General features: G+C 44.0%; 3 protein-coding genes and 1 non-coding gene across 5 annotated transcripts; 2 read left to right on the top strand and 2 right to left on the bottom strand.

The window, feature by feature from the left end:
* The first annotated feature begins 15,093 nt into the window (after positions 1 to 15,093).
* On the top strand, positions 15,094 to 45,232 carry C9orf72 (C9orf72-SMCR8 complex subunit). Its single transcript, XM_028878495.1, has 11 exons — positions 15,094 to 15,181; positions 22,753 to 23,238; positions 24,428 to 24,487; positions 28,363 to 28,458; positions 29,567 to 29,631; positions 31,254 to 31,326; positions 33,352 to 33,468; positions 38,906 to 39,141; positions 41,669 to 41,726; positions 43,197 to 43,306; positions 43,436 to 45,232. The coding sequence occupies exons 2-11, from the start codon at positions 22,795 to 22,797 to the stop codon at positions 43,620 to 43,622; spliced, it is 1,446 nt and encodes a 481-aa protein (XP_028734328.1). The 5' UTR covers positions 15,094 to 15,181; positions 22,753 to 22,794; the 3' UTR covers positions 43,623 to 45,232.
* A 27,829-nt stretch (positions 45,233 to 73,061) lies between these two features.
* Positions 73,062 to 257,764, top strand: Mob3b (MOB kinase activator 3B). Of its 2 annotated transcripts, none has more exons than XM_028878497.2 (4): positions 73,062 to 73,299; positions 147,480 to 148,094; positions 230,018 to 230,220; positions 256,598 to 257,764. In XM_028878497.2, the coding sequence occupies exons 2-4, from the start codon at positions 147,677 to 147,679 to the stop codon at positions 256,625 to 256,627; spliced, it is 651 nt and encodes a 216-aa protein (XP_028734330.1). In that variant the 5' UTR covers positions 73,062 to 73,299; positions 147,480 to 147,676; the 3' UTR covers positions 256,628 to 257,764. The 2 variants fall into 2 exon arrangements, with proteins under 2 accessions (XP_028734330.1, XP_037058389.1); XM_037202494.1 differs by lacking the exon at positions 73,062 to 73,299 and adding an exon at positions 124,935 to 125,135.
* On the bottom strand, positions 76,852 to 79,127 carry Ifnk (interferon kappa). Its single transcript, XM_037202495.1, has 2 exons — positions 78,285 to 79,127; positions 76,852 to 77,133 (listed from the first exon to the last, which is right to left on the bottom strand). Exons 1-2 carry the CDS (start codon positions 78,865 to 78,867, stop codon positions 77,102 to 77,104), a joined length of 615 nt encoding a protein of 204 aa, XP_037058390.1. The 5' UTR covers positions 78,868 to 79,127; the 3' UTR covers positions 76,852 to 77,101.
* On the bottom strand, positions 227,838 to 227,944 carry LOC114699424. Its single transcript, XR_003735527.1, has one exon. It is a non-coding gene; the product is annotated as a U6 spliceosomal RNA (small nuclear RNA).
* Positions 257,765 to 288,358: the final 30,594 nt, after the last annotated feature.

Raw genomic sequence — 288,358 nt, 5'->3', positions numbered from 1 at the left:
GACACTTTAAAGACTTACTTATTTCACTTTTATTTTTTATTTATGGGAAGTAATACTAGTTTCGTACTATGGACATGATCTAAAAATCTTCCTCTAAGATAAATAGTGCATAAAAACTGAGATTGAATTAAAGAAAGTAATAGCTTAGATATGGACAAACTATGGCAAATGAGCTTGCATTGAATACACCCTCTTATTGGTGCGCCAAAGGGAAACAATTTCAAGTAAGTGGTGTTTACTGCCCTCCTTGAAGCTCATGCTAAAGAGGTAGTGGCCAAACTCAGACACACTGGTATAGAGAAAGCTCTGACGGCCTGTGGGCTTCGGCTGCCACACTCTTGGGAACACCTCTCTGTGTTGATCAAGTACTCTCAGGCTTTAACGGGATTTTTCTGTTCTCAGTAAACTGAGATCACAGTTGGCAATTAACAAGTATCTGTCCTACACTTCATTCCCTCCAGGTCAGGATCTGTGCTTTTAACAGCGACAATTAACTAACATACACAATTAAGTTGTGCAAAAGAACTGAGAGAAAGCTAAGGAGAAACCAAGGAGCCAGCTTCCTTTCCCAAACACCCTAAGATGGTAGAAAGAAAGGGTGGATGGGCCTTGGAGCAAACACTGAACATCATGCAGAGTTTTCCCACAACTCTTGTAAATAACTTGATAGATAGACGTCTTCATTTCCTGGGAAGGTAACTTATTCTTACACCCAGTGACAGCTGGTGGGCATCACCCAACTCCCAGAATGAGTCTGTTAAAATACCAATGTCAGAGTACCCTTCTAAAGATACTTCTTGTTGTTTTGTGTGTTTGCTTGTTTGTGGTTTTTAGAGGAATTCTACCAACATCATCAAGCCATGTTTGGCCATTATCATCTGCTGCTATTATCAGCAAATGGCACCTCCTGAGTTCTAACACATACTCCCCCAATAAATACACACACACACACACACACACACACACACACACACACACACACGTCAGTGTTTTTGAAATTAGATTACTCCTTACACCACCATTCAATGTGCTCTTTCATTTTCTTTCCTCATTGCACCTCATTCCTGATTTCCCCCTTTGAAGTCAAGTGAATTACAGGAACTGGCATCTGTCATAAATTTAGAAATACATAATCAGCCAGGGGTGGTATTGCATGCATTTAATCTTAGTACTGGCAAGGCAGAGGCAGGCAGATCTCTGAGTTGGAGGTCAGTCTGATCTACATAAACTAGCCAGGGCTACGTGGTGAAACCTGTCTTGAAAGAAAGAAAGAGAAGGGTGGGGAGAAGGAAGGAAGGAAAGCATAATCAAATATGAGGCTTTTTACATATTATGAGCTTTCAAGTCCTTTCCCCACGAACCTCTGCATCCCATCTGTGCTGGATAGTTTTATGTCAACTTGACAAAAGCTAGAGTTATCTGAAAGGAGGCAACTTCAATTGAGAAAATGCCTCCATAAGATCCAGCTGTAGGGCATTTTCTAGGCAATTAGTGATTGATGTGGGAGGGCCCAGCCCATTGTGGGTGGTGCCATCCCTGGGCTGGTGGACCTGGGATCTATAAGAAAGCAGGCTGAGCAAGCCATGAGTGGGAAGGCAGTGAGTAGCACCCCTCCACAGCCTCTGTATCAGCTCCTGCCTTAAGGTTCCTGCCCTGTTTGAGTTTCTGGTGTCCTTCAATGAAGGGCTTCAATGAAGTACCAAATAAACCCTTTCCTGCCCAAGTTGCATTTGGTCATAGTGTTTCATGGCACCAATAGAAACCATAACTATCTTCTGGATAGAGCCCAGGGATCCATGGGTGTGTGAAAAACACTCAACAACTGAGCTATAGCTCAAGCACTCAGAATCATTTATTTTTAAACTATTAAATACTCACATATTTTGTCAAGAAAAACACATTCCAATAAGAGACCAAGCAAGTAGAAAGAAAAATATTTCAATGATCAAACAACTTATTACTGTGTTCCAGACGTTAAAGTCATACTATTAAGAAAGAATAGAGCATGGAGAACCAGAGGCTCACAAATTGACATATTCAATGCCCATTTGTCTTTAATCTTAGTAATCCCATTTTTTAGTGTGTTAAATCACAAGGTCATAATGTTCCTCTTGATGCTGACTTCTCATGTAAATTATAAATAAGGTTCTATGGTAATGATTTGTAGGGTAAGCCATTCACCTACATGACAGAGTTACCTACAAAGAAACAATTACTCTCTCTACCTCTGAGCTGGGATGTCACAGAAGGAAGGGTTTCTAGAAGCTCTGATTAAAACGGCTTAAATTCTATGCAGTACAAAATTCCAAAGCAGACAAAGCTCATCTTGTTAGTTTGCCAAGACGGTGGCTGTTTAATGAGAAGGGTCAGGAGAGTGTTGGAGAGAAGAGCTTGTGTGTCTTCCTGAAGCAGATAAGGCATTTAAATTTTTTTTTACCTTTATTTGTTTTGGGTGGGTGAGAAGTGGGTGGATGCACACATCACTGTGCACAAGTCAAGGTCAGAGGACTAGCTGTAGGAATAAATTCTGTCTTTCTACCACGTGGGTCCTGGGAATCGAACTCAGGCTGGGCAGCAAGGGGAACCTTTCCCCACTGAGGCACCCCAGCCGTGTTATTTTTCCTGCCCACGTGTACTGACAATGTCACATCCATGAGCTGTGCACCTACAAATTGTGCACTTTCTTTTGGGTGTGCTGCATTCTCCAACTTAAAAGAGGTGTAGGGGTTGGGGAGATGGCTTAGAGGTTAAAGGGAGATACTGCTCTTCCGGAAGACATGAAGTTCAGTTCCCAGAATCCACACTGGGCAGTTCACAACCACCTGTAACTGTAGTTCTAGGAAAGCCTACTTCCTCAGCCAGCCTCTGTGATCTCCTGCACTCGGGTGCACATGCCGATATGCAGACACAATGCACACACATAATTAAAAGTAAAGTAAAGCCTAAACATAGATTTCAGAAATAAAGGCAACAGTCAATGACTTCCTATGATATTATTTGCTGACTAAATTTGCTGAGCTTTACATAAACTCTGCTAGTGACTTTGATATTATATTGACTAGGAGTGAATGTCGGTCTTAGAAGCATTAATCTTGATATTCTCCAAAGTCATTATCTATTCTCTAACATTATCAAAATAGAACACATCTCTACATAAATGACAGTTTTTGGTCATTATCAAAGAATAGCCGTAAGCACAAACATAAGGAATATTGATTTTGTGTTGTAATGATGTTTCTATTGATGTGAGATGGTTTCTGTGAGGTTAGCTGCTGCCTAACATACATAATTGGCCCTAAAATTGAGCTCTTTGGAAGACATGTTAGCTTTCCTTTACTGTAATAAAATGCCTGATATGATTAATTTATTAAGAGAAGAGGTTTATTTGGGTTTAGTTTCTTTCTTTTTTTTTCTTTCTTTCTTTTTTTTTTTTTTTTTTTTTTTTTTTTTTTTTTTTTTTTTTTTTTTTTTTTTTTTTTTTTTTTGGTTTTTCAAGACAGGGTTTCTCTGTGTAGGTTTGCGCCTTTCCTGGAACTAACTCTATAGCCCAGGCTGGCCTCGAACTCTCAGAGATCCTCCTGCCTCTGCCTCCTGAGTGCTGGGATTAGAGGTGTGTGCACTACCGCCCGGCGGGTTTAGTTTTCAAAGTACTGGTCCATGATCAGATGCTAGCTGCCTGATGGCTTTGGGCTTCTAGCAAGACAGCACATCTAGAAATACATTGCAAGCAAAACCAGCCATGACCTAAAATCCTCTCCTGAGGTCCTACCTCTCAAAAGTTATACCATCTTCCAATAATGGTTCCACTTGTTTCTAAAACTTGAAAGGTACACACCGACCGAATAATGATGTTCCAGTGGTGAAGCAGAAGAGGCCTGTGCCTGAACTAGTCCAGAAAGGGTTCAGAGGAAGCTAAACTCCAAACCTACCCTGGATGTTGAGTAAATGAAACCTTTTTCCCAAAAAGCTTTGCTGCAAAGAGCATTTTCTGATTGTGCTGATTTCTCCAGCAGCACAAGGTTCTGAGAGTGGTCTCTAGGCCACGTGCTAGGGTTGCCACTCAATTACCAAAATGAAGAATTTTGCAAAATTAGGCTCCCCAACAGACTTCTCTCTTCCTTAAAAGCAGTTTTACCAAAGCAAGAGTCAGATTGAAATCTACATTTTAAGAACAATCTTGATTTCTTTTATTCCTTTCCAGTTTCGGATCTATCACTTTCAGAAGTCTCTCCTTTTGACAGCTGTCAGGACATTTTCTCAGCATGGAATTGGGACATCAGAAGGGAACCTCCTGTTTCTGTTCCTGTCTTGGACCTCTAAAGAGTTCCGCTTTGTAAGTGCCCTTTGGCCCACAGGAACCGAGTAGTGAGGAAAAGAGGAAATATGACACTTAAAGAAGCCATTACGTGTCCACTCTTGGCACAGGAACATGAAATGCCTGTGTGGCCTCTTCAGCACAGCTAGCCCACCCTTGAGCAACCCCTGACAGAATTTATCACCACAGCTGTCTTGATGCAGTTCAGACTGCCAGCAGTCCTCATGTCGACACGGGAAATCTCTTATCTTTGACACACACCGTACAGTAACCTAGGAGACATGAGGAAAAACACTGTACCACAAAGTCAAACCTGTCACTGAGAAGAATGGCCCTGAAGTACAGTTCTCATATCAGGTTATGGGGATCCAAGAGAGGGGGACATTTCCCCCCATTGTTTTGTTTTGAACTTGTATCAATTTTGTATTTAGAATTATTAACTAGGTAACAATGTTTGGTATCCAAAAAGGGGTATGACAGTGTTTTATATTTAATACACTAGTTAAAACAGGAGCAATAATAACTCAGTTGACAAAGTGCCTTAGTTTGATTACCCCAAACCCATGTTAAAGAAAATCTAGGCTTAATGTTGGGCTCCTGAAATCCCAGTGCTGTGGACCAGAGAAAAGTATACCTTGGGGGCTCACTTTTCACTCAGACTGTGTGGCAAGTTCCAGACCAGAGAGACCCTGTCTCAAAATAAAAGTGGTTCGACCACCTATGGAATACCACCTAAAGTTGTCCTCTGATATCCATGTGCCCATGTATACACATGTGCCCACACTCACACAAGAACATACACATATGTGCATACATAGAAAATAACCATCTTACTGACCAAATATACTAAGAAAATGAATGTTTTCAGAAGCATATCTAGGCATACACAGTGGTCGACATGGTAATATTTGCCTTCAAAGTCCACACTCCCAAGTATTTCAGGAGTATAGGACCACATTACTCAAAGAGACAAAAATTTAATAGTGATAAATAATTTTTAAAAATTAAACAAGGTGTCTGAGTGCTGGTGGTGGAGACTGAGAATCATTCTGGACAAAGTGCTGTCGCTTATGTTAGTAACACCCTAAGCAAGTTGCATGGCTCTGGAAGGAAAGAATTAGCCTCCTCATTTGGGAATTTAGTGGTGTTTGGAATGCAGGAAGTGACAATGTAGCTGAAAATGGATTGGCTTTGGAGCTTGTTCTGCTTTATAAATAATAATGAACCTTTTCCAACATGAAGTAATGTGATGTGAAAAAAAAATCTATCCCTGAAGTACAAAATTACCTCAGAACCCAATTTGCATTTTTCCACTCCAAGCATATTTCCTGGGAGTTGGGCATAGGGAGGAAAGCTGCTGCATGATAATTAATTTTAACAAGCTCTCAGAACCCTGAACTGGACAGTGCTCAGCAGCCTTCTACCAACTATGAATTCAAGCTACACCTTTTTTATGGGTTTGTTGTTGTTGTTAAATAAAAATCACTATTTAGTTGTTTTAAATTATCTGTCCTGCAATTTTTTTTGCATTTTTTTGTTTCTTCTTTATTTATCCTTTACCAAGAAAAAAAAAAAAGAAAAAAAGGCGTGTGTGTGGTGTGCATGCCCATGGAAAAGGACTGCTCTATCGATCTTTACCTTTCTCCCTTGAAACAGAATCTGTCCCTGAGTGAGGCTGGCAGCCAGCAAGACCCAGTGATCCTCCTTTTTCCTACCAACAGTGCTGGTGTCAGAGGCACTCACATGGTCATGCAGGCCTTCTGTGTTTATGCTGGGATCTGAACTCAGGTCCTCGTGCTTTGCGAGTACCCTTACCTCCCTAGCCAAGATCCTTTTTTTCTTTTTCTTATAATTACATGAGAGTACAAGGGCAGATTGTAAAACTGGAGATGTGGAAGAGCCATGTGTGGTGGCACAAACCTGTAATTCCAACAGGGTAGGCCAGCCTGGGCTACATAGCAAAAGAACTTCCCCCAAGGAAGGGCAGAAAGGGAATGGAAGAATGCTGCACATACGACTTCCATCGGGGCTTTAGCTGGGTGGTAAAGGGCTTTGCCTAGTAAGCACAAGGCTCTGGGTTCAAGGTAGGGTATGAGGATACAAAAGTGCATATGTTTCATCAAATGGACCACTTGTTTTTCTCTTTTCTGGTCCATAGAACAAGTAAGCATCTACTGAGTCAGAATGTACAGTTAATTAGCAGGAAACATGTCTTCAAGTCAGATTCTTATGGAACTCTCTGTAGTGTCTTCTTTTCTTAGAGATCTACTTGGTAAAGGCAACTGAGAATCCTGAGACATGACCAGCAGTGTGCAAACACGGGTTCTCTTCATATTCCAGAACGTGGGATACAAGCGTGCAGACAATGGATCAATTACGAGTAGGAAAATAAATGTTGATGAAATACTATGATTTGAAGTAATCACAGGCCTCCCATCTACCTTCCTAGTATGCAGTTTATTCTAGATTGTGACGTCCCTATGACTATAATTCACATGAAATTTCAGTCTTAAATTTGCCCAAGTAGATATTCTATAATTTTCTAGGTAAGCTATTTAATATGACTGTCTCCCCACACATTTTGAAAGACAATAGCACCACAACCCACCCTTATGTTATTGAAATAGACTTTTCTGCCTGCAGCTCAGCCCTCTACTCTTACAAAGAAAACCACCCTTGTGTGATAACAACTTATCAAATTTCCTTCCATCTATGAAAATAACACTAATTACAGTTTATATACAAATCTCAAACTGATGACAAATGCTTTAGCTGTATGTACAGGCCAAACCCATGTGTCAGGGTATCTTAGGTGGGGTTCCTATTGCTGTGAAGAGACACCATGACCATGGCAACTCTTATAAGGAAAACATTTAATTGGGGTGGCTTACAGTGCAGAGGTTTAGTCCATAAACACTTCCTCCAACAAGGCCACACCTTCTCCAACAAGGCCACACCTTCTCCAACAAGGCCACACCTCATAGTAGTTCCACTCCCTATGAACCTTCTTATTCATTTTGCTTGGCAGTGTGTGAGATATCTATCTAGAAACCTCGATTATGGAGTGGACTGTTGTTTTGTCACCTAAAAAAGGTAATAATGTTCGAACTAGGATTTTCTGTATTGTCACATGAGCATGTGTCATTTTTGGAGCTTAGTAACATTTTGCAAAGTGAGACAGGCCTATACACTAATTAAAGATATCTTTATTAATTTCTTGTTTCTAATGGAAATTGCTGGATTTTATTGTATCACACATTGGGAACCTAGCATAGATAATCACTATGCTGAAATGCAGAGAGAAATAAAAGTGACTCAAACAAGACCCTGCTTTTTAAGGAAGCTTTTCACTCTAATGAGGACAGAGATGTGTGTGTGTGTGTGTGTGTGTGTGTGTGTGTGTGTGTGTGTGTGTGTGTGTGTTGATAATGGACCCTGATTTGGTTGCTGGCATATAAAAATATTACAGATCTGACAAACGTCAGATAAGATAAGTTAAGCAAGAACCCCTCCTTATTGTGGTTTTCTCTCTCCCTCTCATCTCTTCTCTCTCTCTCTCTCTCTCTTTCTTTCTTTCTCTCTCTCTCTCCCCACTTCTCCTTCCCTCTCAGTGTCTTCATCATGAAACTAGAGTCTCAACGGATTTGCTCACCAATCACCAACTGTGTATCTAGCATGTGTCATGTGTTAATAGTGGCTCACTTACCATGGGGAAGGCATCAGGCTAAACACTTTTCATGGATTATTTCATTTAGTCTTCAAAGAAAGGTTATCTTCTAAAGGAAGAATGTGAGGCTAAAAAGTAATTAGTGACTCAACCAATGTATAAAATGTTTGAGTCAAGTTTGTCTCAGTTGGCATGACTGCAGAGCCCATGACTTTACATTCTATATCAGTCCCAACATTTTCTAATAGTTCCTATTATATCTGTCAATATCAGACAATTACCATTTACCCTAAAAATGTCAAGTGTAAAGACAGGGTTTGGCTTGTGTATTACTAGTGGAGGTTAAGTATACACAATGGAATGAGTCATCCATTACATCTGGAAAAATATAGGAAGGCTTTATGGAAGAGACAGCCTATGACAAGAGCTAAGATTTACCTACACAAGCCAGGCATGGTGGTGAATGCCTTTAATCCCAGCACCCCAGAGGAAGAGGCAGGTTGGTCTCTGCACATTTGAGGCCAGCCTGGCCTACAAAGCAAGTTGCAGAACAGTCAGAGCTGTTACACAGAAAAACCCTGTCTCAAAAAAAAAAAAAAAAAAAAATTTACCTACACAAAACTGAGAGGTAAGGCTATTCCAAGCTGAGTATGTGGCCCACAGAGCAGTCAGCACATGGATCAGCAAGAGCAAAAAGGAAGGCAGTTAAGAATGAACCCTTGAAAGCTGACTAGTACCAGATGGTGAGGCTGTGAAGACTTAAGAAGGACCCTAGACTCAAGAAAATGGGAAACAACTAAAGCCTGGAGGACACAAAAGTGAAAGGACTATTAGTTTTGGTTTGAGGCATATGTATTTCGTTTGATTCTTATGTTTTTCTAAAAACATATAACCAGAAAGGATATTCAGCTAGATTGCCAAATGCAAAATGAACATATGAAATTAGTATTGCTAGATATCCAAAAAAATAGAAAATGTTAATTTTAGAAAGATGATTTCATAACACATTAAAATATGATGGGAAAATCTCACAGAAAGTGTGAAATAATTTCTCACATAAAATGATGTTAAAAGCGGTGTGGATTGCTCTGCCACGCTCCTGCACAGGTGATCTACAAAATCAGTTCGGGTCCAGTAAGAACTTCACACAGGTATCTCTGAAAAGTTAAAGTTGGCCTAGGCCCTATATCCTTGTAGAAGAGAAAGGACCAAATTGTCCAAATAACTTTCACAAAAACAAAAGGCAAACGTAAGGACACACTCTATTTTCTTAACTGAACAGCCTTAAATTGGCCCTGAGATATTAGCTGTGCTTTTCTGTTTCTCTGCTGAGTTAAAGAACTAGTGAGAAGGGCGATAAGGAAGACGCTCAGCTGGTGGAAAGAAAGACATAAGGTCCCCAGGGCTTCTCATGTGGTTTAAACCAATGTCACTCTGACTCTTAAATGAAACTATTTTCAAAACAAACAACAGAGTTCGGGGCAGGAAGATTGCTCCAAGCCCAGGCCATTTTGTGCAGACAAATTTCTAAACAGTCTTATTAAATAAGAAACACAGAGGTGCAAGCCGTAGAGATCAGAGCAATCGCTGCCAACTAACCTTAGCTTACCACCTTGCTGTAGCTTCTCAAGAGAACCTCTTCCTGTCTAACCTGTGCCTCTATTGCCTTGCTGTTCTGCCTTCTCATTGGCTCTTAGCCCAGCCACCTCACTTCCTTGTCACTGCCTGTCTATACAGACCTCCAGGTCTCTATGGCTGGTACTGGGATTAAAGGTGTGTGTCACCATGCTTGGCCATGTCCTTGAACACACAGTGACTCTGCCTGCCATGTGATTGGATTAAGGGCATGTACTACCACCGCCTGATTTCTGTTTATGGCTATGACCTCTGATCTCCAGGCAAACTTTATTTATTAACATACAAATAAAATATCACATTTCAGCACAAATAAAACATCACCACAATATTAGGCTATAGAGTGATATCCTTTTGGGTGTAGGAGAAAAGGAAGAAGAGGAAGAAACTGTCTCAAGGATAACACTTTTCAGTAGTTGGAATGGTTTCAATTAGACACCTGACATTTTCTAATCACAATTTGCTAAAAAGCAAATGAATCCACAGGTAAAACTGTAGACATAGGGTCTTGGGTTTTGAATAGCATTCGACAACACTGACAATCAGTTTTTCATACTGCTACTAAACACTGAAAATCCTGCTTACCAAGACCCATTAAATTCAATAAAATGTAAACATAACTGCAAAATGGCTAATGGTTCCAAGTAGATGGCGACACTTGACGGAGGTGCTCAGGAAAACATTGAGCTAGCCTGGGAAGCGTGTGGTTGGAAAGGGTGCATTATGGCTGTGACTCCTCTGCATAGGTACCAACACCATCAACATTCACTCTTGGCTGCATCTGTAATCTATCAAATTATCAGACATGCACAACCACAAATTCTCTCTTCCTCTAGAAAAAAAAAACAGAATTTCATATTCTCTTTGTGGCTGTACATTAACGTTTAAGATTTAACAGGATGTTTTGCTTTCTTGTGTTTTATGGGGTGTGATGAGCTAGGAAATCCCTCCCCCGGGACTACTTTTGGGCTTCCATCCATGGAAACAGTTGTATATAAGGTGTACAGTATCCTTAACAACATCTGGTTAAGAATGACATTCCTCTCACTGAGGATGTTGATAAAATCCTGAGTCCTGGGGAGAGCTGAAGTGTTTATTGTGTCCTAATGGCATTTTCTTGCAGTGCTACAGCTACATTGTGTGTTGTTGGAACTATAAAGTGTTGGCTCCAGCCAGGAACTCCCTAGGATTTTCTAAACCATTACATCATACTGACTCAACAAACTACGGCTCTAACTGGATGTATCTTATTTGGGTGTTGTTCCATTCATATTTCAACAATCGTCAATGTATCATAAAGTGCATATTTATTAAGTCTTCAATGATTAAGGAAGGCAACCACACAACATTATATTACCTAAGAGAAATTAAATGGACCGTGTGGTTTATATGGCAATATTCTTCATCCGTGTCTGTCATGAAATTGTTCACTTGCCAGTCTTGGTCACATCTGATTTTCTGTAATCTCAATAAAGGCTAATCAGCAAGCCCTTGGTTCCAGCTCAGAAGCAATACATATCACACTTCTGCAACACATTAGCAGAGAAGATGGAGAAAAGGCTTCCTGACAATTGGCATTTGTAATGCAGCAAGAAGGTTTTTTGCATTCTGACATATTTATTGGAACTGTAAGTATGTGCACGGCATAAGAGAATTATAAGTCACTTATTGTTACATCTATTATCTCTGAGTAGTAGTTAGTAAAGCCATCACTTCTAGAACACACTGGTCTAAATTTGTAGCTTGCTTGATTACACACAAACCTAACAACAACCAGGCAGGAGATTACTGGGCATGCTATTGAGTGACTGTTTCCTGCTAAAAGACTACACTTACAAGCTTCCTTTGTAGCTAGGCAAGACAGCTCTGGAAGGAAGGGACTATGGAAACAATGTAATATACCTGTGGTGGTCATTTCCCTCCTTATTAAGAGGGCCACAGTCATTTTTTTTCCTGTAGGCATTTTGCCATCCGCACACATGGGTAATAAAATGCTCCCTTGCCATGAATAAAAAGTCTTGCCTAAATGTCAGACTGGCCTCTCTTTCTGCCTTTCATTCCCTCCTTTAAGTCACCCGAAGTAACTTAACACTGAAGAAACTGAGGCACCAATAAGTGAAGAACTGTCCAACATTTAATGGTTAATCTAAACCAGAGACAATACTTAATATCTGTTGTGACTGCAGAGCCAAAACTCTTATTCTGCTTTAATGTTCCCCTTGTTGGAGAGCCTTTGCATGACTGAATGTTAATTAAACATGGATAGTTCAAATTTTTCTATATAGGGTCTTTAAGGGTGTTGTTCTAGTTGGAAATGGGGGATACAGCTCCTGGTATTGTTTGAAGCGATACTCCTTTCTTTTTATTAGGTGGAATCTCATATGTAGACCCCAACAGCCATCAACCTGCTGTGTAGCCTAGAATGACCTTGAACCTCTAATCCTCCTGGCTTAGATTATAGGTGTTTGCCATCTTGCCAGGTTTGGTGTTGGGGAGCGAACCAGTGCATGCTGGGCAAGCCCTTTATCAAACACACTACATTTTCAGCCCTGAAAATACAGTTCTATAGCAAAATGCATTTTCACTTAGAGCCTAGAGTTACTTGAGATAGTTTATTTTGAAAGTTTGAGGGAATAAAGCTTAAAAATCTCCGACACCAATATCAGGATCAAATTCCTACACATTTAGCATCATTTTCTCTTTGTTTCACTGGAGTAAAGATGTGAAGACATGTGCTAGACTACGTTACACCTTCAGGCAACAAAAAAATTATGGGCCAGCATACATACTTATTATTTTCTTCCTAATTATTAAAGTTTTGCTGCAATCAAATTAAAGATATATAAGCTACTATACCACTGTACCAGTGACTAAGTAATTGTTCCATCAGATGTGAAGAAGGCTTCCATTCATTGGTCACAAAATACAGTACAAAAATGTAAGTTTTGCCGGGCGTTGGTGGCGCACGCCTTTAATCCCAGCACTCGGGAGGCAGAGCCAGGCGGATCTCTGTGAGTTCGAGGCCAGCCTGGGCTACCAAGTGAGCTCCAGGAAAGGCTCAAAGCTACACAGAGAAACCCTGTCTCGAAAAACCAAAAAAAAAAAAAAAAAAAATGTAAGTTTTATCATTGTAGGTGGATTTTTCTTCAGGACCATCAGCTCCCCAATAATGACATGGAGACTTGTTACTAATTATAAAAAGCTAGGCCTATAGCTTAGATTTGTCCTATTAGCTCTTATAACTTAATCAATTTCTATTCATCTACGTGTTACCACATGGCTTGTGGCTTTTACCTCTTCTCCTGCATGTCAGTTCTCTCTGTGTCCACTGGTGTGGTGACTCTGCCTTTCTTCTTCCCAGAGCTCTCTCTGTCCAGAGGTTTTGCCTATACTTCCTGCCTAGCTATTGACTGTTTAGCTTTTTATTAAACCAATCACAGTGACACATCTTCACACAGTATAAAGGAATATTCCACTATATATCATGATTTATTTCATTTCTTGTGGTCATACAGATTTTTTTTTTTTTTTTTTTTTTTTTTTTTTTGGCTTTTCAAAACAGTTTTTCTGTGTAGCCCTGGCTGTACTGGAATTCGCTTGGTACACCAGGCTGGCCTCTAACTCACATAGATCTGCCTTCCTCTACCTCTCAAGTGCTGGCATTAAAATCATGTGCCATCACCACCCTGCTGGTCATATGGAATTTTAGGTCTTGGTATTTCATTACTTTACAGTGGAGAGAGAGACAGAGACAGAGAGAGGGGGGAGGGAGGGAGGGAGAGAGAGAGGGGGGAAGAGAGAAAGAGAGAGAGAGAGAGAGAGAGAGAGAGAGAGAGAGAGAGAGAGAGAGAGAGAGAGATTGACCTAGAGAGCCATACATGCTAGGCAAGCCCTATGCCCACTGAGCTACATCCCTAGTCCTTTCTTGGTTTGTTATTTTTTATAAAACATACTTGTTCTAGGACTGATGTGGCACAAAATCAGATTTCTGGTAGACACTGTTTATTTTTGTCTCTAGGCAAAATTTTGAAGTAGGAAAAACTGGGAAGGTATATTCTTTCTCCAGGCCCTTAATCCAAGTCCTAGTCTTACTCTGAAGTACAGAGTTAGTTTTAATCACCACAGACAGGTTTTAAAAGAGAAGAGCTTATTTCAACAGACACCAAACAAATGTCCTCTGCATCTAGTGGGAATCACAAAAAACTGATCCGATGAATTACTTTGACAGCTTTGGGTTACTACAGACAAACGAATGAACAATGTGTGTGTGTTGTGTGTGTGTGTGTTGTGTGTTGTGTGTCTGCGTGTGATAGTCCCAGAAACCTACTTAGTGAATTTTCAGTGTAGGATACAGTATAAACATATCCCTCATCTTGTACTTTAGGTGGCTGGCCTCACTTGTCGGACACACCTGCAAATTTACCCACTTTGACCTAAGCACCTCACTCTTGACCTCACCTTCCAAACATGGTTCCATTTTGGTTCTGTGTATTTGGATGCATGTTTAACTCCACACATAAATGAAGTATAATTCTTTGTGTAGACTGAAGAGCATAATACAAAACAGTGTGAGAACTTGATCGATGGCTATTGATGGTTGTTGTTGTTTTTAAGAGCGTGCAATACAGGAGGAGAGGTCTATTTTTACCGATTGTGTCGACTTTAGAGGTATTTTGTTATTAATCCCTGTCTTTTTCTGTAAATGACAACCTACTGAAAAATATTAAATGCTACTCATCTGTACTGAAAAATCGTAATACATTTACAAACCAAAAAGATTAAACACATCAAAAGTAATGGTGCGTTTTCCCAAACGTTGAAAAAAAAAAAAAGGCACTGTGTAGTTTAGCAAAAATGACGTTTAGAAGAAAAAGCGGTGACTACGCACAGAGGGGGAGGAATTACAAATTGTGCTTGCTGTGGTGTGAGCATATGGTAGTTAACTATGTCCTATGGCCAAAAAGAAATCCACTCATTCATCAAGTATCTGTTGAGCACCCACTGCCTGCCGACCAATCCAAAAACTACTTACAACCACTCTGGGACCCAGGAGGTTTCCCTAAGGCAGATGGCACTATCTACCCTGACCAGGGTTCGGAAGAACAGATACAAAGCGCAAGTCAGCCTCCGCCCAGCCTGTCACCGGCGTCTCGAGGCAGCCGCAGAGCACACTGAAAGCTGGAAGCCGGAACTTACGGCGTCCCACTAGGAAACAGACGCGCGTCAGGCAGAGACCAGTTCCGCCCACGTGAAAGATGGCGTTTGTAGTGTCAGCCTTCCCCCATTGCCCTTTCCTTCCCGGGGGGGAGTGGTGGGCTAGGAAGGTGCGCATTGGTTGCCTCAGCTCAGTGCTTGACTCCACAAGGGTGACCAAAGACAAAAGAAGGGACCGAGATCGCCCAGACCCGCAGGGAGACCCCTGCGGAATCGGGGTCGCCGGTGGGCTGGGGGCGGGGCCACGGAGGGGCGTGGCCGTGGCGGGGCTGGCGGCCCGGGGCGGGGCCCGGAGCGGGCTGCGGTTGTGGTCCCTGCGCCGGCGGTGGAGGCGCAGCAGCGGCGAGTGGGTGAGTGAGACGCGCGGGCGGGCGGAGCGGAGCGGGGCTGCTGCTTCGGTCGCCTTGCCGGCCGGCGCCGGGGACCAGCGGGATCCTTTTCGGGCTGAATTCCTCCCTGTCCCCTGAGCGAAAGCTCCTTCGGCTTTGCAGCGCAGCGACCCGTGGAGTTGCGGGGGTCCGCGGCGGCGCGGAGGGGATGGGGATGGGCCTCATCTCCTCTGTCCACCCGCGTTCCCCGACCCCGAGCTTCTCCCCGGCCCTTGCGGGCACCCGCTGGGAATACCGCGGGCGCGGCCTCCACCGCCAGAAGCCTGGGCCCCAGGGGCCTGGCCCTGCGACAGCCAGAACGCTGGCGGTCCTGGGACCCATTCGGGTCCACCTAGGGTCTCCGCCCGGGAGGAGAAAGCGCGGGTGGGATGAAGGAGGGACCGGCAGCACGCTTGGCAGAATTTCACAGAAGTTTGCAAGGAGTGCTGATGCTCAGTAACGTGGGCTGCGGCTCTAGACAGGGTGTTCCCCATTTCTGTGGGACGTGACCTGGTTGCTTCACAGTTCCGCGGTTACACAGACTTATTAAAGGAAGTGACCATTGTGACTTGGGCATCACTTGACTGATGGTAATCAGTTTCAGAGAGAAGGGCACTGATTATAAGTCTGTCCACGCAGGTTCTGTCTGGCCAGGAGGGAAAGCGGGGAAGTGGAAGGAAATCGTGCAATTTACCCAGGAGGGATTGCTTTCTGGTGTGGGGATTATTAGGTTCCGGTAGAGTTTTGTCCAGGCAGGTGGATAAATCCCTAGCCACACTGTTCCTGTCCATCACCAGTAGTGTAAAACGGATACACAGTCTGCCTCAACAGTACTTTTACTTTGTACAAAGGGCCCTCAAAAAGACTGGAAAATACTTTGTGATAGGATCATTAGTCAGCTCGGAAAACTTATAATATAGAAACAGCACAGAAAATAAAAGACCATAATACATGGATGTTAATAATAATATGGAGTAAAAATATTTGAAATATTGTGATTGTCCCCTGTGTTTAAGAGGACATGCCAGAATGCCCCCAGTGAAAAGAAGCACCTGTATATACTATTGTGTGAGTGAAGGTGTTTTTCCCTCTTTATCATACACATACATATCATACACATGATAAAGTTTAGAAACTAGGCACAATAAGAGATTAAAATAACTAATAATAAAGTAGAACTATTGCACCTATGCTGTAATAGAAGTTCTGTGAATGTAATCTCTCCAAGTAGCTTACTGTACTTTAAACCCTGCTAAGTAAGACAAGACTCGCCTGAATGCAGGCACCCCAGCTCTTGGACACCTAATCTGATAACCAAGAGGACAGAGAAGTAACTAGTGGCAGACAGCGTGGATAGTAGTAATATGCTGGACAAAGGTGAATCTCAGCCTTGGAGCAGACAGCACACAATTTCATCACACTGCACAGCATGATGTGCCATTTAAAACCTACAAGCTATGTTCTTCTGGGAATTTTCATTCACCGTTTTTGGTCTAAAGTTTACTACAGGTACTGAAACTTCAGAAAATAGTCTGTGCATCAGGAAGAACTAGTTTTGTCTGTGTGAGGCACTACCAACTAGCTCTTCACTGACCGTTGGCACTGTGGGAAAACTCTGAATCCGTTGGGAAGTACCTCAAGGTGGCCGTGTTCTTATTTCATCCCAGACTGCACTGCAGGCTGTACGATAAGCAAGCATTTCAGGTTCCGGGAGAGGAATGTCAATATAACTAAGAAGTTGGTAAAATAGTCTGCTTGGCTATGTTGGCCGTCCAATATTTGCTTTTAGAGAACGATTAAATGAATAGGATTTTATCTTTCGAGCCTGCCCTAGAGCCCCAAGTGAACTGAATAGTTCCAAAGTGTTAGGTTAGTCTGCCTGAGAAACTGTGAGAGATGATGGATGGTGCGTTGTGTCAGGAATGTGTGAGTCTTGACTGAAATTGAAAATTTGTAAATGACAAAAGCTGTCTTCCCAAGTAGTCCCCTGTGGTGGTATTGTTTTCCCCAAAATATTGTGTACTCTAATTTATCTAGTCAGAAACAGACAGCACTAGAAAATGGTGGCACTCAACTTTAATCCTAGCATTCCAGAATAGAAATCTCTGGATCTCTGTGAGTCAAGGCCATTGGACAGCAGCATGGTGACTCACGCTTTAATCAGAAGCAAGCTTATCCTAGCATGATGCTAGCATATATAAGCGTGAGGACCAGAAACTAAAGCATTGCTGGTTGAACATTTGGATGTTAAGGTGGTTAAGCATCAGCTTTTGAGCAGCAGTTCAGGTGAGAGCATTGGATGAATCAGAGGCTTCCAGTCTGAGGAAACAGGACCAGCTGAGGATCCGGTGAGTGAGATAGCTGTGGCTTGTTCTGTCTCTCTGATCTACCAGCATGGACCCAATAACTCGCTCGGGTTTATTTTATTAATAAGAACTTTTAAGATCCTGCTACAGTCTGCTTCACAGAGGCTTGGTTAGCTCCTGTTTGGCTAGTAAGGCTGGTTTATGGCCCTGCTTCTCTTTACTGGGAGAAATAAAGCATTGTTACAAGAAGTGAGAGCCTTATGGTGGTATAATTCTGCCTCACAGTAGCATGGCTATCTAAAGAAAAAAAAAAAAAAAAAAAAAGGCTCAAATGTGCCTGTCTGCTAACAGTGTTAACATGCTTATTAACATAAATATAAGGTTATTACTCTTAGAAGTATTGGTTAGCCCTTGTGAACCCTGAGTTTTGTTTATAAAGTGGCAAACCACCACCTCACTCGGTTTGAATCCTGGCTTCCCTCAAAAGACTCTGTGGACTTTAAATTTTTTTTTAAATTTAAACTGAAAATTGTTGCCTTATATGCACATGGATTTTCATCAAAGCTAACTTCAAGTGTTAGTAAAATCATACCTACAGCTTCCCTAATTATACTTCTCCATAATACTTCATATTTTAGGTTATAGTAATTTCCCCTTTTTATGATTTCATTTACATTCCACTACAGTCCAAAAATAATTATATTCTTGAAAGAAACAGTTTCTGAGTTTTATTGCAGTACGCTGTTTTGAACGGCCTGATGATATCTTGCGCCTCTGCTCTGTCCTGCCCAGGACATGGTTGACCTCTTTGTTCGTATGTCTGTGTCTATTGTATCCACACTGGACATACCACCTGCTTCCTAGTCACTCAGTAGACAGTTCAGTTATAAGGTCACTTGTACTTAACCCTTACTTTACTTAATAATAGCCTCATAGCACAGGGGATGATGATACTGGTGATTTGGATTTGCCTAAGAGAAGCCATGAAGTACCTCTTTTAAGGTGAAAGTTCTCACCATAAATGGGGGAGGGAGCTATGCTAATATTACTGAAAACCATGGTAAGACTACATCTTCTGTGAAATTATGAAGAAGGGATAAAAGTTCTGCTGGTCTTGCTGTTGAATTCATTTTACAAAATGATAACCACAATGCATGATAAATATTTAATATCTTTTAAAAATTTGCATTTGTGGGTGGAAGACATAATCAGGAAACCATGTTCTGATCAGTTGTTGAGAGCATGTTGTTCCTAAAGCATTAGTCTTATTCAAAGATTTCAGCCAAAGTTCTGAAGGAGCTGGAGAGATGGCTCAGTGGTTAAGACCACTTACTCTTGCACAGGACCCAGGTACCTCCACAGGCACCAGGCAAGCACATGCAGGCAAAACAAAGTTAAAATCAATATACATAATATTTAATAGTAATAATAAATGTGTAAATATGAATAGATATGCATCACAAGTAAATAAACACGAATAAAATAAATAAGTTGTAAAGTTCTCTGGAAGTGAGGGACACTAAGCCCCTCACAAGGCGGCTGCATGGATGCAAGGATGTGCATGAATAGAGAACCAAGTTAACAGAGAAGCTGCAAGTCGAGTTGCTGAAGGCTTTGCATGCATGTTTGATGTGTAGAAATGCTGAAGGCTACTGGGAAGTTTTCACAAATGAGGAATTAGAAGAACGTGTTTACTAATCTACAGAAAAAGGGGAAGAAGAAACTGAAACAGCCTGCGATGTAGACATAGAACTATGATGAGGATGATGTGTATACAATTGTGAAGGTCTTAAAAGACAGCCATGGAATACAGACCTCGGGTGGAGCTCAGCATAAAGTCATCCAAAGGATTATAAAACTGCTGCAGCAACAAATGGATGAGTTAAAAGAGACACCAACTTCTGAATACGATGTTTTTCCAAGAGAACTGGGCAGAAGACCTTTTCAGCTGTGGAAGCCTCTGAACCATTTCCTCCTCCTGACATCTAACTGCCAGGGTTGTCATAGTGATCCAGGACCACCATCTCCTGACACACCAGAAGGTCAGCAGTAACCTAAAGGCCTGTGCCATTCATCTCTCTTCACTGCAGCACATCTCAGCATCTCATCATGTAGTGTGTACCGTCGCCTGTTATCGTCGGGAGAAGAGGGAGCCGAATAACATTTCAGAAAGAGACCACATTCATATGGTTCATTACTATTCTTGTGCATTATTAATAGTTACATTCTGTTATTAATAATCTCTTTGTGTCTAATTTGTAAATTACACCTTACAAGAAATGAAATGTAAAGAAAAAGACAGCACATACATATATACTCTACAATTTAGATATTCAGTGGAGTGGCTTACACTTCTTCCCCTGAGGGTGAGAGGCAAGTACTATTTTGTGGCAGGCTGCACTTGAAGCTAAACAACCCAACATGGTCCTTAGTCCTTTCTTTTCTTTATAATTAGACCAGGGATAAGGCTAAATAAAATTAATGGCTCATAATAGTTTAATTTTCACAATCAGGTTAAAAGTTTTCCCATAATTCTTTAGGATTATGCTCTGGGGCTCAATACTGCTTTAAGAAGTGCTTTTCTTTCCAGTATAATGAAGGGATGTTTGGATTGTGCTGTTATATTTAGAATTATTCACTTTTTTTTATTTTTTGAATTATTCACCTTTTTAAAGAAGATAGATTTAATTAGCATATAAATATTGAGAGTGGGCAGGAGATGGAGACAGTTTTTAGGGCAAAGGTTTATGACCCAGTATCAGATAGTGCTTGGTTCACAAGAGGGTCCTTTAGAGCAGTGGTTCTCAACCATCCTAGTGCTGCGACCCTTTAACACAGTTCCTCATGTTGTGGGGACCCCCAACCATAAAATTATTTTCATTGCTACTTAATAGCTGTAAGTTTGCTACTGTTATGGATCGTAATGTAAATGTCTAATATGCTGGATGTGCGACCCCCAAGGGGTTGCAGCCCACAGGCTGAAAACTGCTTCTTTATATAGATGAAAGTATTTCTGGACTAATGAAAAGTATAATGAAGGTCTTTAAAATTTTTAAAGCCTCATCTCTGAAAATTTCAGTGCTAGTAATGCTACAGAAGTTCTACTCATTCTGCTATAGTATATAGATTTTGCATGTTCTATGGGACATACTTAAGCATGAAACGTTTTCTTCCTTTGGTGCTGGGGCTGGGGTCCAGGGGCTTGCACATGCTAAGTGAGGGCTCTACCACTGAGATGTGTGCCCAACTCTGAAACATACTTTTACAAGGTCATATTTCAGTGTCAGTGAGGAAAGAAATGCCTTTGGATAGAGGCAATGCCCCATGGAATGTCGTCTTCTGAATATATACTGGTAGTCATATTTTCAAGGAAATTTTTTTCTATGCACATTATTCTCATTTGGACTTACCCTAGAATTATTCACCTTTTAAAACAAACAAAAAGAAAGAATAGAAATGTTTGCAATATAATTTTATGGTTGTGTGTTCAGCTAATTTGTCATGTTGGCCTCCAATTTGCTACTGTTCATGAGGACAGTAGCACCATTACAGTTTCAATTCAGATTACATTTTCTGTTCCCTCACTGAAAACTGACTGTTCCAATTGTATCCAAAATATTCAATATTTTAAACAAGCTGTACATATGTTGTCTCTTCAGACTATCAAATTGACATTAAAAAGTAAATCATATCTAAGTGAATTTCTGAAATTAAAAATGCACATGTAAAATTTCTGAGTAAACTAGTCCTTAGAATTAAGTGTCTTGCCAAGTTCTGCATGCCTAATCATAATATGATAAAAAAAAACTCACTCAGCATTCTAAATATAGACGGTACGCCTTTGCATGAGACTCTACACTCTCTTGACAAGATGCAGATAAGAGAGAGAGGAAGAGAGGAGAGGATTAGCCATGTCCTTCACCATACGGATCTTAGGGACTGAATACAGGTCATTCATTGAGCATGGTGGCAGGAGCCTTGACTTTTGAACGGTCTTGCCAGCCCAGTAGATAAACATTTTTAAATAAAATTACTTACATGGACATCAGTCTGTTACAGATCAAATGTTCATTCCCAAAGTAATCATACAGTCAAAGAAATAGGTTTATCAGAGTTCACCCGTTCGCTTCCTCCAGTACCGCTACCTTGTATAGATCCTACCATTTTGTTATGTGTTTTTTCTACTTTAAATATTTGATTACATGTCTTCCTTTAATTAGAGTATGTGTAAGAATGATTGATTTTTCTACAGGTAGTATGTAGAGTTTCTTCTTCCAGAGCAGTGTGTTTGAATGAATGAAGATCTGTATGTGGAACCCTGGCTCCTGCTTGGCTGTGAGCTTGTTGGCTCTTGTGTTTTCTGTGTTCTGAGTAACTGAAACTCTTCGTTTTAGCGACTTAGTATAAGCCCTTCATGTTGCTCTACTGCCTTCTGAACCAGCATCTTTGTTTAGCTTGTCTCCCTGTTTCAATGTCGTTTTTAAACAGCAGTATTGGGCTGTATACCTTAGCAGCCAGAGTTCACTGTGACAGACCTGTTTGCTGTGGTTTTGATCTTATATCTTTTTAGCTGTTGTATGGTATTTCTGCTATCAGGCTTTTTAACTACTTTTCTAAGAACAGTATAATGAAAACACAAACTAGGAGACCTAAAACAGCGGCAGTTTGTTCTCTCACAGTTCTGTGAACTCTAAGCTCAATGCCAATGTCAAGTGATTGTCAGGAACATGGTCCTCTGAAGGCTCCAGGGAAACCTCCACTTTGTCTCTCCCACATCTGGTGGTGACCAGTAATTCATGGTACTCTTGCCTTCCAGGTTCAGCATTCCAGTTCCTGGCTCTTTGTCTTCTTGCAGCTGGCTTGCTTTGCTTTCGTGGGTCCCCCTCCCTCTCCTTCTCCACTCCTGCTCCGGCTCTCCCTCTCCTTCCCCCTCTCCTCTTAGGCACAGCAGTCATCAGATTAGAACCCATTCTGCTCTAGTATGGACCACCTTGGTCTAACAGTACCTATTTGCAAGTAAGGTTCCATTCACTTATACAGAGTTCTCCCCTGGCTCTTTTGTTCTTTAGTGAAATGGTTTAGGGACCAGGTATCCAGTCATTGTATGCAGGCTTTGTATCTGGAGATAATGAAGGCTTATTCTTTGTTCATATTAGTATGTAACGTTTTTCTAAGTCAGTTGGGGTTTGGATGGATGGGGGTTGGATTGGCTAAACCTAATCACTGTTTTTGTATGTCCCTGTTTAGCTTTTGCGAGCATTTGGATGATGTGAGAGTTGGGATGCAGGGATGTCGACTATCTGCCCACCGCCATCTCCTGCTGTAGCCAAGACAGAGATTGCTTTAAGTGGTGAATCACCGTTGTTGGCAGCTACCTTTGCTTACTGGGATAATATTCTCGGTCCTAGAGTAAGGCACATTTGGGCTCCAAAGACAGAACAGGTACTTCTCAGTGATGGAGAAATAACTTTTCTTGCCAACCACACTCTAAATGGAGAAATTCTTCGAAATGCAGAGAGTGGGGCTATAGATGTAAAGTTCTTTGTCTTGTCTGAAAAAGGAGTAATTATCGTTTCATTGATCTTCGACGGAAACTGGAATGGAGATCGGAGCACTTACGGACTATCAATTATACTTCCGCAGACAGAACTTGGTTTCTACCTCCCACTTCATAGGGTGTGTGTTGACAGATTAACACACATCATTCGCAAAGGAAGGATATGGATGCATAAGGTAAGGGCTTTCAGCATGCTCGTGGTACCCTGGTCATTGGAAGTTTTTTTCTGCTACGTTTACATTTAAGTTTGGGGGATTATACGCAGTTAGAACCAGACAGAAGATATTATTGTTGTGTCTCCTGGACACAGAGAGAGCTGGTCTCCTGACCGTGGTCTTCATGGTAATACTGGAAGGGGAGACAGTGGCTCTCCATTGCAAGTGAAAAGTTAAGGCTCAGAGGTATTCTCATTTCGTCTGAATTTGTTCGGGAAGCTTTGACTCTAAATCCCTTTTGTTTTCCTTTTCTTGTGGGACTTTGTCTTTTCCTTACAACTGTGGGAAAGTATAAAAATTCACAGATTTTTAGAAGCTGTCAACCACACAGCCCTTTGTGGCAAAGCTGCTTTTCTAAGTTTGCCAGATTTGTAAAATGGGCACATAGGCAAGATGGATTCTAGGGAATTATTTCTTTCAATTTGCAGATTTAGCTATAGGAAATTTTGTTTTCTCCTGATACTTACATTGCTGTGTATTTTTGGCATATCTAAAGAACAAACTCAATTCTCCGTCCTATTTTCTGGTTTAATACCATCCTGAAAGTTCATTAAAGCATGACTAGTCTTATTAAGGCGTCTAACCTATTATAAGGGGAAATAGCATTTTTCAAGACTAGTTTTCTCTGTTACACCTGTTGCAGACCCAAATCCTTATTTGTGGCAGACTTAATGAAAATGATTCAGATTAAAAAAGCGTAGCTGCAGGTAGTAGCACAGGCAAGTAATTACGGAGCTCAAGACTCAGGCAGGAGGACTTGAGTTTGGGGCCAGCCTGCTCTACCTAGTGAGTGAGATCCAGTCCCAGAAATAAGCAAAACTAAAACAACCGTTGCTCTGTTCCTCATTTGCGAGTCACTCTCGTTTGAGTTGAGTACGGTGTAATTATTTTCTTTTGAAGCTGCAGGTGTTACGTGGACTCTTTTCTGCCAAATTATCTCATCTCCTTACTGTAGAATAAAGGATGCTTTGATTATATTTTATTTTGTTTGTGAGAGCGTGAACTTGTTGGGATAGTTTCTTGTCTCCCTCCTTTTCCCCCACCTGCAATAGAAAGGATTTGCTTGTGAAATACACGTGACAACGTATCTACATTGAAAAATAAACAAGCATCAAAATGGATTTGTTAAAGCAAATTTTCTTTTTCTTAGGAAAGACAAGAAAGTGTCCAGAAAATTGTCCTGGAAGGCACAGAGAGAATGGAAGATCAGGTAGAGTGCACATCCCATGCTGCCTGATTTTCCCCATTGCCTGTGCCTGTACAAGCTGGTGCTACTTCTGTTAAGGGCTTGAAGATGTGTTAATTTGACAGAGGAGCCTGAAAATGAATAATTCTTGTGAAGCTGTATAGAATGAACTGAATAAAAAATTCTGCAGCCTAAATCTGAAGACTTGAGTAAAAAAAAAAAAAAAGATAATTACATCTACAAATTAATATTTGACCACCCTTTTTCAATCCCAGAATAAGTTTGGGATCATGTACTCAGAGTAAAAGTAAGAGATTACATGTGATTTATTTACTTATTGAAAATTTATTTTTATAATATATTCTGATTATGGTTTCCCCTCCCTCAGCTCCTTCCAGAACCTCCTCCACTTCCTGACCCACCCAAATCTATATCCATTCTTTCTCTCTCATTAGGATATAAACAGGCCTCTAATAATAATAATAATAATAATAATAATAATAATAATAATAATAAAGTACCATTAGATGAAAACAAACCAGAATAGGACAAGAGAAATAAACAGAAGAAAAAGGAACAAAAGAAAAAGCTCAAGAAACACATATAGACTCAGATACACACAGTTGCACACACAGAAATCCCATTAACAACACAAAACTGGAAGCCATAGCATGTACATAAGAGAAAAACACAAAGCCCGTCATAGCATTAGGAGTAAAGAACTTCCAGAAATGCCACTGATTTTGTTTTGGGTTGGCCGTCTAGTGCTGGGCGTGGGGCCTGGCTTTCAGAGCGGTTTGTATACCCAGGGAAACTTTTGAAGAAAATTAATTTTTCATTTGTGGGCAGTTACCAATTGGACGTAGTTTCTGGGTTAGGGATGTGGGTTTATTTACATCCACTTTCTCTCAGCACTGGGACCCCATCAGGTCCAGGCTATGCAAACCCTGTGCACATGCAAGTGGGTTCAGACCCAGCTGTAGACAGTTCTCTTTAAAGGTTTATGTTGTAGTTTTCAAACTCAGACTATTTATATGTATTCCATGGTAGAGTTACTTGTTTTATTGTTGAAATTTGCTGGAAATATCCTTTATCTTCCTACCATCCAGGCTTCTAGTAACACTGATTCTAGGGAATAGTGCTGTGTTTACCCTGTGGTTCTGACTGACCTTAGGGAATGACAGTGGAGTCTTAAAAACATGATTGTCATGAAATGGCTTCCACCTTATCAGTGTGGGGCAGACAAGTTCCTCTGAAGGGGCATCAGTGGAGGGGAGTCCCCATCGGGAAAGGGCTACCTCTCCCTATTCCTCTGGCATGCCACCCACTCTCGCTGTTTCTCCTTGTAAAACTCCCGTCTTTAAACATGGCTGTGTGGCCTTTTCTCTTATTTTCCTTAGCATGGCTGAAACAGAATGGTACTTGAACAAACTAATTGTTTTAAATATTTCTGAGGTTTGAGAGTATGGTGTAGAATATTTGCCTCTCCTCTGTGGCATGGACCTCAGTTTGATCCCTCGTGTCTTTGTTAGGATTTCTGTTGCTGTGAAAAGACACCATGACCATGGCAACTCTTATAAAGGAAAACATTTAATTGGGGCTGGCTTACAGTTCAGAAGTTTAGTCAATTATCACCTTGGGTGGCCTGCAGGCAAAGAGTTGTATATCTTTTTTGTTTGGTTGGTTGGTTGGTTTTGGTTTTGGTTTTTCCAGACAGGGTTTCTCTGTGTAGGTCTGGCTGTCCTGGAGCTCACTCTGTAGATCACCCTGGCCTCGAACTCAGAGATCCACCTGCCTCTGCCTTCTGAATGATGGAATTAAAGATGTGTGCCACTACCACTATTGGTGAAATTATTAAGGCCACTCCACGTAGTTAAAAGGGAGGTTTATTTTGTGGGGTAACTTACAAGTGAAGGGATAGGTTGCAGGGTCTGGGAAAGGTGTAGCGCAGTCCGGAAGTGTTCTCTGGAGAACTCTGCTTGGTCTACCTCCAGCATCCAGGGTCCAGGAACTAAGAGAGCCCGCGCATCTGGAACCTAGTATCCTCTCTCAGCCCCACCTTGTAGGCGTGTCCGTTACCAAAGCCTCAATGGGGGTTGGAGCTTCCAGGTCAAAGCTGGAATGGCTGCCCACTACAATGCACCTTGATCTGCAGGCAGTAGGATACTGTGTGCCACCCTGGGTGTGGCTTAAGCATATATGAGACCTCAAAGCCCACCTCCACAGTGACACACTTCCTCTAACAAGACCACACCTACTCCAACAAGGCCACACCTCCTATAGTGCCTCTCCCTATGGGCCAAGCATTCAAACATAATCTACTATGGGAGCCATTCCAATTCAAACCACCACACCTTGAAACACACACACACACATAAACACACAAATGACCTTTACAGAATTATGTGTTATACTGTTATGAATGGTAAATATCTTTTCAGGGGCCAGGTGGTGGTGACGCATGCCTTTAATCCCAGCACTTGGGAGACAGAGGCAAGTGGATCTCTTTGAGTTCCGGGCCAGCTTTTGGCTACCAAGTGAGTTCCAGGGCAGCCAGTTCTACACAGAGAAACCCTGTCACAAAAACAAAAAAAGAAAGAACTATTCTAAGAAAAGACATGACACTAAAAGATTAGAAATCTAGTCTTTATTGCTTGCTGATTAGTAAACAGGGTCTCCAAGAATAAAGTCACTTTCACTGACCTCTGAACTGTATTTCTGGAGTAATTAGGGAGAGTCATTTCAACATAAAGAAACTTAGAACCAAATAAAATTTTGTATTTTGTTTTTGAAAGCCAGAGTCCTGTACTTAGTAGGTTGAGTTTCTGCTGTTCTGGCTGTACTTAAAAATGTTATCCTCGCCTTCCTGTCAGGAGGAAAGTACATGGAGAATAAACTAAAGAGATTTGAAGTGGAAACATTGTCCGACAGAAGTTCAAGTTAGAGAAACACAGGGAGACAGTTTCTTCTGCAATTTTCCTGTAAGATTTTCTGCTGTGCTCCCGTGAGGCTGTTCATTCACTCATGGTGATGATAAACGCCGAGAGTCCACGGCTAAAGTGCCATGTATGCCTGAGCCCAAGGGGAGCTAAAACTCACCCTTTCTGCTTTATATTTGCATAGCTGACGTAATGTGCTTGCAACAGCTCTACTATGAGTCTCGCTACCGCTTCGGGGTGGCGCAGCACTCTGAAACAATTTCAGCCCTGGTTAGCTGGGGTTCATATCTCTATCATCTGACAAAATCACCAAACAAGGAAGGAAGTGTAACATGCATTGTTGAATACCATGTCTTAATTGTATTTGTAAACAGACACTTCAGCGATTACTCTAAAAAGCAGAAACAATGTATAGTTTATTCTGGAGATTACTGTAAGAGGAATTTTTTGAAATAATAAAACTTTCTATATCTGCATAGACATTTATAGATTAGGATAATTTTCCAAAGGAAATAAATACTTTCCATGATAAGGGGATTTGAAAATGGATTTTTGTTTGTTTGTATGCAAGGATTAGCCCTAGAGACTCATACATGCCAGGCAGCTGTTCTGCCACTAAGTGGTATATAATCCTCAGCCTTCTTATTTTTTTATTGTTTTTTTTTTTTCTTTAATTTTTTTTTTTTATAATTAGACCCTTATATACATTTGTGTTGTATGTGATATGTAATGATCAAACAATAAACCATACTTTCTGAAGGAAATTATTCATAAAAGAATGAAAATAAATTTAAAGAGCATGAAAATGCCTGACAGTTGTTTCTGGAGTGGTAGGCTTGTTTGGGAGTGTGTTGAGCAATTCTCTCTGTGGGTGTTTTACTCCCTGCATCCATTTGAAATGTTTTTACTACCCGGCTTACCCGCACTGTGATTCCCTTCACTTCATTATGTTTGATACAGGGTCAGAGTATCATTCCCATGCTTACTGGGGAAGTCATTCCTGTGATGGAGCTGCTTGCATCTATGAAGTCACACAGTGTCCCCGAAGAAATTGATGTAAGTGCCGTGGGGCACCTGTGCCCTGTCCAGATTCCCTTCACTGATTCATGGGGGGTTTTTGTTTTTTGTTTTGTTTTTTGGTTTTTTTTTTTTTTTTTTTTTTTTTGTTTTTCGAGACAGGGTTTCTCTGTGTAGCCTTGACTGTCCTAGATCTCGCTCTGTAGACCAGGCTGGCCTCGAACTCACAGAGATCCACCTGCCTCTGCCTCCCGAGTGCTGGGATTAAAGGCGTGCACCACCACCACCCAGCGTGTTCTTATTTTAATAGTGTAAATTGTGTTGTAATACTATCATATGAAGTATCAGCTTCAATCCAGTAAGCACACATAAAATGCTGAATTTTCTGACCAAACAGGTTTTTTTGATCAATCATGTTCTGATAAAATTAAACTTAGTTTGTTTCACTATCTCTCCACTTTTGTGTTTCCTAGAAGAGGGGGAAATTCCAGGCATTTATAGAAATAACTGGTATTAAATAACGTGCTTTTGAAAAGAGCAGTGTGCCAATTAAGCTGTGAGTGGGTGCCACATTCTCCCATTTCTTTTTTCATTTTTTATGTGTTTGGGTGTTTTTCGTACATGTGTGTCTGTGTGCCATTTGCATACAGTGCCCTGGAGGCCAGAAGAGGGTGTCAGATCCCCAGAAATTGGAGTTACAGCCAGTTGTGAGCTGCCATGTGTGTACTGGGAATTGAACTCAGGTCCCCTGGAAGAACAGCCAGTGCTCTTAAGCACTGAGCCCTCTCTCCTGTGCCTCATTCTTCACTGACTTTGATCATGTGTTGGTATTTCGATCACACATTTTCCATGTGTAGCTGCCTTTAGACACTGTTCCTAAGGCTGACTTGTCATTAAGCTTGGTTTCCTGATTCTGATAGCTTCGAGGTGGAAGTTGTAAAAATTGTTGTTTGACCTGCCTGGCCAACTTTCCCCTTTGTTCTTCTGAAGAGTGCGTGCACAGCACCATTTTATAGGTATTCTTGTGCTCGTAATGAGAGGGCTGTGTCTTATGGACTCTGGACGTCAGCATACTTACTACTAAGTGTTCTCTCAACCCGGTTGTAAACAGACTGATGTTGTGTGTGTGTGTGTGTGTGCCTTTTAGATAGCCGATACCGTGCTCAATGACGATGACATTGGGGACAGCTGTCACGAAGGCTTTCTTCTCAAGTAAGAATTTTACTTCTTTCTCTGAATGCCTAGTAAAGCAGATAAGAGTCTTAATGCTCACCCATGACAAGATTTCATGGGGAAAATTAATGGACTACCTACTTAGTCCAGTTATTTAGAGACAGCATTGCACGTGTGAGCTGTTGCTCACGTGTGTACTGCTTTCACTCATACTGTAGTGACATCTCTGATGTTAGCCCTTCCACAGTCTAAAAAAGCTGAGTTTCCATAGAACCCAGAGAAGTCTGCTCTTTAGTTTGGTTCTGGTTTCTACTTGTAATTCTCATGAAAAATAAACCTTAGAAACCTATCAAGTTGAGTTGCATTGTAAATTTTTGTGAATTCTGTAGGTCTAGAAATAGAAATCATTCATTTTTTGGACTGGTATTTTCCATCTAACTATGGAATTTAATACTTAAGAGCATGAGCTCTAAAACCAGACTGGTTACAACTGTCTGGGTTACAGCTGGGTCAGCTTGGTCAAGCTACCCCAAGCTGTACCTCCATTTTCTTATCTATAAAATGTGAACAGTGATAGCAGCTGCTTTATAGGGTCATTGTGGGCACTGAGTGAGATGAATCATATAAATCACTTAGGACAGTGCCAGGCACATCAGCTCCCTCAGTAGTCAATAGCTAATGTTTTCTAGTCATATTTCCTCTATGAGAGATGGTAAGTGGACTAGCCAGTACTTACTGAGCAGCTGTGTGTTCACCTGCAGTACTGAGTGTTCTGCGGGTGTACCCATCTCCTGTGGTGGTCTCCTTGTTGCACAAAGTGCAGACCGTCACCAGCTTTTGTTTTTTATTTTGTTTTATTTTACTTTTTTGGTTTTTCAAGACAGGGTTTCTCTGTGTAGCTTTGCGCCTTTCCTGGATCTCGCTCTGTAGACCAGGCTGGCCTCGAACTCACAGAGATCCGCCTGCCTCTGCCTCCCAAGTGCTGGGATTAAAGGCGTGCGCCACCACCGCCCGGCCCAGCTTTTGTTTTTAAAAATGAGAAGTGAATAAGTGTTTTTTAAAAAGTATTTCCCTCTATGTCTACATTCTCTTCCTTTAAGCCAGGTGTGAGTGTCCTCAACATAAAGGTCTGAACAGCTTGACTTGGAAGCACTTTAAAGTTTGCTAGTGTCAGCCATTCATATGTTGGTTTCAAATATGTCTTTAAAGAAATTACTATAACACAATGACATTTTATTAACTAACTGGGGTATCTTTTTCCTTAAAATGTATTTTAATTTTATGTGTGTGTGAATACCTGCATATATGTATGAGCACCACATGTGTCCCTGGGCCTGGTACCTGCGAAGGCCAGAAGAGGGCTTTGGATTTCTTGGAACTAGATGGTTGTGAGTCACCATTTGGGTGCTGGATCTTCTCTACAAGAGCAGCAAGTGCTCTTAGCCAGTGAGCCATCTCTCCAGCCCTGGGTTGTCTTAAGACTCAGATAGTCTGATGTCTGTGAAAGGCACCTGACAATGCAGTTTTACACAATAAACGATAACGTCGTACTGATAGCTTTGGTGTTTGTCCAGTAAAGCTATGCAGTGTTGTTTGAAGCTCATGTCGTTTTCTCTCGTTTGTGAAGTTGTAATCCTGCTAATGTTTTCATTAACCTGCAGCGCCATCAGCTCCCACCTGCAGACCTGTGGCTGTTCTGTCGTGGTGGGCAGCAGTGCAGAGAAAGTAAATAAGGTAATTCTCTTTATAGTTCAACTCAGATCTGACTTTCAGTACTACTGACGTGTCATGAATTATCATTTAAATATTAGGTTGCAATTGAAATAGCCTAATGGTATATAAGAAGGCAATGTAATTTTACCAAATTACTCTGATCCCTCTAGCAAAAATGACTAATAAAATATATGAGAATTCAATTACTACTTTAATTTTGATAATTCATCACTCTCAGTTGTATCATAACTTGTTTTGAGAAAAAAAATTGTTTTTTGTTTTTGCATTGTTGTTGTTGTTTGAGACAGGGTCTCACTGTATAGTCTGGGCTGGCCTGCAGCTCACTATGTAGACCAGGCTAGTCTCAAACTCCCCACAGTCCACTTGCCTCTTCTGCCCACGCACTGAGATTAAAAATGTGCACTACCTTACCTGACCTTTCAATGAAATCTTTTTCTATTTCCCAGTTGTTTTTTATTCCTGTATGACTTTACCTACTAAATAATTTGTTATTGAATATATGAGGTAATAGGAAACTATATTGGTGAATATAACATGAAGTACAGAGTGAATACATACAACTTTAGATTAAAACAAATAGTTGAGAGTAACAAAAAGTAGAGAGCAAGTTAAATAATTCACTTAGCTTCTGGAGGTGAGGTGCAAAATATGTGAGTTTATTACCATCTATATAATGGAGGAACACATAAACAATTAATGTTCTTATTGGAAGTTATAGAAGGATCAGCATTGAACTGAGAGATGTGAGCTTGAATGTAGGCATGTCTTACACTACAAAACTACCTTTTTAGGGTAATCTTACAGGGTAGCTACCTAAAAGAGATACATGTGGAGAGAAAACTCAGATAAGAGATCAAATATTTCTTCAAGGTTAATGCCAAAAATGTACAGCTATCTTTATAGTCACTCAAGAATCATAAATATATATTCATGTCATTTATAACAAACCTCATTTTTTTCAAATAGTTTACATGGAAATGTGTTAGGATGGTTGTTTGTTTTACAGAGTTATTCACCATTTTTTTGCAAGCCACCCTGTGTGCTTATATGAACTTTAATTTGCCAAATTTATATTTCTCATTTGGCCGTTTATGAGAGAGTAATAAACCACTCATTATATTTTAGCTAGGTATTTAGACTGTTATGTGTGGCCCCAGAAGTAGCTTTCCACTTGAGACACTGACGCCTTACATTCCATGGGGAGGCGGCTCGGTTGGCTTTATGGAGGGAGAAAGGCTCCATGGTTTGATCTTCATTGATTAATTTTTTTCATCTCTCATCTTCATTTAGGTTGAATAGCTTGTCTTTTATCTTTTCATTTGGAGAGACAAGTTGTCACTACTGTGGTTGAAAACCACTGTCTCGGAGCTGTCTCTGGATGTGGTCAGAGTTCCCCATAGTTGCACTACATGGCTGTTACTGTTCCCCAGTACGGCTCTCGGTCAGCTCTTCTTAGTGTCAGCCATTTCCAAACCCCACCGCATCCACTTGTTTGAAGGGAAATTTTGTAGTTTTTCCTGTGGAAGGTTTGGACAGTCCCTGTTGTTCATTGTAATGTGGTTTGTCTGTTTCTATCACACGGTGGTTCCCTTTAAACACATGGATTCTTCTCAGAGCTCTTTGCTTACTTGAAAAGCTGTTGTTGCTGGGTAGAAGTATGGTCAAGTATTGCATTAGGTTATTATTTCTCACTGAGATAAAAGCTCCATGGTCAAATAAACTTGATACAAGTAAATTTGGAAAAGAATGAATATTGCTCACTTAGAGAACAACAATATTTATTCAAATGTAGCAAGTTCTGACGTACCATGCAGTTGATTTTCCAACTGCTTCCTAAACTTAACTGGCCACAAAATCTGTTTGTAAGCAGTATGTATTCTGACCCATGGCCTGTTCAGGTAACCAGGGGAGACTCCTTACTTGGGGACTGTTTCCGTGATGGCAACAAAAATTTCTAAGTTTCTTTCATAAGCGAACAGCGGTCTTTCTATTTCACATTTCAATGCCAAATCTTTTCTTCTCTAGATAGTGAAAACGCTGTGCCTTTTTCTGACTCCAGCAGAGAGGAAATGCTCCAGGCTGTGTGAAGCAGAATCATCCTTTAAATATGAATCAGGACTCTTTGTACAAGGCCTGCTAAAGGTATACTTGCCGTTCAGTTTCATCTGTGAAGCCACAAGTAAAAATGAATTTTAAGAATAATTACTGAGACTCTTTGTAAAGTATATTGTTAGCATTTAATGTATCGTGTTTTAGTTGTCTGGGGACTGGTTTCTTTCAATAGTTCTGAGCATGGAGTGTATGTCTTATGGATTTATAGCTAGTATCCTCCATGAAGCACCATGGGATAGTATTTATATTTCACTTGGATTCCTCTAGCTGTGTGTCTAGCCTCAGTATTTTCTTTTTTAATACATGCGTGAATCAGACTGAACCTCTGAAATGGTAATAATGTTTCTTTTGCTTGCTGAGGAGATTTGGATATGTACCATACTTACTCATTTTTAAAAATTTAAAATATCTTCTGCTGGGCAGTGGTGGCACACGCCTTTAATCCCAGCACTTGGGAGGCAGAGGCAGGCGCATCTCTGTGAGTTCGAGGCCAGCCTGGGCTACCAAGTGAGTTCCAGGAAAGGCGCAAAGCTACATAGAGAAAAAACAAAAAAACAAAAAAACAAAAAAAAATTTAAAATATCTTTTAAAGCTTATGCAAAATGTCTGCTTCTAGTACTTACATTTTTAATTTTTTATATTAAATTTGGTTCATTTCCAAGAAGCAAAACAGATAAATATAAATTAGCAATTTTTTCAATAATTAAGTAGAAATAACTATTTTTCCAGCAAGCTCTGGGTTTGAGTGAAAGACCTTACCTCAAAAAAGAATAAGGTGGAAAAATAATCAAGGAAAATTCCAGACATCAACCTCAGTTTTCCACATGCATGCATACATACAAACATACATGTGCCCATATGGACACATGTACACTCAACACACGTGAACACTCATATACACATGCGTGCATACCATGCTTACATTCATGTAGCGTGCACGCGCACGCACACACACAAAACCATAAAGAAATAGCTTTTCATGATCACTGTGTGGTTCTTTCATAGTTATTCTTAAGGATGTAGGCATAACAAAATGAAGAAAAACAAAATGAATATTGTTGCAGGAACCCTAAGTAAACTTACATATTCAAGGAACATTCCTTACTTCTGTAAAGCAAAGGCTATATTCAACAGACCTACAAGCAACATTATTCCAAATAAGGAAAAGCTGAAATCCAAGATCAAGAACAAGATAGGGATGCCTACTTTCACTGCTTTTATTAGGCCGGTGTCGTAAGTCTTTGCCAAAGCAGAAAAATATAGATTCACAGCAGGGCAGTGGTGGCGCACGCCTTTAGTCCCAACACTTGGGAGGCAGAGGCGGGCGGATCTCTGTGAGTTTGAGGCCCATCTGGTCTACAGAGTTCCAGGAAATGCACAAAGCTACACCAAGAAACCTTGTCTTGAAAAACCAAAAAAAAAAAAAATCGTAAAGGGGATTTTGAATGTTCATAACAAAAGAAAATGGTAACTATCAGTGGTGATAGGTATGACACCATGAGTAAATCATACACTTTGTATGCATGAAATGTCTGTCACACTGCACCCTGCAAATACAGTTGCTCTGTGTTGATTGGATGGATGGATGGATGGATGGATGGATGGATGGATGGATGGATGGATAGATAGATATTAGGGATCTCTAGAGTAATAAAACTTATAGAATGAGTATATATATAAATAAAGGGTATTTATTAGAATGACTTAATGGGTGCAGTCCAGCTAATTCAACAATGGAGGGCTGTGAACAGAAAGTAAAAGAATCCAGAAGTTTCACAGTCTATGAGGCTGAATGTCTCAGCTGGTCTTCAGTAGAAGCTAGAATCCTGGGCTGGAGAGATGGCTCAGCGGTTAAGAGCACTGGCTGTTCTTCCAGAGGTTCTGAGTTCAATTCCCAGCAACCACATGGTGGCTCACAACCATCCGTAATGAGATCTTCTGGCCTGCAGGCATGCATGTAGGCAGAACACTGTAGACATAATAAATAAATAAATAAATAAATAAATAAATAAATAAATAAATAAATAAATAAATAAACCTTTAAAAAAGAAAAGAAGAAGAAGCTAGAATCCTGGAGAAGTTAAAGCCAGTGAAGGAATGGACTTGCTAGCAAGGCAGGGGTAAGCAGGCAAAGAGCAAGGCTTCCTTCTTCGCTGTCCTTATATGGGCTTCCAGCAGGAGGTGTGGCCCAGATTAGATCCAGATTAAAGATCTGGATTCAATTTATTTTTAAATTGCATTAATTTGGGAAAGGTTTTTTGTTTTTTGTTTTTTTTTTTTTTTTTTTTTTTTTTTTTTTTTTTTTTTTTATTAAGACAGAGTTTCTCTGTGTAGTTTTGGTGCCTGTCCTGGAATTTACTCTGTAGACCAGGCTGGCCTCAGACTCACAGAGATCCACCTGGCTCTGCCTCCCAAGTGCTGGGATTAAAGGAATGTGCCACCACCGACCGGCAGGATTAAAATTTTAAACGGCACTAAATGGCATGTCTTTTCCTAGCTCAAATGATCTGAATTAAAGGCATATCTTCCTACTTCAAAGATCTGGGTTAGAAGTGGATCTTCTTACTTAAATTTAAGCAAAAATACCCAACAGGTGTTCACACCATTTTTGGATTTTGGTCAAATGTAATCAAGTTAACAACCAAAAATAGCCATCACAAGTCCATCCCTTGTCAACTTGAGACACAATCATATTTCCTTGTCATGATTAAATTCCAAATGAGAACAATAACCAGGTCATAACAACACCTAAACATGCTATAACTATCCCACACACAATCAGACACACAGTATCTATTTGACCAGGTCATGATTGCACCTAACATCATGTAACTACCCCTTATACAACTGCATGAGGCGGCAATGTCCCTCAAGGAACATTCTTTTAGTATCTCCAACTTAAAAAGGATAACCATTGATATTCTCTTAGTTGATGTTATATCACATTATAAACAAATGAAGGAAAGAAAACATCCTGCCTGGATTAGGCTGTGGTAGTTTCCCATTGACTTCAGTCACAGGACATGGTAGCACCAAGAAACGCCCTAAAGGATCTCCTGTACTCCATACATAATCCTTCTTACCTCCATTATGGAGAAGCAACCCAGTTTCCCTATGATGATCTGGATCTACCACCCCTCCTAACGCTGATATTTCTTTCTTAGCCTGATGGCTTAAGGGCATTTGAAGTCCAAAGTGGCCGAGGAGAAGCTGGCTTCCAGTTCAATGGAATGTTTGTTGTGGCTCCTGGCAGCCTCTCAGTAACCCAAACTTCTAGGCCAGTAGAACTTAAGGTCACAGGAACTTGGGTCACTAGGTGTGATAATGAATAGAAATATTCTCTTTTCTATCCCTTGATTCCTGGGCCTGTGGATCCTCACTAATGGAAGAAACTATACTGTATATTGGATGCTGATTCAAACAACATACCACTGTCTGGGGAACGTTGCCCCAGCCATCCAGGCTGCTGTCACTTAATTGGTACTGCAACTGTGACATCCTGGTACCAACGTCTGCCCTCGTTAGGATGACTGCTGCTGTGAGGAAATACCATGACCAAAGCAACTTGGAGGAAAGGATTTATTCAGCTTATGCTTCTACATCACAGTTTACACCAAAGGAATCAGGACAGGAACTCAGGCAGGGCAGGAACCTGGAGGCAGCAGCTGATGCAGAGGCCATGGAGGAATGCTGCTTACTGGCTTGCTCCCCATGGCTTACTGAGCCTGTTTCTTTATAGAATTCAGGACTACTAGCCCAGGGGTGGCCCCATCCACAGTGGGCTGGGCCCTCCCTCAGAACTCTTTAAAAATGCCCAACAGGCTTGCCTACAGCCCAATATTATAGAGGCATTTTCTCTATTGAGTCAACCTCCTCTCTAATAACTCTAGTTTGTGTCAGGGTGACATAAATTAGACTGACCTTGAACTCACAGTAATCCACTTGCCTCAACTTTCTGAGTGCTAAGATGATATTTATTTTAAAATTAAATATAACATATAAAGAGTATGAGAAAGGACTGGATACATATAATAGACACAAGTTATGAAAGACAATATAAAGCTAATTGTTTTTCTAGTTTTAATTCTGTCATGGATCTTTTGTGTTAAGTGGTGGGTAAGTGCAGTAATGCATTTGATACTGAAAGGGTAAAAGTTAATGTGAAGCTCCACAGCTGTTCCAAATGCCTATTCTAACTATATGCTAAGTCATGATTTGTATAGACTTTGGGTCTGGTTAATTTTGGTATGTGATATTGCTGTGTACTTGCAAGACTTTTTATAATGAAGTTCCTTAAATTACAAAATATTTTTAAAAAATCGAATTCTTAAATAAAAATTTAGCTTTTGGAGATCTGAGATATAGTTCATTGATGTGGTTGGTTGTTTACTAGAGCAGTGGTTCTCAATCTTCCTAATGCTGTGACCCTTTAATACAGTTCCTCATGTTGTGATGACCCCCAACCATAAGATTATTTTGTTGCTACTTCATAACTGTAATTTTGCTACTGTTATGAATCATAATGTAAATATCTGATATGCAGGATGTCTGATATGAGACCCCAAAGGGCATGACCCCCAAAGGTTGAGAAATGCTGACTTAGAAAGTTGAAGGCCCTGAGTTCATTCTCCCGTTTCACCTTCAAAATGAAAATCAGCTTTGGGGTTTCATATCATGTACCTGCCATGAGCTCAGAATTAAAGAAAATACATTTCTAATTTTAACTTTACAAATCTTAATTTTACCAATTTTCTTTAAAGGCACAATGAAGTACATAGCTCTTCCTAGCACCCCCTTGTTGAGTTATGTACTGTGACTTCTAAAAGAGCCCCCGGCACACACAGGGGAAATGCAAAACTATGATTGAGTGGCACACTGAGAGTTCTCCAAGCAAAGCTAAGTTGTATAGCTTTCCAGAAACCCCCTTGTTATACAGTGATTATCCTAGGCATTTAAGAGTGAGAGAGTTAGGCAGCCTCTCTCTTCTGTTCTCTTCACACCACTTAGCACAATAACATATCAGGTCTTTGTTTCATGGTAGCTGGCCGCCCAACTAGAAAGAGGCAAATAGTTTACCTATTAATCTACATATTTGTTTAGCTATAGAAAGGATAAAACAATTGAGAAAGAAAGGCAATCATAATTTTAGAGACCAGCCATTAATGGTTGGGACAGGTCTTCGTAGTCTTTTTCTTCTGTGTGTATTTTCTACAGTGCCACACTCCACTGTTGGGTTATACGTGGCATGTTCTGACCCGTTTTTTAAATGGTAATACTGTATACTTCTTTCACTGTAAGCACAAACTGCAGTGGCTGGATTTTTATGTAGTTACCTCTTGAGTTATTTCTGAAAGAGCCTTATACCAGATGTACAGAGGTATGCATCTCTTATTATCCATATTACATTATTTTTAAAATGGCTTCTCATTTGGCATGTGGCCAGTAAGTTTTCTCTTCATTTTGACAGGATGCGACAGGAAGCTTCGTCCTACCCTTCCGGCAGGTTATGTATGCTCCATATCCAACCACGCACATTGATGTGGATGTCAATACTGTCAAGCAGATGCCACCATGTCATGAACATATTTATAATCAACGCAGATACATGAGATCAGAACTGACAGCCTTCTGGAGGGCAACTTCAGAAGAGGACATGGCTCAGGACACCATCATCTACACAGATGAAAGCTTCACTCCTGATTTGTATGTGACACTTGGCCTTAGATGTCCTTGCCAAACAGCATAAAACTTTTATCATTTATGAGTAAAAACAATGCTAGTTGTATTTAAAAGGAAAGAAATGTGACAAGCATAATGAGGCTTGAAGAAGCATTTAATCAGCCACTTTATTTTTTAAGTTTTAGAGTCTCAGTGGGCAGCCCTATATGGCCCAATGAGAACTCACTGGAACTGGCCTAAAACTTACTATATGGACCAGGCTAGCCCTAAATCCACAGATATGCACCTGCCTCTGCCTCCTAAGTGCTGGGATTAAAGGTGTGTGCCACCATACCTGGCTTAAATCTTCATTTCTTAAAATATTATTTCCTGTAAAATAGGTTAAGATTTCCTCTAAAAATACTTAGTAAATATATACTGAACTCCTAATTACTTAGTGAAGTGCCAGGGTTAGCAATTATCAGCCAGAAAATGCCAGCCCCTATTGCTAGTAATTTAGTGTTTAATGGTTATTGGACATTCTTGTACACTAAACTGCAGTAATTCTAAGCCTTGCTTCTTGGATATGAGTATAAAACAGAAAGAACAGTTGATATATAGAAAGAAGAGAACACTTTTCCTTTGCATTGTACATTTTCCTATTTATTTTTTACCAGAAAATGTGATCAGCAAAGTAAAAGGCAATAATTAAGTATTGATTGATTAGGAGAAAAATTGTGATCTAAAATTACAAAACTCCAAGAAAACATTTAAATGATGTTCTGAAGTCTGAAAAAGACTTGTGATATAGTATTACTGTCCTCTTGAATCAAGTTACGGACTTGAAATATAAGAGTCCTTAGAAATATACTCAAAATATGGTAACTGTGATTTTGTGGGTTGAAGGGCTGGCTTTAGGGAGCAGTAGATTTGGAGCAGATGGGTGTATCCTGTGTCTCTGAAGAAGAAAACAGAGCCAAAACAAGAGATACCAGCAGCCACAGTAAACTGCTGGCCAGAGCCACAAATAGGCATGATGCCTGGAGGTCCTAGCATGCGGAAGGACCCTTTTTGCGCAGCTCTCCTGTGCTCTTTTTATTGCTTAGAATGGTTAAGAGGAATTGCTTCAGAAAAGGAATTGGTCAAATTGAAATTTCATTTCACCAGTTCACATGCTGGCAATCTTGGAAAACATGTAGAAGGCTTCTCACTGAGTCTGCATGCCAGCATCATCCTCATAACTAATGCACTTGAAGTCCTGTTTAGAATCTCTCTCAGAATATGTAGGACTTGAATGGATTGCACCCTGTTAGCACTTTTGTTTTTGAATGCTTGCTCGGCTGATTGGACAGAAGCAGTTGGTCAGCTATTCTGGTGTGACAAAATAATGTCATGAATTTTAGAATTTTATTTCCAGTTTCAAGTAAATGTTTTGAATATAAAATTGTCAAAGGTATTTTCAACCAGAAAATTATATTTTCACTTTTATTATTGTGAACTCATGTTAGTATTAGCATGCCTTAAATAATAATGCTTTTAAGTCTGGGAAGTTTGGGGGTTCAAATTCAGGTGTTCGCACATGCTAGGCAATTGCTGTACCACTGAACCACATCCCCAATTAATTAATTTTAATTTTAACCTTTTTAAGATAAAAGTGGTCAAAATAGTGTTTTCTCTGGAGATAGTCTTTGCTTGTCCAGCTCTTTTGTGATCCAGATTTTTATTCAGTAAAATAGAAATTGGAAAATGGTGGACTTAAGTCCTAATCTGAGCACGAAGCCCAATGAGTGTGCTGTCAGTGCCCAGTGCTGTTGTGAAATGCTGGTATTCCTGCTTCTTGGTTTCTTTCTCTAGTTTGGTCCACTCTTCTCCTAAGACTAAGAAACCTGCAGTGAGTGCTTTCCATTTACTTCTGTGCATTCCCTCTTCCTCTGCTGCTCCTATCCAGGTGTATTGTGATCTACTGTCTCAGTCTGGCTTTTCATTTGTCTTACATAATAAATGTTATACCTTCCCTCTGACATGAATGCAATAGCCTCGGGAAACAGTGGAAGGGAATGGTGTCTGAGGAAAAGAAAAAAACAGTCTTGTCTGTTAGCTTCTGCTCTGACCTGTGCAGACACGGGTCACTTCAATTGGCCGTTTTGTCTGGACTTTACATGCCAGCCATTGCTGAGGTAGTAGTAACTTACTGGGTTGCTGGTTCATATTTACAGGTAGTGAGACTCTTGACATAAACCCATTTTGTAAGGTGTGGGTTCTAAAGCTCATTGACAGATAGGCGTATGCCCTCTTCCCCAGGTATACTCAGCTTATGCTGGCTAGAAAAAAACACCAGTAATGTACAAATGTTCCCTTGAGTTAAAATGGATCTGGGTGTGGGTGTGGGTGTTTATTTTGTGTGCACTAAATATTGAACCCAGGGCCTCATGCAAACTAAGTATGCATTCCAACCATTCACATCTGTATTCTTACATATCTCTTTATAAAATGTTAACTTTTTGACTGGAGTGAGAGGTTATGGAAACTGGCTCTGTAAAACCATTTAATATTTGGACTATTTTCTTCTTAGGAATATTTTCCAAGATGTCTTACACAGAGATACTCTAGTGAAAGCCTTCCTGGATCAGGTAAGCATGATGCCAGCCATGGCCAGAAAAAGTAACATTGCATGTTTTCTTTTAAAATATGTCCCTGCATATTTTAAAATATGCCTGCAGAATACATACAAAGAACCAGAGAATTAAAGTGCTTCCTTTCTGAAGTGTGTAAATGAATTTCCCTTTGAATTATTAATGGGAAATAGCCTGCATATTAACAGTTAAAAACAGCATCCCCATCCCAGTAGTTGTTTTAAGTAATACCCTATACTAATGTTATTAGTTGTTTTTTGTTTGTTTGTTTGGTTTGTTTGTTTTAAACTCTTTTGCCTCTTTTGCTCTTTGGGGTATCCACCACTCAGTTCCCAAATAAATCACATGGAGGCTTATTCTTACTTATAAATGCCTGGCCTTAGCTTGGCTTGTTTCTTGCCAGCTTGTTTCTTAACTTTAAATTGTCCCATTTACCTTTTGCCTCTGGGCTTTTTCCTTTTCTTACTTCTGTATATCTTACTTTCACTCTACTCCGTGGCTGGCTGTGTGGATGGGTGGCTGGCCTCCTACCATCCTCCTTTCCTTGTTCTTTTGCTCTTTCTTCTCTTCCTCCCAGATTTCTCCTATTTATTCTCTCTGCCTGCCAGCCCCACCTGTCCTTTCTCCTGCCTTGCTACTGACCATTCAGCTCTTTAATAGACCAGCAGGTTTTTAAACAGGCAAAGTATCACAGCTTCACAGAGTTAAACAAAAGCAACATATAACAATACAACACATCTTTGCATCATTAAACAAATGTTCCACAGCATAAACAGATGTAACACACCTTAAACTAATATTCTACAACACTTTAAGGACTTTTTCATTTAAGAAGGGTGTGCTTTTATTTGCCTTAATTGAATTGAAAATGTTCTTAAAACTTAGTATACTTGTATTTAAATTGTAGCATCTTTATTGTCTCAGTTTTAAAAATATCTGCTGAGTTACACATTTGGAAAAGGTGATGGATTGTGTGGGACTTGTTTCTAACTGTAACCAGAGCTTTGTCATAATACCATCCTGGGAATCAGGCCAAGACCCTGTGTCATAGACCTGGCTTTAGATAATGAGATCCTCGTGTTAACTAGGACATCTGGATCTGGGTCTGTGTGATAGTACAAAGTTAGAGGATAATCCTTAGTCATGTAATTCCATGTTTCTAAAGCTGAAATAAAGTTCCCCTCATCCTCTGCTCCACCCAACCTAAAACAATTCACATAATGATTTTTCATAATGAAATAAGGATATATTTTGGTGTAGAATGCAAAATCGCAGTGCATTTTTAACAGTAAAATAGGAAAATCTCAAAAACTGTCAGTGTTTCCAGACCATTGCCATTACCATGGTCCTGCCTTTGGGAATCGGGAGAAGTGGCTGTAATGGGTGATGTGTGTCAGATCTTGTCAACACTGTCACAGCAGCTGCGACATAAAAATACATGGACACCGTTGTCTCGTGTTCCTGCAGGTCTTCCATTTGAAACCTGGCCTGTCTCTCAGGAGCACTTTCCTTGCCCAGTTCCTACTGGTTCTTCACAGAAAAGCCTTGACACTAATCAAATACATAGAGGACGATACGTGAGTCCAGCTGCTCTATAGAAAAACCGTATGCCTTGTAAGTTTTGTTTTGTTCCCTTTGAGCAATGTCTGTATTATAATGTTTGGTTTTTTTTGTTTGTTTGTTTGTTTGTTTTGTTCTATTTATAGGCAGAAGGGGAAAAAGCCCTTTAAATCTCTTCGGAACCTGAAGATAGATCTTGATTTAACAGCAGAGGGCGATCTTAACATAATAATGGCTCTAGCTGAGAAAATTAAGCCAGGCCTACACTCTTTCATCTTTGGGAGACCTTTCTACACTAGTGTACAAGAACGTGATGTTCTAATGACTTTTTAAACATGTGGTTTGCTGTGTATATCTTATCACAGTCAGGCTTGCTGTTACAGTCGCTCAGTGGTGTGGACACACTGTTCCTCCAGGGCCCTGCTCTAGGAGTTAGTTACACTACACTTGTCGTAGAGGTCTGTCCAGGGATGTCAGGTGCATCGTTACAGTGAATGTCTCTTTTCCTAGAATAGATGTACTCTGTTAGGGACTTATGTTTACAGTTATCCTAAATACTATTGCTGTCTTTTTAAAGATATGAATGATAGAATATAAACTTGACGTAACTGCTGGGTTTTTTTTTTTTTAAACTTATGATTCATCGTTTACGTGTATCACAGTGAAACCCTACTTAGCTTTCGCAGATACAGTGCGAGTTGACTTTCTGTCCCTCAGTGTCCCGTGGTGTGTAGGATTACATACTTCTGCAACAACTGAAAATTAGAGCCTTTCAAGTTGCCAGTTCCACAGCAAGGAACTTAGCCTGACTGCAGATTAGCTTTTGGAAGAAGGCATTGATAAGCAGAGTTCTGGGTGAAATCAATTGTTAGCTCTTCCTTTATAGACTTAGTCCTCCAGATGTAGTCTGTATAGAAATGCCAAGCAGTCATGTGTGGTCACTGAATATCGTGAACCGTGGTATGCTTTTTGTTGGTTTATTGTAACTTTGTCAAAGAAAGTGGCATTTTGTTTTTGTAATTGTTGCCAACTTTTAAAATTAATTTTCATTATTTCTGAGCCAAATTAAAATGTGCACCTCCTGTGCCTTTCCCAGTCTTGGAAATGTAATTTCTTGGCGGAGGGTCAGATTCCACTGCTCAGTCGTCTCCATCTGACTTACCTCGTGCACAGTCTGCCGTGTGCCTGGCTTGGAACTCCTTGTAAAATCTGTCAGAGAATACATGAGCTGATAAGATCTTTTTTCTAGATCTGAAAAGTTTCTTGCCTCCTTCCTTACGTTTTTGCCTGGATTCTGTGGTGTTTTCCACGTTGCCCGCATCACGAGAACAGCAGGAGAACTCTGACCCCAGTACTCTTTTTCCAGGTGCTATTATGGCAAGCTCAGTGGTCTGTGTTTGGCACTGTAATGTTTGAGCATCTTGCTGGCTGTGAAATACTGATCAGTAGAGTTCTGTGCTAGAGCAGTGTTGACATGGGAGTATGCATAAACACAAGTAAGTATTTTATTTAAAACTGGACTTAACAGAAAAGGGAGAATATATTTATTTTTTACAAAAGGGAAAAATAGAGCCCTTTCCCCACCCACCAAATTTAGCAAGGAAAACAATGTTCTGTTCTGAAAGGCCACAGTGGCTGTGACATTACAAATCGGAAAAGTGTAGACATCTTGATTTTTAAACATACACTGACCAGGATGGCTTATGAACTCCAAGCCGCTCAGTTGTGGTGAAATGTGTAGCTCTCACCTCTCCATGTCCCACACTCGTTGCTTTACACGATAGAGTCTTATTTAAGTGCTAATTGTTTTCTTTCGCTGGTTTACTGTGTTGCTATAGAGAATGTAAGTTGTACAGTGAAATAAGTTATTGAAGCATGTGTAAACACTGTTATATATCCTTTCTCCTAGATGGGGAATTTTGAATAAACTACTTTTGAAATTCTGTCTGTTTTAGTTCTTCTTTCAGGAAAAATGCTGCTGTGAGAGGGGCATGATTAGCTTCCTGTTCTGCTGACAATCATGTTGAATCTAAACCATAGTTTTTAATCTTTTCTTTTCAAAGAAGATATTTAAGTTTATGAATGATGCTGGAGTCTCACATTAAAAAATAATAATAAGCCGGGCGGTGGTGGCACACGCCTTTAATCCCAGCACTTGGGAGGCAGAGCCAGGTGGATCTCTGTGAGTTCGAGGCCAGCCTGGGCTACCAAGTGAGCTCCAGGAAAGGTGCAAAGCTACGCAGAGAAACCCTGTCTCAAAAAACCAAAAAAAAAAAATAATAATAATAATAATAATAAAACTGCCAAATATGATAGTGCATGCTTGTAATTCCAGTACTTGGGAGGTAGGGGCAGGAGGATCAGAAGTTCAAGGCCATCCTCAAATACATAGTGAGTGCAAGACCAGCCTGAGCTGTATGGGGCTACATGACCCTGTCTAAAATACAAGCTTTCCTCTTAACTTCCAGTATTGAATCATGTTTTTTTTTTTTCCCATCATACATTAATATTTCACATACAAAATGATTCTTAAATTCTCCTTTGAAAATTTTCCTACTGAGGCTGGAGAGAGAGTTCAGTTGGTAAAGGTGCTTGTTACCAAATGGGACAACCTGAGTTCAATCACGGACCCACCTGTGAAAGGAAGAACCTCTACAGCTTGTCCCTGACCTGTACACATGCACATGGCATATGTGTACTCAAACATGTGCATACACACATTTTTAAAATTCCTATTACAGTGATATTAATATAATCTAAGCTGATTTATTCTTTCCAAGTCATTGGTACAGGTGTCCAACTCAAAATACAAAGGCCGAACAAAACACTTTGAGTTGCTTTTATATGGAAAGCAAGAAATGAGATTGACGTTTTCACTCCAAGAGAAAAATCCTATTCATAAGTAGAGCAGCTGAGAGATTTGCTGCAGCGTTTTAAGATTCTCGAAGAAGGGGACCGGAATGCAGTTCAGGGGTGGGGTGCTCACAACATGCCCTGGCCTTGACCCTAGCACCATGGGAAAGTGTAGGATCCTCAAGTCGGGAAGCAAAACCATATAAAAATACTGGGAGTTCAACAGAAAAATAGTGACTCTCACTCTCACGTTACACTAACCATTGGGGAATTGCACAAATTGATCTTTCTCCCAATCTGCTGAGTACGGCTTGAAGTACTGAGGAGTGTAACTGGCCTCAATTAACACCTCTTCCCCACAGGACAGTCTCAGTCTGCCATCACCATAACTGTCATTTTAGATGAGAGAAAGCTACAGCTTGATTCACACCCAATAATTGCTCACATTCGATTCTATCCCCAGCTGTTAAAGTCATTTCTAAGCACACAGCATCAAGCAAAGTTCCTCCCTGTAGTGAGTTCTCAGCATTGTTAAATTGAAGGGCATGGAAAAAAAATCAAGTCTATGTTCTTGAGCTTTTCTGAGGCTCTTTTCAAAATCGCTTTTTATTATTTAAAATGTAAGCTTTTAAATTGTTGTTAGCATGCAGTAATTTTGAGTACAAATTCACTAGTGTTTCTGTACATGCACAAAGCATGCTGTGGTCAAAACCAGCCTCCTTTTGTTCTTGCTTCCCACTCTTTCCAACTTGTGTTCATTCTGCCTTCAGTCTCGAGGTCCACATGTGAGAGGAAACTCTCGGCCCTTGTCTTCCTGTGATATTTCACTTCATGTGATATTTTCCAGTTCTGTCCATTTCACTACAAGTAACAGAATTTCATTCTGCATTATAACCAAGGAACACATTTGTCTGTGTATATCATATTTTCTTTATTCGTCTGTTGAATGGTGTGGTGATTTGAAAGAAAATGGCCCCCAAAGGAATCGGCACTATTGGGAGGTGTGGTCTTGCTGGAAGAAATGTATCACTGTGAAGGTGAGCTTGGAGGTCTTTTGCTTAAGCTTCACTCAGTGTCTCAGTCCACTTCCTGTTGCCTGCAAGATGTTAGACTCTCAGCTACTTCTTCAGCACCACATTTGCCTGCATACCTCCATGCTCCCCGACATGATGATAATGGACTGAACCTCTGAAACTGTAAGTGAGCCACCCCAATTAAATGTTTTCTTTATAAGAGTTGCCATGGCCATGATGTCTCTTCCCAACAATAGAAACCCTAACTAAGACAAATGACATCAAGACTGATATCTAGAGTAACGTCTATGCGGATTTCTTAGCCTCCAAGAATAGGGGCACAATAAATATGACAGGCAGTTATTTCTTTGGCACTATTTCACTTCCTTTGGTAATATCTCCAGAAATTGGATTGATGGATCATCTGGAAGATCCATTTTTAGGGGTGGGGGGTGTATGTGTACATGTGTGTGTGTTCTCACATGTATAAGTATAAATATACGAGTATGTGCATGCACAAATGGCACATTTGTGTGGAGGACAGGTTGACGCTGAATATCTTCCTCAGTGACTATCCACTTTATTTACTGACCCTGGGTCTTTTGCTGAACCTGGAGCTTGGAGATTCAGCTAGTCTAGGCCCTGGGATTATGGGGTGCCTGCCCAGCTTTTCTTATATGGGTGCTGAGGATCTGAGCTGCAGACCTTGCACATGCATAGCAGTCACTTTATCCAGATCCCTCTCCCCAGCCCCCATGTTTAGGGTTTTAAGGGACCTCCATACCAGCCATACTAATTTACATTCTGTTAGTCAGCATCCCAGCACTTTGACAGACGCCCTGAGAACAGTCGGCTTACAGAAGGAAATACATATCTCATCCATAGTCACTTGGCCTATTGTTTCTGTACCTGTGGTAAGACAGAGCATCATGCTTGGGAGTGTACACAGGAGCGAAACCCTTGATTGTGGGGATCCCTGCAAGCTCTCCTGCCGGCAGAGAAACTGACCACCTGAGACAAGAAGGAAGCTCCATTCAGCATGAGTCTGGCACCAAAACCAATTTATTTTAGACATATTTAAGTACAGTACAATTTTGGAAAAATGTTTCCTGGTAACAGTTATTCCAATCCCATGTGCACAATAAAGCTAAAGCCATGACTACATCAAACTTCTTTTGCAACATACATGTCTCCTCTACTATGAACATGGGTTCTATAGCTTAAGGGCCTAGAATCTGTTATAGTCTCTGATGCAGACAGTGGAAAAGTCAGCAGGCTATGAAGTACATGTGATGTCTCCTCTAAGGATGGGTTCTATTGACTGAGGAAGGAAGGTTCTATTGACTGAGGACTCTAGGGAGGAAGAGTCTGGGATAAACATTCTGGGGACTCGGGATGAGGCCTGACCCTGCAGACAGCAAAGGTCACCAGATGATTAACAATAGCCACCCCAGCCTTCTGGGTGGGAAACAGGTATACATTTCCTCCATGGAGGAAACAACCCTGTGTGGTTAACATTCCTGGTTTCTCCAGTGCTTATCTGTGGACCCTCTAAAGTATATCTCCTGGCAGCCAGGATGCAGAAAGAGAAGGGGCCAAGGACAAAATATACCTTCAACACCATGCTCTCCAGTGACCTGGTTCTTCCAGCTGGGTCCCTCTTCCTAACACTTCTACACCTTTCCTGTTTGGATTTTTGTCAACTTGATACAAGCTAGTTACCTGGGAAAGGGGGACCTCAACTGAGAAAATGCCTCCATCAGATGGCCTGTAGGCAAGCCTGTGGGTCATTTTCTTGATGTGTGAGGGCCCAGCCCTCCGTGGGTTGTACCACCTCTGGGCAGATGCTGCTGCACTGTATACGAAAGCATGCTGAGAAAGCCATGAGGATTAAGCCAATAAGCAGTTGGTCTTTGGTGGTTTCTGCCTCTTTTCCTGCCATGAGTTCCTGCCTTGGCTTCCTTCAAGGGACCATGACCCAGGATATAGAAACCAAATAAACCCTTTCCTCCCCACATGGCTTTTTCTTATAGTGTTTTATCATAGCAATGGAAACCTAAGACAAAAATTGGTACCAGATTCATGGGATGTGGCTGTGACAAACCTGACCATGGTGTTTGGGGAGGATGGTGGAGCTTTGGGCTGGAAAAGCCATTCATTGAGTGTTCAACTTAATGAGCTCTTGTGGGAACTTAGAAGATCACGCTGAGAGCAGTGCAGACGATGGAGGCCTGGCTTGTGAAGTTTCAGAGGGAAGCACAGACTCTGCATGGGCCGATCAAGTGATATTTTTGAATTAAAAAATCTGTGGTTCTGGTCAGCTGGGGTCTCAGCCTTGGTCGTGATGTTTTATCATAGCAATAGAAACATAATTAATACATATACCTACACACATATACATAATGTACCCAGGTAGACCATATGAAGTCTCCAAACATGTAAAAGGATTCAATCCATAGTAATTATGATATCTGACTACAGGGAAATTCGATTATAGACCAATGATAGATATTGGGGAAACCCCAAAGCCTGGAAATGAAATAGCACTTTTAGAAAGTAAGGTATGGGCTGCACAGATGCCTCAGAGTTAAGAGCTCTTGCTGCTTCTGCCAAGGACTGGAGTCTGGCTCTCAGCACCCACATAGAACAACTTACAACAGCCAGTGCCAGGGGATCTGGTGCCCTCTTCTGGCTTTTGTGGGCACCCATGTGCATGTACATTTTCTAAATTGCTTATGTATTGGAGTAAGGGGAAATGGATTGGAGAACAGAAAAGGAGACATCAGAACATTCTGGAATGATTTTTATGAAGCGTGGAACTCAGTCTACCTTTGATGTTTCCTTCTCCTCTAGCCCATTCTTGTTGATAATAGCACAGTCTTTCTAATATTGTCTGATTACCTGTTCTGCTTAATGGCTCTCAATCACTTACAGACTAAGTCCAAAAATCTTAGGAACACGGTCTGGGTTCATGCCCTCTAGCCTTGCTTCCCAGGTCCCTCGTACATATTCTTTTGTCACTTTATTACATGATTCCTTTATGTGTCCTTTTCCCCAGGCATGCTGGACAACAAGATCTATACTTTACAGTTTTGTAGTTTAGTGCCTTTGTGGGGCTAGGCACAGGGTCCTCTTCCAGTGAACATGAGTTGAGAGAATATAGTAATTGTAATCAGCATTTTTTTTTTCTTCTCCAAAAAGAAAACTCTCCTTCAAATTGAGGAAATTGCCTTCTTTGTGTAATCAGAGACTTTCCCCTTCCCAGAAAATCCTTCATTGAATTTGAGACTGTACAAAACCTACCTCTAAAATTTCAAAGATCATGGGCAATGATTTTAATCTTTTTGAAGTAGTAGTGCCCTATCATTTTCTAGTTTGCATTTGTACCTTACTATCTCATCTCTTGCCGAAATGTTCTTCTTAAATTAATTAATTAGTTGATAAATTGCTAAGCACATTTCATCAGGCCAATTAGAGACAATGGGAGTATTCATCTGTGGTGTATGGACTTTGAAGAAATCTGATCCAGTATTTAGAAAATTGTTCCTGAACTCAGAGTTGGCTCAAACTGGCAGCTTCTGGCATTTGCTTGTGGGTGGGGAATGTGGAATGCTTTGAAAGCTGAATGGGTTTGTCAAGTTTTAAAATTCCCTTATGGCTAAAAGAAAACATCAGTCATTGTTTAAAAACACCATTGTTTGTTTTTTCTCCCTTTTCTATTCTTTGGAGCCAGAATCTGCAAAAGCATAGCGTTTTACTTCTTGTGCCCCTCCTAAGACTTTTCTAGAGACTAAGTGGAGTAGAAACCTTTGTATTGTGCTTCTTCAGAATGCCAGAACAAATCGGAGAGAGTCATTGTTGATGTTCCTGCTGAGTTATATAAAGGGGTATATTTCTGTGTGTCATAATAAACAAATAGAATTGTTGAGTGTAGGGGTCCTTGAAATGAGACTTTCAAATTTCTGTATGTCCTCAGGGAGTGACCTTACCCAAGGTATTTAAACAATCTGTGCTATATCCTTTCTATCCTGTGCCAATAAGACTAGAGCCTAAGTCATAGGGTTGCTTGAAGAGTGAGTGCTCTAATGCATACAAAATGCCTGGAAGGCGACCACTATGGAACATCATTATCATCCCCATCATTTGCATCATGATCATCATCGAGCAACTTGATGTACAGTTCCTATGTCTGATAATTAAGTCCCCTTGATTCTAGGCAACACATACACTTCAGCAGCAAGATTATTTTTCGAGCCTGATCCCATCGCTGCCTCACCACACAGTACAGAGCATTTCCTTAGGCAAAAATCACTGGAAAAGTGAGTGAGTGTGTGTCAGGTATTATCCAGAGGCCTCCTATTTCTTAGATATGTCTACTGCCTTCCCTGTGGGGGTCTCTGCAAACACTAGGGCCAGCAGAGTAATGATCCATGTGAGGTGAGGAGGAAGTCCAGTCCAACACAACTCAGTTGCTAGTGTATGGTAATATTTTATTTGTGCTGAAATGTGATTTTATTTGTATGTTAATAAGTAAAGTTACCTGGGGGTCAGAGCTAATAGCAAGCCATAGCAGAAGTCTGGCAGTGGTAGCACATGCCCTTAATCCCGATCACATGACAGGCAGATCTCTGTGTGTTCAAGGATACCACCAGCATGGAGACACATGTCTTTAATCTCAATACCAACCATACAGACCTAGAGGTCTGTATAGACAGTCAGTGACCAGGAGGTCATGTGGTTGGGTTTATAACCAATGAGAAGGCAGAACAGAAAGTCAATAAAAAGACAGATACACAGGAAGTAGGTCTCTTTTCGAGGGGAAGGTGGGCAGCGGCAGCAAGGGGTAAGAAAGGTTTTTAGTCTCAGCTCTTAGCTATTGCTCTGACCTCTTGGGCTTTTAACTGCATTTGGTTCTGTGTTTCTTATTTAATAAGACCGTTACATCTACACTAGTGTTTATTTAAACTTCTAGAGTTTGACTTTGGGCTGTTTATTTTAGGCATATTTAAGTATGGTACAGTTTGGAAAAAAGTTTCCTGGTGACAGCTCAATCCCGTGTGCACAATAAAGCATGACTACATCCAAACTCTTCAAAATAATGTGAACTCTCCCTCCCATATAGATGGGCTCTATAGATTGATGACATGTGTTATTTTATGGGCCTAGGTAAGGATTTGGTGTGATCTTGGTCATACCGATAGCACAGAGGTCATCCAGGCTATCAACTACCTATGGTCCTGGTTGTGGATTGCCATGCAGAAAGCACAAAGGTGACCTACATTATTAAGTATTTCCGGTCCTGCTTGTGGGGGCCTGGGAGAGCCCCTGGCCATATCAGATAGCAGAAGGACCTCCTAGGCTAATAACCATCTCCATCCCAAGCCTCTGGGCGGAAACAGGGTCTTCCATTGAAGAGACAATTCTGCTTGTTTAACATTAATGAGTTTTCTAGTGCCAAGCTGTGAGTGCACAACTTTGGTTCTCGCAACACTCCGTCTCTCCTGCCAGTCATTCTGCATCACTTGGCCGTTTCTCTCCTTCTGGTCAACCTTAATTTCACCTACTACCCTCCCTGTCTCCCTTGTCCAATCCATAGCCCATTTATTTTTCCACAGAAGGCGGGTGACCTTTGTAATAGTCACTACCACTACTACTACTGCTGTACTTTGTGTGTGTGAGAGACAGAGGGAACCACTGATGCGTGTGTGCCACAGAGCACATGGGATCAGAGGACCACTTCTAGGACAGGAATCGTTGCTTGTTTCTGCCAGGCTGGGAGCTGCCTGCTCCAGGCTAGCTTGCTCAAGCTATTTTAGATAATAGACGCATCTCTGCCTTTTGTTCTGGGGTAGAAACTGTGACTACGAATGCAAACAATTCTATCTAGCTCCCCCCCCCATATGGGTTCTGGGGCTCAAACTCGGGTCATCAGTCTTGCAAAGCAAGCACTTTACCCACTGGGCCATCCCTCGGGCCTTAGGACACTGATCTCGGCCGGGTGGTGGCGGCGGTGCACGCCTGTAATCCCAGCACTCAGGAGGCAGAAGCAGGTGGATCTCTGTGAGTTCGAGGCCAGCCTGCTCTACAAAGTGAGTTCCAGGACAGGCTCCAAAAGCTACACAGAGAAACCCTCTCTCGAAAAACCAAACAAACAAACAAAAAAAAAAAAAACAAACAAAACAAACAAAAAGACACTGATCTCTTCACTCGCTTGTTGTGGTTTTTGTTTTTTGCCCTCAGTTACAACCTTTGACCCAGATAAAGCCCACACACAATCCATGAAGCATGAGCCTTTGGGCTCTAAGCCAGCACCCTCTCACTGTTCCTCATCACTGATTCACTTAACTATTTGTAGCTTTTCCCCCAACTCACCCTGAAGGGGACTTCCACACAGCGGGGCTCCCTCCTGGACCCGGGATTAGGCACAAACCACACCCAAACACTGTTTTCACAGAGAGATCCTTTATTAAGCAGGAAAGAAAAGTTAAAGTGACCGACTTCTGGCAGAAAACAGCAGCAAATGACCTTGCAGGTGTAATTCCTGAGAAGAGACAAAAGGGAGGTCTGAGTTAGACTGGGCCAAGATGCAGTAGTAAAGGGATGGGGTTGAGGAAGAAGGGGAAGGGGACAAGGGAAAGGAGTCAAGGATGTTTGCCTCTGGATAAGGAGAAGCAGCCATGGCACATAGAAAAATGGCTTTTTATAGAGGCAAGGAGGAAAACCCATGTTAGGATGAGGTGTTTAATTTTATTTTTAAAATTTTTCTCTTTATTAAGAAAATTTATTCATTTTACATACCAACCACAGATCCCCTCTCATCCCTCCTCCTGCTCCCCCTCAACATTCTCCCCCAACCCACTCCCCACCACCTCCTTGAGAGCAGGAGTCAGCAGAGCCTGGTACATTCAGTCAGAGGCAGGTGCAAGCCCCTCCCCCCTGCATCAAGGCTGAGCAAAGTGTCTCAGCCTAGGTTTAACTGTGTTAATTAGATGAGCCAGAGGGGGCTTTTGATTTGACTTTGGTAGTCAGTCTCAGGAAGAGGAAGAGGCCAAATTAGGAAACAGGCCTGGTGGCTGCTTTAGGAATGTAAGTTAGTGGTTTTTAGATCGCATAAAGGCACAGGGGATGGGGGAAGGGCACGGCCTGCCAGAGCCATGCTCCCCATGCTTGAGCCGCCCCGAGTCCCATCACACCCTGCTCTATCACTAACCTGTTCACATGTTGATGTTACTACCTAAAATACCACCCCCTTCACGTGCTACATGCATTTCTTGTGTCCATCAGGGTTGGAGCTTCCACAACATAGAACATTCTAGATTTTAAACTTCATGTGCTCTACTATGTAATTAGATTATGCAGTTACCCGTTGCATAATAATAACCTGATTAAATACTGAATAAATTAGCTGTCCTGCACGCAGGGCTCTTTTTCATTTCTGTGCTTGTAGTTACAGCGTAGCCCTTGACGCACTACAATGCACTGTTGCTCTGTGTTTGTCTCCCACCAGACTGTGAGCTGCACATGACTGAGCCCTTGTCTTACACATCCCTGAATCCCCAGAAAGTTCTGAACAAGTGAATGAGTACTGTGTATGTACCATGTATTAATCTAGGTCAAAATCTCCCCTAAATCCTCAGGTGAAGGGATTTATGGATCTCCCCAGCAGTTCCTGTATGTCATTATGGTGGTTTGAACAGGAATGGCCCCCATAGACTCATGTGGTTGAATGCTTGGCCCATAGGGAGGTGTGGCCTTGTTGGAGGAAGTGTGTCACTGTGGGAATGGGCTTTGAGGTCTTATATTCTTAAATTATGCCCAGTGTGGCACACAGTCTCCTGCTTAACTGCTGCTGCCTAATCAAGATGTAGAACTCTCAGCTCCTTCTCCAGCACCATGTCTGCTTGCATGCTCCGATGTTTCCTGCCCTGATGATAATGAACCAAACCTCTGGAACTGTAAGCCAGCCTCAATGAAATGTTTTCCTTTATAAGAGTTGCCACGTCATGGTGTCTCCTCACAGCAAGAGAAACCCAAACTAAGATAATCATCACAATGATATCACTAAATTTGTTAACAAAAATCTTACATTTATATGCATTTTTCCAGATAGTGGGTTTATCCATAACCATCAATTTCTTTTCTTTCTTCTTTTTTTTTTTCAAGACAGGGTCTCATTATGTAGTCCTAGCTGGTATAGAACCTGCTATGTTGACCAGACTGGCCTGGAACTCACAGAGATCTCTCTGTTTCTGCCTCTGTTTCTGTCTCCTGAGAATTAGAAGTAAGTATGTGGACTCCCATTCCTGACGACCATCAGGTTTTCACAGGAGTCTCTGACCATACAAAAGACACAACTCTATGCTCTACACATTATTATTTGGGCAGGGTATGTAATTTGGTGGATGTTTGCCTAGCATGCAAAGGCCCCAGATGGAATTCTCAACACAGGATAAACCAGACACAATGATACACATCTATGTCCTAGAACTGCAGAGGTGGAGGCAGGAGATCCAGAAGTTCTGGGTCATCCTCTGCTACTTCGTGATTTCAAGGCCAACCTGGAATACTTAACGATCCTGTCTCATAAAAAAGAATAAAAAACGGCGAGGGCATAAAGGTGGGAAGGAAATGTGTTGAGGGGTATAGGAAGGTGGGGTTGGGAGTAGATCAGTGTATATGTATGTGGAGGAGCCCCAGAACAGCTTGACTACACAGCAGCCATGACAGGCTTAGGGGCCTAGACACAGCTTCTGTGACAGGCTTACTGGCAGGCAACACCCAGATCCAGGAAAAGCCTTAAGCTGATACCACCCAGGGATCCACCCAGGGATGAGGAAGTACCTGACATCCCAAGCATTCCAACCATTAGATAAGATGGCCTGATGGCCCAGAGTCTAGCTCACACCTATTTCTGTTTTACAGATACCCCTAGACAAATGTCAGCCAATCAGGGTCCTGGACCCTGGAAATCCCCTCACCCCAACCTCTGCTATGATAAAAACTCTGCCCCACCTGAGCTCCAGGCTCTCTGCTCTCACCGCTGCGTCGTCGGACAGCCAAAGACCTTGAAGAGAATTAAGGCTCTTTGCTTTTACATGCAGGATTCGGTCTCCATGGTGGTCTTTTGTGGGTCCCTGCGATCTGGGCATAACATACGAAGCTGTCAAAGAGGTGGGGAGGAAGTTATTTTTCCCTCATATGGAACAAGCCACAGATCTGCAGGTCGTCCTTGTGCAAGGGTGGTGCTCATCTTGCAAAAGTGTAATTTGTGGGGCCAGCAAGACGGCCCAGCGAGAAAAGATGCTTGCCGCTAAGCCCGACAGCCTGAGTTACATGCCCAGACTCACAAAGTGGAAGGAGAGAACTGACACCATTGTGCGGTGTACCCACCCCCATCCCTAGACACAAATAAACATATCAAATATTTACATTATTAGGGCTCAATTAAGAATGTGTACAGCTCTTGCAGAGATCTGAAGTTCAGTTCTAGCACCCACGTCTGGGGCTCACATCTGCCCATAAGGACAGTTTAAAGTGGGTCTGATACTCTGCTTCCTCAGGCAGGGCACTCATGTGCAAACACACCACACCACACACACACACACACACACACACACACACACACACACACACACAAATTTTTAAAAATAATAAATTGTTGCAGTTTCTATGTGAAAATCAGTTGTTGAAGGTATTTATGCACAGTAGCTTGATGAGTCATTTCAAGCCTTTTGACCCCACATGGGATGCACAGTGTGTGTGCTGGCTTCCTGTGGTCTCCCAATGGTCTCCCTGCTGCTGACTGCAGCCTCGCGGTTGGTAGTCTTAGGTGTCCCTTCTGGATGAATATCCAGTTGAGCTTCCCCCCAAGCACATCTGTTGCAGCAGCTTGAGATGCATTTGCACACCTTTAGAAGCATCAGAATCAGGCCACTGTGATCAGTACCATGGAGTGTCTTCTCCCAGCATTCTGCACGCAAGTGTTTTTGTTCAATGCTAAGAACCTTTAATCCACTTCAGCAAGACTTTTTCTCTGACTTCCAAATAGACTCTGCCTTTTTTTCTTTCTTTCTTTCTTTCTTTCTTTCTTTCTTTCTTTCTTTCTTTCTTTCTTTCTTTCTTTCTTTCTTTCTTTCTTTCTTCCTTTCCTTCCTTCTTCCTTCCTTCCTTCCTTCCTTCCTTCCTTCCTTCCTTCCTTCCTTCCTTCCTCTCCCCCTCTCTCTCTCCCTCCCTCCCTCCCTCCCTCCCTTTCCTTCCTTCCTTCCTTTCTTCCTTCTTTCCTTTTTTTTTTTTTTACCTAGACACGCAAAGAGGACTCTAGCTCTTCTCTAGGGAGCTAAGAAAAAAAAAAATCTTAAAAATAACTTGACCAAATGAATTCGTCTGGCAAAAATAACCTCACTACATAAAATAAACTTTGGGGTTTTGCAATAGCAGTTCCTGAGAATGTAAACAACCCCGGGGCCTACATGAGCTGAATCACTTGCTGAACACAAAGAGTCCCTAGCCCAAATTCTGCAAAACTAATGAACACCTTCTGAAACTAGGGTCAGTGCCTGGGAACAAGGAGGGGACAGAGGCATGACAGCAGGACAGAGAATCTTAGGACTAGACACTGCACGTGCTGGCTTTGCCAACCTTGTGCAAGGGTGGCCAGGGGTGGAAGAGAGCATGAGAACCGCACATTCCCTAGGGAGAGCCAGAGTGTGGACACGCTCCTGAAGTCACAGGAAGCCCCTGCAGGTTTCACCGTGTGTTCTGTTAACAAGAGAATGGCTCCATTGAAACTGTAATAACATACTTGGCCGACAGAGCCCACACTATTATAATAAATGCATACGCAGTCCTAGTTTTTCAAGCATTATCATATTGTGTTCTTTCTAATGAAGCCCCACACTGTTCTAATGAACTTACACCGAGTTTAGGTACTAGAATAATACTTGCTATATATAAGAAGTACAATTATAATTTTTATTTGTAAAGCTCTCCTTCAAAGTATTTTCTCATTCTCCAGTGGTATTCAGCTCCCTTTTAGGTGGGAAGCACTTTGCCAATTTCATGTCTTAGGATGAACAAAACTTGGGAGAGATTTGGAGAAAAGGGACAGTTGTTTTTCTTAAAGGTAGGAGCCCTCTGAAGCATTTGCAATACCCCGTAAATGTTGGAAAGACAAATCTTTCAGGTATGAAAAAAAACTCATAGTCAAGTTAACAACATGTACATTATTCAGGTACTGAATAATGGCCAAGTGCCAAGTCCTTTATAGACAATTTTGCATTTAACTTTCATAGCAGCCTCCTTAAATGTATATACCCAGGGTACAGAACACCAGAGCATAGGTTAAATGGCTGTACAGACATGCTAGACACTTTCCACAAGCTAGACACTTGCCACAAGCACTCAGTATGATAGTTTGAATAAGAATGATCCCCATAGATTCATATATTTGAATGTTTAGTCATTAGGGAGTGGCACTACTTGAGAAAGTATGGCCTTGTTGGAGTCATTGTGGCCTTGTTGAAGGAAGTATGTCACTAGGGGGTGGGCTTTGAGGTTTCAAACGTCCAAGCCAGGCCCAGTGGCTCTCTTTCTTCCTGCTGCCTGTGGATCAGGATGTAGAACTCTCAGCTGCTTTTCCAGTACCGTGTCTACCTGTGTGCCTCACAATAATGGAATAAACCCCTGAAACTGTAAGCAAGCACCAATTAAATGCTTTCCTTCATAAGAGTTACTGTGGCCATGGTGTCTCTTCACAGCAATAGAACATTGACTATGACACTCATCTTTTCTCCTTTTCTCAACCTGGAAGTTGGATTGCACGTCCCCTTACAGTAGAACTCATCACGACATGACTCTTTGTGGCCAATGTAACATAAACAACAAATATCACTTTTTGTTGGGGGGTGAGGAGGCATCCAGAGCCAGCTGAGGAGTATGAGCACTGCCTCTTTCTTGCTCTTCCATGGTGACCATGACAGACTAAATCCTGCATAGGAGCTCCTGAGTGTCTCGGAGAGGAAAAGTAGTCACTAGTATTCCCATTCCCATCAAGATATTAAGATGTGCATGTCACATAGCTTGTACTTTTATGCCACTGAGTTGGGGAGTTCGGAGAGCTGTAGTCATGGCTCTACACAGAAGCAGAGCCAATAAGAGATAATATTTAGATACCTTTAAAGACAGATTTATTGTGGAAATCATGGAAACTGAGACACATGTTTCCAGGGGCTGAGTAATTCAGCCTGCCATTTTCAAGCTAAAGATGTAGGGAAGACCATGATGTATTTCAGCCTAATGGCTGCTGATGGTTGTATGTCTGACAGGGATGGAGATGCAGTCAGTATAAATCCTACAATCCATGTGCCTAGGAACCCAGTGCGCTGATGTACCAGGCTGGGGAAGTTGGGATATCCCTGCAGCAGAAGAGATAGCAAGTTTCTCTGTGGTCTCTTTTCATCTCTCCACTATGATGCCCTCACACATTGTTGAGGGGGAATTTGGATCAGAGACTGATTCAAGTGCTCATCGGTCCTGAAATATCCTCACAGACATATCCAGAGTTAGTGTTTAACCAGCTATCTGAGCAACCCTTAACTCGGTCAAGCTGATACATAAAATAAACCATCATAAGGGGTTGTTTGTTCCTATTACAAAAATTGACTAGCAAACCAAGTTACCTAGCTTATTAGAAAACATTCCTCCATTGTATTAGACTGGGTTCTCCAGAGGAACAGAATCGATAGAATATATATTACAAAAGGGGAGTTACTGAATTGGCTTACCTAATAAGGGTTGGGTAATCCAACAATTCCAAACAGCATGCTGGAGAACCACAGACTGCTGGACACTCCAACCATACAAGGCCAGTGCTGACAGCCTGGAAGCTCTCTGGAGAATTGCTGGTATTGGCCCATCACACTCCAAAGAAGCCTGAGTGTTACGGGGGCGATGACAACAGCCGGCATACGCACTGTGACTCAGAAAAGGACCACGCTTGCAATTCACCTGCAAGCCACCTTTCTCCAACTTTTTCCAGCCCCTTGGAAGGTGCCATCCACATGCACGCAGATCTTCCCTCTCTTCCCCCAAGTTATGTTCCTAAATATCACCCTCCCTAGAAATATCCCCACAGAGACACAGAGAAGCAGTTCACTGGTACCAGCCTCTTGAACAGCTGAGTTGACCTTCAAGACCAACCATCACAATTGCACTGGTTGTACTACAACCTAACATGCTATGCTTCCGTTCAGGTGGAGAACGATAACTAATCGGCTCCTAGCCAGCTTCAAGAGACTCACAGTCCTTATTCGCAGTGACAGGAACTGAGATTCCTTGAAGGGCTGGCCAAGACTGTTGGGTAGCATAAACAAGGAGGATCAGGGAGCTTCCATTGAAGATTCACTCAGAAGAGAAAAGCAGTCAACACTGTTCTGTTTCCTTCCAGGCATGTTGAGTATTTTCTCAAAGAAGTTCTGTGTAGGGAGTGTTTCTTAGAAGAGTCCCCAGCTTGCACTGGCCTCTGTCCCAGGCCTCTATTCTCCAGAGACTAGGCTTGTTTCTCAATAGTCCCCACAGCAGCAGACTAGTCAGAGCACAAGATACTGTTTATTTCCAGGAGTCCTAAGTCTGTTGATTTGGCTTTACCATCCAAGCAACCTGAACAATGATGACTAGAGTGCAGGTTACTTATCTGGAAAGCAACTCCAGGAATTGGGAGATCAGGCTGCCTGGAACGTAGAGGAAAATCCGAGGGTTTGAGCTGAATAAATTTGTCTCGAATGAATTTGGCAAGTGGCCACTTCATGCGAGTGGAGCTAATTTTCTTCGGTCTTTAGGGAACGGAAAGATGCCTTGTCCGCTTACTGACTCTGATTCCTTCTGGATTGTCCCTGGGGGCGGTAGCCTCCCTCACTGCAGCAGGCACTATGCTTGCTCCTGGGTTGAACAAGCTCCCGCAGCTGTGGAAACAGTCTTGCAACAGACAGTGAAATGATATGTGATGTGCACTCGAGATCTTGGGAGCCAGTCATTTCATAAATGCACTGGAATTAGAAATGTGTTGAGCACTGTGTACCGAGCACCAAAGATGTTTACTCCACCAAGCTCTACTCCTTGAATACTCATAACAGTCTTATAGGGCTGGTGAATGTAAGAAGACACAAAGTCATGAGCCTCAGCGCCAAAGAATTTCAGGGTAAACCTGGAGCAAATTTTCCAAACTCCAAAAGGTAGATAATAATACCTGCCATCCAAAGTCATTGGGAAGATTGGATTGTATGTGACAGTGCTCAGGACAAGCCCCGACACCTAGTAGATGCTCAATAAGCATTGGTTCTCTACCCTCTATCAACAAAGTCTTTAGAACTACAATAGATGCTGAGGCAGATGGACTTGAGGTTGGGGGTAGGGTCTCTCCAACTCTTTACTTAATGGTTCTTCTACAAGTATTTGAATTCTTTCCACAGCAAGTTATAGGCATCCTACTCAGAGTAACAAAACAAGGGGATATTTGACTTTCAGTTGTTTCCAGGTGCTACTGGATATAGAAGCTCCAACAATGTCATTGTCTTAGTTTTCTATTGCTGTGAAGAGACAACATGACCACGGAAACTTGCATAAAGAAGACATTCATTTGGGGTGGCTCGCTTATAGTTTCAGAGGTGCAGTCCATTATCATCATGACAGAGAGCATGGTGGAGTGCTGGCAGATGTGGTACTGGGAGCTGAGAGGGCTACATCTTGCAGACAACAGGAAGTTGACTGAAAGTCACACTGAGGGAAGCCTGAGCGAAAGAAACCTCAAAGCCCGCCCCCACAGTGACACACTTCCTCCAACAAGGCCACACCTCCTAATGGTGTCACTCCCTTTGGGGGCCATTCTCTTTCAAACCACCACAGTCATTAATGCTTTCTGTTTGTGTTTTCTTATTCTTTTCTTTTCCAATATTAGCGGTGGGTTTCCTATGTTTGAGAACGGTGAGAGAGTTATAGTGTGCACCATTCTTGGTTGGTGAACTCGATGGGTGATGTATTAATTCCTAGGAGGGAAGGCTCCTTCAGTTGGTCTCACCTGGATTATGACAGACATTATGCCTGAAAGTGGGGAAGGAGGTCTGAAGTCACTGCAGAGCATGGTCTGGGGCAGCGTGCTCCTGCCAGGGAGGTTATAGGGAAGGCTTACTGGCAAACACCAGTCACTAACACAAAGTAAGAGGCAGGCCTTGAGTGGGAAGAGAAGAGGGCTTGACAGGCCTCTGGTTAAGAAGAATGACACCTGTGCTGGCTAGTTTTATATCAACTTGATACAAACCAGAGTCATGTTGGAAGCAAGAACCTCAACTGATAAAATGCCCCTGCCAGATTGGCTTGTGGCCAAGCGTAGGGTACATTTTCTTGATTGATGATGTGGGCGGGCCCAGCTCACTATTGACAGTCTTACTGCTGGGCTGGTGGTTCTGGGTGCTATAGGAAAGCAGGCAAACCTGTAAGCAGCACTCCTCCATGGTTTCCACTTCAATTCCAGCCTGCGGGTTACTGCCCTGCATGCGTTCCTGCCTGACTTCCTTCAGTGATAGAAGGTTACCTGGAAGTGTAACCTAACTCTTGCTCCTCCAGGTTGCTTTTGGCCCTGGTGTTCTGTCAGAGCAACAGAAACCCTAGCTAAGACAGCCCCTACCCCTGTGGTCACACCAATGTGGGGAGGCAGGGGCTTATTTACAGGAGTTTCTGCAGTGCCAGCGGAATCACAGATTTCCACCCAGGCACTGAATGTAGCCTGCACTGAGCTTCAAAACAGAGCTCTTTTGGAACAATGGGAGTACTCAGCACATTCATCTGGTGTCAAACAAAGCCTGGTTGTGTGGCCCTCTTCCCATGTGCCTTCCTCAGAGAAGTAACCAGTGCTTTAGGAAAAGAAACAGGAAATAGCATATCAGGATAGCTCATAATAGGTGTCTTGGACCAAAAAGATTTCATATAAACTTTTTAAGTTAATTACTGTAAAAGTATAATTGAAAGCTTTCAAGATTTCTAATTGCATTTTTATGTATTTACTGTGTGTGCGTACACACACATACACACACACACAGAAGTGTGCATACACCCGTTTAGTGCTGTGGGACACATGTGGAGGTCAAAGGACAAGCTGCAGGAGTTGGTTCTCTCCTTTCATCATATGGGTTCCACATCATCAGGCCATCAGACTTGGTGGCAAGTACCATTACCTACTGAACCATCTCACTAACCCTAATTGAATAAAGAAAGACAAGAAAAAGATAAAATTACCTAAATTTCTATCACCCCCCCAAAAAAAACCTTTTTTATCAATATCATGTATGTACTTGTCCTTATCTATATACTAACAGTGTAGCATTTTTAAATAGCAAAACTAGAATCATACAATAGACGCTGCTTAGTAACATACTTTGTTGATGTATGATGTATACACAGGAAAATGCACAGAGCCTCAACCATTAGCTCACTAGATTTTTATTTTCATTTTTTTTGGGGGGGTTGAGTATTTTGTAGTTTTATTTTAAGATTTATTTGTGTGTGTGTGTGTGTGTGTGTGTGTGTGTGTGTGTGTAAATGATGTGTGTGTTGTTATGATCTGAACATGGGTCCTCTGGTAAAACAGCAAGAGCCATTTTTCCAGCCATTTGTGGTTTTGTTTGTTCATTTTTTAATTGATTGATTGATTGATTGATTGACTGATTAATTACTTTAATACAAGGTCTGTCTTTAGTAACTTTTGGTCACTATGAACAAAATACCTGGCATAGACAGCCTAAGTGAGGAGCAGCGTCTTTGGGCTGAGAAGGCACGGCACAGTGACTGTGGTGACAATAGAATGCTGGGAAAGCTCCCCAGAGCTCAGTGAACAGGAAGCAGAGGAAGGAGCCCAGAACCCAAAACAAGTACAACCTGGCCCTAGAGACCTATTTCTGCAAAGGAGGCCCCATGTCTTAAAAGTTCCACAGCCTCCGCCAAACAGCACCATTATCCGGACACTAAGGGTTCAAACATCTGAGCCCAAGAGGGACATGTAGATTCAAACCGTACCAGAGTCTCACTGTGCTGCATGGGCTGGCCTCAAATTCCTGTGTTCAAGTAATTCCTCTATCACAGGTGTGTATGCTCCACACATGGCTGTTCATATTTTTTAATGGCTGCTCAATGTTCCATTGTCAAACTATACTAGATATATTTAATCAAGCCTCTGCTGGTAGACATTAATTTATCTGCCAGTTAAATCTAGTCAGGCAGACATATATTGGGTGCTTCTTACGAACCAGGCATCAAACTGACAACAATATTTAGTAACTAAACCAGAGTCATAGTTTCACTAATAAACAAATAAATAAACTAATGCAACCACTTAGGTTTTATTGCTCAAGAGTCCTTGGGTCAGCTGAATAACTCTGTTGATAGGCCTCGACACAATTCAGCTGAACCACTTGTGATGTAAGATGGGGAAAGCAAAGGAAGTGAGCATCAGTGTGTTCTTTCAATAATACCCTAAGGAATGGGGAAATGGAAAGTAGGATGAAAGAGGGGTGCTTGGCAAACAAACCTCTCCAAGGAAGGAATTTTTAAAGGAAAATTACACCATACTCCTATGTCATTAACTAAGAGGACTGGATGAGCAGCAGCTCTGGTGGGGGGGGGGCACCGGAGTAGGAGTTGCGATAGTATGGGATATGCGGGATACTGCCTTGGTTATTGGCTAACAGTGACACAGAAATCTCACTCACTGACCAAGATTACCACAGGCATCTAGTGTCAGTGTTAAATGTTAACAATTGTGCTGGCAGAAAATACGCTTTAGGTAATATAAATCAATCCATTTAAGCCACTTCAAACCATGCACTAATCATGCGTTACCTCACATTTGCTTCGCCATTACTCCAGTGCTCAGGAGGAGCCATGCACACTTACTTCTGTGACCCAGAGTTCATTACCGTAAATTCTGTTCTCACAGATGCTCCCATAAAACAGGGATATTAATCTCTTGAGCCTTGTGCTTAGCCAAGGGTCCTGAAAACAGAGTGGAAGAAGATAAGGCATAAGTGTGGCCTTGCTGTTGGATACTTGCCAGGTGATGCCCCAGATTTGTGAACTCTCTCTGCTTGAGCTAAAAATTCCTGAGAAGGCTTGTTTGCTGTTTGTTATTAACTACCTGGAGCAATTACAATTAATGTCCACTGAACACAGCACCACTGGGTAATCAAATTCTAAGCAGACACGTATATGATAAAAACTGTTGTTCATGCAGTTTGACCATGGGTCCATTGCAGTCCGTGATGAAGCAAGCATGCTCTTTACCTTTCCTCTGCTGTCATCCGACTGTTAGGAGGTTGTCATGGTGATACTTTCCCAATACCTTTTGTTCTTTTGGGGGACTCGGAAAGGAAGTGGTTTGGTAACAGAATCTTTCTCAGATTTTCCTCAAACACCATTGAAGACCAATGTATAGGTCGGGAGCCGGGTCTCTCTTGTTCAAATCGAACCTTTATCAATTTTGATGGTACCCACAGCTTATCTTCTCCTGTAGAAACAAAAGCAAAACCTCGTCCCCAATGTAATACATACCTTAAAGTATATAGGCTGATTTAATTCTGTAGTTTTTTCTATTATCCAATGTCTCTCTGCAGCTGTTGTTCCTTTCTCATTGGCATTCAGAAAATTCAAAGTTAGAAGAGCATTATGCAGTCTATTTCTGGGGGTTTTTGTTAGCCATTTCTGTTTATTTAGCATATCCTTTAGAGTTCTGTTTGATCTTTCTATAACTGCTTGACCTGTAGGATTATGTGGTATGCCTGTAATATGCTTTATATTGTAATAAGCAAAAAAACTGTTTCATTTTAACAGAGACATATGATGGAGCATTGTCAGTTTTGATTTGTGCAGGTATACCCATGATGGCCATAACTTCTAGCAAATGAGTGATTACAGAATCAGCTTTTTCAGAACTCAAAGCAGTTGCCCATTGAAATCCTGAATAAGTATCGATAGTGTGGTGTACATATTTCAATTTTCCAAATTCTGCAAAGTGAAACACGTCCATCTGCCAGATCTCATTTCTCTGAGTACCCTTTGGGTTACATCCTGCTGGTAATGGCGTCTGATTGTAGAAGGAACAAGTAGGACATTTCTTTACTATTTCTTTGGCTTGTTGCCAGGTTATGGAAAAATCCTTTTTTTAAACCTTTACTATTGACGTGATGTTTTTTATGAAATTCTGAGGCTTCCAGCACATTTCCTATCAATAATTTATCAATCTCATTATTGCCTTGTGCTAGAGGGCCTGGCAGACCAGTATGGGATCGAATGTGAGTTATATATAAAGGATGATTCCTTTTCATGATTGTATCTTGTAATTGAATAAATAGTGAAGTTAATTCTGAAGCATCAGGGATAAATTCTGCAGTCTCAATATGTAACATCACTCTTTCAGCATACTGAGAGTCAGTTACTATGTTGAGAGGTTCTGAAAAATCCATTAATACCAACAGAATAGCATACAATTCTGATTTTTGAACTGAATTATACGGACTTTGAACCACTTTACTTAAATTTTCTGATTTGTAACCTGCCTTTCCTTCTTGTTGGCATCTGTATAAAATGTACAAACTCCAGATATGGTTTTTGCCGTACAATTCGAGGCAAGATCCATTCAGCTCTCTTTATAAGATCAATTCTATTGCTTTTGGGATATTTGCTGTTAATTTCTCCCAAAAAATTACTGCAAGCTCTTTGCCAAGGTTCACTTTCTGTCCATAATTTTTCAATGTCCTCCTTAGTTAATGGTACGACAATTTCTGCTGGGTCTATGCCTGCTAATTGACGAAGTCTCAATTTTCCTTTGTAAATCAAGTCAGAGATTTTTTCCACATAAGTTTTTAATTTTTTATTTGGTTTATTTGGTAAAAATATCCATTCCAATATAATATCTTCCCTCTGCATTAATATTCCAGTAGGAGAACGCCTAGAAGGTAAAATAACCAAAATGCAATCCAGCTTTGGATCAATACGATCCACGTGTCCTTCATGCACTTTCTTTTCTACCAAGGCAATTCTTTCTCAGCTTCAGGTGATAATTCTCTTGGACTATTTAAGTCCTTGTCACCTTCTAAGGTTTTGAACAAATTAGTCAGTTCATCATTTTTTACCCCAACAATAGTTCGTAGATGAGAAATATCTCCAAATAATCTTTGAAAGTCATTAAGAGTCTGTAGTCTATCTCTCCAAATTTGCACCTTTTGGGGTCTAATTTTTTGTAGCTCTATTTTATATCCTAAATAATTAATAGAATCTCCTCTTTGTATCTTTTCAGGAGCAATTTGTAATCCCCAGCAAGGCAAAATTTTCTTTACTTCTTCAAACATTATTTCTAAAGTATCTGCATTTGAGTCAGCTAGTAAAATATCGTCCATATAATGATAAATTATAGATTTAGGAAATTTTTTACGAATCACTTCCAATGGCTGTTGTACAAAATATTGGCACAGAGTTGGGCTATTCAACATTCCCTGTGGGAGGACCCTCCATTGAAATCTTTTAACCGGTTGAGAATTATTATAAGTAGGCACTGTAAAAGCAAATCTTTCTTTGTCTTTTTCTTGTAAGGGTATTGAAAAGAAACAGTCTTTTAAATCAATAACTATGAGAGGCCATCCTTTTGGTAACAGAGTAGGCAAAGGCATCCCAGATTGTAGAGAGCCCATTGGCTGAATTACTTTGTTAATTGCTCTAAGGTCTGTTACCATTCTCCATTTACCAGATTTCTTTTTAATAACAAATACAGGAGAATTCCAAAGGCTGGTTGATTCTTCAATATGCTGAGCATTTAACTGTTCTTCTACCAGCTTTTCTAAAGCCTGGAGTTTCTCTGTTGTTAAAGGCCATTGCTGGACCCATACAGGCTTGTCTGTTAACCATTTTAAAGGTAGAGCTGTTGGTGTCTTTGGAAGATCATCAGTTATTGTGCCCTGTTCTTGTATAATATGGATGGCTGGTGACCACTCATTAGAACAATATCTTCTAATATTTCTCTCAGTAACATGTGCTAGTTTATGATTTGTTTCTGAGATTGGAGGGATGTTAATCTGAGTATTCCATTGTTGCAACAAGTCTCGACCCCACAGGTTCATAGTTATGTTAGCCACATATGGTTTTAATTTTCCTCTCTGTCCTTCTGGACCTATACATTCAAGCCATCTTGCACTCTGTTTCACCTGAGATAATGTCCCAATTCCTAACAGTTGAACGTTTACCTCCTGAAGAGGCCAAGTTGGATGCCAAAATTCTGGTGCAATTATGGTAACGTCCGCACCTGTGTCTACCAGACCAGACAACAAAACACCATTTATTTTTATTGTTAATTTTGGTCTTTGTTCATTAATAGAAGTTTGCCAAAAATTTTCTTTATGTTTTCTCCTGAATTTTCTATTCTCTCTGTTTCATCATCCTGACCAGCATGATTTATTCCAATAGGCATTTGGTTATTTAATCGCTCTCCAGAGCAGGCATTTCCTCTATGGCTGCAGGAAAGGTTTGAACTGGATTTGCACTGGGGGCCTGCACGAGGCCCCTCTGGGAGTTTCCCGAAGACTGAGGCAAAGGATTACCCTGTCTGTCCTTTGTTGATCTACATTCATTGGTCCAGTGTTTTCCCTTACCACACCTTCTGCATACTCCAGAAGGAAGGGGCATTCTGTTGCCATTGTTCCTTGAAGAAACATTGTTTCTGGGAATGACCTGTCTACAGTCCCTTTTCAAATGTCCTTGCTTTCCACATCCAAAACATCTAACACTCCTCAAACCTTTTGAAATTACTTCTCCTACCCATGTATCATCATGATCATCAGCTTCAACATTAATTGTTTCTCTAATCCAATCTTCCATAGGTGCAGATCTTGCCCTTAATGGCCTGATTATTCTTTTGCATGCTGCATTCGAATTCTCAAAGGCCAAAGATTCAATTATTGCCTTACCAGCTTCTGAATCCGAGACCATTCTCTTTACTGCTGAAGCCAGTCTTTGTAAAAAATCTGTAAAAGACTCTTTTGGGCCTTGCTTCACCTTTGTAAATGACTCAGATTTTTTTCCTGGTTCCTCAACTTTGTCCCATGCATTCAAGGCTGCCGTTCGACATAAAATTAGGGTTTGGACATCATATAAACATTGTGTTTGTGCTGAAGCATATTGGCCTTCGCCCATAAGCTGATCCTGGCAAACTTGTATTCCTTTATCCCTCCATTGTTTTTCTATGTTTTTAGCCTCCTCCTTAAACCAAGTCAGAAATTGAAGTCTCTGGCTGGGTTCCAGAACACCTTGTGCAAGGTCCCGCCAGTCCTGTGGTACTATCCTATTATATGTTGACCAAGAGTTTAACATTTGCTTTACATATGGGGAATGCATGCCATAAGATACTATTGCCTCCTTAAACCTTTTTAAATCCAACATTTCAATTGGAGCCCAATTATTTTGTGTAGCCATTTGATCAGGCATCTGCTGTACGGTTACAGGATAAATTAAGGGTGACTGTGTGAAAACAGGCTTTCTTTCTGCAACCTTATGATCCCGACTTGAAACAACTTCACTGTTAATTTCTTCTGTCTGAATTTTTACAGGTTTAACAAGTTCTTCTAAAGCTGTTATCCTGGCACTTAAATTGACTATCTTTTTAAATATTAAAATGTGGATTATTATAGTGATAAGGTGCATAATTCCACCAATACTAATATTATATAGTTGTTCCATTGCCAGACTGCCTAAAATTTCGAACAAAAACCAATTTTCTTCCAATGTACACATAAAACCCATTTGTTTTTTAATGTGGAAAAATTTCTCTTTTAGATAGTTTCCTTTAAAATATCTGATATGTTATGACTTACCAAATCTGCGTAGAACAGTAGAAATCCTAGGGGATTTTCAAAGCAGCCACCTAGTGTCCCAGGTGTAAATCCAAAGAGAAAGAGAGAGAGAGAGAGAGAGAGAGAGAGAGAGAGAGAGAGAGCAAGAAAGCGTAGCTGGCTAAAGTTTAAATGCAGCCACGTGTTCCCTCTTGTGCCGAGTCAAGGCTTGGGTCTGGCTTCCTTAAGCTCCGACCACGTGCGTTGGCTTTACAGGCAGGGCCCTGTTCGGCAGGGCAGGTCTGAGTTGTTTGTAGCACCGGCTTTAAGCAAGCAGGATTTAAGCAAGCAGCTCACCGATAGTCCAGCCTGAGGTCAAGCAGAACTAGACCCAGGCTAAGAAGCCACTGCTCGGACTAAGAAGCCGATCGCCGCCGGCTGCCGCGTGCCGCCGCCGCTGCCGCCACCGGCCGCCTGCCGCCCTTACAGGAAAGCGGACCTGCCACCAAGCCAAGCAGTTTTTAATGGATTCTTGTCACATTGGCGCCAGATATTGATGTATCCAACCGTCTTATTAAATAAGAAACACAGAAACAATGTAAAAGAGAAAGCCGAGAGGTCAGAGCTCAGAGCTAAAATCTCACCCTTCCTCCTGCTGTCCCAGCTTCTCGAAAAAGAGACCTACTTCCTGTCGGTTCGTTTTTTTATAGTATGTTGTTCTGCCTTCTCATTGGTTGTAAACCCAAACACATGACTGCCTCGTCACTGTCTGAATGTACAGCCCCCTAGGTCTTAAAGGCATATGTCTCCAATGCTGACTATATCCCTGAACACACAGAGATCTTATGGGATTAAAGGCGTGTGCCACCACCGCCACACTCTTGCTATGGCTCTAATAGCTCTGACCCCCGGACAACTTTATTTATTAACATACAATCAAAATAATAATTCAGTACAATTAGATTACCACCACAGTAATGGGCTCCCAAAAAGCCAGTTCACACACCAGGGATAGGTCCTGATTACATGGTCGGGGCCCCTCAAACAGACCAAGCTACACAACTGTCTCCAGTATGCGGAGGGTCTAGTCAGTTCCCATGCAGGTCCCACAGCTGTCAGTCTAAAGTTCTTGAGTTCCTACAGTCTGTCTCTTTAGATTTTCCCATCATGACCCCCGCCCCCTGCTCATAGAATCCGTCTTCTGTCTCTTTGGGTGGACTCCTGGAACTCGGCCTGGTGCTTGGTTGTGGATCTCTGCATCTGCTTCCATCAGTTACTGGATGAAGGCTCTATGATGACAGTTAAGGTATTCACCAATCTGATTGCCAGGGTAGGCCAGTTCAGGCACCCTCACCACTATTGCTAGTAGTCTAATCTGGGGTCACCCTTGTGGATTCCTGGGAATTTCCCTAGCATCCCTTACCCCATAATGTCCCCCTCTATCAAGATATCTCTTTCATTGCTTTCCCCACTCTGTCCCTCCCGTAGCTGGGCCAATCCGTAACCTCATGTTCTCATCCCCCATCCCCTCCCCTCCATCCCTAGTTTACTCATGGAGATCTCCTCTGTTTCCCCTTCCCAAGGCAATCCATGCATCCCTCTTAGGGTCCTCCTTGTTACCTAGCAGCAAGTACTCTTAACTACTGAGCCATCTCTCCACCCCTGCTCATGTTGTTTTTAGCCTTGAAGTTTCCGACTTATTTTCTCCATAGAAAACTAATATGGAGTGAACAAAGTGCAGTGTTTAGTGTGTCTGACGGCAATTCACTGAATGGAGGAAAGTGCAGCAGGCCATGTGGGTAGAGGAAGGATACAGTTGGAAGGGAAGGCTTCTGAGCAAAGAGCTAGAGGGAAAAGGCACGCTCTCAGCTGTGATGTGACTGGGAAATCAGGGCAGAGGGCAGAGCAAGTACTAAGGCCTTGAGGTAGGAGCTTCCCAGACATTTCCGTGAGCCTAGAAAGGCATCACGCATAGAGAGACATTTGTGATGGAAAGGCTAGTAGCAATGAGGTATAGAACATATATATATGTATACATATATATATACACATATATACATGTATACATGTATATATGTACACACACCACACACACCTAATTTATCTCTATTTTTTCAAATGTGTAGTTGCAATTATGGAATGCAATACCGTACCCAATCAGTATGTATTAAGGTGTTCTATAAGAGAATAAAGGCATGTAGATAAATTCACTTTTTTCCCCAGAGAGTCAGCTCATGTTCAAAGACTCTTACCATGAACTAAGAATACTTCTTATAACTGGTTTACTCTTAACAACCACCCTGAGAGGTGGGTATGACTTTCAGTATTTTTTTTCAATGATTTAAAGCTACTTTCTATGGTGTGTCAGGCAGTCCAAGGCATTTTACAACAGTCAGAAAATTGTGAAGAAGGTTAAGTCCTTTGGCTCTTTCTGGGTGCCTTGGAAAAAAACTTTTGTGGACTTTAGTTAGGGTTTCTACTGCTGTAATAAAACAGCACGACCAAAAACAACTTGGGGAGGAAAGGTTTATGTGGCTTATGCATTCTGATCTTAGTACATCATAAAGGGAAGTCAGAACAGGAACTCAAGGCAGTTACCTGGAAACAGGAACTGAAGCAGAAGCCATGGAGGAACACTGCTCACTGGCTTGCTTCTCATGGCTTGCTCAACCTTCTCTCTTATACACCCTAGGACTACCTGCCCCAAATTGGCACCATCCACAGTGGGCTAGGCCCTCCTACGCCAATCATTAATCAAGAAAATGCCGGACAGACTTACCAATAGGCTATCTATGGAGGTCTTTCCTTAATTAAGATTCCCTCTTCCTAGATTTGTGTCAAGTTCACAAAGCTCAACAGGGACCGCAGTCTTTCTAGTCTGGCATTTTTCTAGCTACTCTGGCCAGCGGATCAAAGTAGAGAAACTTCTTAGACTGCACATTGTCTCAGGCCCTTGTGGAGATTAGAGGATCCTAAAGGCAACAAGACTCCTCTTGCCCCCAAGAAGCTGCCTTTCCAGAGGAGGCCGCCAGGGGACTCCGCTCTGAGCCGATGAATTGCAGTGGCGCCCGGGCGGGCTGCGCGGCGCGCTCGGTGCATGTGGGGGCCGCATCAGAGCCGCGGCGGCTGCGTCTGGAGTCGCGCGTGCTGGCCAGGAAGCCCCTCGCGTGGACCTGCCAAGCGTCGCTGCTCCGGCTGGAGGAGCTCACTCTTTTTCTACCGCGCCAGCCGCAGCTGCCCGCGCGGAGGACGACAGCAGGGCCCTAGGCTGAAGTTTAAAACCCCACGGTAAGTAACCCTTCCAAGAGCGGGGAGGAGGCGCAGTCCCGCAGCTTCCAGCTCCGGATTGTGCCCAGGAGGGCCGAGGTGCGGGGCACACCTGGAGCGGATCAACCGCGCCGACGCGGGTCCTCATCCCTCCTCCGCGAGCTTCCGGGGTTAGAGTCTGGTTTAGACCGGTGCGGGCTCCTTGGCTTCTCTATGCCTCCGGGTACGCACTTCCCGGGCTGGAACGTGAGTCCAGTTCCCACCCAGGGATCCTTGGCTTTGATTTGAAACACCCACCCCAGCCCCTTTCAGGGTGCAAATCTCGCCCCGAACCCTCTCTGAATCGCAGATGCGGGTAGGGTGCGCGTTGGCCTGAGGCGGCGGGAAGAGAAACTTTTACGAAAGTGCATCTGTGCAGGGGGACGCGCCCGGGCTCCTGGAACCCAGCGTGGGGGCTGCGTGGGGCTACAGCTCACCGTTCGGGTTGTCCCCAGGCTACTGATGCCTCATGAAGGGAGGGTCTTAAGAACAAATAAATCTTGCTCAACTTTTGGGCCAACAACTGTCAAACATCTGGAATCGCAGCCCCTCCCTTTCCTGCACCAGAGAAGGTGAAAACTAAAACTTTCCTCTGGTTTCTCCTCCCCGCCACTGGACCCCCAGGGTTGGGTGGTTGGTGGTAAAGAAGGGCTCCCGCCTCCTGGAGCGTGGCAGGGGCTCTAGACCACTCAGGATCCCTCCCAACCCCCTTTCAGACCCCTCTGTAAGTCTTCCCGGCGGAGACAGGGCGACCGAGCCATTCTCATCCACCCGGTGAATGGCCTTTTGTTTCTCTGCGGTTCTACTATTGTTACGCCTCTAACATCTGGTGGGGCTGCGGCGGGGAGGAAAGCCCCTCTCGCGGGCCTTCCACGCCGGCCTTGGCGCGAACTCGGGTCAGGGATCCCCGGCGGGGAAGGAGGGGGATCGGGACAGGGCTAGGCCGCCCCACCCGGGCTTTGCGGTTAGAGGGCGGAGGGAAAGTTGTTCCTAACCCCGCCTCCCAGGCTGCTTGTGGCCCAGGGCGCATTTCTTAGATCTTATCCCCAGCGAATCCGAGACGGGTGTCGGGTCGAGAAGAGTGGCAGCGAAGTTCTCGAAAGCCAGGGGATCCGCGAGAGGGTCCGAAGGACTTCCAGTGGCTAGCTAAGCGCGCGTGGATGGCCCACAACCCGGGCGACGGGCGCGGGCTGGCACCTCATCTGGACGGAAAGTCCAGGGGTGGCAGATTCTCAAGGGCTGAGGGGCAGGCCATTGACCAGGGATGAGTGGAGCCTGAGATAACCTGGGAAGGCTGAGGACTGCTTGGAAATAGTGGTGTCGTGACTAGCTGTGAAATGTTCGTGGACTTTTGACTTGATCTAAGGCTCCAAGTTTAAGTTCCAAATTTCTCCCAGCAATGTAGAAAAAGCAGGCCACAACTACACAGTACTGGTGGCAGATGCGGCCCGGAGCACTGAGAACAGGTGGTTTGGGGGTAGGCCCGGGTTCTCCAGAGGGGGGCGACTGTTAGACTATAGGAGGTCCGGTTTCCCCGGAATAAATTGGGCGCTTCCACGTAGTGCTGTTTGCGAGTGTGGATTAAGAAATCTTGAAGGGACGGGGAGATGAATGGGATCGAGATGCATGATGTGAAAGACACAAATAATAATTTAAAAAAAAAAAAGAAAGAAAGAGAAAAAGGAAAATCTTGGCAAGAGCAAAGTTAACTCCCAAACCGGCGGGAACCAGAATGGAACGGTTTCCGGAGGGTCAGCTAGAGCAGGTTTGATTGTGTGCACCTCTTGGGACCGGTGCCTCTGGCCAGCCTTGGTCGCCATTGCCAAATTTTCCTGTGGATTCCCTACTTTAGTCCTTCTTCTAGGAGATGTGATTTTCCGGCCCTCCCCCACTCCAACTCTGGGGAGGAGGAGGCTTCTATGGGGCCGCCTGTGACCTATGTACCTGCCCAACGCCCTTGCTCCGGATAGGGCCTCAGCACACTAAGCAAGTGCGCTGTTCTGAGCCACGTACACCCCGGCCCTCCTTCATGCCTTTTAAGTTCTGGGCTCTGCGCAAGTCTGGTTTGCCCTTTACTAACTTAAAAGTTCTCTGAGAGACTGTTAACTCAAGAGAAACAATATGGAGAACTTTTCCCGCGATTTCTAGATCTTACTGGTGGGTCCCTGAAAGGAAAAACAGAAATTTTTCTAAAGTGCTCAACACACTGTCCAAACGTTTTATAAAGGTAAGGGCCCACAAGATCAAATTTGGCAGCAGAGTAACGAACAGGACCAGCTGAAGACATGCTTAGGTTCTGTTTGCTCAGGCAGTACCAGAGGCATCATCAAAGTCAGGGCTTGGCCCAGCCTGCCAGGAGGGAAAACACAATCATTATAGAGGAAAATAAGTGTGTTCTGTTTCTTTAATTTTAGAACCAAAAGACTTCTCCAAAAACTTATCGTAGGAAAAATAGAAAATTCATAGGTGAAAAGTTAAAAACTCTATATGCCAAGCTCCAGTGAATTGCAATCTTATACAGTTATTTCCTTGGAATATGTTTCTGGAGACGTAGCAGGATTGATACACTTTTTAGGCTATTGAAGATTGCAATATTGCCCATAGTAAGCACTTGCCATTTTACTGTCTCCCCAGCAATATATAAGAGATCTACACTCTACCCACCCTCAGCATTATCACTGTTTTCCATTTCTGCTGTGTTAAAGGAGGGAAATGTGTTATTGCTGCCTCATTGAGCACTTTTTAAGCCACAGGTGAGGAAAAAACACTTTTTCTATTGTCCACTAACATTTCTTTATGTTGTTTGTGTCCTTACTTTTTGGTGGGGTTGGTCTCTTGATAACCTGTACTCCATAAAAAGAGTGTGGTTCTGACTTCAGTGTCCTCTCTGTCCAACAGTCTGTCCTGACTGGAAAGCGGTGCGTTTCTTTTCTTGAAGGGTGGGGCCTCACACAACTGTGCTTGTCCTCTACCACTGAACGCCATTCCCACCCACTTAGCCAGTTCTCTTCCCTGTCAGGCCGGGCCAGGGCAGGGCAGCAGCTCTAAGTCTCTGTAGAGCTGTCATAGAGGTCAGGCAAAGGCGTCAGAGAAAACACTGTGTCTGTTCCTGCTTGCATTGCATGTCCTGCCTCCCCGCCACACACACTGCCATGATCCCAATCTAAAACGACATTATTGATGAGCTGTTCTACCAAGTAGATTGTAACTCGGCTATTTACTATTTTTAGAGAAGAGACTTTTGGCTATATTAATAATCATCACAGCTCTCCACTGAGCCCTGCTTTCTGGAAAGAAAGAGAAAAAGCCTATGTGCAATGCAGGGTTTCTTAATATTTTTAAATATATTACTGGAAGGATTCATACTACCTCATTTAAAGAACAATTGGGAGATTATAAGCTGCTGGCAAGGTTTTGATCCCTGGCATGAGGCCCTTAAAGTAGTGGTTCTCAACCTGTGGGTCTTAACCCCTTTGATGTTGTATATTAGAGATTTACAGTAAGATTCATAACAGTAGCAAAATTAGAGTATTAACTAGTTTTATTATCTGGTTCTTTGACTGGTAACCTAAATGCCATAATCTACAACTTTTTTTGTTATTTTTAATTTAACATTTCTTCTAACTTTTCCACTGAAATTTGTCCTTCGTTTTGCCATAGGACTTTCTTTGAGTATACTGTCTTGACCCTTGCACTTGGAAAGTCTTGAGTCTGAAGAGTTTAGCCGCATGCTGGTGATAGCCGTAGCATAGAGGGTTCCTGAGTGTGTCTGAGCAGTCAGTTTCTATCTAAGTTCTTGCCTGAAGGTGGATGACTCTGAAATATGATGGGGGTGGGGAAGAGAAAATTCATTCAGTCAGATGGTGAGTAAAAAATAGGAGAGTTAAGTAAATAAGCTAGACAATCTTGATACAAAATAACTTAAAAAAGATAAAAGCCGTTAAAGTACCAGGTATTGTTAGAATGGCTAATTCACTGAACTGGCAGCAAGTAGCTTTCCAACTGGGAAAATTGAACATGAATGCAAAATTCTCCCATAATACGACCCTAGATGTTTGCTTTAGGGGCACACACAAAGAAAACCACCCACTATGGGAGGCTGTCACTACGTTCTCCAGCATTTTCTATGCCTTCCTCTAACCCCCCACTGCAGTTCTGAGGATTCGATCCAAGTGTCTTGTGCATGCTAGACAAGTGCGTCCTACCATTGAGTGACATCAGTTGCCTTTTCTATACTTTTGGTATAGAAACCAAACAATATTCTCTAGGCATGATACATGTGCTGCATTAGAATCACAGGCTCCCAAGCATTAAGGAGGAGCTTACAGATCAACTGTAGGATCACCCACATTTCACTATGGACCTTGACTTTTAAAGTAACAACTTAACATTCTTTAAACTGGATCATTTCAAAGAAACCAAGCTGATAAACAATCTCAACATTTTTTTTTCCTCTAGAAAAGAGGTGGTTAAAAAAAAAAAAAAAAGAAAGGTTTTGAGTCTATAGATTGGGTGTAGACAGTTAATGTGGTGAACTTTCATAGGAGAAACAACCTTGGCAGCCTGAGAGATGATTTGTTGAAATATTACCTTTTCAAACCTTCTCTGCTCCCTATCTGTTAACTACTGTCTTATAACTTTCTTAGATGTAGAGGAAAGCCAATAGAAAATGGTCAAAGGAAAGTGGAAGAGAGAGAAGATGGAAAGGAAACCTTACTCTTTTCAACCTGTCTTCAGTACTTTCTAAGAAAATTCCTGGCGTCACACAGGCGCTGATTAACATGGCTGGCATTGCCTCTTCTTAAAGAATTGGATGTGGCTAATGTGCCAAGGTCAAGCCCCAGAGACAGGAAACATTACACCGAGGACCAGTCTAACTGAGGACACAGCCACATCACACACACAGCACAGGCATGCTTAAGATGAAGGAGGAAACTATGGAGGGAAACGTAAATCTGCAAACATACCTGATTGTATTTTGAGTAGTCTTTTGAAGTTGTAAAATATCATGAAACATCTTCTCACTTCTGCTCCGACAATCTCCCAGGCACAGAAACTGTATTTCTTATCCCCCAGGAACTTGTTGATTTTGATGAAATACTTGCTCAATTCCAGGTAGACCCTCTGGGGGTACTTTGGTCGGGGTTGTTCCGTCTTATTATCCTCCTCCTTGTTCTTTTTCTCCTCATCCATAAAGCAGTCTAGCGCTTGCTGCACTTGCTCAAACAGTCCCATTCTGATGTGCTGTAGCCGCTCCCTTGTTGTAGGGGAGATGTAGCTATTCTGACTGAAAATATTTAGTGCCTGAATCGATATAAGATAGAAGGCCTCCTTCATGTCCCTTTCCACGTGCTGGATGTGTGGAAGAATTTCTTTAGGGAACTCAAAATCCTTGATTTCTTTTAGACATTTTAGGGGAGAGCGGATAATGCTGCCCAGAAGTTTCACACTTTCCAAGGTGGTGTTATCCAGATAAACACAGTTCAGAGACTGGATGGGCGTGACGAATAGAGCCACAAGGACCACCGGCCATAAATGCTCTGGAGCCATCCCAGCCTTGGTGCTCCGAATTTTTTCCAAAGTAAAACATCTATAGCACCCAGGATTGATAGTGTTGTCTTAGCTACTCTTTCATGGGGTTATATACCTGTTTATCTTCGGTAGGAGGAGTTTTCCCACTTAGATTCCCAAGTCCTTTGCCTCCAGGCCTTTTTTTTTTTTTTTTAAGTGAGCAAAGCATGACTTTAGGTTCCCAGCTGACCCATCCCAGCCCTGAATAAGACACATCCAAACAAAACTGACACACAGGGGTGGGGTGTAGCTTAGTAGTGGGACATTTGCTAGGCATTTGCAAGGCCCCAAGTTCAGTTCCCAACACTAGGGGAAAAAAAAACAACGTTTAACTCATCAAAGACATAATGATCCTTCTGAAAAATATATTTTTGTACCTGATCCTATAGACAAATCTCTATTTTAGTTGAATTAGTCATTAACCAAATGACTGTGATTACTAATGACTAGTTCACTAACAAGAACATAATTTAATTTTTCCCAGTCTTGACAAATTAAGCTTCTGTATTTAGATATTTCTTCTTCCTTCCTTCCTCTCTCTCTCTTTCTTTCTTTATTGTTCTCAGTGTCAAAAAGGATGACACAGTCGAGGCTGTCAACTTAGCATAGCTTTAGAAAATACAGGATGCAGGTGGCTTAGTTTTCTGTTGACTTTAGAAATTAATATTTTACAGCTACCCTTTCCCTTCATTATAGTCATCTCTGGGTTGCATTTCATATGCTCATGTCTTAGCAGTCTTCTGGTGGGTTGTATATTTGAGAATATTTTTTCTGCTTCATTTGTTTCTCTGGTGTAGTGTCATGCAATTTCTTTTTTATACAGTTTAGATACAGATTTAGATTAGATAGAGCATTTAAAAACTTTCACTTCATTCTCTTCCCTTCTTACTTGGTGGTTCTGGAATCTGTGAAGTATTTTGTTTGCTCTGCATGTTTTTCACCCATAAGGCATTTGGGTAGAAGGTCACCCACTTCAGCCAGCTAACTCATACCTAGGTTCCTATGACTACGCTATGATGGTCGTCTGCCATCAATGGTGCTTACCAAATAATCTTCTTTGGATTATGGTCTTCCTTTCTTTAAGAGGAAATGGATTCCCTTCTTTAAGAATGTAAAATACTATGACTTTAAAGGACCCTAGCTTATTTTCTTCTTTTTGTTTAAAAAAAAAAAAAAAAAGGAAACTAATGAATTTTCAGTAGTGTTCTATTGAAATGGAAAGCAGCTAGAGTTCTACAACGAGTAGACTGTGATTGAAATTCTGGCTTAAAATTTCTTCTTAATCATTTGGTTGCATCAAAGGCTAATTGTAGATGACTTTCTTAAACTGTTGGTTGTTATGGACCGGGTTCTTGGAAACAGGAAATATTACAGATATTCCTCGCTATACTTTATCTATATAAATTCTAATTTCACAGACTGTTTCTCTGCATGGCTGATTGTCAAAAACAAAATCAGGAAAGGGGGCTCTTTTATATGAGAATATACATTGATTTTAATCATTTGATTGTCATAGGGGACATAATGGTGACATTGCTCAAAATCTTTTACACTCTGCAATATCTTTGACTCAGTAATTCTTTCTCTTAGAGTTTCTCCATCCTCTTGCCCACGTGTAATGATATCATTAAAGATTTGGTTGTTAAACAAGGTAAGCAGCACTTGGTTAAGTAAAGCATCAGGAGAAAATTTCTGCACAAGTACTAAAAGTTATGTCGGAATATATTTGGTCACTTGGGTGACTTTATTTTGTTTCCTAAAAGAAACTTTCTTGGTCTGGCAGTGGTGATGCACGCCTTTAATCTTGGCACTCAGGAGGCTGAGGCAGGTGGGTCTCTGAGTCTGGTCAGCCTGGTCTGCAGAGCGAGTACCAGGACAGCTGGGTCTATACAGAGAAGCAAAACAACAACAAACCACAAACAAACAAACAAAAGCTTTCTTGGTAGGATGGATCTAGTTCCATTTTTGTTAAATGTGGATATTTGCAAACATGGACAGAAAAGAAGACCCTGGAGGCATATATCCTAAAATATTTGCGCCTTATTTCTGACTGGCAAATTTAGTGATTTTTTTATTCTTTTATTTTTATTCCCCTGTTTTGTTAAGTTGTCTGTGGTCAGCACCTGTTTTCTTATTTAAAAAGCAAACATCTTTAAGAGAAAGTGAAACAGAATCAATAAACTTCAACATTTCTACTTACAAAGGACATTTCCCTAAGTCTGTTGCTGTGGACAACAGAGAATTCTATGGGAGATCAACACACTGATCTTGTAGCTCTTTACACGGAAGCACGTTTGTGCGTATCTACAAACATCTGTCATCAAACGTGCACACAGTGTCAATAAAGTGCACAGCACCTCTGAGACCCCCCCCCACTTTCTTACAAAGCTTGTATCATTTCCACCGAAAACTTCTAGTTCAAGCAGTTCCAGGTAGAGCCACCTATCTGATGGGGCTTTTGCAAGGCCTTGCCTTCCTTAATTATACGTTTTTGAAGTAAATGATTGTGTACGTGCTGATCTCTAGTTTAAAACGCTCCTCCCCAGTCACTCCAGTTCACCGTGGTGCTCAGTGTTCTTTGCATTGTTTAGGACACTTCAGCCCTTGTGCTTGCTACAGTAAGGCATCATTTCTTCCCATAGATGAAGCAGATAGCGACAGATGCGGAAGTTCCCTGCTGTCCCCGGTCCCCTGCCCCCCTCCACTCCACGCGCCATGAGTGGCTTTGTTATTTTTAAGCTCTTTCCCCCCAAATCCCCTCCCATTCATCTTGTATCCTTATATATTCAAAACTTCATTTTAAGCGTTAGTCACGTGTGACTCATGACCCAGGTCCTATAGAAGGAGGAATACAGTGTACTACCTGATGTCAAAGAACTTACAATTACAGGCATGTCATTGTGGGTAGACCTCATTCTCCAGGTGCTTTAAATGTCAGTTGGTGCTAATCTTGATAGTGTTCATGACAAAGAAGAAAGGTGGTTGGCGTGCATGCCCTCCCTCTCTCTGGCCATTAGGATTGCCTAATTTAGCAAATAAACCTAAGGAATATTCCTGCAATATTTCTGACATACCTTCACTAAGAGAAAACCCTTTCTCCCATTAATCTAAGATCCAAATTGAATTTACTATTTTTATTTTATCTGGCAACCTTACTGACCCTGAGAGCTCCCATTGACCTCTGACAGAGCTCCCATTGACCTCTGACACTCCTCCTTCAGGAACACTTTACTCTGCCTTCTCTCCATCTCCCTAGAGCTGCTTTTAGCGTCATTTCTCAATGCTGGCATCACTTATGGACAGATGCAAACAACAGTGCACATTCCAAAGAGGACACATGTACACACATTGTATACACTCACATGTAATTGCTAATTGCCCCAATAAGAAACATTTTTGGATCATCAGTCACTTGTTCAGGCCATCTGAATGTACCTCAGAATCATTGAAAAGGCTCTTGAGGAACCATTTTTTCCCCTATACATGTCTGTCACAGCTGTCCACCCTTTCATTAGCAGGATGTACATTGACATGCTAACTCTGTGCCCATGAAACCTGTCTTTATTTCCCAGCATGCTCTGAAGTAGTTTTTATGTGTAGTGCTGTTTTCATCAAAGGGAACACAATTAACAGTGTCTACCTTGTTACCAGTTGAACTGTGTGAAGTCCCTTCGGATTATAAGGCTGACACTAATGAACAAGATGGAATGTGTCAGACAAAATGGAGAAATGAGGCATTTCAGGGGAGACAAGCTAGTTTGGGTTTACCTCAGGAGCACATGGGTTGTGAAGATTTATTGCTTCCTATGAAGGGACAAGTTTCCAGTCTGGACAATATGTTGATCATCTTTGTTGCCGAGCGTGAGTCATCCCACTTGTACTGTTTCGGAGGTAATTAAACCTTAGGGCATATGCTTCCTTACACTGAGGCCTCGACTGTGTAGGGTGTTTATTCCAGAGCAGCTCTGTGAGCTCTGCTGGACCATGCCCACTGCCTCCCTTTCCTGGTTAGCCCCTCACAGGGTCCTCTGTCCCTTCCTCTGTTGTGCTGCCCTTAACTTGTACCCAGTGGAAAGGGTCAACGACTACACCAGTCACGATACCGGCACATTGTGAAACTTCAATCCCTTTGGGGAAAGTGAGGCCAGAAAGCACCTCTCATCATGAAAGCTTGGCTTCTCATCATGCTCCCCAGGACAGGGGTAGTCATCCGTCTGCTCTGTGGCCTTGGTCATGTCTTTCTCCTGTCTGTGCACAGGTCCGTGATGGCAGGTGCAGCAGCTGTTGGTTGGTTCCTGCCTTTTGAATGGCCTGCAAAAACCACAGAAAGTGAGAGAGCTGGGGGTGGAGAGATGGCTCAGTGGTTAAGAGTACTGACGGCTCTTCCAGAGGACCAGGGTTCGATTCCCAGCACCTACATGGCAGCTAACAAACTGTCTGTAACTCCAAAATCTGACACCCTCACACAGACATGCATGCAGTCAAAATGCCAGTGCACATACGATAAAGATAAATAATTAAAAAAAGAAAGAAAGAAAGAAAGAAAGAAAGAAAGAAAGAAAGAAAGAAAGAAAGAAAGAAAGAAAGAAAGAAAGAAAACAAAAAAAGAAAGTGAGAGATCTGGACCACCTTCACAGGTGGGGCTAGGAGACTCTGTGCTTCTTAAATCGCTAAAACAGGGTTATCAAAATTGTGATAACGTTGACATCTCATGTGTAGAACTACATGCTATCATCTGCAGGTAATTGTTTTTAAATGCAGATTGAAAGTTCTTCATAAAGTTGAGGCCCAGAACAGATAGTTAAATGATGGAGCATTAAACCTTGATTTCCTTTTTGTTTAGGGAGAAGGAGGAAAGTCAGGTATTGTGGGTGGTTGAGGACATGATAAATGGCAGCTGAAGTGTCTGCCATTGCTATTTTTGATGCTGCTTCTTTGCATTGCCCAAGGCTAGTTAGGTCATAAACACTTTGGTAACTCCAGTGATATCTTGGGTTCATATTTTTGGGTTGATTCATGTCTTCCAGACTAGAAATGTGACTTACACGGTTTTGTAATCATGACTCCAACTGTTTGTAGAATAAAAAGGACCATGGGATTTCCTGTGTTTCTCAAGTCTGGTTGGATATTAACTTGTAAGGACAAAATAAGAAAGACCTTTCTTCTACTTCTTAAGTTTTTGTATCAGTGTGTTCAGAAGCTATGGTTTATCATGTCATCACTTGGGAGGCTCTTTAGACTCGTCAACATCAGTCCTCTTTTGCAACCCTGCTGAAGACTATGCATCATTACATCTTCCTGCATAAGAATGATATGAACGCTAGAAGATGATCCTTGACAAAAGAAATTTATAATGTTTGAATATAAGTAAATAAGTATGCACCAGTAATGAAGATGACGTTGATTTGGGGAATGTCAGAATAGCTTCCATCTACTTCCTCATTCCCCCTGTTGTCTTCTCTGGGGGTGCCCTGGGTGGCCCTGAGAAAGTAAGACTTTCAGAGGATAGTGGTGAAATATGTCACCTACCAGGATGATCTTTCCCTTTCCACAGTGGATCCCAGTGGATGAGCATGTACATAAGAGCGTGCTGATAGTTGAGGGGAAATGCCGACGGTGGGCTGAATAGTGGACAGGAAGATGCTTGGTCTGTAGATGAGGCACCATCCTCTTTTAATCACTGGTGGCTTGCTTGTGGTCCTGTTTCTTGTCATTAATGAAGGGCAAAGAGGCTTTGTAGAAAAAGTCCTGGGAGCTTTCTTTAGACCACCATCATCTGATGCAAATCACAGAACTTCTTATTCTTGGAGCAGTAGCAGCACTGGGAGGAGTGTTGGGGATAATTTAGTCCCAGCAGGAGTGGAGAAGGGGGTCTTTTCTTCCTGGCAACAGTTCTGACCTGAGGTAGCACTGAAGCAGACTCTTTTGTTGTTGTTGTTTGGTTTGGTTTGGTTTCCCCAGACAGGATTTCTCTGTGTAGCTCTGGCTGTCCTCGAACTCACTCTGTAGACCAGGCTGTCCTCCAGCTCAGAGAGATCCACCTGCTTCTGCTTCCAGAGTGCTGGGATTAAAGGTGTGTGCTGCTGCCATTCCCACCCCCTCCCATGCTCTACCCCTGTACCCCCTGAGTACTGACTCTTAGTCGTGGAGTATAGCAGTGGAGGGCATTTAGAAATAAGCCCTTGAGGTGAACTGGTGTGTGTGTGTGTGTGTGTGTGTGTGTGTGTGTGTGTGTGTGTGTGTGTGTGTGAAGTGACTTACTTAAGGTACTATTTAGGGGTCAAGCAGGGCTGAGCCAAGGTGTCTTCACCTCGACTCCATCAACCTAAGTTTCCTGCTGTAGTGTGAAGATCTCTTTTTCTCACATGGGAGCATCTCTCTCCTCCGTGAAAGAACAAGCATCCCAGAGACTCCAGATTATCCCTGTTCTTACCCAAGCTCTTTCGGCTGTCAAAAGGGCTTCTCAGTTCTGGGAGGAAACCTTTTGATAATGGAAGCTGAGTTAGGCCTAATATTCTCGATGTTTCTATAAACTTATTTTGAATTGTATAAATTAAGACTGGTTTCCCCAGACTCCTGGGCCTCATGATATCAGATTTCTGAGCTACAACACAAAGTCATTTACTGAGAAAGACAGCTTAGAATGGGTAGCCTCAGAGTTACCAGACTTTCTTCCATACATGAAACCCACTTATTTGCTTGTGTTCTTTATTGTATCAAATTATATCATTGGATACATCAAATTATGCATACAGTTTTTTCATTATGCTTGCCTTATGCATTGAGCACGTAGCGTGCATAAATGTTTAATGAATATGGATAAGTATGTTGTAGTATTTTAGTTCGAGTATGCTTTTTAAATTTCAATCAGTCTAATAACTACACGTTTAACATAACTGTGTAACTTCGAGTAACTCGCCAGACCTGTTTGTGCTTTCTAACTGGGGAGTGATGAGTGTTTGTTAGAGGAAAGGATGGTGAAGGAGTAGTTCACCTCAGTGCTAGTCCTCATAATCTAATAACATAGTACACGCCTTTAATCCCAGCACTCGGGAGGGAGAGACAGGTGCATCTCTGTGAGTTCGAGGACAGCCTGGTCTACAGAGGGAGTTCCAGGACAGCCAGAGCTACACAGAGAACCAAAAACCAAAAGTAAATAAACAAACAAACAAAAAATACAAAAACCAAAACAACAAAAACCATGAGCATATGAGCAGATTATTGTGTGATCTGTACAGGTATTAATAGTAATAAAGGATTCTAATAATTTAGTAGTTACTAATTCCTAACATTTTACTGTTTTTTCCCCCTTTGTTCTCTGTTTTCGTTGGTCATGGTCTTGGGAACCAAACCGGGGGCCTTGTGCATGTGCATGCTAGGTGAGCACTCAACCACTGAGCTATATTCTCAGCTCTTTACCTAAGTTTTTAAAAAGTTCTCATAGCCATTGCACAACTTAGGTATTATTGCCGTCAATTTAGAAGAGAGAAAATGGGAGATTTGAAATACTGAGCAATTTAGCCAAGGTAACAGGAGTGGAACCCCACCAGACCAGCCTTCCAAACTAAATCTGCATGAAGCCACAGTGTCCTTTCAGAGACTAGGGTAGTCATTATTTTTGTTTAAAGTTCACTGTATCTCTGCATTAACAGACTCACTTCCCAAAGGATTTGAAGCTGCTTGAAGTAATACAGAATGCAAGGGAGTAAAAAGTAATTAAAGAAATCAGATTTGAAGGAAATAAGAGGAAGTCAGGGATATAACCAGAATGAATGAATGCACGCCATAATGTCCAATGGCATTATTGCAGAGAGTTGGAAATTGTCCCTGGGCTTTCTACAAGCAAAGAGAAAATATCATATAATCTATTAAAATGTTCACAGTATCTCAAATGGAAAGAGGCAGCCCGGCTAAGTGCTCAGTAGACCCAAAGCTTTCACTGGTGCCGCTTCCTGGCAGGAGTGTTCTCTCAGGGCCTTCCAGAGAGCACTGGAGGATGTCTAGGCAAAGATGCCCTCCCTTGACTTCCTCACAGGAGGGTCCATCCTCAGGGACTTTGCTGACCTGGTTCTTGAAACTTTGCTCTGTGCTGGCGGATGTCTGTGCCAGCTCCTTGGCAGGCACTGTGCAGGGGCTCGGTGGTTTCTCCCATGTTCCGCTATAGAAGGGGGTTCAGAGGTTCGCTGGAGTGGGGTAGCATTTCTTTGTCATCTGAAGTAGGGAAAACTGCGTTCACACATTGGCGTTCTCAGGGGCACTTAGTGTGGAGAGACTTGCCTTACATTTCCAGTGTCTGGTCCAAGCCTGTATTTCCCATTAGAGGCACCAGGAACTGTGGAGGAAATAACTTGTAGGCACCAGTCTCTACCATTTAGTCAGACCTGGAAAACACACTGCCCTGTTAGAGTGAGCTGGGCCATAAACAAAGCTGAAGTCGTGCTGAACTTCCGTGGCATCCTGAGTTTGATGTGAATAGTGCTTTCCAAGGAATAGTCTTGGATACAACAGTCTCTCTCTCTCTCTCTCTCTCTCTCTCTCTCTCTCTCTCTCTCTCTCTCTCTCTCTCTCTCTCTGTGTGTGTGTGTGTGTCTTGTCTGTCTGTCTGTCTGTCTGTCTCTGTCTCTCTCGTGTTCTGACAAGTTGCCCGACTTAAAGTTCAAAGCCAGAACAGCTTCATGTCTCCAAACACTATAACTACTTAAATTTTGACATACATCTTGGGATTACCGATTCTGTATTTTTGTTGTTGTTAAGGGTAAAGCTCAGTGTGAAAAGGGCCATGTGAATGTCCTCAGACAGTTTTATATTCCCAGGTGACATGCAGTTAAGATTGTACAATTGGGCTCTCCTTGTACGGCAGGACAGGGCAGTGACAATTATTGCCAAATATGGTAATATAGTTTTTCATGGATGGTCCCCGTTGCTAAGTCATTGATGTTAAAATATATATTGCTGACACATTTCATCCACTTATCTATCCTTTGAGGGTATGATGTTTGATCAAGGTGTTAAAGAGGGAAGGAGTGCTGGCTGAAGGTTCGTGTCATCATAAATACCCAAGATTTCAGACTGTACAAACAAAATTACAGGGTCTTATAAATTTTATGAAGGAAATAAGTAGGGCAAGAGGCTAATGGGGTGAAGGGATATGTAATCTGAGACACGAAGAGAAAGATAAATCAGCCATGTAAAGAGCTGCAAGGAAAGTATTTGGGGCAAAGGGGACAGGAAGTTAAGGTGTTGAGGGAAAGAAGTTGGGGTATTTATACAAAGGAGAGTAGATGATGGGAAGGAAGAAAATGGCGCAGGTACCAGAATAGCTGGCATTGGGTGGGGCGTGGCAAGGCAAATACAGTTCCTGTTTTACTGTAAGACCAATGAAAATATGGGGAAGGAGTTTTGAGCAAGAGAGCTGCTGGTATGATGTGGCATGCGTTTTAGAGAGATGCTTTGAGGAGCTGCGTGTGAGGAAGTGAGGAGACCAAACTGAACAGGTTTTCAGTGGAGCAGGTGATCTCTGAGGGGTTCAGATAGAGACAGGAGCAGAGGTAGAGTTGGAGGCATGTTTTTATTAAGTTGCCTGTGATGTGTTTGTTCCAAGTTAACTTCTGTGAAACCAACAAGGGTTTCCAGAAGGGCTATCGATTATTAATATTCCTTTGATGATATGACTGTAACCAAATTAGCATGATTATTTTCTAAAAGTCAAAAGTAATCTCAAGGAGTTTTAGATCTTTAGCTGGATGACCTCAAGGTAGATTTGGTGTCTTATACCTCAGGCATTATCCTAAATAATTTACTTAATTGATCTTAGGGTGAAGTTGGGACTTGAATTTCTACATGTTTGGCTTCAGGCTTAAGTTCCTGAGACTATGCCCTGGTGTAGCTCTTAGGTAAAGACAAAACAAATGCATAGCCTTGTATATTTTAACATTTAAATAAGATGTTTCAGATGTACTTAAGCCATGGATAACACTCTGCCATCAAATCATAATGGAGTATAATCACACAATTAAATCGTGTAATTGCTTAAGTTAAGAACATGATCCTGAGCTGGAGAGATGGCTCAGCAGTTGGGAGCACTGGCTGCTCTTCTGGAGGATCCAGGTTCAATTCCCAGCATCCACACAGAGGCTCACAACTATCTGTAAATCCATTGCCCTGTTCTGGTATACTCAGACACCAGGCATACATGTAATGGACAGGCATACATGCTGGCAAACATCCAGGTTAAATAAATTAAAAAAAAAGTTTAAAAGAAAAGAACATGATCCTTATTTGTTACTAAATATAAATGAGTGTATCTAACAACACCAATTTTCTCCAATTTGATTTAAGAAAAAAAAAGACAAAAACCTCAAAAATGTCTCTGCACTAACCCTCTAAGTCACACTACACTCTCATGGAACCCTGCTGCTCATGGGGCAGGGCAGGACCTCCATTTACCTGGAGTTAAGCTGTCGAGGCTTTCTTTGCGTCATAGAGACATCCACTGGAATGAAGTTTCCATATATTAAAGCAGACTTTCATTGTTTTCCTAAGCTTCTGGCACACTGTATAGGTTAACTGAAGTAAAACCTAGTCTACAGGGGCTGGAGAGATGACTCAGTGGTAAAACACTTGGTCTTGCAGAGGACCCCGGTTCGGTTCCCAGTACCCATGTGGTGGCTCACAGCCATCCGTAACTCTACTTCCAGGGGATCCAACACCCTCTTCTGACTTCCAAGGGCACCAGACATGTACCCAGTGCACATACCAACATGCGAGCAAAACCCTCATACACATACAATGAAAATAAACAAATCCATAAATAAATAAAGAAGACCTACTTTCCAATGAAATCTTAGTCTTGGGGCATATTTTGTGAGCAGGGATCTGATTTGGCACACTGATTAATAATTTTTTTATATAATCCGATGACATATATATAAATAAATAATCTGATGACATTCTTTGAAAATCCCAGGATTTCACTTACCAGCTACTGTAAAAACAAAACAAAACACTCTGAACCAGAGAATGCTTCAAAAGTAGCAGGAGCGGTTCTAGCTTGTCTGAATTCTGAGCAGGAAACTGAGCTGCACTTGGCCTTCCTCCAAGCAGCGATCAGACACAGAGCCACTCTGTCTTGTGGCTCCATCATCTTCCACATCTTTCCGTTTTTTTTGCTTGTCAAGCAGAGGGAAGAGGCAGCGCAGGTGAAGTGTGCATGGCCGAGTGACACGAGGTTAGACCTCAGAAAGTGGGTACCACTGCTAGTCGCATCCCCTTGGCTAGAACTTCCAGCTAAGTGCAAGGAATTCTAGGACATTTAGTTACCTGAGTGGGAAAGGAAGAAAGCAGCTTGATGAGCTGTTAGCCCATCTCTGCCACTGCCTGGCAGTCAGAATGTGCAGACGGGGATGTGAGTTGGTTCAGGTCAGGGGTGGCATAAGACATAAATGATAAAAACACACACCTTCATTTTGTCAATTTAGAAATAATTAAAGTTACTAACAAGAAAGGAAAGAAGGAATAAATACATCAATAAATAAATGGAAAAAAGTGCTAGACTCCATGGCCATGTAGCTCATGCACAAGGCCTTGGGTTTGATGCCCAGCACCGTAGTAGTCAGAAAGAGAGGTAGGGGTGGTGTACTGGCTGGTTTTATGTCACCTTGACAGAAGCTAGAGTCATCTGAGAGGAGGGAACTTCAGTTGAGAAAATGCCACCATAATATGAGGCTGTACAAAAGCCTGTAGAGCATTTTCTTAATGACAAATGGGGGAGGGCCCAGGCCTTTGTGGCTGGGGTTATCCCCGGGCTGGCAAGGCATGGGGAGCAATAAATAGTAAGCTGCACTCCTTGTGGCCTCTGCACCAGCTCCTGCCTCCAGGTTCCTGCCCTGTGTGAGTTCCTGCCCTGACTTCTTCAGTGAGGAACAGTGATGTGGAAGTCTAAGCAGAATAAACCCTTTCCTCTCCAAGTTGCATTTGGTCATGGTGTTTCGTCACAGCACTGAGACAGGTGGGCAGGGACTGAGAGACCCCTTCAGGAACATTCTTGTTAGCGCTTTGGCACCCAGGAGTAGTACTGCTAGTGTGCTTGCATTATTATAACAAAAAATTCTGCAAGATGGCTATTTCAATAGTTGAAAAACCACAGCTGCAAAAGCTGCAAAAGGTTGCATAACTTGACCAAAGTCACACCAAACTAGTCTGTGTGGTTCTCTGTCAGGCTGTTATTATTTAAGTCGAAATGTCTTGAATATGCTTTGTTTTTTCTTAATAAAAAAAAATTGTCACCTAATAGCATGACCACCCTCCCCTGTCAAAAACAGCATCTTTATAAGAAAGAATTTTACAGTCTTCCTGGCTTAGACAATGAGCTGAACACAATAGGCCCCTGCTCTCTCTCTGCAGCACAGGGACTTTCTTACAAGCTCAGGAGGATGCTGGGACCTGGGTGTGAGACCCAACCTCATGCACGGGAGACCTCATGCATGGTTCCAGGGTGTGGCTGGGATTCACTTCTGCTGTGGCAGCTGGAATAGGGACTGCCACCCCTGTGAGAAGAGCCAAGGGTGAAGGTCTCTGCAAGGACTTTGGGCATCCTCCTGCAGAGATAAGTTGTGGGCAGGCCCAGGAGCAGCAGGTGGTTAAAACAGAGGAGGGTGTACACCTTTTCTTTCTCCCTCCCTCCTTAACTCCTGCCCTTTTTTCCTTTCTCCCTTCCTCCCTCCCTCCCCTCCCTCCCTCCTCCCTCCTCCTTTCTCCCTTCTTCTCGTTCTTTCTTTATATAATGGGTTTCGAATTTTCATACTTCTATTGCTTTTGTTGACCCTCCTCCCCACCCCCTCAAATCCCTGCCCTCCTTGCTTGTCCCCGCCCTCCTCAAAGTCGTCTCCATTCCACTTTTGTGCCACCTGTGTTCTGTCACCTCTCTGCTCTCCTCACTTCCTTCAGGATTTCGTTTTTTCCCCTTCCACGATCCATTCCGTAGCTTCATAACCTGTACCCACACATACACACACACAGGAAAATTAAAATCTAGAATCTGCATATGATAGAAAAACTGCGTTCCTTGACTTTCTGTGTTTGGCATACTTCGATTAATATAATACTTTCTAATTCCATCCATTTGTCAGCAAATGTCATAATTTTATTTTCCTTTGTGGCTGAATAAAATTTCTGTTGTCTGTTTTCATTATCCATTCCACTGTTGATGGACAGTAGGCTGTTTCCATTTTCTACATACTATGAAGCATGCAGCAATAAACATAGATGTGAAAGTATGTCTGTCGTAGAACTTGGGGTGTATGCCCATGAGCTAAGTCATGGTCCTTGTACTTTTCCCTCGTGGAGATTCCTCCTCAATGCCGATCCCTGTCATGGCTGCACCAGCTTCCATTCCCCCCAGTTGCCCTTTCCTCACATTTCCCGACATGTGTTGTCGTTCGTTCGTTCGTTTGTTTGTTTTTTAAAATAGTGTGACTTGTGGAGGGTCTGCCGTTGGAGTCCAAACACATCAGAATCACAGGCAGTTGTGACACACCCATGTGAGTGCCGGAGAGTGAACTGAAGTCTTTGGAAGAGCAGTGCACGCTCTAACCGCAGGTACAGTGGAATGGCAACAGAGTTTTCACCTGCCTTTCCCTGTGAGCTAAGGATTTAAAAAGTACTCCATGGCTGTTTGTGTTTCTTCTTTGGAGAACTGTCTGCTTGGTTCACAAACTGGCCGATTCGGGTGCTTTGCTTTGCTGAACTTTGGCGATTCTTCCAATATTAATGCTCCTTTTGGAATATAACAAGCAAAGTGTTTTCCTATTCTGTAGGACATCTTCTCTCTATGCCGATAGCTTCCTTTGCTATGAAGGAGTTTTAACTTCATAAAGATTTCATTTGTCCATTTTTGGGGTTATTTGCTGTGTTACTACAGTTTTGTTCAGAAAGTTCTTGCCTATTCCCATATCCAAAGGCATTTCCCCTCTAGTCATAGTAGTATTGGGGTTTTATATCAAGGTCTTAGACCCATTTTGAATTGATTTTGGTTTTTGTTGTTGTTGGGGGATTTTTTTGGTTTATTTTGTTGTTTGTTGTTTGTTTTTGGTAAGGAGAGATATGGATCTAACTTTTCTTCTTCTGCATGTAGATATCTAGTTCCCCCAGGACCGTCTGTTGAAGAGGCTGTCCTCTTTCCAGTGCATGTATGTGCATATTTGTCGGAAGCGGCTGTTTAGGTTTATTTCTGGGAATTCTGCTGTTGTTGCTCTGCATGTCTGTTTGTGGCCACTTTTGTCACTATGGTTCTTTAGTGCAATTTGAGGTCAGACATTGTACTCTCTGCAGGGGCGCTGTTTCTGCTTTGGTTTGCCTTGGCCATTTGGGGCCATTTGTGTTTCCATGTTAATTTTATTAGTTTTGTCCTTATAGTTTTGTGAAGAGCATCAGTGGAATTTTGATGGGGACTGCTTGGAATTTATAGATTACTCTTGGTAATACAGCCATTTTCGCGATATTAATTCTACCAATCTAGTAACTTAGGAAGTCTTTCTACTGTTTAATATCTTTTCCCAGTTTCTTAATGTTTTCACTGTAGATCCTTTAACCCCTTTGCATAGGTTAATTCCTATGCTTTTTGTTGTAGATGATGTTGTTTTGTTTTGAATATTTGAAGTCATTGTGAATGGGAGTTTTTTTTTTTCTTTCTTAGATTTCTTTCTCAGCAAGTTTACTTTTGGGATGCAGAAAAGCCACTGATTCTTATATGTTGATTTCACATCTTGCGTCTTTGCTGAAGGTACTTATCAGATCTAAAACAGAAGCTGTTACCAGGGAGGAGGCTACTGCTCGGACAGGCCCGAGCCTGCTGGTGTTTGGAGGAATGTGGAAGTCTTGGGGATTTTGGACCTGACAAATGGTTGGACACTGTAAGTGGCACCTGATGGGCGCTCCCAGTAGGAGCCTGGAGCAATGAGGATTGTGGAGGACTGGCCCAAAGACTTCAAAGGAAAACAGTATTAACAACTGATCTAGAGACTGTTTTGGCAAAGAATGTGGCTGCCTTTTGCCCATGTCCTAAGAATCTGTCTGAGGCTAAATTGTAAAGCAGTGAACTGATTTTATTTGGTGGAGTAGATTTCCAGACAGCCTAGTATTGTCTCTGTCTTGTAGTTATTAGTTATCCTGCTTATGCAGTTCTACAGTGAAAGAAAAGTGCATGTGGGCAAAAAGAGATACAAAACGTGTGGCTTGAAGAGAGAAGCAGCACCAGGAAACTTAATGCTTGAGACAAGGCTTATGCGGAAAGGGATGAGAGGATTTTGTAAATTATTTATTTTTATTTTATGTGCATTGATGCTTCGCCTGCATCCTGCATGTATGTCTGTGTGAGGGTATCAGATCTTGGAGTTACAGGCAATTGTGAGCTGCCATGTGGTTGCTGGGAATTGAACCCGGGACCTCTGAAAGAACAGTCAGTGCTCTTAACATCTGAGCCATCCCTCCAGACCCAAGATGAGAAGATTTTTAAAAAGCCTGACCCAAAATGGAATAAAGGGAGTGGTGCCCTCAGGGCAAGACCCGGTCCAGTTAAGTAAAAATGAAAGGCCTGAGGTGTTTTTCTGCTCCCCCAAAGCATGAAAGGGTAAGGGGTTGATAGAACCTTCCTCCAAGGCTAAGGAGAGGTGCCGAGGCCAGGCTGGTGGCTGAGAGGTCATCGCATGAAGACATGAAAATGAAGCCAGGAATGCATTGGAGACCCCAAGATGTTACAGGTGCCAGAATCATGAAATATCTGCTCAGAAGAGATAGCTGCATACGGGCATTGAACCATCCCAAGACAAACAGGTGTGTTTCAGTCATAAACTGGAGGAGCGGAACCATCCAAGCCCCCTAACATCAGAAATGGAGCTACAGGATTGGGAGTTTGCCCTGCTGGCTTTCAGTGTTATGAAACTGCGGTGTGTGTGTGTGTGTGTGTGTGTGTGTGTGTGTGTGTGTGTGTGTTGAGACAGGGTCTCACTATGTGGCTCTGGCTATCTTGGAACTTACTATGTAGACCATCCTGGCCTTGAACTTACAGAGATCTGCTTGCCTCTGCCTCCCCAATGCTGATACTAAAGGCATGCCCTATTGCACCTGACTGGGAAGCAGTATTTATTCGTTTGTTTATTACTTTCTATTTATTTACTATATGTGCCTTTCACATCTTGCATCTTGATCCCATTCATTCTCCTGTCCCTTTGCATCCACCCTCAGTCCCTGCAATGCTCCTTCCACCCAAATAAAACAAAATTTAAGAGAAAAAAAAAGAAAAAAAGGAAAAATTAAAAGTCTCGTCATGGAAGCTGCAGTGTGTCACAGTGAGTCATGCAATAAGCCCCTTTGTTCATAAATCTTTACTTGCAAGTGTTCATTGCAAAGAGCCATTGGTTTGCTTCTAGGTCTCTGGTTTCTACTACACTATCGATGCTGGGCTCTCATTGGGACTCCTCTTGGATATCCTGTTGTTGTTACCCTGTGTTGTGGAGATCCTGCAGCTTTGGGTCTGCAAGATCAGGCCCCTTCACATGCTCCAGCAGTTCACAGATGGGGTGGAGAAACAGTATTTCTTAAAACATTATTTGTAATCTTATTGGGTAAATAAATTTATCTTATAGGAATAATGAGCATTAGGAAAATCAGAAAATAAGTTGACTTGTCACTTGAAGTTGTGGTGGCATTTTCATAGAGTGAGCCTTGGTGGGGAGCATGGCATCAGGAAGGCAGGCATGGAGCTGGAACAGTAGCTGAGAGCTCACGTCTTGATCTTCAAGCAGGAGGCAGAATGAATGATCCTGGGAATGGTATGGGCTTTAGAAACCTCAAAGCTGGCTGGCTGCTAATAACACATCTCCTCCAACAAGGCCACACCTCCTAGTGTTTTCCAAGGGCTTCTACTAACTGGAGACCAAATATTCACGTGTATGAGCCTTTCTCATTCAAACAACCACAATCCCTTAAGAAAACTGACTCTCCACTCTTCCCCGCCCACAACCGTAATTGCCATTAGCTTCTCAACTAAGAAAGGGCATGAGTTTTTAACTGATCGCCATTCAGAAGATAATTTTTCAGCATTGGCTGTGTTCTGGATGCTTTGCTAGGTTTGGAGCTATAGCTCTGACTGGTCGAGGTCCTTTCAACCTTGGCCTCACCCTAGATCTGAGGGACCTGAAACAGTGGCTGTCTCCTGTGGTGGCTGCTAGGCAAAGGTTTGAGAAACAAACTATCAGTTTAATGCCTTGTACTGAAAAGCATTGAATAGCTGCTTCTAGAAATAAACGACTGAGACCTGGTGACCCTGCATCAAAAACAGATTTTTCAGCTGAGCTGGGTAGCACACACCTTTAATCCCAGTACTGGAGAGGCAAAAGCAGGTGGATCTCTGTGAGTTTGAGGCCTGCCTGATCCACATAGGGAGTCTGACCTGCCATGGCTACAGAGAGAGACCCTGCCTCAAAACAAAGTAGATTTTCATTCAAGTTCCAGTTGATACAAGATTTGTTCTATATGCGTTTGCATTTACAGAGCAAACGCTGCAAGCAACATGCAAGGGATGCTCAGCGAAGAGAAGGTAACCTCTATCCAGGAGTGTGACAAATAACCAGAGAAGGGCGATGAGGAAAAAGTGCTCTGTGAATTCAGGATGCCCAGAGCCACTGGGAGCCAGTGGGAGTCCCCGGCTGGAAAGAAAGCATAGAGGAAGAAGTACAGAGGAGTAGGAGATTCCTCAGTGTTTAGGTTCCGGCCCTGCCACATACTAGCTTTGTCACCATGGCAATGTCTGAGCACACGGAAGCCTCTGCTTCTTCATCTCAGAGAGGGGTAACAGCATCTAGTTGGAGATGTGAGGGTAAAAGTGGAAGGTGCTGAGTACATTGTCGAGCGTGGGACACGCTCAGTGTCAGTCAATACAGTAAAATTCAGGAAGTGGCTGTTTGCCTATAAAGTAGCAGTACTACAGGACTGTAGGCAAGCACAAATAAGATGACGTAATTATAGGGTTTGGCAGAGTGCTTGCCACATGGAATATGGATGCATGCAATAAGTATTGACTATTATTGTGATGAAAACTCTGGACAGATAAGGGGAGGGATTCAGACACAGGGACGAAGCACATCACCTGCATGAGGCTCTGCAAATCACCTGATCCTTGAGGGCAGATGATGATTATAAAATAAGCCAAACCTGAATTAAGAGCTTTTAAATTAGGTGTAGTGAAGGAGGACTCCAGGATTATAAAAGGAAATTAAAAGAATGATTTCTACATTTCTTTTTGCCTCAGATTCTGTTCTTCCAACGCCTCTAATGATGCCTAAGAAAGACCATATGAACCCAGCATCCCACTGCAGTAGAGACCCTGGCTGCAGCCTGGACTGCACCGATACAAGGCAATGCCTTCCTATCTGTTTTGACAATAGCAGTCCATTTTCTGAAAGAAGAAACAATTGTTTTTTTTTGGAGGGGGAGGGAGTGTCGGTTTCACTAGGCAGTCTGCCCAAATATTTGATTTGATGAGTAGAGGTAGTGAAAGCCTCTGGGTCTTTTTGATGATATACCATTTCCTGTTGGACTTTTAATAGCTTGGAGAGCCAGACTCAAGGAGAAGGGGACTGAGTAGGGGGCAGCAGGGCATAGTCTTTCCAAGAAATGAATCTCCAGGTGGTGCTGAGGTACCTGAAGAGTATGACTTCATACACTTGGCTCACGTGTGTCAACATGCATCATCAGCTCAGGGCTGGCGAGAGAAGAAGCCCGTCTAACAGGTGGTGTGGACTGACAGGAAACTGGCTTTTCAGAGGACTGAGGGGTCTGCAGACTCTTCACAGAGCTGTTTTCATGACATTGTCCAGAGTTGGAGGGCAGCATTCCCAAAGCGTCCACGCATATAAGAAAGCACATTTAGAAAACCCGGTTTCAGCAAGCCAGAAAGGCTTCCTTTATTGTACAGCATCGCCAACCTTTGATATGTTTGTAGGAACTGTGAGTATCCAAGAGAAAGACAATGGACTCAGTATCTGAGTACTCTGGTACTGGGGTATTTTTCAGTGCAGAGTGAAACCAGGGCTGAGTGTGTTGAGAGACCCTCCCTGGAAAAGCTGACTTGAGAACACCAAGCTAAGACATTCTTTTGTGCCCACCCATTTCTAGTGGGTACAGAGGCAGACGGATGCTGGCAAGCAGTCTGTCTTTCCTGCAGTTAAATTCAGAACATTGTCCAGAGAGCGTCAGCCACTTGGGAAAAGCTGATAGGGTGTGGAAGGCAGAATGATATTCCACCAAAGCTGTCCATTTTTATCCATCAAGCCCAAGGGTATGCAACTTGCATGTCAAAAGGGATTTTGTGTATGTGATCCTGTAAAGATACTGAAGTAGATGGACGTCTGCAATTATCAAGGTGGGCCTGCCATATTCACTTGTTTGTTTGTTTGTTTGTTTTATAAATGGGAGGTCATCAGAGTCGGAATAGTGACAGAATCCGAGGTTAGTGTGATGCAAGGCTATGGGTCAAGGAAGCTCATAGCCTTTGGCAGCAAAGAAAGGAGAGCAATGCCATCTTCTCTCAGCCTCCCAGGGGAGCCCAGCCCTATTTTAAGGTCCTGACCTCCAATGTATAAAGTTTAAAAAACATGTTGTCCATGCTTATGGAAGTTTATTATGGAATCAATAAGAAACAAGCAGACATGGGTAGATACTGGTCCGGCTCTTCCTGTGGTGGATGAAAGAACTCATTCCTAGGACCTTTCTCAGACCCTTTTCCTGTTCAGGCTCCTGACACTCATGAAAGCCTGTGGGAACACTAACAAGGAATCCTGTTGTCCTTTCTCTGACTCCCCAAACACTCAGGGCTAACACCAATCCAGTAACTAACATGCTTTGAGAGAAGTGGAGAGATTGGTCATTGGCCATGGTGTCGTCTGCTGTTCACATCAGTGAGTGCTTTACGGACTGAGGAGTTAGCTGCTGAGTTTGTGCTTCATTCAGTTACTAGCATAATACCCTGCGGACGCTGTGCATAGGCACCTCAGAACCAGGGGCAGTGAGAACAGAGTAGACAAAGACCCAGCAGAGCCACCGTTAAAATGGGACTGATAAACACCCTGCCTGTGCTTTCATGTGTCCCCTGAATGGCAAAGTCTTAAGTAGGGTAGATACAAATTTGGAGATCTCAGTAAGTAATACACAGTTGTACGTAGTTGTACCTTGTTTCTGATGGTCACACTTTAGTTCTCTAGAACATTGAGATTTGCGTGTAGGTTTACTAGGGATAGCACCCAGCAACAACACCCAACAGGTCATTGAGAGCAGCAGAATTGGGCAAGGGAGAAACTGAATGAAACACAGGATGCTTTGAAGCGCACACAGTCTAGAAGAGTTGTCCCACATTAAGGCAAGGGGGCCTAGTCTTTATGTCCCTCCGTCAGCTAATCCCCCTGTGTAGGTTACCCGTCTCTCCCATGGGTCTGTCAGCTCCTGGGAATCTGCTCCCTCTAACCAAGTGTGATTCCTTGAGAGGCTCTCAGCTGAGAGCTTTCAACTCCCAGCTCTCCTGGTTACTGGGAGAGTGAAGTCACTGGTCCCGAAGGGGTGACAGGTTATGGGGTCCTCTTCATTGAAAGTTCCTGACTCCGGTGCTATGGCTTTACAGACAGCTGCTAGTCAGTATTTCTCACAAGGCTCAAGTCGAGATCTGGAGGAAGCAGAAGTAAGAGACCGGCAGGAACAGGAGCTGGGGAGATAACTTAGTAGTCAAGAGCACATGCTGTTCTTGCAGAGGACCAAGGTTCAGTTCCTAGCTCCCATAGCCAACTGCTCACAGCCTGCATGCACACCGTCCATATACATACACTGACGGGATCAGCCTCCACTTCGATATCAGTTCATCATAATTCATTATAGGAATTACTTGCCTGTTGCTGTGCAACACCATGACCAAGGCAACTTAAAGAAGGGAGGCTTGGTTTGCTCTCACAGCTCCAAAGGGACCAATCCCAGTAGGGAGGCTTGGCAGCCAGCAGGATGACAGAGGACAAAACCAAAGGCAGAGAGCTCACATCTTCACCTCCAGTGACATACTTCCTTCAGTAAGGCCAGACCTCCTACACCTCTCCAGACAATGCCACCAATGGGAACCAAGAATTCAAGTGTCTGAGCCTGTGGGAGACATTTACATCCAAGCCATGCTTGCCAACTTGAGAGAAACTGGAGGTCATGCATGTTATCTGGCCCCGTCCTGGGCTCCAGACTGGAGTAGAGGAGATGGCTAGAACCTGAAGCAAAAGCTGCTGCCAGTTGGGACATTTATGGCCTTCCTTCTGTCTTATGAGGTGTGTTTTGGAAACACGAGATGAGAGTTTTTCATCTGCTTCCCCCTCCCTGCCCTCCTTTCCCCTTTTGGTTCTTAGACCCCTACATCCATCTTGTTCTCCCTTGCTCTTTATTCATGGACAGTGCCTGCAGTCTGGCTGCTGTTTCACTGTGCTAGGGGTCAGCCCCCTGATCTCTGGTGTGACTCTCAGGGCGGTATTGCTAAGTGTGAAGCAGGGAAGCAGGGAGACAGCAGTGATAATAGAAGACATTGTCACTGACTTCTGCCAGATTGTTTTATGGTTGCTGATCTTAACACTTAGGCTAAGCAGTAGATAAAAAGAGATTTGCCAATGTTCTTGTGATGCTGTCTTTGCAAGACTATGGATCTTCCTGTCTGTGCTTTTATTTAGTTTTAGCATATTGGTATTTGGAGAGTTTGGAGGCCTTGTGACAAGCCAAGTCTGACCCGTCAGTTATGGCTTCCTGGAGAGGATGTATTAAGAAGGAATCTGAAGCCCAAAAAAAGGCTACTGTCTGATTAGACGTTGGTAGGCTGCCCTGGATGTATATCTGGAGAGGGGTGGGACACCCAACCCGATTTGCCAGGTACCTAGCACTGAACTAGAATCTCTACACAATGACCCACAATTGACTGAAGAGTCCTTTATTTTTTAAAACTATATCCAATGTGTACTTTTAATCCAATGTGGGAAATACTTCAATTTTTGAATAATTCAGGGGTAAAATGCTGGATGGAGGGTGAAGGTTAGTTAGGTGTCTAATTCCTGAACTCTGAGAGAGAGGTGGGGAATAAATTAAATCAAAAATACAAATATTGAATAGGAAGGAGATGGAGCGAGAGTAATCTGTGGCTGGGTCTTGACCGTGTTTGGTTTGACAGGTCTACAGCTGCAGTAAGACCACTCTAGGTCCTGGGGACTGACGCTGCTCCCGAGGCTGCCATAGGTAATGAAATAGCGTATTCTCCCAGAGTCTCACTCACCTGGTAGTAGTGATGCAACATGAACGTAGAGCTTGCTGGGACTACTATGAAAGCAACTTGGTTCCATGATGCTGCTTCGTGGCCTGAGGGGTTTTATGAGGCTTGCTTTCTTGTTGAATCATAAGGAGACTGGACTTTGGAGTTCTAACCTCTTCCTCCATTTAATCGTGTTGTTTCTTTGTTCCTCAGTCTTTTCACACATGAAAGAGAAATCTGTAATAGCTGAAGTGTGGAAGTAAATGCATTTGCCTTTTAAATCCTTGGGTAAAATATTTGAAAAGTAAACCCTGGTGCTTTATTATTATTATTTCAATAAAAGGAGGAATACATCCAAAATGATTTTAGGGACTTGATTATGGAAAATTGATAAGGCAGTTTCGAATTTAAATTCATGATCTGTTTCTATTTCTCGTCTACATATTGGATGGTAACCTATGCATATATGATTTTGGTGCTCTTTTAAAAAAAAGTCCTGTTTTCAGGGGCTGGAGTGATCATCAGTGGGTAAGAGTGTTTGCCCCTTACATCTGAAGACCTGCATTCAAATCTCTCCCACCCACATAAGAAGCCAGCCATGGCCACATATACACTGCTCCAATGTATGTTGGGGGCAGAAACAGGAGGATCATCACTTGGGCTTGCTGGCCACCAGCCTAGCTTCAGATATTGTGAGAGACCGTGGAGAGTGATAGAGTAGGCCAGATGACATCTCCTGGGGCCTCTGCACACATGTGCATACACACCACACACATACATATGTGCATAGTCACACACACAAAATAAAATAAGTCCTGTGTTAAGGCCTTGCTCCTTTTGAGTGCAAGGTTGTAAACCCTGTATCCACAGGGCTAGTCTGATCCTAGGAGATTTTTGTTTTCTTATAGGAAGTACTGATAACTGATTTTTGCCTCTCTTTGTCATCCTGTAACCCAGACTCACACCAAACTATGGAGTTACTCTTGAAAAGTGACAAGACCCAGCCACATTGGAACTTTCTCTCCACCCAGCCCCCATTTGAGTGGTGCCTGTGCCCACACCAAATGCCTGTTTACCCACCTGACAGCTGGATGCTTTGGAGTCTCAGATTCCCCTTCTGTGGCTCAGAGCTTCTCCTTTTGGCCTAGATAAGAAATTGTGAATTGGAAATAAACTGTTTTCAAATCTAATTCATATGCAAAGAGACTGGGATTGTGAATAAATATGTGGAGTACTGTTACCTTGAATTTTTCGTTTAGTATGAGTGAATCCTTTTAAGTTTGTTCAAAGGTGAATTCGCAAACAACCAGGACCAGGGCGGAACCAGTCTGCCCCTCCCTAACTCAGGCATCACACAATCCAGCAACTCCTCTAATTAAAGGTTTAGGCGGCTCATAAGATTCCCAGAGCCAATTAAACCATGCTCACCCTTGTACCTCCCAGTAGATTAGGGAGCCCCTTGGCATTTGCTGTGATTGATAGGAAAAGTAGCACCGTATTTTTAAGCACATTTAGCGCTGTTGTTACTCTATGAAGCACAAGCTTTCCATCCGGCAGCCTTTTATCCTCTGTGCTTTTGGAGTGTGAGAACACCATGAAAGCTGCCGGCACCGCAGCCTTCCTCTGGGCTGGGAATCAAGGCCCTGCGGAGGGGGTGGGCAGCTGGAGAAAGACAGTGCAGGGAGAGAGAGCCGGCAGCTGTCATCTGAAAAGCATTTCCCTCTGCCATTATCCTTCTGCCCAAGGCTCCCTCCATTCATATTCATGGCTGCCATGTTGCAGAGCGTCAAGGCCAGCCCCCTTTGCACCTCTCATTCCTTCTCTCTCTTGGAGTTTGTTGTTGATGTACGAGGATTCATTGGACCAGTTCAGAAAGAACAAGCTAGTAGAAATTGGAGCTAGTTAGGAGACACTCTACTGGGAAGGATTTGTTTAAATGCGAGACGTTAAAGCCAAATCCGTATGGAAAGTTAACTTTATGTTTACCATTGTTATTTAATTCCATTAATTTTCCTACTAATTAGTGATTAATTTGTTCCACCTGTATGGAAACTACTTTCATGCTGATAAGAGAACTCCTTCCCCGGGGAAACATTTATATTCTAATTAGGAAGCTGTACATATTTAGAGCAGAAAATGTAAAACTAACCACATTTAAATAACATACAAAGAAGAAATTTAAAAACCACTTCATTAGCAGTAAGCAGTAATTGCTACTGAGTCCCAGGGAAATATGGAAGTATATTTTTTAGGGAGCCAGGAAAATTTTAGGCATACTGTCCTGAGCATGCTCTGCCAGAAACAGGCAAACATGCTTGTGGCTTTGTACAGTGTCAGAATGAAGCCGAGTTTCTTAGAGTAGGGCACAGCCTGCTTTGCATCATCATGTGCTTGTTTGTGCATAGTACTAAATCATAAATATTTCCATATCAAGACATTTCATTAAGATTTTCATATGTCTATATAGAAATTTATTATTTGGCTATTCCATGATTGTTTTGGAAAGTTTGAGTTTTGCAATTTTGTACAACAAATTTTGGCAAATTGGTCCATAAAGTTCTGCAGATACACTTTGTGGAAACCCAGGGCTTTTCATTAGAAAAGATTCTTAGAATGATTTGGGAGTCAAAGGGGTACTTGAACTTCAAAGTGACCTCTGCCGAGGCTGTGAGGGACAGAGCCTCCTATGACACTGTGTGAGCCCCCAACCACTTGGTAGAGTTTCTTGAACAGGAGGAAAAGGAGAGGAGAGTATGGCCAGCTATGGAAATGTTTTCAAGAGGAGAAATAGTGGAGGCCATCTCAACCATGCCTTGAATTAGCATTTGTTTTCTGTCCCATATGGATAAACATACATGGCCGAATGGATAATTCTGCAAGAAAGCAGAAACAGCTGCTAGGGAGCATCTCTTTTCTATGAGAGAGAGCCCTTGGGATCAGGGAAATAAGTACTTCATAACAACAGCGTAATGAGGCCACCGGGGCACTGTAAGCATTCATTAATGAACGATTTGAAAGTTCTCCTGAAGCTGAGGGAGAGTTCAGAGTGGATACATTCCTTTACTTACAAGGACTAATGCCTGCCTGTGTGTGTGGCTTGTTTAAAACAGAACTAAAGTTTTTAAAACACACATACTTCCCCATCTCTTGTTGCAAATGAGATGCGTCATGTTTACTGGAGTCCTGATATTCGGTTGAGGGATGAGTCAGTTATTTTTCAGGCTTTACCTTGTAAATCTACTTTTCAGCATGTCTGGAGAGGTTGAGAAATTAGTGCCATACTGTCCAGGTGTCCCAGTTTGCAAAAGAGCCCTGGGAAGATGGGCTCTGGACTTGCCAGCAGCTAAACCTTCATGCTCTCACAGAAGAGTCATGCTCTGCAAGTAGATCAGATACGGTAAGCACATCCTAGTTTTTGTCTAATGAAACTTGGACTTTTCATTGACACTTCTAAGATCCCGGGGTGTGGCCAAATTCTAAGCTTTTGAGCCAGAGTGGAACTCACTTTGTAGAACTGGCTGGCCCCAGACTCATAGAAACCCACCTGGCTCTACCTCCTGAATATGGGATCACGCCTGGCCTTTGGTCATTAACTCTAGCAGTCATCAGTTCTCTTGACGTGGTCTTGGTGTTGTTGACAGGTCAGCAGGCATTCCTGGGTCCTATAAACCTACAGGAAGATTACTGACTAGGAGGTCATGTGACTCTTGTGGAGGTCTCCCCTGATTCATTTCAGATGGGGCTGATGTTATGGGTTTATTATTTAGGGAGGGAGTCAAAACAGATTGGCTCAGGTGTGGAGGCAATTAACCTGCCCATCTGCCACAGTAGTGCGTGGACCTAGTTCAGTAATTGAAAAATATGAAGCTGGAACTCACATTTTTATGCAGAAGTCAACAGCTCTTTTCCAGAACTACACTCCTCACATTCATGGACCCATTCCTTCCTTCATTTCTTGCCTTGCATCCTAAATGGAGTATCTGACCTTAGGGTAACAGCCCCTTGGGGAGGTAAGAAGGGACTCCCAACCCTGTGGAGCTCTGGGGTTCTAAGTCAGTATGATTGTTGTGAATGTTGTGGTGAAGTGTACCCTTGGATGGAAATGGTTATCCCTGCTTCCTACCCGCTTCCCAGTTTATTTCATTTAAAAACTTTCCAACTGCTTTACTTTGGCGCCTCACCTCTCAGGTTTGGCCAGCAGCAGCTCAGTAACAGCAGCAGCTCACTTAGTTAGAAATGTAACTCTTTGGGCGTTAGAGCTGGCTCAGCTGTTTAGATCTCTTGTTGCTCTTTCAGAGGTCGTGGGTTCAATTCCCAGCACCCATATGGTAGCTCACAACCGTCAGTAACTCCAGTTCCAGGAGATCTAGGGTCCTCTTCTGACCTCCCATGGGTACCAGGCAAGCACATAGTCCCCAGACATATATGCAGGCAAAGCAGCCAAATACATAAAATAAAAATTAAAATAAAGGAATGTAGCTTCTTGGCCCTGTTCAGACCCATTGGGTGACAGTTTACTTTTTTGGGTCTAATAGGAGACAAGAACTGACTTCTTAGACCGTATCTCTGTTCCCCCACTGCACTGAGATTACAGACGTGTGCCACTCCTGGCCACAATTTATGCCTTAAAAAGATCTTTAGGATCTACAATTTGCCACCCTGTCAAAACTTCGTATAGATGGAATGCGGTAGGGGGATATTACAAATCTATGTGCTTAGAAAACAGCAGAACTTGATCAGCAAGGACTGGAATAGCAGCACTAATAGAATAGCCTCCTTTAGGATATGTCTAGTGCTTGCCGGGTGCGGCTGCTGAGCAACGTAAACATATGATCTTACCCATTTCTCGCCACAACTTGCAAGATAAAAACAAGCGCCCTCATTTTGAAGATTAGAAAATAGAAGTTATCGGAGGTAGAGAGATGTGTCCAGGCTTCACAGGAAGAATCAAAACCTGGCTTTGCATGGTTCCAAAGCATTTCTTTCCCCTGTGCTATCCACACAGACTTTCAAAGGTTGGAGTCCTTGTCCGTGCAGGCTTATTTTGAGTTTCCTTTCATCTGTCAGCTGCACGATGGAAATTTAGTGCCTGAGCCCCAAACAGCTCTGAAACTGGAGTTAATTATCTTCGACTCTGATACAAATCACCCACTGTTCTCTATGGGCTGGTGTGATGCCTGGCAGCTGTTGGCTCCTAGATGCAGTATAAGCAAATGGTTGAGCCCATTTATCTGCTAATTTGTAATGCTAGATATGAATTGTTTTTCTGGAAATCTTCAGGTACACTTCATTTGGGGGTCACTGGGGCAGATTTCTTGTTAGGTATTTGGCCTGGACCTATTTCATTACTATGGAATATGTATTACTCAGGGAATTCTTGTTGATCAATTAAAAAAAAATCTTTCCTCATGCAAATTGCACAGAGATGTGTATGTACAGGTTTACAATCTTAACAGAATCTGCTCTTAAGATGCCGGGGACTGCCCTCCCTCATCTTTCAAATCTCATTTGCAAAATTCTTTTTTTCTCTACTGTAAGGATTTTCAGTTTGATTGGAGAAATCTTTTTTTCAGTTTAAGTGTCTCAGATTGGAGTTTAAGACATACCTTATAGGTATCATATAAAAGGCATTTCTAACATAGAAAATGTCCATGTCGCCTGGTGGTGGCACACGCCTTTAATCTCAGCACTCAGGAGGCAGAGGCAGGTAGATCTCTGTGAGTTCGAGGCCAGCCTGGTCTACAAAGCAGAAAAGAAAAAAGAAAAGAAAAGGAAATGTTCACGTTCATCTTTAAGGAGTAACCTTCCCAATCTAGAATATGGAAAACCAACGATGGCTACAGGTATCCGATCTTTTCCCCACTCTCCACTAGGAAACGGTTTGAGCAGTTGGGGAGAGAAAATACCATTTATTCAGGCACAGTGATTGTCAGCCCAAGTCCTACCTACTCCTCAGCTGTGTTTGCACAACTTCAAAGTCCCTGTGATTTGTGAGAAAGACATTTTTCCCCTTTAATAAACAGCACAGTTTACCTCAATCTCTAATCTCTGGAACTGGCACCACACCCTCATCGTGAAGGTGTTTCATTTGTATTTTTGAAGCCATGATAGCCTCAAATGAAGTTATAATACATCTTGTTCCCTGTAGCTTGTGGATTGCATATTAATTTATCCACACTGTATGATTATCTTATTCTTATGAAGAAACACTTTATGGGCAAAGATTTGAAAAGTGAGTCCTGTACTGAGGGCATAGGCAGAATTATTATTCCTATTTTATTGTCATCTTCCTCTCCTAGGTGTGTGTCAGTTCCTAAATTTAAGAAAAATGATCATAGGGTATATTGTTTTGGGCTTTGATTAAAAAAAAAAAACTTTTGTTCTAGTTGTTTATTTTAAATCTTCCTTAAAAGAATTTATCTATTTTTATTTTACAGGTGTGAATGGTTTGTCTCACACACACACACACACACACACACACACACACACACACACACACACAGGTTCACTACCTGTATACAGTACCCAAGGAGACCAACAGAGGTTGTCAGATTCCCTGGAACTGCAGTTCCAGATGGTTGTGAGCCACTGTGTGGGTGCTGGGAACCAAACCTGGGTCCTCTGCAGAAGCAGTCCATGTTCTTAACCACCAAGCCATCTCTCTAGCCCTGTGCCTCTCTGATTTGCTTTTATAGGCCAACTTCTGGCCTCCCTTTGACCTTCTAACTCACTGTCCCCACAACACTTGATGGTATTTATTAGAAGTGGTTTGTATCTCACATGTGTTCATGCTACAGGTGATAAAGGCATGAAAATCAGTCCTGAAGTGGAAGAAACCTGGTTGGAGATGTTGATCTGTAGAATCTTAGGGCTACTCAGGGGCCTGCCACTTCTTCCTCCCAGCCCCTGACACACTGCAGCCTTTGCATGTCCTGTTTCTTCCGACTCCTTGTTCTCCCTCGTCTCCTGCTTGTCTTTAATGACTAATTTCAAATCTCTTCTCCCACTGAAAGTTGAAGCCCCTCTTTTCCATGCTGCCATTTGTTGCCTCCTCCTTGAGCAATCTCACAAGTCTGCAAGCAGGAACCATGCTGTCAGTACTTCATTATGAGTATGTGAGGGTAGGGTGGGGACGCGTAGACACGGTCCCCTGTGTCTTCATCACCAAGATCTGTATCTCGCTCTTCTTTGTTTCTCCAGAGCCCTAGTACATTGTAAATGCCCTCTGTGTTTGCTCACTGAAGGCACTGATCTCGGTCAGTTCCCTCCCAGGTCACAATCTGATTAATATACAATAGGGGAATTGATCGAGCCCGGTGATGTTAAAACACTGTGTGAAATTCTTTTGGACAAAGACCTTGAAGAAGAGGACTTGAGTTTGTGGTGCGCCACGCTTGTCTGTGAAGCATGGAGGGCAAGCATTTCTAGTGAAGTGAAAGCTCGTCTGCCATGCCATTTTACTCTGGTAGTCAGAAGAAGCATGTTTGTTTGTTCTAATGTCTTTATAAAATGTTAGGTTATTCTTTCACCTAGTGTGCTGGCTCGTTTTTTATGTCACCTGGACACAGGCGAGAGTCATCGGAGAAGAGAGAACCTCAATTTAGAAAACGGCCCCCAACAGACTGACCTGTAGGGAAGTCTGTAGGACATTTTCTCAATTAGTGGTTGACATGGGTGATGTCCACTGTGGGTGGTGCCACCTCCCAATCCCCTCAGCACGTGGTCCTGTGATGTCTAAAATGATAGGCTAAGCGCGGCATGGGGAGGAAGCCAGTAAGCAGCATTCCTCCATGGCCGCTGCTTCTTTCAGTCCCTGCCTCCAGGTTCCTGCCTTGAGCTCTTGCCTGACTTCGCTGGAGGATGGACCACAATCTAAAAGATGAAATCAACCCCTTCCTTCATACCTGCTTTTCATCTATTGTTGCTTTATCACAACAATAGAAACCCTAACAAAGACACCGAGTCTTGGACCGTCTTTCTTCCTCAGTGGCTATATTAAGTTGGCCTGCTGAGTTTGATTAATTAAATGGAAGTAACCATATTAAGGGATCATAAACTTGTGGAAAGGTTTTCAGTAAAGCTTTTATATTCATCAGAAGATAAAGAGACTCCCGGGTCTCTTGACATTGTACTAGAAGTGACTAGGAAAGCTGGGTAGTCCCATGTCTAGATCTGCCCATTATCCACAGGCTCATCTTACTCAGGAATAGATGTTTCAATAAAGGTCCCTGGGTACCAGGCTTATGCTTGTCCTAGGCAAGCAGCAGACAATAAAATACAGTCTCTCTCTGACATCAATCTCACTCTCTTTTAGGGAAAGAGAAGACCAGAAAGCTGGCCTTCATCTTGACAAAAGTTATGAAAGAGGAAAGTACAGAGGTAGAATGCCTCAGTTGTATCCTGGGAAGCCAGGACAGTTTTCACCGAAACTTCTCTAATCTCAGATCTGAAGAATGAGCAAGAGAGCCACAGGCAGGGTCAGCAGGGGCCAGAGGAGTAAGTACACAGGCCAGGAATAGTATGCACAGGCCCTGGAGTCAGAGAATTGCCCTAGGGGTACCCAGGAAGTGTATCCGACTGGAGAGTTGAATTCAAAGAGAAATAAATGGATCAAGATGAAGAGAGACCCCTAAGGCTGTGGCCAGGTGCTTTAACTGTGTTGTGAAGGTTGTGGAGCACCTGGAGGGTGCTGAGCCTTTGACTGTGTTTGTGCTTTAGAGAGACCACTCTGGCTACTCGGTGTGGAAGGCAGGTAGGATCATTTGCAAGGAATGTTTGAAGCAGATGTGTGCTTGTGTCTCCCCTCACCCCCTGATAAATTTCAGGGAATGTCATTTTATGATGTTCTCTGTCAGTCTCCTCTGCCAAAGCTTGAAGGAGTGTGACCTAGAGAATCCCGTCTACCGCCCCCCCCCATTCTCAGAACGTGACCCTTTATAGCATGAAATGTTCCAAACAAACAGAATTAGAAAATAATATGAGATGAGGAGAAATACACACCACTCAGATCTGGCAGAGGTGAATAGTTTGCACATATGCTTAGCGCTCTCTCTCTCTCTCTCTCTCTCTCTCTCTCTCTCTCTCTCTCTTCTCTGTCTCTCTCTCTCTCTCTCTTCCTCCCTCTCTCTCTCTCTCCCAGGTAACCCCGTTCTTTTCTACTGTTTCCTTTTCCAACATAAACATCTACCATGTAGTTAGTAAGCATTGTTCTGATAGATGATAGATAGACAGACAGATAGACAGACAGAAAGACAGACAGATAGATAGATAGACAGAAAGAAAGAATGATACATAGATGATAGAATTTAAGTAGCTCAGACTAACCTTGAATTCCTAATCCTCCTGCCTCAACCTCTCAAATACATGGAATTACAGGTATGTGCTGCTGTTCTTGGCTTTTATATACATATACTTTTTAGATTTTTAAAGTTTTTTATGTGTGTGTGTTTTGCCTACATGTGCATATGTGTACCACATGCATGCCTGGTGCTAGGGGAGGTGAGACGGAGCTGTCAGATCCTCTGGAACTGTATGGTTCCTACATGGAACCAACATGTAGACGCTGGGAACTGAACCTGAGTCCTCTGGAAAAGCCACAAGTACTGTTAACAGCTGAGCAATCTTTCCAGCCCCTCCTACATATTTTTTACTACTACTTTAATATTTGAGCAAAACCATCAAGAATATACTATGAAATTTATACTTGTTCTCCTTCTTTAGCTTACCCGACTTTAGAGATTCATCTGTACAGGAAGTTGAGAACATAGTTTGTGCTATAGGTGAAATTACTCACATGATGATATTGAGCCCTAGTGCCTTTGCTGAGCAAAAGGATATAATTTCTTTCCTCTTGTGGTGTGATATTTCCTTTTCCAGGGGCCTGCCTCTAGCTAGCGTGTGGGCTTCAATGTGTATGTAGCTCCAGCACTCTGCCAGCCACCCCCAAGGCCACCCCACCCACATACACACAGCTTTCGTTCTATCTCCTCATTAGGAAAGTCCATGCCTTGCCCCGTCCAGTTTGTGCCGTGTTCTGTACCAGCAATACAGTCTCGCTTCCCACGGAGAGAGAACTGAGATTAGTGTGAATGGGAGAAGTTCAGGATGAAGGGGGCTAACTCCCACCCGTGTGCTGCTTCGCCCAGGACTGGCTCCCGCTGGACGTGGATCTGAGTTTAACGAAGGTTTGCTCAGGTCACCTGCTGCCTTCAGAGCTGCCTGAGAGTGAGGGGGTTCCACACGGAAGACTTCTGCTGGGTTTCTGTGCATAGCTGAAAAGTCTTAAATGACAGGGGAAGAAAACCACAAGTAAAAGAGGAGCATGGACTAGGAAAAGCAAAAAGAAATGCACACCACACCCGCTTTTACCTCCCATGGATGCCACATAATAGGAAGCCACCAGTGTGGCGGCCTGGAAGAAAAGCGGTTTGCAGACTTCTAGCCTCGGAGCCCCACAGAGCAGAAGACAGCAGGCCAAGTGTGAGGTTGAGACGGGAGGTGAGTGGTCCTCAGGGACGGTTACCTGCCTCATGGGAGCCAGTCTCCATGTTGGCAGGGATGAGGACTGGTCTGGTTGGCAAGTCTCTGACCACTCAGACGAGTTGGTACAGGAGACTGTTTCTCTTGAACTCTAGAAATAAAAATTATCAGCCATGGAAGTAGAAGAAAGGGTGTACCTAAGAAGTCATGACAAACCTGAAAGGTGGGGACGCAGAAACCCTGATAAACACGCCTCAGGGTGAGAAAGTATGCAGAGTCCATCACCATGTAGGGCCTTTGGAATGCAGACACAAAAGACAAGGTCCACACGCTTTGAAGTCTGAGGGTCAGTGGTCAGACAGCCCTGACAGAGCGGCTTTCCATGGGAAGCTCCTGGACGGCCAGTCACAAGACGGAGAAAGCAGACGCATTTATTCAGTTGGTGACTCAGAGCACAGCAGAAAACACGCCACCATGCTTTCATCAGGCCGCCCGTATCCCCCACATTTCATGGGGCTGATGTGGGCCCAAGTGAGTTCTGTGCACACAGGGCTCTGTTTCACAACTGCACATCACAGGAGCGGAAAATCCCTGCCTTCTAAGGGGTCTTACGCATCCTAACTTGCATTATCTTTATTACCCTGGAATGTACAAACATCTCTGGGTAGATGAGACCTCTGTCTCTACTGTGTTGACTGGGAAATCTGTCCGCTCACTGATCTCCAGATGAGCAGCATCTCCAGCTCTCCAGAAGGTTTGCCGTACTGATATCCAGTAAAAGGTAACCTGGCACACACACTTGTAGAAACACCACTGAGAAGTGTGCCCCAGCACTAAGAACTCTTGAACAGTGCCATGCCTCTGTCCACTTTACACACAACTAAGCACGCCCTGTTTTCTCACCGTTTCGACTAATGAGAAAGAAATCCATATGTTCTTTCTTGCCTTACACTCTTTAAAATGCCACGGTTAGTCATCCTGTCCTGGGTGTGTTTCTCCTTACTTCTAGAAGGCCAGAGCTAATATAGAACAAGAAATTAGGTAGCACTCAGAATCCTGAATGCTAGATAAAAATCTTAACCAAATAGCAAACTCTGAAATTTGGATGTCTTGGAACTAACTTCAATTATGCCTGATCCCCGTGTGTTCATTGAGAATGTGACTGACACACTCACAGCCATCATTTCTTTTCTTTCTTTTCTTTTTTTTGGTTTTTCGAGACAGGGTTTCTCTGTGTAGCTTTGCGCCTTTCCTGGAGCTCACTCTGTAGCCCAGGCTGGCCTCGAACTCACAAAGATCCGCCTGCCTCTGCCTCCCGAGTGGTGGGATTAAAGGCTTGCACCATCACCACCTGGCTTACACGGCATCATTTCTGTAGGCTACCTCCAGGTGCTGTCAATGGAGCACCAGCTTTGAATCAGTCAGAAGTCATCTTTTTTATTTCCTACAGTTAGAACTGCCAGGCTTTCTAGTTCCAGATCTCTTTTGAAAAGTCTTTACTCATTTAATTAAATAAAACTTTGATGTTTATAAAAGATAATGTTGGGCTCCCTTATTTATGCATGAGCAATAAACGTCAATACAAGTGGGAACGGCTGGCACTTGTGCTCATGTGTTCTCTTTCTCTCACCTTCTGCTCTTTCTCACTCATGTGTATATATTTTATATATGTATTTATATGTGTATATATATATGTATTTATATATGTGTACATATATGAAATTGGGAGAAATAGTTCTGAGAACATAGTTCAGTGGTACAGCCTTTGCCAAGTGTGCACAATCCCTGGGTTCTATATCCCCAGAACTGAAAAAAAAAATAGATGACAGATAGATAGATAGATAGATAGATAGATAGATAGACAGACAGACAGACAGACTTGTAAGTTGATGATGTCACTTTTTAAAGTACTAACAAATTAATATATTGACCATAGTCATTTGTCAAAAGGTTTTTTAAACTACCTGAGTTATTTTTAATAGTGGCAATTAAGTACTTTAGTGGGAAATATAACATGTTGGACAGCTCCCCCTGACAAAACACTTGAGAGAAGCAGTTTAAAGAAGGAAAGATTTATCTGGCCTACGGTTTCAAGGCTTCAGTTCAACGTCTCCTTTGTTTCTGTGCTGTGGTCAAAAGAGTGGACAGGGTTGCCTACCCTGTGCCAGTCTGGAAGCAAGGTGAGCAGACAGGGTCAGATGCAAGATATTCCCTCGAAGACATACCCCTAGCATCTCATTTCTCTTCATACGGTCCCATCTTCTAAAGTTTCTACCACCTCCCCAATTTTTTATCTCTCTGTAGATTAAGCCACTGATTCCACCAGAGCTCTCATGAGCCAATGGTGTCTCACTAATTCAGTCCACCACTTGGTGACCCTTCATCTTAGGAGTCCTTTGGGAGGGCACTTCATAGCAGAGCTGTAGCGTGTGGCAGTGTGTGGGATGTAAGGTGATGGGCATGACCAGAAGATACTGAAAGCCCTAGAGAGCTGGTGAAGGAATGATGCCGAGGCTGTGGGTTTCTGCTGCGTGTTAGCGGATTTCAGAAGAGTTCAGGGCACCCATCTCCAGATGTTTCACCTGTCAGGTGTCCCTGGGAAAGCACGTCCACTCTTTGTCTTACTTGTGATGGTGTTTTCCTGAAACCCTTCAGTCCTGATGCCAAGTTACCCTCTTCCATAACACCTTTCTGGGGGGCTGGACAGATGGCTCAGCAGCATGGACTGCTCTTGGAGAGGACCCGATTTCAGTTTCCAGCTCCTACCTAGGTGGCTCCCAACTGCCTGAGCTCCAGTTCTGGGGGACTCTGATACCTCTGGTCTCCATGGGCATCCATCCAGACATGTACAGACTCACATACAGACAGAGAAGCACATAACTAAAAATCATTTTTTAAAAATTTGAAGACACATTTCCAGGACCACCATCTAAACAAGTTTCTGTCTCCTTGTCCTCTCGAGTAGTGCTTTCTTGTCACTTTTAGCATATGGTGGCATCATTTGTAACTGTAAATCATGTGCACATGTATGGATTCGAGCATGTCTATGTTTAATTTTTTTTCCCAACTGGACTGTAAACTCCATTGAGAAAAGAGTTCTACCTGTTTTGTTCATCACGGCAAACTGATCCCGATCCAAGAGATCACAAATATTGGACAAAACTCAGGGTGCATTTTCAATTCTTCCTGTAAAAAAAAGCCTTATCTATCCACTCAGTGAATTTGCACTGAAGCGCTCTGCAAGTATCACAGCATTTTTATACATAGGGTGGTTATATTATCGGATAGTGTCCTCTTAATAGGTTTTCCTATCACAAAATCAATATATTCTCAATGTCTCCCACTCAATAAGCTCCGAGAGAGCACACAGAGGGAAAAAAAAAAATTCTGTATCACAGCAGCTCTGCAGTTTCCGTTCTGGAGAGAGTTGAGGGAAAGCAGCAGTTCTGGGGTTCAGAAGAGGCCTACACTGGCCATCCAGAGGCTCAGTCACGGAGGCATGGCCGCCGAGGAGCGTGGAGTTCCCGTAGACAGTGCTGAGAGGCTTAGGGGTGTGTGACCACCGCAGATCTAGCTCTTAGCCAGGGAGAGTGGCATTTGGGGGTGCCATCTGGGAAGGAAATGGGTAATGGAGGCCGCCGAGGAGATGGAGGAGAGCTCAGATCTGCAAGAGTCGTCTAACCTGGCAGGCCCCTTTCCTGCCCCTGTGAGCTGCACTGCCTAATTTCCCTGCTTGCCAGGTTGTTGTAAGGCACAGGGAGGGTAAATACCAAGCAGAGTAAGCATCAGCAGATGTTCCAAATGGGAAACTGTTGGCTGCTGGAGGGGGAGAGGGCTGCTGGCTTTGTGAGAGATGGAGCTTGGTTGTGGTCAGCAGAGACTGTACTGTGGAACCAGACTGACTGTGCTGAAATCCCATCTCTGCTGATTTCTGTTTAAGCAGTCTTGGCTAAATTAGGTAACCTTTCTCAGTTTCCTTATCTATAACCTGGGAATAATAGTAATCCCTCATAGGTATTCTGAGGATTAAATAAATTGCTCTTATGCAGTAAGAGGTATGGACAAATGATTTGCTATGTTCCTTATTGTTACTGATAATTTTTTGTTTGTTTTTTGAGACAGGGTTTCTCTGTGTATCTTTTGCCTTTCTGGATCTCACTCTGTAGACCAAGGTGGCCTCGAACTCACAGAGATCCACCTGGCTCTGCCTCCCAGGTGCTGGGATTAAAGGCGTGCGCCACCACCGCCCGGCTGTTACTGATAATTTATCGTCACTTTGTGAGACTGAATACCTATGAGTCATCCAGCTGAAACTACCCACCTGGCAATAGAAACCACCAGCCCGGGACTTAGATGAGTGGTCTGTCTAAAAAACTGTTGCAAGGCTGATATTCCAGGATGGCTCATGTATTGGCAAGGTTAAAGGTTATCTGTCACATTCCATTCACTAAGGGTTAAAGGTTACTGTTACTATATATCCCGGAGTCCACTTCCAAGTCAGGTACCTCAACCTGATTGTGCCTAGGATCGTGAGGTAGGAGAGTGGAGGTAGGGAGAGGAGAAGGGGGAGGAGGAGGAGGAGAGTGAGATAGCAGGTCTACACAAGCTAGCAGAGTGAGGCAGAGGTGTTGATTTGTTCAGGAATAGGGCCCCCAGGGCAGTCAGACTAGGGAGCTGTGAGCTGGCCTGAAAAGCAGCAGGAATGCCTGGAGCAACCTCAAGGGAAAGTTCCTGGGACTGCTGCCCAGGGAAGTGTCTCCATGGCCCTTTAATGTGGAAAGGTGGGGGTGAGTGCACAATTGGATAGCTGTAAGTCTTTCCACATTCTTCAGGGGTTTGGGTTTTGTTTTTCCGTTTTGATTTTGTTTTATTTTGTTTTTGTGACAAGTAAAAGTGAAGTTGATAGACATTCCTGTACTTTCCACTGAGAGAAATGCTCGCTTCCTATGTCTTTCTGCCCCTACAGTTTTATTTCGATTTCAAAGTAAGTCTCAACTAACCTAACTAGAAGGACCTGGCTAGGAGGCTTCCATGGAAGCTCCAGGAGGTTCTATTTAGATCAGGGTTTTCTATGACTGAACTTTCCCAGCCTTAACCCCTTTTCCTCCACAGTATATTCAAGCATGCATGAAAGACTCCTCATCTCTGATTCCAGCCCACTCCCTAGACAGTCCTGACAGGAGTGCAGGGTAACACGGTCCTTTTCCAGTGACTGCTTTTCCTTGCCTTTGTAGCTTGATTGAAGATTTCAAGGAGGTTGAGGAGCTGAGCATGGACCCCTCCGCTATGATCTCATGGTCACCCCACCATCCCACTTAGCCTGGCATTGCTCTGCTTTCTCCAGCACCTCTGCACCTTCAAACCACAAAGGGGATCGGATCTTTGAGACTTTCCGAGGCCCTAGGTCCCCTTCTGCCCACACACATTCCAAACATACCAGCATCTACCCACACCCCACATTAAATGTAATTTTTGCTTCAGGCAATGAAAAGCATGTTTATAATTTGCTTTTTGAAATCATTGGACTGTAAGTATCTCATTCAGTTTATGATTGGCTCAAGTTTCTCAGGAGTTACACAATCGAGAGTTCTTAAAAATAAGAACATTATCCTATGAATTATTTTTCATATAAAATAAAATATCTCTGAATAATAGCTTTAGCAAAGAAGTAATCATATATTTGTAGACATTTATTCCAGTCTTGGGAAATTTCCTGTTATTTCTCTTGTACCACGGAGACAATAGTCTCCTTTAAACCATCAAATCTTTATGTACATACTGAGAAAAGATTCACCTGGAAGTGCCATCCAGCCTACCATCTTGAGTTCAATGCCTCAGACCCACATGGTGGAAGGAGAGAAATGACTCCTGCAAGTTGTATTCTGACCTTCACACAAGTGTCCTAGGATGTGCACCAGCCTGTGTATGCTCATGCACACACACAAAACAAGGTTTTTAATGTAGTAACGATACATTAGAGATGAATAAAAGGACTTGTAAAGAATTGCTGCAAGAATGTAGAAAGGTCAAAAAGTGGCTGGTTGCTCCCATAACATTTCTTGTTGCACCAGTACATCTTGCAGGCAGGAGGTCACTACTGTAGGTCTCAGAGTTTGTAGCTGGGTGATACGGATGATTGCTTTTCTCCTCCAGTAACCTGCAAAGGACCTTCCAGCACCGTGAACCCTGGTCAGCAGGAGTGAAGCCTCTAGTTGGGCGCCAGCTCAACTTCTCCATGTTTAATGACTTAAGTAAGTTGTGTCTTCTGCAGTCTGGCCTTACCATAAGGCTATGGCTGGATTTAAGGCCCATGAGATGGAACCTCTCTATCTGACACTGCTAAAGTGGCCAAGAACCTGAGACTAGAGAGGCCATGACCCTAAGGGAAAACCTAATACTATTGTTCTGCTAAAGGAAGATAGCAGCAAAACGACTCCTAATGACATACCCATAGATTAGTGCCTCACTCAGCCATCATCAGAGGAGCCTCTTCTTGCAGTAAATGGTAATTAACACAGAGACCCGCAACTAGACAGTATGCAGAGAGTGAGAGATTTTGGAACACTCGGGCCTAAATGGGATGTCTCTATCAATCCCCTCCCCTCAAGGCTCAGGGATCTATGTGGAAGAAGGAAGATAATAAGAGCTAGAGGTATGGGGTGGTGGTGGTGGTGGTGGTGGTGGTGGTGGTGGTGGTGGTGGTGGTGGTGGTGGTGATGGTGGTGGTGATGGTGACCACGGTGGTGCACGCCTTTAATTCCAGCACTCAGAGGCAGAGGCAGGCAGATCTCTGTGAGTTTGAGGCCAACCTGGTCTACAGAGTGAGATCCATGACAGCCAGGGCTACACAACACAGAGAACCTGTCTTGAAAAGCAAAACAAAAAGAACTAGAGGTGATGGATGAGTCCAAGGGAAAATGCCATCCAATACAACAGGACTGATCCACAGATGAATTCACAGGGATAGGACACTTTGCATAGGATCTGAACGGGTTGAAATCAAAGTCCCAGCCCTGAGAAGGGAAGTAGATGCAAAGTCCCACCCTCAACTAAGAAGGTTTTTGCAATTGATACTTGCTGGGAAAGGAAAATCAGTTTTTGCCAATGGAGTGACACTGGGGATGTCAATCACACTCCACAACAGGCCCCATGTGAGGAGTAGTTGGCAAACACAAAACAGACTCCATGTTTTTTTTTTTGTTAGTGTTGTATGTGTGCATTTCTTTTGGTGTGTGTGTGTGTGTGTGTGTGTGTGTGTGCATTTTTGATTTGTTTTGCATTGATTTTTATTTTTCATTTTTGTCTTGTTTTTGGTTTTTTGAAAGAGAGAAGGAGAGGCAGAGAACATGAAGTGGGGTGGTTGGTTGGGTAGGGAGGTGGGATGATCTGGAAGGAGTTGGGGAAGGGGAAAGAATATGATAAAATATATTGTATGAAAAAATTTTAATTTAAAGAAAAAATATAGAAAGGTATGATACTGAAATAAAAGAAAAATAAAGACAGAAGGAAATAAAAGATAGTTAAATGAACATGTGCGTTAACTTTATAAAGAAGTCCTTGTAGGATTCTAAAGACATGTAGACTGAAAATTCAGGAGAAATTAGGATTGGGATTGGAGGCATACATCTGAGGGTGCGAGTCCGAAGGATGTAAAGGTGTAGATCACTTTAGAATTTAGTGAGTGAAAGGCGCACGCTCTAACTACTAGAGGAGTGTAACAGGTGACCCCACTTTCAGAGTGGTTCTGGAGGAAAACGGAGACGACAAACCCACACAGTTATAACAAGAGAGCAGAAGAACCTTGGGACTGGTTGACTGAGAGACAACAGTAATTATAACAAATACAGATCAACTCACTGCTCAGCCGAAAGACAGCCCCCAACTGAAATGCCTTCCTGGGCAGAGGGGACGATGAGCCGGTGTTTAGGGCAGGCCCGCTGGCAAGGCAGCCCCTAGCACCTGAAAGGGCCCAGTCCCCACCCCGGCTGCGTGACTTAACAGCAGCATCAAGCCGGAAGAAAAGTAAAGTGTCTTCTTGATGGTTGCGTCTGATGTCTGAGCCAGCTCCTGCAACATCAGTGCTTCTCCGGGGCTACGAAGTCAGACGGGGAAGTGTTTGGCACGCCGCCTTCTTCTTATTTCTCTTTTCCTCTGTCTTCCTTCTCTTTCCCATGCTTCCCAGCTTGTAGGGTGCCTTTAAGATCATGAGCTTTGTGAACAGCTTGCGATGTCCGGGTATCCAGTAAGGCCCAGAGGAGACTCTGGTGTGAGCGGAACTGGCAGAACAGACCTCCAGACATTATTTTAGGTTTGGAGTGACCACTGGGGCTGCATGTGTTTTTACGTTTGAATTATCCAGCATTTTTCCTATCCGGTAATGTTAGGTCTCTCAGCCAAATGATAAGGTTGAGCAGGGTGGAAATTGCAGGGTGAGGCTGCCAGTGGCTCTTGAGCAGAAGACATGGCTTCCATTCGTGTAGCAAAGGTTCGCAAGGGCTGCTCTTTTCATTTGCCTTTTGTTGTTTTCGCCTTGAGATTTTTCCTTACTATGCAATTCCCCGTGTGTTTGTCCTGCTTTATCTCCTTCCGTCTGTGGATTGAATTATTAACATTTTTTCTATTTTCTCTCTCTTGCCCTGCCGTGTGTGTGTGTGTGTGTGTGTGTGTGTGTGTGTGTGTGTGTTTCAAAATATAGTTTAAAAATCAGATTTCCTGTTGGTGGGTTTCGGCTTTGTCCGGAAGTGCTGTTTTGCTGACTGATATGACACTGCCTTGTCGCTCGTGGCAGCAGAAGGTGGGAACTGCCCTGGCTGCAGTCGTATACCCTCCCTGGCTCACCCGCCTCCAGCCCTGCTATCCTGGATCCGGACACACCGCAGCATTTTCTTTAAGCCCATGCCTCCTTTGCCTAACTGTTGACTCGTTGGCATGGTTCCCCGCTGCCCAGGAAGGCGTTTCGGTTGGGGGCTGTCTTTCGGCTGAGCAGTGAGTCGATGTGTGTTTGTTATAATTACTGTTGTCTCTCAGTCACATCTGCGGGGTCTTTTATGCCTCACAATTTGAGGCACCATTCCCGAGGTTCTTCTGCTCTCTTGTTATAACTGTGTGGGTTTGTCGTCTCTGTTTTCCTCCAGAACCACTCTGAAAGTGGGGTCACCTGTTACACTCCTCTAGTAGTTAGAGTGTGCGCCTTTCACTCACTAAATTCTAAAGTGATCTATACCTTTGCATTCTTTGGAGTCGCACCCTTCAGATGTGTGCCTCCAATCCTAGTCCTCGTTTCTCATGAATTTTCCATCTATGTGTCCTTAGAATCCCTTCTTTTATAAAATTAATGCACACGTTCAATTATCCATTTTTTACTTCATTATGTCATACTCTTTTTCTTACATTTCACTATCCTAACTTTCCACATTTCTGCAGCTCTTCTTTACAAGTCCCAGGCTGGTGTGCCCAGTAGGACATTGTGTGGAGGTCAGGGACAACTCCCAGGAGTCATTTCCCTCCTTCCACCATGTAGGTCCCAAGGATTGAACTCAGATTGTCAGACTTGGTGGCCGGGACCTCATCTGTGGACCCATCTCCCTGGCCCCTAAAGGTTTTAGTGAGAGTCTCTGAGCAGCATATTCATCCTGTTGTTAATTGTATGTACCTGTCTGATTTGAGTGTTTCCCTCTCCTCCACTTTTTGGGGAGTTATACATTCTATTTCTGCTCCCCCGTCTCCTCTTCATTTCTCCTAAAATAATAATACATATGTTTAAATTTATAAAAATTACTCAGACTTGTTCCTTCTCAGTCAAGCAGTGTAAGGACCTTAGACTCTTGTAACTTAGTGATCCTTCCACATTGATGCTATCTGGATTTTAACTACAAGTTGTTTGTAACTCCCTGATAATCTGGAAAAAGGGTATTTTTTTAACTATGGAGGTGATTATAAATGTACCAATGTATTTTGTATCTGTTTTGATCACCATTATTTCACTTTCTTTAAGGTACTTTATCCTAAAATAGATGGTTATTAATATCACAGGGGTCTTGATTATTTTGGTATGGTTATATAAATTTTCATTGTTGTTGTTTTCAAGACAGGGTCCCTCTGTATAGCCTTGGCTGTCTTGGAATGTGCTCTGTAGACAAGGCTGCTCTTGAACTCACAGAGATCTGCCTATCTCTGCCTCCTGAGTGCTGGGATTAAAGGCATATGCCACCATGCCTGGCTTGTATGGGTATATTTTATTTCTTCTCACTTTGGAGCAGTAATTTAGTTGGGTACAGAGAGTGGTTTGTTCATGACATTCTTTTGAAAAAGGTTTTTAAATAATTTTTTTACTACACTTATTTATTTTGTGTATATGTATGAATGTTTGTGGACATGAGAAGTCAGTTTTTTCCTCCCACCTTGTGGACTGAGGATTCAACTCATATTAGGCTTGGCAGCAGGCACCTTCACCCACTCACTGAGCTACTTTATTGGCCTGAAGGTGGTGTTTTATGCCATTCTGAATGTTATTCTCTTATATTCTGTTTTCCTTTGTGTCACTGATGTAAAATCAGTTGGCAATCTGAATGCCGTTATTAGGTTAGCAATTTATCTTGCTCTTATTGTTTTTGTGATTCTCTGTAGATTTGACTTTCTGCAGTTTTTTTTAACTGTGTATGTGTGTGTTTAAATTCTGCTTTCTATTTGTAATTTTCTCACTCAACACATTTTAAGGGGCTGGAGTGATTAATAGCATTTGCCTCAGTGATTAAGAGCATTTGCTGTCTTGCGCTGGACCAAAGACTGGTTCCCAGCATTCATGAATGGTGGTTCATGACTGCTCATAACTCTAGCTGCAAGAAATCTGATGCCTCTTCTAGCCACTAAAGATATCTATATACAGGTGCGCACATACCCACACACACATACACACATATATACACACACATACCCCCCACATACACACACACACACACACACACACACACACACACACACATACACACACTCACACATACCCACACACAGATACACACACACACACACACACACATCTTAAAAGAACACATTAAGAGAGAGTAGTAGGGTGAATGTAGTCAGATGTGTGAATTCACGGTTTTATACATAGTAAATATATTACTAAAATAACTTTAAAAAGACAGCAAGGACTAATATTTTAAAAGAACACTATATATTGCTTAAATTCTGTAAAATTCTCAGCCATTACTATTTCAGTTTTAATACTGCTTCTCTTATTTCCTGGGATTCAATTGAAATTTATGCTTTAATTTTCCTTGAATTTAATTTTTACATCCTGTAATTGTTATTTCATACATTTTCTCTTCTCTCTCTGCAACATTAAGATATTTTCTTTAGATCTATCTTCCACAACATTCTTTTTTCAACTTAGCTAACATGCAACTTTTCCCATTGTGTTTTTCCTCTTTTTCTTTCCTTTATTTTTGAGGTAAGGTTTCAGTCTGTAGCCCAGAATTCACTAAGTAGCTCAGACTTGCCCAAATCTCAAGGCAACACTCCTGTCTCAGTGACGAGAGTTCTAGGATTACAGGTGTGATTGCAGTACCTGGCTTGTATTGTAATTTTTAAAGTTTTGTGTATGAGCGGTCGAGATGACTCAGCTGATTAAGGTGCTTGCCACTCTAAGATCGATCCTTGGGACCCACAATGTAGGAGATCTGACTCCTTCATGTTGTCCTCTCCACACATGTCCACGCACTGACTCACTGACACAACCCCCCAAGGCAACCCCACCGCCTAAAATCAGTAAAATGTAATCAAATATAAACATAAAAGAATTCTACTTTCTTCTTTTTCCTTTCTCATAGAGGATAGTGCTTTTTATGTTTTCTCTTTTTGGTTAGGGACTTATTTTAAGCATGATTAGTGTATAGATCTTACAGATGATGGCTTTTCTCGTGCCTCAGCTCTTGGGGTGCTGTTTGTATGGCTTGCTGCGGACATGGCTTCTCCTCTGACTTTTTCAGATCTTTGTCTGATTTGTTCAGTAGGGATGGTTTATCCTGAGGGAGCCTTGTGAACCTTGAGCTATAAAGAAAGTATTCCTACTGAGCAATCTGAGTTTGCTTCTGCAAAGGTTTCTCTGGTCCAGGGAACGTTTTTATGGTGATATATTGGCTCAGGATTCTTGTGCAATCTAAACAGTGTAAATCTTGGTGACATGCTTATGCATGGCATTGGCTTGGTACTTGGTAGATGACCTCTGCATACTCTTGGGATGTGCTTTTTATTTAAATATGAAACTGTGGCAAAACACGATACAGACTTAGCCTGCTTCCTGGGGGACAGTGGTGATTTTTCTAGCTCTACTTCCATGTAGATGGAGTATTTCCAGAATTCTGATGGTGTAGTTTTGTCCTTCTGGCCTGTTTTCCTTGCATGGCTAAGGGCAATATCACCTGGCCTCCCTTGGGTATTTCAGTCTCAATCTAGGGCTGAGCATAGCTGGGCCATTCTTTGGCTTTCTAAGTTTATGAGGTACTTTCTTATGATGGTGGCCACCCTAGGTTATATTTTATATGTTTGGAATTGAAGGGGAATTCTGGTGAATTCAGTCTGACATTGATTTCTTTATAAAGCAAACATATTCACAAACTATTAATTACCTATTGTGTTCCTGGCTTTGCTATAGTTATTAGAGTGGAAGAGTGAACAACTCAAAGTTTTTGATCCCCTGGAAAGAAAGGCATAAATAATCATAGTAAGTAAAAATGTCATAAAATCAGATTAAGTTATGGAAATGAAGCAAGAAGGACCAGGTTGGATGGGTATATTTTATTTTGGATGGCAAAGGACCTTAGTCAGAGGCTTACAAAAAGAGATGAAGCATCGTGCGGATATTGGAGAGATTAATTAGCTCATGTTCTCCAAGAAGCAGGCACCAAGATGGGATTAACAATGCAAGAGAGTTTTAAAAGTTACTTTCCCCAACACTGTGACAAAATGCCTGACCAGAAGCCGTAAGAGCAGAAGGGTTCATTTTGGCTTATATTTCAAGGGGATACAGTCCATCATGGTGGGGAAAAGCATGACCCCAGGAGTGGGGGGCTGCTGGTCTTGCTGCATCTACAGCCATGAAGCACAAAGTGAACAGAAAGTTCACTTTTGGAAACATCTGTTCCCAAAACAGATGTTCAAACTACAACAGCAACCTCTTAGTTAAGATCCGAGGCCAGTGCACAAGGAAACTGTTAACCCCCCTCATTAAAAATTAACTAAGAATTTCAAAATGACTCTTAAAGAGCATGCCACGAAGTGCAAAGTCCTCCTGAAAGTGCTGTCTGAATGTGGGAGGAAAGAGGGAAGTAGCCGCTGAGACACTGGGGAATTCAGACTGCCCTGAGAGGAGGGGGAAGTTGAGCGGAAGCATCCTCCTGTCCTGCTGCCTGGAGATCCTGCCAAGGCTTTGGAGCGTCTTGGAGCTGAAGCCACCTGTTGGGTGAGTTCTCACCCCCAGAAGCAGCTTTGCTTTGGTGTCCTTGCCATGCTAAGTCATGCACTAGAGGGAGTGTCCCCTGGGAGGCACAGTAGCTGTTCCTGGCCCTTAGGCGCCTTGTAAGTTTGAAGACTATAAGGCACATTCCTGTGGCAGCCACACTGTGATTTCCTTTCAGGCAGAGTGAACAGTGATTCCAAAGCCTCTTGCTAGGGGTCGGATTATTTCCCCAGGTGAAAGCCTGACCGGCAGTACCTTGGAACGTGCCTTTATTTGGAAATAAGGGCGAGGTCCACTGGAGTAGAGGCTCTACTCTCAAGTGGCAGCGGCCTTCATAAGGAGTGAGATGTTTGAAGGTAGATATGCTCACGAGAACACCAGATGAAGATGAGAATAGAGATTGGAGCAATGAGTCTACACGGGACACTGGGGATTGCCAGCAAACCACATACGCAAGGAGAAAGACACAGGTCAGATGTTCCCTGGCACCGTCAGAGAGGGCGCAGTCCTGCCAACACACGGATTTCAGATTTCCATAAATGAGACAATGCCTTTCCATTTTAGAAGCCAAGTGCTTTTTCGAGGCTCTGTTAGCAGCAGCCCTAGCAAAGTAACAGAGGCCTGAAGTGATAGCAGATTTTATGTGTTGTGGAAACATTGAGGAGGGCAGTGAAGAGGAACCAAGTAAAGGGAGAACTGGAGAGGCAGGAGAGGTGTCGGGGATGGGTAGGATCTGTATAACAGGCTTCATGAGTTAACAGAGTGACTCGGGCTTTTGTTCTGAGAATGGTGGGAAGCCTTTTGGGCTTCAGAGAGTGGAGTCCCCTGATTTCACTTATATTTCTTTCTTTCTTTCCTTTTTCTTTTCTTTTTTTTTTTTTGGTTTTTCGAGACAGGGTTTCTCTGCGTAGCTTTGCGCCTTTCCTGGAACTCACTTGGTAGCCCAGGCTGGCCTTGAACTCACAGAGATCCGTCTGCCTCTGCCTCCCAAGTGCTGGGATTAAAGGTGTGTGCCACCACCGCCCGGCTTCACTTATATTTCTAAAGTACCTGATCTGGAAACAAACTGTAGAGGAAAAGCAGATGCAGAGAAGTCCATCATGGAATCAGTGAAGGGAGAGAGTAGGGGCTCACACTCACTGTGTGGGTGGTATGAAAGTGTGAGATGTGATGTCAACTCAAAGGTAGACTCTATAATGTGTGGAAGGGCTGGATAAGCAGTGTGAAGGAGAAGAGTCAGGAGTGTGTGTGTGTGTGTGTGTGTGTGTGTGTGTGTGTGTGTGTGTTTATACACATATACGAATATACACTAGTACAGAACAACTAGAATTCTTTCTGAGCCTGGAACTGGGTGAGGTGAGGAGCTTGTCTGGAGTGCACAGGAATGGAATGTTTTAGAAGTAGCATCTTGTTTTGTACTGCCCCCCACCCAGCACCCCAGCTTTTATTGGCTTCTTTCAGTATCACGGCAGAGGTGTTAACCTCATTGTATTCTGAGGACTAGCCAATATTTCTTGAATGGTTGCACTACTCTGGAACTAGCTCCCTCTGGATGGACTTCTGTGTTGTCTCCCTCCTTGTGTGTGGCTGTTGTCAGTGATGCTTAAATAGGTGTGTTTATCTACCGCTTCAGGAAAACAGTAGTCCTCCAACTTAGTGGCTCAAGAGCAACGCTAATTATTTCACAGTTTCCGCAGGTCAAATGTGATAGTACTACTAGGTTAAGCATTGCTTGAGAGAAGCATCTTAAGCTGCTTCTGACGTCCTCAGTGGTCACCAGCAGGATACAGCTCCTAGTGGACCTCCATTTCTCACTGCCCATTAACTGGTCAGTCCTTTGCCATGTGAATTTCTTGGTAGAACCACAACATGACTGCTATTTTTTTTTCAAAGTAAGCAAGAAAGAGTGGAAGAGTATTTGAACAAAATAGAAGCCACAGTTCTTACAGCCCAATCATCGAAGTGTTTCATCTTGCTGGCACTCAGTCACTAGAGGGAAGTCACTAGGTCCACATTCACTAAACAGAGCACTACACTAGGGTATAGATGCTAGGGGCAGAGATCGCTGAGTTCCATCTTAGAAACCTGCCCGCAACAATAACCCTATACACTTGTTTTCAATAGATTTGCCAAGGGAACAAAAAGCACTTGTAGGGGACATGGCTTTGAGGTAAAATACTGGCCTGCTGTACATTTTAAGGACCCGAGTTTGGATCTCTAGCCCCCAGGTAAAAGCTGAGCCTGGCAGTGCCCACCTGTAATACTAGCACTGGGGAGCAAAGGCTGGCAGATCTCAGAGGCCCCCAGACAGCTGCCTAGCAGAAATTGTAAGTTCCAGGTTTGGTGAGAGACCCTGTCTCAAAAATTAAAAAAAAAAAAAAAAATGTGAAGAAACAATTGAGGACACATCGTTCTCTGGCTGCCTCAAACATCCGGTTGTGTAAGTGCACCATCGTGCACACATACACATTTTAAGATTTCATCTGGATGGCATGCTAGACCACATTTGTAATCTAACACTTGGGGAAGTGGACATCCTCAGCTGTTAGACAAAGCAAGTTTGAGGTGACCCTGAGAGCTATAAAACCCCAAGTCTTAAAAGTCTCGTATAGATCTGCTTTCTTTACAAAGGTTGCATTCTGGACATCCAGTTCATTTTGATTTTTTTCCCCCTGCTATTTCCTCCTCTGAGGGCAAGATGCCTCGAAAGAGGCTTTGACAGATTTTGTCACAATCATCTCAACTTCCTGGCTTTCTTTTTCCTACCCCTCCAAAATGTTCTAGAACAGGAAATAGTGGTGTGTCTTATGACACAAAAGTGTCAGCCAGTACATGCCATGCCTGTCATCTTGGTAGCTAGTCTAGGTTACGATGACCTGGGCTGGGCCATGAAAAAATCCTTGTCTTTACTTGTTTACTGGCTTTGGGTTAGATTTATTCCGCCGGCCTTGAGGAAGGGGATAAACATCTATGACTTGGCCAGGGAGTTAGGTGGGCCGGTGATGTCAAGGGAGACACACTGAGTCATCTAAGTATCATTGCTCTCGAGCTTCCTGGAGTCCATGGAGTGGGAGGCACAATCTTGTTAACTCAAGTCACAAAACTAAGTTTTGCTAAAGGACCCTTCTCTGTTTACTCCAAAATGCATGGAAGAAATACAGATACATGTAAGAATTCCTGCATTTTCTTCCCACACAATTTGAGCTCTGTAGAGCTAAACACATCCCAATCCTAGACTTAGGTAAGGGAATTGTCATTCCAAATGTCTATGGGTCATAGTTCAGTCTGCTATAGCTAAGTATCATAAGCCAGATGACTTATGAACAACAGACATTTAATCTATAGTTCCAAGATTAGGGTGTCAACATGGCTTCATTCTCATGTGGGCCTTCTTAGGGGCAACAGAGCTCTCTGGCATCCCTTTTATAAGGAAACCAGCCCCACTTTTGAAGGGGGATCCCTTATGACATGATTACTTTCCAAAGGCCTCACCTCCAAACACTGCCACATCCAGAGTTAGGATTTTTAGTACGTAAAATTCAACAGGTATAATTACTGTGGCTATTAGATTAGTGCCTCACATGAGGGCTTGGTCTCCCTTAGAAGCCTCCCAAATGAACTGCAAGCTGCCCCATCTCCTTCCTGTTATCTGCAAGTTGTGGAGCTGGGGGTATTGAATGGCTTCTGATCAAGTTGGGGGACCATCTTGACGGGAATTTTCATCAACAATCCCTGTGTAAGGGTTAACATTAGGTGGAGAAGGAGGTGCAATTTGCCACACATTCTGCCTTTGCCTTTGGCTTCGAAGTTTGGGCCTTGCAAGCCAAAAGGCCATGTGGCTTCTTTGGATAATGTTGAGTTTAAGAACCTAGGTCTCAGGTGTCTGTTTCATCTCTCCGTGATTGCTCAGGAAGCCACCCTGGCTGACTCTGGCAGCACACACCTTTAATACCAGTTCTTAGACAGAGGCAGGTGGATCTCTATGAGTTCACGGCTAGCCTGGTCTATGTAGTGCCAGCTCCGTGTACGGAGCAAGTTCCAGGCCAGCCTGCGCTACATAATGAGACCTCATTAATAAAAGAAGGCCACTCCTTTCTAGGTGCCTTACCAACCAGAACCTTGGCCCTTCCATGTCTGTGCCCTGTAAGCTGTGTCCAGAGAGCAAGGCTTTCTAAACCCTCCATGTCCCAGCATGACCTTACTCTCCCCCACTTGCCTCTCTCAGACTCCAGGACAGGTCGTCCTCACATTTCACAAGATTACTCTGCTAGATGAGAAAAACGTGCACTTTATTCAGACAGCAAGGCGAGTCGTGGGGATTGCATTCCCTGAAGAAATCAGAAGCCAAGTGTAGAAAACTTTCAAAGTTGAAATAAATCAGGGCTCCTTGGCCATGCTGCCCTACACTGTCAGGGTTTCTTTTTCCAGAAGCTGCTATGAAATAGGGTATATCGGAAGGGATCAAAAAGGGACCATCTCATTGTATCATCTCTTAGAATCTGAAAAATCTGTAGCATCTGGGACTAGCTTTCTGATTTAAAATATAAATGTTTGCAAATGCTTCTATCTTGCTTGGTTCTGTAAAGATCTGCATTTGAGATGTGCTAAAGTGACTTTTAGACACTTCCCCCCCCCCAATGCCAAGTCTGACTGTCTTGTCTTTCTGGTACTCTGAGGTCATTCATCACTTTTGCTTATATTGGGTCTTTGATTTTTTTTTAATTGACTAAAATTGGTACAAAAACTGCTTGGGTCATCAGATTTTTTATGGAAACCTATGACATCTTTTCAGAGTTTTTAAAATAAATAAATAAATAAATAAATAAATAAATAAATAAATAAAGTGTCAGTTAAAGAGAATAGGAGGCCAGGTGTGGTGGCACTTACCTTTAATCCCAGCACATGGGAGGAGGCAGAGGTGGGCAGGTGGATCATTGCTGACTTCCAGGCCTGCCTGGGCTACATTCTGAGACTCTGGAGAGAGAAAGAGAGGGGGGTAAGGAAGGAGAGGAGAGGGGAGGGGAGGGGAGAGAATGAACCATTACCTAACACTTGCCTTAGTCTCCTTGTTAGGCACAGGATGCTTTCCTAGGACTGTGCGTCTCACCTCCTCTTTCTGAGAACAAACAGTGGGGCACCCTAATGCAGGCGCGCCCTCATTACCACATATTAGTGAAGGTAGAATTTAAAATGGAAAAGAAGCCAATGCATGTGGCGTCCTGGACTCTTGCTTGGACCCAAAATAAAGCGAGTCCTCGCTGCAGGGTTTGGCTGAGCCTGGTGTCTTTGGCGGCTGCCGTTTTCCGTGGCTCCGCCGAAGCAGACACTTCCCTTGGCGAAGTTCCTGTGGCCTCTGGAGACTTTTAAGGACGTTTCTCTCCTCCTGCAGCCTTTAGTGTTTTTCAGAAGAGCGGTGGCACCCTGACTTGTCACTGAAAAGTAGTGTGGGAAAAACAAATAAAACTACCCAAGGAATAAAGGAGGAAACCCCAAACACCTCCCCTAGACAATGAAAAACCTCGTCCTTTACCTCAGTTGTGTGAGGCAAATGTTTCCACGCCAGTCAGAGCAGAAACTGTGAGGCACTCTTCCTCTTTGATTTTTTTTTTTTTTTGGTCCTATTTTTAACATTCTTTGGCAAGTCTACACATCTTGGTTACATAAGAAAATCAAAATTAAGATGTTTCGTATTTTAAAAGCATGCCTTGACTCAGGATGAGTTTTGCTGGCGCTGCCATGGAAGTGCGAATTCCTGATCTTAAATAATAAGCACACATGTCCAGTAAACAAAAACTATCTGGAGGCTTCTCTCATGTCGCCATGGCAGCTCCCTAGCCTGTGCTCCCCCCCCCCCCCCGGTGGACCACTGGTTGGCTTGCTAACTGTGGCTAAGGGAGGTGCCAGCCAACTGGCTGTAACCGGAAAGGTGCTGTTCCTCTTCCCGGTGCAGGGACAAGGTGGCTCACCCTCCTCTACAGTTCCACTGATGGCCTACAGCGCTTCAGACCAGCGGCTGGCCTTCGCTTAGCATCTTGACGGAGCAACACTGAAATCCACGGGCTATGCTCGCCCTAGAGTGTGATCTGAGATAGGGAAAAGGGAAGCCTCTGCTGTCTGCCTTTGAGGTGGACTAGAAGGAAGGACACTTATATTTTAGGAAGTTAAGTATTACATTAACGACAAGAATTTAAGCTGTTAACATACTGAGAGTGCGCCCGGTGGGTGCAAATGCTTTGTTGGGATGATGTTAATTCTCAGAACACACGAGGCAAGTACCTTCGTTATCTCTGTTTTTAAGAGGAGCAAGGCGAAGGTTAATGATGGGATGTAATAAGCTCAGGCGCCAGCCGCTGTGGGAATCAAATCCCAGCATCCCCGTGCGCCAATCTCAGGCGCACAATTCAGCATCCAGTCTGTAGGATGCTGATGCTGCAGATGCAGAGGACAAGGAAGGACTGAGCTGTCCCCTCCGTGGGTGATGGAGCTGACGCACCAGCAGCGGGGAGACTGTACTTAGTTCTCAGCGTGGTTCAGGGTAGCCCTCCCGCTGTCCATGGACTTGGGCTGTCGTTCTTTCTCCTGGAATTTCAGATCCTCACATGACGTTTCCATCTCACCTGTGTCTGAGTTTGGCCCAGGCCTGCTGTGTCAGCCCCCTGACTCAGAGTTCTTACATACTAGAAAGCATTCCAGTCAACCCATTCAGAGAGGGGAGGGGAGGACTTAGGAGGGCTGTATTTTAAACATGTACCTCAGGTGATCACCGTGTTTCTGAGGGGCTAGAGACAAGACCCAAGGAAACTTGTTTGTTGGCAGAAAACTGGTTCAGGGTGAACGAGGGTTACGTATTTTCGAGTCAGCAGCTACCACCTTCTACCCAAGTCCTCAGAGGCGGAGAAAAGTGAACGAGTGAAAGGAGAAATGGAGGCGGGGCTCGGGGAAAAGTACAATTCAAGAACAGAGTCAAAATGTAGATATTTACAGAGGAGCAAGGGTTAAGAATTAGCAATGAGAGGGTGACCTGGAACAAGGGTCTGGAGGGGATGCACTGTCTACTCAGGAGGCAGGGTGTGGCTGAAGCTGCTTTGATGGACTGGGACTCATGGGTGGCAGGGGAGCTCTGACTAGAGATGAACCACATATTGAGGCATTAGGTATGAGGAAAGAGAATGGTTTGAACTGTTGGGTGTAGAGGAGAGGCACACACGCAGTGCTCAGGGCAAAGCAGCCAAGAACAGCTTCCTCACCGTGAGGTAAAGACAGGCCATTGGTAGGTGGCAGAAACTCCACAGGCCTTGGAGGCTGGTCAAGGACAGAGGAAAACAGGTGGACTCCAGGGGCCTCGGGGGTTATCTGGATGACAAAGACAAACCTCCAGGATCTTGGAGGTATGTGAATAAGGGCTGGGAGGGGCTGGACTCTGTGCTCCCATTGCTGAGAGGAGAATTTCTATGTTTTTAACATCACAGATGCCCTCTGTATGACTTCATTTGAGTGGAGAGGGAAAATGTTATATTGCTTTAAATGGCTTAAAAAGCACCAGAGGTTAAGAAGAAATCTATAAGTCAGTCAATCAGCCAGCCAGTAACTGCTTACCTTCTTAACTAACGACAAGCTACTCTGGGCAGTTTTGTAGGGTATTACTCATCACCCTCCCCGTAAGTGCTTAAGAGGCTCATATGCAGAGTGAGAACACTGAAGGCTGACTTCTCAGCCCCAGGTCTGTCATAACTGCTGGCCTTTAAAAATTCACTTTCCTGGGCATTAGGTGGGCTTGGTTTTTATTTTACACAAATTAAGAAGTTGGATTGAATTAAACAAGTTTTCAAGAGACCTTCCTGTTGCAAAAATCTTGTCAGTAACGATTCCCTGTCATGCTTGTGGGAGTGGGTATGAGGATCAGAACTCGAGGGAGACCCCTATCAGGATGCCGGTTAGAGGCACAGACGTTGTGGGGCCAGGGGAGGAGGCAGATGCAGCAGCGAGAGCCTGAGGGAGAGCAACAGTTCATACTGTGGAGTTCGCTGTTACAAAAGTGATGGAGACAAACAGGCAGGCTCACCGCTAGACGCCGTTCACAACCCCACAGAAAGGTCTGTGCAAAGATCTACCCTAAGGGTTTGCTGGTGGTGGTGTTTTTGGGGTGTGTGTGTGATGCATGGGGTTGGGGTGCACATGGACAGAGAGGCCTGAGGAGATCACTCTCTCTCCTTCTCTACCACTCACAGGGCCTCTTTCTGAACCTGGAGGAGCTACCCCACCCCCCACCCCGCCTTGCTTGTTTTCTCTTCTTTTCCACTAGGCTAGTTGGCCGCTGAGCCCCGGTGATGAGCTCTCTTTTCTCTACTCCCCAGAGATGAGGTTGCCGGTGTGTGTGGCCATATCTGGCTTTTACACAGGTTCGGGAGATCCAGACCAAGGTCCTCATGCTTGTACATGTTCTTAGCCACGGAGCCATCTCCCAGCCCTTATCCTATATTTTTCAAGTCTTAGAGCTGTGCGCTTGTCCGGAGGGGTTGACTTCTTACCGGCTGTTGCAACATGAAAATATGTCAGCTGTTTACACTGACCTGGAAAACAGCATGTCCAGTGACCCTGCTGCTGACCTTTGCAAGAGGTCTCTGTTTTCTGAAAGGGTTTCTTTTGTAGATTGTGAATCATGAGTATGGGAGCATGGTTCTTCTCTTGGTGGGAGAGAGAACTGTTTATCTGCCTGGTACTTGATCAGCGATTGTTCAGATAAATGGTTTAACCACAAAGGGCTCCTGAGTTCTATTTTGCTGTCCTGTGTAAAGTACTTGTGCTGGAGTTATCTAAGGAGTGACTGGCCGCAGGAAGTGGAGCGCATAGTGGAATGTAAAGTCATGAGTGAGCGAGCGGACCAGATGCTGAGGGTGGGTGGATACGTGCAGTGGACCAGATGCTGCCGGCCACAAACGAGCAGCATGCACCGGCCATCTCTTCCTCTTTCTCTGCCTCTGTCCTCCTACTTCTTCACCATGACTGGAGCTGAGAAAGAGAGTTTTGAGAAAACTGAGGCAAAGCAAAAGAGCTGCTTTACCTGGAGGGCTGGAAGGTTTTCCCAGTCCCTGTGGAGAACACTTCCCTTCTGGTATCAGGTTGCTGGACAGAGGTCACATAACTAGAGCCTGGGCCTGTGAGACCTGGAGCTGACTCACAAATGAGATGTACTCTGCTCTGGGTAATTCCCGCCCAGAGTGCTGGCAGCTGGGCAGCCTCTGGGATAAATGCACCCTGTGACCAGGTCGTCTCTCAACAAAGAAAACTCATGAGAAAACTGTGCTTCCTATCGTGTGGCGACCCAGCTTCCACAGACGAGGAAGTTATGATGTAAAGTCCTCCCTGAGTTTTGCCACAGGTCTCTGCTGAAAAACAGCTAACTTGGTGTGGACAAGTCAGTCTGCACAGCTTCACACCGAGTCTCCAGGGCCCCCAATAAACAAAGAAATGCTTTCTACCTGGCTTCGAGGACGTTGATAAGAAAAGCAGATGTTAAATTAAACTACAGAACAACAAAAGGAGACCTTCCCAGTCTTATAAAACTAACCACCACCACCAATTAAAAAAAACCCAAAATACCCTTTTGGGGGGGGGCACAACAAGGACTATGTAGCCCAGACTACCCTTGAACTCTCAATCATGCTGCCTCAGCCACCTCAGGGCTTGGATTACAGATGTGCACCAACACACTTGACCTCAACTTTGTTATAGAAACGCAGTGCCATAGTTAGCGTTAGTTTCCAGTTTGACACACCTGCAAAGAAGGAGCCTCCACTGAGGAGCTGCCTCCGTCAGATCGGTCTGTGGGTCATTTCCTTAACTGCCAGTCGCTATAGGGGGCGCCAACCCTGGGCTTGTGGTCCTGGATTATATAAGGAAGGTAACTGTGCAAGTCACAGGAAGCAAGTCAGGGAGCAGCGTTCCTCAGCTGTCCGCTTCAGTTCCTGCCTCAGAGTTCCTCCCTTAGCTTCCTCCGATGACGGACTGTAACCTGTAAGCCAAAGAAACCCTTTCTTGGTCATGGTTGGCCATGTTTATCACAGCAACAGAGACTAAAGAAGTCAAGTGGAAAATACAGCCCCAGATCTGTAGCTGACAGGCCTGTGAACCCAAAGCCCAAATGTACCTGTATTTCTCCTTGCAGTGGTAGAGAAAGTGGCCTCTTCCATTCAAGTGTCAGGGAATTGGGCAGCAAGAAATAGCCTACTTCCTGAAGGTAGACACTTCTCAAGAGGAAGAAAAGTAAGGCTGAGTCAGCTGAGCATGCCTAGCTTATTATTCTCATAGTTAGCAATTAAACAGTGTCTTCTTCTTCCCTGAGGTAACTCTAGGACAGGGGTAGTCTAGTAGTCGGCTTTTAGGGGAAATTCTTCTTCATAAAAACCTCAAGTGAGCAAATGATGCTGCCCCACAGCACAGTCCAAGCTTGGTACATTGAAGGCCGAGATGATGAAGTCTCACAGGGGTTAAGTCAAAGAACAGACCAGATGATGTCTGGGGCTCCTACATATCTTGAAGCTTGAGACCTGGTAATGTGAGACATCTGGGTCAATATATTTAATACTTGTCGCTTGCCTGCCTTTACTCACCTTGCCTCCTCTGTCCCCAAGACACACCGTGATACGGGTGTCGGTACCTCATGTAACCAAGCGAGTAACTAGTCCACAGACAAAGCATGGATGCAAGCCCACATCTCTGTGGCTCTGAAATTGGGGTTGGTGCCCCCCATCCCCTCCCCTTTGTGATTGTTATAGGGTTGGCAGTTATATGTAGGACTCCATTTTCTTCCTTGTTTTTACTTGTTTTGGACATGTTCAGGAGGCTAGAGTAGATAGCCCATGAATTATTTGTGTCCCTTTTCACTCAGGCTTATCTGCTTCCTACCTGTTTGATCTAGGAGAGTGCAGAGCTGGCCGCTGTCTCTTGTCTCCTGTTTCTAAGGCTGTGGCCCTTTCCTCCAGCACAGTCTCCTTTCCAATAACACAGAAACTTCGTGAACAATGTAGGGAGTTGTCCCTGCTAGAACAGGAGATTGCAGCTGGGTTGTGCTGAACAATTATGTACAGTGCACATCATTTTAAAGTTTTCTGTGTGAAAAGGTTAAACTCTGAAGTGTTTTTGGAGGATTAGAGGGAGGACATGACATGTATAATTTGCTCTGCTATACCCAAATTCAAGAGACAAACTATGTGCACTCGATTTTATTATAGACAAAATGTATGGAAATGCCCTCACAATGAGAGCATATATATATATATATATATATATATATATTTTAATGTATGTGCATATCTGTATGCCCATGAGTTTATGTATACCACAAGTACCAGAGCTGGCCAGAGGGTGCCAGATTCCTCTGGAGCTGGAGTGACAGGTGGTTGTGAGCTAACCTGCTGCTTTGGGTGTTAGGAACTGAACCTAGGTTCTCTGCAAGAGTAGTATATGCTCTTAACTAAACCACATCTCTAGTCCCATAAAAGTATTTGAAACATTGGAGAATATTGAGGTTATATTGCTCAGATTAATACTCTTTGCTTTGTTCTGATAATTAAAAGCCCACCCAAATCAAGTGAGAAGGAATCATGTGATTCCTTTCTTTGATCCTCTCCAGGGTCCCCATGGCCTCCCTGCCGTTCCTGGAACACACCTGCATGGCACCAAAGCACCTTTTGTGACACATATCACTCCAGAGTGCTGGGTCTAATACCCTTTAATACCAGTCACTGTGCCAGCCATAAGCCATTTTCCATGCATTTAAGCTTCCACAGACAGTAGCTCTTAATTTTCACAATACCTTGAAAGATAACCACCATTGTCTTTAAGGAAGGCAGGACAGAGGCTTATAAAGACACCTCGTCCAGAGATGTAGCCAGCTGACTCAGGACCAATAATGTTCAGGACTTCAGCTCCCTCTGTGCATCCTAGGACACCATGCAGGGCTCCACCTGCTTCTGCCTGCTCATTCAGACACCTCTGCTCTCTTTGTTTTGGAACCATTCACTGGCTTGTGGGGCAAAGACCTGTGGCTTTCTATTGTTGTTTCTACAGTGTGGCCCTGGCTGGCCTGGAACTATATAGAACAGGAAGTGTATTCACAGAGGTCACTCACTGTCTCTGCCTCCAAGGGCTAGAATTAAAAGTCTATCACTACACCTGGCTTGTGCAACAGAGTTTGTATATTATGTCTTTCCATTTTTTTAAAGTAGAAAACAGGACTAATAATAAGACCTGTGCATTGGATTGTGAATATTAATAAGCCAGTAAGTCCTCAATCAATGCCGGCTGACCCTTCTACTCACTGATATGTGATTTGGTAGAATAGAATTTTCAGATCCTAAGATAGACTCCTAGGTCTGTTTGCGTCTGTAAGAACCAGACTTTGTATTAAAATGTGCATCATGATGTGAATCAAATGATAGCAGTAACCACTTTTTAAAAGTACCTGTTATGTGCTAAATCCACTACCATGAATGTTAAACCTTTTGATACAGTGATACATCATTGTTACTCCTAATGGTGCCAGAATGCGTGTATTAGGTGGACCACAGTTTGGGCACACAGTGAACACACCTTGTGGAAGTCTCCCACCAACCTGCAGAAGCTGTGGCTTTGACCTCTTTGAACCCTGTTTGAAACTCTGCCTGGGGATGCTCTCAGCTTTAACCCTCCTCTGCCCTTTCCAGATGAACATTGTGCTCTCTTGAAAATGAGAACTGCTTTTTCCAATTTCCAGTCTTCCCGCCCTCTGTGGCTTCTCTACCCCGCTTCAAAGATCTCTTGCAGTGGTTCCAGATGTCACACATCAACTCCCCTCAAGCCAGGAATAAAATTTTTCCAGCCTCTGAGACTCAAATTCACTTAGGATGGCTAAGGGTACAGACGCCCGTTGACAGTTACAGGAACTGGCTTTCTTAAGTCTGAACGTTTTTGCTTTAAAGTAATACTTCTCCAAGAAACATCTGTCATTCCTTGTTTCAAAGACAAAGAGAGAAATGATAGTTGACAATGAGCTCCACCTCATCTGTAGGAGGTTCTGAATTGTCACGCTACTCGCTAAATACCTCTAATTTAAAATGTAAAAATGCTTACATATTTTTGCCTACCTTAATTTTTTATTTCAGCCATTATATTACCTTTACCTTTCATGCCATACTCATCTGTTTTCCTCCCACCTTGCCTAACGTAGATACCGTGTCTTAAAAATCACGGTTTTTTTTTTTTTTTTTTTTTTTTTTTTTTTGGTTTTTCGAGACAGGGTTTCTCTTGTGTAGCTTTGCGCCTTTCCTGGAACTCACTTGGTAGCCCAGGCTGGCCTCGAACTCACGGAGATCCACCTGGCTCTGCCTCCCGAGTGCTGGGATTAAAGGCGTGCGCCACCACCGCCCGGCTAAAAATCATGTTTTTTTAAAGCCACAAAATGAGTATTTTCCTGAGAACTGAAAGATGTGGAAATAATATAACAGGTTTTACCAACTTGAAACTTTTGTCTTTTTCTCTTTTCTTCAAAATGATAACAAAACCATTAGGGCCAGGAGAGATGGTTCAGCAGTTAGGAGCACTGGCTGCTCTTCCAGGGGTCCTGACTTCAATTCCCAGCACCCACATGTGGGCTCACAACCATCTACAACTGCAGACTCTTGGGATCTGATGCCATCTTCTGGTGTGCAGACAAAGGATAAAAAAGCAGCACTCCTATGCATTAGACAAGCAAACAAATAAAAAACCTGTGCTGGGCATAGTGGTGAACTCCTTTAATCCTAGAACTTGGGAGGTAGAGGCAGGTAGATCTCTGAGTTCAAGACCAGTCAGAGCTACAGAGTGAGATCCTGTCTCAAAAACAAAATAAAAAAAAAATACAAACATAAAAATAAAATAAAATCATCAGATAATCTTTTATAAAATCTAATTGGCCAGCTGAGCTTCTGCCGTGATTTTCCTTCACTACTCATTCTTAAAACTGGGATAAGTTGGATCAAGCCAACCAAAGGTTCCCCATCTTCCTCATTTCTGGGAATCCCAACCACCCCACACTTGCTACCCACAAGGCCTTTATTTAAGAAAACATGTAGATAAAATTCTGTCTTCCTTCTGTGGACTATGATGTGTAGTGTGTTGAACCTCTTCTCCTTATATCCCACTCCTTCTCTTTCCAGCACTGGATCCTCTTCTGAACAGTGCTGTTTCTAAGTCTGGGGAATGGTGAATCATTTGGATCATTATGGGTGGGTTGTTTCTAAGCCACCTGCCCTGCATGGATCCACTCCATCGAGGCTGGCATGGGATGCTTTTATTTGTGAGATATTCAACTTTTAATGCTAGAATATCTGTACTGGTGGCTAAATAAATAAACAGATGAAATATCAAGGAGTATGAATGGCCATTGAAGAGCTAAGGATGATGGGCAGTGAGAGTCATGGGACAGGTTTATACAGAAAGGCTGCACCCGCTCTTACTGATTTCGCCTGTGTTTAGAAGCGCTGGTTTCTAAAGTTACGTGTGTCTTTGAAGATCACAGCGAGGCAGCACCGTTTCTCTCACCCAATCTAAAAGCATGCACGGATGACGCATCTCCGAGCTGAGAAGGTGTGTTGGGAGCGGGGATGTAGGTAGCGAAGCTCCTTCTCAAGCAGGAATGTCCAATTTGTTGGTGTTGTGTGCAGAGTACAGGAGTGCACGATACATAAAAGTTGGTAGGAAGGAATCAGCCGGCACATCCTTTGGAGGTGCCTCCGAACAGCAGATGGCGTCAATTTTATTTATAAATGCACAGGGCGTGGTTCAGGAAATAAGAATACTTGCTGTGCAGGTATAAGGACCTGAGTTCAAGTCCCCAGAACTCTTTGTGGTGGTATGGATGAGAATGGCCCCCGTCAGCTCATATATTTGAATACTTGATCCCCTTTTGGTAGAATTGTTTGGGAAGGATGAGCCGGTATGGCCTTGTTGGAGCAGGTTTGTTGCTGAGGGGCAGGCCTTTGAGTTTCAAAAACACTTTTGCTATCTTTCCCCTACTCCCCCACCCTCCGCCTCTCTCTCTCTCTCCCTCTCTCCCTCTCCCTCTCCCTCCCCCTCCCCCTCTCCCCCTCCCCTCCCCCCCTCTCTCTCTCCTCTCTCTCTCTGCCTTGTGGTTATGTCTGAAGATGGGAGCTCTCAGCTACTGCTCCAGCACCATGCCTGCCTGCCTGCTGCCATGGACCCTCTGAAACTGTAAGCCCCAGTACCTACTTTCTTTTACAAGTTGCCTTGGTTACGGTATCTTATTACAGAAATCAAAAAACACAGCTAGAACACTCAAATCAAAGCAGTATGATGTATGGATCTCTAGCCCACTGGAGGAGCTCTGAGGTGTGCTGGTTGACAGCGTCATTCCAGGTTCAGTGAAAAACGCTCTCAAATAAGAAGGAACAGGATAAAGCAGGACACTGACATCCTCCTCTGACCTCCAAGCACACAGGCACACACATGTACACACACACACACACACACACACACACACACACACACACCACCTCTTTTTTGTTTGTTTGTTTGTTTGTTTGTTGTTTTTCGAGATAGAGTTCCTCTTTGTAGCCCTAGCTGTCCTGGAATTTACTCTGTAGATCAAGCTGCCCTCCAACTCACAGAGATCCAACTGCCTCTGCCTCTGGAGTACTGGGATTAAAGGTGTGCGCCACCACCACCCGGGCCATGACATACACCACCTCTTAAAACCTAATTTATTCACTATTCACAGTGTAACAGCAGTAGTTCTGTAGACTATCCCAGCCACAGAGAGGAAAATATACTGGTAGATGACACCAGACTTGTTCTGTAATTCTGAGACTAGAATTTGAAATAGCACTGAGGACTGGAGGAGCCCATCAGAAAGGGAAGTGGCCTGGTGTCCTGTCCCTGTAGGAGACTGGCATGTCACTATAGAACATCCCTGAGTAACTGGTATATTCAGATTCGGTCATGGGCTGAGCTTCCTAAGGCCGAGGTCAAATCCCCAAATGACTCAGCTTAGGAGCTACAATTTGGTTTAGCTTTTGTGATTCTGGTTTAGTGCAAAGTGGTTTCATTCACTGTTGTTTACTCATGTGTTCAACAAACCTTTTAGGAAGTCTGTGCCTGACACCATTCCAGCTTCTTGGAACCCAGCAAGGCAGGGGCCAGATTGTACCTCCTTTGTGTGGGATGTTTGGGGGGGTCATTTTTCTTGTGGCTTTTCTGTAGTCAATTGTCCTGCCCAGAGATGTCCTCCAGCCCAAAGATGACATTTTGGACTTGTCCCCCACCACATACTTCCGACAGTTAACATTAGTCTTTCTGTTAACAGCTCTTTCTGTCCCTGTCACCCTCTGCCTCACTATGATGACCTCTTAGAGGTGGTCGCTGCCGCAGAAGATGCATTTCCCCGGAGTCAGTGCGGGAGTTGTTTCATTTCTTCCTTTATCCCTGGCAAGGACTCTGATTTTTCAACTAATGAGGCAGAAGACATCAATAGGAAAAGAAAAATAAGAACTTCCTTCACCAATGCCTGCCAGCGTTGCTTAGTTACCTTGTCAACATTCCCTCAGAGCCCGGCAGAGTTCTCTCCACATATTTTCATTGTGCATTTTTTTTTTATTGCTAAAGTTGATCTATTAAGCAGAAAATATGGGGAACACATGGAGCTGCTGTCAGTTTATGCTGTGTGTTTGGATTTCTGTTTTTCTCTTTCCAAAGACCTTGTGCCTTTTTCATTTCTAACTCAAGCGACACACGGAAGGAATGGCATCTGTGTCCACATTCATGTGCTAGACTTTGGAGCATGAAAAGCAAAAGTTCAGACTGACCGCATACTGAACACCACATTGTGAGGTCCTCACAGAGGCCAAATTTTAATTAATTCTGCAATCTTGGTACCTAGTCCTGTGTCTGCTGAATAAAGGGGCCTTAGTAAATGTTTTTCAATTAAATGAAAGATTGGCTTCAAATAGTTATTGAAAACCAGCATTATAATGGATGCTATTCATAACAGAGTTTTCGTAGTGTTTCTATCCAGGGCTCCAAATTTATGGCTTGTTCTTTTTTTTCTGGACACTAGACAAAGACAGCGAATAACCACTATGTCATTATCAGCCGAAGAAACTTCTGGCATGCAGCCGTCGTGGCAGTAGCCACTCTCCGTGTGTATCACACAACGGTTTTCCCTGAGGCCTGGAGGTGCTTGGTGCTCTGCTATCCAGATCCACCCACATCAGAACCCCCACCAGCCCCACCCCCACAGGCAAAACAGTTGAGTTGAAAACAGCGGGCTCTTCTCACTCTTCCTCAATACATGCACCGTCAACCACAGACTCTATTTATGAAACCTACTGTTGACAAAATCACAAGAACAAGTTTATGTCTTCAGCCCTTCAGTTGTCCAGCCAGTCATCTGCCCTACCTAGGGCTTCAAGCGTTTATTTTTGAGATGTTGTAAAATTGCAGATTAGATCTACTGGTCTAGGGTAAAGCCAGAGAATCTTCATTTTTAACACACCCCCTTGTGTAGATCAGGTTTTGATACTCAGTATAATCTCTGTTTATGGATCAGTAGATCCCGATGTCATTTGGGGCCTGTCTGAAGTGCAAACTTGAAGCGTCTACCTGTATTTAAACATAACCTTGGGTCTCCATGCTAACATGCGATAAGCACTTTGAGAGTCTTGTCTGGTTTTTAATAACGGTACAACGGACTGAACCTAGGTCTTGTTGGTAAAGTGCCCCACCACTGAGTTCTATCTCCAGCCTTTCATTTGTTTTATAAAATATTGTTAAGACAGGCACTTGCTAAGTTACTCAGGCTGGCCCAGAGCTTTCGGTCCTCAGGCCAGTTTCCTGAATAACTGAGGTCAGAAGCCTGACTAGCTGCAACCATTGAATCGATGAAGAATTCACTATGAGCAGGGTCTCCATAGGGACAGGGGCTGGAAAGGAGGGCCAGGTGCATCCACCCTGGCCTTTTTACTTTAGAACTCTTTCGGGTCTCTCCACCAACATAGCTCTGACACCTTGACAAACACATAGAAGGGCACACGTTTAGCCTTCTGAGGAGTGGTGGATCTTTTCTCATCCATCCCAGTTCCCCTTGTCTTTATATATGGGAACCTCACCTGGCCGACTGGCACTCTCCTCAAAGTAACTCCACTGCAAATGAGAAACCGAAGCAGCAGAGACATTCCCGTGTCTGAGCACATCAGCCTGTGTGATAATGTGGAGTGGGTGCCAGGAGACCAGCACTCCTGTCCAATGGGGCTAGTACTGCCACGTGCTCTGTGCTCCCTTTGATCCTCGATGGGAGGTGCCTGACCTGTACCTGAAGACGTCCATGGGATTGTAAAACAGCTGCAGTGAGGAAACATCATGTACATCTCAGGGACAGAGAAAAGAGTTGAGAACTAGGGAGGTTAGTGAAGGGTCCAGGGCAGAGTGGAGTTAAATCACAAGCGTCTGACTCAAGAACTTACTTGAGAAATAAACATTCTAAAGATGCTTCTCTTTAGCCAGGCAGTGGTGGTGCATGCCTTTGATCCCAGCACTCAGGAGGCAGAGGCAGGCCAGCCTGGTTGGTCTACAGAGTGAGTTCCAGGACAGCCAGAGCTGTATAGAGAAATCTTGTCTTGGGGAAAAAAAAAAAGCTTCACTTTCACCGAAGCTGCCAAGAAGGCAAAATCTGAGGGGTGGTGGGAGGGAGAATTTACACATCCATGTATGCCTTTATACAGGCAACAGGAAAAGTCAGCTCCTGCTTTCCATCAGTCACTCAGAATCTGGAGCTCCTTATTTTTTTGGCAAACAAGCCCCCAGAAATCTTCCTGTTACTTCCTTACTCCCCATCTCCCTACCCTTGAAGCACTAGGTAGGGTCACTCATGCCCTTGACCACACCCTGACTTTTAAGTGAATGTTGGAGATCTAAGCTAAGGACTTCATGCTTGCTTAGAAAGCACTCTTACTGGATGATCCATCTCCCCAACCCCAAGATAGTGATTTTAAACCTGACTGAAGTTTAGGATAAATGTCCCTCCAGTCAAAGAAACGGAAATCTGTTACTTAAGTATCATTAGAATAAAGAAAAAAAATAACCAAAATTCTAGCAAGGTTTGACTATTTTTTGATGTTTGTGCCAATCACTTGGGATTTAATGAGAAAGTTCTTTGGGGGTGGGGTTTGAGACAGGTTTTCTCTGTGTAGCCTTGGCTTTGCTGGAAGTCACTCTGTAGAGCTCAGACTCAGAGATATGCCTGCTTCTGCCTCCCGAGTGCTGGGACGAAAGGGGTGTACCACTGCTGCCTGGCTGAGAAAGTTCTTACTCATGTTTCCATCTGGGATGTTAGACACATCTGTTGATGGTGTCCATAAGAGCCTGGCACATGGTGCCCATCAAATGGGCACTACAGGCCGCACAAGCAGCAGAATCAGAGGTACTGCAGGTCATAGAATTGGAAGAGCATGGCTCTAAGGACCATGGGAGTTGACGGGCCCCTCATTATCAGCCAGTCTTCTTTGCTCAAGGGAGGGGGCCACCTGTCACTGCTGTGCTGCAGAGAGGAGCGGCTGTTGATTTAGTGAGGAAAAAGAAGAAGAAAGTCTCACTGTTGCTTCTCCATTTTCCCAACTTCTCACTCATGCATTTATTGTGGTAATGACCTTTTAAAGGTTCAGGTCTCTTCAGGCTCCTTTCAGGCAAACTAAATCTTCAAGGAGCCCACCTTCCATCTTCTCTTCCTCCTTCCTACCCTCTCCTACCTTTCCCTCCCCCCCCCCATGGCACTGGAGTTGAATCTACTGCCTCATGCATTCTGGGTAAGTGCTCTGCCACCTAGCTTATAACCCAGCCCCCCAAAAGGTTTTCATTTAAAAAGAGATTGCACCTGTTCACACCCTAGAGTTTGAAGACTTTCATGTTGATATCCATGTAGTTGACAGTCCAGAGTACCCTGGAGTATGACTTCATAGAAGATCTCAGGCAGAGTGTCATGTGATCTTTTCCACTTGGATCTTTTTGTGGGAGCAGGGAGTGTATGCTTAATGCCACAAAAGAATGAGAAAAAAGTTCCATTTCCCAGATGTGGCATTCCAGGGAAAAGCTATTAGGAAAAGGGAGGGAGAAGGGAGGGGATGGGAGTACTGGGCTGTGGGCGAGACAGGAAGAAGCACATGGTAGCAAGACCATGGCTGTGCTGAGCAAAAAGCAAAATTTGTGAGAGGGAATCCGAGCTCTCAGGAAGAATTAGCAGAAACTAATTTTGTTTGGAAAATGCCATGATGAAGACTGTGCATGCTAATTTAAAAGTTTGAAAAGATACTTCAGATATTCCTGTGTCAATGACTTAACCAAGCCCTGTTCACGTGTGGGGGTGGCAGAACCCCTTCTGGGTGTTAGTAAAGCAGTTCAGAGAGCTCATCCACCAATTCTCTGTAACAGATTTTGTGCTGGCTGTTCTGAGGCTGGCCTCAGCTCTGGGCTTACTTTGTAGTGGTTCAGTCCAGGCAGACCCATTATCATCTTTTGTGTCAAGGCCACAGGACAGCCTTCACCTCAACCCAAGCTTTATTGGCAGCCTCTGGGGAATGTGTGTATAGGACAGAACAGGGACAGACCTCTGGGTAGGGAGCTTCATGAACCAGTAAGAAAAGCAGGATGAAATACATCATAGTTCAGAGTATGGGGCCATGTGGAAAGTGACATCACAAGGGGCCAACAAACCAAATTTGGTGCCAAATATAATAATATCCAGTTCCTCCTGCTCGCTACAGGATGTTATCAAGCCAGTAATTCTGTCATGTAGAGATCTGTGAAGAGTGACACTTTCTGTGAGTGTATGCTCTTCCATGAATCTCTAAGTCTTCCCAGAGTTCTGAAAGTCAAATGGAATAATGGACAACATTGGGATTTCAAGGCTTCACTGTCCCTTGTGGCAGCCACTAGACATGTATGGATAAATAAATTCAAGTTAATTAAAGTAAGATAAGTTATAAAGTTCGGTTCCTGAGTCACACCATCTATAGCCAAGTACTCAGCGTCTCATGTTGATAGAGGGTGTCACATTGGACCACAAGTATATCTAACATGTCCATTGCCAGAGCAAGTTCTGTTGAACAGCCCCGTTCCAAAGGGCTCCTGGGAGTGCCATTAGGAACTTAAAGGCTGTGCCCTGTAGAGGTGACAACTGCCGTCAGAGTCAGGGCTCCCTGCAAAGGAACTACTGACTTCAAGTCAGCAGCATTAAAATCAGGGATTATTCGAGCAATCCTGGAAGAACGACTGTATCCCAAAGGTACCAAGTGTAGCTAAGCTTCCGGAGTGTCGGGACCATTTCCGAGATTGTGTGGAACTGAAGGAGCCACCTTCCCTTCTTCCTGCCGCTTTCTCCCCGGTGTTCTTCTCCCCATGGCAACCTGAGGTGTGCTCTGTTTCTCTGTTTCAGTAGCCGCTGTTGCAGCGGCCTCCTTCCCTCCTCCTTCTCCTCTCCTCTCCCTTTCCATCCTTCCCTCCTCTTCCTCCTCCTCTCCTTTACCCTCCTTCCCTTCTCTTCCTCTTCCTCCTCTCCCTATCCCCCTCCTATTCTTCTCCCTCCTCTTTGCCCCCCCTTGTTCATTTCATTCCCCTCTCCCCTCTCTCTACTCAGCGGTCCAGCCTTCTCTCCTGCATTACACATGACCCATACAGGGCTTAAGTTGACCGCTTTCATCACTTCTTACAAATTGAACAGATGCAGACTTCCGGTTCCTTTTAGCCGCCTGATCCTATCATCTCTATTTGGGAACTCAGAGACAATCTATGCCTACCCATTAGTCTTGAAAAAGGATTAGAGTTGCAATAGGATTGAATCACTGGCCAACACACCCTTCCTTGGCACCCTGGGAAAGCCCCTAGCTGAGGATCACACAGAGAAGAGCAGCAGAGATTTGACAGGGACCACAAAGAAAAGGAGGCGGGTAGCATCTCTTCTTCCTTAGTTGTTTGTGTAGCTCACAGTACCAGTGCAGCTGGCAAGGCAATAGCTTAACCTCCACATTCACATACTGAGACCCAGAGGGACCAATCACAGCCAGTAATGCAAGGTGCAAATTCTCCTAAGCCTTTGTTAGTTCTTTTGTGTGTGTGGTTTTTCGAGACACGGTTTCTCTGTGTAGTTTTGGTGCCTGTCCTCGATCTCGCTCTGTAAACCAGGCTGGCCTTGAACTCACAGAGATCCACCTGGCTCTGCCTCCTGAGTGCTGGGATTAAAGGCATGCACCACTGCTGCCTGCTCCTTTGTTAGTTCTTACATGCACGCTGAGGACTCACAAGTTCCCTCTTCTTTTTTGTCTTTAGGAAGGAACATGAGGTTCCCTTGGAGATCATTCAAGAGGAAGATAGAAGGAGCCATTTAAAATAGAGGAAAACTATAGGCTGCAAGACTGGGGCCTGAGGGCTGGCAGTGGAAAACTTTGTTGGGTTGTGATCTCTCACTGAAAAGTCCCAAGTGCCTTTTCACTTCCTGCAAAAGGAAGGAAGACAAGGAGGAGACCATGTCCATAGCCCTGAAGCAAGTGTTCAACAAGGACAAAACCTTCCGGCCCAAGAGGAAATTTGAACCTGGCACACAGAGGTTTGAGCTGCATAAACGAGCTCAGGCATCCCTCAACTCAGGTGTGGACCTGAGAGCAGCCGTGCAGCTGCCCAGCGGGGAGGACCAGAATGACTGGGTGGCTGTGCATGTGGTGGACTTCTTCAATCGCATCAACCTCATCTATGGCACCATCTGTGAGTTCTGCACTGAGCAGACCTGCCCTGTGATGTCAGGGGGTCCCAAATATGAGTATCGGTGGCAGGATGACCTCAAGTATAAGAAGCCAACTGCACTACCGGCTCCCCAGTACATGAACCTGCTTATGGATTGGATTGAAGTCCAGATCAACAACGAGGACATATTTCCAACGTGTGTTGGTGAGTGCACAATGGGCCTCGAAATTTGATTGTGTGTTTTTTGCTTTTTTTTTTTTTTAAAATGTTTTGTCCTATTCCATCCTGAGCTGATAAAGTTTTCATAATGGCAGTCTTACACTGTCTTTGAATACTAGATAGCACCCATGTCAATGTTTCCTCAAATTCCGTCAGCTGTATATCTGAAATATATATCTGATTGAAATGGACAGAGGTCATTTGTGGTCTGTCTATTTGTGATTTTGTGGACTCTAGTGGTATACATTCCACATGCTTGGGAGTATCTGGAAAATGTTAGATAGGATCTTCTTGGCTTTCTTAGGGCTAGACTCCAAATCTACTCAGTCTGGTAAGGTTTTTAGTTTTTGGCTAATTAACAATGCAAGGTTGTATTGATTGGGGTATGACTACTGTTGGTATTAATCTTTCATGATTAAAAGTCACATTATGGGAATCTACAGATTATTCAGGAAACAAGCACACAAGGGTTCATATCCTGGGGAAATAAAAATCCTGGCATTTGCCTCTCCTCTAATCACAGATTACTGCAGTTGTAGGTTGTACTCTTAACTGTTAACTGCTAGACAGACTGGACCATTTGAAATGCAGGTATTTGGACTTGTTTTGGGCTATCAACCATAAAACATAAGGGTTTGGACTCAGCTTTTCCTTCTTCTTTGCACTGCTAGCTATTGGATTCCCATGTACGGACAGACAGGCTGGCTATGGAATTCATTGCTTTATATCCAAGGCTAAGTAGGAACAAGAGAACGCTTGTTCCCATTGCCAGGTCTCCAGTGCTTAGCACAGTGCTGGGAGTCTGCCTAGGCCCTCAGAAACACTTCTAAGATGAGTAAATATTGTACTACTGGGAGAGCTGAGATAGAGGCATATGATGAACGCACGTGATGAATTCTGTTGAAATCATTGTAGATGGTGAGGTGTCCCTAAGTTGAGAAGAGATGTATGGAAGTTATTAGGTTCATACTAGAAAAAAAGTACATAAATTGGTTGGTGCAGTATGGTGCATCTTGAAGTATTCAACACATTAACCAGTTTGTCAGGATACTGGCTTTGCCTTAACTGTCTAGTCCCCTCATACTTCCCTCTCCTGTCCCTTGTTACCAGAAAGGAAGTGAGGTATGCAGTATTAACTAGGAGTTTCCCGGAAACTCCCCTGGGCAGGTGTTTCACATCTCCAGAGGGTGGGAAATCCTTCATTCTTATCTTCATGAACTTTCATTTTACTACTAGAGGCAGGCTACTTGTGCTGGGATGGATTTTCTTTTTCAGAAGCAACAGTTAATATCACATGCAGAACATACAATAATGATAAGGCATCATCCTTCTGGTGTTGGCTTCTGGAGGCTTTGAACTCTGCACACTCCTGCTGGCTGGCAGTAGCCATTGCCACATTGAGTTGCAGACCAAATATCTCAGTATAACACCCTTGGGTTACTTGAGAGGGTGACAGCTCCCAGACATCTGTTTGGGGAGCAGAACATCAGAGGTGGTTTTAGACTTTGTTCTGGGGAGTAGTGGTTGTCTCCGTGTTCCCCATAGAAAATACAATTGCTTTCTTTTCTAGGCATTTCCTTCATCATTTTCTACACAAACTGAATTCTCTGTTTCTTTGCTCCTCAGCATTGATGTTCTGAGGAATCTTAGCTGGATTCCTCCTGAGAAAAAATCAGTTTGGGAAATTCTGAGGAAGCTGAGTGTTTTCCTTTCGGCACAGGGTAGTCTGTCAATGTACATTTTATGAATTTCCAAGAAGAGTACTTTAAAGTGTGTTTTGGGGTTTGTTTGGTTTTTTTGTTTGTTTCTTTTTGGGGGGAGGAGGGGTTTTGAGACAGGGTTTCTCTTTGAAACAGTCCTGGTGTCCTGAAACTCACTCTGTAGACCAGCTTGGCCTCAAACTCACAGAGAACCGCCTGCCTCAGCCTCCCAAGTGCTGGGATTAAAGGTGTGCTCCATCACCTCCCAGCTAAAGTGTTTTTGTTTTAAATACTTTATCTGTCTGCATGTGTGTAGTGTGCATGCCAGGTATATGTGTAGAGGTCAGAGGACAACTTGCAAGAACTGGCTCTCTCCTTCAACCTCGTGCATTCCACGATAGAACCAGGTTATTGGGCTTGTGGGAAAGTATCTGTACCTGCTAGCTCCAAGAAAAGATTTTTCAGTACGTGTGTTTCCACGTTTGATGTGACACTTTCTTTTTAAAATGGAATTTATTAGCATTTATCACTTGTTTGTTTGTTTAGACAGGGTCTCTCTATGTAGCTCTGGCTGCTTGGCACTTGACAGTAGGCAAGGCTGGCCTCCAACTCACAGAGATCTGCCTGCTCCACTTCTGAGTGCTGGAATTAAATTCTTGAGCCACCACGCCCAGCTAGCACTTTTTAATTTTAAGGAAACATTAACCTATATAGATTAGACTCATCAACATTACCTGGGCCTTCTGTTCAAAATGCAGATCCCTGATCTTGGATGAGGGCTGGGAGTATACTTCAATGGGGGGATACTTGCCTAGCATGGCCACGGCCCTGGGTTTGATCCTGTAGCCCTGCCAATAATAATAATAATAATAATAATAATAATAATAATGAGGAGGAGGAGGAGGAGAAGAAGATTCATATTATTACAAATGACTGGAGAGAGAGAGAGGGAGAGAGAGAGAGAGAGAATGAGAACGAGGTACAGACAAGTTTCCATGTGTGAGCCAGGTTGACCTAGAACTCACTATACAGCCCTAGTTGGCTTAGACTGCTTCAGCCTTCCAAGTGATAGGATCATAAACACGTGTCATCACACCTAGCTAAGATTGCCTTTAAGACTTACTTATTCTATGTGTATGTGTATGAGCCTGCATGAGTTTATGTGCACCATATGTGTGCAGGAGTCCAAAGAGACCAGAAGAGAAGGACAGATGCCCAAGAACTGGAGTTATGGGTGGTTGTGAGCTGCCATGTAGATTCTGATTAACAGAACCCAAGTTCTCCGCAGGAGCTCTCAACCACTGAGCTCTTTCTCTCCAGGCCTGATTTCCTTCTTTTTAAGACTGAAAAACATTCCATTATGTATGTATGCCAAATTTTCTTTACTCAGGCATCCATTTGGATATCTACTGATTGCATACATAATACCTTTTGTCTTCTTTTCTCCTATGCCTGTCTGTTGCTTACATGTCTTCTGTTGAGAAATGCCCGCCATGCTGGGTAGTTTTATGTCAACTTGACACAAACCAGTCATCTGAGAGGACGGTATTTCAATTAAGAAATTATCTTCATCAGATCAGCTGTAGACAAGCTGTGGGGCATTTTCTTAACTAGTGATTGATGTAGGCAGGCCCAGCTCATGTGGGTGGGGTCACCCCTGGACTGGTGGTCCTGGGTTCTATGAGAAAACAGCTGAGGTACTGGAGAGATGGCTCAGCAGTTAAGAGCACTGGCTTCTCTTCCAGAGGACCTAGGTTCAGTTCCCAGCACCTACATGGCAGCTCACAACTGGCTGTTTCAGGGTATTCATGGCACCAAGCATGCATGTTGTGCAGAAATTTTATATATCTGCATATGCATGCAGGCAAAATACCCATACATGTAAATATAAATATAAAATAAATAAATCTTTAAAGAAGAAAAAGAGCTGAGGAAGCCAGCAAGCAGCACCTCTCTATGGGACTCTGCATGAACTCTTGCCTCCAGGTTCCTGCCCTGTATGAGTTCCTGTCCTGACTTCCTTCCATGGTGAACAGTGATGTGGAATAAAGTAAGCCAAATAAACCCTTTCCTCCCTAAGTTACTTTGGTCCTGGTGTTTCATCACAGCAAAGGTAACCCTAAGACACCCACGCCTGTCTTTTGTCCATTGCTTGAGTTGTCTTTTTCCCACTGAATTCCTTATGAACCTTCAGTTTTGAAAGCCCTACCTCTCTTCCTTCTACTGTGATCATTCATAATGCTTTTCTTTCCTGAGAAACAATCTGCTTCTCACCGTAGTATAGTCACCCATACTCTCTCCTTCCCCACTTTGTTTAATATAAGATCTCTCTTGACCTGGAATTCACCAGTTAGAGCAGGCTGGCTTGGCCAATGAGCTTCAAGTATTCACCCATATCTGCTTCCGCAGCACTGGGATTATAAGCATCTGCCATCACTCTGGGTTTTTTGTTTGTTTTGTTTTGTGTTTACAAATAGATCACAATCAGTTCTCAGGTTGCGAGGCAAGCTCTCTACTGCCTGGCTTCATTCTCGAGCTTTTCTAACATGTCATGTTGGGAGTGCATTGGTGCTTTCTTTGAAAAGATCCTGTTTTAGGAACACTTTCTCCAGTGCGCTCCACTGTCTCCCCTTCAGCCTCCCTCTAGGTCCAACCTACTTTCTCCCTTTTCATCTTGTGCTGTTATGAGTCATTCTCAGAGAAATGATCAAGATGTGTATCAGGATAAAATCAAAGAGCTTTAGGCAAACAAGAGATCTGGGAGGATGAGAACGGGAGATCTGCTTAGAGTTAGACTCCTGGGCTCATGGCAGTGTTCCTGCGTGGGAACTGAGCAGGGTTCAAACTTAACCTCCTTCCCACTGTGATCCAAGGAAGTAGAACCTGAAAGCACTGACAGATGTGAAGGCTTCACCCTTGGTTAGGTACTGAAGGATATAAACAGCTGTTGATCTCCACCACTGAAACACGGAAGAAAGCAGGCCTTTCATCTGTTGCGAGATTCACGTTTAACTAGGAGCCCGTGATGGCAGAAGTCAAGCTTTTTCAGATGGGGCATGAACACACGTGGTTCCTTGTAAACCACAGTCCCCTCCACTCTCCCTTGAACTCTCGTCTGGCCTGCTTTGATAGAAACCCAGCAGATGTCTCAGTTGAAGCCTTCAGAACAGCAGTAACTGCAGAAGCAAGGACGCCTCCCTTTGATTCTACCTCTTTTAAAGATATAACCAAAACAGAAAACAGAAAGCCATAGACTTAAAAGAAATACTGTTGCCTAATTACAAAAATGTCTCCTCTGGTCTAGTTCCAGCTTCCCTGCTTTTCTGTTATATAACAGGATTGAACATTGTAGATCTGATACTCAGACAAAGAGTTAGAACCCTCTGACTCATGTGTTTTGAAAACGTCTTTGTAAAGGTGGAATAAGAGTGTGTAAGACACAATTACGTGATCTCACCGACATCGACAGTTTTAGAATAAATGGGAGTCAGCAGGGAAGATTAGTAAAAGTTACAGGGAAAGCAAATTCGTGTCTGCAGAGCCTGCTAAATGCTTACACGTAGCTGCCACTGCCAATCTTACTTAGTTCTTGCAACAGCTCAGTGGAGTGACTATTGCATTTTAGTAGCCAGGAGCCTAAGGGACTTTCTCTGGACTATACAGCTGGTACGTAATTTAGGAGTCATTTGAGCAAGAGTGGCCGAAAGTCTATATGGATGTATCATTAGTTCACATGCTGGGAGCTTCTCAACCAATAGTTTTAGGAGGATTAGGATAGAGAAAATTTAATAAGTCTGGTTTGTTTAGTTTTGTTTTTTAATTCAAAAATGATTGGCTTTGACTTTTGCTCCTTTAGAAAAATAAAAACAAAAATCAGCACTGAGATGTCTGGAAAATGCATTTGGGTTCTGCAAATGTCCTGTGTCCATTCTGAGACTGGCCACAGACCAACTCATCCTTTGGTCCGCAATGGCCTGTGACTGCCAATTGGCTATTATTCATTCGCTCATCCATTCAGTGAGTGTTTAGTGTGTGTATTCTTGGGATCAGGTCCTGCTTCGGTTACCCAGAGAGCAAAGCAGACAGAGTCCATGTCCTTGAGCCGTTTATGTAATGCCCAGCCGTCTAGTTATTCTAAGCCATTCTGCATATTTTTCTAAGTACAGTGTAGAAATAGTTGTAACCCTTTGACCAACCTTTTCATGGGGCTACCTCCCTCTCTCTCTCTCTCTCTCTCTCTCTCTCTCTCTCTCTCTCTCTCTCTCTCTCTCTCTCTCAGTGCTGGAGATCCAACTCAGGATATTAGTCACACATTCCACCAATGGACTACATCTGCCACCTTTAGATTTTTGAAACAGAGCCTCACTATGTAGGTCGGGCTAGTAAGGAACTTATGCATCCCAGACTGGCCTGGAACTCCTGATCTTCCTGCCTTCTCCAAGTGCTAGGATCAGAGGCATGTGCCACCATGGACACGTTCAGTTCCTACATATGATTTCATCATTTTCCAAAGTATCATGGCAAAATTAAATAAATAAATAAAATACGTACACGGCTAAAAAAAATATCTCAGACTCAGCATTTGAGAAGTTAAATTTATGATTAACATTCAAATTTTAACCTTTCATTTTTTATGTTGCCCCTTGTATTTTCAAACTTAAGAATAAATCCACACGACAGGGACCAGACAGGATGTGTGGGGATGGGATGTATTTGCAGTACAGTGAAAGTACTGTTTGGCTTCAATCAGCTCAGTCTGCTGCTTACAAGCTGCTGTGTGCTGTTATCTCTAAATTTCCATTGCTCTGTTTGTAAACCAAGGTTCTAATTCAGACCTCATGAGGCTGTTTTAAGAATCAAATGAGGCAACATGGCGGGTGAGTGAGGGATCACATTAGAACCTGGGGCATAACAGGTGCTGAAGGTATGTCTGTGTTGGTTGGCTCTCCTTTCCTCTTTTCTTCTCCCCTCTTCTTTTACACCCCTCCCCGCTCCCCAACTATCAACCATACTCATGGAAATTGCTAGACAATTAATGAACAATGTCTGCAGAATAGTAACACAGACTTGTAGACTCAGCAGATTTACAGGCCTTGTCAGTCTTTGTTGATGTGATGAGGATCACAAATCCTTCAGGGAGTCTCCCAAATCTTTGGAAAACTCCAGGAGTCAGAGCGACTCATGGCTTCAAGGAGAGAACTTAAATCTTTAGAGTAACTGCCACTTGTCAGGGTCTCCCACTTGATTTCCAGAAAACTGAGCACTAGATCTGCCCGTGTTCAGTGTCAGATTAGTTAACCTCAGCAGAAGGCGAGTGCAGGTTAGCTAGACAAGCAGGAATGGAGCCCACTAGTTACACCCAGGACAGTCTACTCACTATAGCCAGTGCTAAGCAAGGAGGCTTGGATTATACTCGGAAGGAGGGTTAAGTGCTGTCAAAGCATGTCTATGGCTGTTGGCTTTGTTTCTGTTTTACAGGCTAATCACTGCCAACAGTAGAATCCTCTTTTCCCCAAATAGCCTTGTGAACGGGCAAGTACTTCCAAAGCTCTGGCTACAAGATTGACCCGTGGGCTCTGATAAACTGTTTGGCTCTAAGAACTTGCCAGTTGAGAAGGCATGGCAGTAAAGCTGCCATTTTCTAATACATACTGCTTCGATTGTACATTGTCATTAACCTGGAAATTATGGAAAGGCTTAGAATATGATTGCCATTTCTCATATGAGAAAACTAAGACTCAAAAGCAGTAAGTAACTTGCACAGTATTTCATAAAAATATGTAACACATTTGGAGCACCTTGTGGCCCGAAGTTAACCCAGCTTTAAAACCCATGTTCTCAACTATGACAGCATCTCATGTTTAGTGTTCTTTCTCAAGAATCAGCAACATTCTTGGCTTACTCCTGACTGTCCTGTGAGTTCTTTTTTTGGGATGTCCAGAGGCAGAATCACCAGTCACAGGGAGAAACTTGAAGACAGCCAGGGCTCTGATGTAGATTATACTGAGTACTTTAATACAGATAGGCATTCTAAGGTCCTCTTCCTTTAAAAAATTTGCCCCCTGTGGGTTCTGTTGCCACCCACGTTTGTTCAGTTGTTTGTTCATGGACAACATGCAGAGACAGCTGAATCCACTCCGCTGCAACTGGCCATCAGCCATCAGAGAACTGAAGGTCTGTTATGAGTTACAAATCCCTTCCCCCATACAGTGAACCCAAGACTGAGGGTGACTTGGTGGCTGAGTTAATGAGGACAGTGTTAAATAACCACTCCCACTCAACAAACCCCAAGAGATACCCCAGAAAAGGGCTCCCGGGTGTGCTAAGAGACACAGAGAGAGGGATCCCAGAGGGCCAGGAAACTACCCTGGAAACCAGGGCTAATTACCTGATCTGCACAGACTTCTCCATTACCTGTGCTATGTAATTTTAATGACCACATCTCAGGTGACACACTGTTACATCTCAGTACCAGCAGGGAAGGGAGATGGGATACATGATACTCAAGAGGAGGCCAGAGACTTAAAACTCAACTGAGTGTGGATGTGTGCATCTACTGCCTTTGCCCCACTCTTCATTGGCTAGTGGGAGTCCTGGCGTAATCAAGCATGCATTGTGGAGATCAGTGGTATATGGAGAGGCAGCCTGAAGTTGGAAGGGACATCTCAGCGAGGCCCTGACTCTAGAGGCCTTCCCCCTGCTCATCACCAGTGTTCCACCTGTCCTCTAGATAGCGTAGAGAGGCTTAAATGACATTGTCATTTTGAAAGAAGTCAAATTAACCTGCCTTAGACTTCCATGTGTGGCAAATGGTTTACAAGCTTTGTATTCAAAATACCTAAGTGTGTGCTGAGATATGTCATCTTTGAGGGCTTTGTCTGTGCTTTAGCTTAAAGTACTCTTGCTGATTTCAAACTCTAATGGATAATTCTATCCATGTTTTCTTTTACATGATGAGGTTTTTCCTTAAGTCCTCCAGTAAAATGATGCCATAGGAAGATGAACCAGTTTGAGATTGGAGCTGTCTGAACTGTAGCAACTTTTACCAGCCAATGTTAGGTCTCTCTGAGGCTGCTTCCTCATCTATAAAGTCTGTTTGAAAGTACCCACTGTACAGAATCATTGAGGGTATTCAGTCACATGCTGCCTGTTAAACAGCTGGCACACTGTTGGGACATAGAGAAGATAGACTGGAAAGTGAGCTTCCTCACATAGTCTCAGTGATCAAATAGACTCACGGGGTGAATGGAGGTGAGAGAACACAGGGTGCAAACTCCTCGGTTCCCTCAAGCATTTGGCCACATGGTTGGTCATCCATCTTTTACTCTGGCCTACGGAAGCAGTAGGAAAGGTAAACATTTGTGAGGCTGGATGACTATACTTGGCTTTCACAGCGTGCATGGAGCAGGAATGTCCACAACCAAACTGCACAGGCATTTTACAGCCATCCTACCTCCCTTCTCGTTACGGGAGGCAGCAGCCAGCATAACACACGACATACTGTAGCCCACTAGTGAAAGAATTATTCCCATGCAAGTGTAAACTGATTGGCAGAGGATATTCAAGGAAAGAAACATGCCCCCAAACTGTGAGGAAGTGGCCTTTATTTTGTGACTTGACTAATAGTTTCACTTTTTCACATTTATTTATTTATTTATTTATTTATTTATTTATTTATTTATTCATGAGTGTATGGGTGGATGATGGTGTGTGTGTAGCACGATACATCTGTGGGGGTCAGGGGCTCACTGGTTTAAGTCCTTCCACTATGTGGGTTCCTAGGATCAATCAAACTCAGGTGGCCAGGCTTGGTAGCAAAAACTTTACTATTTTCATTTCCAATTCATTAATATTGAAAGAAAAGTTGGTCAAGAATTCTTTCAGCACATGAATTCCTTTTAGTCTTGTATCTAATTGATTCTGAGTTCATGCCTTTAGAAATTAGAATGGGAGTCTTTAAGGAGAGACAAACTGAAGTTGTTCGTTCCAAAGAAAGGCAGGCTCTTGGCATTTCTCATCATCTAGCCCAGATGACCAGCAATGGAGAACAGTGAGGAATTATGGGAGCAGTGCCTGCCCGTAGTCAGCACTTCTTTTGTTTTCCATGTCCTGTGTCCTGTCGATCTGCTGGCAACAGCCCATTCTCCCTGGCTCCTGGTCCCACTGAAGTGACGGAAATTTAAAATACCCAATGACAGCAACATGTGACAGACAACACAGAGAAACCCAAGCACCATGAGACCCAAGGAAGACTTCCTTCCTCATCATATCAATATCAAGCCTACCCCAGCCACCAGGGCCCAAGGAGGGACTAGGAACTGTTGTTAGTTATCCAGTGTTTACCTGTTGTGGTCTTCAGATACCATTCATTATTGCCTTTCTCGGTGGAAACCCTGAGGCCAACTGCCTTTGCGTGTCTCTGGAGAGAAATATGCACAAAGATTTCAACAACAGACACCCGATCCCTAGGGAACCATCTGTGGGCAGACGCTGTCAAAGCCCAGGCAGGGTGTGTTCTCTTTGTTTTCCAGAAGTAGTTTACAGGTTAGGGGCTCGCCTTTTGTCCTAGGATCTCCTGTTCTTAGGTGTTATGAGACCTCAGCCTCTCTAAGCCTTCCTTTTCATCTGGGCAAGGGGCAATAAGAGCAATACACTCTCTGTAACATGCTAAGAATTGTGTGACATGGTGCACACTAAGCACTTAATGTGAGCATTAAGTACAGGCTTTGTTCGCTTAGAGTCTTTTTATGTGCCTTCCTGACATGAGACTCAGGAAAATGCTGTCATTGATTAGCAATATCTTGAAACATATACAGTTCCTGCTTTTAAAGGATGGTCATTTAACAACTCTGGAAAAAGACCATGCATACATATATTGGTACTCCCAAAGTCCAGCCTACTACTATGGCTAACAAAGTAAAGGTAATTCTGGGCATGATCAGGAAGTATATACTAAAGCCAAACTGAAATGTCATTTTCTTATCAAAGACCCAGATGGTAAGTCTTGGAATCTTAGTGTCTAGTCCTGGATGTAACTAAGGAGGTGTATATTAGAATAGATTATCAAGAGAATGGACACTGAGGACTGAGCGTGCCTGGCTGGACTAACTTAAACTACTTAGTAAGAAGGCCAAAGGATGAAAATCTGTAAACTAATACATGACAGATACAGTTCGGTCTGTCTGTGGCCCTCTCACCCTGATAAATTCTTTATCAGATCATGGCACGTCTTTAAAGCTTGAGGAGGTTCAGTGTTAGACCAGCAAAAGAAGGGAGTATTGGAACCAAAAACTTATAAACCCTGGGAGAGAACTGGAGGAATGATGGGGCACATGTCTGGACTCTGATCCCAGAGTGAGTTACATGTGGCCGTTTCAGGGCTGTTTGCCCACTGTTGAGCTAGTCAGACACTCCTCTGCTATAAAGTGCAGTGGGGAGATCTGACACAGGGTGGGCCCTACTGCCCACCGATCTATACTACCGGGGGCAGGGGTCCTCAGCAGGCTCCCCAGACCAGCGGCATCAGCTTCGCCTATGAACTTTCGAGAAATGCAGGTTATGCCTTACCCTAGAATTCTTGAATCAGAAATTTGGAGGTAGTCCAAAAGTCTGTGTCTTGAAGTTTTCCAGGTAATTCTGACTCAGGGTAGAGTCTGAGACCCACTTCTGTGAGACAAGTTAATTCTCCCCGAGCCTCAATTTTTACATATGTATAATAATGACACTAACATCTGTTAGTTTTATGATTAAAATGAATTACAGACCAGGAAATCCCCTGTATTAGTCAGGGTTCTCTAGAGAAACAGGACTTACAGAATGAATATGTGTGTGCATACATGCATATACATTTATATATACATATGTGTATACACACACATATAAAGGGGATTTATTAGAATGACTTGCAGGCTGTGGTCCAGCTAGTCCAACAATGGTTGGCTACGAATGTAAAGTCCAGGAATCCAGAAATTGCTCGGTCTACTGGCTGGATATCTCAGCTGGTCTTCAGTAGAAGTTAGAATCCTGGAGAAGGAATGGACTTACTACCAAGGCAAGAGCAAGCAGGAAAAGAGCAAAAGCTTCCTTCTTCCATGTCCTTATATAGACTTCCAGTAGGAGGTGTGGCCCAGATTAAAGGCATGTGTCTAATCCAGATTAGAAGTAGATCTTCCTACTTCAAATTAAGCAACAATCCCTCACAGGTATGCCTTCCACTTTTTTTTTTTTAAGTTTAGTTAATTACAGATGTAGTCAAGTTAACAACCAAGAACAGCCATCATATCATGACTTCGTAAAAAGCTTACATTTCAGGCAGGAGAACAGACCCCTCACCAGAGAGTATAGTTAAAAAAAATTCACTTGGAGAATACATGCAAAGGTGTGGAGATAAAACAATTACACTAAGAAGTTGAAACTCCTGGGCAAAAGGAACAGGAAGTCACCAACCACTTCCAGTAGGTTGACACAGGGCAAGAAATTATTACTACAGCTACAAGTGTGGTCAGCCTGGCAGATACCACACTGCAGGCCCATCCAGCAGGATGTGGAACCAAGGAGAAAGTGCTGTGTTTCTTGAGCCCAGAGCAGGAGGGTGGGAGGACTGGATGTCCTCCTGTGTCCAGCACACGGCTCGCATTGTCCTTGGCAAAGAGTCTTGGAAAACATATTTTGCAGAGGAAGGATCGAGATCTGGAGCAGACAAGCACATGACTGGCATATAGGGAAGACATGATACATGGTAGCATTTTAGGTGGCAGTAACGTCTAAAGACAGGAGACAAGGGAATCAGAATTTTTATAAATTTCAATGAGGTTCTTGGCATGGTGGTGCACACCTGTAACCTCAACCTTCCAGAGGCTGAGGAGAATGCTTACAAGTTTGAGGCCAGTCTCAGCAGTAGAATAATGTTTCAGAAGGGAGGCAGGCAGGGAGGGAGGCAGGCAGGGAGGGAGGGAGGCAGGCAGGGAGGCAGGCAGACAGGGAGGCAGGCAGACAGGGAGGGAGGCAGGCAGGGAAGGAGGCAGGGAGGGAGGGAGGGAGGCAGGCAGGCAGGCAGGCAGGGAGGGAGGCAGGCAGGGAGGGAGGCAGGGAGGGAGGCAGGCAGGCAGGGAGGGAGGCAGGCAGGCAGGGAGGGAGGCAGGGAGGCAGGAGGGAGGGAGGGGAGGCAGGCAGGGAGGGAGGCAGGCAGGGAGGGAGGCAGGGAGGGAGGCAGGCAGGCAGGGAGGGAGGCAGGGAGGCAGGCAGGGAGGCAGGCAGGGAGGGAGGCAGGGAGGCAGGCAGGCAGGGAGGGAGGGAGGGAGGCAGGCAGGCAGGGAGGGAGGCAGGCAGGGAGGGAGGCAGGCAGGCAGGGAGGCAGGGAGGGAGGCAGGCAGGCAGGGAGGGAGGCAGGCAGGGAGGTAGGCAGGGAGGCAGGTAGGCAGGGAGGGAGGCAGGCAGGGGGGAGGGAGGCAGGCAGGGAGGGAGACAGGCAGGGAGGGAGGCAGGCAGGGAGGGAGGCAGGCAGGGAGGCAGGCAGGGAGGGAGGGAGACAGGCAGGGAGGCAGGCAGGCAGGGAGGGAGGCAGGCAGGCAGGGAGGGAGGCAGGCAGGGAGGCAGGCAGGGAGGCAGGGAGGCAGGGAGGGAGACAGGCAGGGAGGGAGGCAGGGAGGCAGGGAGAGAGGCAGGCAGGCAGCTGACTGGTGAGATGCTAGTGGATAAAAGCTCTTGCAGTACAAGCCTGGCAACCTGAGTTCAGTCCCCAGAAACTCTGGTGGCATGAGAGAACTAACTCTCGAAAGCTGGCCTTTGACATCTCCATGGATGCTGCAACACACTTATCTTAACACTCACACACTTAAAATTAAATGAGATAGGCTCAGGACATTAGTTCTCAATTTTTTTGTCTCAAAATGTCTTTATACATTCAAAAGCAATTGGAAATCCTTAAAATATTTATGTGGGTTCTATGTTGTCCTGGCTTGCTTACTACTGCTGTGATAAGCAGGATGACCAAAAGAAACTTGGTTGAAGAAAGTGTTTATCTGGCTTACAGACTACACAATCCATCGTCAGAGAAGCCAAAGTAGCAGAGGCAGAGACCACGAGGGGGGGGGTTGGGGGTGGGGGAGTGGGAGGGGGGTAGAGACATGCCATTGGTGGCTTGTTCAGCTTCTTTTCTTCCACAGTCCAGGACCATCTGCCCAGGGGTGGCACTACCCACAGTGGGCTGGGCTCTCCCACATCAACCATTAATCAAGAAAATGCTCCACAGACATGCCCACACTCAGTCTTATGGAGATAATTCTCAGTTGGGATTCCTTCTTCCGAAGGTATGGCTAGATTTGGGTCCAGTTGAGAAATATTAACCAACACATAGGTATTTATTAATTGTCATATTAGAAGTTAAAATTTAAAAATTTAGAAATAAAACATTAATTTATTACAGATAGTAAGCCCATTATATGCATAGTAACACACTATAAATAATGCTTTTTAATGGAAAAAAAAAGTTTACTTTCCCCCAAAACCTTCTTTTAATCTGGAAGAGTTGCAGTATTTTACTTTAAGTCTTTCATGTCTGGTTTTCCTGTCTGCTTCTGTGGTCCTGTCTATCGTGATATACTGTTTTTCTGAGGCAGGGCTACCACAGATAGGTAGTGGGAAAAGGGGGAATTTGACTCTGAAAGGACCCTCAGTGATCCACTTAAGAAGAAGCAGGACCTCCTCAACCCAGACAGAAAACTATCCTGAGCTAAGCCTATGGTGGCACAGGCCTGTCATCCCAGCTCTCAGGAGGGTCAAGAGCATAAGGTCTTCCTAGGCTCCAGAACGGATTTGAGGCCAGCTATGGCCTCGTGAGACCCTGTTTCAAGAATAAAAAAACAATGGGAGGAAGGAAGAAGGGAAACGATCCTGAACTTGAAAACTTCCTGCAAGATCCATAAAGGTCCTCCCGGGATCACAACCTTGTCAGTCCCAGCTGGATATAAGGTGAGCGAAGCAGTCTTCTGCCTGGTATACACTTGACAGTACTTACAGAGTGAATAAAAATTAAGATTGCCTTGAGAATCTCACAGTGTGTATTCAGCTAAACAGTGACATTAGTGCTTCATGCTGGTAATCTAAACCAACTAAAAAGCACTGTTCTTGGACGTACATTGTGTGGTACTTACTCAAGCGTACTGACATCTTTCCACCTCTGTAATCATGGTGTCTCCCTACCACAGACCATTTTTGGACCACCAAAAGAAAGATGCTAATTAGCCTCTGAAAAAATATGAGTTCTGTGATTTCCTTTATACCATATCCATACTAACCTAATGAGCCAAGAAGTCCAGACTAGACACTAATTGCTGGTACTTGATGTCCATGTTGGAAGCATATTAAAATTTAAATAGCATTACTGTGATGTAATTACTGTACTATACATTAGAGAGTACATTAGAGACCACCACTGTTATTCATCTTGCAAATTTTATGCAATATGTATTTACATTCCTGATAGCTTTCTATCTGGGTCAGTGAAGTCATGAGTCTCTCATTGTCAAGCAACACATACTCTTGTAGAACATCAAATATCAGCCAAGATCAAGGGTAACCCTGTAAGTTAGCTATTAGGGAAAAAAAGAAAGAAAGACTTAGAAAGTACAGCATTTGCCTTATGGGATTAACTGCAACCTTACTCTCTCCATCAGCACAGATAATTGAACTCAGCATTAACCAGGCCCTATGAACAGAGACACTCTCAGTGTTAGACAGACATGGCTGCATTGCTTTATATTGCAGACAGACAGAGAGGAGTTTTTCTCCAAACAGACCTTCCTGAATAGGGTTTATAGAACCTCTTCTGTTGATTAAAGGTGTTTTGATGGCTAGTGTCAGAGGCCTATCTTATATTTGTCTTGCTAAGATGATTATGCTGACTTTTGTTTTATCCAATTGTCATAGTAATGATGTTTTACCGTCCCTTGAGTTCATATTACGGGTTAGATGTTGTACAATGCTCACTGATTTCCCCTCCCCACCCCAACATTTTAAGAAAAATAGATTTTGCCTATTTTCCCAATGAAAGCGCTGAGTGAGGCTCAGGAGATTTTAAAAGTCTGAAGCAGGGTTTTCAGACTCCTCCGGGGATTTTGTTTTGTCACTTCTGTTTTGAGACAGAGTCTCACCATGTACTCTAGGCTGGACTTGAACTTGTGATATAGTCCGGGCTGGACTGAACTCATCATCTTCCTGTCAGCCTCATAAATATTGGAATTCCAGGCATGGGTCACAATGCCCAACACTCTTAGGGTTTTTTCACTCTCCCAGGGACATCTGGGATATGAGTATTTTTGACATGTGCTTACATGCCTTTGTATAGTACTCAGACATAAATGTATGCACAGTCTACATGCTGGGATCAGCAGCATGAAGAGTGCAAGAAGAAAAGATAACTTGAGAAGCAGGGTTAGTGTCTTCATTGAACACAGGGCCCTTGAACACGAAACCTTGCATGGGTAAAGTAAGAGATTCCTTGTCATGACTTGGCATTCTGATGAACCTGGGAGGCCTCTGACAATGATGTAACTAACTTATTTAGTGTAACTCCCACTAAATAAGGCGAGACAGATGGTTCGATAACTGTGCATGTGCTGAGGTTGATGGTGTGTGTATGGGGGGTGTCTCTTAAAGATAAAAATCTCACTGGCTAGGAAGAAAATAAGGAAAATAACTTTAAAAGCAATGAGGATGTGCCAACTAGCTACACGTTATGCTGGTGGCTTCATAGTCGAGAGAATGGATAAAACTCAACGCCTCTGACTTTAGTCCTCAGCCCAATGTCCCGTCTCAGTCTGCCTTGCTTTTGGCTGCTCAAATCTGTTAGCTGTTTCCTTAGGTAGCTCTATTTAGTATATCGTAGAGTTTTGCATGTAGAAAATGTGTGATGTTCACCAGCTAGTATCAGCAACGATAGTTACAGGACTGTCATTCTCCTGAGCAGCTGCTGCGGGCTTCTCCCCTGTCAGAAGCTGTAGACATTGATCACTCATTGAGGCCTCCACAAATAGACCCTGGAAGCCGAAAGTCCCTGCAGACAGGCAGGGTCAGTCTCTTGCTTTCGTGCTAAGGTGACTTCTTGGTCCCCTCTTACTTTGGGAAAGCGTTTTTTTAGTTTCGTGCTGTGTTGACTTTTGGGATAGCCTGGGGTAGGGCTGCACAGTCAACAGTGAGTCCCAAGACTGACTTCTGGCTGGTGTTATCTAGCAGCTGGATGGTGAGAGGTTGCTATGGCACTCTGCTGGCTCATGAGAAACGAGAACTAAACAGGGACTGCTGTAGCCTTTCCCAGGCAAGATGTCAAGGGGACATTATTCAAATGAGCTCTGTAAATCACCCAATAAACAGGCACATTAAGTATATCAAAGATTCGCCCAGTTTGGGAGCCTTACTGTTGGTGTCTAGACCCATGACCCGGCCTCTTCCCCCCCCCCTCACTGCCAGACCCTCCATGCTGACTGTCCGCCAAGCCCTGTTCTCCTTCCCTAGCATTCTGACCATGGACTCTGGCTCCCTCAGTCACTTCCCATCAAGATGGCCCCTACACCCACCTCATCCTCTTGGATCTGTCAGGAGTCCTTATTGCCTCCCATGGAAACCTCTCCTATGCAGCAGCAGCAGCTGTTTACCTGAAGAAGGTTCTAGACTGAGACACCCCAATATATTTATAATGGCATTAGTAAAACAAACAGCAAACCTGAGAACCCTCTTCTTTCCTTGGACGTAAATGATAATGTAATGTCTGAGTTAAATGTAAGACAATGTAATGTTAAATGTAAACAAGCAGATGTGACCCCGAGGATGACTCTAACTTCCTTGAATAGCTCACTGCTCATGAATAATGAGTGTGACAGGTGTAAGGTGCCCCAGTGACTTTCAGATTGCAGAGCTCTGGTGACAGTCTTATGCACTTCGTAGCAAGGAAAGGAGTTTTCAGAAATAGCCTGTTTGGTTTCTTTCTTTTACATGTCTGTCAAATGGATCACATCTATGATATTCTTTGAACCTCGATAAATAGATTACATATAAAGAAATAAAGTTGGGGGCTGGAGAGATAGCTCAGAGGTTAAAAGCACTGCTTGTTCTTCCAAAGGTCCTGAGTTCAATTCCCAGCAACCACATGGTGGCTCACAACCATCTGTAATGAGATCTGGTGCCCTCTTCTGGCTTGCAGTCGTACATGCTGTATACATAATAAATAAATAAATCTTTTAAAAAAATAAATAAAGTTGAAACTAGTCGTGGCTCTTTTACTGTCTGGTGAAGATTCGGGAAAGGAGACCTGAAAATACCAAGAGGGACTAAAGTGTGGGGATGCCTTGATACAGGTAAGGTTTTCAGTGTCAGATCCATCCGACTTTCCTATTAAATGTCTTTGAGATTCTAAGAGGTCTTAGTGCCAAGAGGGGCACAAATCATTGGTCAATTTTCCACACAGCCAATAATTATTTTTAATGCATAATCAGATCAAATTAATTCTCTGATAAAGCAAACAAACAAAACACCCTTAGTGTATTCCCATTGCAGCTATAATGAAATCCTAAGCCCTTGTGCTGGCCTACTGAACCCTTCTTGAGCAGGCTCTTGGGTGTTTCAGCACTGAAAAGGAGACATTCTTGCAATCAGAAAGCTTCCTTCATTGGGATATCTCACTCCACCATAGGACTGCAGGTTCCATGAGAAGGCATGTTGGCTTTGTTTACCACTGTCCTCCTGTGTTTAGCACACTAGTTTGGTGACTGCCACATGTGAAACAAATTTGCTGACGTTTAACTAGCCTTCTGAAGTTATTATTGTACAACAAGTAACAGCTTCTCCATCAGGCAACCCCTACCACACAGGCATGCTGCCTGCTGCATGGTCCATGTGCTTTGTTCAAGGTGACAAATGAACATGAATGCAAGTGGAGAAGTTTGGCAGAGGAAATATACAGATACACACACAATATCACACACACACACACACACACACACACACACACACACAAAGTGTTGGAGAGGGGAACCTCAGAGGTGATGATTTAGGTACAGGAAGGAAAGTGGAATTCTGGGCAAATCAAAAGGCATGTGTGCAAAAGCCTGAAGTGAGAAGAGAGGAGTGTCTTTGAAAAACTGACAGAACATCTGTGAGAGCCACGTGGGAGAGGCAGAAGAGGTAGGAAGAGTCCAGAGAGGGGGTGGGGCCTTACAGTCCCAGCCAGACTGGGTGTGTAGAGCCGGGGGCCCAGCAAGAAGCCTGGACTATGGTCTGCAGTCCTAGGAGCAGGGACGTGCAAGAGAAGCCTTGACTTTGAATGGATTGCTCTGTGCACAGACTGGGAGGAGAAGGAGGGAAGCGGAGATTAGAGCAAGGGAGATAAAAACAAACCTATTATAGTTCTTAATCGGAACTCCCTAGAAGAAAAGCCAGATTAACAAGTGCAAATCAAACTCAGTTTATTATCAAGTGTTCCTCATACGACACAAGGGTGAAACAGAAATCCCCGAGAAAAGGAGTTTATCCTTCAGGTTTAAGCGCTGTTATCTGCTAAAACAAAGATTAAAAACTGTGGAGGAGCCATGAAAAGCAGAGCAATTGGGGTAAGGTTCTTCCCACAGATCTCACTGCAAGCTGCATTCACTTCTTCCTGATGTAGAGAGAGACTCCCTCACACATGGGGTTATCGTTACAGATGTCAGTTTCTCTGCTCCAAAAGGCATATATGGAATGGGCATCTCCTACAGTCATGTTTTGGAATTCCAGCCTTAATGCTAAGAGTCCATTGCAGTGGTCCAGATAAGATGGAGAAAGAGTCTGATCTCCAGTATGGAGAAATCACGTGGCTGAGACAGGATAAGGAGGCTAAGTTAGGAAAGGAATGAAGACTATTGAGGTCACAGAAGGAGTAATGGGTAACTCTAGGTTTCCAGCCTGAGCGGCTGCTTTCTTTTCTTACTGCTGAGAATTAGGGAGGAAGGATTTTGGTTGGGGGGACAGCAGGAGTCAGAAGTTTGGGCGAATTGAGTTTGAGGCCTTCAAGAAGGAAGGCTGGCACTCAGAACAGAGGTCTCAGCTGGTTAAGTGTCAATCATGAGTATGGCTGAGATCACTGAAGTAATTTAGTGAATAAAGAGTGTCTACATCACAGAAGACCACAACCACACACAATGCGGAGATCAGTGGATTGTGGGGAGCCCAGTACCGGAAAATACATTGCAGCTTCCATGGCTCAGGGAACATTGTGGGAGAGAGAAGGGAAGATTTTCAGAGCCTGAATACCCGCAAGTCTGCTGTGAAACAGTCTCTCCCTAAAAACGGCTGCAGAGACAAGATTAGAACAATGGCAGTGTTAGTGGACATGCCAATGGGGAAGGAGGAAAATTTGATGGCATCACATACCCAGACAGAGAACTATAGGCAACTAATGACTACTGGGTGGAGAATTAGCCTCCCCCAGGGATAGGCCCCCTTATTGGTTGTCCAATGCAGAGTGGCCAGCCCTGAAGCCATATATATGTATGTATGTATGTATGTATGTACACATATATATGTATATATGTACATATATATGTGTATATATGTATATATACATATATATACAAAAACAGGTTCAGCAGGTTGTGTGTGTGTAGAGTGTGTGTGTGCGCACACATGGATACATTATTATTGTATATAACAATGTTAATCAAAGCAAAAGAGACTAGCAACTTGGTATGAGGAAGGGGAGGTATTAGAGGGAGGGTAGTTGGGAGGCGCTGGGGAGAGGAAAAGGAGTGGGCAAAGGGTTGTAATTCTATTTCAATTAAAATACATTTTAAAAAAGAGAGAGTCTAGAACAGATCTCTTAGGGACTGCACATTTAATAGTGGAGTGGAGAAGGTGAACTTGTAAGGAGGTCTGGATGGAGTCAAAGACCTAACAAGAAACCAATAAAGTGCGGTGTCCTAGGAGGCAAAGGAAGAGTATGCCGTAGAGAATAAGGTGTTGATAGATCAAGTCAGACAACAGGACAAAACACTGAGAAGAGCAACGAACTGTTTGAAGAGATGGAAGGGAGCATTTCCCTCTTGAGATAGTCTGGTCCAATTAATAGTCCATCAGAATCTGGCTAGAATTTCTCTCTGTTTTCAGAACAGGAAAGTCGTCTGCAGAAGATGACGTGGGGCTGCCAGGCATCTGCAAAGACATTAAAATTTGACCCCGAGCTTTGGCTTTCCAGTAGTTTTCCATCCCCCTCAGATCCGGGGCTGTAGTCCCAACTTCTTGTGTATTTCTAACCATCTACATTAGTTCCTGTTGGTCCATGTGGCTCTTTCTCTGTCCTTCCACCAGAAGAGCCTGGGGTGAGTGGAGAACTCTGATTTGCAGAGAAAAGTCCGCTTGCCCTCCTCAGACCGTGCAAAGGTTAGCCTGACAGGTGATTCGGTAGCTTAGCCGGTTTACTGCTATAGCTTGCAGCCCCGAAACCGTAAATTACAACTCCTGTGTTCCTTCAGCGTGCACAGAAAGGCTCCATTCTCATCCGTAAATCACAGCGATGCTGAAGGTCTTCACAGTGCAGCGTGTTACTTCCCTTCGCTCTTTGCTTCTGGAATTTTTTATGACTTGATTAGCTTAAAGGGTAGGGGTGGTGTTCTGCAGGCTCACTTAGTATCCACAATTCTGTGAAGGATAGGGGAACGTAATTCTCATTTAAGTTAGAGGTGGAAAGCATGGGGCTTGCTTATTGCAGAAAGCTCTCTCTCTCTCTCTCTCTCTCTCCCTCTCCCTCTCTCTCTCTCTCTCTCTCTCTCTCTCTGTATGTGTGTGGGGGGGGTGTGCACACATGTGTGCATGTGTGTGCAGTACGAGCGGAGGCCAAAAGAGTGTGTCTTGCTGCATCATCCTCTACTTTATTACCTTAAGAAACGGTCTCTCACTGCACCTGGAGTTAGCTAGCAAGCAAGCTCCAGCGATCCTTCTGTCTCCCCACTCCCACCCCCAGCACAGGGGCGTCATGCCTGGTTGTTTACATGGGTATTAGAAATCAAAATGCAAGTGTTCTTTCCCACTGTGCCATCTCCCCAGCCCCCACATCCCGGGTGTCTATGTTGGGTTTTACATCCCTGTATCCACTGACCATCTGACTGTGATGTCGCCTGTGTGTAAAATCATCTTGCTGCTGAAGGAAAGTGGAGGCCATCTAGCTATCACTCGGGCCTGACATAGGTAGAAATGTGTTTGGAGCTGGAAGAGATGGATGGGAACAGAACGATTTCTGATGGAAAACTTTGGGGATGCTTGGATGAAAGCCAGAAAATTCGATTAAAGATATTTTTAAATGAAAATGCTACTTTTTCTAAAGGAAAGACAGTATTCTCAAAGAGAAAAAAGTCTCTCTAAATCTGCTCTGACATCTTCTCTGTGTTCCAGAAACTGAGAATGTAATGTACTGGGGGAGTAATTTTTGTTTTCAGTAGACTTGGAAAAATAGCTTGGGTTTCCCATTCCTGTTTTACTTCCTTCTTGGAGTCTTAAGTTTGTGCCCCCCCCCCCACACACACACACCCTTCCCCACGCCACACACTTCTACACTATTTTGAAGAGGCAAAAAGGCACTGATCCACTCCGGGGAGACGGGGTAATGTGGAGCTGTGACTTGACTCTCACTTGAATCTCCTTTTCCCAAACTGTTTTTCGAGAAAAAGGGATGAGAAAAGAACCACAGAGTCCAGGCCGTTCCGGCATTCCACTACAGAGGAAGCTTGCCAGTGACCGCACGCAGCACCTGCTCTGAGTGTGAGACCTGGGTTAAGGGGCGGAACCCTGTGGTTTAGTTCCTGGCTGAGACTCAGTTTAGCTTCAAGAGACATATTGATGGTTACCTTGTGATGAATACTGGGTGAGGCCTTGCTGAAGTGCTCCTGGGGGTGGGGGGCAGGGGTGCTAAGGGAGGAAGACAGGGAGGTTATAGAGTTGTAAGAGCGCGCCTCTCTGGCTGGTTGTTCACAGTGTTTTACATTAATGACTGGAGTGAAACCTTGGATTGCCCACGCTTTTCTTTGACCCCGCTAATAACAGGTTGCCTTCTTCTCTTTAATTAATTTCTCTCTTCTCTGCACCACTCCCGCTTTATTTCTCTGGAAGTGGTGGCTGGTTGTCTGATGTCGTTTGCTTTGCTGAAGCACATTCCTAATGGATATTAAACTATTACCTTTGTTTCCAAGCTACTTTTCATTTTCCCGAGCCCTCAGAAGTGCATTTGACTGGACTCTAACTCACACTGCCCTGTGATGCCCACACTGTCAGCTCATCTGCCGGGGGGGGTGTGGGGCGGCAACCTGCTGCATGGGCAAGCTGGGGGTGTGGGGCGGCGGCATTGAGCATGCCTGGGATCTCTCGGTACATGGGATTGTGTGTGTCTCTCATGTTGACTGGTTGTGTACAGCTTTTAATGGGAAAAGCATGACTTTACTGACCTCTTCTGTAGGAATAAATTTAGTTAAATCTGCTTGGTGTCATTCAGGAAAGAATGTTCTCTTCTCCCTCTGGGGCTCTCTCTAGAGCTTTGCATTTCAGAATCCTCTAGATTCCCAGCCTCACACCTCCCCAGGCACCAGATCCCACAACTCTAAAAGCAGAGGAGAGAGAGACCTGGAGAAGATGGGGTGAGGAGGGGCAGGGCAAGTGCCCCCACCTGTCCTGTGCTTTGCTCTCCGAGACAGATTTATTGGTGGCCTGATGTTCTGTCTGTAGTAGTTAGCTTCTGTTGTCACTTGAGGTCAAGCTGGCCTTCCCACGAGACGCCCTGTTTTTCCAGAAAGAGTTTAAAGCTCTCCTCTGGATGGCCCCGGATCCCCACTGAAACTTGTGAAGCCCAAGGGGATTCATCTGTCTCAGTCCCCATTTTTTTTCCTTGCTGTCCTTTCAACTTCGGTACTTAAGCCTCAGACAAACTTGGAAGTTGGAAATGTGATTTAACACCAAAATAAGCCCGCATGTAACATCTCTAGTTAAGTGAGACAAATAATGCTGTTTGTTTAACTTTTGATTCTTTGAATGTGACTCATGGGGTTTGTTTGTATATTTTTAAATCTTAGGGTGAACTAGCATCACCTCCCTGGAGAATAGATAGAGAATGGCCTTGCAAGGGTAAAAAAGCATTTTTTTAAAATAAAAAAATTTCTCCCTTTTAAAAAAAAAATAGAATTTTTCCCGGTCCCAGAAGTCAATTTTTCTACTTTTTTTTTTTTTTTTTTTTTCAAAAATCTCAGCCATGCCCAACTGAAGGAACCTTTTTTAGGAATGGCTAAATTAGCAGGAGCCAGTTTGTTGGGGTTTAAGAGGGTCAGGTGAAATCTGATCCATTACCGGGAAATTCTGTTTTTACTGGCAGTCTGGAAAGCCTTTAACAAACTGCAACAGAACTCCTGAGGTTAATGGCGTGAAGGGGAGAGTTCAGGAGGTGAGCTTTGCCATGGTAAGAACCGGGAGCTAAGCCCGTGTTCCCAGAAAATGCTTAACAACCACAAAAATTCTCTCCGGGCAAGAAAAGTGGCTCGGCAAGCTTTTGCGTTTCACAATGACCGCTTTGGAATGTTCCATCGCCTTTGAATTCCACCTGGACACACAGTTCTGCCTTTACCTCAGCCTCAACTTGTCAGTCATTTTTTTTAACTGCAAAAAAATATGGTAGGATGGGACAGATGGAGATATACTATTTCCATGTTTCCAAGCCTGTTTGCTTTTTTTTTTTTTTTTTTTTTTTAAATTTTCAAATAGCAACTGAAAAGGACATAGAATCTAAAATAAAGCAAGTAAATTGCTTTGGCCAATGTATGTTGTGGGGTGCATTCCAAACACCTACCATGATTCTGCAAGGTAGCCTTCCTCACTGTGGAGGCTCGCTCCTCCGGCTTGCAGGAGCATGGTCTGAAATCCAAGGCGCCAAAGGCACCTTCCTCTGGGGCCTGCTTTCTTGGTTGCAAGTCCAGGAGGCTGAGAATCTTCCTGAGACCTTGCAGTACAAGAAGGATGGGCTGGAAGTCGGGTGCTAGCCTCAGAAGGCTTGCCGTTCTGACTTCCGTTGTGAGAAGGTGTACCTGACAGAGGACCTGGATGTCCATGAAATACTGCTGTCTCCTTAAATCCAGAGAGGTGAAAAGGGCTGGTAAGTTTAAGTACCAGCTCTGGAAAGCTGTGACTAGATTATTGACACCCTCGGGGACTCTTCGGGAAACTGTTAGAACTAAAAGCTCCAGATCGCCTTTTTAAGGTCACTACTGGGCAGCAGGCTCTGATATTCCTGCTCAGGCCATCTTAGACCTGACCCTCGGTGCATCCCTAACTCCTGAGTTCACTATAATCCTCAGAGAAGGAAGGCCTTGATGTTTTTTACCTGGAAAGAGTTCTGGATCCAGAGTGATCATGTTGGAGTCTGTATTATGAAGCTTCGAGTTCATGACCTCGAACTGACTACCTTCCTAGAGAGTCGTCAGTAGGCTGCCTTATGCTTCCCACCATGCACCAGCCATAGAATCCCATGCTCCCTTTCCCAGATCCTAACTCTCCAGTGCCAAAGCCCAGACTCTTCCTGTTGCTACTAACCAAGTGCCGTAGCAAACCAAGAAAAATGCACTGATGACCACCACCCTAGCTTCCACGGCCTCCTTGAGTTTACTGCATTGAACTAAGGAGGAAGGAGATGGGCACTGGAGCCTTGGACATTACTGATAACCCTGGTGCCCAAGAGCCAGCTCTCTTGGATGCGCTCTGCGGCCATCATCTCTATTACATTGTCATTCTCCCTGCCACTAAGTCACACCAGCAAATTTTCGCAAAATGCGTCCTCCAGTTCAAGTTCGGGGACTTAGGTGAATGGAAACATTGTTTTTACTTTGTTTATCTTTTGCCTCTGCTACTCTTCATGTCTCCAAACAGACGTAATCATTCAGTTCCGACCAGCCCTTGGCTCATCCTTTCGTTCTCAGCTACAGCCTCCCTTGCCAGAATTGAGGGGCTTGGGTGGCCACGCTCACCTCTCTCTACCCGCCCATGCAATTTCCTACTTACTGTCTACTTCAAGTGTGATACATTGTGACCAATTGGAAGATGGTTAAAAATATGACGTGAAGCCCCTACCTCAGATTATTTACAAGGAAAGAAACTAAATTTTGACAATACCTTCTGGTGACCCCATGCCCAGCAAATGTAAGAAGCAATGACTTGCTAGGTCAACAGTCCCTTAATAACGAAGACATTGGTTTGTCCCTTTTGACAGGGCCTGGTTTGTGGTAATGCCTCACTACATACTGCATGTACAAACAGACTACAATCAAACAGAACAATTAACTCAGTTGGCAGTGGTCCCATCACAGGAGGGATTGTGTCTACTGTCATCCACATAGTAGGAAACTGGACCAAACCAGGGATAAAAAGATGCCGGGAACCATTTGGTAGAGCTAGACCTGCTGGGCTCGGCTCTGGCCAGGTCCAGGGAGGTAACAACCGATTTTAATAGGCAATGTGGAGCTAAATGGGCCGAGTCAGCAAGCCTGGTAAGAAGAGTATGATCTGCATCTAGGAGAGCAAAGACTGGACCAGAAAAGGAAGAGAGTGGGTAGGTCAGCCCATGTGAGGCTTTCTCATGGCATAAGGAAAAATAAATTGGGGCAGGTAGGCTGACATTCGAGAGACATCCATTTTCTACCTGTTACGGTTTCCTACCTGGCAAGTTCTAGAACGGCCTAGGAGACAAACAGCTGGGCAAATCTGTGAGGATGTTGTTGTGAGACACTATTCCTGAGTGTGACCATTTATTCCTCCCAGACAGGGAGCCCAACTTGGTGGACCAAAGAGTTTTATTTGGGTTACTTGTAGGAATATGGGTCAGGGGTTACATACAGAAGTAGAAAATGACTCAAAGGCAGCTGTATTGTCAAAGCCCATCCCAGCACAGATGACAGCTCACCGAAGCTGGAGACCTGGGACACACTGCACAGCCTGCAGGCAGCTCACTAAGTTGGAATGTCCTTTCCGGGTGGCTCTGTTGGTCTTGGTTGCTTCTGGGCAGTTCAGCTGGTCTCTGCTTCTTCGAGGCTGGGCTTGGAAACTGAGAGTTTTCTCAGCAGTTTTTATTGCTTATGTTCTGTTGGAAAGGGGACACCTAGTGAAGCTGAGCAGTTTCAGGGACTTCCTGAAGTTGTTTGGAGTTGTTTACTTCCTGTCTTAAGTAGTTTTTAAGATCTAACGAGCTTTCGTGCAGGACAGAGTATTTTCATTTTCCTCTTAGACTGTCCTGATGTTTCTCCTCTTTGTAAGTAAACACCCTGTCTTAAAATACCCCATTGTTTAACCCCCTTTTTGTAGTCCATATCTTAAAAGAGTTTTTCTCCAAGATGGAGGATCTTAAGGAGGACACTTCTATACATCAGGTTTTTCTAGAAATGTTGACGTGAGAAGACCCACCGGAAATACAGGCAGCTCCACTCCACAAGCTGGAGTCTTGGACTGAATAAAGGGGGTGGGGGGTGGGAGCTGAGGACCAGCGTTTCTCTCTCTTTGCTTCCTGGCTGTGGATACAATATAACCTGTTACCTCAGCTTCTGTTGCCCCTGTCTGATGGGCTGTGCTCTAGAACTGTGAGCCAAGATAACCTTCCTTCCTAAGCTGCTCTCCTCGGTTGTGTTGATACAGCAACGAGGAAAGTGACTGACACACCTCCTGTTACAGAAACACAAACTCCAATTGTATCAAAGACAAGATGAAAAACAGGAATTGCATCTTTATTATTCTGCACATCCCGTTTATTCTTTCCAGCTGGGGGTAGGGTAGAGAAGAGTCAAGACGATAAATTAAATCCATGGCTCAAATTTGTTAGGCAACATGGCTTTTATACACTTCCTTGTCCAAAGACATGACAGCTCAGATTGACCTTAAGGCACTCTTAGAGTAACTAAGCAATGAAGTGGCTAGCTATAAAAATACTGCTTGTCTGTACAGACACCTCTCTTCAGACTGGTCACTGTTAAAGAATGCTTCGCACTAGCCACAGGGGAATTGTCTGCCAGTGAAGCAGTACCCCAGTGCTGGCCCTTCCATTTCCCTAAGTTTTAACCAGAAGCTCTTTGGACACTAGGTACTGTCAATTTTCCTTCTGTTGGATATTAACTCAGTTTTACCCAGGCCACTAGACTGGGTAGGAGGGGGAACCGGAACTAGCTCCATCTTGAGATAGTATGGAAGAGCCTAACTTCTGCACAGTAGTAAGATGTCAGGCCCTGGGGCTTTCTGCACTTCCTGCCCCAGAATGCTGTCGTCTGCTTTCATGATAGCCTGTTGCCCTCACTCTGTCTTTGCTCCTGGCAAATTTAGCCTCCTCTGCCAAAGTCTGCACCTAGGATCATCCAGTGTCTGCTTGCAAATTCCATCTTGCCTGCACAAGCATGAGACCCTGGAAGCAAAAGTCAGCAAAATCAAGTGTCATGCTCATTCCATTTCCTTCCGCCTCTCTGTGCTTGTAATGACGTCACCTTGTTCACACACACACACACACACACACACACACACACACACACACACACACCAGGAGAGTTTATTCTGGTTGAAGCTGGTGCTCCAAATATAAGCAGAAGAATGCTGGGAAGAAACAAAGCAAGTGAGGGAAAGGAGTCCCAGGAAACCTGGACAGCCTCCCATGCCTTTGTGAGTCTGAGTTGAGACGGGGGAGACTGTCATGTGTGTTCTCAACCCAACCGCTGAGTCTGGATGCGGAAGGAGCAGCGACTGTCTGGATGGAAACTAGATGCCACAACAGGCCTTGGCAGTGACATTCTCCAGTTGGTTTCAGAAGTCTCTTGCAGCGGTTTGGTTACCTGCCTGGACCTCTGTGTGAATTAGCTCTGCTAACATATGTGACGTCTCAGGAGATGCAGGCTTGGAAAACTGTATTGCACCCTAACACCACTTCCTGCCCCTCAAAGTGCATACCTACCTGCCCTCTTACGCCAAGCAAGAATGGAAAAAAAAAAAAACAACAACAAGCAAGCATACGGCTTTCTTTCCTCTCTTCCTATGTGGTACTTGTTAACACTGAGAAAATGGACTTTGAGTACCACTCAGGGTAGGTAGCTTTATGCCAAATTCAACAGATTCCAACTGTGGGCTGTAGTATCAACCTGGGTTGAAATCCTAGTCCTGATACCGGCCTCAATGAGCCTCTGTGTTGCCATAGAAACATGATGATGTGGCTAACACCTGCCCCCTGAGAGTTACTAGGAGGACGGGGTGAGACCCTGTTTTCAAAGGCTTAGCACAGTGCTTTACTATGGTAAAGATGGTGTAAATGTTGCTACCCCCTAGAGTCTAGAGAAGCTGCTCACCTCCCTCGTTTGCTGGAGGAATTGGACTATCTAATATCTAATGGACAAATCAGTTTCTAGCTGCCCCTTTTCCTTACCTAATGTGGTGGTTTGAATGAAAATGTCCCCCATATGCTCACAGGGAGTGACATTATTCAAAAGGATTAGGACATATGGCTTTGTTGGAGTAGATGTGGCCTCATTGGAGGAGGTGTGTCACTGGGGATGGGCTTTGAAGTTTCAGAAGCTCAAGCCAGGCCCAGTGACTCTTGCTCTCTTCCTGTTGCCTGCCAATTCAGATGTAGAGCTCTCAGCTCCTTCTCTAGCAGCATGTCTGCCTGTGTGCTGCCATGCTCCCCACCGTGATGATGATGAACTAAGTCAGCCTGAATATAAGAGTTGCCACGATCATAGTGTCTCTTTACAGCAATAGAAATCCTAACTAAGGCACCTATGATTTTCCAGGTGTATGCATTTTGGGATTCTGTGATTTGATTGATGAGCAGATGACAAAATGTGTGGAAGAAGTAAATTTGGAAAGACCTCAGGAAGAGGTACTAGGAAAAGAGAAATTTACCGAGGAGCAGGCAATAGGTTCATAGGCTTTCTTTTTGTAGTAGGGGTGGGATTCGAGACAGGGTTTGTCTGTGTAGCCTTGGCTGTCCTGGAACTCTGTGGACCAAGGCTGCTGGCCTCAAACTCAGAAATCTACCTGTCTCGGCCTCCCAAGTTCGTGGTAACAATGTGCTCACACCCAGCTGGCTTTCTGATGAACTCACTGAGCTCTGTCTTCCATCCAACTCGACCCCTTCCAGACTTATAATGTCTACTGGGTTAGACTTCGGGTTATAAAGTCAGGCCTGTAAGCTATTATTAACCCCTTTGAAGTCAAGAAAAGGTCTGAAAAGTCACGTTTCTTTATCTGGCACAAAGCTAACATACTCCCTTTACTCAACAGAGTATAAGACGCATACATTTCCCTGCAAGGACATCAATGTGCTTGGTCCCAATTCTAAACAATACTGAGTGCTAAAAATAAGTCTGCCTCCAGTGACTTTGAAGCAGGACATTTCTGTAACAAAGACTACCTTAAGCAAACAATGGAGTGCCATGGAGCAGTCTTCATATCAGTAATTGAAGGCATATTTCATAAACTCTAGAACGGACGCAGCTGTCTTTAGAAGGCACTAGAACTGGCCTTTGAGGATCTAGGTTCCACTTCTAGCATTCTAGTTTGTTCTGCCCCGCAGTGTTGAGGTTCTAGTTTGTGATCTACTGGATCCATTGCTTTGGAGTCTGTAACAGAACAGCACATCACGACGGGAACAAATTACAGCAAAACTTCTTGTACCATGAGCCAAGGAGAAAAAGAGAACAATAGGAAAGGGGCTCAGATCCCTAGGTACCATTACAGGGGCATGCCCTCAGTGACCCCAGGACCTCTCTAGGCATCACCTCCTAATGATTCTACCATATCCCAGTGGGACCTCCCTGGAGATTAAGCTTTTAACACATGGGGGATAATGGAGATTGGAAGCATGCTCTTGTTCCTACAGCATGAATATGAACATGGGGCTACCACGGAAGCATCAGTTGAACCATCATGGCCTATTCTAGGGCAAATGGTAGGATGAATATGAAGATGTTAATTGGCAAGTGGGCTTTCTGGTCTTACATATTCTTGATTTTCTGACCATTCAATTTGCCCTGTCTCATTCATCCTACCACTAGAATTTGTCCTTTATGAAGATTCTTTGTGGTGGTCTTCAGAGCATCTGTGAGCTCGCACAAGGTTTGTGACCTGCCCCTTATGACTCCTTCATTGTAATCAACAGTTGAAGAATCACTGAGGAGCTGATCTTCCCCATACTTTTGGGTTTTGATCTACATTTGAAAAATGTGAGCCAGGTGTGGTGGTGCACACCTTTAATCCTGGGACTGGGGAAGCAGAGGCAGGCAGATCTCTGTGAGTTCAAGGCCAGCCTGGTCTACAGAGTGAGTTCCAGGACAGCCAGAGAAACCCTCTCTTAAAAAAAAAAAAAACACAAAGTGAGGAATGAAAAGCTGGAAAACCAACAAAAAGAAATTGATTCGAACTGAATCTCTCCCCATGGGCCTGTCCTGTCCTCTCCAGTTTAAGCTCAACCACATCAGTCCATTGCCATGTCCAGCAGGCTGTGAGACCTGGCTTTATTCATTTCTGGCTATTGGGATGTTTGAGATGAAGCTCTAAATAAACACAACCCTTTCTCTTCTAGATGTGTTGTCTTCAGTCTTAGTGTATGTAAGAAACCACAGAAACATTTCTAAATACCCTTCCTCATTTTTCTTCATTCATAAACCTGGGGACTGTCGGGAGTGTGGATGACGATTAACTGTCAGGAGACTGGAGACCTGTACGGACGCTTGACTACCCTGCCTGGATCTGTGTTACAGTTCCATCATGTGCTAGCTATATCACCTTGAGAAAGTGACCTCTTTGTGTCCTCAGCTCTTTACCTCAGCCTGGGCATAGTTGTCATGAGGGCTAAAAGAATTAAAACCCACAAAACATCTACAAAGCACTTGACATATAGCATTCTAGCTAAATGTTTGATATATTCATCTGATGAGCACAGACTCAGTATCTTACCTACTCATTAAAAAACTTTTTTAATACCATGTCTGCCATGCAAAGACAGCATGCTTGAAAAGGTCAACAGTGTGTGCATCTTTTGCTCTTGTGAAAACAAATATTAAGCAAGTTACTCCATGCATAATGAATGTCATGACTAATCTCTGAAGAGATCAGCAGAGTTAAATAATCATAAATCCAACCCCATTGTCTTTTCTCTTTTAATACTCCGCATTAAGTACCTCATACATTTCTCAGAGATCAGGGAAGATGCAAAGGGTAGCTTAGAATGATAGTCATACCAATAGTTGCTTGCTTGAAAAAAGGAGTAACTTCAGTCTTGGGTAAGTTTTTAAAAAGAGATAAAGAATCCATAGCTCTTACAATGTGTGTGTGTTGGGCAGGGGAGGTCAAAGCTGCTTATGAAATGGGAGAAATTAGTATATTCACTTGCAATAATTATATTAATCATAACTGGATGGCTTAGCAATTTCTTGCTTCCTCTTGATGGTCATAGCTATAATGTAAAGTCAACAGAACAAGATTTTCCCTTAATTTATAGATAAGGAAACCAAGATTTACAAAGCAGTCAAATGCCTGACCCTGAGTCACCAGTCTGGCTGGTGCCAGACACAGTTAATATTAGGAATATTTGTTGGATAGAGCCATTTGTGGGTATCCTGACTAGCAGTGTTTGTTGGATAGAGCCATTTGTGGGTATCCTGACTAGCAGTGTTTGTTGGATAGAGCCATGTGTGGGAAGCCTGACTCCTGGGGAGGGATCTTTCTGGTTCTCTGCTTGGAATACCAACCAAACCTCAGATGTATAGAATTCTCACATTTCATGTTAATGAGGATGATTTATCTAGTATTTAACATCTTTCTAGATAGCAATTGACTAACCCTTGTTTTCTAAATTTACCAAGACATAGCAGATATATAATATTTACAAAGAACTTTAGATTCAAGACAAAACTAATTTATGAGATTGATTATTTATGTTTTTAATCCCATTACAAGGCTTCCAGGCTACTTGGTCCTGTAACTGGAAATTAAAGGCAAAGTGGACTAGTGCTAGATGTGTGTCAACCAGTCCCAGACTATGTCTTCAATGTACAATCTTTTCAGAGTCATTAACATTCTCCAAATCCATCATTCATATCCATTCTGTCCAAAGATTATCATACAAGAAAAACTTGAATGGCATAGCCCCACTGCTCCCCGACATAGTTGACAAGATACAAAAGTATATCTTTAAAGTGCCTGGAAACACAAAGACAAAAGTCTGCCTTTAGCTGTCCTGATTCTCAAGGACCCCGGTTGTATTAACTTCTACAGTGCATCTCAAGCCAATCTCAGTCACACTGTCGGCAAAATTTGAGAAGTGCCACCAAGTTAGGTGTTGGGCGTGTTTTACCCTTCCAAAATGCCTGTGCTGTGAAAGTCTGCTCAGGAAGTAAGAGCTGAATGTACGGGATGTAATTTATGCATGAAATGGTGAGTGCTTGATTTAGTTGAATGTAGAGATGATCAAAGGAATCAACTCAGGAAGTAATAGTAAAGAAAACAGATGGAGACGCTGTCCAGCCATTTTTGCTGAGAGAGCAGAATTAGGACTGGGCGGGGACTCGGTGGTTAAGAGTGCTTAGTGTTCCTTCAGAAACCCTGAGCTCAGTTCCAGCACCCATATCAGGAAGCTCACAACTGCCGGTCACACCAGTTCCTGAGCTCTGACACCATCTTCTGCCCCACCCCCAGCCCCCACACTCATGTGATACTCGTCCCCCCAAACACAAAAGTTAAAAAGCCCTTTAAAAATTATTGATTTTTCTATGTATGGGTATTTTGCCGGCATGTACATCTGTGTACGACATGCTCCAGTGCCCTTTGGAACCAGAAGAGGGCACTGGACTCCCCTAGAATTAGAGTTACAGGTACTTGTGAACCATATTGGGTGCTGGGAATTGAACCAGGGCCCTCTGGAAGAGCAGCCAGTACTTTTAAACACTTTCTCTCTGGCCCCAAATCTTTTTTTTTTCTTTCTTTTTTTCTTTCTTTCTTTTTTTTTAAAGAAGAAAGGCAGGGGCAGAGAGATGGCCCAGAGGTTAAAAAGCATGCAGTAATTTTCCAGAGGACTGAAGCTGGATTCCCAACACCCACATCAGGTGGCTCACACCACCTATAACTGTAGCTCCAAGGATGTATTGATACCTCTGACCTCCCTGAGCACCTGAGCTCACATGCAGATACCCCATACACATACTTTTTAAAATACTAAAAAAATAAATCTTACAAAAAGGAAGGAAGGAAAGGAGGAAGGACAGATGGACAGAAGAAAGGAAGATCAACACTACAAGGTGGATTGAATATTTGATCTTCACACTTTTCCATTTGCAACTTATTGATATATTTATTCATTAATTTACTCCGCAACTATTGATGGAACCTCTGTCAGGTTCCAACACTCTCTAGGAACGCAGCAAAAATAATAAAGACTAAATCCTCTCTCTTTGCATTGGCACCTGAGTCGGGGTTCTGGGGGAGAAGATCATAATCAAATATAGAAGTAGGTGGAGAGCAGCACCAAAGAAGAAACCGAGGTGTTCATTACACAGCAGAGGCAGAAAAGCAGCTCTGAGGTGTGCTGAGACTGAGCAGTACCTGAACGTTTCAGGAAGGGAACAGCTGATACCTGAGGAAACCCTGGAGGCAGAGGATGGAGGACAGAGGAAAGGCACTTCCCTCAGGTGGCCCTGAGGTGGGATGACCTTTGAGGAACTGCAAGGGAGCCCTGCAGCGGAAGTGGGGAAGCTGGAGGAAGTCAAGTCTTGGGTGACGTTTTTTGGATTTTATTTGGAAGTTAGGTAGGAAGCCCGTGGCAGGTTTTGAGCTGAAAGGTGAAGTCATTTCTAGATCTCGCCAAAGAAGCACAGCTCTGCTGAAGGGAAATGAAGCTGGGGAGTGAACCTGGAGGAAAGGAGGAGTTGGGGGTGGGACTGGGAGGATCAGAGGGAGGGAAAACTGTGGTTGGGAACATATTATATGAGAGAAGAATAAAAAAAAAAAAAGCAGCAGCAGCATGGCTTAAGACAGGACTCGTGGCTCGGTTTCAGTCATTCTTGTTGACTTCTGGGTCAGGGATTGCTGGCCATCCCATTTTGTCACCTCAGACGGTTGACATCGGGATACTGTGCGAATTCATTAATAAATGAACAGTGCCTAGCAGACACAGTCGGCCTGGACTCCTTTGCTGCCTACCCCTCTACTGTCAGAGTCCCAGGCCTGCTTTCCTCTTCTCTGGAGACTCAGCAGGAGAAACTTTCATGGCTTCCAGTATCATTCTAGGGAAGGGAATGGCTTATTTCAGCCGGTGGTGGGCGGCTGAGAGGGAGCGACATCAGTCAGATCACTCAAAATAACTGCTCCATTTAAAGCAGTCTGTCGTCATCCTATATCCCATAATAATAATTTCAGAGATACCAAGTGCCTAAAGCCTTAATGAAAGTTTCTTTCTCCCCTCCTACCCCTCCCACTTTCAAAGCCCACCCATAGCTAAAGGAAGCGGCGTGGTGTGTGTCTGTCTTCCTTTGAGCTTTCCTCTGTCTTCTGACAGTGAGACGGGGGCTTGTGGTGGCGGCTGTCATTTGTGTTACAGAAGAGAAAAATGACTCCAGGCATTTCACAGAATCCTTCAAATTATACCTAATTTGTTAGTAATATGTTTTATAGACAGGATATCTTTAGCTTTATTAAATTGTCGAGAGCCCAGCATCCCCACCGCACCCAGAAACTAAGCGCCAGCCATTTTAAACTTGTAAAAAGTAAATCTAGAAACATGAGGGTTAGACCAAATGTTCCCCGAGGTGGCTGCACTACTGCCGTGTTGCCAGATTTGCCCATGCTCGAATCCAAGAGAAGTTTTTCCTCTGATATACCATGTTCTGGATAGCTCCTGCTGACTGATCCCTAAGATCCCCGAGTGCTGGAATTATAAGTACGGACATATAGCTACATACTGTTTTTTGTCAATCAGAATGTTATATTAACCCCAAGTTCATTTGGGGGCATGTAAAGGCCAGTTCCAAAATCAACAAAATTTAAATGCTTCTCCCTTTAGGATTATCCATGGATAATCCAGAGGTGGTAGCAAAGGATAAAACAGGGTGCTCTGGCTGCATGGATCAGTTAAACACATAGTCCTCCAAACTCTGTTCAGATATGCATGAGTTTGTCTGACAATTTAGACTAAAACATGATGAAATTTTGTTTTCTTCAGCAACATGGCTCTTCAGTTGAGTAGATGAATTTTGTTGGTTATTCCCAAAGCATGCAAGTTTTTAGATGCACAGCCAAATCCTTTTGAATCACCAGGCCCTTTTCCATTTGGAATTGAAACATGGGAGTCTTTTTCACACGGTGGATGGTGTTCTGCCAGCAGGTTGGAGACAATTGCTGTGATGTTTCAATCACTAGCCAATGCAGTGCCTTTGGTTTTTTTGGTTTTTTAATAAACCTACCCCAAAATCACATTAATTTTTCTTTCATGAACAAAAGAATATTTCAAAGACGAATAATAGGAGCAAAAACTCAAGGACTGCAGAACCAATTCCTAGTTTTGAAAAATCGTGTTTTAGCACCTCCGGTAACTTCAGACTTATAGCTGAGCTGCAGAATGGTGTGAACGTGATGTGCCCCTCACCCTGCTTCTCCATTTAGCATTTCTGCTGTTGCATCATTTTAGAGCCATTTTCAAACCAAAGAAATGGACATTGACTATTTCATAAATTTTCATGACTTCTCTAGAAGAGAACACTCAAGCCACATTGTGTGTTTTCCACACAGTCACCAACCTTTCCCTTATTCCGGGGCTCTTTAAACCCCCAGTTCAAACAGTTCAGCCAAACGCTCTCACGGACTTTGTCTTTACTTTAGATAAGCATTTTGAAGATCTGAATGGCAGTTCCTACAACGCAGCTGCTTGGAAGGCCTGTAGGCCTTTGACTTCTGACACCTCTCCAAATATTTGTGTTGCTGGTTTAAGTAGCGAGGCAGCACTTTGAAAGACACCATGTGTAACTGGCTCCTTATCGCCAAATCTGGGACCAAGGGGGCATACAGCTTCAAGAGTAAGAGCCAAGAAAAACTGCCTTTTATATAAGTCTCTGGCATCTTAAACCAAATCCTCCCATTAGTTTCGCTGAAGTGAGATATGAGTCTCGGGTCATCCCGCTGACCAGCCCTGAGTTTAAGGATGGATGCTCATGCGTACCTCCATGTTCTCAGCTACCTTTTGGCTTTAGACAGATGTTCGTATTCTGAACACTGAGAAATGAAGTAGTTCCCTGCTTGTTACCAAGGATGGTGCTTCTTCAGCTGCGCTCTCAGGTCTTGGGAAGCCATCTGGCTGTGCTTGCTGAAGCTGGCGTCTGTCAACCAGGGTAGACAAGCACATTCAGCTTAGAAAAGCGAAGGCCTTCCTTTGAGAAACAGCAAGCGAGAAAGATCACATGTATTTCCCCTTCAGGACCTAGGTTCTGAAGAGCCAGGCACTGTGTGGAAATATTATGGAATTCTTTGTTCCTAAACTCAACGAACGCTTAACTCTAGCCAACGCACATTTCAGTCTCTGAAATCCATCTCAGATTCTTGCCTTTGCCTTCTGTTCATTGAGACACCTCAAAGCAGCCAAAGCTGTCAGGAACTGTTCTGAAATAGCCTCGGGAACTTACTAAGGCCCCGGCTGACTAGGAGCCCCTCTTCTTTATGCCAAGCTCACTTCTCCAAGAGAACTTTACAGCCACCGCTCTGAGACTTTCTGCCCAGCTCCTCAGGCCCTGAACGTAAAGACATCCTTGATACCTGCCTCACCCCGCTCGCCTGCAGCCCACCTTCAAAACCTGCTCCTTGTACTTGCTAACTAACATCTGTTAGTCGTCTGTTCTCTTCATTGCACTGCTGAAGTCATCTGTTGGAACACCGTGGACCTTTGCAACAACCATTTTAACATTTCGAGGTCACTCTGGCCTTCTCTAATCTACCCTCTTCAGAATAATCCTTTAAACCAAATCTAGCAGTGTAGCTAAACTGGTTCTGTTACTGAACCAGCCCAGATACAATTTCAGTCTTGCTTTCCGACTATGCTTTAGAAAGTGTGGTGGGGTTGTCTTCCCATTTCTGAAAGCCTTTCTAATTACTCTGAGGTGATAGTGTGACTTTAAGGCACACAGAGTCCCAATTGAGCAAGAGAGTCCAGCTCAAGATAAAGATAACATTCTGGAGATAAGAATAATCTCTCCGCCTTGGCTCCCTACTTCTCTGCTAGGCCAGGGTTTACCTTTGAGCTTTTTGCCACTAGGGAATGGGACAAAGGAGACCAGGCAAGGTTCCTTTCCTCTTCCAGGACTTCCTTCTTCTGCCAGAGCTGACTTGGGCTTCTGCTTGTGTTGTAGCTAGAAATGCTGTCACTTGCTGGGGTGGCTATCTGGTGTCTGGCTCTAAAGAGAGTTAACTGGTTTTTAAGCTACTGTTTTATTCTTAACTGTTTAGCTTGTGTATAAAATGATGGGTTTGAAGACATTTTTATACATTGTACTTTGTATCCTCTCCACTGCCTTCCCCATCTTTCCTTCTCCTCCTCTCCCTCCTCCTCCTCCCTGCTTGCTGGTCCTCTCCACACCCTCAATCACTCCCCGTCTGCTTTCATGGTTTATGTAAATACTCATACGTTATCAAATCTAGGTTCTGCGTGTGAAAGAAAACATGCGCTTTTTGTCTCATTCCCACCATTATCTTGTTTTATCCCTACCTTCCTCCCTCCTTTGGATGCCTTCCTCCCTCCTGATAGTTTCTTCTTTCTTCTGTTTTTGCTGTTGTTATTGCATTTTTAGATGTTTTACATCGGCATGTAATCATTGTATTAGTGTCGGATTAGAAGTTCGTGTTATGTACGCTTTGAAAGCTCACTCTTTGAAGGTAGCCTTTCTTAGGGGATTCCCTCTGAAGAGCGACGGTCCCCAGTCCTCACCTTGGCCATGCTTCAGTCAGCTCTGCCCCTGGATGGACGGTTATGCACAGACGGTCCTGCAGGAGAGGATGTCATGTCTTTGAAAGGGTTGGAAGCCTCCTCAGCTGTAGGCTGTCCGTGACTGGGTGTCACTGATCAAGAACAGGATTTCTGTTTAAGGCAGGATAGGTTACCACCTTCCGGTCATCTCCATCCGAGGTGATTTGGCATAGACCCTCAAGCACCCATGGTCTACATTCTTTACAGAGAGAGGGAGAGAAGAGTGTTTGCTTCATTTCTGATGAGGAGCTGTAAATCTAGCCGTCTTGCTTCAAGCTTAAATTTCAAAACAAGCAAGGAATGATGGGAGGGAGAAGGAAGAAAAAACAAAAGGAAGGCAACTCAGAAGACAAAGGAAAAGGGTGAAGTCACGGAAGTGCAGAAGCCAAAAGGAAGCTGGCTTTGGGTGCAGTGTTTCTGAAATCTGGGAAAACCAGAAATCATTCCTGCACCCGTTGTAAGAGGCGGGCCAGGAAGTTTTAAGAGGGCTCTGTTCCCTCTAGGTATGGAGAGAGATCTGCCCAAGAAGCCCCTCTTTTCCCTGTAGTCATCACGCTGGATGATGGTTATGCTGGGCTACCTCTATTAATTTATTTCATTAGTTTTGTTTTTGTTTTTGTCGTAGTTGTTTTTCAGACAGGATCTCCCTACATATCTCTGGTTGTCAGGAAACTCACTGCGTCGTAGACCAAGCTGGCCTCGAATTCAGAGATCTACCTGCCTCTGCCTCCTGTACGGTGGTATTAAAGGCATGCACCACCACACCTGGCCCTACTTTTTTGGTGTCTTTTTAATCAAAAAGGCAGGTCTCTAGACAAGACTGGCTTTTTAGAAAAATAATCATTGCACCCCTTGTTATCTTGCCATACACCCTGTGAATTGTCTCATTCAGTTTGATAAGACCACGTAAAATGCCACCAGGAATAATGATTTGGAAATTGTAAGCATTTTCTTATTCAATGAGTAGATTCTTTGTAGAGAAGTTTTTAAAAAAGTGAGTGAATAGTGAAGAGTTTTCATGTGCCTCTCCCATGTATAATTTCCTGTTAGGAATGTGTTGCATTGGTGTGGTATGCTTGTTAAAATTACTGAACAAAATTTGACTTGTCTTGTTAATTAGTTAGTGTCTGTGGTTTACAATAGAGTTCATTCTTTTTGTTTTCTGGATATAAATTTTGGGACATGTGTATGGTCATGTATCTATCAGTCTAGAATTATACAAAAATAATTTCACTTCCTTAAAAAAGATAAAAACACATTCTGTTCATCTCCTTATTTTTTCTTTTTGGTGTTTTGAGACAGAGTTCCTCTGTGTAGCCTTTGCTGTCCTGGAACTTTCTCTGTGGACCAGGCTGGCCCCGAACTCACCGAGATCCTCCTGCCTCTGCTTCCCAAGTGCTGGCTTTAAAGGTGTGTGTCACCATTACCCGGATTTCCTTATTTTTTTCATTTTAGCTATTTGTGTGTGTGTGTTTTTTTTTTCTTTGTTATGCACTAAGGGTGAGGGAGAGCCCTCCTGTTAGTTCATCTAGCACATTTATATTCCTTCAGATGTTTGAGAACCGCTGCCAACTCCTTAGGAAATCAACTAGGAAACAGACAATTTGGAAGTCTAAAATTAAAATATGTTCGGTGTGTCTTTTGAGGTTGCTGCCCTACATCTCCAGGCTCTCTGGTCCATGCAAGTCCTGACACTGGCTTCCGATCAGCAAGGTGTAATCCCACAGGCTGGCACCTTTCTGTAAAAACTGAAGGACACTGACTTTCATGAGATGTATTCTTCTTAGGAATTTTGAACCTCCTATGGGATTTACACAAAGTGCTAGAGTTGACCACAGCAACAGTGCCCATGCTCCCAACCCCAGGCTCAGCCATAGATTGCAGCCGGGAGAACAATGTGCTTTCTCTCTAACAGAGGTACACTGAAAGGTCAGCAGTTCTCAGAAAACCCCCGCCCGCAAGGTCAAGGTTCTGTCCTTGATACTCACCTTAATTAATAACCATAGCAAACCCCGTTTTAAATATAGTATCCATATAATAATTCCATGCATTTAGGACAAGAGGACTAGTTCCTAACACATTTTCTTTAGTCATGTTTCTACCTAGCTTTCCTTTCTCATTCATAATGCTAACTCATACATCTACATGTTATATTCTTAGTAAACATAATATTTTTGCAGACTATTTTAAAATACAGAGTATTATTTGAACTGACCATGAACAAATCTTTTTTGTTTCCACATTTTCCAAATTTTCTGCAGTGAATGTCATTACTTTTATAATCAAAAAAGGACTTTTAAAAAAAATTAAAGAAAACAATTGTGTTCTGTATGGCAATGATTCCAGGGAGATATACTTGGTCTAAGAGCTGCCAGACATTCTTCTTTACCTCAGCAAGTCCAAGTGAGCATCAAGGAAAGCCCTGATCAGATGTTGGCCCCTGGAGTTAGCACTTTCCTGTGTTTTATTCCAGGAAGATGGAAAACATGCATTCATCTCAAAAGTAACTGTATGTGTGGGTGGTGGTGGTGGTGGTGAATGTGTGTGTGGTGTGAGCGTGAGTGTGAGCATGAGTGTGTTTGTATGTGTGGGGGTAAACAAAATTTCTTCTTGGATTGATCTCTACGTTAAGTTTTGAGACAGAGCATATCCTGAAGCTCACCAATTCGGCTGGACCGGCTGACCACAGAGTCTCAGGGATCTCCCTGTCCCTGCCTCCGCAGCAATGGGCTTCGGCTCTGAATGGTACTTGACACATCATGTTAATTAGTGTCTGTAGTTTACAACAGAGTTCATTCTTTGTGATGTGTGGGTCTGAGTTCTGGGAAATGTGTATGGTCATGTATCTACCAACATAACCTTATACAAAAATAATTTCATTTCCTTAAAACACACACACACACACACACACACACACACACACACACACACACACTTCTTCTGTTCATCTCTTTATTTTTTTAAATTTTTCTATTTGTGTTTCTTTGTTTTCTTTTTTATGCACCAGAGCCAGAGCCTTCCTGTTGGTTCATAAAAGCCACACCTAGCTTTTTATGTGCGTGCTGGGAATCGAACCTGGGTCCTCACGTTTATGCAGCAAGCACTCTGCCGAATGAGCCTCCCCCAGCCCTGCAACCATGCTCTTAAAAACATTTTCCAAAAATTCAAGCTAACAACCGTCCTACTCTCTAGGCATTTTCCTAGCCAGCTACAGCTTTCTTACAGGCACATTTAGAAGTTCTATTGAACTGGGTGTCTGAATCTGCCAGCTCCCATGTCCCCATACATCTTTATCAAGCTGTATTCACTACATTTTACTGTCAACTGTAGTCAGAAATGAAAGACTGGCCTGCACAGTAGAGGATGGGGTAGGAGTACGAAAGCCGCGTCTTCCCTGTCTTGGGAAGAAATGTTTGTTCATTTTGAAATTAAATGACATTGTGGAGCTGTAACTGAGTGCTGATGGCTTGTTCTTGAGATAATCTCATCTGTGATCAAATTTTTCATTTACTTAACTGTCAAATACATTTTGCATGAGATGTGCTGTTTTAGGAGTATAATTCATGGTGTTGAATGCATCATGGTTTAGTCATCACCACTAGTCCTGGAATGATTTCATCACCTCCAAACTGAAAGTCAATACCCATTAAATAATCACGACTTATCCCTGTCTCCTCCGTGCCTTGTTCTCTTCTATGTTCTGTCTCAAAAAGTGTGCATGTTCTGGACACTGCAGACAAAGGGACTCAGTATCTGTCCCTTGTGTGTCTGTCTGGCTCACTTTCCTAACCATAATTATTTCAAAGTCCATCCAAGTCATAGCAAGTGTCAGAATTTCCTTGCTTTTTAATGACTAAGTGACATTGTATTGTGTACCTAGACCATATTTTTGTTTATGCATTCATCTGTTGATGGACTCTGGAGTATTGCCACCTGTAGGCAATTTTAGTTAAGTCTGTGTTGAGTATTTGGTATGCAAATATATGTTCATGTCCTCACTTGCAATTCTTCTGACTTTGTATCTAGAGGCGGAATTATTGGAACCTACAATTCTTGTGTATTTGACTTTTGAGGAGCCACCAAGCCATTTTTCATGTCACATCACTGAACATAATGTGCATAGGATTCTAATTTCCTACATTTTTTGCCAGTATTTATTATCCATTTTTTGTTGTAGCTATCCTAATAAATGTGAACTGGTATCTCAGTGCAGTTACTTTCAATTTTTTTCTCTATTTTTGCGTGTGTGCATGTGTGCAAGAGAGAGAGAGAGAGAGAGGGAGAGAGAGAGAGGGGAGAGAGGGGAGAGGGGGGGAGAGAGACACAGAGACAGAGACAGAGACAGAGAAGGAATGGGCATGCACTTGCCACAGTGTATATATGGAGGTTGGAGGAAAACCTCAGGTACAGGTCCTTACCTTCCACCTTGGAGGAAGAGTTTTCTTGTTGCCATGGCAATCTGGGCAAGTTGGCCTGTAAACCGGGCATTCTCCTGTCTCCACTTTCCATCTGGAAAGGAGCAGTGGGATTACAGCATGTGCTACTGCCTCTGGCTCTTTGTGAGCTCAGGAGACCTAAACTCAGGACTTCACACTTGCATAATTCCTGCGCTCCATCCACTGAACCATCTTCCCAGCCCCTAAATTTTCAAACACCAAAGCATTTCTTTCTGTGTGGTTGTGAACAGCAGCTCTGAGATTCAAAAGCTGAGAATCAACAAGAGTTTGGGGCTCAAGCCCCAGTGGAGAGTCAATTCCACGTGGGAACACATTTTAGGTATGCTGTTTGTAAATGTTTCCTGACCACAGTAAGAAGTTAAAATCTGTTGAATGCATGAACTCCAGCGCACCACTCTCTGCCTGTGTAAGCTGACTTAAGCTAATAACCTCACTTGTAACACAGGAAGGAAAATAATGGGGTCTGCCAAAGGCATATGAGGATTACATATGCAAAACCACCCAGAGTTCCTTGTGGCTAAGCAGGTCCATGCTGAGCATGGGTCTGCAGCGTGGTGGAGAGTTCTGAAAGACAGTCAGCACTGGTTCAGGAATCTGGGTGGCTTTCATGCTAAGCTAGAGCTTTGTAGCAGGAAGGAAGGGGAAATACTACAAAAATCCATTAAGCCACGAGCATCCTGGAGCCCGTGAACTCTCTGGCAACAGTACTGGAGGAAACGCACAGTGAGGAGATTCAGGAAGCTGTTCTCAACCTCTCAGTGCCCAGACAGCAGGACCTTAACCAGAATAGGCACAGTGAGGTTGCTGAATGGAGGACACGAAGTCATGGTTAGTGACTGGTGGCTGATGGTGGGCCTATGAGTACAGCTACCACTTTGTTACTGGGAAAATTAGCTTCATCTAACCTTAAATGTTAGCGGGATGCTAATGTTCCAGGTTATAAAATGAAGTGAACTTCAAGAGGGCTCTGTTTTCTCCTCTGCCAAGACAGTGATGTAAAAAATGCATCTATCCAGGTATAGAAATGTAGATTCTGCGGTACTCAGTACCAGTCAAGACTAAGTCCTAATTTAACCCACTGTGTATCCAGTGAATGGATACTGGCTGGTCTGGAACAGATTTCTTTGAGGTGGAAGATAATGCTTTCATCCCCAGCTTCTCTGTCTCGTCAGCTTGGCAGAACGTGCTGAGTCATTTCAGAAACCATACATGTTTATCCCAGATGCTGAGTCACCTGTGTTGTGTTTTTCTGTGAAGTTCTCTTGGGATAGATAGGAGTCCAATAGAGTCTCCTCTCTGCTCACTGTGTTCTTTCAGAAGTGCCATGTCTACTGTGGGCTGTTGGTGTTGTATTGTGTACCAGGATGAGTGTCCAGCAAAAACTTCTAGAGATGAAAATGTCTGCAAGTACTCAGTGAGCATAGCAAAAAGGGGACGTCAGGATCAGGGCTGGGTCCCAGGTCCTAAGTCCCAGAGACGAAATAGATTATCAAAGGATGTACTTTGTAAGTTTCAGAGTTGTGCCCCAGATGGGGGGCAGGAACAAAGTTGAGAGGAAGCTTTATGGGTCATAAACAGACATTCTAAGAATCCCATCATCTTGCCAGAGATGCCCCCTGAAGTCTGGCAACTTCCCAGTGCCAAGATGGCCTCATTTTGAGGTCCTGCAAACTCCTGGTTTCATGATCTGAAGAAAGATGAGACCTATCATGTTCCCTGGAGCAGGTGGAAGTCTGCATGGATGGGAGAACTGACCCAGTGAGAACTCAAGACTTGCTACCTCCCCAGACCCTCACTTCTCCAAGCAAAGTAGGAAGAAGATAAGAACTTCAGCCCTCGGGCTCTCTGCGCCTAGGGGCTTCTGCTTTAGCCATTCAGGCCACTGCAGGCCACTAGACTTCCAATGTCAGCCAGTGTGAAAGGACACGCTTTGAGTAACTTATTCCTTCTTCCTTTGATGGAAGACTCAGACTCTTTGTAACTGAGCAAACCCCATAATTATAACCCTGTGGTAACGCTTCTGTAAACAGTAGCTGGAGTTGAAAAGGCCCGCTCCAGTACTATGAGAAATCACAAAAACCTCCATCTGTCTGGTTCCCTGACTCTCCGTTTTGAAGTCTAAACTCAGTTGGCAAAGTACGGGTTAGTCGTGTCTTTTCCCTGAACTGTCAGATACCACTAGGCTAATACTCACTAAGTGGTGGCGGAGGTAACTTCGGTGGGTCTTTGTGGGCCTTGGCAATTCTTTCTCCCTTATCCCTGTGTATATAAATTTATCATCCCTCAAGTTTAAGTAGTTTGAAGTAAATGCTTCCCTTTTAAATGAATGTTTTGCCTTTTTACATTGTTCTCTTCCTCATGTGTTGTCAAAACTAGACATCCCTGTCTTTAAATCTGAGTTGAAATGTCAACATTTCATATGGAAGGGCCGAACCTTCCCTCTTCACTATAATTCTCTCTTTATTCTTCTGTTTTCTTGCTTAATCCATGCTCTTAAGCCTCTCTTAGTTCTCCGGTAGTCATATACAGGATCTTTTATTTATTTCTATTTTTAGGACTATTCTTCCTTCTTGAATGCCTGGTGAGAGACTCAGGGAGTCAACCTCACAGGTCCGTAGGACAAAGCTGGTGAGTGCTGTGAGCCACACACACAGTACCTCGGGAGAATCTTCCTGCCCAAAGGCAGCTGTTGTCTGTACCTGGGCAGACTGTAGTGAACAGGTGCTTGGGTCTCCACACTACAACCCTTTATTGTTCTGGCTTGTCATCATGTCTTTCATTTACCTGGAAGACCCATGGGTGTAAAGGGACTCTAATGCTTTCATCTCACACCAAACAGCCTTCTAGAACAGTGAAAATGAAGCTAATGGCAGGTTCATAGCAGTTTTCAATGACTTCATGGTTTCTTTGGACTTCCTAGATTCATTAAATTACTTATCTGTTCCCTTAGCACTTTTGTTGTTTGATAGCACATATCAGACAATGAGATAAAGGACTATATTTTCAGCAGTTATCCCCAGAAGTACCTCTGTGGTGGTTTTGAAAGAAAATGCCCCTCAAAGAGAGTAGCACTGTTAGAAGTGTGGCCTTGTTGGAGGAAGTGTGTCACTGTGGGGTGGGCTTCGAGGTCTCCTTTGCTCAAGCCTCTCTCAGTGTGACACTCAGCTCACTTCCTGTTGCCTGCGGATCAAAGATGTAAGCCTGCCCCAATTAAATGTTTTCCTTTGTAAGAGTTGCCATGGTCATGGTGCCTCTTCACAGCAATAGAAACTCTAAGACAACTTCCATTATCCTCATCCTCATCCTCATCATCACCATCATCACCAGCTTCCTCATAGCGTCACATTCATTCTTTCAGCAAATATAGTGAAATATGAACTATCTGCCAAGTCTGTGCCTGCTGCCAAAGAGCTCACTCTTTAGTGGGAAAAATACATAAATTCATGGCAATAATAAAAATGGCAATTCCTCTGATAGGGAAAGGATGTATAATATTAGTTTGACCTACCAAAATATCAACCTCATATAACTGAACCTAGTAGTTCCTGCTTGCTTACAACACACATATGCCAGACCTGGGGATATATGCTTTATAAATTCACTGATAATATTCCCAAGAACCCTGCAGGGTTTTTATCATTTCCATTCGAGATGAGAAAACTGGCACAGAATTTGGGTGCGCTTTCACTGGCCACAAGTACAAGGTGGCAAAACGGATCCTTTCTACAGCAGAGCAGCACCTGCCCATTAGGGACCAGGCTATGGGAAGGGGGCAGAGGAAGCTGGAAGAGCATAATGCCCACCTGTCCTGTGATATCACTGATGAAATGAAGCTTGCCTCCCAGAAGCATTGTGTTGCTCGTATTTCAGAGTCTGTTATCAGATCGGCACTGACTGAGTTCTGCAGTCACCATGTGGCTGGCTTACCCAGCGTTTGCCTTTGCTTCCCTTGCTTTGAAGTTCCTTTAATGGTTTTAATTTCTGATTACTATATAAAGGGAATTTAATTTTTGGCATCTGGATGCGCTGTGTTTGGCTCTTGGATGCTGGTAGAGTGGAAAGCTGGGAGAGCTGCCAGTGGTGAGGGGTAAGGAAAAAGTATATATGGGTTTCCCCAATAGGGCAGAGGGGACATAACCCTTTTAGAGATATTTAGACTGTTTGCTGGCAGTGATCCCTCCCCAATAATCGATAATCTGCTTGTTGTCCATGCAGAGTCCCAAGCGGCAGAGGATCTGCCCTAAGAGCCCACCCACCCCGACCTGAGGCAAGTCCAGCAGTAGGTTGGCTTGTGCTGTGTCACTGACATGCCACCCAGAAGAAGAGCTGAAGTGATTGAGGGCAGGCTGAGATTGCATTTAGGGCTTGCCTTCCTGTCATGTGGAAAGGGACTGTAGTCTCAAGGAATGAGAAAGAGAAAAGAAGACTCCAGGGATAGCACTCAGAAGCGAGTTCACATGGCCCATGGGAAGAGAAGAGCATTCAGTCGTCCCCCACCCCTTGGGCTATTTGCCCGCAGTTCTTACCGCTGTTTCATCGTTGGCAGGGGTTCTTAACCTTCCTAATGCTGCACCTCACGCTGTGGTGACCCCCAACCATGAAATTATTTCATTGCTACTTCATCATAACTGTAATTTTGCTACTGTTCTGAATCATAATGTAAATATCTGATATGCAGGATATCTGATAGGTCACAACCCACGCGTTGAGAACCACTGTTCTAGGGTATCATGCTTTGTTGCAGTAAAAGGAAGCAAGTGAGAGAAGTAAGTGTCTGAGTAGAGTAATAGCACACTTCTTGGCGCATTGAAAGGATTGTCTCTACACCAGACCCCTGGCTGTACCTTTGACCCACAATGACAGCCATCTTCAGGTTAGGCTTATGCTACAGACAGCTTGATGATATGAGTAGTATCACACCTGTTCCTGGGAAGGCAAGTCAACACATGAGTCACCCTGAGATCTGGGAGCGACCAAGTCAAGAGATGATTTCATCTTGGAACATAACAAATTTTGTATGCATACGCTATGGAGACAGAGAAGATCTGTTGGCAGTCAATAAGGAAGCCCCAGGCTTGGGAAAGAGATAAGGCTGAATCTACAAATTTGGAAGTGTTTATCCTGTCCTTCTGACTGGGGATGGGTTTTTAAAGGTACACAAGGTGGTTTCCAAAATTTGTATTCCCAGAAGGTTCTCCAGTCCACATCAGTGAAGATATAGTTATTCAAATAAAATACTCTGAAACAGTCTTTCAGTGACTTGCCTCCCAGCTAAGTTCCTGGGAGTCTAACTTGTCTTCCCAGTTCTTTCTTTTCCCTAACACAAAAGCTAGGTAAGAGTGAGCTGGGGTACCCACTGGCACCCAGTCCCTAATGACTCGGCCTGCGTCTCCACCTGCCACTTTGTGCTGCGTGGCCTCCTCCCTTGTCTTGCTCAGTGTGACACATCCAGCTGTCTTATTTAATAGCTTATTAGCAGATGAGATGTACCTTCTTCCTATGATTAATTCAGAGTCCTGCTGGGAATTGAGATAAAGCACCTGCCTCTTTGGCTGAAGGGTCTTTTGGGAGCTCTATAAATTTGCATCTTGGGTTTATGGAGGAAAGATGAGGGAGAATGGAATCTTTGCAAGTTATAATAACCGATCTCCGTGGGCTTTCAGTTGCTGCTTTCCTTACAGTTTTCCTCCCGCGGTTAAGATTAAATTATTTGACCTCTACTGAGGAATTTTAAATATTTTAAAGAGTCAGTTTCCTCCCCTAAATTTAGATGGAACCCTAAGAGATTGCCACTTTGCAAGGGTGTGCATGCATGAGCAGACAGGCACACACACACACACACACACACACACACACACACACACACACGAACCAGTTGACTCTCAGCAGTGGTGAGAGGTAAAAGTGGAAGACATTTTAGGCAGCTTTGAATAACTTGCCATTGCTCTCTCAAATATCTTAATTCAGATCATTCACACATCACTTTGAAAACGCACCCCGGTGGTTAATGGTTGTTTGTTCTTCATCTAGGATGTTACATAGTATTAAGAGCCTCCAAGACGCTTTCTTCTTCCTCTGACCAGCTGTTCTCTGTTCTTCAACTGCAGGGGGGTGGCTCATATAAGCAACTTCCTCTTCCATGCCTCCCCTCAGCTTTTTTCTTTCCTTTAAGTCCTCATTTTGTAGCCATGGCTAGCCTGGAACTTGATATATAGAGCGGGCTAGCCTCAACCTCAGTGGCAAACTCTTCGTGTATGGCCACACTAGCCCTTCACCTCTTTTTATCTTCCTCTTGACTTTCTAATTGGATCGCCCCCTCCCCCACCGAGATTCCTTATGAATGGAGAAGAAAGGACCTGGCATTGACTGTGCACACCTGTGCTGTACCGGACTCGGCACTAAATATTTACGTTTGCTAGATCCTCCAGTTATGAGCAAGAACCTTAAGGTCAGAATTACTGTCTTCATTTTTATGAGAAGGACGTCTGAGGCACAAAGCCATGCTCTTGGTTAGTTCTTTTTTCTGGGCAGGGAAACCCTCTGAGTCAAACCATATATCTGCCAAGGCCGAAGGCCCAGAGGAGGTGGGAGCCACTGCCCAGATGGTAAATGGGGAGACATTCGAGGAGACGCATCTATCTCTGTCTCACCGTGTGACACTGGTTTCTGTTTCTCAACAATGAAGCAAGGCTGTGACAGCAGAGTCCCTCCTGGGGGGGTCTGTGTCATTTCCACTCAGCTAGCACACAGGCTGGGGTATGCTATAAAATTTATCTCTGGATTACCTGTCAAAAAGAGAGGAGCAGCTAATGAGAAGTCAGGGAGTGGCCTAAAGCACCAAGTCCCAACCAAGAGTGGCTTTGCAGTGACTGGCTTGTTTAAAGACACTTTCCTGTCACCTTTGAGAGAGTGCCCTGACCATCTAGTGGACAGATATAATGAAACATCCTGCGATGCAGGACAGCCTCTCACACTAACAGTTATCTGCCCCACATGTGGATTGTCTGTGGAGAAGAAGCCTCGTCTAAAGGTCACTTGCCTGGAAAATCATTCTCTGAGCCTGAAAAGCAAGCTGATTTAATAAGCTAGCTCTCAAGTGTATCGGAAGTATACAGCATTACATGCATCTGTTTGTAAACAAGAGTTACAACCAATCATGAAGGTAATTCGTAAAAGGGAGCATTTTTTTTTTTATCAGTATAAGAGTCTTCTGGGGGTTCCAGAGCTACAGCAGAAGTATACTTTGCAGAGGGAATGGATGTGTCAGCCTGCAGATTGCACTGATAGAGCAAAGGGAGGCGATAACCACTCAGGATTAGAGGACAGTGAAATGCCTCCAGGCACCATTGTTTTATTCCTTTCAACGTATCCTTTGCTTTATATAATGATCGGTGCAGCTGCTGTTGAGCTATTGACTCATCTACTTGGGTATTGCTTTCTGAAGTATGTATAGACAGTCTTGACCCCGCCCCCCGACCTACCCCACTTCCATGAGCCCCATAGTCCTAGTGTCTCATCACAGCCTACCGCGACCGGGAAGTTTCCATCAGAGAAGGTCTCAGCTCTGCAAGGAAATAGCATCAGACATTTTCCCAGAATTCTCTGCCTTCTTCCTGGACTCTTTTCCTTTCTAAATTCCCTTTACTTTGAACAATTTTTAGATGTTTTATTCAGAGATTATTTTATAGAAATCACTATCCGTTTCTGCTTCACACAGAAAAGCTGCTTAGAATGGTATCAAATATTATTATTTTGTAAGTGCTAAATAAGATGATGACGCTTCCCTGGCAGTCCAGCCTCTCTCAAGCCATTAAGCCTCTTCTTCTTCTTCTTCTTCTTCTTCTTCTTCTTCTTCTTCTTCTTCTTCTTCTTCTTCTTCTTCTTCTTCTTCTTCTTCTTCTTCATCACTCTAAGATGGAGGGTATTGGCGTGGGTGGTGGCTGCTTCCTGCACATTACTGCTTCACAGCTGCGGGGCCTAAGCTACTGCTCAGAAAACATCAGGCGCAGGCTACCTTGAGTGTAACTGAATTTCATCAAGCTGTGCTGCCAGTGAGAAGGACAGCTGAGCCCAGTGAAAAGAGGCGACATCCTCATTCAGAATGGATGACGTCTACCGTGTTTGGTGGAGGAGTTTGCGTTTGTTCCCATGAAATAGAACTCTAACATGACTAGAAAAAAAAAAAAGAAAACAACAACAAAGTATTTGTCAGGTAGGACTCTGTGGCAGCCAGCAATCACAATTGGCCACCTGAGGAGGAAGAAAATGCATCAGCCAAAGAGTGATTTTAAGTGTGAGAACTGGAATCTGCCAGGGTGGGTGGGGGTAAAATGGATGTGCTTGCTGGAACTCCAGGGACAAAGGGATGAAAACTATGAAGAGAGGAAGAGGGGAGAGGAGTGCTGAATACCAAAAAACATACAACAAACGAGAGAAGCTGGTCCTGCTGATGTATTCATATCCTTAATGTAACTGTTTTTGTTTTGTTTTGTTTTTTTGGTTTTTCGAGACAGAGTTTCTCTGTGTAGTTTTGCACTTTTCCTAGAACTCACTCTGTAGCCCAGGCTGGCCTCGAACTCACAGAGATCCGCCTAGCTCTGCCTCCCGAGTGCTGGGATTAAAGGTGTGCGCCACCACCGCCCGGCAACATAACTGAAGTGGGGGAAAGTACTGCTTACCATTTTGGAGAAAGAAAAGAAACTATGAAAATGAAATAAATTCACCTAAGTTCCTTCCTCTCCCATGGGTGCTCCAGTAACCTTGTGCTCGGGATCCAAACACTCTGCCTGTCCTCAGACCCTCGGCACAAAGGCTGGGAACACCTGTCTTCTGTCTCATTGAATCCTCCAAGTGTCCTGTGTTATCCTTGTGAAGATGCAGCCAGAGGGAACCAGGAGGGAGGAAGCTGGCGGAGCTGAACAGCTGCTCCAGGGCGTATTTTGTTACTGGGGATCGAACCCAGGGCCGGGCACTCTGGGCAGCTGGGCACAGACTACCACTGAGCTCTATCCCAAACTCCAAACCCAGGTTCTTGTATTCCTCTATTATCTTGATCACAGAAAGGGGTGAGAAGGAAAAGAGAGGAATGCAGAGGGAAAGGAGCAGCCCTGTCCCTGTGGCATCTCCAGTTACTGACTAAGTGCCAGCACATGCTGAGTCACCTTTACTCCCCATTGAGGTCTGAAATAAATGTTGAAAGGTGGCCACATGCAGTGTGCCCCAGGACAGGCGAGAACCTGCCTCACTCTGCCTGGGACAGTGACCTCTTTTTAAAAGACAATTACCTGATCGACAAGTAAAATTATATATATTTTGATTATACACCATCATATCCATGGAATGCTTAAATCCAGTTCATTACCACATCCGTCACTCTCCTACTTAGCATTTTTGTAGCGAGAAAATTACCGAAGCTCTGTTAGGAATTCCAAATGTCCTTTCCATTATCCTTGGCCACCGAGCTGTGCAGCAGGTCTCTGGAGCTTAGTCCTCTGGTCTAACTGAAGCTTTGCATCCCTTGGCCATCATCTCCCCATTCAGGAGTCCTGACACTTCTGCAAGATTTTGGGATCCTCAGGTGACCTTCCCATCACCCCCAAAACAAAAGCCCGGATTTCAAGACTCAAATTTTATCCTAATAGAGGATAAAAGATAGTATTGTATCTTCTCTTCTGGGCTCTCTGGACAATAGTGAATGGAAACCTTAATGATTATCAGCATTTCCAACCCAGTGGAACCAGTGGCTTGCAGTCACCTGTCTTGAGACACCCAGATGTCAGAGTATGACTCCTGACACAAGAATTAAACAGTAGGCATCAAGCCATATGCCAGCTTTAAAATGACGGTTTTTTTTCTCCTTTCTGTGTTTGTCTACTCTTAAAAATTAAACTGTGGAGCTGCAGTCAACAGCAGTTAAGAGCACTGGCTCCTCTTCCAGAGGACCCAGCTTCAATTCCCAACACAAATATGGCCGCTTACAACTGTCTCAGAGGATCCAACATCCTCTTCTGGACACCCGGGCTCTGTGCTCACATGGTGCACAGTCGTACTTGCAGACAAAATATCCATATGCATAAAATAAAATGAAAAAAATTTAAACTGTTTATTTTCCTTTATAATAGGAGAGATCATATATTAAGAAGAATGCCTGGTCCACTGTGGTTAATCTGAAATTAATCATTTATGTGCCGCATACTCTATTGCTTATAAAGGAGTCTATTGTAGGCAATGGATACATAAGTAGATATATCTGTTATTGATAGATGCCTTCCAACCAAACTTAAATAAGCAAAACAAACACAGCTGTCTGGATCAGTAGATTCATCCAATCATGAAGGATAATGTGGTCAGATCAATAATAGTTACACTTGTTTGAACATGCACAGGCATTTCCCTTAAACAATACAGCTATTTACATAACTTTTGCATTATATTAGGTATTATATGTAGTATACGAGTGACTTGAAATTCATAGCAGGATCTTTATGGGATCCATGCAGACGTGATGCCATTTCATAAGATACTTAAACAGTATCAGCCTTTAGGATCTGCAGAGGTCCAGAAGACAGTCTCCTAGGATACTGAGGGATGATGACCATCTTCATTTGTGATCTAACTTGGGATGTCCTGCTTTCCCTTCCCACTGTCCTCACTGCCACCCTGAGGTTTTTGGATCCTTTCGTCATCACTCCTAGACCTGATTCATTCAACAGCTGCTGTGGGATGGATCTGTCAGCCCCTCTAGCCCAGTTGTGATCACTACTATGTGTTTTGAAATCCTAGCGCTCTGCTTTTGTTTTCTTTTCCTTTAAAAAGTCACTGAAGTCCGGAGTGTTGGCAGTGACCTTTGGAAATGTTTTTACAGCTCACAGAGACTTCCTGACATGTTTTATTAGCTCTTGGTGGTGACTAATAAAGTAGGCTTTAACAGAGCCGCTTCCAGGACAACCACTCACCAGGCTTATCATGAAGGAGGCCCGATGACAGGACTCTTGGCTACTGCTCCCTGTCTTGTTCAGCCGACCGGCTGAAGAAGGAGGGCATCCCTTCAGGGAATACAGTGACCAGCCCATTCTGAGAGACGCTCCAATATAGAAAGTCCCCCCACCCCCGCCCCTGCAGAGCAGGGGTGCCATATCTGGAGGGATCAATGAACCAAGTATTTCAGGAAGCTTTTATTTTCTACCTTCTAGAAGTCAAATATGAGCCTGAACTGGCCAACTGCGCTTCAAGAGGAAGGAGACAGAGAAACACAACCCGCTCCGACAGCTGAAGGTCTTTCTTCTGTCTTTTCTTTTTTCCGCGTGCACAGTGGCTTAGCATAGAAGGATAGAGTGTAGACTATGGATTTCCAAAGACTTCCTTTCCAATTCTGCCTGTGCATTGGCAGGCTGGATGATCTTGAGCAAACAACTGCCTAAAACTCAGTTTCCTCTTACGGAAAGTGGGGATAGTGTTCATAGGGTTGCTGTGAAGGCTAATGCGTGACAATATAAAACAGTGCTTGAAAACAAAACATTTAAAATGCAAACTAGAAAATGAAAGATTCCTTGGAGGGCCACGTTGGCGGCTGTTTGTGGAATGGTATTTGTCTACACGTCTCCCTTTGCCCAGGTCCACCACTTGCTTGGCTTCTTGGAACGTGATTAATGCTGAACAAAGTGTGACTGGAGTGTTGTCCCCGCCTGTCCTTCACACACCTAAAAATTCTGTGTTATTAAGAAAAAAAAATACTGAAAGGCGGGTAGTAACATCACATCTGTTTCGTTCGTTGTTTGTTTGTTTGTTTGTTTGTTGAGACAGGGTCTCACTATATGGACCAGGCTAACCTCAAACTCACAGAGATCCATCTGCCTCTGGTCCCCACAGACTGGGATCAAAGATACACACCTAGCAACATCTCTTACTTCTGAATACAATATTTCCAGCCAACTGTCATCCTGTGAATATAGCACAATTTCCTGAAGCAATCCTCTTTCCAAGCAGGACCTCTATTTTAAGACAAGTATATGTATGAGTAAAGGGTTTTATGCCTGTGCTAAACCTGTCTCGGCCTGACCAAGTATAAAGCACTGGAAGTCAAGGACTCCTCTGACTTCTCCATCTGGACTGTGATCGCGAATTCCATAGATGGGCTGATTTAATAACACAGATTTGGTTTTCGCAGTTCTGGAGGCTGGAGCACCACAATCGGGTACCAGAATCAATAGTTCTGGCAGACTGCAGGTTGCTTCTACCTGTATTTTCACCTGGTGAAAGCAGGGAGGGAGTTTCCTTCTTTAGGGTCTCCCATATAAGGGGAGTAGTCCATTCATGAGGCTCCACCATCATGACATAATCATCTCTCAAAGGCCCCCCAACCTATTACAGCCACATCCTAGGGGTGACAATTTCAAGGTAGTAACTATTCAGTGGACACACAAGCATCCACATCAGAACACTCTCTGGCACCTGAAACTGAGTGGCATGCTCTATTCTGTATCTAACTGCTGAGTTACCTTCAAATCCTCACTAACAACTGTCTTGTGTGGGAAGAAATGGTTGTGAAACATTAGCAGTGTCTGGCAGAGAACTAATGTTAGCAATTAGAATTTGAAATTATGACTGTCTCTTCTACTTCTATTCCAAGTAACTTTTTTTGCTTTTATCTCCTCCTTTCTTTTCTCCCCTGCTCTCCCCTCTTCTCCCTTCCCTTCCTCTCAGTATGAAGACTGAGGCCATCTCCAGGCTTAAGGGAGAAAGCCTGTAAAGATTTGGAGTCAGAGCACAAACCATGCATTTTCTCTTTCTACTTGTGGTTGAAAGAAAGTGCCTTAAGGTTGTTATATCTGTCCCTGCCTTTATTTTATTGATAACTAATCTATGGCAAGCATTGTGGTAGCAGTTGTATATACATTAACCAAAAAAAAAAAAAAAAAAAAAAAAAAAAAAAAAAAAAAAAAAAAAGGCATGGTCCTTAGCCCGTTAACTCCTACAGACAGGTAAAGGATTCTAAGCATAACAAGTAAGCTAGAAAGGAAACACAGCAGGTGTCTAGTGATGGGGAATTTGGAGAAAAGCATCTGGTTCTAGCCATAGAGATACAGAGGTGGAAAGCTGGTCAGAGGTATCACAAGCTAGGACCTGAGAAGAGATCATGGCTTGTACAAAGAATTGGCAGGAACTTTGTTTGCCTGGGGTAGACTCATTAGGACAAATAAGGGAAGACCATGAGCACGGATGGATAGGCAGCATCCAAGGCCATCAAGATTTGGTTCTCAAGCTCCAGCATGTGTCAGGAGCCCTGAAAACATAGCTGATGGCCACCCCACCCCAGAGCCTCAGATCCAGAAAGTGCCAGGTGCTCAGGCTAGTTCTAGGTAGTGCTGCTGGCAAAGGACCATCATTTAGAACCCAACACAAGGCTTTGGAGAGCATTGCAACGGATTTGAAGTTCATTTGAAGCAATAGTGGCATTCCACCAAAGGATATTAAGGATGATAGGTTTTGATAATGATTCTTAAGGTAATGACTCATGTCGTTGTGTAGAGAATTAATTAGAAATGGTCTCGAATGCAAGCGAGGTGATTTAGATGCTACTCTAATGGTCAGGTGAGGACAGTGGCAGAAGAGAGGAGAGGGGACATTTAACATCAATGACAGAATCTGCCCGTGTGTGAATGTGATGGGCAGAAAAAGGAGTGGAGCCAGGAGTGCAGACTCTGGAATGTAATTCCAGCATATAAGAAGCTGAGGCAGGAGGATTGCCCTGGGTTCAAGGTCGGCCTGGCCTCCCGAGTGAAACTAACTCAAAGGGAGAGAAAAAAAGTAAAAACAGAAGTGGAGGACATCGCCTAGTTCTCTAGCTTGAGCAATAGGAGAGATGGTCGAGGCATCTACTGAGAAGGGCAACACTGGGTCACAAGCGTAGGAGAGAGAGGAAGGGAAAGAAATCAGATGGTTTTTAGACAGGTACATCTCTGTGAGTTCAGGGCCTCCCATGTATGGATGCCTCAGTGAGTGAATTAAAAAGACTGATGGCGGTAGCCTCCTGGTCATTGCTCAGCTGAGAACTGTATGGATGTTGGAAGACCATGGCAGGTCTTCAGTCTCTGGAGAGTGTTCTCTAATAAACCCCTGCACTCCGAAAGTAGCACCCTGCACAAGCCATTTCAGAAGTAGATGAGACACTTTGGGAAGCTGGATTAGCTCCTGGGTGGCCAACATTAGTAGGACATCCAACCTAAAGAGAGAGTTCCTGTGGGCCTTTTGTGTTTTGTTTTAAGATTATATATGTCTTAGTTAAGGGTTTTTAAGCTATAATAAAATGCCATGGCAAAGAGCAAGTTGGGGGGTAAAGGTTTATTTCAGCTTAATCCTTGTAGTCCATCTTCCGGTGAAGTCAGGGCAAAACTCAAGGCAGGAGGCAGGAGCCGATGGAGCAGGCATGGAGGGGTGCTGCTCCTCATGGCTTGCTCAGTCTGATTTCTTAGGCACCCAGGACCACCAGCTCAGGAGTGCCATCACCCCCTGTGGGATGGACCCTCCCCCATCAATCATTAAGAAAGAAAAAAATGCACCACATGCTTGCTCACAGGCCAATCTGCTGAGGGCATTGTCTCCGTCGAGGTTCTCTTTTCCAAAATAACTCTAGCTTGTGTCAAGTAGACCTAAAACTAGCCAGCACAATTTGTTTGTTTTTATTTTGTTTATGTGTGTGTGTGTGTGTGTGTGTGTGTGTGTGTGTGTGTGTGTGTCCATATGTATACATGTATGGGTATGGGTATGGGTTCCTGCAGAGGCTGAAGTAATAAGTGGTCATGAGCTGCTTTATGTGGGTACTAGGAACTGAACTCTTGATCCTCTGAAAGAGTGGTGCATGCTCTTAATCACTGAACCACTTCCCAACCCCCATGATGGGCTTTTATCGAAGTCTAACACAGGGTTTCATGAGGGAGGGGTGCTGTCATGTGCATTGTGGGCTGTTTAGAATCAGCTATAGCTCTACTCACAGGTGCTATAACATCTCCTTCCCTAATTATGTCCAGACTTTACAAACATCTGAGGAGCAACGTACCTACAGCTGAGCAGCACACACACACCCCAGAGGCCCCTTCAGTCTCTGAACCCTTTTGAAATAACTCTTGCCCCAAGACTCTCTTCCTCATTTAATGTACTCTCTTCCAGTCTCTCAGAGTGGACGGACTTCCCAGGTGAAGTTCAAGCCGTTTAAAATGTTAATCCAAGTCAGCAATTAACAAAACCCTATAATGTCCTGATGATGGCATCTCTGGGTTTAAATGCTCCCATCAGTGTCGCTGATGGGGGAGTTTGAGGACATCCTGGAGGAGGAAGGGTATAACAGGAGAATCTGATGAATGTCTTGCTAACAATAGATTAGGAGTTGTAGCAGCTCGTGAATGTGTGTGTGTGAATGTGACATGTACTCACATGAGATTATGTGAGCGTCTCCAAACTATTCACTCATTTAGTCCTCACTGTGACTTTGGAACTGTCATCACCACATTTTAAAGACGAGGCTGCTGAGGTCTAGGGAGTTACCCAAGATCGCACAGGCAGAGCTATTTCAGGTCTAGGCTCTTGCCTCTACTGTTTCCAAAGGAGGGGTAGACATCTCGTGAGAGGTAATATGGGGCGGGGGCCACAGCAGTGCATGTAAAACATTTTGATTTTGATTCATCATTTTTCATCTTAAACATATTTAAGAATTTATAGTATCCTTTCAATAAAAAAACAATTCTTTCTGTGGAAATTTCCCATAGAAAGCTGGGAATGGTGGCACAGACCTATAAGCCTAGCACTTGGGAGACGGACAGAGGAGGATCAGGAGTTCCGGGCCAGCTTCAGCTACATAGTGAGTCTGAAACCACCTTAGCTACATAAAAACCAGATAGGGGAGAGGGGGTAGGAGGAGGAGGGGAGGAAGGAAGGGGAGGAGGAAGAGGAGGAGGAGGAGGAGGAGGAAGAGGAGGAGGAAGGAACTCCTGTAGAATTTCACAAATCACTGTATGAACTGATAATAAATACTTTAAATGAAGGTTTTCATTCATCCCTTTCCTTTCACTCTGTTCAGTGGAGGCATCCAAGTCCTGTTTATGTTAGCAAGCACATTTAGTCTAGAGATTTCCATTAAATGACAATGATTCATTTTCCCAGGCTTGTAATTGTATTTTTGGTACCCAGAAGCAACTGTGCCACATTCTACTGCTCTTTCCAGACTGTGGGGAAGCCAACACAGGCATCTGTCTTGTAGGGGCAGCCACAGGCAGCTGTGAGATTGCAGGTGTGTTGAATTTTCAGGGCTGGGTTCGGATGAGAGCTCCCATCCACCACCACCCCCACCACCACCCCGACCATCCTCCACGACTGAGTGTGCGCAGATGAGGGACGTAACAGGAGCTGTGAGCTGACACTCTGTCTGCTGCCTTGCTCCCTGGAAAAGATAAGCTGATGTCTTCCTTCAAAACATAATTCCTGTAGCTGATAAAATATCTGTGGAACTCAGGCTGACTAAGCCTTCAGGGCCATCAGAATGTGATGACAGCCAGTTCGAGGCTGCATGTGAGCCTTGTGTGCTGCGTGCATAGATTTGTAAATTCCTTTGAAAAGAGTTTCCATGTGGTGAATCTCTCTAAGGATAGAAGTTTCTGGTATTTATACATCCTAGCAACTGAAAGGAAATAAGTAATTCTTCATGGTCCTCTTGAGACGGAAGTGCCATCAGCAAAGCCGCTTCCTGGGCCTGTTTTGGCTCCCAGTTTGACAAGCAGTGTTACTTCCAGACCTAGTGCCCAAATAGGCAACTGCTGTTAACAGAAATGTCCTCTGCCCTGTGCACATTCTTCTCAGATGTGTCTGTGAGAATGGCAGGATTGCTGGGTGGTGGTGGCACACTTGGGAGGCAGAAGCAGGTGGATCTCTGTGAGTTTGAGGCCAGCCTGGTCTACAGAGTGAGTTCCAGGGCTACATGGAAAAACCCTGTCTCAAAATAAAAAATAAAAAAAAAGAATCAGGTACTTATCACAACATCACTACTGAAAATGACCAGAAATGCTTTAATGTGTCAGGTAGTTACCCCAACATAGTGACTTTAAAAATGAGCACACGTCTTTAATCCCAGCACTCGGGAGACAGAAGCAGGTGGATCTCTGTGAGTTCAAGGCCAGACTGGTCTACAGAAGTTCCAGGACAGCCAGGGTTACTTAGAGAAATCCTGTTGGGGTGGGGGGGGCTGAATGTGTGCAAACCTCTCCATTTGTCTAGATACGTTCCTTTCTGAACTTCACTCCTTAAGACCAGTGAATGCCGTTGCTTTGCAGTTGAAGATATAGAAAGTAAAAGAGCACTTTCCATGTCACAAGTGAGGTGGTAACAGGCAAGCGCTCCAACTTTGGACTCATTCTCGGTGCCACCATGCTGTGAGCACGTGCACACTTGAAGAAAGGCGGCAGGGTAGATGGACCATGCACTTCTCACACATGTTTGTGAAGACATCCAGGTGTCCAGAGCGCACGGTGTGCAAACTGCCGCAGACATGCCTGAAAACCCTCTTCATTTGCCGTATGCCGGCCACAAGGCACCCTTCTCTAAGATGTTTGATGGGCAGCACCCACCCCTTTAGGGTGCTAGGCTTTTATCCCAGTGGCTACAAGTAGGTGCTTGAGGAAGTGCCAGGCCTGGCCAGCTCTCATGCTGCCTCAAAGGGGTTCAGACAGCCATTAACTCTAAGTGTGTTTCCTGTGCCAGAGCCTATTAGGACAATCAATACTGGCATCTGCCTTTGCATGCATGCTTAATAAGATCCTAGGCCTGTCCTGCAGAAAATGCCTTCAAAAATTCTCAAGGGCTTTACAGACATCAACAAATGAAGTGCTCTGTCAGCCCTCCAGACAGGGGAACACAGAGAACACATAGAACAGAGAGGTAGCTTGAGGGGGCAGGTGGGGGACCCCACATTTTCAACACCTCACCACCCCCACACCTCAGGGAGCCCCCTCAAGCACCGTTGTAAAACCTGGAGAATGCAGTTTAGAAACCACTGATCCCTCCTGGATTAGCTTCTGCCTTTGATGTCACTGTAGCCCGTGGTACCCTAGCCCTGGGCCTGGCCTCTCCATCTGGCATGCCGGCGAGCCTTCTCCCACGGCAGATTCACATGTTTTCATTTAATCATGCCCTGGGAAAGCAAGGTCCAGGGAATCCTCAGTCTTGTCTTTTCTTAGCTCAGGTAGGAGCCAAGAAGTTGTCAGTCTGAGTCAGCATAAAGGAACTCATAATATGCATTGATTTATTAGGTGTTTTCTGTCTGCCATAAGCTATGGGAGTGGAGGGGAGATGAGGGAGGCCTTGGCTCAGATCTCTTGAAAGCCAGATATACTTTCTAGCTTCTGGGAGAAACGGTGAGTCAGGGCACTGGGAATAACCAGCTTGAGCACACTCTCTATTATGTTGCGCCTGGGGCTTTAGTCGGGGAAATGTAGAAAGAGAATTGGCCTGGAATCTGAAGCTAGTAAGCAAGCGTTCCACAGCTGTGTGAGTGACTGGGCACCTTGACCTTTTTTTTTTTTTTTTTTCCTCTCTTTTTCTTTCTTGATTTTTTCCCCCACTTCTTTTCTTACTCATCATATTGTAAAGCAGTCCAGGAACAATCCAGGAGCTGACCTAGTCCTCAACAGCAGCAGCAAGAACAAATACTAACACGTACAAAGCTAGACTCTCTGCTAAGGTGTCAACACACAAGGTGTTATTTCTGCAGCCATCTGAACAATGAAAAAGAAGCTGCACTCAGAAAGCCGAGGTAACATGCTTGCTCAAGGCTCCAAAGCCAGAATGACCGAAGCAGAATTATAAGCACAGGATGCTCGCACGCGCCTGTGCATGCCTGTGTGTGTGTGTGTGTGTGTGTGTGTGTGTGTGTGTGTGTGTGTGTGTACATGTATGTGCTGGGTGGCAGAGTACACATGCATGTAGAAGACAAAGGTCTAATCTGGTGTCTTCCGCAATCACATTACATGTTTTTTTGTTTTGGTTTTGTTTGTTTGTTTTGTATTTTGAGAAAGGGTCTCTGCCAACCTGGAGCTCAGGAGTTCTTCTTGACTTTCTGGCCTATCTCCATCTCCCTAGCCCTGGTATTACAGACACATGCTGCTGTTTTTGTGTTCTTGTTTGTTTTTCACATGGTTTCTGGAGATTGAACTCAAGTCTTCAGGCTTGCATAGCAAGCGTTTACTAACTGAGCTATCTCCAAGAATCCAGAGCTTTCTGACTTCAAGGCTTCAGGCTATGGAACACTCACCAAACCTGCCCTCACAACTGAATATTGTCTTTCAGAGCCCTGGACAGTCAGGGCCAATACTTGACAGGCAAACCTATTTAATACTGTTATAAATCAGACATTGATGTGAGGGGCCCAGATTCCACCCAGAACTCTGCCACCCATGTCTGGCATAGCTTGTGTCTCAGAAAGGCTCTTGGTTTCAGGTTCCCTGAGAGTCCTTGTCAGATCCCAGAGTGGACAGGAAATGGAGGCATCCTCTCAATCTGTTGGCAGAGCCAGAGGTTAGTTCGAGGACCCTAGCTCCAGGGAATACTCTAACACTAAGGAAGATGTTTAGCAGTCCTTGGGAGGGCTTGGGCTGGGTAGCAATACTCTGAGGCCACAACCATCCACTTAAGTTCCAGGGTCATAAAATGATAGGTCTATTCGTAATTTGCCTTGGCCAGGAGGTTGCAAATTTAACTTTGTCAACTTGAGCATTAATTGTTGACAGAGGATGAGAGGAGGATCCCTCATGCCTCCTACCAGTTCAGCAGCATCTTGGTGCTACAATAAATGGTTTGAGACACACTGATCCCACAACAGCTCTAGTCTTTCAGCTCAAGGGCCAGAAATTGAGATGTTAACTGAGTTCATAGTTCACCGGACTATTAGCCTAGAAGAGGTAGTAGCTCAGCCAGGGTTTCTATTGCTGTGAAGAAACATCATGACCACAGCAACTCTTATAAAGGAAAACATTTCATTGGGGCTGGCTTACAGTTTCAGAGGGTTAGTCCATTAGCATCATTGCAGGAAACATGGCAGCATGCAGGCAGACATGGTGCTGGAGAAGGAGCTGAAAGATCTACCTCTGGATCAGCAGGCAACAGGAAGTGAACTGTACCCCACACTGGGCATAACCTAAGCATATGAGACCTCAAAGCCCACCCCCACAGTGATGCACTTCCTCCAACAAGGCCACACCGCCTAATAGTGCTGCTCCCTGTGGGCCAAGCATTCAAACACATAAGTCTGTGGGGGCCATTCCTATTCAAACCACCACAGGTAGCAAACTGGGGTTCGTCCTTCAACTTCTAGCTCTAAACAGATGGTTTTAGCTATGTCTTACATATTTAACTACCTTGGACTTAAAACATTTAACTCCCTTGGACTGTGGAAAAATGAGGATGTCTTTGTAACTGGTTTATCTCTTCTGAGTTTTTTTCAATTGAGGGGGGAAAGGAGAGATAGAGTGGGGGGAGGGAAAAAAGGAGGGAGAGAGAGAAGAGGAGGAGAGAGGGAGAAAAGGGAAAACAGAGGGAGATAGACCAAGACCAAAAGGATTGCACTCTTCCCACCACTTTCCCCACAATCAGCTTCCTTGAGCACTTTAGTGTAATCAGGTATTCGGCATGAAAAAGTTCCCTTTGGCTTCAGTACTTATGACATAGAAATCTCATCTCGTTGTCTGTGCTTAGCCCTCATAGAACCTGGAGACTGGCCCCGAGAGAGGAAGCAAGGACATAGATAGGGTTGTACACTAAAATGTCACTTCTGGTGAGGCTTCTAGACCTCACAGTGGTTGATATTTGGACACAACAGTCAAGGTATAGGGATTGACCTTGCTCTCTCTGCAAAGGCAATAACAAACATAACAACAACAAAAATGCCTCAAGAGTTCGCACACTCTTGTGGTTCTTACTGGTGCAAGAGTCTGTTGGGCAGTTCTGTTACTTGGGAGAACAGGGGCAGGCAGCTTATGCTCACAGTGTGTTGTGGGTATGATGCTTTGGACCACTTTGTGGAGCTCTCGCTTACTGTCCAGTTGCTAGGAAAGATCTGCAGTCAGTTAGTTAGCACTCCTGGTGCCTCTGGTACTTGTGGCACAACCTTGGATGGGAAATTTGCCTTCTCTGTCATTTCTTCCTCTGCAAAATGGAGACCATAATAGTGCCTTCCTAGGGCACTAATTCCTTGTGAGGAATTCATAATTTGTTGGTTCTGAGTCATTGTCAACACACAGTCAATGCTGTTATCACCAGCATAGACAATGTAGAGCCATAGCGTTCTGGAGTTGAAAGAGACCCCAGCATTTCCTAATGTCACACGGGATTCCCCAATGGTGCTTTTAAAAATCTTCATTCCCGGCCTGTATCTAAGACCCAGTGACTCTGAAGTCTGGAAATTTGTCCTGTTCCAGTCTTCCTCTTAACACCTTCTGGTATAGAGAGATCACTGTCACCTGGGGGAATTCATCCCCTTTGGATACTTACAACAATGCAAAGTCTGTCTTCCTATTGGCCAAAGATGGAAGAGGCTGGCCTCCAGCCATAGGAAACAGACAGCGCAAGGCAAAGAGAAGAAGCTTAGCAGTGTCTTGAGACCCTCTATAGTGCCTGTTAGCTGTGTGACTCTGGACACCTGGATTGCTATTTTCTTCTCCTTTTCATCCTCCAAATGACCATCTTTCAGATACTTGAACCCTGTCCTTCCAAGTTTCTCCCGGTCTCCCTATGGGATGACCTTCATTTTCTCTGCCTTTAGTCATGCACAGTCTCTGCTCCTACCCAATCACATGACACAGAGACACAGGATTCCCAGGCTGTGGTTCTGCATCAGAGAGTCTACCTGACTGAGGGCTAGGAAACAACCAAAAACCAAGGACTAAGCCAAGGCAGGTAGAGGGGAACAGACTTGGACATACCCATTCCCAGCCCCTCCCCACATGATCATTTGGTTAACATCTGCTTCTGATGGTTCTCAGGCCAAACCCAGCCTGTGTCCCTCAGACCTTGAATTAGGTGTATTAGCCAGAATGGCTGCATCCTTGAGGACACAGGATGGAATCTGCTCCAAGTATCCCTTCTAGTAAATTTGTGCACATACTAAGAGCTTGCTATGGGCTGGAATGGGGACTGTGACCTCTCTAACCCATGACATTCAGAATTCATCCTTGTTTTCCTACTTCATCCCAGAACATGGGTGTCTAGTACCAGCAGTTCTCAGGCACTGTTGTTTTCCACTCTGGAAACAAGGACTCTTATACTCATTGTGTGGGACAGAACAAGATATGCAATGCAAAGATCTTGAAGTCTGGTCTCTGACCTGAGATCTTTATTGCCCAGCAAGTTTCTTTAGAAAACTTGTTTCACTTCTCTGAGAATCAATTCCTCCATCTGTAAAATGTATACATCAGTGGTACCCAACTAATGAGTTTAACTCTGAATCTGCTAAGTAATTGGCCTGTGTACACTTTTGGAGTTGGGTAGGCGATGCCAGTGGATTGGGAACTTGATGAAATAACTAACTCCTCACCCATCTTCTCTGCCCTTCCAGTCCTCTGCACAGAGACCTACAGTTCCAGTGAAAACATTCCCAAAACTAAAGTTAATCTGTCTTATTCTGGGGTGAATCTTCAAAAACAGTCTTCAAAAATTTGAAGTCTTCAAAAACAGGTCTCTATTGGTGAAATTATTAAGGCCACTCCACGTAGTTAAAATGGAGGTTTATTTTGTGGGTAACTTACAAGTGAAGGGATAGTTTACAGGGTCTGGAAAAGGTGTGATGCAGTCCGGTGGTGTTCTCTGGAGAACTCTGCTCCATCTACCTCCAGCATCCAGGGTCCAGGAACCAAGAGGGCAGGCGCATCCAGATCTCAGGGTCTTCAGGGTCCTCCCTTGGCCCCGCCTTGTAGGTGTGACAGTTACCGAAGCCTCAGTGGGAGTTGGAACTTCCAGATCAAAGCTGGAATGGCTACCCACTACAAGTCTCCATTTCTTGAACATTCGCAGGTCATGACTCGGCTGTCTTTCCATTTTGCAAACTGCCATTGTTTTCAATATAGACTAGTGAATGTGGTCGATCTATGTGAGCATTCCTTGAAGGCTTGCTTGAAGTGCAGGTTCTTAGACACCAGATCCAAGCTCTGGAGATGCAGCCCATCAGTATGTGTTTTAAGAACCTCCCAAGATCCTTCCAAGTACTTCTTGTGTGGCTCCTGTTTGAGAACGCTGGTGTAGGGGTTGGGATGGGCCTCCTCCTTCTCCCCTTCCCCACCCCAGCTGTGCTCAGGCCCAGGTGACCACACCAACTCTCTAGCCCTGGGTTGTCAGCATGTCCACAGTTCAAAGACAGTGCCTAGGAGAATGGCTTACTGCCTCATCCCTGGAGGGCCTCAAGAGGACGTAGGAAGCAAAACTCTGCTTTGGATGTTCAGTCTCCTCCATCTATGAAGCTTTCTTCCTGGTCTCTTGGCCACTAGTCAGATCTCTGAAGACAATAACAGCAAACTTACCATCGAAGGAAGTTCTCGTGTAGTTTGGAAAATACCTTGTACTATTTTATTCCATTTATTTTCATTCACTTCTCACAACCACCCAATGAAGTAGATACTGTTAATATTTGTGTCCCATGCAGGGAAACTGAGCCTGAGTGATTTCCCCAGGTTCATGGCACTAGGAAAACAACAGATGAGGGATTCGAACTCAAATCTGTGAGCAGATTCAGTGACTTCCCCCCATCCCCTCCACCCAGCCATCCTCCTTGCTTGGTTATGCAGGCTGTCTCTTTAGGCCACGTGTGAACAAAGGCACATTCTAAGCTTGTGCTTTTTTCACTGTAATAGCTGGGGATTACTGGAAGACATCTTACAACTCGAGTCTCTGGGCTCTAGCTCCAAACAGAGTGTTTGAAGCAATGCTGCTAGATCAGGACCTGAGAACTCTCAGTTGTGACAAGTTCTTTGATATTGCTGGTGCTTCGGGCTGTGCTTGAAAAGTCACTGCTCTGGGCTAGTGTTTCTGCACCAGGCAGCATACAAAACTGGGGTTTTCATACTTGGCTACTGTAATGTGGGCCACGGCCATTCAGTTTGTTCTTTTGTCTCATTGATCAATTGAATGAACAGTTAGCATCGAGACCCACTGTCAGACTCAAGGACTAAATGCCGTGAATAGCTTCAGTTTCTCAGGCCTGTCTCCCTGTTTCTCCATCTGAGGCTGCCAGGGAACTCAGTGTTGTGAAGGGAGAGTCGGCACTGAGGATGAAAATTCTAATATTGTCTATAAAACAAACAGATCTACCACGAAGTACAGTGCAAAATGTGTGTGAGTTGTTTCTATCAATTGTGGATTTTAATCTACCCTTATAAATCTAGTCAAGGAGAGTTGTCAGAGACTGACAGATGCCCAGGGTCATTCAACCACCTTGTCTGAGTGATCATTAAATCTGCATGATGCGTTTGCAATGACTCATTGTTGAGAGAATATTTAATACTCACAATATAATGAATGTTAAATATAGAAAGGTACAAACTCAATATAGGAGTCTAATCTTATTTTTAGAGAACTACATATGTATGTGTGTATACATACACATACTACAAAAAGATTAAAAGGAAACATATTGCTCAGTAGCTGTTTCCTGGTGGGATTATTGATAGTAATGAAATTTATACTTGATATAATTTTTCTAACATTTCAAAAATATTATTGTGTTTAGAATAAAAAAATAATTTAGGTCAAGCATGTTGGCACATGCCTTTAATTCCAGTACTTGTGAGGCAAAGACAGGCAAATCTCTTTGAGTTTGAGGTCTACACAGTGAATTCCAGTCCAGCCAGGGTTATATAGTCTCAAAATGATAATAATTATTAATATACCTTATTAATTAATTTGTTTTACTAATTAATTTATTAAATATTTAATTACTATTATTTAGGCAGTCACCTATTTTTATAAAAATGTGTTCTGCAAAACATAGCTGTAAAGTAAATTATAGATTTGTAAGTTAGAAAATTTCTCAGAACTAGAAACATTTTAAGATTCTTAAGTATGGTCTCAAAGGATGCTGCCATGCCTTCGCACCCAAAAGTGTGGAAAAACTTCATAGGAACCTAGCAGAGAGTAGAGAGCAAGGGGACTTGGGCTGTGCATGGGTCTCCCTTGGTGAGGAGGCGGGAGGCCATGTGGAGTGTAGGAGGAGGGTTGTTTTTTTTCCCTTCCCTTCAGTGAGTACACCTGGTTAACAGTGCTTCTGTGAGACATCACAAAACATCATTGCAGTTACTATATCACAGATCAAAATCAACTATATCAAAGGAAATCCAGGTGCTCGGTGTAGATATGCAGGTGATAGAGAGTTCAGCATATGTAACTGGAGGATGGCCTGTACAGATTAAAGGGAAGGCATCAGTAACCATTCCTATGTTGAAAAACACTGAGCCCATTTACCTTCATCAGTCTTAGAAGTCTGCCCTTAATACTCAGAGTTGCTTTCAGAAGTCATGCAAATGGGCAGATGTGACAACTACAGTGTGAGAAAAGGGAACCGTCCCCTAAGAGCTCAATGGTGCTTCAGAGAAGTCTGAAGGTATGAGGTACATGAGGCACCATTACTAGTGAAATGATTTTCCAGCAAGGTCAATAGATATTTTCTATGCAATCAAGCCTCACCTAGCTGTATAAACACAACAAGATGGTTTTGAATTGAGTCTCCACAACAGTGAGATTAATGAACTAGTCTGAAGGATAAGGTGGAAAGCAATGGGCATTGTCCTGAGATGGGCCCATAGGAGACAAAGACCCTCCTTCCCTGTGTGTCTAAAAAAAGGGCCTGCGATCAACCACGGTCAATTTGCAACCACGGGCATTGTTTCCTTTAAAGAATTCAGGCTAGTGCCTCAATGGTAGAGCATTTGTCTACCATCTGCCAAGCCCAGGGTTCAACACCTTAAAACCACAAGGAAAAAAAAATCAGGAGCTGGAGAGATGGCTCAGCAGTTAGGAAAGCTTCCTCTTCTTCCAAAGGACCTGTGGTTAGTTCTCAGCATCTACACAGGGCAGCTAACAACAGCCTATAACTCTAGATGCAGGGGTCCAATAACCTCTTCTGGCCTTCACGGGCCCCTGTGTATACAGGCATCTACATAGATGCAAATACACATATACACATAGATATAACTCTCTCTCTCTCTCTCTCTCTCTCTCTCTCTCTCTCTCTCTCTCTCTCTCTCTCTCTCTCTGTCTCTGTGTGTGTGTGTGTGTGTGTGTGTGTGTGTAGATAGCTCAGTGGTGGAGGATGTACTGCTCTTTCAGAGGACCTACGTTCGACCCCAGGGCCCACATCAGGTGTCTTACCACGCCCTGTAGCTCCAGCTCCAGAGGATCCTACACCCTCTTCTGGCCTCTGCTGAAAGCTGTTCACATATGCACAGACGCCCACAGTCATACACATAATTAAACGTTTACAAGAAAAGAAGCCAGGCTGGCAGAGTGAATGCATGAAGTGGACGGGACGGCCCAGGTGTGTGCAGCATCGTCCATTTGCAGGAACAGGCCTGGATGAGCGGCTGTCATGTAGCTACAGCAGTCCCCAGTTGTTGCAGGTCTGAAGGAAGCCAGCATTCTTGACCTCTGTATCCTGTCTCTCTTTTCCTTTAGACTTGGCGACATTTCCACATTATGTAGTCCAAAGTAAACACATCTGCTGACTAACCTTGGCCAGCCGCCTTCAACATCTTACCTCTGCGTTTATTATTCAGTGCGAAGGAGCAAGTTCTTCAGCCATCTGGCTCCGCTCGTATCTCCTCTCTCATCCCTGTTCCACCAAATTCCAAAAGATGGGTTTCCTGAACTCTCAGACTTTCCTCAAAAGTGGTGTTTCATGAGGACCTTAAAATTGACATAACAAATTTATTTCAGTAGCAATTTTTAAAAGCCATAAACAGATACTCTCTCAGGGATGAAATAAACTTTAAAGTGTTACCTTGGGTTTTGAGAGGTAGAAGGTATATCATTTGGGCAATGGATGTTTTGGAGTGGGCCAGCTCTGGGTTGAAATTCCAGTTCTGTACCAGTATCCCTGAGCAGGTGACATAACCTCTCTGTTCAGAACAATGGAATCAGAGACAAGCTGTCATAGGATCCCACTCCAAAGGCACCTGCTTTTAGTTCAATATTCTGTTACCATCTAGAGATTCTGGGTAATTATTGAATAATGGGCTTGCCAAACTAGTTCCAATCATATATTTTTGTTTGTTTGTTTGTTTGTATTTTTCAAGACAGGATCTCTCTGTGGAGCTCTGGCTGTCCTGGAACTCACTCTATAGACCAGGCTGGCCTCAAACTCACAGAGATCTGCCTGCCTCTGCCTCACAAGTGCTGGGACTAAAAGCGTGCACCACCATCACCTAGCTCCAATCAGATATTTTTATCCATAAATATATTTTATGTACAAGGGCATAAACTCATAGCCCCTGGAGTCAACGTTTTTTTGACTCATGGGTGTTTTAAAATATATATGGAGCAGTTTTAAGTCTACGGAAAAGTCGCAGAGGGTAGGCCCGAGCATCCATACACCGGATACCAGGTTTTCCATATTGTAACATCTTCTGTGAGTTCATCACACCTCTGCTACAGGTGAAGACCTGAGGCTGGATCCTCGCTGCTCCCGCACGCCACTCTGTATTTGAAGTTTGCTGGTTGTCACTGGTGTCCTTCTGTCTCCAAACTCATCTAATTACCAGTTACATCTGTCGTCTGTCTCCCTCCCTGCACTCCTCTGAGCTGTGATGCAGATGTGCCCGTGTGTATATATGTGCGTGCATACACGGAAGCTCCAGGACCACTTATTAGAGTTAAAAGAACAATCCCAGGTGGAGCAGACCTTCCTGGTCTCTGAGGAACGTCAACCTTTGAAGGAGCATTGGTCCAATATTTTGTAACATGTTCCCTAATTTGAGTTTGTTTGCTTTTGTTGTTGTTGTTTGTTGTTTGTTTGTTTTGTTTATTGTCATCACACAGTGGGCCTGATGGGTTTGGGTGAAAGAGACTTCACCAGCGAGTGGCTTTCATCACATCCCATCAGAAGAATACTCCATGAACCACGGTTACTCCCGTTCGCGTTGGCCGAGATGGCTTGACCAGGGGTACGTCTGTCAGACTCCTCCTGTGTGAAGTCACACCCCTTCCGGAGCACACTCTCCAGGAAGCAAGTCACCCCCAAGGACCACACTTGGGCTCCTCTGCCTCCAGATGGCATCTGCATAAACTATTTCAACTCTTGCAGCACAGACACTTTGCAAACTCCTGGTTTATTTTTCCACTGTGTGTTGTATCAGTGTGGCTTTGTGGATAGTTATTTTATACCTTGGGTTATAATCCAGTGCTACTACATCGATTTTGCTGGTCAGAGGGTTCTAATGTTGGCCATTTGGGAGGTCTTTTACATTGGTTCCTGTGTCTCTTTTACATGCCCAAACTTTTATGTTGCTATTAAATTCTTATTTTATTATTATTATTATTATTATTATTGTGTGTGTGTATATAGGTCATAGGAAAACCACCAGGAGATGGTTCTCTTTCCATCATGAGTTCTGGGAAATCAAACTCAAGAAGAGTTGGGAGTTTTTATTTTTGTTTTCACAGGGTTTTTCTGTGTAGCCCAGGATAGCCTTGAGTTCATAATCTTCCGCCTCTGCTTCCTGCATGCTGTTATTACTCGCGTAGCCTCGTGTTAATTTATTTTTTAAAAATTGGGTCAAAAGCTTATACTTAGCTAGGCTGAATCGATTATATAAAAGTAAATGGTGATACATAAAATACCAAGAATATTTTTAAGTTTTTTTTTTTTTTAATATTAACCAACACTTAACAATGAGAAGGCTTCACAGGAAAAACTAGATTTCTAGATCTTCTCCCTTCAGGCATCCAAGTCCACACCACTCCCACTCATTTCAGCCTCCCACTCTATTAATGTAATCTTTGAAATTTTTTAATATGTCACTCTTGGTTCTTAACTAAGCAAATCACGTAGTTAAATTACACAGTTTGGTTCACGAATTTAGGCCAATTGTCATCCCCCAGTCAGATCGGAGAGGGTGGTTTGGGTTTCCTCTTTCCCGCCTGTTCACCTTAATTGATCTCATATGCACACAGAGTGACACCATTGCTTGCTTGGGCCCTGCCTTATCTGGGGTGGAAAGAGCTTCCCTCAGCCTGTGGGCTGCAGTCCGTGTGTGTACCAGGCCGTCACAGCCTCCCTCAGCCTGTGCCCTGTAGTGAGTGAGAGTGTGTGTGTGTATGTGTGTGTGTGTGTGTGTGTGTGTGTGTGTGTGTGTGTACCAGGCGGTCACAGCCTCCCTCAGCCTGTGCCCTGCAGTGTGTGCACCAGGCGGTCACAGCCTCCCTCAGCCTGTGCCCTGTAGTGAGTGTGTGTGTGTGTGTGTGTGTGTGTGTGTGTGTACCAGGCGGTCACAACCTCCCTCAGCCTGTGCCATGTAGTGAGTGAGAGTGTGTGTGTGTGTGTGTGTGTGTGTGTGTGTGTGTGTACCAGGCGGTCACAGCCTCCCTCAGCCTGTGCCCTGTAGTGAGTGTGTGTGTTTGTGTGTGTGTGTGTGTGTGTGTGTGTACCAGGCAGTCACAGCCTCCCTCAGCCTGTGCCCTGTAGTGAGTGTGTGTGTGTGTGTGTGTGTGTGTGTATCCGGACAGTCACAGCCTCCCTCAGTCTGTGCCCTGCAGTGTGTGCACCAGGCGGTCACAGCCTCCCTCAGCCTGTGCCCTGCAGTGTGTGCACCAGGCGGTCACAGCCTCCCTCAGCCTGTGCCCTGCAGTGTGTGCACTATGAGTCTGACTTGAACCTTCCTAGACCTGTTCCATCTGGAGAGATTCCCAATAGCTATGTTCCAGCTTCAGACTAACTTCTTGCTTTTTGGATCTGGAGAGCTCTCTTTCACACCGGGGCTGACTCACCAGTCTTTCTGGATCCTCTCCACTTCCCATGGAAGGTCAAATCATATTTCAGTGCAATAAAACTTGCTCAGTACATCCAAGGCCCTGGGTCCAGTCCTCAACACCACAGAATAAATTACTAATATTAGTTACTTCCACCCCCATCCCACCTCACCCACCCCCACCCCCCATCTTCCCCTTACCCCTCCATCATTATGTGTCCCTGGACTGTTTGTCAATCACTCCTGTATCATTGCAAATGTTAGAAACTCCAGAGTTCTGCCTGTTGAGGCTTTTCTGTCTAGATACAAATAGGCACTTGAATATAAATGTGAAGCCTGATTTGCGGAAGGAAATGCCTCTTCCTCACTACCAGTGAAAAGCTGAGTGAAAGATGTACTTCTCTGAGATACTGAGAGAGAAATGTGGGTTAGTGTTCCCCGCGGCCAATTGCCTTAGACGTGACAAGGGTAACGTGCATCGGTCTGCAGCGGTTTCCCGGGGTCCTTTCATTAGTGATGATTCTCGGAGTGTGACTGGAGGGCCAAAGCTGGAAGTTGCAAGAGTAAGTGCTCATTACGGACATATTCCTCGCGCTTACCTGCTCACCCGTGAAGCTCTTTCCCCGACTCTCACCACTCAGGCTGCTGTAGCAGAACTGCGGGGACCAATAAACATGTCTTCATTTCCACAGTTCCAGAGGCTGGGAGTCCAGCCAGGCACGGCACATGCAGATCTGATGAGGGCCACGTTCATGGACAGTGGGCTGCCGTGACATCACATCGGGATTTTTTTTTTTTTCTTAATGTTTCTTTTTAGGTTTATTTTGAGACAGGGTTTCTCTGTGTAGCCCTGGTTGTCCTGGAACTCACTCTGTAGACCAGGCTAGCCTTGCACTCAGAGATGTGCTTGCCTCTACTCCCCCCCTCCCCCACCCCCGGGGGCTGGGATTAAAGGTGTGTGCAACCAAACAAGGTTACAGGGACTTTCTTAAGGGAGGGGCTAAGACCATTTATGAAATTGCTGCTCTTCTGATCTTATTGTCGCCACCTCCAGCCAATACTGTCATTATGGGGCATTGAGGACCTGACATGTGAAATTGAGGAGGATTATAAGTTATATTCCTGAGAACCATCATATGCTGGGTACAGTAGCTGACAGGGGTATAACTTTGACCAGATATATTCTCTTATGTTACAAATGTCATGGTCTTCTGGGAAAAACAGCAACCAAAGGCAGGAAAAAGGAAAAAAAAAAAAGACAATACAAGATACTGTGTGTAAAGTCCCAACATGGGAGAAATACAGGTTGTTAGGGAACTAGACTGAGGGTGGGAGCCAAGAGACCATTCTGGAGGGAATAATAGTTTACTTGAAGTTTGGATAACAAATGGGTGTTGGCCAGACAAGAATCCATGGGGAACTACAGAGATAGCTCAGAGGTTAAGAGCGCACACTGCTCTTGGAGAGAATGAGTTCGATTCTCAGCATCCACGGGAGGTGGCTCCCAGCTCCCTGTACCTCCAGCTCGATGACACTCCTTGGACACTGCACTCTAGCACAGCTTCTACCGTGAACATACATAATCACATTCTTTTAAAAGTATTCGGAAAGGGGTAGGGGTGAAGAGATGGCTCAGTGGTGAAGGGCACTTGATATTCTTGCAGAGGACTTGATGTTCTTGCAGAATTCAGTTCCCAGCTTCTGCACAGCATCTCACCAGTTAACTCCAGTTCCAGAGGATCCAGTGCCCTCTCTTGGCCTCCATGGATACCAGGCATGCATATTGCTGTACATACACACATGTAGGCAAACACTTATGTATAAAAGTAATTGCCTTCAAAACAAAACACAAAGCCCCAAAAAACAAAACTCTGGTATGTGTCAAGAGATCCACCTAAACCCCCAAGTCAGACACACGTGCGAGAATCTTGGCTCCTAATAGCTGCAGTACAGTTACAGACTGTAAGATTCAGATGAATCTCTGCATATAGAGAGATGCACGTGTGGGAAATCACGTTTAGTAGCTTTAATGTCACTGGGGAGGCAGCAAGCTAGTGGCCTTGGAGTCCTATACAGACTGAGCTCTTGGATAGGTTTGCACTTTAGGAAGGTTCCCCGCCTGCCAGGTGGAGAGAGAACTGTGGTAATAAAATGAGGGAGCCTGGGAGGGGAAGGTGCATGCCTTGCAGGAGGTGCTACAGGAAGCAGTACTGGTGGCGTGATCGGGGTGGGGTGGGGGGCTGGGGGGAGAGGGGCCCTGTGGTTAAAGGGTGGTTTGTAGATGAGAAATAGTCCAGACAAGATGTAAGACTAACGACCCTTCACAAAAATGGAAGACTACTAGTGAATAAAGGATATTTTTCTTTGTGAAGATACTCAAAATATCACCTCCAAGAAAAGGGTCTTGGTCCTATTTGAGTACTGGGATTACATTCATAGGCCACCACTCTTGTCCCAGACGACTAAGGTTAGCCTGCTGCGTGCCTGCTTGCCTCCCTCCCTCCCTTCCTCCCTCCCTCCCTTTCTCCTCTCCCTCTTTCTTTTCTTCCTTTCTTCCTAATTGCTTTTATTGTCCATCCGTAAGGATTACTGGACTCTGGTTTTCTTGGATCCAGGAGCTGGGTGTGGGTGAGGGGCAGCCTGTGGCAGCTGGGTTGTGGATGCCGGAGAAGCAGAAGCCGCATACTGCATTTACAGTTGCTCCTTTGTGTGGCTGAAACAGTACTTTCTGTGCCGGGAAAATAGCATGTCTGAACGAATTAATAATCTGTTTAGAACATATAATCACATGTTAATCTTCCCCTTTCTTCTGCGGCAACCACGGTGAGAGACTAGAGGCCAACACAAAGGGGCCAGGGAAGGACCGAGGAAGGGAGATGGAGAGTAGAGGGGTGGCCGGTTTATTTCTAACCATTTGCAGCTGTCAGCTTGTTTGGGGACGTTTTTCTTTTTAGGCAGAGGAACAAAGTCCTGCTACACGCAATTGTTTTCTTTGGCATGGTGAACAGACACTTTCTTGAGGCGCACATCGAGATAACACAAAACATCTGCTGAAAGGACTCTCTTCTCTGCAGCTGAGTGTGCCGCCGCATCCTGGAGAGAGAGCATGAGGCTTCTGCAGATTAGAATGGTTTTTCGGGAGGCAGGGCAGTGTGGCTGGGGAGGGAGAGGAAGAGGGAGTAAACAAAGAGGAGGGGATGTAAAGTCTTAAGAAACATCTGTGTTCGTTTCTTCCCAGTTTTGTCTTGCAAGAGTCCTGGAAATGGTATGTCCTTAGTGTTGCTGCCAGAAGTCTGTTTTCTTTTCTCACGTGTGTGGGATACTGTTTGTATTCACGAGCTATTAAAAATGAGTGATTTTTATGACTTGTAGAGGGATTTTCACATGCACACTCCTATTACTGGACTCCAAAGACAAAAGGGACTGCACAAATGCCCTCAAGTCTGCATGGCGGCGGCTTAAAGGACAAAGATGGACATTTCAAGTTGTTGTGACTGACGTGAGATTGGGGTCCCTGAAGGATGGACTGGGGCGCTAGGTTTCCTGTGTCTTGACCAGCTCCTTGGACAGCTCACATGGTATGCCCCCATACCAGTTTTCTTCCGTATCGACTTTTCAGAGAACTCTTTGTCGTTGGGAAAGGGCATCTTCATCTTCCCTCTTTCCTTTGCCCCCCTGGCACCGTCTCAGCTGTGACAAGGAAGAGCGTCTATAACAATAGGAGTACCTGACCCCGTCTGCTGTGTGCCTCTGTATGTCTGCCTGAGCTCCAACCCCACATTTCAGTGTCAACATTCCTCAGCTAAGGACACTGAGCCTCCTGGAAGTTACAGTAGCAAACCTGCCCCAGGGTGGGCAGCGTGGAGGCTCCACAGCTGGAATCTGACGCAGGTCTGATCGATGCCCAATCCGATGTTTAACCAGTGCCCTAGCCCTGGCACTTAGGTTTGGAGAAGTAAGAGCCAGGCTATACCGTATTCCACTTTCATCTTCTAACAAGTTTGTTTCTCTGATCCTGCCAACTGGGTGGAATAAAAGGAGCCGTGAGAACTCTGTTCAGCTTCCCAGCAGGGCGGAAAGCAATGGTCTCTAGAATTCGCACACTTGCGTTCAGACCCCTTTCATCACAAGCCCTGGACGCTCTGGATGCCCTGAGTTGGTCCTTTCCCTTTCTGAGCTTTGATGTTGCTGTCAGCCGATGACAGAGGAGCTCCACCCTACTCGGAGAGTAATCTAAACAGGTATTCATGTCCATCCTGCCCAGGCTCTATGCTCGGCAGTAAGGGGTCTTCTGTGAGGGAGACGGACGCAGCCCCTGTCCTTATCTAGGGCATAGTCCTAAAGCAGGATTCTTAATAGCTGTGCAATAGTCTGTGACCTGCATAAGAAGACCTCAGGCGAAAGACAGCAGATGTCACAGCCCTGACGCCGCCGGATGAGGGAAGAACAGTCAGTGACTAGGTGTCTACAAGGGTTGAGGAATCAGCACGTTGCTTTGGAGCGCTCTCCAGCGTCCACAGAGATGGGTCCTTCTGCTCTGCACCTCCAGAGCCCAGGTTTCAGCCCAGCACGACCACAGGCCACATTCTCATTGCCAAGCATTGGTTCTTCTCACCAGGGGAAAGGATGAACATGGCACAGCTCAGAAGCTGCCCCTTTAAGTCTTGCCCGGCTTCGGACCCTCCGTCAACCTTCTGCCTTCTCTGAAGCGTGCTCTCCCCTCACTCTGGTCTATATACCAGGATAGAAGGAATCACACAAGCCACAAATTTGTTTTTCTTTAGAGAGTCTGAAACGTAAATATTCATGGGTATTTGAGGGCCTACTGGCAGGGAGGGGAGAGGAAAGAAAAAGCAAGCAAGAAAAAAATGGGTTAAAGCTCAGAATTTCGTGGAATTCTTATTTAATTTTCTTTGGGAGAAAGGAGATTTACTAAGTCAGAGATGAAAGGGAAGTCTGCCCAGACCCCCCGAGAAAGTTACATTCTGTGCTGGGTTTAGCTCTCTCGCTGAATGGGGCTTGGCGATCAGAACGTTGTGGTTAGACAATTCATAAACGCAGCAGGCTTTGTTCAGATGCTGGCTCTTGACAGAGTACCAAGACCTCTGGAGCAGCCGCCAGGGCTGAGGAGCTGTCTCGTCAGCACCCAGCCCTCAGACCCACCTCACCCTTGCCCCAGTTCCCTGGCCTGCCTGCCTCCTGCTCAGGCTGGAACAGAGTCCTGCTCGAACCTCATGAGTGAGTGCCTTGGATTCTGACCTCTGCCCAGACATGTTTCCCTCCTCTCATTCTGGAATCTGATCTTACCCTAGTCCTACTTTGGGTTGACTAATTCTGTTTTAGTACTGGCCCATTTCTAAAGACCAAGGCATGCCACGTGACCCCAGGGCATCAAAGTCCTGGGATTTTTGGTCTGTCACTTCTTTGTAGATCACTCATTGGAATATGTTTTCCCTTTAGAGTCTTAAAATTTCCCAGCTTTAATCTGAGAGTCACAGGATGTGAGGTAGACTGGGCAGGGCAGAGGAAAGGCATCTCTTGAGACTCAGTTATCAACTGTAGATCACTTAGAGATCTGCTGGTTACCTTCCTCATTTTCTATCTCAGTTCTTATCTACCTGTCCAGGATGATTGTCATGAATTGAACTAATCAGAGTTTAACTCCAAACACCTGAGACGTGCAGTCTGCTGCAGTGGAGACTTGGTGGACACTGTCCTAAGACATGCAGTCTGCTGCAGTGAGCACTGTCCTAAGACATGCAGTCTGCTGCAGTGAACACTGTCCTAAGACATGCAGTCTGCTGCAGTGAACACTGTCCTAAGACATGCAGTCTGCTGCAATGAACACTGTCCTAAGACATGCAGTCTGCTGCAATGAACACTATCCTAAGACATGCAGTCTGCTGCAATGAACACTATCCTAAGACATGCAGTCTGCTGTAGTGGAGACTTGGTGAACACTGGCCTAAGACATGCAGCCTGCTGCAGTGGAGACTTGGTGAACACTGGCCTAAGACATGCAGTCTGTTGCAGTGGAGACTTGGTAGACACTGTCCTAAGACATGCAGCCTGCTGCAGTGGAGACTTGGTGGACACTGGCCTAAGACATGCAGTCTGCTGCAGTGGAGACTTGGTGGACACTGGCCTACATAACTTTCTGATTGAGTACACTGACTGCAGCTAATCTTTTACCACCTGGAAACCTAGATTGAAAGAACAATGGAGTTCATTAATGATTAAGAAAAAGGAATTTCAGATTCTTTTCCTATCCTATAGGCTAGATAGCATTGTACTTCATTACAGAGTTCTCCCTTCTTCCAAAAACAGCACGCAGCATCCCATGTCAAAACTATACCAGGACTGGCAAAAAGCTCTCATGTCTGCTGTGGGCTCTCCCCCTTTCCAAAGCAGGAGGTGCTGGATTCGCATATTACTGAAATAAAACTACTGTCCTTTCTCGATCAGTTTTGATCCATGATATGTTCCCTGCCTCACTTGTCCCAGATATTTTTTTCCTTTCTTTTTCCTTTTTTTTTATTTTACAATACTATTCAGTTCTACATAATAGCCACAAAAATATGGAATGCTTCACGAATTTGTGTGTCATCCTTGCGCAGGGGCCATGCTAATCTTCTCTGTATCGTTCCAATTTTAGTATATGTGCTGCTGAAGCGAGCACGTCCCAGATAGTTTTAAAAGTAGAACTTAAGTATGAAAGACGGCCACTGTCCCTAGAACTAATCACAATGCGAGACATACACATGAAAAGGTTATGGAAAATGAGCAAGGTAGTCAGTGATTAAGAAAAAGGGATTTCAGATTCTTACTTCCCACCCTACAGGCTGGATAAAGTTGTTCTTCATTATAAAATTCTCCCTTCTTCCAAAAGCATTTCTCCCCATTGGCAGCTAAGTACCTGTTAGCTGACCTGGACCTGGGAAGGCACTGTCCGATGCTGTGGACTTCTTCTCCCCTCCTTTCTCTCTCCATCACCCCTGTTTGTGCCCCTGTGCCGTTGAAGAGTGATTTCAAATACTTCATTACGGTGAGCTGTTGAGTGGTGTCTCTCACACAAAGGCAAGTCAAACTGCAAAGGTACCTGTACTTTGGATTCTAGAATTTGACTGATTTGAAATCCCAGCCCCACTGTTGTATAAAACTTTAGCCCATGCTCCAGAGCCTCTGTGTTACTCATCTGTGAAATGGGAATAATAAAACTACTTCACAGGGAAAGATGACATATACATCCTTCTTCAGCTTGCCTCGCTTGTCTTAGAGGGAGTCCAGTCATCTGTATAGGACACTCTTTGGAAGATTCTGGGTCCTCTGTCAACATTCAATGGTGGATTAGTGGCCCCATTTCACCAGAGAAAGCTCCAGAACTCAAGTCGCTACTCCCACCCCATCTTTGCTCTGGTTTTTCCTCATCCCTGGATCCCAGCACCTGTTGCCACATCATTCAGCCACTATGCTGCACCCACATTCTCCCTGGCTTTGTTCAGTGTGTTGCCTTTGACTTTCAAGAAAAGCTGGCATCCATGCAGGGACTTGGAGAGGCAGATCCCATCACAGCTGACTGCCAGACAGATTCCGCCTCTCCTGTTCTGCCCTGGAGGGAGAACGATACCAGGAGATTCACCCGACAGAACATCTCATGGCAGACAACTGCCCCAGATCCCTGCAGAGCTAAGAACAGCGAAACCCCAGGCTTCTGAGGATGTGGGGCATCCTTATGTCACAACTCGACAGTGACCTGGAAGCTGGTGGTTACACCTGTCTTTTCTGGACAAGGACATTTTCCTTGTAACAGTGCCTGGATGCAGAGAGTTGGGTCAGCCCCATTTGTGAGCTCCTCTCTGTTCTAGGCCCTATAGGAAGATCTTGCACGTTGTGACTACCTCCCACCCACCCACCCACTGTGCAAGGAAAGCCTTGCTCTGAACCCTCCTTTAAAGCCAAGAAACCAAAGAGTAAATAACTGGGCCTAGTCATAGAGCTGGAAAAGAGAGACAACCAGGAATTCAAACAAAGTCTGTTTAACTTTGAAGTCCATTACAACTGGCTTCCCATTAAAGGCAGGGTAAATAGCAAGAGTGTAAGAAGCTTTTCAGAGGGAGAGGGGAAGTGGCCCTGCCATTCTGCTACTTGCTGCTTCCACCCAGCTGGAAGTTGTGGTCATCAGATGGGGAAATTGGAATGGCTCTTCCAGCCACCTGCCCTTGCCCCACCACGAAGACATAACCCCTCAAAGAGATGGAGCCGAGTGATGGCACACATGAGGTCTGCGAATTGTCCACCTTGGCGACAACACCTTGGGAAAACCTTTCAATCAAAATCTGCGAATGGGTAGCTTTGTGGGGTGCATCTAATGTGGAGAGATGTTTTCCTTCAGTGGCAGGAATTTTCAGAACTTCAGATTAATTGTTAACCTTTTTCAAAGATAACAGGTTTGCACAAAACTCCAGATTCCCGAAATTACCTTGAAAACTCCAAAGTTCTGATATCCCCAAGGCCCCGATCCTCTCTGACCACTGGTCCCTAGAGTGGAGTAGCCACCTACTTGGACCCGGAAGTGAGATGGTGCTTTTTAATCTGCTACAGCCCTTTTCCCCCTGGGTCCTGTGTGGTAAGGAGTACCAGTTCCCCCTCCCCCACCACAGCGTATCTCCCAGCCACCCTTTCTCTCCTCTTGGACATAAGGGGAAAAGATCCTTCCTAGCGGCTTCATACCTTTTTCTTTTTGTTCCTCTAGGTGTTCCCTTCCCAAAGAACTTCCTTCAGATCTGCAAGAAGATCCTGTGCCGCCTGTTTCGGGTCTTCGTCCATGTCTACATCCACCACTTTGACCGGGTCATTGTGATGGGTGCAGAGGCTCACGTCAACACCTGCTACAAACACTTCTATTACTTCGTCACGGAGATGAACCTCATAGACCGCAAGGAGCTAGAGCCCTTGGTAAGTGTCTCAGCAGTGCGTCACCACACACTGTGAGAACTACGGAAAGCTGGGGTAGCGTTCGATCAGCAAAGGACCAGGGTGCATCAGAATGTCTACTGCAACCAGATAACTGTCTTAAGTTGCTCTCCAGGAGGTGAGATAATGTGGTGACATTATTCCTATATAATGATTTGGGCCAAGGAAGCTAGATTTATGCTTAACTCTGAAAAAAAAAAATCATTTACTCAATTTCTTAAAGACACTTCTATTTTTTTTTTCCCTGAGACAGGGTTTCTCTGTGTAGCCCTGGCTGTCCTGGAACTCAATCTGTAGACCAGGCTGGCCTCAAACTCAGAGACTCACCTGCCTCTGCCTCCCGAGTACTAGGATTAAAGGCGTGCGCTACCACTGCCTGGCTGAGACACTTCTTTGATCTATCACTAGTCAGTGATGGTCAGACACATTTATTTTCTTAGTCAGTAAATGAACATTTAACACTCACTGTGTGTCAGCTGCTAGGCACGCAAAGTCAAATTAAACTTCCAAGGACACAGAGAGAAGTAAGCTAAGGAAGAGTTCCGTGTCATAGGGAATTTGCTCTTTTTACTGACTCCCCTGGGGTGAAGCCATTGTGGGTTTATCATTTGAGATTAAGAACATTTGAGATTAAAAAAATTTGAGAGTAAGCTCTAGCTTTTTATACAGATGAGTGGAGTCTGCTTTTATTTTATTGCTTTTAAAAGAGATTTATTTTTATTTTGTGAATGCGTGTTTCCCTGCATGTATGTTTGTGTACCATGTATGCATGCAGTGCCTGTGGAGGCCAGAAGAGGGTCTCAAATCCCCTGGAACTGGAGTTACAGGTGGTTGTGAGCTGCCGGGTGGGTGCTGGGAATCAAACCTGAGTTCTCTGAAAAAGCAACAGGTGCTCTTAACCACTGGTCTGTCCCTCCATCCTCTGGGTTTATTTTCTTCAAAAGTCCCTTTCACTGTTGGCTTTACTATGTGCTTGAGAAATCAAGGACCCTCAAAACCCTTGTAACGGGTTCACTCTAATGTGGATGCTTGCCTTACAGATGTCCCCAGTGGCACTAGTGAGTACCTGTCTACCCAATAGGATACGTGGCTTTATATTAAAACCATGAGTTGTTTTTTTCTCTTGAGAGAGTTAAAGTGTAGTTTTGCTAAATATAGTTGGCAAAGTTAGTTTTGTACAAGTGTTTTTGAATGTTGACCGAAGTACAGAGCCCAGGTGTCAGCTCTACTGTTTACCTGTCTTTGTCCCCACAACTGAAACGATGTTTTATTAGGATTTGGGTACCTGAGGTCAACAGCTCACATGACTGCCACTGGAATGGTATAGTCACATATCCCCACAGTAAGAGCTGGGCCCAGCTGTGTGGAGAAGCAGCAGATCAGAGAGGAGCCAAGCGGGCCGAGAAACAGGCTTAGGGTAGACTCATTTGAAGGATCTCAATAGGCTCGGGGCACACAGGCTCTTCCAGTCAGTCCTCTGCTACCTTGCCTCACCGTCTTTGGTCTGACAACCTAATGTGGGAGGTGGTTGGCTGTGGGCTCTAGATTGGCTGGTTTCTAGTAACTATGTGTGAACAACTCATGAGTAAACCGTTTGCCACCTCAGGTATTAACTATCTAGGGGGGGGGGTATCCCTCTTGGAGTTAGCAAGGTCCCAGGGACTAAAGAAGCAAAATACAATCAATTAATCAATAATAAACAAACAAATAAGCAAATAATGACATATTAGCTATACATGTACTACATCTATAACTATTAAAGAAGATGTTGGTGAATCTTATGTTACCTCTAGGAGTTTAATTCATGATCTACAATTGCACCATGGAATACACACCAAACAGTTTACTTTGCATAAAGTTGAGATGTCTCTCACATCATCGGTTAAAGAAGAGATGATCACCTTCACTTTCTTTCCATTGGATTCTCAGAAAGCTTTTGGGGCAGCCCCTGAGTTATCTTTGGACATCATCATAGGACTCATATGGAAAGAAACTTACAGGCATCAGTGGTGGTGGGTTTACCAGTTTGTCCTGTATAAAAACTGCTGAGTGTAAATAACCACCACGAAGAGTGAAAGGTTGTACAAACAGCTCAGGGGAGTGTAAATACTGGAAACTGTTGATAAAGCTAATCTCAGAAAATGTCAAGGGCAGTGGAAAGAGAGGGGCCTTGTCAGTAAAAAGACCCGAAGCACTGTGCTGGGCCATGGAGTCAAGTTCCCATCCAGGGTCATGCCCAGGTAAGCGGGAACAAGTCCCCAAAGGCCACCGAAAGAGCTCCGCTAGACACTCACACTTCGCGTTTTGCTGAGTTCACACACAAATGTTAGCTGGATAGGGCTGGACGTCAAGTTCTCCTTTATGTACAGAAGCATAAAGGCTATTGTGGGGGAATGCTGGGGCAAGTCAGCAAGGAGAGAAAGCCTTCCTTTGCCATCTGAAACCTCACTGTTGTAGTCTGTTGTTGAAGAGAGGCCCCAGGAGCTGGAGTACCTGGTGGTACCCGGAGCTGCCTTGCAGTCCCAGCCTCACAGCCAGGCCCTGAACAAGCCAGGATTCTACAAAGCACTTCTTTGGGGGCCTGGGAGAAAAACATGATTATCCTCACCAGGCTTTGTTAACAGTGGAAGTAACAAGAGAAGCAGTGAGTGCCCCCCCACCCCAAGTTTGTACTTCTTTAACTCATACTTAAGATTGTTTTCTTCCCACATTTATGTTTTGTTGATCATAGTGACAGGAAAATTAATTGTAATAAGTAGTAGGTAATGTTAAAATAATTATGTGGAATTGTGTGTTTGCTTGTTTATACAAGCTCAAACCCATAGATCACAGGATTGGATACTGTGAATGCTTCTGAGTTCAATGATCCTATGATGGCCAGGCATTGCCTATAATGCCAGCACTCTAGAGGCATACTCAGAAGGATGGCTGCAATATTGAGTCTAACCTGATCTACATGGACATTCCAGGCCAGTCAGGGCTCCGTAGAGAGAACCTGTCCCCAAAATAGCAATAACAGGGGCTCTCCAGAGCACTGGCTGTTCTTCCAGAGGACCCCGGATCGATTCCCAGCACCTTCATGGCAGCTCATAGCCATCTGTAACACCAGTTCCAGCAAATTCAACAACCTTTTCTGGCTTTTGTGGCCACTAAGTATGCACATGGTGCACAGATATATGCAGGGGAAATACCCATACATACAGAATAAAACAATTTTTAAAACTCACAATCATATGGTGCCAGGCTCGTACTGCTTAGCATTTCTGGCATCATTAAGAGTGTTGCACTTGTGGATTGGCACTGATGACATTGTGCTCACTAATATTGCTGGAATACCTGACAAGCCACCTAATGTGGCAAAGCACATATTGCAATCAGAGCTAGCATATCAAATCAATACACTTAGATTTGTCAAGTATTTTCTTACATTTATTTATTGTGTGGGGTGTGCTTGTGTGTAGACTTGCCTTTGTCTCTGTGCGTGCAGCTGCACACAAGTGCATGTACATGGGGGAGGGGGCAGACAACAACTGTGTTAGTCAGTTCTCTCCTTCCATCACAGGGTCCCAGGACCAGGACATCTAGCTTGGTGGCAGAGGCCTTTACTCACTGAACCAGCTCACTGAGCCCAAATCCATGTATTCTTATGTTGTGCAGTCCGCTACTCCATATGTTCAAAGTGAATCGTTCAGAGATCATGTTTTATATAAGAAGGATATGTTGTAAGGGGTAAACTTACAACACAGCCTAGAAAATACACAACGATGAGTATCTTCTTCATCCCCAGAGGATGAATACTCAGGACTTTGCCTTCAAGTTCTGCTCATGCATTCTTCATAGTGTAATGCAGCTAGAGATCAAAGGGCAGCATTTGTTCAACCAGTTTCCTTCAAAACAGCAGCATGGCCGGAAGTCCCCCACCATTAGTGGGCCATTCCTGGAGTCAAGCTTACAATTCCACAATGTGGAACTTGGAGCCTCACCTGGGTCTTCCCCTCTGTGCATCTACCATGACAGCCACGGTCTTTTGGGTCAAGGTTCACCTGACTGCATTGGAACAGTGCCGGCTGAGCATCTGGCACGTGGATTATCTGAAGGATCCAGGACCCCACAAGGGTAGGGGACTCAGTATCACACAGAGCCAGCATAAGACTCAGTCCCAGGGCTCAAACCCCAAACCATCACTTACTAACTTATAACCTTTAACAAGATACTTAGTTTCTGAAACCATCATTTTCCTCATCATGGAGTAACCATAATGTAATTATAAAAATTAGGAGATTAGACACACACTAAGTACATAAGAAATGTTAGTTATTAAGTCAGATAATGAATTTACAGTAATTAGTACTCAGTAAGTAGAACAACCCGACTTCTCCCTTCCCTGGTTCTCATGGCCTTTCATCCATCCTAGTGATTCCTTAGGTGGCCTCAGAGCAAACGTACTTAATTCTATTTGTATCTGTCTCTCCCTTGGGCTTGTCAGTTCTGTGAGGGCAGCCAGTAAATAAGATGTGCGCCTGAATTGTCCATGCTGCTTGGGACATAATAAATACTTGATTTTTTTTTTTTTAAATTTGGGCAGAGTAGTTTAAGGATGATGTACCTCTGTTCAAAAGGATTACATGTAGCCATTCCTCCTTGGTACCACCCTTATTTCATAATTGCAACCTAGCTACTCATTTATTGGGACTAACGTGTCATCCTGACTGATTTATTTATAATAGAGATTCAAAGCAAATTAAGATGCAGAGCAGTGAAGGGATGTGTTTAAACTGTAGACCTGACTGCACATGCTCCTGCCCCAGATTACAGATTGATTCACCCAGGAAATGTTGAACACGCTCATACCACCTCAGTGTCCTAGTGCCGAAGACGCAAGGTAGCCTGCCCTCTGTGTCTTAACATGGAAAGTACCATGTCCTGGGAAAGCCTTGGTCTCCGGCAAACTAGGACAATTGTTAGGATTCTGAGTAGAAAGTCAATTTGGAATTCAAAAGCTGGGAAGAGGTCCCCCTGGACAGCCCAGTGAAGGCCAGCAGGACTTTCTGCCTCCAGAGCTTGCCTTATGGCCCCACTGAGACCCCACTCAGCCTCTCCAGCCAAACAGCAGCCTGGGTACCCAGAGAAACACAAGCCATTCTGCTTGCTCTCCAGCAGGGGGCTGGCAGGATGACGAGACAATCCATTTCTTGTGTAAGTGCAGCCCCTGAAGATGAACAAATTCATGCAAGTTCACGGTGGGAGAAAGGATGCCCAAGTGATGCTGGTAATTGGAAAATGGGCCAGGCTGTGATTGAATAAGCGGGTTGCTGCTGTTGGCCCTGGCTGCCTGGGAGTCAGCTGACAGAACTGATCTAATCAGAATTATCACTAGCAAGCAAGACTAGCAAGCCAGTGTGTTGATGGCCTTTCACTGAAAACAAAAGCAAATTCGAAGAGGGCGGGTTAGTGCAGCACTAGCCGTGACTGAAGAGCTGGTGGGGCTACTGTAAGAAAGAGACTGGTGATGACGGAGGGAACTAGTTCATCCTAATGTGCCCGCTGACCCCAGGATGACCTGGCCCAAGAATCTCTCACCAGGGCTCCATTTCCTTATCTCTAACAGTAAAGATGCATCCTGGAGGTGCAGGCTACAAAAGCAAAATCTTCAGTTCAGACAGGAGGGTAGTCCCCACACGACCTGCATCTCACCTCCTGGGGTGGTGTTTTGAAATGGGTGTGTATGAGCCTGATCTGGCTACATGAAGTCCAGTTGTTGAAATTAGGACTTAATTCCTTAATTCACTCTCGGTTTCAGACCTCATTGTGTAGAGGAGTCAGTTTTGCTAAAGCACAAGTTCTGGTTCTGTGGGTCTGACAGGACGGGACTGGAGAGTGCCCACGGGGAGGCTGCAGGGCAGCTTGGCAGAAGTTGGTTATCTCCTTCCGCCATATGGGGTCCAGAGATCGAACTCAGGCTGTCAGGCTTGGTGGTGGGCACCTTTACCTGCTGAGCCATCTCGCTGGCCCCTCTACTAAGCTTGTTATATGTATTCTTCCATCTCTTCACGCTTGTTACCATTACCTCAGACAGGACAGCATGTGGTCCACATTCTTCACCATCCCTCATTACTGACATTTAGGTACACCAAAGCACGTCTCTCGGTCCATCCTTATCGGGTAGGTGCCTGTTGCCTAACAATTGTTCACAGTTTTCAGCACCCAAACTACCACACGAACATGGGAGCGTCGAAAAACAATGTGAGGACCAAGGCTGTAGAAAGCCTTGTCTCATGAAAGCCTAACCATAAATCATCTGAACCCACGCTGGGGCTGACCCTGTTCCCTCTAGGAGGCAGCCAGGTCAAGCCTGTTCTTCCCGTGGAGAAGCCTGGCTGAGTCCAGGAGGCAAGGTTGGCCTGCAAGGCAAGATCAGGTCAGCACTGTGAAAGCAGCAGGCTTTTGCATGAGCCAAGCTGCACCCTGAATAGCTGGCAATGAAGAGCCATTGTGGAGCTTTTGAAAGGATCCTTTCTTTCCGAGCATCATCTGGATAGAAGCCTCCAGACAGCCGCGTGTCAGGCGGTTCTGGGCTTTTCAGCCGAATGGCTCAACCTTAGACACGGCCACTGTAGAAGAAAGAGCCGCAGCCTACAGTCTGAGCTGTATAGTGACATTTCCACTCTCATGTTACCGCATTACTTGTTTGACCCTGGGTGAGGCTTGTGATGCCTCTGGGTCTCAGTTTCCCCATTCTTAAAGGACATCAACTCTGTAGTGATACAGGCTTAATGGACTGAGATTTGGATCTTTGGCATTGTGTATCACCAGGCTTGTCATCTCTTGTTCAAGATGACCTCCCCTCTTTGTTTAGAGGCCTTCCTGCCTGGAAGCTCACCATGGCCAAAAGGAGAGATAGACTTGGCCCAGAGAAAAGCTGAGTCTGCTTCATGAGACTGACTTTGCTAATTCAGATGATGCACGTGTATATGTGTGCATGAATTCATGCAGGAGAGAGTATGTGTGTATCTTCAGGGTGACATCAGTCTGTTCACGGCAACCCAAGTGCCCAGAGGTGAGCCAGAAGGCTCGCCAGAGAACGTTTTAGGAGCTTTGGCAGACTTATTCAAGTGTGTCTTTGAAAAATAGCAAAGAATTATTGTCAACTAATTGCATTGTGCAGAATCAGTCACACATCTTTGCCAGACCTATTTATTCTTCCCTCTTGATATCCAGGGAGCTTTGGGTTCTGGTTTGTAGGATGACAGGTGGTTGGTTTCTTGGGGGGGGGGGGCAGGGAGGTGTCACATTGTTTTGTTTTTAATCGAGTCACGAGTGAGATGTGATCTAATTTATTTTACACCCTAAATTATTTTGTTAGAGTTAAAATGATGCAAACTGAAAAATTATCAGCATATAATATTCAACAATAAAAACAGGATTTGAATCTATACTCCAGAATCACTAATAACCATATGTCCATAAAGGAAGGAAGAAACAGAGCAAGAGGTGAAGTAGTTCTTTCATCACTATTTGCTTTGATAGACTCGGGTTTGGTTTTGAGGGAGACGTTTGTTTCTGTTTTTGAGAGAGGGTTTTGCTATGTACCTGGGCAGGCTGCAATCTCGGGCTCTCTCTGCCTCTGCCCATCATGCACCAAAACTATCTGTGAGGCCCCCTCGCTCCACAACAGTGGCTTTCTCCTAATGGAATTACAGAAAACGCTGCTTTTTTATACATCACTCCTTGGGGTTTTCAGGCTTTCTATCACAAATGTGAATCATTTCTGTATCAGGAAAAGAAAATCAAGCCTGATGCCATGAAGGCCTTACCACCAAAGACCGAGGCTTCACACAGCCCCTGTGCCAGGACCAAGAACAGAGCTGGCCTCTCTCCTCGCAGGCCACTCACGTTAATTAAAAGTAAATGAAAACAAAAGGTTCAGATTCCTCCACCTGCTCTGAAAAGACCTCTGTTGTTGTTTTCCAACTTCAGGTTTTAAAGAGGACAAAGGGGATTTGTTAAAAAAAATAAAAAAGTTCGTCTAAATCGTGGAATGACCTCTGCAAAGTTTATCAAATTTAAGCATGAGTGTATGTACAACAACTGCAGAAAATTTTGCCGGAATTATGCTTTGTTGCTGTCGATTCTTATCCCTCTTTACTAAGACATTAACAAGACACAAAATCAGGAGTGACTAAGGATGCTGTCTCTACCCTGGTGTTGATCAGATTCATGTTTTGTCATTTTTTCTTTCCTCCCTGCAGGAGGCATGCCCGGCCCGGTTCACAGTACCCCATGTCTCAGATTAGCCCATCTTTTGTATGAAGGGTGATATTCTAATCACAACAAATTCTCAGGATTTAACCTTTTGACTTAAAATACAAATTAAAAATCTTTTTGAACACTAATACATTCCTGTAATTTTGTTTTAGCTTGTGATTTCTTCCTCTTCTCAGCTAACAATGGTCTTCCAGTTCTGTAGGCCTACTCAGTCCATGATAGCAGCCTGGCAGTGACTGGAATCACACACCCTGTTCTCTGGATGGAAATGGTTTAGCAACTACTTCTAGCTTGGGCTAGGAAAGGGTACCTTCTACACCATCCATAAACATGTACCAACTGATTTGTACAAGGGTCCCTATCTTCTAGGAACTACCTAGAAGGTTTCCTCTCAGTTCCATTGTGACTTATTACAGCATCTCCCAAAGTGTATTTGCCTGAAGCTGCTAGATCTAAGGGATGCCAAATGTTACTATGCAAGAGGAGGTTCCACAGTGAGCTATAGGAAACACTTTACAGAGCTGGTCAGCTTTCTTTAATGCACTAATATACATGCTCGGTACAGAGCAATTTGTGGGTATAAAGCTCCATGAAGACCCTTCGGGAAATACTAACTCCAGTGTCTTAAGTGATCTGACTTCTACTGAATGTCTGCTAATAAGCTTTTTAAACAAACGAACCAACAGCTGCATGTCAGACACCAAGCCGAGCACAGTAATGATTAAACAAGATACATCTTCATTCTTTAAGAAGATCACAGGGCTGGCTGGCTGGCTTCTTGATGTTTTTCAGTTAGAGTCTCACTCTGTAGTTCAGGCTGACCTGGAACTCGTGATCCCTCTGCCTCTGCCTCTTGAATACCAGGATTACACATTCAGTTTGCCCTGGTTTCCTTTCTGATGCAGGGACAAAACACTGGCCCAAAGCAACCTAGGAAGAAAAGGGCTTATTTCCATTTATACTTCCTAGTAACTGTCCATCACCGAGGGAAGTCGGGGCAAGAATTCAAAACAGGAACCTGAAAGCAAAAACTGAAGTGGAGACCATGCAGGAAGGTAACTCCCTGGCTCACTCCCTGTGGCTCATGCTTAGCTAGCTTTTTGATATAGCCCAGGCCCATCTGCCTAGGGATGGTGCGCCCACAGTGGGCTGGATCCTCCCGCGTCAGTTATTAATCAAGACGGTTCTTCACAAACTCGGGCCACAGGCCAATCTGATCTAAGCAGTGTCTCAGTTGAGCCTCTCTCTCCCCAAGTGACTTTTGAATGTGTCAGGTTGACACTAAAAGCTAACCAGGACAAGCTAGCAGCTCGTGGTTTTAAAGAGCAATGTTCTCTAGTTCATTACTTTATGTGTCATCAGCAACATAGTAGTCACCAGCCACTGGTGACCTTAGCTGAAACTAAATGAAAGACTTAAAAATGTGTATCCCTACTTGTAACACCTACATTCCAAGGGGTCAGAGGTCACATGTGTCTAGTGGCTCTTGCCATGACTGTCACAGCGATGAAACAGTCTACCAGGCACCACTGGCTCAGCTTCTGGCCTGACTCATAACAGCACACGTACTACCCTCTCTTTACACAATGGCTTTCAGATGCGCCCAGAACGGTCCCTGGGCTGCTTCAGTGAGCCGTTCGGTTCCTTAAGCTCCTCACGTGGTCTGTTGGTTTTTTGCTAAAGCCACTTCTCTTCTAGATTGTAGATAAAACTCAAAACCGTGTGCTCAGCATTTCTCCCTGAGTCTTCCATCCAATCTCCCATGTCAGAGAAGTGCTCGAAATATTAGGAGTGATATTGGTTTCTGGGATATCAAACAGTTACTCCTTTTTTTTCTTTCTGTGTTCTTTGGTGCTAGGAATTACTGCAGATGTCAGTCACAGCAGGGATTAATTCATCATCTTCAACATTTATATGAAAATGGGATAGGCAGTGTGGCCCGGTGCCCGTAGACAAGCCCTGCCAGATGCTGGCTGCTTTGTGCGATCTGCTCTAGTTTGAATTTCCCAGCCAGATAAGACTAGATTCTTTGGCTTGAAAAAGTGTCAAGTGAATATCAACTTGGGACTTGAATGAAGAAAGATTTTCCTTAAGGAAATATAACTCTGGATTATCACTCATCGCTCTTCTGCCCCACTGTAAGAAAACCACGAAGATAAGATTACAGAGAGTCCCTAACCTAGGGACTATCGTGGGTCCACTTATGAGATTTGAGGACCTCTTCCCATGAAGTAATCGTACACATAAAGGTCAAATATACAGTTAAACCATTGCATAGGACTGGAGCATGGTACTAACTGATACTAGCCCTCCACATTAGTATGAACAGATTTCATTACATTGTGACTTTGAATGTAACTGGAAAAATAAACAAATAAATGCATGCAGCTGGATTTGGATAAAGAAAGAGATGTGTGGATCTGAAAGGAATTTCCCAGAGTCCTTTGCATGGGCTGCATGCCTTTACCTGTGAGTTGTTGTACATGCAAATCCCTCAGCATCACATCCTCCCAAGTCCTGTTCATTCTGCAGGTCTTGGTTTAATTGTCACTTCCCTGGGAACAACTGTTCTTCCTCTATATAGAGCAGCCAAGACAAAAGTCACCATGGATTAGTGTCAGAGATGAGAACGTGGCCTTTGTACCCTTTGCTGCTTATCAGCAGTGAATTATTAAACCCAGCTCACACTTAAGCCCCATCACTTAAAGAGAAGGATCTGGGGGTATATTTTTAAGCTGTCACAGATATTAATAAACTTTTAAGCTGGTGATGTCTGCCGTTAACCCCTACCTTCCCTTTTCCTCTCCCACTGAGCACAGTGCTTCAGAAATCCTCTGGCCCAGTAAGCACTCCCGTTATCTCTCTGCAATATCGGTGCACTGCCGGTGTGAAGAACTCACTGCCTCACTTCCCATTCATAAAGAACTCACTATCTCTCTCCCCATTCATTGCACAGTAACTTGCTTTCCGTTCCAGAATGCTGCACTTCCTACTGAGGTAGGATCCTGGAGGCTTGCATGCTTACCTGTCATGCACAAGAGGCCATGGGAGGTAGGAAAATTCTCTGGTAATTCGTGCTAATCAGTAGGTCTTTAGAACATGGTGCTGAGCAAAAGAAACCAGACACCACAAGTACATGTAGTTTGAGTCCCTTTACCCCAAACTCCAGAACAGTCTAGTGCAGTGTCAGGTCGTGGATCAGTGGTTGGCTGGGGCCACAACTCGGGCCAGGGAATTGATGGCACAGACATAACAGAATGTTCAAGAATGATGGAAATGTTTTAATTGTGGCACGGTTACATGTTTACAGGGAACAAACACCTGTCAAAACTCATCACACTGTACGTTTAAATAGAAGCATTTTACTGCAGATAAAATATGCCTGAATCAATTCTATTTTAAGAATATGCTCGGTAAACGCATCCAACATGTTTTTTAAAACTTCAGTCTTTACAAGAACAATGTTTTGACAGGCCTCTGCTCAGAGATTTTGACGTCCTTGCCTCCTGGGTGGTTAGCCAGACTAACGGAAGAGTAAAAACTTATCTCTAAGGGATGATTAGAAAACCTCCAGTTTGGGTTCATTATAATAATAGAAATGTTCATGTGTTAGGCAAAGACAAGAGGAACCCTCTGGCAATGGAGTTTCCAGGCTCTCATGTGGATGTATATTTTGGAGCTAAAAACAGACACTAGGTCCTGTAGCGCCTGGCTGTAAAGGCCTCTGCGGGCAGTTTCAGAGGGCACTAAACTTTGGTCAGGACTCTCATCCTCTCAGCCCGCTGTCAGCCACAGTGTATGCCATACAGGAAATCATGTCCCCAAGGCCTGGGTCCGAAGTTCTCATCCACCACAGCTGCTCCAGGTGTGCGTGCAGGTGTTTACAGATGGTTTATCCTGGGCTCTGGCAATAGTTATGAATAGCTGTAAACCTTTCTATGGTGCATCACCTGGGAATATCTCCAATGTATTAGGTCAGAATTTCCAAGGGCTGGCTCAGACATAGTAGAGCCTCAAGGGTGAGTACCAGGGAAACTGAGTGCGGCAATTGTCAACCATTTCCTGTGTAAGAGCATCTGGGGAGCTTATAAATGATGGGTGTATGGGGCCACTGTTAAGAATTCTGATGCAGAAGGCTGAAGATTAAAATCTCAGACTGGACTCCCTCCTGGGATGACAGTTTGCTTAGGAGCCATCCGTTTGCACACTTACTCTAAAGAGAGCCTGTGGTTGACGAAACAAATTCTGTCCTGTTCCAACTTGGCGATACATACCCGGCATCTGTACTTACAATGCTAATTTTAGAGTTTTCTCTTGAAAATCCGTAACTTCTAAAATAATTCAGTGTCAACGTGGGGGTGTGGGTGTGTGTGTGTGTGTGTGTGTGTGTGTGTGTGTGTGTTAAAGGTTTGTGATGACTGAGTGTACAGGGTTTAGATGAAGCACCATGACAATGACCGCTGGTTTGCGTTGGTATCTGCTGCACACCACACTGTTCCATTCTAGAACGCCACTGCTGATCTGCAGTGCCTGCCTTGCTGCAGATGACAGAGGACAAGGAGCACGCTGTTCCTCAGTCATCAGCTTCACTTAAGGAGCCCAGTGTTGTTGCCGATCAGCACGTAGGGAGTTGACCCCATGGCTGCCAGGCCCAGGCTGCAAGCAGCTGCTGTGGCTGTGTGTATTCCAAAGAGGAGAGCCTTCAGGAGCCCCATACACCACTTCTGCCCCCAGGAGCCGGTGGAAATTACCAGACAACTCAAAGCACATGCTGAGGGGTTTTATCTTATTAATCTTTGGAAAACATTAGCAAATAGGATTAGAGAAAGATGTTTGAAGATATCCACGCTCGGCTTTAACTTTGCAGCCTCCAGATTGGAGAGGAAAACTTTCGCTAGGGTTGGCCCACCTGCCTGTGTCTCAGTTCCGTTTTCGCCTTGGGTTTATGCTGTGGTTTTGACTTTCATTAGCAGTACTTTTCCCCTCCAGGTTGCACCAGCCTTTGCATGTGCGCAGCAGAGGACTGATAGATGCTCAGGGCTGCAGATGTTTTCCTCTGGTGACACCGATGTGAGATATGGAGTTATAACAGGTTCTCAGGCATAATTATTTTGGTGTCTTTGCTGCTACAAAAGTGCTTGGTGCATTGCATTCTAAATGTCAGGATTCCTGAGAACATTCCTAAAACTGAAAACAATAATTGAGGGGATTTAGTCGGTGGAGCATGAGTATGTTCTGGAAAATACATAAGCACATATATACACCACACACACCATATACATACGTATACATGCTCACCTTTCAGCATCAAACCTTTAAATCCCTCACTGGGGATTGTTGTTGCTATTTTGTTTTGCTAATGAAATTTTATATATAAAACAAACCACTTTTTTGAAAACTAGAATTTTTTCAAAATTAATATCTATCTTAATTGTTTTGTGGTAAAATATGCACCAGATAATGTCTTAACTGTTTTCAAATATATAGTTCAGTGTTATTAATTAAACTCATTACTCATGCTCACTGTTGTACAACCATTATGATATCCATCTTTATACCTTGTTTTTTGTTTTTTTTCCCAGCACCTTCGTTTTTTTGAGACGGGTTTTTTCTCTGAACCTGCAGCTCACTGATTCAGCTGGACTGGCTGACCAGTGAACTACATGGATTATACTGGTCAGTTCCCATCCCTTCCAAATCCAGAGTTACCACAGTGCGCTACCATACCCAGAGTTTTACACGAATGCTGGGCATGTGAACTCTGGTCGTCACGATTTCACAGCAGGCACTTGACTGACTGAACTCTCCCTGGGACCCTTCAGACCCAAGGTAGAACACTCTTACAGTCCCAGCACTTAGGAGACAGAGACAGGAAGACCAAGCATTTGAGATCAGCCTGGCTCACATAGAAAGACCCTGTATTAAAACACTAAAAGAGAAAATTGGTGATGTGTATTCTTCCTACTGTTTGTTGGGGGATGAAGAAATATGTGGAGTGGAAAGGAGGAATGTCTTTTCTTTCTCTTTGACTGAAGCCTTTGGTGATGCCAGCTTTCTCTCTTCTGTGGTAAATAAAACAGTGACCTCAGTACCACTCGCTTCCCTTCCTTATTAACAAGTCTCCTAGCCTTGTAATAGCACAAAAAGCAAAACAAACAGAGCCACAAGTAAAAACTATTAACACTTTAAAACACATAATTTCACTTTTCATAGTTCATTAGTGACAAGGCCGAGAACAGGCCCGTCCCACACTCTCTGAGCCCTGGGTGCCTGTGTGACACAAATACATGTCTGGGTCCTTCCATTCCTGCTTCCGATGTGTGTTCCTACAGGGGTGACTTCACTGGTCTCTACAGACAAAAACTGTTTGAAATCTATTGCCAGGCTAATTTTGAAAAGACAAGACCTACCTGTAACCCCATGGACTTTAAAACCACGAAGTCTCCCCAGGGATGGTGGTAACATGGTATAGAGTTTGAGCAGTGAACTTCTTCTGGAATGATCTGCAAATGAAATGCTGTGGCTTTGTGGGCCACGTGGTCTCCATCTCCACTCCACTCTCCTACTGAGGTGTGGCTATAGTCTCGGACATCACAGATCCCTGGGCATGGTTGGGTTCCCATGAAACTTGATTCATGAACATTAAGATTTGAATTCCAAGGACTGGAGAGGTGACTCAGCTGTCAGCAGCACTGGCTGCTCTTTGAGAGGACCGGGGTTCAGCTCCAGCACCCACATGGCAACTCACAACTGTCTAACTCGAGTTCTAGGGGATCCATAACCTTCTTCTGGCCGCCATGGACACTGCACACACACACACACACACACACACACACACACACACACACACACATCATATTTACATAAATGTAGGCAAACCACTTATACACCTAAAAAATGTCTTTTAAAAATTTGAATTCCATATAATAATCACTTGTCATGAAATAGTCCTTTAATTTTTTTCACTATTTGAAAAAATAATAAACACATTCTTACACTGGAGGCCATATAAAAGCAGGCATGGACTGGATTTGGGTCACACATATTTTCCTGGTCCTTAATATAGAGGGGAAACAGGTTTCCAAGGCTTGTCCATAAGATCTGAATGATCCGGGTTTAAATTCTTGCTCTGCCAAGTTCTGACCATGTAATCTCAGACAAGTCACTGGCCTCTCCAGGCTCTCCACCGAGAGGAGAGTCAATGCCCAAAAGTCAGACCAAATGCTGACTGGCTCCAAAGGCTCCAGGGTGGAGACTGCTCAGTGGTTAAAGAACTTGTTGAAGTGTGAAGACCCACAGTTCAGATCCAGTGCCCACGTAAAGACGTGGTGGGCACGGCAGCCAGCTGTCATTCCAGCACGTAGGAGGCAGCAGTGGAAACCGGCTCTCCAGAGCAGGCTGGCTATCCACTCCAGCCAAGAGGGCAGGCTCTGCTTCAGCAAGACAGCCTGCTTCAATATATAATGTGGAGAATGAATGAGGAAACCCTAGACATGCACACACATGCAAAACGTGAATACATGCATGCCAACACACCGCCGCACATATGAAAACAAGCAAAAGGCCCCTGGTGGGAGCTTGAAACATTGCATTTGCCGCTAGTCAAACCAGCACACAGTGAGTCCCTAACCTGCGGTGAGTCCACTTAGAATTTTGGTGGCTTTACGCTAGGAACCATACTCTGAATTCTGAGTTTTGGTCTTCCTCCAGGCTGGTGATAGGATAGTCTCTTTCGATGCTAGGCAGCAGGAGCCTCAACTCTGCACAAGTGTGCGTGTGCTTGCACGCATGTGAGCAACAGTGCACAGATCACACCCTCTGTAGTGCACTGTGTTGCTAACCCAGATGTTCAGTAGTTCAGACGTGTGAAGTTATTTTCACCTTGTCTACAGATTAGGATGGGCTTCTTGGGAAATAACCCCGCAGCAAATTGAGAAGTAGCTGCAGACCATACTTTATGAAGATGGAAGTTTTCAGTTTGTTTTGGGCCTCTACTCAGTCTAAACAACACTGTGCCTGCCAAAGGCATGGGCCCGCTAAAAAACTATGAACTTCCCAAATTACAAGCTCGCCAAGGAAGAGGCCCCTCCCCCACAACTCATTGGGCACACAATACAGGTCTTATTATGTGGCAGCCGGCTCCATCCTGTGATGCATTCAAGGCACTGACTGGCTTCTCTGAGACTCTTTGTTTTCCCAAGGGAGGTAAATTCTTCCTTCAGGCACCCATGCCCTGGAAGTTCAGAAAACTTCCGAAATGACTGACCAGGGCTTCTTGAAGTTCATTAAAGTTGATTCCCATTCACAAAAACCCTAGTGCCTACAGCCGCCCCTCAGGGAGTGGACCTCTGCTTCAGGCCACCGTCTCTCTGGATGCTGATGGAGGCCACGGAAGCAAAGAGGAGAATGCATCTTGATGCCCTGGTCCGGGAGCGGGGAGGCCCCGTAGGTAAACATTGAGCAATGCAGAAATCTCTTTCACCCCTCAAAACAGGGGGGGCTTTTGAGCATCTGCAGGAGCCAATCCAGCTGTGGGGGTGAATTCGGAGTGTAGGAAAAGGAAACTAGACTTGTGACAGACACCGAACGTTGTGTTCATTTTTCCCAGGGAGATGAAAACTAATGTCCAGTCATCCCAGAAGGGAACCAAGGACAATCTGAAGCACTGCTTCACCGAAGTCCAGCTTGCTAACACTTGCTAGGGTTATTGAGCTTTCTTACAGAGCACGGGTGAGGATCACTTACAGGAGCATCAGTGACAGCCAAGCGGCCGAATCACTCCAAAGTACCACACCATCATGGATGGCAGCTTTATGGACACCTCGGAGTCCTGCTTTTGATTAGAAGTGCTTCCTATGTATAGTTGAGCATCCCCAAATATCTCTTGTAGCTGGGAGAGGGAATAAGAGCTAGGATCCCAGGCAAGGGATCAGTAGCTCTGTTACTGCTACATAGACCTTGGTTTCCACTGCACTGTTCTGTTCTAGTTGCCATGCTCCAGGACAGGGTCCAAGATGGCATCTTGTCATGACTGCAGGAATAAACACCAGACAACACTGACCTCCAGGGAACCGTGATGAAGCTGAGCAAACGGGAATGGGAGAGGGCAAGAAGGTGAAAGCCACAGTGGGCAGCTTCTGTGCTAGGCTGGATCACAGGGAGCGTTGGTCAGAGCAAAGATTGTGTCTGGTCGCTGTCCTGTCCTGGTCAGGGAATGATAGTGTCTCTGTGGGAGAATCTGCAGAGAAAGTCACAGTGCTAGGAAGAATGCTGCCACAAGACCGGGTGCCTGGGGGGAAGGGGGGAGGGTGCTGTCTTGAGGACAGAGTCTGATGTCACCAGTGGATTAGTGACTTGTCCTATTGCTGTGACGAAATCTCTAAGAAAATCGACTTAAGGAAGGGTTCAAGGGTGCAGCCCACCAGGTAGGAGGTGGGTCATGGCAGCTGGGTACATGGCAGTCACCCTCAGTCAGGAAGCAGAGGGTGGTGACTTCTCCTGTTCAGCTGGCTTTCTCCTTTTTATTCAGCCCAAGGCCCCAGCCCATGAAATGGTCCTGCCCACAGTTCAGGTGGGTTCTCCCACTTCAGTTAACCCAATCTAGACCATCCCTCAAAGGCATCCCCAGAGGCTCACCTAATCTGGCTAACCCTGACCTAATCTAGGTCATCTTCCACGGGCATGATGCTCATGGGCCTCTTTTCTCCTGCGGATTCTAAGACCCATGCTCTCCTGGCAGGAGGCTCCCAGCCATGTTCTCCTAACCCCGTGGTTCCGTGGGAGGACTTCAGAATTCTGCAGCTCTTCCTTTCTGTGAATCAGTGTAAACCAAGCACTGACTGTGTTTACATAAAAGTGACTTCTTTTTAATGTCCGTAGGGCTTGGGGAAAGAAAAGCAGTTTGATTCTTGTATCGGTTATGAGTACCTCTTCTCGGTGGGTGGCAGGGGGTTGTTTATCTGTCCATACTTATGCATGTATGAGTTTGCAGGCCTGCATGTATGTGTCCATGTTCATACCCACCTTTGCACAGAGGAAACACCATTTGTGTCAGTAATGTGAGTGGCTAGGAACAGAAATAATCAAATAGGTATTTGTCCTTTCTGGTCACGGAGCTCTGCCCTGCTACATTGCTCTTTTTACTGTGTTTGGCTCATTCACTACCCACATTGCTACAAGGCACCAAAGAGACATTTTTAATTCTGATGCACTGGCTAGGTCTCATCTATTCTTGTGAGAGTTTTGGTCTTTTCTGTTTTTCGTTTTTTTAATTTTTGTAGTCTGACTTCTCCTGCCTTCTTCAACCATCTCAGACTTTGGGATACTCCTCAGGGAAGGGAGCAGCCCTGGCCTTGGACCTCCTGCGAGTGGTCCCACCCTGTGGCTAGTGCAGATGTAGTGTGACCACTGACTCGGGTTCCACTGAAAGTACATGCTAATTGAACGGTGATTCAGAAGGCGTGATGCCTGGGCATGTAGCTGATGGACCCCAAAGAAGGACAAATGGGGAAGTTTCAGACTTGCTGTCCTGATGACTGTGTTCGTGACTATGCCAAAATGCTGACCCTCGGTTCCTTCTACAGAGTTGAGATGGAGATTGCACACAGTGACATCCTGAGTGATGCTGTATAGTGTAGACAGTGTCTGGCACATAGGGAGAGAAAGATGTGCGCGGTGAGGACACACGATGCTTGCTGGCTTGCCGGGTCCTTGTATCATCACCCCATCTTTCTTTCTCCTCCCCCCCCACAAGACAGGGTTTCTCCATGTAGCTTTGGTGCCTGTCCTGGATCTCGCTCTGTAGACCAGGCTGGCCTCAAACTCACAGAGATCCACCTGGCTCTGCCTCCGAGTGCTAGGATTAAAGGTGTGCGCCACCGCCGCCACCCACATCTGTCACAGGAGACGGGGCACAGCGAGCCAGGTCCCTTTTCCATTCCATGTCATGTCTGTGACTTCAGGAGTGTGTGGGAGAGGCAGAGGCAGGAGTATCTGTGGGTCCCAAGTCTGCTGATAGCTTTTCCCTCGGGATCAAGTCTAACGTTGTATTGTAGGCTTCTCACACGACCCTGGTGCAAGCCATGGCGTTTTTAACGTGAACTGGGGAGGGGCCATCTGCTCCGAGGCTGTCTTCACAGTTTGCGGCCCCAAGTGTTCCAAATGCTGGACTTTCTGCACCCACGGTCCTCTCTGGCCTCTGCTCTTTCTCTGCCTTAGTTGTTTTCGCTCTTGGTAATATTCCCTGTTCCTCGACGTCAGCAGAATGCTGCGGATTAAAAGAAAGCCTGGGTTCAAGATGCCGTTACATCTGAAAATGTCTGACCAAAAAAAGCAAAGGCCGTGAGGGTGTGGTTTTCTACCAGGTGCTTCCATGCTGACCACACAGCAACACTGCCTGCACCCCCAGCCCCTGGTGCCTGTGTGGCCCCTTCTTCCCTCTGTGGTCTCACAGGTCCAGTTCTGGGAAAGGGCCCGAGAAGTGCAGAAGCCTGGTGTAGACATTCTCACTGGACTGTGCTGGACTGCTGTGTAGACATTCCCATTGGACTAGCTGGACTGCTGTGTAGACATTCCCACTGGACTAGCTGGACTGCTGTGTAGACATTCCCATTGGACTAGCTGGACTGCCGTGTAGACATTCCCATTGGACTAGCTGGACTGCTGTGTAGACATTCCCACTGACTAGCTGGACTGCTGTGTAGACACTCCCTCTGGACTGTGCTGGACTGCTGTGTAGACACTCCCACTGGACTAGCTGGACTGCTGTGTAGACACTCCCTCTGGACTGTGATGGACTGCTGTGTAGACACTCCCACTGGACTAGCTGGACTGCTGTGTAGACATTCCCACTGGACTAGCTGGACTGCTGTGTAGACGCTCCCACTGGACTAGCTGGACTGCTGTGTAGACGCTCCCACTGGACTAGCTGGACTGTTGTAGGTGACACAGAACCTTACATAACCTGCTGGGCGTTGCTAGTATACACTTTTATCCTAGCACCTTCCTTTAATCCCAGCAGAGGCAGGTGGATCTCTGTGAGTTCAAGGCCAAGCTGGTTTACACAGTGAGTTCTAGGCCAATTAGGGGTTATAATGAGACTTGTCTCAACAACAAAACAAAATGAACCCCATAGCCTGGAAGAGTTCCATTCTGATGGCAAACTGGCGCTTTGGGTAGAGGGTAGGGTGTAAAAATGGCCTTTCATCTCACATGGTCCATTTCTTAGAGACTTTCAAGTCTCTACATTGTGTCCACATTATACACATTATTCCCTTTTCTCCCTTATTGCCCATTGGTGCCCAAGAGAAAAGGGAATACCATGGCGGAAATGGATTTTCAAGATGGTCGATGTATCTAATCCACATGCTTTTGGGAGGAAGTGGAGGGATAGCACATAATGAATGAAGTAAACAGGTATAATGTGATTATGATATTTAAATCATAGAACTCCTAGAAATGTAATCAATGGATGTCAAAATCACCTCACAATTTGACAGAGGCCATTTTCAGTTTTCAAAGTTGAGATCAGACAAGGCATTGTGTAACTTATACAAAGCTTAGGCTCTTTCCCTCACCCCCACCTTCCCTACAAAAACCAGGCAAACGCACTGAAACTTCATTTCTAAAATTAAATGTGACTTCTATTGAGTTTCTTATTCTATTTCCCTTTTTATTGCTTTTTAAGTTACTAGAGCTTTTTTTTAAAGCAACAAATAATATGAGTATTAAAAGTATCAAAAAATCCAGAGACTATGCCAAGGACAAAAATATCAGAAATTGAAAACATAAAAACATACATAATCTCATTTGCCCAGCTATATACTCATGTTGAATATAAGTTTTATTTATAACTGCCGCAAATCATATTTACTGCATATGACTTGAAAAAATATCCTTCATCACATAACAATATACACTAAGAGATGCACAGTATGCAATTCAGATTAAGGCTAATTGTGTAATGAATTCCAAAGCTAGCAGAAAGCCAGGCCATGGGGACCCAGAATGGAGCGAATGATGCTTTCAGGGCATCCTATAAGCTGTGAGAATTTCCTAGGCATAAAGGAATGGAGCCCATTTACTGGGTAGAAGCAGCAGCCTGCGAGAAACTCCAAGGCACCAGGCTGGTGGAGACCTGGGGAAGCTGGTTGGCCTGGCTGTTTGTATGGTGTTGAATTCAGCCTAAGTGTCCTTTTTACCAACCCTTGACTTCCTAATCGCCCATTTTTACTTTCTTTAGTACCTTTTCTAGCCTTTTAGACTTTATCCACATTTGTGTATACACACACACACACACACACACACACACACACACACACACACACACACACAGGCTAAGAACTGCATATAAGAAAGAACATGTAGTTTTTGTCTTTCTCACATCATACTTAATCACTTCCCAAATCCACCCATTTTCCTAGAGATTTCATAAATGCCATTTTTCTTTACAGCCGAATAAAATTCCATTTGTACATAGATGTGCCCATTGTCATTGTCCCTTCCTCTGCTGATGAGCATCTAAGCTGGTTCCATTTCCGTGCTGTTGTGAACAGAGCAGGAGGAACGTGACTGTGCATGTATCTCTGTGGTGAGGTGTGTGCCCGGGAGTGGAATAGCTGCGTCATTAAATAAACAAACAAACAAACCTCCAAATGCTGCGATTTTCTTCATAAACAAGCCAAACACAGTGTCTTGCCAGAGACCTGCCAGAAAAATGCCCCCTGCAGAAACAGCGATAAGCATGTTGCAGGTTTTGGCGGCATTCCGCGTGACCAGCCATAGAGAAGTCTCCTTTAAAGAGTGGAAGATTCTGAGACCGCTCCCCTTGAGGAAGGAATGAAGGAATGTCTTTGGCCCTACTAGTTATCCTGCAGGAGGATGGAGTGAGGAGAGCCATGATGATGCCAGAGGAACGCTTCTTTAAACGGTTCGATGGCGCCACCAAGTGGCAAGATAGTATAATACAGCCCTGGAGCCTGTACTTTAAAAAATTCAATGTGAGAGCATGGAGTGCTTGTGGAGGTCAGAGAACAACTTGAAGAGTCAGTTCTCTCCTTCCACCAATGTGAGTCTCGAACTCACGTTTTCAGTATGGTAGCAAGCACTTTGACCTGCTGAGCCGTCTTGCCGGCCCAGGCCTGTAGATTTTCAAAGAGCAGGTGCAAGGACGGTATCTTTCAGTTTGTGAACTGTGGTCACAACCATTGCTTCCCTGCAGGAATGTAAGAGGCATCTCAGAAACAGCTTTTCTTCTGCACGTTGGGGCTCACACTGTGGTGAGAAAAGCCCCAGTACTAAGTCTTCACAGCCTAACTCACGGGCCTTGGATATCGTCTCTGAATGGGTTCACCTTCTCCCCTCTTCTTTCAAAAATTCTTCCGTGTTTTAAACATACTCTGAGAAACGTAATTGTTTTCATGATTTTTTTTTTTATGGCAGCTCCTAATTCAAACTGATGTCAGTCCAGCTGAAGGAAAAGTACACTAGCATTCTGACACGGTCCCCTGGATGACAGTAAAGGAAAAATGTCACTGCAGCCTGCAGTCGTGGGTGTCCCCAGGACTCAGGGAGGACCAAGCCGTTCAGTGGGTCATCACCACACTCAGCGGGGTCGGGGCTTAGCCTGACTCAGCCAGCAGCTTTTGTAGAGGCCGGAAGACCAGAATGAGAGAAAACCGAAGGCCAAGCTCTAGGGGGAGGAGTTTATTCCACAGGAAAGGATCGGGGAATGGGGTCACAAAAGGCTCACGTCCTAAAGGAGCTGTGGGATTACAGGCAGCTCCGGGGGGAACGAAATAGCCTGATTTGGCCTAAGGAAACTGCAGGGCTGCAGCTCCGAGGGGCAGGGGGGATGGGGACCGGTGAAAAATTCAGAAATGGCCTGCCACCATCTATAATCAATACATGAGTCAATTAATTTCCAAGTTATCACTCAAGTGCATGTGTATTACTGGCTCAGAAACCCCGCCCCTTCCTCTCTTTCTTGGAGCACTGATCCACTGCCAGTAATTACAGGGTTAATTATAAAACCGCAGTCACATTTATACTTGGAATTACTCTTTCTCTCAAATGCACAGTCTGTCGTCAAATGCTAACTCAACATACAAGAACCCTTGGTTTTGTTTTTCATTTCCTTGCTTGTTTATACCCCAGGCTAGCCTCAAACTCACAACCCTCCTGCCTCAACCTCCCAAGTGTCGGGATTACCTTGGTTATACCACCATGCCCAGTTCATGGGAGCCTCTGGAAACTTGAGGCGGGAACAGTAGCTTTTTCTTGGGCATCTCTTGAGTAATTTCCTTTCCTTGAGGAAAGCGCCTGGCTCTTGCGGCATGTGTATATTCTTGCTGTCCGCACCTGCTGTGGTCACAGGCTTTCTGCTCCAGCACACATCCAGCTCCCTGAGCCAATCTCTCCTCTGCTCCCTCTGGGCAGCCTCCCCTGCCTCTAAACGCAGTGCTAGGCTATTTATCAACAGAAAACTCTTCCCCAGGTGGCTACCTGCCAACAAGGACTAAGTGGCTGCTGTTGGGTTTGTGCTTCTGAACCTCATCTCTATAGGAAGACATCAGAGGGGGGAATTAACATGTATTGAGTCTGCGCATCTAGGACTCCATTTAGCCTTCCCTTGATCTACTGACTATCAGTACATCTTACAGGGGAAGAGACTGGGGACCTGTGTGTTGCTTGGTTAAGCCAACATTCCCTGAAGCTGTGTTTTCCAGGCACTGGTGATGCATGAGCAAACAGCAGGCACAACCCCGCCCTCTGGATTCCATAGGATCTTGCCTGGGATGACCCAGGAGGCAGAAATGAAGTCGATGGACTATTCCACTGGTGGAGAAGGGTGCTGTGGCTGCTACAGGGGGAAGACGGGGTTATGTATGCCTTCTTTTGGAGTTACAGAAGATGTCCCCCCAAACAGACATTTCACCTAAGACAAGATGCTCTTGGAATTCCTGTGGGTGGACAGTAAGGGGGCAGAAGTGAGACTTCAACATGTCTGACCCGGGTTCCAACATGCTTCATGTCTTTCTCAGTAAATAAATACTTGCGGTGACATTACTCCAGCTTGTGACCCACCACATTTCTTCCTCCCTAGGAGACTGTAGGTCCTTGAGAACATGAGCCCTGCCTCCTACGATGTGGTCCAATTAGTAAGCACAAGTAAATGATCCTTAGGAGTTCTGCACATGCATTTGTTTACTGGCTGTAATGCAGTAGGAAATTGCCCATGTTTAATAAGCAATGTCAGAGTGCCTAGATTTCACACTGTGTGTTATTTCTTTAACCCACACAGTGTGTATGGTTTTCACACAGCGTTCTGAGCACCAGGGCACTCCCACACTGACTCCTTTGACTCCGGTGTTTGCTGTTTTATTGTCTGGGATGACCCGGGTCAGCATTCAAGAGCAGCTGAGTCAGTTCAGCAGCAAGTGGAACTCAGAACTCACTCATCTAATAAAAATGACTTAGTCCTGTCTCCCCCAAATGCTGACAAGCTCCAGGCTCCTTTTCAGCCTGCAGCCCACACTGTTCTTAAAGTGCAAAAAGAACTCCCTTGTGCCAGCATTGTGAGAAAGATTGGGGAGACAAACCAAGGTGAAAGCCTGTGTACAATTGCAATGAGTGTTTTTTCTTCCTGCCATTTAGTGAGTCTCAGTCTAGTGGGAACACCTCTCCAACAAGTCCACTGTGGTGATATTCTGCTCCCCAAAATATTGTGCACCCTAGTAAACTTATCTGGGGTCAGAGAACAGAACAGCCACTAGATATAGAAGCCAGAAAATGGTGGCACACACTCCTTTAATCCTAGCATTCCAGAGGCAGAGATCAGCCTGGATCTCTGTGAGTTCAAGGCCACACTGGAAACAGCCAGGTGTGGTAACAAGAGCCTTTAATCCCAGGAAGTGATGGCAGGAAGCAGAAAGGTATTTAAGGCGTGAGGACGAGGAACTAGAGCTTGGTTAAGCTTTCAGGCTGTGAGTAGCAGTTCAGCTGAGATCCATTTGGATATGAGGACACAGAGGCTTCCAGTCTGAGGAAACAAGATCAGCTGAGGAATTGGTAAGGTGATGTGGCTGTGGCTTGTTCTGCTTCTCTGATCTTCCAGCTTTGACCCGAGTACCTGGCCCCAGGTTTGTTTTTATTAATAAGACCTTCTAAGATTAGTGCCACAGTCCGCGTCTCCTAATCCTTCCCAAATAGTTCCACCAACTGGGACAAAATAGTCAAGCATATTAGCCTATGGGATCCATTATCATTGAAACTACCACACACCCAGAGCCAGTACGCCTCACACAAAAGTCAAGGTGTGCCTAGGTGAAAGGCCTGACCACCTTCAAAGGTAGGTATGAGGTCTTTCAGCCAATTGATGTCATCATGTCTGAACTGGAAAGATGAATGGCCATTAGCCAGGTAAAGAGGGTAAAGATGAGATGGGATAGGAACGGGCCAGCCTGTGCAGAGTCTCAGGGAGAAGAAAGGCTGGCACATTTGGGATCTACAAGTTCCCGCGAGAGCCAGGCAGGTGGTAATGAGCATAGGTGGACTGCAAGCTAGACTCTGGGATTTCTTCCTTTCCTCTTCCTGCTTTTCTTGACTTGGACAAGATTACATTCTTCATTTTTTCCCATCTTTGATGGAAACTTAGTCAAATAGAAGATGTGTTCTAGTCTACAAATAGCAACCCAAACCTGTTATCATACCAGTTGGCAAGTGATTCTCGGCTCTCCCTGGGGAGACAATGGGAAGAGGTGGGGATGAACACTGGAGCCCGTTCTCTGTCCAGAGAGGAAGGCTGTTCTCCAATTCCCAGTGCTCAGTGGCTCCAGATCTTCCTCCTCCCCCTCCCCAGAAAAGACAAGTCGTTTGGATTTTGGGCAAGAGAGTAAAATATTTTAAACAGTGTCTTAATACAAGAGAGAGCGGGAGGGAGAGAGAACTCGGGGGCACTCAAGCCTACAGACTAAATGGAACATGGCTCAGGCTTGCAACCTTTGGTTTAAAGGCTCCGGGTCAATGCCCCGCCCCGTGCATCTCCATATTGCTCTGCTTACGGTCCCCTAACAGCCTCTCTCTCCTTGCTTTCCAGAAAGAGATGACAACCAGGATGTGTCACTAACATTCCACCTCATCTTCCGGAAGAAAGGAGCGCTGTCTCTCCCAGGAATCCCCATGGGACAGGAAGTGGCCCTCCCCGGCTGAAGCGGTCCCTACTTCCTGGAGCAGGAAAGCTGGAGCCCCACACGGACTTCTGAGAGATGTCTCCTACCCACTTCGTGCGCTCTTAACCCTCTAAGTGCTGCTAGCCAGGGCTCGTGGGCCAGACAGACCACAGCATGAAGGACCAGCTTGCCGCCTTAGGCTGAGGACGGTGCGGGAGAGGCCTCGCGCTTCCTCCACTTCTGCCTGTGACCTGCCCCCCAGGCTTCACTGGAATTCAGGTTTTGAGACTGAGAGGTTTTTTGTCTTTGTTGTTCTTTTCCACTTAAGTCTTATCAGACATCTTAACTAACTTCTCTGTCATTTATTTTTCTAAGTACCAAGCAAATTTGGGGAATACCATATAAGCAGTACCTTTTCCTATCCCACCTCTCCTCGAGTCCCTGCGGACCCCCGGCTCTGGGCCTATGGCTTAACCTTGTATAGGGCTCGGAGCTCGGAGGGGCCTGCAGTTCTCCGGGCAGCGTCCATGGCTTTTCCCTCATAGGCGGTTTCACCAGGGACCACCTGATGGGGTGCGTGATCTGTGCCCCAGGCAGGCCATTCACATGCTCACCACTGGGGAGAGTCTGGGACTGGAAGTGAGCTGGTGCATTACCACTCTGCCCTGGTCAGGATGGATCCTAACAGTCATTTCTACACTCTTCCATTAAGATGTACTTTCCCATTTCCCAGAAGAGAGAAATAAAGTTACAAATGACCCCTGGGATCTTGAGCCAGATTAGTGCGGTGTTTGTTCTCCACTGAGGGGTAGTGAGTCCTGGCTACCCAGACACATCACAGTACTGGGATTTCAGTAACAAGAGCAGACAGTTGGTACCTGGTACATGTGGATCAAATACACTTGTCTTGTAGCCTGCCCAGCTTGACCCCAGAGCTTCTGAACTCAGCTGATGTTTTCTCTCCTCTCTTCCTCTGATCCCTGGTTTCCTTCCCTGTCCCACCCATTCTTTGTCCATCTCTTTATCATTCTCTCTTCTCTATGATCTCCACTCTCTATTCTCTCCTCTCCCCCCTCTCTGTGTAGGGCTCTCTCCTCTCCTCTCCTCTCCTCTCCTCTCCTCTCCTCTCCTCTCCCTCTCCCCTCCTCCCCCCATCTCCTGTATTATATGATGACACAAAGTTCATTTCTGTCTAGTGGCTATGCTACAGTCGCTAAGGTCTCCCTTCTATCTGTTCAATGTGTTCCTTCCAGCAGTCAGAATAACCATTCTGTGTTATCTCCTGCCTTTGGAAGCTTTCGTAAATGAAATGTTGCCTTCTCTGATTCATTCACAAAACGTGGTTCTGACAGATTGACTAAGAAGTACTCATACTTCCCATGATATTTGATTTTAATAAAGTGTGTATTGGTGGAGGGAAGTAGATATGAATGTGCTCTTGCAGTTAATGTAATAACAAAAGATGACTAAGCTAGTCTGATGTTATTTAGTATATATAATATGTTAAAGCCATTTGTGACTGCCACAAAATCCTAGAAAGTGTGACATATTTGCCTAATGATGAAAAGGCTGACTGTATGGACAGTGACATTCTACATGATGGAACCATGCTGAGAACAACCCTTACTTCCTGTCTCATGGATGTTGTCTTATGAAACCCAACACTACTACTTCTCTGATCTACAGGAACTTTCTCTTTTCTCCCTAAGTAACTTTTAGAGACCAAGATAGGCAATTTGGCCTAAAAGCGTATCTGTCTAAGGGTCCAGAGAGAGGAAGCCCTGAATTCCTGACCTAGGCAATGCACAGTAGTAACACACTTCATGGGTGTGCGGGATGGTGGCAATGAGAAATGGCAGGCCATGGCCTTGGGGAGCCTCTGCTGCCTTGTCCCTTGACCAGCTGCAGGACTCACGCGGTTAGGAAGTTGAGTGTGTGCCTGCATTCCAGTAATGCTCAGCCCATGGGGAAGCCTGACTCCGAAGACATTCGGCATTTATCTCTAGTTATTTTCTATCAATTGTTTGTGTATGTGAAATTTCTATCCAGCTTTAAAAAATCTAAATATTTTTTTAACTTCTTAAAATGATTTTTCTCTGGCTTGTATTGTTAATTGCACTAATCAACTCTTGGAGGAAAGTCTAGACAATTGCTCTGCCTTTTTAAAGTATAATGTGTTCATATTTCTACAGAACTTTGTTTGGCAAATTCTAAAGAAAAATCTTCCTGGGCTGTTTCTAAGCCTTTGACTTGACCTAATCTTCCATACATTTGTATTGTGATTAGAAGAACCTTACAGCCCCAGGACAGCTCCAGACCTGTTTCTGTCTCCTAACCTTGTTCTTGTACATTTATTTGAACTCTGGGAAAATTCGCAGTTAAGACTCTGAGCACCCTATGTCCTTTAAGGGTAGTGAGTGTCAGCACATCGCCTCATTTCTTTTTCACTGTATATGCACTCATGGCTGAACCTTCAAAAAACCAAATTACAGTCATCATAAAGTTTTAAAAAATGTTATCATGCCCTCCTGTTAGCAGTGAGAACATTATCCTATTCAGCTTCAGCGTCATCAGCTCCAGGAGCCTGAAATGGATGTTCAAATTCTGCCTCAAAAAATTCTTTGTAGTTGATTTTTCTTTTAAAAAAAAATCTAGGATATAATCAAAAACTACACATTGTATTTAATTGTCTTCATTTACACCAATAGATTATCATTTCCTCTCTCTCTCTCTCTCTCTCTCTCTCTCTCTCTCTCTCTCTCTCTCTGTGTGTGTGTGTGTGTGTGTGTGTGTGTGTGTGTGTGTGTGTTCTTTCTTCTATGACTGGCATTACTAAAGAACTGATTTGTTCATGGGATATGCCCACATTCTGGAGGATTATATTCTGCTCATTGTGAGCTTTAGGATAACATGTCGAGGGTAAGAATGTTCACAGTGATGATGTATTCTCCTTACATCATGTTAGAAAATGTGAATGTGTGATTGAAGATTAATCAGTGGGCTCAGGGGTTATCTGCCTGAGCCAATTCATAATTCATCATTAAACTCTGAGGTTCAACACACACACCATTTATGGAATGTGAAGTTCATTCACTCCTTCATGTTATCGGAAGTCCACACTCCCCAACATTAAATCCTTTGCTGTGGAAGGTGATGCGGTGTGAAAGGAGTCAATTCTTCTTTCCAAAATGATGAAAAGGAGCAGGAATCTTTCATTTGCAAACAATACATAGGAATGCTGGCTCATGGAGGTGTGTATGAGCCTACAGCCAGAGATAAAGTGTGCATGCGTGTATGCACATGTGTGTGCGTGGGTGCATGAGGGGGTGCTGTGTGTGTGTGTGTGTGTGTGTGTGTGTGTGTGTGTGTTTCTTTAGTGACTTCCCATTCAGACCCCTCGTTTACTTGTTGAGCTCAGCTCATATATTATGAGACAGTGGACTCTTTACATAGTCCTGGGTATCCTGGAACTCACTCTGTAGACCAGGCTGGCCTTGAACTCAGAGAGATCATCCTGCCTCTGCTTTCTGAGTGCTGGGATTAAAGGCATGCGCCACTATATCCGACTATTCATACATTCTTGTTGAGGGTGAGGTGACTCCTAAAGATTTTGGGGAGGCAAACATCTTAACCTTCACAGTAGGTTGTGTCTCTCCAAAAGAGATGATTAGGAATGAAGTATTTTTTTTTTTTTAGATCTTGATAATTTTAAATAAACAACATATCCACAAGCCTGGGCATACTGTGAGATCACAAGCCACACATTTTTATCCTAATAGATACGGATATCAACAATCTTAGTAAGACATTTCCAATCTGCCCTCTGGGGTAAAGGTTTGAACTTGAGATGCACTGAAGAAACAGAACATTAGTCCTTCCAATTCTGTCCCCAAAGTGACCTACCAGCACCTCCTCCAGGTCTCACTTGCCTCTGGCTTCTTTTTGGATTCAGACAATTGGTGGCAGCCAGACAAAGCTCTTCCTTCAAACAATAATGGAAAGGATGGATTTAATTACTGATCTAGATTCTTTTTCTGCTTCTTAGACTGTTGATCTTCTCTTCCTTGAATGTCTTCTTACTGCTTTTTTTCAGAGCTAGGATGAATGGAAGGAACTTCAGAGATTCCTAACTTATTCTTCCTATCTCCCAACCATGCCAGCAACATTCCAGGTAGAACCTGTTCTCCTTTTACAGATATTCAGGTATAGAAGTTCTACAGAATCCTCTATGTGACCCACTGAAACTTCTATCCAATCTTCTATCCAACCCAGGCCACATAGTCCCCTCAAGCTCCAGGCTTTTCTCATGCCCTGTATTTGGAAGGTCCAGAGACTGTACAGCAGCAGCACATGTTTAACAAGAACATCGTTTGCACATTCATGAACTGTCTGAAGACTAAACCAGTGGTCCTTCAGCCTTCCTTCAGAATCGTCCCCGCTGTGGCATCCTCTCAGAAGTTTGCCATTCTACCATTAAGCATGTCTATAGTTGAGCTAAAAACTCCTCCCAAGCTCTCCCTGTGTCTGAGGTATAGACACTGCACACTGTGAATCTGATAAGGTATCTCATGCCTCCTCCAGACTCTGCTGTGTTTCTGCTAGTCTTGCTTTAAGAGAAATCTTTGGATTTTCTTCCCTATTTTAGTTGACTGTATGAAACTCTAACCAGGTTATGTTGAGCGATTCCAAATTTCCTTTCTTCCTACTTTTAACATCTTTCATCACAACACACTGGATTTGGTTGAAATTTTCCTTAACTGGAAAACATTAAGGAATTTGATTTATGCCAGTCCACCATTTACCCAGTCCATTGTTGCTGGTAAAAGCACATCATTTCCAATCTCTTAGCCTAAATGATACCACACTAAGGAAAAGAAATACAGCATGTCTTCAAGAAATGGCAAAAGCATCATTTGGATAATAATGTCATTCTGGCTTTGATTATTTTGACTTTAATTCCTATCTAGAATTAGCCAAACAAAGTATATTTTGGAAGTAATGATTTTTTTCCTAGTTTTAAAAATGTTTATAAAAAAAACTTTTATAACAAGCTGTTTTCCTCTGGGCAATATTAAATATGGGTAAAAAAATTTTCAATGATATGTAAAAATTTGTGTAACATAGAGGGTGAGTCATTTCTAATGAAGCAAGCTATTTTACTAGCTTCTAGTATTCTGCTTTCAAAGTTTTCCTGTTTCTTTTTTAAGTACATCTGAAAAATGTTAACTATATTTTCATTCCATTTGTGATTCAGTTAAGGGTTTGACTATAAAAAAGCAGACTAACATAATTAAATCAATTAGAAGAGCTAGATAAATCTAAAGAATATTTATGAAATAAATTTGTGTGTGAGCTTAAGGATTCAAATGTCATAAATAAAAGCTACATAGCCACCTTCTAGTCTGTCTTCTTTACATGCCTAATTTATTTAACAAATAGTTCACCAGCCTGCAGTGTCCTGGCAAAGGGTCAATAAAAGGAAAATTGTTAATTTTATAAAAAGTAATTCAAAATTTGTTTCAATGCACACATGGACACATTCAAATTTTAACTAAATCCCTTTATCCTTTTACAGTTTTCCAATAAGACGGTAAGTATATAGCTTAGCTTCCCAGCAGACTAGTGTCCTTATACACATTTTCTTGCCATAGAAGTTAATGTTAATTTGATGGTGGTCTGATATATAAAGATGTCAGGTCTTTGCATGGCCTCCAGGACTTGGACCTGACTGGGGTGGTGAGGGAATGAAGAAAGAACAGGTATACCCACAGAGAGAAAGGCTCGAATTGGGTAGACTGGGCTCTCTGATGGAGAAACCACAGCACATGGTTCCAGAGAGTTAGAGCCTATGACAGTGGAGAGAAGACATAGCAAAAAGTGACTGGGACAACAGCTGGGAGCGCCCACTTTTCTAGATTATAATTATAACACTTCTCCCTTTCCTCTCTCCAAACTCCCATATATATGGGGATCACACACACACACACACACACACACACACACACACACACACACACACACATATATAAGGGAGCTGCTGGTGTGGATTCTAGTGATATGGCCTTCTGGATTCAGGAAATTAAATATTCCAAACAACTAAACACTTAAAATATAGGGAAAGAAGATAATTGGCTTGCTAAACATAAACATAGATGTTTCTTATATTTCAGAAAAAGATTGGCCAAGTACTTAAGATGACTATTACTTCTTCGTCTCTTACAGGCCTAGGTCAAGCTAATAATGTAGCCAGAAGGCCAGGAAAATCTAATGCTCCTATCTGGATCAAACAGTGGCTTTTAAATGCTGAGAAAATTATAATTGCTACCTGTCTGGTGGAGGAAAAACTTAAATATTGGGCATATAAAGTCCCCCACCAGCCCTTAAATCACCCCAATATCTTTGTATTTAGGAAAATCAGGCTTATAGACTGTTACAGGTCCTTTAAAAAATAAATAAAATTTATTAAAGCCAAGGAAAGTCTCACAGCCTGGCTTGCCATCTCCCAGGGCCATCCCCAGAAATCAAAAAAAAAAAAAAAAAAAATTGTCATAGATATACAAGATTGCTTCTTTACCATACCTCATCAACCTAAAGATTGTCAGCATTTCACTTTTAACTTGCCTACTCACCCTACCATGATGGAGGCCAAAGCTGACATACAGAGCAGGAAATGCGAGTTCTGTTTATCCAGGACTCATTCATTGAACAAAGTTCCTCAATATATATACAGATTAACTATCAAAAGTGTCAGTTATAGCTTCCTCACAGTAGCCTCTCCTCTGCCACCATTCACAGACTACCCATATCATCTTGGCATACCCAGCTTTCCTCCCTCCTGTGGCCCCCTCGACACTCCCCCTACAGCCCATCCCCACTCCTTCCTGTCAGTTTCCAATTCCTAGAAACACTTGCTACACAGAACCCCCAGTGGCCACACCTGGTAGAGGCTCAGAACCACTACCTACCAGGCAAACCACAGTTACCACATTCTCCTAAGATCCAGAGAGGGCCACAAAAACCAAGAAGCAGAAAACCCACCTAATAAAGACAAAATCAGGTATCAACACCTACAACTACAATCATCCCAAACCCAAATGCCTACACACCAGTGTTAAAATACAATCAGTAAGAGCCAAGACAATGACTCCACATGGGCCCAGCAACCCTACTACAGTCCATAAAAATAAAAAACACTGCTACAGCTAAACTCACAGACTGACCTTCACACAGTGATAGTGGGTCCCCTCAATACCCCATTCTTTTGTCATGCAGACAAAAACTAAACAGAAATTCTGGAGACATCATAGACCAAATGGACATAAAAGATGTTTATGGAATGTTTCACATGTCTTAGTGACTGTCCTATTGCTGTGGAGAGACACCATGACCAAGGCACCTCTTATTTTAAAAAAAAAAAAAAAGCATTTAATTGGGGCTGGCTTACAGTTTCAGAGATTTAGCCCATTATCATCGTGACAGGAAGCATGGCAGCATGCAGGCGGGCATGGTACTGGAGAAGTAGCTGAGAGCTACCTTCTGATCCATAGGTAGAAAGAGATGAGAGAGATTGAGAAAGAAAGAGAGAGATTTGGTTTACATGGGCTTTTGGAACACCAAAACCCACACCTTGGGAGACTCTTCCTCCAAAAGGCCACAACTAATTCTTCTAATCCTTTCAAACAGTTCCACTCTCTAGTGACTAAGCATTCAAATATATGAGCTGCTGTGGGGGGAGCATTCTTGTTCAAACCACTACAGCACCCAAACACAAAAGAATATACATTTTTCTAAGCCCCTCATGGAACTTTCTCCAAAACTGACTACATACTTAGACACAAAGCAAGTCTCAACAGATATAAGAAAATTTAAATAACAACCTGAATCGTATTTGAACACGACAGACTAAAGCTGGATATCAACAGAAACAGAAACAACAGAAAGCTTACAGACTCATGCAAACTGAAAAAAAAAATCACTACTGAATGATAATTTCTGTCAAGACAGATATTACAAAAGAAATTAAATAAACTGAATAAAAAATGAAATGAATACACAATAGCCAAACTTACAAGACACAATGAAGGCAGTTCAAGGAGGGATATTCATAGCACTAAGTGCCTACATAAAAGAATTGGAGATATCTCACATTAGTAACTTAATGACACAGCTGAAAGCTCTAGAAAAAAAGAGGTAGTGATATTCAGAAGGAGTAGATGGCAAGAAATAATTAGACTCATGACTGAAATCAATAAAATAGAAACAAATAAAAAAAAATATAAAGAATCAATAAAACAACTAGGTTCTTTGAGAAAATCATAAGGTTGACAAACCCTTAGTCAAATTAAATAAAAGTCAGAGGGCAAAGATCCAAATTAACAAAATTAGGGACCAGAAAAAAAGGATTAAAAAAAAGACACAAAGGAAACCCAGAGAATAATAAAGACATGCTTTAAAAATCTGTATGCCACTGTCTTAGGGTTTCTAGTACTATGAAGAGATACCAAGACCATGACAACTCTTATAAAGGAAAACATTTAATTGGGGCTGGCTTACAGTTTCAGAGGTTTAGTCCATTATCATCATGGTAGGATATGGCAGTGTATGGGCATACATGGTGCTAGAGAAGGAGCTGTTCTACATTTTAATCCAAAGGCAGTAGAAGCAACTGTGTAACACATTTGGCATAGCTTGAGCATAGGAGACCTCAAAACCCACCACATACAGTGATACACTTCCTCCAAGTCCACACCTACTCCTATAAGGACATACCTCCTAATAGTGCCCCTCCCTATGGGGGCCATTTTCTTTCTTTCCACTCCCTGGCCCCACAGGCTTGTGGCCATATCATAATGGAAAAATGCATTCAGTCCAACTTCAAAAATCCCCAAGTCTATAACAGTCTCAAACTTATTTAAAATCTAAAGTGCAAAGTCTCTTCTGAGATTCATGCAATCTCTTAACTGTAATCCCCTATAAAAATCAAAATCAAAAAGCAGATCATATACTTGTAACATATAATGGCACAGGGTATACATTACCATTCCAGAATATAGGGAAGGGAACATAGAGAGAAAATATTAGACCAAAGCAAAACTAAAAACCAGATGGACACACTCCAAAGTCTCCATGTCTGATGTCAAAACACTCTTCAAATCTCCCAATTCCTTCCTTCCTTCCTTCCTTCCTTACTTACTTACTTACTTACTTACTTACTTTTCTTTTCTTTATTCATTCATTCACTCACTCACTCACTCATTTTTTTTTTATTTATTTGAGACAAGGTTTCTATGTGTAACCATGGCTGTCCTGTAACTCTCTCTGTAGACCAGGTTGTCCTTGAACTCACAGAGATCCACCTGTCTCTGCCTCCCGAATGCTGGGATTAAAGTCATGAACCACCACTGCCTATCTCCAACACCTCCCAGCTTTGACTGCAACACACTTCTTTCTTGTGGGCTGTTTTCACTCCATGTTAGCAGGTTCCTCGACAGGTATCCCATGACTCTGACATCTCCAACATCTTGGGGTCTCCAACACAATCCAGGCTTCACCTTCACAACTTCACACAATGACTTCTCTAGGCCTCCATTCAGGAACACCTCCAACACATGCCTTGCTTCAGGAGCTTTCCTAAGTCACAGAAGAAGATTCTGTAACCCCTTTCTTGTATTCTTGACTGTATAGCCAGAACCACATGACTAAAGCTGCCAAGTTCTTCTGGTTGCTGAGGCTGGAACATGGCCTTCTTATTCAATTACATCTTCACCAGCTTTCTGGTTTTGATGGTTACCTTTACTACTTAACCTTGGCTATATTGGAACTTGCTCTGTAGACCAGGCTGGCCTCAAACTCAGAGACACACCTGCCTCTGCCTTCTGAGTGCTGGGATTAAAGGTCTGCACCACCACACCCAGCTCTGAGTTTTTCTTTAATCCCGTTTCACAAGTTGGAAACTTAACTGGCTAAGGTCTTGCCCTGAGGTCATCACTCCTTTTATTTCATTTCTTAATGTGTTTATCTCCTTGAACATGGAAGTTAGCTCCATTCCACTTAATGGTGCTCCTTTTCTCTTCAAATTGTACATTTTGTGTTTTTCCCTTGCTCAATTTGCTCCTTTTCATTATAAATCTTCATCAGAGTAAATACTAATAACTACAGGACAGAGTCAATACTAGACTGCTTTGAGATTTCCTCCACCAATGAAATTAATCCAAAATTTATTACTTTAGCCTCAGACAAACTTTTTCAACAAGGGCAAAAACCAGCCACATTCTTCACCAAAATATCACAAGAATTATCTCTAGGCAACATACTAACATTCTTCTCCTCTGAAATATTTTGAGCCAGGCCCCCACAGTTCAAATCACCCTCAGCACCACTGTCTTCCATGCTCCTACCAGTATGGCCCATTAAGCCCCACTTAAACTGTTCAACTGCTTTTCTAATCCAAACTCCCAAAGTCCACACTCCTCCAAACAAAAACATGGTCCAGCCTATCACAGCAATACCTCAGGCCCTGGTACCAACTTCTGTCTTAGTTGGGGTTTCTATTGCTGTGAAGAGACACCATGACCACGGCAATTATTATAAAGGAAAACATTTAATTGGACCTGGATTACAGTTTCAGAGGTTTAGTCCATTATTCTTTATGGGACATGGCAGCATGCAAGCAGACATGGTGCCAGAGAAGGAGCTAAGGGTTCTTCATCTTGATCCACAAGCAGCAGAAGCAACTGTGTGTCGCATTTGGCTTATGAGACCTCAAAACCCGCCCCCCACAGTGACACACTTCCTCCAAAAAGGCCACTTCAACAAGTGCCACTCCGACAACCTACTCCTAAAAGTGCCACTCCCTATGGGGGGCATTTTCTTTCAAACTATCACATTTATCAAACTGGAAAATCTAAAAGAAATGGATCGTTTTCTTGGTATATACTACCTACCAATGTTAAATCAAGATCAGATAAGCAATTTAAACAGACCTATCACCCCTATAGGTCTGAAATAGAAGCAGTAACTAAAAGTTCCCCAACCAAAAACAGTGCAAGGCAAGATGATTTTAGTACAGAAGTCAATCAGACTTTCAAAGAAGAATTAAATGCCAATACTAGTCAAATTATCCCACTAAATAGAAACAAAAGGAACACTGTACAATTCTTTTTAAAAGGCCACAGTTACCCTGATACCTAAACCACATAAAAATCAGAAAAAGTAAGAGATATACAGAGCAATTTTCCTTATTAACATAGATGCAAAAATTCCCAGTAAAATACTTGCAAACCAAATAAACAAAAACATCCAAAAGATCATCCACCATGATCAAGTAGGCTTCATCCCAGAGATGCAGGGGTGATTCAATCTGTGTAAATTGACAAATGTAATTATCAATTATAGAGACTAAAAGACAAAAACCACATGATCATCTCATTAGATTCAGAAAAGGCCTTTGAGAAATCCAACATCCTTTCTCGATAAAAGTCCTGGAGCAATTAGAGATAAAAGGACATACTTCAACATAATAAAGGCAATTTACAGTAAGCCCAAGGTTAGCATCAACCTAAATGAAGAGAAACTCTGTTTCGACTAAAATCATGAACAAGACAAGCTGTCCACTCTCTCCATACTTATTCAATATAGCACTTAAAGTCTTTGCTAGAGCAGTAAGACAACTGAAAGAGTTCAAGTGGATACAAATAGGAAGGAAAGGAGTCAAAAGTACCTTAAATTACACATGATATGATTGTACACATAAGTGACCCTAAAAATTCCACCAGAAAACTACCACAGCTGATAACAACTTTCAGCAAAGCAGAAGGTACAAAATTAATGCATAAAAATCAGTAGCCTTCCTTTATACCTATGGACTGAGAAAAAAATTAGGAAAACAATATCTTTCACAATAGCCTCAAAAAATAAAATTTCTAGCCGGGCAGTGGTGGCGCATGCCTTTAATCCCAGCACTCGGGAGGCAGAGGCAGGCGGATCTCTGTGAGTTCGAGGCCAATCTGGTCTCCAAAGCGAGTTCCAGGAAAGGCGCAAAGCTACACAGAGAAACCCTGTCTCAAAAAACCAAAAAAATAAATAAATAAATAAAAATAAATAAAATTTCTAGGGGCAATTGTAAGCAAGGAGGTGAAAGACTTATATGACAAAACATTTTAAGACAGTGAGTGAATAAAGAATTCAAAGGAGATATCAGAAGATGGAAATATCTCCCATGCTCATGGATCAATAGGATTAATATAGTAAAAAAAAAAAAAAAAAAAAAAAAAAAAAGCAATCTACAAGTTCAATGCAATACCCCATCAAAATTCCAACACAGTTCTTTACAGAAGTCGAAAGGACAATTTTCAGCTTCATATGGAAACACTAAAAACTGAGGATAACTAAAACACTCCTGAATAACAACAACAAAAATTGCTGGAGATATCACCATCCTCAATCTCAAATTGGACTACAGAGTTATAGTAATAATTACAGCATGGCATTGGCTTAAAAACAGGCACTTTGATCAATAGAATCAAATTGAAGACCTAGATATAAGTCCATACACCCATAGTGTAGGTAGGCCCCAGCTCTGACTTCTCTGCTTTCAATGAGTTGTGTAGGTGTTATCCTCTTACTGTAGCTGGAGTTTTCTCTCCGGGTCCCGCCAATCCCCAGCAGTCCAACAGCCCACTTATAAATAAACACACAGATGCTTATATTATGTACAAACTGTATGGCCATGGCAGGCTTCTTGCTAACTGTTCTTATATCTTAAATTAACCCATTTCTATAAATCTATACCTTGCCATGTGGCTTCTGGCTTACCAGTACCTTCACATGCTGCTTGTCATGACAGCAACTGGCAGTGTCTCCCCCACTCAGCCTTCCACTTCCCAGAATTCTCCACTCTCTTTGTCCCACCTATACTTCCTGCCTGGCCACTGGCCAATCAGTGTTTTATTTATACAGAGCAATATCCACAGCATCTTACTATCAGTTTGTGGAGAGCAACCTATAGCCTTAGCAATACCTGGGTTGTCTGGGGGTTCTTGTGGGACCCCTTTAGCCAACAACTCAGTTAGATATAACCCATACTGACCAATGGTCATGTTATTGGAAGGTACTTTGCATGCTACCAAAGGAGAAAGGTAAACATCAACCAGGCTACAAACCCTTTGATCTACAATGGTGACTTGCTTACAAGATGGGCTAGTGCAATAATGACACAAAGTTTGTGTGAGTAACTACCCACTATCTGATTGTATTTAAGGTCCATTCCATGAGATGGAACCCATACCTGACACTGCTAAGGTGGTCAAGGACTGAGACTAGATAGGCCAGGGACCTAGAGGAAAACCAAATACTACTGTCTCCTAAAGGAGTGTAACAATAAAATGACTCAAAACGACATCCTGCTGTACTCATAGGTCAATGCCTTGCTTGGATTACCAGAAAAGCTTCTTCCTGAAGCAGACAGGAACAAATACAGAGACCCACATATGGACAATGTGTGGACAGTGAAAGACCTTGGAGCACTCACTCCTAATTGTGATTTCCATTAAATACTTCCCTTCAGGGCTCAGGGAACTCTTCAGAAGAGAAGGTAGGAAAATTCTAAGAGCCAGTGGGGATGGAGGACACCAAGGAAACAAGGTCTTCTAAACACGGCAGGAATGATGCACATATGAACTCTCAGAGATTGTAGCAGCATACCCAGGACCTGGACAGGTCTGGCCAGAAAGGATCCCAGCACTGAGAGAAGAAGTGGACACAAGCCTCCATCACTAACCCAGAAACTATCTCCAATTGATAACAGTTTGCATAAGAAAAATCAATTTTCTCCAGAGGATTCTCTCTGGGTATACAGACCACTCTTAAATCCAGGCCCCATACCCAGCAGTAGATGGCTAACACAAAACAAACTCAATGCCATTTTGGAGGGTCTTTGATGCATAACAGTTCATAAGGGCTTTTTTTTAACCTTATAGTCCTTTTGCATACATATTATGGTTTCTGTGATTGTGTTTCATGGGATTTATGTGTGTTTCTACATTTATAACTGTTTTTGAGCTTTTTCTTTGGTAGTATGTAGGTTTGTTTTGTCCTGTTCTTGTCTACTTTTATTTTATCTCACTTTATTTTATTAAGATGACTTTGTATGAGGGGGGGGATATTTGGACAAGTAGTGAAGTGTGAAAAAATTTTTCAGTAATTTTTTTTTTTTTTTAGTTTTTCAAGACAGGGTTTCTCTGTGTAGCCCTGGCTGTCCTGGAACTCACTCTGTACACCAGGCTGGCCTCAAACTCACAAAGGTCTGCATGCTTCTGCCTCCTGATTGCTGGAATTAAAAGTGTATACCACCAGAGCCCAGCTTCAATAAAAAAATTTAAATAACAAAGATTTAAAATACAAAATATTATACAATATCACTTGTGTGCAATCTAAAAGTGAAATTTTTAAATTTCTTTTAGAAATTTTGAGAAATTATGGTTGTCAGAGGCTGGGAGGGCTAGGGAAGAAGAAGGTTAATAAAAGCATTCTAGCTGGGCGGTGGTGGCACACGCCTTTAATCCCAGCACTCGGGAGGCAGAGGCAGGCGGATCTCTGTGAGTTCGAGGCCAGCCTGGGCTACCAAGTGAGTTCCAGGAAAGGCGCAAAGCTACACAGAGAAACCCTGTCTCGAAAAAACCAAAAAAAAAAAAAAAAAAAAAAAAAAAAAAAAAAAAAAAAAAGCATTCTATGTTATTTTTAGATAGAAAAAGTACTTTTGGATGTTCCATTACATTGTAAGGTGACAGTAGATAATGGTAATGTATTATATATTCTGTAAAAAGGGTAGAAAAAATTTTGATTAGGTGTGCCACAGAGAAATGAAAATTTGAGGAAATAAATGTTTAGCTTAATTTGAACATTATACAATGCATCAAAACATCACATGATGCACTGTTGCAGGATACTTGCTCACACTGTGAAGATTGTGTTATTTACTGGAAAAACGTGTTTCTAGTTGTGGTGTGGCTCAGCCCTAGCACACACCTTTAATTCAAAAGCTTTCTGCTTGAATATTGTAAACAGGATTAAATAAAGTCAACCATAGATCAGGAGGCAGAACAAGCAACCAGTTGACAGGAAGTGAACAAGAAAAAAACATAGAGAGTAAGAGGAAGTCAGGGGATGAATAGAGAAGCACAGGGAGTAGAAGGGAGAGATTTGAGTTTGAGCTTGGTTTTCTTTGATGTGAGAGGCTAGCTCCCACCTTTTAAAGGGTTCCTATGAGGAGGAGAGAGAAATGAGAAACTTTTAGATAGAAAGATAGTAGAGAGGAGACAGACAGAAACACATGATAGTTTCAGGAGGACCTGGATCAAAATCCACCAGCCCCTTCTGTCTTTTCAAAGGGGCTTTTTATAACAATACCAAGGGGCAGGGCAAAAGACCTCCGCCTTGCTAAATCATAGCATACCACACAGCCAAGTTCAGACCCTTCCAAACACTTGGTAACCATGCCGATGGTCCAATCATTCTTCTATGCAGCCCTGGTGGGTACAGCAAGCTCAGATCTCACTAGGAAACCTCTGTGGGTCTCCACAGATGCTCCTTCTTAATATATTAAAAGGCCCTTCAGGCTCTTCAGATAGACTGTGCCTGCCTTGTCATTCTTCTTCCCTAGTCAACCTTCCCTATCCTTGAGATAAATGTTCCATCAAGCATACTCTGTATTAGGTTGGAAGTTAGCAAGAAGAACATTGCCCATCCCTGACTATCAGCCTCTGGCAAGAGGAAATATAGAGCTTAACTCAGCTCTGACTCAAATCCCTACTAAGAGCTTGTGAATAGTTGAAACAACCACAGCAATCCAGTAAAGGAGTAGAGAATGACCAAGATGAAATATCCTTTTTGAATGGGTCTAAGATGTCTATAACAGCTTTAGCTGTGCCAAGCCCTTTTTTAAATCAATAAACTCTTGATGCAAATGCATCAAATAAATCAATAAACTCCAAATGCAATTGTATCAAACCTAAAGACACCCTTAGTTTCACCAAACCATGGTGCATTAATATCAGCAGATTAACATAATTCTAGTGTGACTGTTACTATACATATTTACAACTAGCATGAATATTACTATACATTCTTACAAACTTACATTCAAAAGCAAACTCTCTATAGGACTACTTTACAAACTTTAGCAAACATCTAAAAGAGATTTCTTAACAGAACTATTTACATTTTCTTCCAACAAGACAGAGGGTACATGAATCATGAGTTTCCACAGTTAAAATTATAGGTGAATTCAAAACTGTTTCATTTCTGCTGGGCGGTCGTGGCACACGCCTTTAATCCCAGCACTCAGGAGGCAGAGGCAGGCAGATCTCTGTGAGTTCGAGGCCAGCCTGGACTACCAAATGAGTCCCAGGAAAGGCACAAAGCTACACAGAGAAACCCTGTCTCAAAAAATAAAAAAAAAAAATTAAAAAAAAAATAAAACACTGTTTCATTTCTGAAGTTTGCAAAAGCACAAAAAACTCAGTTCTAATATCAGTCTTATAGTTCCCCTGAAAGTTTGAAATTAGAGCCTAATTCATCAGTGGCTCTAGAGTCTTTGTATCCAGATCCCTCGACCCCAGGATTCAGTGAGTGTTGCTGCTAGGGGGCTGTAACACTCTGGACGATGATGCTCCTCTGAACCACCTTCCCTGCTGGGCCTTCCTAGCCATTCCAGAAGCGGTGGAAATGCACCCAGCAGCAGCCAGTCACTGGTCATGGGGAAGTCCCTTTACCAAAATTCATTGCAGTTCCCCTGAATGCAACAATTCAAATGTTGCTGAAACTTCACTCCCACCTAAAGAGGCATTTTATGACAGTCTTTCCCATAAACCTCGCCTCAGGGAAAAGGTGATTGCCATAGTAACTGAACTGCTAGAGCTCCTTTCAGAAAACTTTCTACTCAGACAGCAAACAGAAACTGCATGACTTTAGTTGCTAGCTTTTTTCAGGCCTTTACAATCCCAGTCCTGAGGCCTGAGCATTCTCAGCTGCCTCTCACCCCAGGGGCTCAAGGTTCTTCCCACTGATATAAGCCACAGCTCTTAAGAAGCCCTGGCCCCAGGAGGAAACCCAGACACTATGAGTTGTAGTTCACAAGCTTCCCTTCTGGGTCTGATAGGAAACTCAGCCATGGCCAATTGCAGCTACTGTACCCTCTTAGTCTCCTGCTTTCCCCAGACTGCAAGATGGAACATCAATATCAGGAACATTGGTTCAGCTGCTCTCACTCCAGCTCCTCTGGAGGAGCATCATCAAAGCTGACATTCCTCTGTTCTACACACCACACCAAGTGCTCAGGCAGCCATTGAACTTCACTTAGTGACTGAGGGTTCCCCCCCTCTTAATTTTTTGAAGTTGCATCTTAAGACAGTCATGAGCTCTCTCAATGATGCCTTGTCTTTGATAGACTTTTATTAATCCAATGTTTCCCTCTTGCATCTCAGGCACAACCTGGGTTCCTTATTTGCCCTTAAGCTTTTTCCACACCCAAAGCACCTTCCCAGTGTTCTGATAGCTCTCCCTTGCCATGAGCCCTAATTTCTAAAGGATCTCAAAGTGGCCTGACAAGTGGCATTAGCATTTTAATTGCTTCCTGCCAGGCAAGCTTTGATCATCTGTTAGATAACCACCTCTTGGTATTAAGGTGGGTCCAACTTTTTTAGAGCAGTGTGTATGCCCTAGGTCACTTGAGGTCAATTTGTTCTTGATCTATGGCAGTCCAGAAAAGATGTGAGTACAAAGTATTCCTTGGTGTGGCTCATATACCCTTTATTCCAAGGTATGCCCATGTTATTTGACATTCAAGTGTGACCCAGGCTACATGAAGGCTGTAATGTGGTCTTGACTTCTCTGATTTGAGAATGTTTCCTGGTTTGGATGAAAGGTGAGTGTAGCCCAAAAGTCTCAAAAGTAATATGTGGGATTTCATTCATCAGATCACCAACCCTTGTTACTACAGTGGGTCCATCCTTGTTGAAAGATTTTGTGTTGGCTAACTCACACTTGAGGTCAACTTGTCCTGAATCTCTTGAAGTGCAGATAGCACATGGTCACTCATGACTAGAGGGTATGCCCTACACATCCTTCATACCAAAGACTACCCAGATTGTGGGATTGTCATTTGTGGCCCAAACATTATGAAAGACATGATTTTACCCTGGCTACTCTAAACAGAGGATGTGAACTGGGTTGGATAAAGAGAGGGTATGGCCCAAACATACTTGAAGTTGGTCTCAGCTTCTTGGTGATCAAGGATCCACAAACTTACATAGCTATCACTTGGCAGCCAATCATCGAGTTAGGAAAACTTGTGTATTGATTACACGATTTTTGTTGTTGTTGTTGAACAGAGTCTAGATTGGGGAAAGTGTTTACTGAAGTCAAGATAAGTCCAGGTACAATTGAACCATTCTCTGTATTTAGGTATGTCCATTTTGTTTGGTCAATAATGTGGCCCTTAGTTCCAGAAGGACCATGGTGTGTCCTGTCTCTCTTGTAATGAAGATTGTCCTGGGACATATGAAGAGAGGGTCCACAAACTCTTGAAATTAAGCTGGCCCAGGCTACTTACCAGTCAGGGAGGTGCCAGGCAACCATTGATGTCTTTTTCCTATGTGACTCATCAGACTTACACCCCTTGGGGTTAGTGGTGTCCAGCCTTCCTGGAGTAGCAGCAATGGCCAGGGCCCCAGGTTAAATCAACTTGTTATCCTCAATCTCTGGAAATCCAGGTAAGAGCTAGGCACAGAAGATTTCTGGGTGCCACCCACACACCCTTGACTCCAAGTTGTGCTCTTGTCTTTGGATGTCCATGTGTAGCCCAGACTATACCAAAGCCATGCTGCTATCATGACACACCTGATGTGAGGAGGTTTCCTGGGTTGGAATAATGGAGGATGCAGCCCACAGACCCTTGAGTTTAAGGAGGTGGATGTCTCTCATCAGATTTCCAATTCCTGTCATTACAGTGATTTGAGCCTTGTTGAGGGGGGTGGCTAACTCACAATTGAGGTTAACTTGTCTTGCATTTCCTCAAGTTAACCCAGGAACTGGACATGGACAACTACTGGGTGTGGCCAACACACCCTCATTCCTGAGGTTTCTAAATTATTTGATGGTCAAGTCTGTTTTTGATAACATGAAAGCCAAGGTGTGGTCCTGGTCCCACTATAATGAGGAAAATCCTTGGTTAGATGAAAAGAGGGTGCTGTCCACACATCTTTATAGTTTAAATGCTCTCAGGCTACTTGGTGGCTAAGGAGCTGCTAGTTTAGCATTGGTGGAAGTTCTTGGCTTATGATCTAATGTCAACCATCAGCACAGAATTGGTTGTGGGTGAGTAGAGGTTTCTTGGTGAACATTATGTGGCTGGGTCACAAATAAGGGTTTGGTTTGTCCAATAAAAAATTGAAGATAATGTCTGGTGTCAGAGCAGGCCATGATCATGAGTGTGTCCCTTTCTTTTGGTCATTAAGGTGGTGAGGTTTGGTCCCTTTAAGGCCTGGCTCATTTGTAGTAAGATTGTTTCCTGGATTGTATGGAGAGAGGGTGCAGACCATACACTCTTGATGATATAAGAGCTCTGGCTACTTGAAGGTCAAGGAACTGTCATGTTCCTTTGAGGTCTGTTTATGGCCTTGCACCTGTGTTAATAATCAGATCACTAACAAAGTCCCCTTCTTGGAGGATGGAATGAGTCCAGATGTCAAATTAATTAGAACAAAATAATTTTTGGATTAGTTGAAGAGTCTTAGTAAACAGATTAGGGTCTGAGTTACATTTGAGACTTGTTTGTCCTAAAAAAAAAGAAAGGAATGAAGGAAGGAAGGAAGGAAGGAAGGAAGGAAGGAAGGGAGGGAGGGAGGAAGAAAAGAGAGAGAAAGAAAGAAAGAAAGAAAGAAAGAAAGAAAGAAAGAAAGAAAGAAGAGAAAGAAAGAAAGAAAGAAAGAAAGAAAGAAAGAAAGAAAGAAAGAAAGAAAGAAAGAAAGAAAGAAAGAAAGAAAGAAAGGAAGAAAGAAAACCAAAGTCAAGATTAAGACTTGTCTAGACCATTACAGGGTTCATTATAACACCCTTTATGTTATGACAACCCATATTTACTGGTGACTTCGGTGAAAGCTTGGCTCCTTGTGGTGAGTGAGACTTCAAAACTCACATGTCATGAGGATGTTTTCTGGGATAAATAGTGTGTGTGCATACATTTGATACTCAGGATGTCAGTTTATATCAGTCTCAAGTACAGAAACTCCTATGAGTCTAAGTTTTCAATGAGCATGCTGGTGTGTGTCTCCTTGGAGGAGGCATTGTTTGATTGTAAAGTATCCAGGAAAATCAAAGCCTGGGATCAGAGCACCTCAAGGTGCTCATCATAAGGGAAGACGTTGTCTCATCAGTAAGGGAACCCTGGACTCCACTAAGACTGTGGTGGTCTCAATGAAAATGGCCTCCATAAACTCATAAGGAATGGAATTATTGGAGGTGTGGCCTTGTTGGAGTAGATGTGGCCTTGTTGGAAGAATTATGTCACTGAGGGGTGGGCTTTGAGGTTTCAGAAGCTCAAGCCAGGCCTAGTGGCTCACTCTCTTCCTGCTGCCTGCCGATCATGATGTAGAACTCTCAGCTACCTCTCCAGCACCATATTGGCCTAACACACCACCATGTTTCTTGTCATGCAATAATGGACTAAACCTCTGAACTGTAAGTTGTTAGCCCCAATTAAATGTTTGCCCTTATAAGAGTTGCTATGGTTTTGGTGTCTCTTCATAGGAATAAAACCCTAGCTAAGAAGTTGGTACCAGCAGAGGGGTATTACTGTGATAGGCCTGACCATGGTTTTGTTTGGAGGAATATGGAACAATTAGGGACTTTGGACTAGAAAAGACACTGGACGTTTTAAGTGTGGTTAATGGGCCATCCTAGTAGCAGCACAGAAGACAGTGGTGCTAAGGGGATTTGAACTGTGGGAGCACCGCTCAAGAGGTTTCAGAGGAGAAGAATATTTGTATGTGACTTAATGACTGTCCTTGTGATATTTTGTAAAAGAATGTGACTGCTTTTTACCCTTGTCTGAAAAGTTTGCTGAAGGCTAAATTGAAGAGTTTTGAATTAATACATTAGCAGAGGACATCTCAAAGCAGCCTAGTATTGACTGTTGTGTTGTTCTTAGTGTTCACTCTTACATAGATTTGTGATGAAAAGAAAAAAGCTGAGCAAGACAAAATACAAAATGTATAGTTTGAGGAGAAAAGGGGTACCAGGAAGTGTAAACAGATGTCAGATGCTAACTGGAATAAAGGGAGTGGTGACCTCAGAGCAAGACACCACCCAGTTAAGCTTTCATTTTGTGAAAAGGAACTAAAGAAAACTTAGGGCAGATGTGCTGGTGCACAACTTTAATGCCATCACTCATAAGGCAGAGTGGCTGCCAGATCTCTAAGTTCAAGGCCACCCTGGTCTACAGATCAAGTTCCAGGATAGCCAAGCTTAGGCAGTAGAGGAAACCATAGAAAATAGAAAGCTGGTGAAGATGTAATTGATCAAGGAGTCATGTTTCAGTCCCCCAAAGCAGAAGAATTTGGCAAATTTAGCTACACAGTTCTGGCTTTAGAGTCGAGGATAGAAGGAATCTCCCTCTGCAACTAAAGAAAGCCACTGAGGCCAGGCATGTGTCAGGGGTGTCCCTGAATGGAGGCCAGAGAGGCCATTGTGTGAAGTTGTGAAGATGAAGCCTCATTTGCCTTGGTTGGAGACCCCAAGATGTTGGAGATGACAGAGTTGTGAGACACCTGTCGAGGAAAGCTGCTAACAGGGAGTGGAACCAGCCCAAGAGAAAGAAAGCTGAAAGGAGTGGACATCTGAAGAGCACTTTGACATCTGACATGGAGATGCAGAGTTTGGAGTTTGCCCAGATGGTTTTTGGTCTTGCTTTGATCCAATATTTCCTCACTGTGCTCCCTTCCCTATGTTTTGGAATGGTAATGTATATCCTGTGCCATTATATGTTCAAAGTATGTGATCTGCTTTTTCATTTTGATTTTTCATGGGTTATAGTTAAGAGATTGCCTTGAGTGTCAGAGACCTTTAACTGTGGAGACTGTGATAGACTATTGGGACTTTTGAAGATAGACTAAAAATGCATTTTGCATTAAACCTATGGGCAGTAGGGAGTGGAATGTGGTGGCTGAATGAAAATGTCCCCCATAAACTCATAGAGAGTGGCATTATTGGTGATGTGGCCTTGTTGGAGTAGGTGTGGCCTTGTTGGAGGAATGTCACTGAGGGCTTTGAGGTTTCAGAAGCTCAAGTCAGGCCTAGTAGGAATGTTTCTTCCTTCTGCCTGTGGATCCAGACGTAGAACTCTCAGCTCCTTCTCCAGCACCACATCTGCCTGCATGCCACCATGCTCCCTGCCATGACAATAATGGACCAAACCTTTGAAACTGTAAGCCAGCTCCAATTAAATGTTTTCCTTTATATAGAGTTGCTGGGACCATGATGTCTTCACAGCAATAAACATTAAAACCAAAGACGGTGGTGGTTTGGACCCCTTCTGGTGAGAATGCATCCTGTGTTGGATGAACAGAGGTTCCTACCCACATTTCCATAAGGTTAAGGACTTAAAAGTTTAATTCCTGCACAGTGGGTTGCAGGTTTCTACTGATAATCAGTTTTATGGTCAAGTACATTTCTTGTCTTGGTTCACCTGTACTCCTTTTATGCAAAGCTTGGTCATTGGCTATTTGAAGGTCAGTGTTTGGAGTGGGAGGATTTCTCATATGAAGTTGGACTAAACTCCATTTAGCTTACCTCTTAAAACTGGGCTTCACAGTGCCAGCATTTAGTCTGGCCCATTTCTCTCATTGCATTGGCTGGGGATTCCTTTGATTTTAGGATTTTGGACCTGTGGTTGTTTGAATGTAATTGGCCCCCAGAGTCTCACTGGGAGTGGCACTATTAGGTGTGCTTTGCTGGAGTGGGTATGGCCTTGATGGAGAAAGTATGTCACTGTAGGGTGGACTTGAGGTTTCCTATGCTCAGTATACTGCCCAGTGTCTCAGTCAACTTCCTATTGCCTGAAAGATGTAGGACTCTCAGCTACTACTCCAGCACCACATCTGCCTACATGCAGCCATGCTCCCTGCCATGATAATGGACTGAAACCCTGAAACTGAGCCACCTCAATTAAATGTTTTCCTTTATAAGAGCTGCCATGGTCATGGTGTCTCTTCACAGCAATAGAAACCCTAACTAAGACAGGGCCTATCTTCAGCAAGGTCAGTGGTTGGCCCAGTAACATTTCCACTTTTGGTTTTGCCTAGTCTCTTCTCTAAGCAATGTCTCTCCTATTACTTCTGCAGAGACAGTAATTGCCCAAGGCCCACTCATTTTCTTGGTTTGTGCCCAGGTTCCTTCAGGACAAGGATTAGGGCCAGGCATTCATATTTCCTTGGTATCCTTCATTAAAGGACTAGGCCAGACTCACCTGTCTTCTTGGTTTGAGCCCAGGCTTATTCATGGTGAGGGTTACCCAAGGCATTTCACTTTTTTTGAGAGATTGGCCTGAGCCAGCTTCTCATTTTGGGGGCCATTGCTTCTTCAGGGTCACATATGGGCCTGGACCCATTTCTCTTCTTGGTATGGACCCTGATTTCAGTCAGGAAAAGGGTTAGGCCTGAGCACACTCCTTTCCTGCTTTGGCCCAGGCCTCTTTCACTTGAAGAAACAGCCCAGGCCCACATCTTTTGTTTGTGCCTGGGCTTCTGGAGTGGCAGGGCTGGCCAACCTCTCTTCTTGGTTCAGGCCCAAACTTCAGTTATGGTAAGGGTTAGGCCTGGGCGTTCTTTTCTTGCTTTGGCTGGGAGTCTTTCATTTCATATTTCTCTTCTCAGTTCAGGGTCAGGTTTTGACTCAGCCCTCTTTCAGTTCATGTTTTTGCCTATGCAAATTTTTATTCTTAGTTTCAGTCTAGACCTCTTTGGGTGAAGGTAAAGACAATGCTTATTGAAGCTCTGGCTTTATTCTCAGGTTTCATCAGCCTTATGCCCAAGCATACTTTTTGACATCTTTGGATTCTGGGTTACTTTCTCTTTTGGTTGTTAGCATGTTTTTGTTTGTTTATTTGTTTCAGAATTTATTTGGCCTGGGCTACCTTCGCTGTATGGCTGTATCCAGGCTTTTTTGTGGTTGGGGTTTAGTGTGTGTACATTGATCATCTGGGACTGTCACTACCTTCTTCTCTTTAGGGTTGGGGCTGTGGATCCTTCTGAGTCCAGATTTACCCAAAGCTCTTTTGTCACTGACCTTGATCTTCATTCAGTCTTTCAGAAAAAAAAATTAACAGGTGAATATTGATAGGAGAGTCCTGATTGTCCTTCACTGGGATCTCAAATACACACAGAACATTGACATGTCCCCAGGGAAATGTGAACAGACACCAACCCATACAGCACCCAGTCCGGATAAAATATAACACACTACACAAACAGAAAGATAAAATAAGTAGGAGAGAAAGGTGGTTGGGAAAGTTCTTCCTGTTTTGTAGGTGACTGACTGTCATGGAGAGTCCTTATGAACTCATGTGGAAATATTGTTGTTTCCAAGTAGAGAGACCCAAAGAGTGTCCCAACAGGGTGCCATTCAACTTTTCCTCCCTTCTGATACCATGAGGGAATATCACAGGTAGTTATAGAAACAGCAGAACCCAATCCTCCATTTGTCTTGAGGCTGTCTTGTTGAGGAACACATGGCTTTTATAGATCTTCACATGGCTCTTTCCATAGTGTAGTGATGGTTGCTGGGGGATATTTAATCACACTGTGAACCCCAAGTTTTTATTTGCATTGATTAAATAACATTAACCAGCCAGAGCGGCCATGCTGCTGCTTGTGAAGCAGGCTGGTAACCGTGGAGTTGCACCTGTAGGCTGAACTAGCAGATTAAGGTGCGGCGTTATGACAAAAATAAAACAGCAGATGGCGTCCTTTCCATGTGTGTCAGACATGGCCATGCAATGTGAGGGTGGGTTTCCCCTGGTGCTTACTATTGCAACTCTTCCCAAGATTTCACATGTGTTGTATTTCAAAAACCCCTCAAACAATGAAGTGTGCCTTAGTGACCCCTTTCAAGAAAGCTACCTGCCAAGTACACTCACTGATTTAATATCAGGTCTTCCTACAAAGAATTTCTAGACCAACTTACCGGAAAGAGATTTTGTTCTGGTTTTGAATCACAGCCCACTAAAATGGACTTGTGCTTCCAGCAGGTCAAGGGCACACACGTGACTATGACAGCATTACGTGAGGTCACAGAGGCCAGGCCTCACTCTGCTCAGGGAGCTCAAAGGCTGTCTAGGCACCAACACAGGTATATTTTGGACTCATTCTTAGGGGAGAATCTGAAGGTTTCAATTATAATCGTTTCGTGGGAACGACTCACACCCTGTGGTCCTCCTGCAGGGGACTTCACCTCGGAGATGAGGAGGAAGGCTGGTGGGGACGGGGCCTACTCAGCCCAAGTGGACAACGTTCAGACCTTGGTCTGTCATTTCTGCTGCTCACTTTACCAGCATTCTCTTGTCAAGAGCCTTGCAGAGCTCCATCTCTAAGCCCCTCAAGGCACGTGAGTGGCCAGGCCCCTCCCCCGAGGACCTCCATCTGCCAGGTTCCACCCACAGAACACTCTAACTGCCCTAAGGGCTGGACCCTGCCCCCACCCTACAGAGCAAAAAGCCCAAGGTCCGGACTTGAGATCCCAGGAATCCCCACCCCGGGAAGCTCAACCCTGAAAATCCCCCCTCCTCCCAAGAAACTCTATGAAAACCCCACCTTCTGCTCGGTTCTCTGCTGCTTCTCCCCTGAGCAGAGGCGGCCGCTCCCCAGGTTGTTTCCCTGCCACTAAATCTCTTGTGTGAGGTTTGTTGTGCGGTGTGACTTTGTGGTATTCCTTGGTTCCCGACTGCCAGGATACCTTCCACCAGCTGCAGCACCGTGGGTTTTGGGGACAGAGCTGATTGGAAATTTTGGCCTCTAACCTGGCCCTTCACCATCATTAAACACAACTTGGAATGGGATTTTCCGGAAAGCAGGATGCCCTGAGGTTTTCCCTCCTTGGCCTGCGTGGCGCTGATGACTTCTGAGACCGTCGTCACTCACTGAAGAACAGCATAACCGCAGAGCTTCACCCTGCTTCATTTTGGAAAGTGGAGTCAGGTGCTGGCTCTGTCTCAGCTGCCGTCTCCTTTTCTAACAAATACAGGTGAAGATTAGTGGAGGAAAACAACAGACACACCCCATACACACATACACATTTACACACAGAATTGTCCTCAATATATGAACACACGTTCAATAAGTAAAAGTACAAGCATGAAAAGTACATTCCAGATTGGTGTTTTCTGTGACATCTTTAGCATCAGTCATTCAAGACCAATGGCCCCGTGAGTAGAATAAATATGGTTGTTGCCAGGAAGCTTCATCTCTAGAGAAGGTCAAGGGAAGGTCCCAATGAACAAACCTACCTATGTCGGGAGCATGTGCTCCCAAAAGGGCATGTCACTGGCGGGTAGTATAAATAGCTGATCTTCAACCTTCTGTGGGCCAGAGCCTTGACCCAGTCCAGGTGCTGAATGGACAGGTTTCTCCAGAGGCCTCTCCCTGAGACTTGATATGACATGCCACTCTGCAGACATTCTTGCATTTCTGCTGCTCTGATGTCTCACCAGGAATCCTGTCACGTTAGATCACAGACATATCAGGAACCAGTCACCCCATTTAGGTCGACTTATGAACAGTATGTCACAGGGAATCTGGATGTAGCTTTCAGCCTGAAAGTATGTGAATCTCCCAGCCCACCAAGCAGCCATCTTGCCCAACTTTTAATAGGTGCGCAGCCAACCCCAGTGGACACTGTGTTGCCCTCACACCGAGGCCTACTGCTTTCCCATGGCAATGACTCCTACTCTTATGTCAGAGTGGCCTGACATCACTGATTCTGAGAATCTTAAAGGGTGCCCAGGCATTCCAGTTGCTATGAACCACGCACATTTTCTAACTACTGATTTCAAGAGCCCTAAAAGAGGTTCAGACAATTATTAGCCTATGACTTGTCTCAGTTGCTTCCCTGGGAACTGCCTACACCTTCCTCTCTGTCAGGACATTGAGCCCCAGGAGGGAAGGCCAGGTGACAGCTCCTCATCTGTCTCTCACAATTCCCAGCGTCACTCTGCCCAGCCATGTCAGCTGAGGCTTTGTTCACTTGGTTCCCTTACTCTCAGGCTGCCGTCTATTGTTTCTGGGTAGAGGGAAATGAAATCTTTGGTCCACGGGCATGCCCGTCAACACCATTCCATTTTAAACAAGTCATGACAGGCTGCATGCCCGACAGCACAGCAGAGAGCCCAACTGTGGCTCCTCCCTGCTACCACCACAGCTGTGCTTCCTCGTGAAGGCTGGGGGAAGCAATGAATGTCCATGCATCCCCACAGTGAGCCGAGCCTGTTGCCCAGGCCCAGGGACTCTGCTGCTGTGGCAGAGTGTTTCCTGTAGCAGTGCGCTGAGCCCAGAGTCACCCTGTCTCAAAACAGTAAGGAGGAATGGAATTGAGAAAGTCACCTGATATCGATATCTGGCTGTTGCTTGCACTCACACTTGAATGCCTATGTCCTCGACGTGTACTCCCACGTATAATCACCAGAGCTAAGTAACATTTAATTTGAATGGGATAAATAATGCACAGGGTTAGGTAGAGCCCTGCAGTGGGGGTCTACTGCTGGGTCCCTGCCTTCAGTTACACTCTTGACAAACCATGGGCACAAACGACAAGATGGCTGCTGTGGAGAACAAAGTCTCTCGGCCTTTCCGGACAACAGGACTCTGAGAAGCATCTTCCACCTGCCTGGACACTGTGGACTTCCATAGCTCACAGTTGTTCCTGGATCAGGGCACCACAGCAAAGCTTCATCTGCAACCTCTCTGGAGCCGGAGTCTTTTCAGATTGTGCAGGCTGGGTGTGGTCATTCTGTGGCCACTTTCTCTGTTGACTTGTGGATGTCATCTCCCTGTGTCCTTCCATGCCTGGTTCCTCTGCACACATCCCTCTGATCCACGTTGCCACCATCTCTTCTTAAAAACAGGCACTGCACTGTCCTGTTTGGTAAAAGATACTTCCAAGCCCTCCTTGTGACTCAGCCTCTAAGGCTCCTTCCTCACTGTCCATCATGCTAGGGTTAAATTAGGTCTTCATTCCAGAAAGGGGGAATCCTGACCCACCACCACACAGCCCTGACCTCCTGACCCACCACCACACAGCCCCGACCTCCTTACCCAATTGCTCCTACTTCTGTATCCCTGCCAACTCCGGTGGACTCTGTGCTCTCTCAACCCTCAGCCACATATCTCACCATGGCAATGACCCATGAGGCCACAGAGGACTGCCCTTGTCTCACGCTGAGCATCTCTAAAGGTGTCCACTCTTTCATGTTCTTCCCTACACTGCCCATCCTTCCTTTTGAGCCAGCCCATCGTCAGCATCCTCAGAGAACCTTGCAGGTGTAGCCTGCATCCTGCTCAAACACTCTTCCCTGAGAATCACCTCACATCCAGTCCTCTTCCTACAGTAGGCCATGTCAGCTCTGGGAGCAGGGAGACAGGCAGTGACGCCCCTACCTCAGCTCCAGTGGAAGGAGCCCACACACTGCCCAGTCACTTCAGCAGCTGGCTTTGCCAGCAAGGATTTCTTGTTGCCAGTTAGCCTAGAGGATGCCGTTTACTGCATCTGGGATTTGGGGCACAGAGAAGATTGCAGACGTTCCATCACTAGAGTTCAGTGTTGAGTTCTGCTGAGGATCCGAGGAGAGTCCTAGTCTAGCATGAGAGCTGGATGCCTGAACTTGAAGCACCAGCACCTCAGATATGAACGGATAGGTACACAGGTGATAAACAGATGAAGTGTGGATGCAGAATGAAAATAACCTCTGAGCTCTACGCATAGGGAGCCCATGGCGTGAAGATCATGGACTCGTGGGGGAGCTCCTGTCTTTCCTGTCTTAGCCTAGCTTCTCAGAACACAAAAGCATCATGGGGAACAAGGAAGCTTTCACAATTCTCTGAGCCCAGTGTCCCAGCATAGTGAGAGGGTATACACGTGGTGATTTGGTTTCATTAGAAAAAGCGTGAACATACAATCAGCCTATCTCAAAAACAAAAAACAATTTTGTGCATGTTGATACAGGAAGACATGTGCCGTCTTGGATGGCATCTATGTGTACTTTAACACATATGAACATGGACATGCAGACAGGAGCCCATACATGAACACACATACAACACATACCTAAAATGATAACATATAGACAAATTAAATATGAAATTCAGAGGGAGAGTGCTGTGATGGTGTTTTCCGCTACAGTGACATTGATGGTTGTTCCTATATTGGGACAACCCTCTGAGTCAAGGAGATTGCTACCACCAGGACTGAGGCCATCAGGGAAGCCCTGACATCTGGACCTACAGATGCTTGCCTACCTATCCTTGCCACACTATGAATAATGGTCAAATATAGGCACGGAAAAAGCAGAACTTTGTCCTTCTCAGGTCTGGAGGCTGGAGTCCTGGTCCAGCTACACCTGTGTGGCTTCATCCCAAGGACTCTCTCATGGGGAGCAGACGGTTTCCTCTAACTTTGTTGAGCGGCATGTCACCCTCTAGCAGTCTTCTGATCCCTGCTGTTTCCAGCTCTTCTTAGGGTGAGCAGTCTTAGATGGGAACACATCCAGCACCTCACTACATCAGTGTCCCCATTTAAGGTCCCAAATAAGAAGTACCTCTCACTGAGGAGTCACTCAGATGATCAATTTCAGGGTGTGTTCAACCCACAAAACCGCCAAAACCCACCATGACACTTTGTCCTGCTTTGAATCCTGCCCTCCCCAGTGGTATCTGCACAGCTCAGGCAAAGACCACTTATGTAACTATGGCAGGCAGCCATCCTGTGAGGATACCTTGACCTCATGTACCTCAACCTGAGAATTTCAAAAATGACCATGCATTCAGCTTTTCACAGATTAATAGTGAATAAGTACTCAATGCACAAATAAAGACATGAATGGATAAGTAAAGTGTGGATGAATCCTTAGTAGCTTTTGCAAAGAACGCCCAGCTGTGAGGTACATAGATTCATGGAAGAAGCTTCTCTTACTTGTCCTGTCTGTTGCTTTTGGCTCCTAATGACTGAGTGTGTGGAGGAATGATCCTACCATACTCAAATATGCAAGCTCGTTGTCCCCATGCACCTTCAGGTGATGCAGTCCGGTGTGCTCTTCTTAGCCCTGCACTGGCCTGGGGCTCTCTGTCAAGTCCATGGTTCACCTATGGCTGGAGCTGCATTCTCTCTGTCACCAGTATTCTGCTTTGTCTCTCATGAAGGCACGGTGGAGCCGGGACATGGCTGACCCTTAAGAAGGGGGATTGCTGTGCCACCCTTCATGTCAATGTGGACCCAACTGACGTGGTGCTCCAAGGTAACACCCAGTGGTGCCCTGCAGCCTGTGTCCTGATGTCAGTCTTCACCAAAGAAATTTTCAAGATCAGTTGTGTCAAGCTTTTGGAGCAGATGGGTCATCATGTAATGCACCATGTATTGCTCAGGATCAGGTCTGTACTCAAACTGGTTGAGGGTATAGTCCAACTGACTTTGACACTGAGCATGCTACAAGGTCATCAAGTGAGCCCTGGTATGGACCTGGCTTCACTGAGGCAAGGACATTATATACACTGAAATGATAACAGGTTATAACACACAAAGTCTTGAATTTGAGAACAGCCCTAGCTGCTTTGTGAGAAGGGTGAGGACAAGCTACCATTTAGGCTCTGGTGTGTTCTTGGTTCCCTTGAGGTAAGGATATGGTCTCAGCTCAGACTGGGTAGGATGTACACACTCTGAAAGTTAAGGTGGGCCCAGGCTATTGGTGGTTCACTACTCACCTTTTAACCATGAATGCCAGGATATGACATGTACCCTGATATCAGTCTCAGACAACCAGTCATTTTTGACAAAATTGATGCTACCTTCTTGGAGTACAGCATCTAGAGTGGATCACAGTTAAGGACAATTTGTGGTCTTCATCTCCTGAAGTCAAGGTCAGATCTGGTCCATGATTTCAAGGTGCAGCTTGAGATATCAGCCAGGACAGCATTAAGGCCATAGTGTGTTCCTGATTCCCTCGATGTGGTTGGATTAGATAAGACAGGGTTCAGTACACACACACACACACACACACACACACACACACACACACACACACACACACACACTTGGACCTGAGATGTTCGTAGAATCCTTGATGATCAAGGAACAGCCCAGCCAGTGTTGATACCAGGATGTGGCCTTTGCTCTGATGTCTGTCGTTGGCACAGGAAACCATGTTGTGAGTAGAGATTGTTCAGGTACAGGGTTTGTCTGGCTCCCAGGTGAGACCCACACGTTGTCCAGGATTTGCTCAGGACAGACCGGGCCTGAAGACAGCAGAGTCCATGCGTGGCTATCAAACCCTGAATGTTAGGTTGTACCCAGACTGTTTGGCGGTCAGGTGTGTCCAAGTGTACTTGTGTGGTTTCATCCCAAGGCCTCTCTCCACGGCGAGCAGTTTCCTCCAACTT

Source organism: Peromyscus leucopus, chromosome 2, assembly GCF_004664715.2.
Source record: "Peromyscus leucopus breed LL Stock chromosome 2, UCI_PerLeu_2.1, whole genome shotgun sequence".
NCBI classification, from domain to species: domain Eukaryota; kingdom Metazoa; phylum Chordata; class Mammalia; order Rodentia; family Cricetidae; genus Peromyscus; species Peromyscus leucopus.
The sequence above is the reverse complement of the archived record's forward strand: the minus strand, read 5'-3'. Positions and strand labels throughout refer to the sequence as shown.

Excerpts from the sequence above, each read along its gene's own strand:
- Mob3b (XM_028878497.2), top strand. The coding sequence starts at position 147,677 with ATGTCCATAGCCCTGAAGCAAGTGTTCAACAAGGACAAAACCTTCCGG. Across the intron at positions 148,095-230,017 it reads CATATTTCCAACGTGTGTTG|GTGTTCCCTTCCCAAAGAAC; the intron begins GTGAGTGCACAA and ends TTGTTCCTCTAG. Across the intron at positions 230,221-256,597 it reads GCAAGGAGCTAGAGCCCTTG|AAAGAGATGACAACCAGGAT; the intron begins GTAAGTGTCTCA and ends CTTGCTTTCCAG.
- Ifnk (XM_037202495.1), bottom strand. The coding sequence starts at position 78,867 with ATGGCTCCAGAGCATTTATGGCCGGTGGTCCTTGTGGCTCTATTCGTC. Across the intron at positions 77,134-78,284 it reads ACTACTCAAAATACAATCAG|AGTCATCCACCTTCAGGCAA; the intron begins GTATGTTTGCAG and ends ATCATATTTCAG.
- C9orf72 (XM_028878495.1), top strand. The coding sequence starts at position 22,795 with ATGTCGACTATCTGCCCACCGCCATCTCCTGCTGTAGCCAAGACAGAG. Across the intron at positions 28,459-29,566 it reads GTGTCCCCGAAGAAATTGAT|ATAGCCGATACCGTGCTCAA; the intron begins GTAAGTGCCGTG and ends TGTGCCTTTTAG. Across the intron at positions 31,327-33,351 it reads GTGCAGAGAAAGTAAATAAG|ATAGTGAAAACGCTGTGCCT; the intron begins GTAATTCTCTTT and ends TTTCTTCTCTAG.